Below are 288358 nucleotides of genomic sequence, written 5' to 3'. Positions count from 1 at the left end.
GACTATTAGGAAGAAAAACACCTTTTTTTCTCCTAACTTGCAATTCAAAACCAAAATGCTGGTTTATGTTTATTTTGAACAGAAATATGCTCTCATAACCAGAGAACTGACTTAATAAAACACACCAACTGGAACATACTTAAAATTCCTTACTCCTTTCTATTGAAGTAATTGTTTTGTCACTAGCTTGCTGACTGATCTTACACAGCTTGTTAACACCTATAGTTTACAAAAGTATCCAGTACTTTTTATTTATATTTTTTGTGCAGAACAAAATACAGGAGTTGTCTGATTTTCAGGGCCATGAAAATGAAAACCTCAGTGTGCAGATTCAGCATCTTTAAAAAAGAATATGGCTCCTCCATAATTCACCCCCAAACTCCAGTTCCAGTTACCACACAGAAAGATGCATCCTCCTCTACAAAGATGGGAAGTTTCAGATATAAGAGAATAGAAGTCATGGACTAAACCTCACAGTCATGGTAATGTCCATCTATAAAACAGGCAAAATGCTGATCCGTTGTCTTTGTGGGCAACCTCAAGAGTGCCCATTTGACTACTGCAAAATCTGTCAATTTCAGTGTAACAGGAAGTCTTTCTTCTGCCATTTCTCCTTTACGGAGAACATCTACTAAACTGTCAAGCCCTTCTGATGTAGGAACTGGTTGGAGGAAAATGAAACACAAGGAAAGCAGATGATGTATAGCAGGACATGAATGCAGTAGTGAAACAGACTGCCCATTGTCTTGCCACAATGCCCGTACAAAGCCACACGTGAACACTGGCAGCCTTGATGGCAGAAGACATGTAGGTCTTAGACTCACGTGCAAAGTGGAAGCAAAGGAACTGAGAACTCAATTACATGATTCTTGAGTCCTGATCACAAGACAGAAGTCAAACTCCTTAACTCTCTTCTCAGACATAACAGTTAATGAGAGGTGTCCTTTAAATAATAATCAAGGAATCTGACCAACAGTGAAGAGTTGGGTTTTTTGACCACCTCCTGTTGGTTTCTACTTTTCTAAAAAATTGTGAATTGACACCTGAAGGAAAGTGGGGAAAAAAAGGAAGAAATAACCAGAAAGAGAGAGGGGATTGGTTTTTCTTTCAGTTACTTTGCTGCTGGTAAATGGTGAAGGTGTACGGTAATTTTAATCCAACATCCTCAGTTTAGGAGATGTTGTTTTAGAATCAACTTACTAATTGAAGAAAACAACACAATTTTCTTTCTTTCTCAGTAAGTATTCATTGAGCCTGAGGCAAGGAGACTGTGGTGTAAGGGAAGAGTGGCCAGAGAGGGAAAGGCACTCTTTGCCAGGCAGCAAGCTGAGGAATGAAGTTCTTCAAAAGTGTGATCACTTCAACTCCCACTTTACATGCAGACAGGAGAGAAAATATGAGTTTATCAATGTATATCCAAGATACTGTGGAAAGAATCTTCAGTATACAGCCCTTGACACAGGCCCCCACGTTTCTCTTGGAGCAGGATTCAGCTATGGATAGGACAAGAGGACATAGTGCTAAGCTGTGCCAAGAGAAGTTTACATGGACATTAGAAAGAATTCCATAACAGAAAGTGTGACTAGATACTGGGATGGGCTGCCCAGGAAGGTGATGGAGTCACCACCCCTGGAGGTCTTTAAGGTGTGACTGAACATGGCACTGAGTGCCACAATCTGGTCGACATGGTGGTGTTTGGTCAAAGACTGGACTTAATGATTTCAGAGGTCTTTTCCAACCCAATTGAGTCAGGGAGTCTGTGAATGAGAAAACAGTTTAAGATCCCTCGATACCTCCACAAACACCACTCCTGCTGCCTGCCGGAGCACAGGGCCAATCCCACCCCTGCTCCTGTCTCTTGAGAACTACACCAGGGAACACACGACCAGAGCCGAGGGCAGGAGCACGACGGCTGCCGCCCGGACACACCAGGCTCCTATGCTCAGACACCGGGGAGCACCCGTTCCATGGGCCGCTGCCCCCCAGAGCCGCCGGCGGGACGCGCGGCCGAGCAGCGCTGGGGCGGCGCAGCCCGGACGCCACTCTCGCGAGAGAGCGGCCCGCCTCGCCTGCGCCCCGCGCACAGCCGCACCTCTCGCGAGAGCGGGGCCCGCGGCCGGCATGGAGCGGCTGTTCGCGCTGGAGGTGCTGGTGGAGGCGCTGCGGCTGGCGGAGCCGGGCCCCGCGGAGCTCCCGGGCCCCGCGGAACACCCGGCCGTGGCGCTGCGCCTCTTGGACTTCCCCACCCTCGTGCTGCGCCCCGCCGCCGCAGCGCCGCCCCTGCGGCCGGGGCAGCCCTTCCCCTTCGGCCGCGGCAAGCGGTGCCTGTTCCGCTGGTGCCCGGACTCGCTTTTCGCCGCGCTCCGCCGCCGCCCGCTCCGCGCCCTGCTCCTGGCGCTGCCCGCCGGGCGCGCCCCGGGACCCCCGCGCCTCCTCGGCAGCAGCGCCGTGTCCTTGGCCGCCGCCGCCGAGCTGCTGCAGCGGCCCGGGGCGCCCTCCTCCTGCGGCCTGCGCGGCCGCTTCGTGCTGCGGGACACCGCGGGCCGCCCCGCCGGGGAACTGGTCCTGCGCTACCGCCTCGCCAGCCTGGAGGGCGGTGAGGTGCGCCCCGCCGCTCCCCCCACTGCCACTCCGCCTGCCACCGCCCCTGAACCGCGGGACCGGGAGGAGGAGGAGAAGGAAGAAGAGGAGAAGGAGGAGGAAGAGAAGGAAGAGGAGGAGGACAGTGAGCAGCTGGAAGGCAACGTCTTTTGCCCTCCGCTGCTCTATTACAGCCGTGAGCCGGCTGAGCCTCAGCGGCCGCCAGCAACAATGGGGCAATGGGAGCATGTCGAGCCCCAGCGACCGCAGAAGGACAAGGGCCACAGCCCCCCACGGCCCAGTGCTGGGCCCTCGCTGCTGCACCCCGCCAGCCCCTGCCAGCCCCAGAACGCCCTGGTGCAGCTGCCACTGCTCAGTGCCTTGCTGGCAGAGCTGTCGGTGCTCACCCGCAGCGCTGTGCCTGCTGCTGCTGCCCCCCCTCACCTTGCCTGGCTCTGCCAGGCCCCAGGGAGTGGAGACACGGCCTCACTGCCCCCCAGTCGCTCTGCTGCCCTCGGGCCTGCAGAGACACCTGTGGGGCCTGGCAGGAGCAGTGAAATCACGAGCCCTCCGTTCAAACAAGGCTGTCAAAAAGCCTCCTCCCCAGGGTCTTCCGGGGTTGGGAGAAGACCCAAGAAAGCTGTGCCCAAGGCACAGTCAGTCTGTGAAAGGAGCTGCAAAGCTAAGGAGAACAGACCTCCCAGAAAGAAACTGATGTATGGGCTGACGAATACACTGAGGCTACGGCTGCTGCAGACCAACCCTGATAAGCTGATAATTCATGAAAGGAGGGAGCAGTACAGAAAAAATCAAATGGAGATGCTGAAAGAGAGAAGCCCCTTACCCAAGAGAAAGTTGATCAGAAATACCGAAGAACAGCATGTGGTGTCTTGCAAGCATTGTAGCACAGGAGGTAGTTCAAAGCGGAATAATCAGTTGGATAAAATTGTTCAGACTTCATTAGAAAACAGTGCCCTCTCAGAGTCAGTTTCTGTGACAGGAGATACATCCCCTGGCCTGCAGAAACAGTCTACTGCAAGTCTATCCAGGAAGGATTCAATAACTACAGCCCCCTTACCGGAGGACATGCTCTTAAAATCTGCTCATGAGGAAAAGTATGTAAAAGCTCTACTCACAGCAGCATTCCCATCAAATGCTAATGTGAGAGGAAGTTACAATGATGCAACACACTTAATCCATCATAAAACCATGGAGCATGATCATGTCTCTGTTGTAAGTGGTCATAAACTAAGCCCCAGCAGGAGTGTTGAAAACAACTCTGAATTCATATATTCTGATGACTTTGTTACTAGTCCAGAGAACTCAGTTTGTTCAGAAGATTTCACCAATGCTGAGTGTACAGGCATAGACTCAAAAGTTTGTGACAGCAGTCCTGAACCTCTGTGGCTTGAAAGACCAAAGCAGGATAGGTCAGATACAGAGCAAGAATCCAGCAAGCCCAGAATTTCAAAGACAAGTGCAAGAGCTCAAAGTACTTCAGATCTTGTGTCAGTTCCTTCAGCTTCATCTCCAGTCCAGTCTTTGAGGAGAAACTGTGACTTTAAAACCAGCATGGGGACGAGTGCCGAGTCTACTGATTCACTTAACCTTGCTGAGATGGAGGCATCATTATTAGAAGAGCAGGAAGCCCAACAGATGAGTAAGGAAGAGAACAGGGGTGATCGAGATATTCAAGAAATGTCTACACTGAAAAGCAAACAGGTTGCATCTGATATGGATCTGAATACAGGAAAGTGGCAGACCTCTACAGGACAAAAGCAATCAGTAACTCAAGTTAGCTCTTACTTGCCATCTAACATGTCTGATCTTGAACTTAGTGTTCTGGAAGACAGTAGGTCAGACAAAGAAGATAATTTTCTGGAAAAACTACATGGTCCTAATCAGTACAAAGACATCAGTGAACTTGTAATAAACAAACTTCCAGGATACACAATGTAATTATACCTTTTCACTGGATTGAGATACAATATTTAAACTTTGTAAATCCTGTTACATTTAGTTGCACTATGTGCAAGTTAATTTAAAATTTTACCACGCACATTTATTACATCAGTGAATTTAGTTACGAGATTTTTTTTAATAAATTACTACTTGAATCTCTCAAATGGTGTCTACAGCCTGATTTCAGTGTTTTAACACTCCTAATACAAAGTAATCCAAACAGTACTGAAACAACTTACTGTTGAAGCAGAAGTGAAGACAGAAGCAGCAAAAGCAGCCAGTACCCACCAAAGTAGTCCAGGGTAGAAGTAATAACATGCTACCAGAACAGCCAAGCACAAAATTCATTCCTAACAAAAACAAAAAGGTTTTATTCCTCCTGAAAATTTCCAAGCTTCCTTTTCATTAGAAATAGTTACTTAGAACATACAGTCACAGCCAGTAGCATCACAGAATTTTATCAGCTTTCATCAGTATAATGATGTGTTTGTTTCCCTTTTCCATCACTAAATACAGTGACCAGAACTGAATGAGCCCTTTTAGAGTTTCTTAGGTTGAAGTGTCATTTAAGTCAGATTTTCACAATTTATTATTGAATAGTGTAAGAATTTTTGGTGATAGTAAATCACCATGGTGAAACAATCTGGGCAAGCTTTAAGAGGTGGATATAAGTTACTTGACCTTGAAGACTAAGGGTGTGCAAGGAGTAGGGAAGAGCATAGTAAATCTTAAACGCCTCACAACTCCCTAATTGCATTCTCTGACTCTAGGGAAAGAGGTGGGGTCAGCACCCACAGTCCAGAAACTTGGAACAAATGAGCATATTATGTCATGATGTAAAGATGTGGGGTAATGAGAAATTTGCCATGTCTCCTTTGCCATTAAGATGGTTGAACTGATGCTTGATTTTGATTTCAGGTTTGCTTTTAATGGCTTCCGCTTTGATCACTGAACTTAATGTCTTCTGTTTAACTATGGATGTCTTTCTAGAGTCTATGTGCTGATCCCAGATTTTAGAGATGTTTTTTGACTTGAATTTCTGCCTTACTTTTTAGTCTCATGTACCCCCCTTTCCCCCCTCTTTAAGTAGTTAATCTCCTATGTCAGCTTTACATTTCTAACTGTCTCATCAATCAGGACAGTTATCCTCAGGGTTAAATGACAGATTTATCCACTCCCCTTTTCTTTATAATTTAAAATCTGACTTTTTTCCACAACATTTTCATTTCTCACTGTAATTTTCCATGTACTTTATTGCAAGAGCCTGTGTTTACACTTTAACATCTTAGAGCAGCTTTTTCCTTTCTCTCCTACTATGTGTTTATTTTGTAGTAATTGCAGCACCTCTGCTATTTAAAGCATGAACATCTGTGAGGATTATTGGACTATCTAGTGTTGACTTCCTAAAAACCACTAGTAATATTTTTAATCTAAAGGTAAGCAGCTGAAATTACCTATATGCCAAAGGAATTTCTGGCCAGAGCAATTCCTAAATCTTATTTAGGGTGTCTTTCATCAGCTACAATTTTAGACCAAATATTTTTTGTTTTCCTTTTTCTTCCAATGTCATGGAGTTCTTTGATACACATGGATTCAGACTGTCATTTATATATTTATTGATGGAGTAATGTCTTGCACTTCTCATGAGCAAAACTGTCATTAAAATACAATGCTGACCAACCATTTTTACAGAGTGGCTATTATTAAATGAGTTGCTAATGCTACAAGGGCACAATTTGAAGAACATTATTTAAGAAAATTTTATTTCAAAAATAAAAGTTTATTTTCAAGAAGGTTGAAATTCAAGGGCAAATTTCCAGTCTTTTTTATATCCCCTATTCCATCTTCACTTTTCAATTTCCAGAAGCAAATATGGTAGGAGCAATATTTCTTTTGTTTAAATTATGAAACTAATTTCTTTTCAGCTAATTTTATTTGGAGTAACATTTCTAATGTTTACTGTGTAATAGCATTTATAATTTTATCAGGAGAATGATGAAAATGACAAATGCATACTAGGAAGACTATAGGAGACACTACATTAGAACAAAACTGCAGCATCATGCTTGCATGGCTTAGCTTGTTTTTTTCTTTTCAAATATATACTCCAGGAAGTGATTATTGCATGGAGAGGTTGGCAGGTAGTTTCTACCCCCAGTGATAATAGTCTTTTCAGATATTACTATCTTCTTGTGAGAGTAAATTAACTTAGCAAACAGCAATTCTTAGTCAACAAAAATGAGAAAGAACTTTATTATTGAAAACTCATAAACCAATATATTAGCAAGAAATAGCTGCTAATGACAAGAAGCTTCTATGTCAACACAACAGAACAAAACAGAGATATTTATTACCAATATAAAATACTTTACAAATGGCCGCAGCAAACTGCTTTTTGTACAATTCCTGTAATAATCTACACCTACATTACACTAACTAGGCAGTTTTGTCTTATAACTTGCAGCCTATACCCCAGTTATCAAGTAGATCAGAGGCTTAATAAGAGACATCTAATGGAGATATTACACCATTCTTTCATACAGGTATAATTTCTCAACTTTAAGGGCTGAATTGCATGAATAATGTTTGTGCAGGCGATATGCTGGGAGAAGCAAATAATAGTAGCATATACACTAGAATTCTTGCACAGCCGTCCCAGAAGTAAATAAATACCTAATACATAGTCTCATTGACTCATTACGTCGAAACATTTCCTTGCTGCATGCTATTAAACAGAAAACTACAGTTGCTTCAAATTTTATATTGTTGTAAACTTTACTACAGCAAAATTAAAAGGTGAGAAGTTATTACCTAAATTTATAGATCCTCTCTAAACAAAGCCACCTAACTTCTTACTTTAGACTTGTTACTTTAACAAGATTACTTTAAATCTCTATGATATTTTAGAAATAAGTTAGATGGGTGTTCAAAAACATAGTGTCATGGCTTAAGTTTAGAGTGGTTAAATCTGCCCAAATAAAATTGAATTTCATGTTTTACAACAAGACCCAAAACAATAAATAAACTCTAAGGTCTTAGATTAATTCAGATTTTATGACTGTTGCTATAACTGTTTTTTAAAAAGTTATTTCAGCATACTATTTACTAAAACAAATTTAGATAGCCACTACCACAGTAACTTATGATGCAATGGGAAGAGCAGGATACCAAATACTGATAGTTTCTGACACTCTTCCCCTTCTATTGTCATATTTTCCTGCCACTCAGTACTTCTTACAAGTCCTATTACTTGATGTCCAAGAACAGTGCTAAGAAATCCGAGCCAGGTAGGTTTCCTCCAATTAATTTTTTTATTCCTCAGCACTCTGATTAGATGGCACAGTTTCTGCTATGTGATTTCTTTGATAACAGCTTCTACCACCTATTTTACTACTTGTAATCCCTTAATCATTTTGGAAATCCTTTTCCTCAATTCTCTGAAATTCCATCCAGCCTTGGAACCAAACTTAATATAAAGTGCAATTGAACTTTCGACTTGTTCTTACTACTTTTATTTTTCTAGGCCCCAGTATTTTGTGATGCCTGGTATTGTAATAATTTTGTTTCTTTGTGTAAGTGCTGCTCAGAGTTAGATGCTAGTCATTATTTAGAAATCTTTATGTGCCGCGCTCCTCAGCCCCAAATGCCCTCTGATGTTGCGCTCGACCCCGGCTAGCTCGGCACCTGGGGTGAGGACGGGCAATGAGGCACCTCTCGCTGCTCCCTGATGGGGTTTGAGAGGTGTCCCCGTGGGTCCTGAATCACGCTAGCGACCCTCTGGCGGCGAAGAAAAGCCGGAACCAGCTTGGGTAAAAGTCTTCTTTAATCCAGAGCCAACGTGGCCAACGCAAAGAAGATACACTGACAAACGGGGATACACAAACGGGAAACCCCCCCAAGCTGGAACCCCGAGTGGGGTTTGACACAGACATTTATAGAGTTTAGGAGGAGAATGGGAGTGGAAATCAGGGAGGGAAAACCAATGGGAGACGGGGAAGGGAGTGGCTCCACAGTGGGGTGATTCCGCCTGGTCCAATGGGAAGGGGAAATAGGAGTGGCCCCAGGCCCTCGTCCAATCACTCGGTGCCCTGAGTGGAATCTTCTGGAGAGAGGGGAAGGAACACCGGGTGACGGACAAGGTACCTGGGAGGGGATAGGGGAATGACACAGCACTTCTTGGGTGGATTGACAGGTGCTGGCAAGGCGGGAAAGGAGGACCAGGCGGGAAAGCAGAACAAAAGAATGTACCAACATAGCAAATGGGGGGAAACAGGGACAAACCATTGGGGAAAATACAAAATTCTTAAAACCGTACATAAAATAAATAAAAACGCACCACCACATTTATGACTTTGCTTTCCTTTTCTCAGCATTTGTCACCAGCATTTACTTTACTACTTGCTTGTCTTTGATTATCTAAAAAGAAGTCAAATAATTTAATCCTGTATTTACACCTTTAAAAGATTTTGTTGACTTCTACATGCAGGACCTTCAGTGACTGTGTAACACCACCCATTCAGAGCTGTAAAATGACCACCCAGGACTGTGAACATTTGCCCATAGTTATCATTTGCCATGGCAGACATCAGGCTTCTCTACCTCTACCAAACCCTGCCTTTTAATCCTTTTCTAAAGTTTTAATTTCCAAATTAACTTTTCTTTCAATATGACTGAGGCCATCTCTGTGAGAACAGATGTTGGCTTTAATTTAACAGGCATTTAGTGCTAATGGCAATCACATCTGCTATAGCTAATGTTTGCTACCAGATAGCTGCTTGCATTTTCCATCCTCTCTTTCAGTCAGTATACTGCTGAATTTTAATTTCAGTTTTGTTCACATTGAGGTTCTTCCCTCCTGTTTAGCCTCTTGTAGGCATGCAGTTATGTTGAAGTCACCCAGACAAGCTGCAACTTCAACTGTCTTTTTCTTGTTTGGCATTGACATTCATCTGCATTAAACTGTTTTTGCTCTAGTTTGGCTTTTATGATTTCACTTGTCTGAATTTTATATGGCAATCATAATGTAAACCTCCCCTGACTTTACAGAATTGCTTGCATATTCCCTGAAGCATATTCTGTGTTCTCTGTTGTTTCCTAGAGGATAAATTTGAGTGTCTCATGCTGGCAAAAACAGTATTAATCTTCAATTCTGCAGAGACTTCTGAAAATGATTCGCTTACCAATTATTTAAAATAACATGGCTTGGTAGAGGAAGTGATTAAATAACATCTGAGATACATATTACTCCTAACTAAATGAACATTTAAAGATTGATTCAGGTATAGAGAATATAAAACCCCAAAGCTAAACAAACCCACCTTCCCTCCTGAACAACAACAAAAAAAACCCCCATAAAACTAAAATGTTAACTAAAACTATTTCAGATGTCTGTTGTATATTTTTATTCTAATCATAGACATTTTACAAACATTTCGGGTATTAGCCTGAAAATTTCCTTCATGCCTTCATGTTCTCTATGTGTCTACTAACAGAAGGTAGCAGTTTCTTAAAAGGAAGTGAAGGTATTTAAATTGTCAAATCCCCTGAAATTCCATGAGAATTAGTCACCTCAAATATGGTTGTGGAACGGAAATCCATGCAGAGGACTCTAACTGCATTATCGCTTGGAATGCAAAAATGTTTTTGAAAGAAGATAAGTCATGCTTCAACAAATATTTTCAGAGGCATTTGGAAAGTTTAGTGGTATCATGATTGAAAGAAACTCCCTTGGTGTCAAAAATATTCCAGCCCTTTTTCTCTGGTCTTTAACTGTTGGCAGATTCAGTATTTTTCCTGTCTCTTATGCTTATGTAAAGAATACTTAACCTTTGACTCCTCCCTAAATTTCCATGCCAACATGATATCCAGAACCTTATTTCGGGGACATCTTCCCCTGCTCTCCCATCATGCCTTTCATTTTGATGCCTTGCCTGTTCTAGTTTCTCATCATATATTTCATGCAATCTTTAGAATTAAACTTGCCCTACTTATCATTAAGAAAAACTCCTAAGAGTTCTCAGACACATGCATTGATTTGTTCTCATCTTTGATATCAAACTAAAGTTCTGACCATTGTCTGCTGGACTCTGCATGGTTTATTCCCTTCCTGCCTCTATGAACCTTTTTCCTTCTCTGTACTCACTTCTTTGTAACTTTATCTTCATTCATTTAAAAAAAGAAAATATGGAAATTGCTGTACATCTGTGTTTCCTTCCTTCCTTCACATCACTCCTGATCATTCTCTCTGTGGGTACCTGTATTGCCTAGAGTTCTTGTTCACAGGAACATGCCAGACAAAAGTTTAGATAGAAACCATCAGATCATGTCTGATCTTCTCTACATTGCATTCCTTAACATTTTGTATGCTTACTCCTGACAGCTGGTGTCAACACTAGGATAAGACTAAGGTAATGATCAAAATTAAATGGCATATGTAGGGAAACTCTTCAGGATGTATTGTCAAACTTGCTAACATCAAACACAGCATGAGGGAAGCTCTGATGTACCATGGCACACAGTTTTGATTTTCTTATCGATAATTCTAATAAAACTCAGCAATAGAATTCTGTATGTATGAAAATCTGTTTGTTAGAAGCCTTTTAATTGTTGCAGGTCTCATCTCCTGTTGCCTCTGCAGTGTTACTCTACAGCCCTCCAAACATTGTATGACTTTATTTATAAAGTGTATAGGCTTTCTTCAAAACAACCTTCAAAACAGCCTTCACAGGGTTTAATGAAAAGACAAGAACACAAATTCAAGGTACATTTCCTATATATCCATTTTTAGTAACAAAATATTGGAACACATTCACCATTATCAAAATCTTTTATCAACAAGGGATTTGGTTAATTTTCAATGAGAGCAGGAGATTTGCTAACCTGATGCTTCCCTGGTTCATCACTGTTATAACACCACTTTTTAATTGCATTATTTTTTCAAATTTTTAGCTCTTGATTAAATTCTGTTAATTTACACACATGCCATGTAAATTTAGCATGGTTTGATACAGTCAAGGTTTGCATCAAGGAAAGCACTAATTGCAACAGAGTCCTAACTGAAATTTGCTTTTTGTTTATCTAATACATTATATCAGCACAGTAGTCAGCCAAAGAAGCATCCCTTGTCAGCTGCTGATCACATTTATATGCCCAGAACAATGAGTCATGGCCAAACTTAAGTGTGTCAAGTTGGGGAGTAAGTTCCAGATGTTCCTCTGAAATTTTCTTTGCTTCTTTTGCAGTCTTAACATGGAACTGAATTTTTGTTTCCTCAGCCTCTATGGATTTCTAACAAAACGAAGGGAAGACAAAACTAATTTTCTAGGAAGTGTCCCTATCTTCTTAAACACACATCAACCCTAGACACAGGAAAGTTATTCAATGAATGTTTACAGAAACCATTCAAGAAATATTTCCAAGCACTTTCCCATTCCACTTAACATACCAAATAATTTGAGAACAGCGTCCTTCACTGTACTTATTACTTCTACTTCTGATCTCAATAGGAAGAACCATGAAGATACACATTTTGTTTTGGTTTAAGTTTAGCAATAGTGTAGATCGCAGCAGTCCTGGTTTTACTGGACCCATTTCACACAGGCCTGCCAACAGTTCTGCAACTGGAGTAAATACCAATATTATGGATCAGATGTACAGCAGAAAGCAGACTCAAGTTGTACTGATGCAATAGTAACAAGAGTTTGATCCCTGCACTCCAGGTCAAAGAAAGTATGTGTTTCTGGAACAGTTCCACAGGCCTTGCATCTTGGCCCATGAGACATTATTTTAATGACAGACAGTAAAAGGAAGGAGGAAACAAGTTTTATAGTGATGAGTCCCTCTTGGATGGAGCCATTTGCTTCTCCCTTGACTAACTTAAACATCTCAGCTGGCATCTCGGTTAGCTTCCTGATTGTACAAAGAAGAATTTGTCATTTAAGACAATCTGAATAAAAATTGCTAATATATCAGAAATTACATTTTGACTGTTCCTGCACAACACACCACAACTTGCTGATCTTTTTTTCTCTTCAGTCTGGGAGCTGCTCTGCTTAACAACAAGCAGTACACACAGAAACACACGTATCACCACATACCCTTTGATAACCCATTTTAAGACTACAGAGTTAAGCAAAAACAATCAAAGATGCAAAAAGGAAAGCCCTGCCACTCAAAGTTTAGAAATTGCTAGAAAGTCACCAGTGGTGACAGTGATTCCTTTTTCTTGTATCATCCCTGACAGCACTGGGGATTCCTTGATCTTTCTTTTTTCATCCCTGACAGCATTGGGGAATATCAGCAGGAGTTTCAGGAACATCTAGAGGTTAAGTGCAAAAAAACTGTCTCTTGAAGCAATTGTATCAGCCAGGAAACCTCCTGTCCCCACTCAAGGAAGTGGTCAGGAAATCCATCAATCACCACATCATCTATTGGTACACTATGTTTTTCAAAAACTGTCTTTGTGATTGTCCTCAGTTCATATATCTAAGAGAGCAGCTGGTTCTACCCTCAGTATCATGCTTGTTGCTTGTGAAGAGACCAAAATAATTTTGTCCATTTCTGCATGACAGCTCCCTCTTGCCATTTACTCAGAGCAGCCCTGATGTCTGCTCTTACAAGAATCTTTTGCAATCACTTTAACTTCACCTTCTTCATTATTCTACATATAGTCACAGAACCAGCTACAAGGAAAAAAGCCAAACTACCACTCCTTCATGTACATATCCAAACGGGAAAAGAGCTCCAAGGACACAGGCAGGCAGGGAAGCAGGGTCCAATCCATGCCTGTAACTTTACTAGTGATCATCCTGCCTTTCTGCCAAGGATAGGCCTGGAGCTCATGACACACACTTCTAAGCCCTGCACAGTGAGTGTATTTCTGGGCCCAAAAGTTCCAAATAAGAGTTCCAGAAGTATGAAGTGTATTGATGAGCATCCTCTCAGTGTGTATCCTTTCTTACTTTTCATAAACCTGCTATACTCAGATTTCCTTCATTTTTTTGTCCTGTTAACATTTACTCTAACTTCCCAGTTTTGGTATCCTATCCCTATCTTGTGGAAAGCATTTGCCTCAGGAAAGTTGTTACTTATATTACACATACTGATATGATGAAACAGTGTGACTTGATTTACACCCTGATTGGATTATAATTTTTACAATATCTGAAATTTTGATTTTTTTAATAAGGACCTCCTAGTTTATTGAAGTTAAAAAACTGTATGGGTCTTGTGGAAATTTATTACTTTACATTTATTACTTTACATTAATACTGAAGTGATTTTTTTTTACATTATTTAAACACTAAGATATGCGTATTAAACATTTGCAAAGTACGTATAGTAATTGTCCCAGTAACATTAGCACAAACATCATCTGCTGCAATCCAGCACAAAATATGTGGACATAACTATTAGGAACCATCTGGTGACCTGGCACTTGCTGGTATAGGAATGAAATTTTAATTAAGTTTTATTATCAGAAAGTGTAAGTGACAGCTCCCACTTGAAGCCTCAGAGCCAGTAAACTGTCCACATAAAGAGAAGGATGTCACCTAGTTAATGGGTTGGATCACACTGCTTGATTACATACTTTGTAAGTAATGTGCTCCTTCCCTGTGTTCTTGGGCATAAATTGCTTGTGCCGACAGAATTTTAAGACAAATTAACCATATGGCAGGTAAATTGGGAATCACAATGCAATTTACTGAAAACAAGGCAATACAATAGATGAGTCACTCATTCCCCAGGTTTGGCATGGCAGGATTGCATCTTGTGCAAGATAAAAGCCCAAAGGAAAGAATGTATTGTAACAATAAGACTATTCCAGCTACCACTGCACCTGCATTTGGATTTACCTGGACCTGTGAAACAAAACTTAGAAGTGTAAGAAAACTTCTCTCCTGCCCCAGCACTCACCTTACTATCCGACAGTGATTCATTCAGATGTTGGTCTTCAGGGTCCCAAAATAGCAGCCCATCAGCACCAGATGAACAAGCCATAAATTTCCTGTCTTCTCTCAGCCATTGGTAACTATTACTGATATCTTTAACATTTAGTATATAACACTAAGGGTCTATCAAAAAAAATGTCACCTCATCCAAAAATGGTTCATCTTTTCTATATTACAGTTGAATTATAATTCTAGTTCCACTAAAGGCATTGGCTCTGCAGGTACTGACCCATGAAAGTTATTAAAGATCTCAATTTTTCAGTCAATAAACCAATTTGTGATTCAATCACAAGCACCTGGAGAAGGTCTGTTCTGCTTCTACCATCTCCAGTTGTCTAAACCATAATCAGAATTTGCAAATAAGAAAATTAAATCTGATTGTGACCCTTTGCACTTTAGGCTAATCCAAGAAAATTCCACAGATCCACACTGCTGAAGAGTTGCAGTTTCAAACTTTGGAGAATTTCTCCACTGTACTTCCATAAATATGCAGATACACTTGACTTTACAACATTAACCTTGAAGTGTCCATCAACTCAAGAAGTAGAGGATTTCTCTACATTCAGTTTTAAAGCTTCAACAATTCTCTTATCAAAAGTGACTGCACAGACAGAAATCACTGCCATCCTCTGCACAACCAAACAATCACAGTTTTTAGATTAAGCTTTATTGCACAAATATAATGTTGGTTAGTGTTTATATTTATGCATATGGGGCATTTTATGTTAAATAATCAATTTTTCACTCATAAAATGATTTTAGGCCCTATGTTTAGTAAGGCAGCAAGCTTTGTACAAACAAACTGCTGTCAATGCTGAAAAACCCTAACATAAATTGACTCTACTCCTGAATTCAAGCAAACATTAGTAGCATAATCCTTTTCTCAGAGTAAGCTCTGCTTGGAAACTAAATAGCCAAAGTGTTCCCAAGGGCAGCAATTAGTATTTTAGCCAGTGGATTCATTTGAGGAGACTTGTAAATTTAATATTTTCTCCAGTAGTCAATCCATCACAGTCACTAATATGCTGGCAGTCTTGCTACTGATAATTTTGCCAATGCATTATAAGCCCTCATTTATTGGCCTTAAATTTTAATTCAATGAATTCTACATGTGAACTCTTCTCAGACAGTGATGCTTTGTGCTAATGCATTCATAGATGGGCCATTTGGGAGCATAACAACACTGAATTCAGTACACTTGGCAGGACATCACTGGAAAGCCAAGATATTTCTCACCTGAGATTCTTTATCTCTTACTTCCCTAATACCTGTGCCTCTAAACTAAAACATAATTAGATCTACCCGTTCTGGGCTTCATTTTATGGATTAGAGGAAAGCACAGGGGAGAGGTCTGAGTGAAAACTCAGGCTCCCTATATATTCAGTCAGCTTTTAGACATGAATATGGAAGTGCTGAATTCAGCTGTGACATGGAACTATAGCAAATAATGCTTGAAAAAATCAAGAATTCATGTAGCCCATTCCCTTGCCCTAAGGCAAAAATCAGCTTGTGACTATATCACTGCTGATAGATTTTTGTGTAGCTCTTTTTTAGAAAAAAAAAAAAAAAAAGAAAAATTAGTAAGAGATTATGCATCTTCTGCTTAATTATCCTGAATGTTAAAAGGTTTTCCCAGGGTCAAACCTCAGTGTCCTCTGATACAATTTAAGTCCACAAATAAAATTATTTTCCCTCTTAAATGTCAAAGAGAGCCATTTTCCCCCTTCCTCTTAAGAGAGCTTTCTGCATACTTAGGACTTGTCTCTCCTCTTGTTTTTTCTCTGGACGTAGCAACCACAGCTCTTTCAGCCTGCCCTCACAGGCCACTGGTTGTTCTTGTTGCTTTCCAATAAGCACCATACATATTTTCCTTGGGATACAGTATCCTAAGCTGTACACTGACACTCCAGTGGCAGTTTCTCTAGGACCTCGGACCTTGCACACCTTTCAGTCTCCCTGTTTAGTATTACCTGCAAGTATAATACCCATGCTTCCTCTTCTATCAATAATTTCTAATAAAAAGATTGAGTATGCCCAGAGTCATAATAGACCCTTACAATGCCTCACTACTGCTTACCACCATTTGATCAGTGACCCATGGAGAACTATGCACAAAGAACACAAAACCAGCCACATGAGAAATTTCACATCCACAGCATGTTTCCCCAACTTATCTGCAGGAATGTGAGAGCATTTAATGTCAGGGTTTGTGACATCTGTTGATTCTGCCCAACAAAACAGACTGTCTATATCATCATAGAAAAAAATAGATTAATCTGATATAATTTCTTCTTGACAAATACATGCTTGCGCCCCGCGGGGCTCTCTGTCGTGGAGGCCCCAGCGAGGACACGATGGTAATAACAAGGCTTGCACCACGGCAGGTTGACTCTCAGGCTCTGCTTTATTCACTGAGGGTGGGTGTCAGGGAGGATCTGTGACCCGACCACACAGCAAGGGAGCAGGCTCCGAGAGCCCCGAACAAGGGGCGGGGTAGGACTTATATCAGGTAGCAAGTAGGAGGGACAGGGTACAAAGGGTCCAATAGGAATAGGGCTAGGAGGAGGAGTTGGGATGAGATAATAGGGGTACAACAAATGAGAATAAGGGAAGGGGGCGGTAACCGGGGAAGAACCAATTGCAGACAAAGAACTTAAGAACATTCTAGAACTAAGGGCAAGTACAAAAGTGATTGACATAAAGGTGGGCATAACTGATGGTTACATAACATGAGGGGAATGGTAGGTTTGATGGGCAGCTTGGAGGCGGGAATCTATACAACAGCCTTCTCCCAAGGCATATTCGGGGGAGCTTTTCCCAAGTCCCCTACCACATCTCCCCCTTCTTTGTTAATTAAATAAACATTCCCTAAAGTTTTAACTAACATCTTCTTAAAAATCGCTAAAGCAATGAAAATAATAAGAATAATAACTAAAATCCATAAAAGTCCTCTAAGGATCGAGGCTGCCCATCCCGGGACGCCCCATTCAGAAAGCAACTTGGTGGCAGGGTCCACAGCCGAAGTCTCCGTTTGTAGGTGCTAGACTTGCGTCTGGATACGCTGGATGCTGGCTTGAATAGATTTGCTTCTTGATGTCAAATTGAAGCAGCACAGTCCTTCAAAGTCCTCGCAGCTGTGGCCATGGGCTAATAGCAAAAAATCTATCGCCGCCCGATTTTGGAGGGTGGCTTGCCTGGTGGTCTGTTCGTCCGCCAAGAGATCGGAGAGGGCGGCGGACGATGCGTTGGCATGCTTCGCTATCCAGCACTCCAGGTGAGAAAGCTCACCGAGGGCTTTAGCAACCGCATACCACGGTAGAAAGATGGAAGCGGCAACCCTCTTTGTTTTTCCCCAATTATAAATTTTGTCATCGCAATTTTGGTCGAATTGGTCATAGGATCTTTTTTGTCTGGCCAATTGTCTCTCTTTCTTCCAATCCATAATTTGGGTTTTATTTGGAGTGAGGGTAGTAAGCCTGCCAAGGCTACACGGTCCTCCTTGGAGCCGAGATGGGATGCCTGACCATACTCTGTCCCCACAGACAAGAAACATCCCCCGGGGCAACGACTTGGGACGAATGGAGGAAGCAGAAATTATCGGACTTGTATAGTTACACCAATTAGCCGAATTGTATTTTTTGTTCAATGGTGTAACATCTTTTCTGTATGTGTTTTTTGCCAAGTCAATCCCATGCCAATTCTGACTTGGCCTCTTAAAATAAAACTTTACGCAATAGGTGGCAGGAGAGGACCCCAACAGATCCAATTCTTGGGGCTCCTCTTTCGAATTTGGTAATATTTTCATCCACGCATCCCAAGTGTCGACCGGGTTAGGTCTCCTGCCCGTGGTTCGGAGCAGGTCAGAGTTGGAAACTGGCCAATCGTCGGCTACCAGAGGGACCCCCACCAGGCATGTGGACAACGGGTTGTCCACATTGCCCATGGCCAAGCAGAAGTTCTCTTGTTGCAAGGACTTTGCCAGCGTTACCCAGACGTTTTCCTTCGGCTGTGGCACAATCCAGCCGTCCGCCGCCTGCAGCCACATGATGGTAAGGAGCGTGAGGCTTGCGGCCAGCCGGATACGTCGGGGCGTCCACTCTTGTGAGTTATCGGTGGTTGTTCTTTTGGCAGTCATCTCGTGAGGCTCGCTGTAACAAAAACATTTGATATAAAACCTATATTATGATTCTCCCCCAGCTCCCCCTTTTCTTGTTAGAAAATATTAAAATGAATTGTGGGGTGGGCAATCAGGAGCGAATGGGTCAGGACGACGGGTAAGGTAAGTGGGTAAGGGGAAGGGAACAGGAGGGGATGGGGTTTGTGGGCAGTCATTGATCGGTGGGGGAAGGTAACGTCTGGTAAGTAGTGTCTTTAGTACAATGTTGGGTGTCCGTTGTGACGTCTTCCTTTTTCGTCGGCGCCAAGCGACTGCGGAGTCCGGTGACAATGAGGCAGGCGTTGTTGTAGTTCTTGTGGGAGGATCGACGATGGTGTTGTCTTCTAAAAACGGCTTGATGTATTTCCCCGGGACCCATTTCGGACCTTGGCCTGTTGAAACACAAGCGTACCCTCTCCCCCAAGTGATGAGAGGGTACGGGCCGCTGATCTGCTTAGTCTCGGGGTCCCGGATGAGCACTGGAGGCCGCTCTTTTAAGTGTGCCCGCGTATTGTTAAAAAAGTGCCTAAGCACAGGAGGGTCTGGCTCTTTTTCAGAGCAGTTGAGGAAATTTAATACATAAAGTGCTTTGCAGACCCTTTCCACAGGGGTCATCACTAGAGCGGCATCATGTTGTTGCTCGATGAGTTTTTTAAGTTCTTTGTGGGTTCTCTCCACAATTGCCTGTCCTGTTGGATTATGAGGGATGCCGGTGGTGTGGGCAATCCCCCATTGTTGTAAAAATTGGTTGAACCGGGCTGATGTAAAGCCTGGTCCATTGTCCGTCTTGATGGCCTTAGGCACCCCGAGGGTGGAAAAGGCCATGAAGAGGTGCTTAATAACATCTCTGGTCTTCTCTCCAGTGTGGAGAGAGGCAAAGATGGCGCCTGAGAAGGTGTCGACGGACACATGTATGTATTTAAGTCTTCCGAAAGGATGGTAGTGGGTAACATCCGTCTGCCACAGCTCCAATGCTCCCAGGCCTCGGGGGTTGACCCCAGTAGGTAACGGTGGCAAAGCGAAGGCCTGGCAGCTTGGGCATGTGGCGACGATGGATTTGGCCTGAGACAGAGATAGTTTGAATTGGCGAGTGAGCGCGGGCGCATTTTGGTGGAAAAATGTGTGGCTCAGCCTCGCTTGTGCAAAAGTGTCGGGCAGGTTCGTGGAAAGTGCCGGTGCATTGAAGTTTGCGGGCATAGCGAGTTGGTCCACTCTCCAGTTGCCCTCGGCTACTGGGCCAGGCAGGTCTGTGTGAGCTCGGACATGCATTATGTGGAACAGTTGCTCCCGGTGGGAGATAAGCCAAATAAGATCCGAGAGCAGCTGAAACAATTTCTCGTTTTTGACTTCTTTGAGCAAGGCATGTTCAGCCCGCTCTGCTATCCCGGCGACATAAGCCGAATCTGTCACCAAATTAAATGGTTGTTGAAATTTTTTGAATGCTCTCACGACCGCAGCAAGTTCTGCGATCTGGGGGGAACCCTCAACTATCTGGATGTCAGACTCCCACTTCTGACTATCCGGGTCCTTCCAAGTGATCACCGACTTGTGGGATCTTCCCGACCCGTCGGTGAACACCGTGAGAGCACCTTTAATTGGTATTTTACTTTTGAATGATTTTGGAGCCAGATATAGAGTGTCCTTGAACAATTTATGTTTAGGGTAATGGATCGAGATATGGCCAGGATAGCTGTCAATTGAAATTTGCAGATTTTCATTTGTTTGGAGTAAAGATTCCAATTGTTCCAGATTGAGAGGTAAGTAAATGCACGCCGGGTCACACCCTGCGAGGGTCCGGAGACGATGCCGTGCCTTGATGATGAGTTTTGCCATAAATTCTGCGGGAGTAGAGATCGTTTTGGAGGGTTGGTGCGGAAGGAACAACCACTCGATGATAAGGAGTGGGTCCTTCCGCCCAGCGTCCCACTGGAACAGCAAGCCATGGAAGTTAGGACACTTACCCAGGATGGCAAGGTCCAGGGGAAGCGACCGATCGACCCGATGAGCCTGGCGGGACCTGATGGCATCTGCGACTCTCTCCAGGGCTCCTTTAGCGGCAGGTGTCAGCTCGCGCGGAGAAGCCAGGTCACCGTCTCCTCGCAGGAGGTCGAAGAGGGGCGCCAGCTCCTCCGTGGTGAGTCCCAGGAGAGGTCGGATCCAGGTGATGGTGCCGCAGATCTGTTGCAGGTCCCGCAGTGTCTTCGGCTGGTCCTTGATGGTGACGGACTGGGGTACGATGGTCCTTCCCGTGATAACGAATCCGAGGTACTTCCATGGGGCCGTCAGCTGAATTTTCTCCTCTGCGATCTCAAATCCCGCAGATCTAATGGCTTTCATAGTCTTTGTCAAAACAGCCTTTAAATATGTAGATGTTTCTGCACAGATAAGCACGTCATCCATGTAGTGTAGGATGACGGCCTCCGGGAACAGTTTCCGAACAGGGGATAAGACCTGCGCTACAAACGTCTGGCACAACACCGGGGAATTTTTCATTCCCTGGGGCAAAGTGGTCCACTGGTAGCGTTTGTAAGGCTCCGCCCGATTGATGGAGGGGATGGAGAAGGCGAACCTGGGAGCATCCCTGGGATACAGTGGGATGTTAAAAAAGCAGTCCTTGATATCGATGACTGCGAGCTGCCAATCCCGGGGAAGCATGGAAGGGGAGGGAAGGCCAGGTTGGAGTGGGCCCATATTCTCGATGACTTCGTTGACCCTGCGTAGGTCTTGGAGCAGGCGCCACCTGTCCTTGCCAGGTTTTTTTATGACAAAGACAGGTGTGTTCCAGGGGCTGGTGGAAGGTATTAAATGTCCCTGGCGCACCTGCTCCTCTACTAAGTTGTTGAGCGCTATTAGTTTTTCTTCTGGAAGGGGCCACTGGTCCACCCACACCGGGTCATCGGTTTTCCAATTCAGCGGCGGGGAGGTGCGCTCCGCAGTGGCCCACACTAAAAATCCCACGCAGGACAAGGAATGTCTAGGCGGGCACCCCACTGGGACAAAACATCCCTTCCCAACAACATAATATTCGATGAGACGACAAAGGGTCTCACTGTGGCTATCTGTCCCTCCGGGCCCTCCACGCTTACCAGATGTCGACTCCGAAGGGAATTGACAGCTCCTCCCACTCCAGAGATAGTGCCGCAAGGGGACACCAACTCCCAGTCGCGAGGCCACTCTGCCTTGGGAATTATGGTGACATCTGCTCCGGTGTCTGCCATCAGTTTGAGCGAGATGGACTTCCCCTGTTGAGAGATGGTAGTGTCAATTAAAGGTCTTTCTCGGCACACATTTTTAGTGAGGAAGACATATTTGTCCCCCCCACTCTGGTCCTGATTGAGTTCGTCGGCTGCGCTGTCCAAGATGTACATTAGGGCGAAAGGAGCTCCCTTGTCCAGTGTGTATGGTGGACTATGACACACGACAGAGACCGTCACCTCGAACCCTGGTGGAAAGCACACCACTTCCGGATAGATGTCAAGTTCCAGGGGTGTGTGCCTGCTGTCGCCCACTATAAGGACAGTGGTGTCATGGCCGGAGTAAGGGGGCTCCAGGAACCCCGCGGAGACGTGAACCAGGTCCTCATCTCTGAAGGTGACGTTGGCTGAGCTGGAGAGGACCCGGCGGCGGCCAGCATCTAAATTGTTTGTCCTTCGGAAGAGGCGGAGTCCATCCTCTGGGCTCCGCCAATCCGCCGAAACTGGCCGCTGGGCCACTGGTCCTCCCGGATGGTAGGGAGGCCAGGGCACCGTGAGGGGCCACTTGGTATCCTCGCACGGCCCCTCCTCACGCTCCACGACCCGTTTCCCGACGGTGGATAGGGCTGTGTCGGGGGGTTCCTGGGAGGTGGTCTTGGGGAGGGAGCATACTGGTGGTAAAAACGGTCGGGGGGCCAGTGGGGACAGTTGGCTTGAATGTGCCCCATCTGACCGCACCCGAAACACCGCATAGTGTTCATCGTGAGCATCGCCTCCCCCACTCCCTTACTCACGGCCAGGGCGACAGTGGTCTCAGTTGATGTTGCTTTGGCGCAGGCTTCCACCACTTTAGCGATGGTCGGCTCGGGGTCCTGAGGTAACGTGCGCAGGATTTTCTTCGTCTCCTCGGCCGCGTTGGTGAAGGCCATCTTGCGCAGGAGCTCCTCTCTCACAGCCGGGTTGTCAATCTGTCTATCAATCGCCTCCCGCAGTCGGTCGACGAACTTAATGAAGGACTCGTCCGGTTTTTGAAGGATATTCGAGAAGCTTTGGAGGGGTTTCCCCCCATCTGGTATTTTTTGGAGAGCGATCCGAGCGGCCTCTCTGATGTCATTGAGAAGGTCCAGCGGCAGCAAAATCTGGTCCTCTGGCCGGCTCAGATCGCCCTCCCCCGCCAAAGCGTCAAGTCCTTCCTCCCCCTCTCCTAGTGTGGCTGCCAAGCTATATTTTTTGAGGAGAGGTTTTAGTAATTTTTTCCATTGGACCTCCCACAATAGAAGTTCGGTAGGTGTAAGCAATGATTTAGCAACGTACCGGAGGTCGTGGGGAACAAGCGTATGTCCAGAGAATGTTAGGTCCAACACATTCTTAAAGAATGGAGAGTCTCTCCCATAATCTTTTGCTGCCTTACAGAGCTCTTTAATCTCAACGTAAGGCAGCTGTTCCCACTGTGGCCTTCCCCCTCTACCCCGAGTCACGGGTGCCGCAAAGAGTTCCAGGTCTTTGGCGAACTCTACGTCCCCCTCTTCGATCGCCTTTTCTCTTATCCGGGCCCACCCTTTTCCCAGTCGATGTACGGGCCGGGGGCTATCGCTGTCCTCATCCTCCTCGGAGGATGAGGCAGGACGGGCTAGGGCCCTGAGCCTCTCCCTGACCGAGGGGCTCCGGTGACGGGAAGCCCGGCAGGCCAAGATGGCCTGCTTCCGGTCAGGCCGACTTCTGGTTCTGGTGGCGTGGGAACCGGGAGTGGCTGGAGAGGGGGAGGGGCGTCCGGGCCCACCCACCGAGGCGTGGCCCTCCCCCCCGGGGGTCCCACCCACTGGGGCGGGGTCATTGGGTGGGCAGGTCCCTCCCACCGGGGGTGTGGTCTCAGGGGCCAGGGGGGTGGATCCCGACCCTGGGGCGATCAACGCTGGAGGAGGAGGGGGATGGCTCGACGCAGGGGCGGCACCCGACGAACGAGGTGGTGGAGGTGGGGGTGGCTGAGTGGTGGCGGGAACAGGATTTTCTGGGAGGCCATTTTGTGTCTCGTCCGGAGGCGGCTCGGCCGTGCGGCCGGCGCCATTTTGATTCTCTTGTCCCTTATGGGGACATGATTTTCCTACAGAACAAAAGGAGTTTGAGCAGGGAGAACTGGGGAGCGGGACACGGGACTCGGAATGGCCCATACTGGGATGGCCAGTCCCAGCATGAGAGAGGGACAGGGTGGACTGGGGAACAGCAGGGAGTTGGCAGCAGCCCTGTGCCTCAGTGCGGCAGGGTCTGTTGCCCAATCCATCCTTAGGGGAAGCGGGAGTAGGAACGGGGGAATCGGATGAGGGGTAGGAGAACTGGGGCCCAAACATTCCCGTTTTTTACTAAACAAAGTAAAAATAGAATGGAAAAGAGGAAAGAAATGTCCCACCCGAAAGTTCCCCTTTACTTGTAAGTCGTATAACAACCTCCCAACTCTACCCCAGAACTGAACAGAATTAAAATCCTCCCTGTGTGTATCAGGGAGGTGATCGAAAATGAAATTAACAAAAGATTTCAACTGCCCCTTCTTAAAAGAAACGTTCCCCAACACAAGGGAAGCCTTAACTTGGGAATAAAAATCCTGCCGGATTGGGGAGAGGCGGTTTCCCATGTCCCCAACTAACAGAAGCCCCAGGAAGCTAAGGAGAAAAGAAAAGAGAAGAGGCTGGGTCGGTGCCCACAGAGGGGGGGCAAAATACTCACACAACCAAATGGACCGCAGCCGAAAGAAAAGGTGCCTCGCTGGGGTGGTGCAGGCGCTGCGGGTCTCAACAGCTTGGGCGCTCCACCGGAGCGGCGATTTCCAAGGGGATGAGGTGTCCGCAGCCTACAAAGCGAGCGATCTCCTAAAACGAAGCGCGCACGCCAGTGGACCAGCTCCCGAACGGCGCTTGCAATCCAACAAAGAGCGGGTCACGGATCCAGTCTCTTCGTGGAGACGCTCCCGTTTGACACCCAGGTGGTGTCAACGTGTTCGGGCGCCAGTTGTGCCCCGCGGGGCTCTCTGTCGTGGAGGCCCCAGCGAGGACACGATGGTAATAACAAGGCTTGCACCACGGCAGGTTGACTCTCAGGCTCTGCTTTATTCACTGAGGGTGGGTGTCAGGGAGGATCTGTGACCCGACCACACAGCAAGGGAGCAGGCTCCGAGAGCCCCGAACAAGGGGCGGGGTAGGACTTATATCAGGTAGCAAGTAGGAGGGACAGGGTACAAAGGGTCCAATAGGAATAGGGCTAGGAGGAGGAGTTGGGATGAGATAATAGGGGTACAACAAATGAGAATAAGGGAAGGGGGCGGTAACCGGGGAAGAACCAATTGCAGACAAAGCACTTAAGAACATTCTAGAACTAAGGGCAAGTACAAAAGTGATTGACATAAAGGTGGGCATAACTGATGGTTACATAACATGAGGGGAGTGGTAGGTTTGATGGGCAGCTTGGAGGCGGGAACCTATACAACAGCCTCCTCCCAAGGCATGTTCGGGGGAGCTTTTCCCAAGTCCCCTACCACACATGCTGGCTATTATTCCTGTCCATGTCAACTTTCAAGCACTAATACAATGTTTATGTGATTGCAGATTTTGAAAGGAAAACAGGTAACATGCAGGTAATTGGTAGTAGGGACATACTGTCCAGAAAAGCAAATTATGACTAACGGAACAAAATATACCTCAGTGGCTTATGTCTATAAGCAATCAAAACTCTAATAAAACTAAGTGCAGTTAAATGAAAACAAAAAAAACAACAAAAAAAAAAAAAAAAAAAACCACCAAAAAAAAAAAAACCAACCTTTAAGTGAGACTAAAGGCATCCTTTATGTTTGTTACTCATCTTCAGTCATTGTTAAGGTAGACTCACCAGAACACACAAAAACTTAATAATGATAGCATTAAACCATAGCACCCCTTCAACTCCCTGAAGAACTTTGCCTTAACAGGATTAACTTAACTGCTATCAAACTAACAAGACTCATGAACTAACAAGCAGTTCAAGAGGCTCTAAAGAGAAGTAAATAAAGTTGCATTTCTACTAAATAGAAAATCTATTTCTATGCAGGCTTGAAATTACTTCCAGTAAAGATTTCTTACCATCTATGTTTAGGAAGAAATTTCCTTCCAGGTGTAATCAGGAAGAGCATCAAGCACCAGCTCTTTCTGGCAACATAGGAAATCATATCAGAAAGGAAATCAAATGCTTATGGTGACATAGTACCTGGGCTATGTCAAAAATAAGAAACTAATCAGACCCAGAGCCTGTGTCCTAGTATATGTACAGCCATGCTGTTTAATACCTTACGGCTCACCAGCTGGGCTTCAGTTGCACCCAGCAGCTCTATCCCACATGTGCAGGCTTGGGCTGGGGGACAGCATGGGCTGGGGCCAGCTCCCAGGAAACAGACCACAGAAGACTGTCTCTGCCTAGAAGAAAAAGAATGTGAAGATGTTGAAATGATTGAGACTCTTCCACTTGACAATGGGCTGGAAGATAAACACAGCCTGCTGTATTTACTATTATATATGTAGCCTTGGAGACCAGACTGGAAACAGAAAAGGTTTCCCAAAATGGTGTAAAGCACCCTACTGAGAATCTGGGACAAGCTCAGAGAATGTATCTACCCAGTCCCTCAGTGCCATCTCAATGCTGTATTTTTGGTTTAGCTGGAAGTAACTTGCTCTCTGCTCACCACACCAAAAGGCCAGGCTAGGCATCCAATGATTCATATAGAAAGGGCAGGGAAAAGGACCCAAATCCCTACAGGCCTTGCCCACAGATCCTAGTTTATGCCTGTGTACAGCAGTATACCTCCCTTTTTTTTCCTTTCAAGAACTGCGTTTTCCTGTTATGGCAGGTTCCAGTCCACAATCTGGGAGAGATTGATATAAGCCTGTTTTCCCTATGGAAGGGCATAATCTCAAATATATCTTTTCTCCCCAAAGGACAAGGCCCTTCCAAATCCCAGCTTTCATGATAGAGAGTCTTGAATGTATCTGGAAGGGCAGACATTGCAGCTCTTCACATGAATTTCAAAAATTAAGCAAAAATGTTCATGCTTACAAATCCACCGTCTCCACTCTTTACCTCTTTTTGGATCCGAGACCTCCACAATTCCTCTTCATCCAATCCAGTATAATCAATTCACTTAATTATTGAATTGAACTTCCCTCCACTATTTATTTTCACTTGTGTATCCCTTGATTACCTTTTACTCTCTTACCAACATTTAAGCATTCTTTTCAAAACTGTACAAGCTCTTTCACAGCTGGACTCAGATTATATTTTTCCCAAATAAAAAGCTGCAACATCCTTCTTTAATTTTTAAAACTGTTTGGATTCAAGACACCACTGTGTCACACACTTCACGCAAAAGACAGATAGCTTTGAAGAACTTTTGAGTTTTCCATTCATTCATTTTGACCATTCGGTTGGTATTTTCATGCCTAGAAAATAATTCTTAAGGACAGCATTTTCAATTTATTGTTATCAGAATAACTACTGTGTATTAAGCATCAGTGTGAATAAAGTAAAAAGTTAGGTTTTATGTCTCAGCAAACACTGGTGGAATCTATACAACTAAAATAAGATTCTTTAGAGTGCAAGAGGAGAGTATTCCAAGATTTTTTAAAATAACAAACATTTGAACAATAGCATTATTAAGAAAACATATGACAAACAACAGATGGACTGACATTTGCATTTCAGTAAAGAAAGAGAGATTTAAAAGTTAGGAACTTTAAAACCAGCAGCAGAATTTGCAAAGCTAGAACAAAGCTATACAGCATGCCTTCCTTCATTGCTTATGCATGACTCCAGCTTTAGTGGGCTTAATAAATAATTCTGAGCCTTGCATTCATAGTGAATTTTTTAAAATCTCTGTCAGATACTTCTGTATTTAGAATAAATTTTGCTTTAAACATACAAAATGTAGCCTTTAAATACATACTTAAACACTTAATGATTGGAATAGGAACTGCAATTTTTAACTTTCAATGTGCCCCACAACAATTTCAGTCCATTCCTGCTTCACAAGGGAAAAAGACAACACCACCTGTAAATGTATTTTCCATTTTGTGATTCAGGATGAGTTCACTGTTCATAGATAAATCCATAGATGTGATACAAGAGCTTCTCATGTTTATTCCTAATACTTTCTCTATAGAAAGCTATTCCATAGTGAGTGGGTTAGCACAGAATGCATTTGTGTGATATGCTCTTTTTTCTACGGCATATAATAAGAAATTAGCTTTTGACTCTAAACTTTGTTTCTGTTCTCAAAAGAATAAAGTACAATGAGCCAAATCTGAAGCAGATTTGCTCAGTTGGTTTGGGATTTCAGTAACTATTGCTTTAAGCATGGATATAGAGCTTATAATACAGCTCCCATTACATTATTCAGGCTTGAATCTACTATAGAAAAAGTGAATTTTTAACTTGTAAACAAAAGATTAAAAAATTCTTTACTAAGTCAGATTTTTCCAGCTCTTGGACTGGAGGCTTCTTGGCAACAAGAGGTTTGCCTTCTGTGCTACTCTCCCTTAGGCAAAAAGAGAGGGTTGCCTGCTTTTACAGAGTGAAGATAGAGTCATTTGATGTTGACTCTTAGCTGGAATCCATCAGATTTAACAACAGAAGCAACTTTGAATTCCAGGAGCAAATCCTTCATGCAAGCAAGGAGGTGGGGAGATGCAGATTGGCAAAATATGGAGAATCTGCCATCTCACTAATGCATTTAATAGGCATATTTTTGAGTCAGCTATTCTTAGATTAATTTCCTTTGGATGCACAACATTTAAAGGTGTCAGCCCTCAGAGCATACAAATTCAAGAGTAAGAAACTATAAATTATGGAACAGATTTCCCTTCAACAGAGGACAAACTAGAGAAGTTACCACAGAGCCAGAGCACAATAAAGCTTGTCTTTCAAAGATAAGCTGAAAAGACCTTTCCACTGGGAACTAACCACTTAGTTAAATAATGATAAGCCAAGTTTTAAAAGCTGTTTTTGCTAGGACTTTATAAAGTAGGCTGTACTGGGTGTAACTAAAGGTTCAGTAAAAACCCTAAGAAAAGGTCACATGTACAATAGCCCTTCCTCAGTGTACTTGAAGCCTTTGTTGGATGCATTGGCCCAGTGATGCAACCTTGACAACATGCTGATGATCCCTGCAGTGCTAAACTAATCATTTCAGCCAGCTGCACCACAGACACCCTTGCTCCATCCTTTTATCCTGTGGGAAAGCACTCATGGGATTCTCTCAGATCCTTCTGATTTTATTTTTGAAGGGCCTGTGGTGGAAGCACAGCCCTTCTTGCAAAAGAGAGATGGCAAACGCAAAGGATAATTAATAACACTTCAGTTTTTCTTTTGGAAAAGAAATCAGATCAGGCTAACTACATTTGAAGCACTGGGGATATTCTCAGGGTGACCCAATGGTTGAGATATCCCAGATCAACTAAGAAGTATTACGTTTAAATTAGGTTCCTTTAAATTATAGCCATTGTTCCCAGCAATTGACACAAACCATTAGACAGTTTTTATTTCCGGCACTACTGTGGTGAACTTTAGGTCTTGAGATGAATGCTGGATTAACACAAAGATAGGTTGGGAGCCTGTGAGTAGCATTCTTTTCAGTTTCCTGGAATGATCAAGAACGACACTCTATCCGTCTTTTGGGTGGCAAAAGCATTGGGCACTCAGTTAATGTAATTCTTTTGAATGATTGATTCTTTTCCTAAGTTCCTACACTGGCAATGGCAATGAAGGAAAAGTCACTTCTCCACAAGCTCAGTTGAACATGCTCCCTTTAAAGCAAGAGGGGTTCATTCATATGGATGAGCTGAGCAAATGAAGAGATGGAGCTACTGAGTGCAAAGTGCTGGAAGAGTTCTGGTTTTGGAATAGCTGCTGGCAACATGAAGGCTCAGTGATCAGGCACCTCCATTCCTACCTTCCCACAATGCCCTAACCTACTGTTAAGTTGTGAAACACCACAAAGCTACCTAAAGGGGAAAAGAGATCACTAGCCCTTTAAAATAATCTATAGTTTAGCACTGGTTCTACAAGTAAGCAGAATATATAGTTTCTGCCAGTCTCTTTTAGTCCCCTGAGAATCCCTTTCTATAAAAAGACATTTATTTTTCCCCTTAGATATCTCTGAGTTCAGAAACAATACAAGTTATTCATCATAGTCAAGTTTTGAACTTCTTCCTCTCCACAATAGAATTTTGAATAATAAATATTCATTTATTGACCTAGAAAATCTGACTTTTTGCAGGCTTTTTTACTCATGGCAATGCAATCAAATATTGCATTTTCATCTGCATATTCCCCACTCTCAAATACCCATTGTCTTCTAAAAATACTACAGGTAACAATAATAACACAAAAGTAGTCTCAAAAATAATCCAAACCCTTGAGTAACTGCAACAAATCAAGGCTGAAGGATTATTGTGGGAAAGGCATTAGACCACGAGGGACCAAAACCAGGGTGATGAGATAAGCCTCTTGGTCAATCCACATGGTTACTGAGTCACAAGGGTTTAATTCTTAATTCTTAACTTATTTCTGGGGAAAAAAAAAAAATCATAGAGAATTTAATCTTCAGGTAAGCATAACAGCAGAAACCAGACACTAATGACTTTTTTTCAAACCCAATCCAATGAAGTAGCTGTAAGAGATATGCTCCAGTCTAATTCCCTTAATTCTCCTCTAGGTCTCACAGTATGCAGAAATAAATAGCCTAAGACCTACAGAAACATCCACTGAATCTCCAATCCATCATTCTACATTCACTCAAAGCAACAACTGCTTTCCTGGACTCTGTCACCAAGGGACAAGCTAGGACATTGGCCTATCTCAACAGGGAGACCAGCACTGCTGCAGCATGACTACAGCAGGGACTGACAACCCCAAGGATTGAAAAGGGGCTCTGGATCATGGTGGTCCCAGGTAACACTTACCAGGGCCATTAAGACCTGTGGGTGCCTCCAGAGCTATGCCACTCTTCTTCTGCATACTTTTATCCAGTACAACATAGATCTTCCCACTTAAGGAATAACTGGTGTAAAATTCAGTGCCACACTTTGGTGTACATTTCCTACTGCCTTTCAAAATTAAATCTCAGATGTTTAGCCCAATCCACACAGCTCTTCCCAGTAAGAGATGCCCTCAGTCATGTGATGGGGAGCAGCTGTAGATACTTCTTCCCCATCCAAACCTACCTGTGGCAGCATTGACTCCTGGTCTTCCCTTGCCAGGACACAAATCCCCCTTAATTCCTCCCCCATTGCCCAGGATAGAGGATGATGTGGCACATCAGCAACAGGCACTTGTAAGTGTACAACAGGTCTGACCCTTGTAATAAGCTCTCTGCAGATTAACACTCTGTTTTATCCCCACAGCATTTGGTATACTTTATCAATCTCTTCTTTTTTTCCATAGCTTCCCACACACCCAAGCAAGGGAACAGCAGTGACAGTAGCCATTTGCCATCTCATGGCACAGGGGGATTTTCCTGCAAATACAGTTTACCTAAATGCCATCTGCTCTCCCACACAGTCAGGAATGTTTTTCTTGGGTAAGGAGTCATCCTAGATCTAGTTTATATAACCCTCTGAGGCATGTTAAGCCCAATGCCTAATTGTTTTCAAGATGAAGATATATTGTTTAGACAATCAGGCCCCAAAATGATGTGTCCTAAAGTCTAGTTGTGGTTAATTATAAAAAGGAGTAAGAAAACAAAAAATCTCTTGTTTTCTTCTTTGCCTACTGACTGAAGTCCCCCAATTTGTTTGTGCTAGTTGTCTGGTTTATAGCCAGTGTGGGTCTCACACTGAGCTGTCCTGAGATACATTAAAGGTTTCAAAGCACTCTGTTCCTCTGTGCATTCCTCACTCTTGCTACAAAAGTGTACTTACTTTCATCACCTACAAGTCCCATATGTCAAAGCTGAAGAGCCCATTAGTCCCTCCAGAAGGCTTTTCCTAAAGCCTCGTGCATGAGCCTGCCCACCCTCCCTGCACCTCCCTCTGCTGACCCCGAGCATATACAAATTGTGCTGACTTTTCAAAAGAAATGACTGCAGGTGCCTCATTCTTTGTTTATTCTGGCAAGGCTGAAAATAGCAACTGCTAACAAATATTTTGCCCTTCACAAGGTTTCTCACAGAGATGCAGCTGTTATCTACTAAAAGTGCCAACCCTAAGGGTAAAACAGACACTTAGTTGGGTTAGGATAAGTGTCAAAAAGGTGACTATTTAAAATTATTACCCATAATGCTGTGTGGGCTCAGATCCTTACACCAAATTCTCACTTGTGTGGTAGGGAAAAAATATTTCAAGCATTTTGTTTCCCATATTTGTGTCTTATGGATTGATGGCTCTGTTTAATCATCAAAAGCAGCAAGTAAGAGGAAAAAGCATGGCTTTGTTGAGGTGGACAGACACCTGGGACATAACATTAAGCTTTCAGAGAATATATCACCAAATATTTCTGAATTTAAAAACTTACCAAGGCAAGATGCATTTATGAGGAGTCCTCTGCAGATTTTACAGTGAGACCATTGTGTTATGCAGAGTTCTGGGATATTTGTCTGCATCCTGTGAAAATCCACACAATAAATGGTGGAACCAGAGACTCCTTTTCCCCAGTAAACTTTAGCACCCTAACACAAGGAACTTCCTGTAATTAGGGACACAGTAGTTAGTGCCAAATTTGCAAGGAACAAATTAGTTCCAAATCTGATTCAATTATTAATATACATTTCAAAATATATTGAGCTTTGGATAAATAGCTGTCGAAGTGAGAAATGCAGCTCTATTTTCTGAGACTATACCATCCATACTAAAAGGAAAAGTTGTTCAAGCACATCGCCATTTTTATGAAATAACAATTAAAATAATACTAATACAGAACACAATTTGTTTTGTGTTCTGTATATGAGAGCCTCACCAAGGAACTTCTGTCTCGGAGTTCTTCCACAACCGACTCTGCAGGAAAAGTTCCAAAAGAGACTAAGAAAAAGGTCAAATGAGAAAGTTTACAAGGTCTAGTTTGAAGTATCACAATGCTTTGGGTGCAATCCTTAAATCCATTCTTACAACATCCCATCATCCCTTTTTTATATATATTCAAGAAGAAAGTCCCGTGCCTTCTGACTTGTTTTTTCCATTATGCATGCCTGAAGGTTTGAAAGCTTGCCTCAAAAGTTTAGGAGGACAACCAGGGCAGCATGACAAGATTATATTTCCCTACTCAGGTATAAGAAACTCTTTTTTAAATGATGGGTTACTATAGCCTGGTTAAGAGGCAAAAGGGATTAAGCCTGATTTAAAATGCTTGAGACTAAACTGTGTTTAATATTTAAACAGAAATTGCCTTCCTGGGATTTCACACAGGCTATGTTAGTTACAACTGTAGTTTCACGTAAGCATATGACACATACACACAGTAACTTACTGCAATTAAAAAAAAAATTGAATCCTTGCATCAATCCTTAGAAAAGCAGATGTAAAGATGACTACAACCTGAGTTGCTAAGATATTCTTTTTAATGGCTTTGACTATTATTGCATAGATAGAAAGAAGATAGAAAACGAAGCACCTAAATAAGAAAAGACACCTCAATGTTCATCTCTGACTTTTGACTGTCATCCCGTTTTTCTTCAAGTTTGCAGATTTCTGTGCCCCACTGCTGCTCAGGAAAATGTTTATTGTAGTAAGGATGGAAATGTTCCCCTGCAACTGCCCCATGCAGTGTAGGGAAATAAAAGGAAATAAAAGAAATAGCCTTCTTTTCTCTGGCTAGATTCCAGCCTCCATACGTTTTTATAGTTAAAACAACAACAAATATTCAGTTTTCTCAGTAAAATGAATCATTAAAATCTCACAATTTCTCCTCTCTCACCAGGGGAAGAAAATCAATCTGAAAATAGGCACTGTTATGGAAAATCCCTGGGTAAGTATAGTAGCTTCTCACCCAGATAATTCTTTGTAAATGGCCAGGGCCATACTTCTGCATTTCCCACAAAAAGCATGCAGCAGAATATGTTTGGACAAGCAGCCAGGATGTGGGGCCATGTATTACAGAAGTATAATGTGTATCACAACTATCCTTTTTGTATCAGTCATCATCAAGGAGGGCTGGAAGAAGCTGTGGCTCAGACTTCCCTCAGACCAACAGCAACACCCATGGGTTGCTCTGTGGACTTAGCCTATAGTGGATGACAGCTCATGGACAGGAGCAGCCTAACCCAGTTTCTATTGCTGTTATAGATAGCAACCCACACGTGTTCCAGTTGCTGCAGTTAATTCTCTTTACTTTGTTTCACAATGCTATGATTCATGACTGGATGGTATCCAGAGTTCCGACTTGTAAGGGAGCCCAAAATAATGAGCAAGAGCTGTTTCAGGGGTTCCTGATCTGGCTGGGCTCACGCAAACAGTTCTGTTTCAGGGCTCCAAGCAGGTCTGTACGGAGCACACAAGGAAAGATAATTCCATTCCTTCATGAAACTCCCACATCTGCAAAGGCTTCTGCACCCCAGGACAGACAGGACTGATGCTGTAACCCCTTGGAGAACTAGGCAGGACATATCTGTTTCACTTTTCAGGACATACCCTGAAGAAATCACTGTGTCATAAAATTTGAGAATTTCAGTATCAAATAACTCAAAACCACTTATATTTACTTCTTTTAGGGGCTAGAAAATAAGTAAAGAGAGCCTTTAAATGTTATTCAATACAGTAATCAGTGCTAAATCTTGTCTGTAAAATATACAAACTGACAGCTTTAGTCACAAACCTTACAAAGTCTTTTCCCAAAATCATATCAAATTTCAGACTTCTCACTGAGACTGGAACTTTGGCATATCTATTGAAGAGCTGTTTACAAGAGCTTTTTATTTAGATGCAAATAATCATTCTTTCAAGACAAAAGGTAACAAGTATAATCATTCCTGTTGGTAAAGTGCAGAAGGGGCTGGAGTTACACTGGGGAGCAGTCTGACCCACCATCTTCCAGCTTTAAATTAATTACATGAGGAAATTTACCATTTTCATACAGGTCATTAAATATCAGTGTAATTGCTGCTCTGTTTCCTTTCTAGAACATGAATTCTAATTAATAGTATTGTAGTAAGTTAATGTAATATGTTAACGACTTCAGAATAGCTTAACTGTTGTCATTATAGAGTACCTGCAGATGTTCAGCCAATTGGCTCATTCATTATCTGACCATTTTCATGCATCCATACATTGAGAAAACTTTGCCTGCAGGAAAGGCATTGAAATAGTTCCATCATTACTACTGGAAAAAGCCTGTTTTTTTCTAAGGGTGAAATGTTTAAGTGGAAAGGAGGAGGTTATGGCTACAGAGATTTTTTTTTTTTTTTTACATTACTGACATTTGGGAAATTGAACTATCTCCAATGTCTGTAACCAGAACATCCTGTCTGGTGGTGCCTTCCACCTGTGGCTATTATAATTGTTTAAATTCAGCCTCACATTGCAAATGCCCACAAGCTCTGTGTAAGTTAAGACTGGACCAATTCTACATAATTTCAAGCAAATTTGCATGTGGACATGATTGAGAATAACCAGATGGCACTGTTTTTGCTCCACTTAATGGTGCTTATCTAGATGTAAATAGAATTGTTTCTGGAGACTTAAAAGGGGGAAAATTGACAAATATACTTAAAAATTTCAATCCCTATAATCAAGAAACCACTTTTTTTTAAGGTGTTGCAGCAGTGGCAGAGTATTTGAACTACTGGCCTGCCATTTTTTCCTGTATTTGCCTTCCTAGAGATTGGCATTTTTTTCAGAGTTTGTATATCCTCAAGCATAGCCTAGAGTGAAAAAAGTCAATAAAAATGAAAGACATAAGCTTAACGTAAGTAAAATACTCTTTCCAATAGGGAGGTAAAGAAGCAGAGGGAAACAGAGTGAAATTACTTTCTACAGTACTTCAGTTAAAAATAACATAAGTAGCAACATGGAATCAAAGAAAAAATTGGAGCTTGTCTCATGTAGCATTCCACTCCCTGAAGGGACACCTTTCAAAGGGATAGCATGTTGCTCAGATGCTTGTCCAGCTAAACAAGGTTGACTGGTCTCTAAGAATGGAGACCCTTCCCCTTCCCTGGACAATGTGTCCCCATGCTGCATCCCCCTGGCTGTGATACTTTTGTCCCTGTATCAAACCAGTGTTTCTCACTAGAGCGTGTGATGGATGCCACGGTGTGCCTGCCACTGTGCACCTCTGGGTAGAGCATGGCTCCATCTCCTCACCCCTTCTAGCTGCAAGCAGATCTCCCTGAGTTTCTTCCAGGCTTAATGAAGTCCCTTCATCTCACCATGCACTGAAAATGTTTCCATTCAGAAGAGAGTGTGCTTTTATTCTTGGCTAGAGATTTACAGATTTGCCTGTCCTTGTTTCCACATCAGGGTTGGTAGCTTTTCGGGACTGGCATGCAAGACTGTACTCTGCTTTCCTAAATTAGAGACTCTGCATGCTGGTAGGAAGCCAGCAGGAGATGCTTCCTTTTTGGCAGGTGACAGTGCCAATCAACCTACAAGGAGTACCAGGCATCTGTGTGAATCTGTGGCTCCTGGCAAGTGTAGGTCCTGGGGCTCCTTCATTCCCAAATGCTGTCTTTCCCAAAATGCTGCAGGCCCTAACTCTTTTCTCTGCTTGGAAACCTGCCTGCAGTTAGTGATGCCTGAGCTGCCTCGGTCACAAGGACTGAAATAGATGTAACCTTGTTTCCAAAGCATGCTGCAGTTACGTAAAGCATAAAAGGACTGTTCATCTCTTTGTGAAAGGCAATGGGACTTCTTTACAATTTATTCAGGTTCTTGCTCTGCAAGTTAAAACTCACAATGTTAATAGAGGCTCTACCCTAACAGCCTTTAAATGAGGAGGACAGATGACCTTTGTGGCATCTACTCCAGGTTTCTGTAGCACAAGAAACATTACAGCCATTTTTGGGAGAGAAGAGACAAATTTCTGGCAAAGGAGCACAACTGAGTGAAACAAGCTGCATATGCCTTGCAACATCCTTTCCTCAGTAGCAGAGATCTAATTTTGCTCTTAGATTAAAATACAGTAAAATAACAGCGGAATTTCACAAAGAATAGACCCTTAATTCACAGTAAGATAAATGCGCCCTTTATTCTCTTTCTATATAGACCAACCTTATCTATATATTTGACATCCAGGTTCACTAAGTCCAGGGACCATTGTGCAGCAGAACTATAAAAGAACATTCATTCTGATTTAGCTTTGTAATTAATCTGAGGCTGTTGGATCTAATTCAAGGCCATCTCAGTGTCTTAGTTTTTAGAAGAGTTGTTCCTATTTTATATCAGCATGTGTTAAAGAAAATACTGGCCTCTTTTCCTGGATTTGGACTTGTGCAATGCTTACATGTAAAAATAATCCCACTGAGACCCCCCTAGCTGCTTTGATTGCAAAAAGCCAAACACTCCTATCTACTATACAGCAAGAAAAGGAGGAAAGGGCTCTGCAAACTGGAAGAAATAACAAGACAAAAACACAGATGAGACAGGAAAAAGCTTTGTCCCATATTCCTGGTAAATTTGCAGAATTTCTTCTATATTTACACTGCAGTTTGAAATCTGTTCAGAGAAGCCAGACAGCAGCCTGCCAGCCCTGGAAAAAGAATTACCTTTAACAACCAGCACGTTTTTTTAGTCAAAGTTAAAGCTTCTTGCGGCAATGTCACCAGCAGATAGTTGTAGCTGCAATTGCCCACTGCAGCACAGAGCAGTATCAAAGCAGCTCTGGCAGGCAGGATTTTTAAGGGCAGGGCTACCACTCCTTGGAACAGTGAGCAAGAGCAAGCCAGTGCCACTGCCATAATGGACTGCCACAGCCCTGGCTGAACAGGGCCCTCGAGCCCCTGTGTGAGGCTCTGGGGCTGTGGGGAGGTGACACTGAAGTCAGCTGAGCAGCAACACTACACACTGTGTGTCCCAGCCTTTCCTTTCTGGCTGCTGGCAAGTCTCAGGTTTGCAGCATGAACAGGCTCCATAACACTCATGCCATCACAAACCTCTTCTCACTCCAGGAAAGTGCTTTGGGTGTATGTCAGTATGCAGAGCATTTCAGCAAGCTTCTCCTTAGAAAGGTAGGAGGCATTTCACCAAGATGAGCAGAACTAGCACAGAAGCAGAGAAATGACTCCTCACAGTTTCACAGGTGCTAAAGTCTAACTAGTTTTTGGCTGACAGATAGAGAAAAAATGAGAGGTGTGCTTTCCTTGCCCCCTTTTGCTCTCAGGAAAGATCTTGAAAGAGCTAACTCCCATAAGACTAGAAAATTGAAGAAGAGAGACAAGGGAGGTAGAATAGAGATGACCCCAAACTGACTGTTCACTCTCTCCTCTGTGATTCATTCCACCTCACCCACTTGACCTGCAGACAACTCCTTCCAGCAAGGGGTGTGGGGGGGAAATCTCCTTTAGGGATGTAAGAATGGTGCTAATAATGCCAAGATGGTGAGTTTGATTCCCATATGGGCTGTCCACTAGAGTGGGACTCAAAGATCCTTGTGGGTCTCTCCCAAATACAAATATTCTTGCTACAGTGATTTTGCTCTGAATAGAGAATGCTCAGTCATCTACAGTTTCCTCCCTCACTGTAAGAGAGATTGCAATCCAGAATGGAAACAGGAGACCTATCATAGCAGTGATGGTGAATAGGGGAAGTTATTTCAGGCTACTGAAACAAATGGTGAAAAAAGAACCAAACAAACAAACCAAAAAAAACACACACAAAAAAAAAAAAAAAAAAAACACCAAAAAACACACAAAAAAGAGAATCTGCAAGATCAGACAAACATGAGTCATTACTTCTCTGAGAAAAACTACCTGTTCTCTGCCTGCTATCTCAGTATCTCAGTGATGTCTGAACTTTCTCAAAAGCAAAGGAGGAATGTTAGAATGCAAACAAGAAAAGAAGTAAGAACAAAACAGTGACATTTTGTGTGGCAGAAATTGGAAACCCAGACTTTTGTACTAACACAAAGTACTGACAGTCCTTTGCAATTTCCCTGCTTGACACTAGCCCCTCATCATTGTGGTCTGTCCTGTGTCACCAGCTGACCATGAAGGGTGTCAGGCTGACAGCCAGCCAGAAGACCTCCACTGTAGTGCCTTTTGCAGAATTGGCTGGAGCTGGAATGCATGAAAGTGGAACTACTTTTCCTTTTTCATTTAAAAAATAGCCCTTTCCATTTTCTAAATCTGGGAAGAGCCAAAGGTAAAATAAAGTCTGGATCATAAGGATAACAAGTTGTCAGCTCCAGTGAATTATCACTATAATGAATGTCATTATTTTAATTTAATTATGCATCTCAAAGAAACTACTAAGTGTGCCCATTACTTTCTGTTACTGCACAATACTGCATGGTAGAAAGTAGGGAAAATCTAACCAGTCTTCCTTAAATTTAGAATTCTTATATTTGGAAAACATTGCAATACTCTGAACTTCTATATATAAGTTGTAGCATTTATTGTACCTTACTATATTTTGCTCCATCTTAATACAGTTCTGCAGCAGTCAGCAAAGAGTCTATTCCGAGTTCCTTGCAGTTACAAGTTTTCCAAAGGAAATTCATTTTCCAGGGTCATTTTAAAATATATTCCAAGCTGTTAGCAGATACTTTTCTTTGAACTGGTTTCAATCTTTGTTCTACAGCAGCCAACCCACTTGCAAAGAGTATTTCCAAGACTTGTTATTCACATACAAGATCCCAGCAACAGTTCAGAATTCACTGAAGATGTGTGATATGGAATCACTTTCCCAGCAGACTGATCCTGCCCCCAAAAACTTGCCATTAAAGAAAATTACCTACATCTCCCATCTAGAAGTCTGTATGTAGAGGAAACACTAACTTTGAAGACTCTCCATTTTATTCTCTGGGAATATTTGAGCAATTCTTATTTGCAGCAACACTAAAGTGGCTATGGAAAGATGTATACACAGGTTAAGTAATTGATCGAGACCTAAGACTACTGTTGTTCATTCTTCAGTCAGTTCTCAGACACCTCTAGATGATGAAAATACAGTTAACCCTTGGGATTTATAATTGTACTACATGCTGCAGATTCAGCTAAAAATGCTTTAGCTGCTGGACCACAATGTCATATTAAGCACATGCCAATTCCCTGAGCCACTGCTAACCCTCAGACAGGACATTTTCTTTCTAACCATGATAACTGACTATGGGTAGTGAGTGATTCAAGAGGAAAGCAGCAAATACTGCATCCTGGCAGTGAGAAAAGCTAAACCTTTTCATTCCATGGCTAAATTTGTCCCTTTCTGCAATCAGCCAAGGGTGACAGATGAAACATTGTGTTAACCTGATGTAATTAAAAGATAGACCTAGTGGGAGACAGTACAAGTGACAGCTGTCAAAACATAGTTCAGGCCCAACATTTAAGCATCTCTTATCAGTGTTTATTCATTCATAGGTTGGACTAATAGAGAAGAGCTTGTGTACAAGCTCCAAATGGATGTCTGTTGCTTGGGAAGACAAGTAGACCTTGGAGATTTCTCACGGAGCTGTGCAACACTGTTGCTGATTGTACACACAGCTCAGTACTTTGTATCTAAGACTAGCTCTAGACAGTGTTTTAGAGTATCACACATCACAGAAGTGGATGCCAATGATTCTTTGCTCAGCAGTCCTGTTTCTCCATCTGAGTGATAACCAATGGACTTCACTCAGCAGAAATTGTCCCTTTGGATATCTTCAGCTTAGACCACTTCTGGCTGGATAGTGCTGCCTTTGTAGTTAAATAGAAGTGCTATAAACGAGGAGTGTTTGGTTAGATTTTACTCTTTGTAGCAGGGATGGTCAGGAAAACCACAGCCCTGTCTTACAGTAGTAGCTTGGGTGACTATTTGGCTGCCTTCAATTGGCAGCAGTATTCATCCCAGTTCTTCAAGCTCAGTTTCTTAAGGAAAACTGTAAGATTCAATCCAAATTGAAAATGAGTCTCCCACACTTCAGTCTGAGGACCAAATTCTAGTGTCTGAGCCATTTCTCTGGCTTCAGCCACAGGGAATGATTCCAAGTACCCCACACAGTCCAATACATACTCCCCTTGCAGACCACACGTGACTCAGCAACACAGGTTTGTCATTGCTGTTACAGTTCTACTCTGTCACAAAGAATGCAAAGGTTACCCTTAGATAGATGCTAAATGTCATAATAAACTATAGAAATACATTCAAAGAAATTTCTAAAACTTCTACTTCTTGAAATGCTGTTAAGGCAAGGTCTGAATTACTGCATCCATTTTTGGTAGTCCACTTCGAGGAAGAGATCTAGAGAACAGAAGGTTATGATCAAAGGAATGGGGAGATTTAATCTGGAAAATAGAAGACAGAGAGAAAACTGTAAGCTTTATGTACATAAAATGCTACTGTAAAGCAGGGAACTCTTCTCAATGCATGTTGCAATAGAACAGAATTAATGGCTTTAATTGCACAAGGGAGATACAAATTTGACATAATGAAAGCTTTGTAGTGGGAAGGTTAGTTTAGCACTCAACGAATGTGTGGAAAATGTGAAAAACCTCCACTGATGTAGATTCAAGAAGACATTAGACAATCATCTGGTCAGAACAGTTAAGGGAAGTGGATTCAAGAAGCTCTCACAGTATCTATGGATCCTATAGTTACAGTCCTAGTGAAGATTTTTTGCTTTGTTTCAGTGGCAACTGTCTGGTTCAGACTCCTGCTGGCAGGGATGACATTCAAGAAAAGTGATGAGTAAAACACCTTAAAATGGATGTTTCTACATTTGCTTGCATACTACTGTGATGACTGAAACTCCCCAAACTTCAGTGTGTGAACCCACCAAAAGAATGCTTTCCTGTTTCAAAACGTGTGGGGTGGTAACTGGAAGAAGGTATGGATGTTAGGCGCAATGAAACCTCAATCCTAGAAGCTCCTGAGTGGCTTCCCTTTGATTTTATGATCACAGTAAGGTAGGTGTAGATATGCACACAAATATGAAATGGAAGGAATTCATGATATGTTTTTATAATGCAAAAATTGAATTTGAGCATGCAGGGTACACTTATAAAGATCTCAGTTCCACAAGTCACACTCATGCAGGTAATCCCCTGAAATTTGAAAGTACAGAACCCCAAAAACCAGCACAGCTCATCAACACAGGAGTTATTGTGATTTGCAAGGCCAAGGCAGCAGTTCATACCAATAAGTTACTATTCTTGCATGACATCCTTGTAACTACTGGCTGCTGGAAAAAGGAAGATGTTATTGGGAATGAAAATCAGAGATTAGGCAAAATTTATTTTGCTGCTGCAAAATGAATTCACCAACACAGGAGGCCCAAATTTAAAAAAGAGCATGTGTCAGTATGTGAATATGCATGTGTTATCTTTTAGCACTGGGTGCTCCTCACTGCTCCATGTAATTTAAAGATCTGCTATCATCAATAACTTCTCTATCCAGTCTTGTGCTCTATTGTTACATCTTACTGTTCTTACTTTCAAGGACAGTTTCACATTTTGAGATGTATTTTTGTAAAGGAAATCCCTGTCATACTTATCCTGTAGTGCTTTATTTTCTTCTGCACTTTTGACCTCACTATAAATGGATTTTAGGTTACAATATTCAATGCATGTATCAAAACAAGGTCTCATCTGAAACTGCCTCATCATTCCTTTCCCACACCTCTTCCCCTAGGCTTCAAACTAGATTTCAGAATTTAATTTTTTTTACCTGACAGTACAAAGTGAGTCACTCTTTGGAAACTCTTCTTGCAGTGGAGAAGGAGTTTCAGTGGTAGTCTGACATGCCTTCACAAAGCACAGACTGAAAGCATCCCTGTTTTATGACTCCCATTTGCCCATGCAGCACGCATTTCAGTATACATCACATGCTCAGCCAGGGATCTCCTGGTGCCAAAGTATAATTCCCACTGGGGGCATTAAATGAAATTTGCAGGTGGCAAGAAGTTCAAAGCAAGTGAGAGATTCTTGATTATACAATACATGGTTAAGCTGCAAAACATCTTAGCAGGAATAGGTGTAAAAGTGTGTATATATTCAAAATTGGAAAACTCACAAGGAAAATCTGTCAAGGACTCCTGAATACAAAGTTAGCACCATTGTCTTTAGGGAGTACCTGAGCCACAAATCCCTGGATTTTGAGGAAGTGTTCTGTGGAGGGATCACTACAGACTTTCTGTGTTCTTATATTCCTCTCCAGGCTTCCCCGGCTGGCTATTGCCAGTAACATAAGAGTGATTAGATGCATCTTTCTTGTGTCATTGGGTGGCTCTTTGCATTTTCATACATGGAACTGCTTGTAGGTGATAGAAGGTGGACTCTACCCCATTTGTTCCTGTTTCATGCAAGCAGATTAGTCTCAGCTACAAAGTGGACAATATAATGCAGGCCCCAGAAAATCTCAGATATGGAGCACAGGACCTGCTCCATATCTGAGAGCGCAGCCTCTCACATGCCTGCAGCACAGACACATCTGGCTTGCCCCACAGTGCATCCAGCCAGCCTCAAGGACAATGGCTGTGCTGAGTGGCTCCATCTGGAATAGAATCAAAGAACCTAGCTTTGGGGTTGGGCTGGAATGGACCTTAAAAATTAGCTAGTTCCAACCTTCCTGTCCTCACTTTGGGGTTGGAACTATGCAATACGGTGCACAGGGAGACTCTGGAGCAGCAGGGACATGCATTGCAGTGCGGGAGGTATCTTGGCAGGGGACATTGCTCAGGAAAGTCATACAGCAGTCAAAGGCACGCTCCCAGATGCAGCCTAGCATGTGTCCTCACCTCATCACATCAGCAGTGTGACTGCCCAGAAAGCCCTTAGGTGCAGAATCTGTGCCTCAGTTTCTCCTGAAAGTAATGTAGGCACAAATAATTAATGATATCACGTCTTGAGGTTGACATACTTAAAAAAAACACTCAAAAAACAAACAAACAAACAAACAAAAACCCTAGCCATAGCAACTACCCTACTGTTAACCCAAAGCTGAGGCTTTTAACATGTGTGGTCCTGGGTATTTTGCACTGCTTCTAGAAGTACTGTGATTCCTACTGATATCAGCCACATCCCTGAATTCAAAGTCATGCACAGCCCTTACCGTGGTGGGTAGAAAAAGCCAAGAGAAGAAAGTCTCTACTAAGGAAACCACCAAACCATTCCTTCATTGAGCTGCAATGAGCCTGCCTCACACAGTGTAACAGACCTCTCCAGACCTGTTTAAAACACAGTACAGAGATTAAACAGCTCCCTATCCTTTTTTTTTTTTTTTTTTGCTCTCCTGCCTTCTCTTCTCTCTTATACAATGAAAGCTGTAAAACAAAAAGTGCAGCCAAAGCAAACATCACTTAGACCAAGAGTTTGATATTGGAGAGTTGAAGGTGAAGCTCCCAAATCCACAAGAAAACACCTACCAGAGCTCTCTTCAAGAGCACTACTGGGACAATGGTTTTTTGCCTCAGCCTACAACAAAGAAACAACCACACACTGTCAGAGTTACAAGTCAGTCTTGAGATGAAGAACATGGTCAGGGGGTCTATACTGCATCACTTCCTCAGGAGATTAGCAGTGAGAGCAAGCATGCAGCCCATGAGCATCTGATGGGTCTTGCTATAGAATATATATGAGCTCCAAATTACTAACTTGATATATAGAATTCAGTGAAAACAGCTAATGCAAGCCTCTGTGATGCAAGGCGCCTTTATCGCATTAGGAGAATTCATTAGTCATATAATTCTGGGGATACTGTGCCAGGTTGTGTTCAGCCTCAGAACTCTGAGCCCTCATCAAAATATGCTATTTGGAAGACCCAATTTCAAACAATTTCCTCAAGAACAAACTCTTATTTGTGCATATTTGCCCAAACAGACTTAAAATGAAATCCCAAGTCTTTGCAGACTTCACACAATTCATCAATTTCTCATGATCAGTCTGGGGAGGTGCAGAGGAGGCTCATGGTACTTTCATGTTTTCTCATTAAAAAACACCCATTGGTACATTAATAAGACAAGAGCATCTCAGCAGGACATGTAGCTATGTGACATTTCAAGCCTTTTGAAGAAAATGCACAGAAAGGAAATTAACCCCAGCAGTTGCAGCCAGCAAGACAACAAGTAAATGAGCTTTTCATGTGGAGAACAAAGAGAGAGGGTGCCAGGAATGGATGAAGTGAAGATATGACAGAAGAGGGGAGATCATTCTGCCTGAGAGCCTCATTAGTATCAACAGACTGGATGGAAAGAATGAAAGACTTCAGAGGTCAAGCTGTCCTGATGTGTCCATCTCACTTAGGCTAGGATAAAAGACATCAAAAAACACTGTTTTGTTCTTTCTTGTGTATCACACCCACTACTGAGCCCCATTCTCAAAGAGCTAAACAACCTGTTTACATTTATTGTGTATGTATTACACTGTTTATATTTAAAGTTTTCATTGCAGAGTAGCCCTGCAGGGTAGGACAAAGATGGAATAAACGCTGTCTCATAGTAGGACTCTAGAAACAAGTATTCCTTGAATTTGTTAGGTATCTCAATTTTGTTTGCAGACATGCCTCTCTATTTGGGCCTACCATCTACATGTGATTATCCTTCCCTTCTTTCATACAAACTGTGTCTGAAACCACACAAACCATGCCTACACAGCTATCAGCACTAAATACCCCCTTTGATGCCATTGCCATATTGACTAGCACTTCTCCACTGGGAGAAGCTGTTAAGCCCCACCAGACTGTAAGAGTGAAAAGCATCTGCAAATATTTGCTACAAGTCTACATACTGACTCACCTGCTCTAGAGCATGAGCAGCTGCTGGCAGTAAAAGCAAATAAAGGCATGCCTTCCAGAAATATTTCCTAGCAGTGAAAAATTGCTTTTTAAAACATAGCTTCAGCTCTTCAAGACTGCCTTTCTATAAGCCCCTAAGTTTGAGAAATGCAACTTTAGTGTGTACCTGGGTGAATGAATTCCCCACCTTGCTGAACTTCCTTCACCTTTATTCAAAGGTTATCTTCCTCTAGCAAAAGGAAAGCAGAAGCCCTTTATGTATTCACTTCAATGGTTTTCACTTACTCCTGTGTGCTTGGTAGCCATCCTTCTAAGTAGCCTCCATAATTTGTTACATTCTGGATTTATTAACCCCATTTTACAGTTTGTTGAACTTTCCCTCTAAGTCTTCTCTTTGACCAAGAAATTCAACTTTTACAGTCAAAGGTAGAGAAACATCTTAATGCCATGTTCTCCATCATCTGCACCCAGGCCTTTTAGATATATTTGCATGTTTTTGGCACATAACTTTTTTGGGTAGTGCTCATAAAACACACTATATTCTTGTATTAGGGATTTTTTTTTCAAACCTTGGGTTCATTCCATGTAGGAATAAAATACTTTCACAGAATGCCATATAGCATAACCAAGCCTTCCAATTTATTGTACTGTTTGGGAAATTTCCACTCAACAAACTGGACAGTACCTTTTTTAGATGCCTTAGAAATGCTAAGTACAACAGTACAACATACTTTTCTAAAGTATTTTGATTGTGAGCTAAAAACTTCCACATTCATTTCTAACAAGGGTATTTTACTTGCATGACTTGGTCAAATTGCATTCCAATTTTTTTTAAAGTTTAAAAAATGCTTCAGTTAATGTATAAAAATGGTTTAGTACTATAATTTTATAAAATGTACCTCAATAAACAAATTTCAATTTATGTGGATACAGTTTTTTCAAACAAAGGAAACGAGAAACTGAAATTTCTAGAACTTGCCATAAACACAAAATCAAACTCAAACCAACCAAACAACCAAAGAAAACCACCAAAACTTGCATTGTAATAGGTAAAAAAACAATAATTATCATTAAAAGATATGGTTTTCACCTCAAAGAAAATTCCTAGATAGTTTTGGGACCTGTGACTTTTTATGTTTGTTTGCTTTTCATAAAAATCAAGCATTTTAATGAGGAAAATAAGGAATTCCCTGACTAGTTCTTTGAAGCACCTTGGATTATCTGTCCATATTTGTTACAACAAGACAAGAATAGGTGGTTTCTTACATACTGACTGTAATATTAGCAGGCAGATGCAAATAACTAATTTATAAGCTGATATTTATTGTCTTTTCAAAGTGATTAGGAATGTGTGTGTGAAGTAATGGAACTTAGGAGCTTTAAGGAACCCTTTAGCACACCCAGCCCAATGCACAGCTCTTACATCCAGAAAACACAAAGACAACTAACAGGAAAAAAAGTATGTGGATTGGAGGCATTTAGAAATAGTATTCCTATAAATCTAAGTTACATTGGAAGAAAATAAATACTGGCTTTTATTTTGGTCTGACATTAAGAAACAAATGGGATTTTTAAGACCAATGCTTCAAGTTGACCCCTTGATATTAAACTGCAAATAAACTTTTAGTAAGAACTCCCACAACCCAGTATTATATTTGCAATAGCACTGACAGTCATCAGAATAGCAGTTTATAGTATGTTGGGCTATCAGTCAGGAGCTACAGATAATAAAGGAAGTGTATTTCAAAAAAATTATAACCTGCAAAAATAATTGTTTAGGTCATATCTAAGCTTGTTTTCCTTAGTTGCGCAATCAGAAAATACTATTTCTTCTGCCATCTCCTAGAGATGTATTCACATTTTTCTTCCTTGGTTATATTAATCAGGTAATAAATATGTTAATCATGTTCTTCTTACAAAATTCTGATTTGCTGCACTGTTGTCAGAAATTCTCTATTGATACCAAACATGCTCTTGGTTTTGATGTGTAATCAAAGTAAAAAGTCCACTGAATTATTTTATTTCCATTAAAATCAAATTACTTTTGGGGTAGTTTAATTAAGGCAACAGTCCATTTCTACTCTAAGGTACAATATGGGCAGCCTCCACACCTCTGGGTAGGGGCAATAACTGCTTCTACTCCTAATAAGAAGTCTCCTGCAGAGACTGAATGGAGAAATTGCCTACTAGGGTGCCAGGCTGTGGAGGAACTTCTGTTAGATCTGACATTTAAACTTCCAAATTGTTTCCCCATCTAGAACTGAATGGCACTATTTGGATAATAAATTGGAATCCAAACAAAACATATTGTCCTTCCAGTAGTATGAAGTGTTTTTATAATAACCCTCTTTAGATGCCGAAAGCAGACATCACTTCCTACAAAAAGCCACACCAAACACACATTATTCAAATACCTGTGAATTATCCTTGCAGCAATTTGAAATGGTTGCAGGAAAAAGTCCAGAGAAGAGATATAATGAAGCTGATTAAAAACAAACACTGCACAGCACCACACAACCTGCTCTAAGAAGCAGCACGTCTGTGAGAAGCTCTATCATGTTGAACCTACAATCTGAAATTGTAGTATGGTGCTGTCCCAGAGAGATAACATCAAACAGCAAGAAGAAAAACATGGCACCAAATTATACTGGTCTCATCTGCTGTATCCTCTAAATCACACTCTTAAGTGAAGAACACCACCAAGAGTGTGGCATTATACAGTTTCTTTCCTAAGGGTGCTCTTGCTGTCTAAAATGGCACAAGTCTGTCCCACAGTGTGTTGGATGTTTGCACAAACAGGACAGGACTGCTAGGATATGTTCCTTGAGCTTTATTGCAGCATCAGTCTCATTACATGGTTAAGACAATTGAAAGCTGGCAACAGTTCACATCTTGTCAGCAGCAGCCAAAGATTTCTTTATTACAGAGCATTTAAAAAACTTTCTAGCCAATAGCCTATTGCTAAAGCTTACATACAACTGTTCTAGCTAATCACTAAAAGCACACATACACATGCTTCACACAATGCTTGCTTGTATGCTTTGTTTTCACAATACACAATACTGTTATTAAGTTTAAAACCTTCTACTATCCTGCTAGGCATAATTTTGTAATCTTAAGGTCTGTCTTGGCCAAGCCTAAAACTCAAATTATTGTTTCATGTCCTTGCTTGCTGTAGTATTGTAACTTTTCTACTTTCAGTCTCTGCAGCTAGCTCTAAGTTCTCTGCTCCTTCTGGAAGTCTTCTTACCCTTACTATGTTTCCCACATCACAGTTTTTATCTTTCTTGTGGAAACAGTAGTAAGGGACCTCTCTACTTCCTCCTTGGCTTCTTCCTGAAGCTTGTAGGATTATTACACCCCTGAGATCAATACCCTTCTGCCAATCTACCTAAACATATTGGTCCACCTCAAATTTTGCTCATGAAGCAAGTAGACATGATCCCAAAAACCTACTTGATTTATGAAAAAATGCTGTAAGAAGACAAGACAGATGTGTAGAGGTCGAATATACTCTTGTACCCCTTCACACTGCACTGAGATGACTGAGATGTAAAAAAAAAAAAAAAAAAAAAAAAAAAATACAGCATCAGAAACACTTTCAAAATCCAGTCTGAGAAACCAGCATGACACAACACTTGTGTCCCCAGATAAAGGACTCCCTGTAGATTTTTCTACAGCCACACCCTTCACAGGATTTGTGGCTGCTGTGAGATAGCAAGGAGCCAGAACCAGCAAATCCCCGGACAAAGTCACCCCCAACCTAAACCAAATAGATTTTTATAGCAGGATTGAATTGTTATTTCTCAGTTAGGGGCAAGACTTGCAATTTCTATAATTTCTCTGCCTTTTTCTTGCTATGTAGAGGCATTCATCTTTACTTTTACTTAAATAGTATCTTCCTTGAATGAAGGGGCAGGAAATATTTCTTAATCTACATCACCCTGTATTTCAAAAGCTTGCAATAAAAAAACTGAACCCTAAATGGTCAGTATTAAATGGATTTGCAGAAGGTCTCTAAAGCCCAGTACAGTAAATCAGTATGTACTGTGTGACAGAGACCCCACAATTGTGGAAAACTCAAAGTATTGTTGGAATTTTCTGACAGCTGCTTGCATATGCGAGGACTTTTTGTCTACAGAGCCAGAAAAGCAAGATAAAACTCCGCTTCCTTCACAGACTTAAGACAGTGAGAACTAGTTAATGTAAATCCTCTGTACCAGAGTAGGGAAGATAAGTTGTTGGGTTTTTTTCACATCCTCACCCCAAAAGAAAAAGCATGGAGTATTTTAACTAGATTTGTAGGCTCTGTGGATAACACATACTGGTGTAGGACAGTCAGTCTCTTAATGGGAGTGAACTCGCAGCCAAGTGGGGCTGGCTGTGTGTAGTACTCTGTGGTGTTGCCCTTTGAGAAACACTGATGAAAGGCTGGGGACAAACCATTTAGCTATGGATGCTTAAAATACCAGGGGAGGGAGAGTTCTGAAGAGCTAATATTTTGTTTACAGGCCCTGAGAGGTCATAAGCAATACTGTTGCTTTAATTTGTGGTTTCTATAACAAAATCAGACGCTCAAGGCAGTCAGGCTACATGTCCACAACACATTGGGAGCCAAGGGCAGGCCTCACATGCTCTGTATTCACCTGCAGTGCAAGTAAGGTCAGAACTGCAAGATACCTTGCTGTAACTTTGAGCCCTGTTGCAATACCAAGACTGTGCTGTTTCTCCCTTCTGGAACTGTAATTTGCACATTAAACACAAACCTAGAGCAGATAGTACCAAGTTGGGTCACTTATATCTTTGGCATCTTATTGCAATTTTAGGGATGCATTCCCTGAGAACTACTCAGCTCTCAGACACAGGATCGGTCCAGGATCTCTCCAGTGGGGAGAGAAGAGCAGGACTATCAAGCATGAGAGACACCACCCTTTGACTGTAGCTGGGACCGTGGGAAGCCAGAGATGCAAGCAACGTAGAAACTACAAAATAAGTCACTACATCCATGAAGCTGAATGGATGATTTTCTCCTCTTCTGCATCACAGAATATTCTGAGTTGGAAAGGATCCACAAGGAACAGCAAGCCCAGCTCTTAAGTGAACAGCCCAAAGGAGGCTTCAACCTGCAAACCTGGCATTATTAGCACCATGCCCTAATCAACTGAACTGATTTCAGTGTCTGTACAATCACTTTAGTCTTGAGACATGACTAACATGTGAACTGAACACAACACTGAACAGGACTGTATTAAAAAGGACAGGAGTCTTTGAGACTCTTTCTCTGAGCCCACTCATTCAAAATGTTTATTGGGAAAAAGTGACTTATTTTACTGCACCACTCTCTTGCATGATTCTGGGCAGCCTTGGGAAGCTACTCACACAGCTTTGAGAACTAATACATTTTCCCATGTTAGGGACTTTACTAGAAACAATTTCATCCAAATCAAACAGATTGAAAAAACATTGGTTTTATGACCCAAACAAACAAAAAACCTTGCTGTGATGAGCCACCAGCAAGCTAGTCCAGAAACCACAATATTAAAAGATTTATGCTACAATAGCAACTCATAAAAGTAGGAGAGATTACTTTCACAGGGAGTAAAGTGTTTAGCTAAAATTACAGATAATAAAATCATTCCCCTCAGAGGTATTTTTTTCTTTGAGATGTAACAGATGCAACTAAAGCTGCTACAATAATGAATGATTTGGTATCTTTAGATGATTGTTTCAGTCAGGTCAGGTTCAGGCTGCTTCTGGATCCTACCACAACTTTTTCTGAGCCCAGTGTTTTGATGGGAGGCTTTCTTGTGGAGGCTTTTCTTGTATATCTCTTCAGCACAGCAGGCAGGAATGAAGCAGAGAGTACAAGTCAAAACAAGGCAGTGGGGAGAGAAGGGAGAGCAGAGAAGAAAGGAGAAGTGGGGAAGAAAGTAATAGCCCCTATGAGGCACATTCCATCTTGCAAAATTAAACATGATTTTTATTCTCCTGGAGCTTCCTCTTCATTGTTTAGAACCCACTATCAAAGAATATTCTGAGTTAGAAAGGACCCACAAGATTCATTGAGTCCAACCCCTGGTCCTGCACAGGACAGCCTAAATAGCAATACCATGTGATGATGAGTATTGTCTAAAAACTTCCTTAACTTTGTCAGGCTTGGGGCTGTGACCACTTCCTCAGGGAGCCTGTTCTAGTGCCCAACCACCCTCTCAGTAAAGAATCTTTTTCTAATATCCAAAACAGCTTCAGACCATTCCCTCATGTCCTGTCACTGGTCACCACAGAGATCATTGCCTGCCTTCCCACTTCCCCTCACAAGGAAGTTGTAACTGCAATGAGGTCTCCCCTCCAGGCTGAACTGATGAAGTGACCTCTGCTGCTCCTGAAATTCCTTCCCCTCAAGGCCCTTCACCATCTTCATTGCCCTCCTTTGGACACTTCCTAACAGTTCAAAGTCTTTCTTCTATTATGGCACCCAAAACTGCCCCCAGCACTCGAGGTGAGGCTGCCCCAGTGCAGATCAGAGCAGGACAATCCCCTCCCTTGCCTGGCTGGTGATGCTGTGCTCTATGCCCTCCAGGCCAGGGTTGGCCCTCCAGGCTGCCAGGGCACTGCTGGCTCATGTTCAACTTGCCACTGACCAGGTCCCCCAGGTCCCTTTCCATGGTGTTGCTTTCCAGCACCTCATTCCCCAGTCTGTCCATACATCCAGGGTTGCTCCATCCCAGGTGTGGAGTCCAGCACTTTCCCTGGTTGAACTTCATATGGTTGGTGATTGCCTGGTCCTCTGCAGAGCCTCCCAGCCTTCAAGGGAGTCAACAGCTCCTCCCAGCTTTGCATTTTTTACAAACTTGCTCAGTATCCCTTCCAGTCCTTCATCCAAGTAATTAATGCAGATGTTGAAGAGCACAGGGCTGAGGATGGAGCCCTATGGAATCCCACTAGTGACAGATCCCCAGTCTGATGTCACCCCATTCACTGTAACCCTTTGTGCCTGACCCTTTGCACCAGCTGTTCACCCATCTCATGATGTGTTTATCCAGCTGTGTGCTGAACATTTTGTCCAGAAGGATCCTGTGAGAGAAATTATCAAAATCTTTACTGAAATAAAAAAAATTACATCTATTGGCTTCCGTTGATCAATTTGGTGGATTACCCTGTCATACAAGGGAATCAGGCTTGACAAGCAGGACTTCCACCTCTCATGAAACTATATTGGCTGTGAGAGATATCACTCTTACCAAATACAAGCTTATCTGTGGGAAGAACAACATAGGAAACATTGTCCCTTCACACTGGTAGAATCCCATGTAAGTAACAAAGTTATCATAGAATGGAATGCATCCCACAGACATCCATCTCTTTGCAGAGGAGAGGGGTTACTTCCCCTTACCACTGCAGGTTATATTGCTGGAAGAGTGAACTTGCTTTCACTTTATTATAGCCAGCTTTGAAAGTAATATACTTTTACAATGAACAAAAACAGCTTGAAAATTACAGCTACAGAAAGTCTGAAGAATGAGAAGAATCATAACAACCTCTGAGTACTCCAGAAATGCTGAACAACCTTTCCCAAATCAGCACCATCAAATTCTTTCACAGCTGTACACACAGTTTAAGAGGTTTGGATTTCATCTCCAATCTGTTCAGTGGAATTTTCAGGACTCTCCACAAGGGCCAACAAACAGCCCAGGGATTCACTCTCAAGTGTTACTGAAAAACAGTAGCAAGAACTTGATCTGCCAGGTCTCGCTGGCAATCCAGTGAGAACATAGATAATCAGGATGAGCAGAGATCAATCTAAAAAAAAGTAAGGCTGCTCTGAGAGATGAGGGACAGTGTTTCTATTACTTCCAACACAGTGGAAGTATTCAGTGGATCTGCATTTTTAAAGATGGTTTGTACTTTCAGTAAAATTGAACCTTGGAATCTTCTGTTGACTAGGAATGGTACATCAACTACAAGTAAGTTTAAAACACTCATCTAGCCAGAGCAGACATTCTCACACAATTCCCAAGTCACTTTAACAAGTTGCAGTCAAAACTAATTCTATGGAGAAGTGCACAATCAGATTTAAGGTCTTGGAAGTGATGGAAAATCCATCATGACTGCTACAACCCAGGAGCTAATTACCATCCCATTAGAAAATGTGGCACTCCATTTCTAATATGAATGGGTCCAATTCCCCTATTACAGCTCATTAAAACTGCCATACTACAAATCTTCTTGTGTGTATTAAGATTGATATGTCACCTCAAGTCACCTCAATGGGTAAATTTGAGAGCTTACCTTTTAATCTGGGGGATTTACTGAGTTTTCTATACCACTTTTCTCTCCTGTCACCCTTCCTAAATGTATTAACACCAGCAGAGATAAGGAACCCAGTAAGAGGCTGTATAATGGCAGAACATGCTTTTCTATCACTGCTCTGGATTCCTTCTGCTACACTGCCTACAAGGACTGTGATAGCTTTTCAGTCTCAGCATAAAATCAGGAATACATGTTCAAGCAACTGCCCCTCAATCCCTGGCCCTTCCCTGCTATTTCTGAAGCTTTCTTTCTCAAGATGCAGCCCCCACTGTGTGTGATCAACATCTTTGTGCTTTCATTTTTCATGTGCAAATGCTCCTACTTTATAATGCAGTACCTTCTTCATTTGTTTTATCCCACCAATTTTATCATCTCCAAACTTCCATGCAATGCCTTATATTTTCTGCATGCTACAGAGGGAAACTAATTCTGTAAATGAGAGAATTACTTAATTTTCCTTAATCTTAAAAAACTGCAAGCAAGACTGGTACATTTTCTGTACAAAAGATGGCCAGCAGCATAAAGGAAACTAGTGTTGCTATTGACAGACTTGCCACAGTTCCACCAAAGTATCAAACACAGGCAAAAGACTATTCCTTCATTCACTTTTCATAGCTCATTTCAATTTATTTTGATTTAAAAAAGCAACTCAAGCCTCACAGTTCTTTTCTAACAGAGGACACAGCCAAAAGTGTTATTTGGTGGCTACAACATGCAATAAGCATACAAAATTCATAGCTAATTTTAAAGAGCTTAATTTTGGAGCTATGTATGCTCCAGTATTTACTCAGACCTCAGGATATCAAGGAAAGAAGCAAGAGGAGAAAAATTACTTCTACCTTTATTATGAGCTATTCCCCACACCAGCTTTTTTTATAAATACAGACTTTTCAAAAATCACATGAGCTTTTATAAAAAGAGGAATGCTACTATTTCTGATGAGCTTTTGATGTGACTGGGTTTTACTTGTTTCTTTTAACACCATTTAGCAAATAATTTTGACAGAAAGTTCCTCAGGAAAGTCAGAATTGGTCTTCAACCACATCTGTATTTCTATGATAGGAAAACACAAAGAAATGTACAGAATTTATTGTCTGCCACTATTTTAAGTGTATCTTGCCACCAGTTCTCTTTCAAACTATGTTCCACAACACATGAAAAAGACCAGAGGAGTAGAACTAAAGAAACTGATTACCCTGAACAAAGTTCCACTGATTTGCATTCCACGCAATTTGAAGGTTTCAAGCAGAGTATTTTTCTGAAGTCTGCTTTTCTCCAGATAATTATTTTCCTTACATGCCTCTTAAATAATTCTTCTCCAGAGTCAAGGACAACTCTCTTTTCTAGACATTTTGTTAGCAACTCAACCAGTCTGTCATCAGGATCCTCCAAAACTGGAGCAATGCTGTAGTTCCTGGTGACTCACTCACTGCTTTCCAGTTTTCCTGGGAACTCTAGCCTATGTTCATGTTCAACACACTCCTAACCCTGGTGGAGCTTTAATGCAGAACAAGAGGCAGCACAACAGCTAAGATGATCCCTATTGCATCACCCAAAATGCCCAGTGTGTCAGACTGGCAATGGCAAAGAGAGACAGAAGTTGGGATACAATCTTGGAGGTCCTCTATCAGCCTAAATCTGCCCCTCCATCACACAGGACAAAACACAGAAGAGAGATTCTTACAATTCTACATGAATAAAAGGCAGGGAATAGAAAATGATTTTATGCCATCCTCTCAGAACACAGCCAAACTTTCTGCTCAGAGGCCACATTCTCTCTCTCTTATTTTTGGTTTTAGTGATGCTGTAAAATGCATAGTCTATTGCCAGGCATAACAGAAGGAAGCAATTTTAAAACTGATTCTGTGCAAAAAGAAGAGCAAAGAGAAACCAAAGAAACCAACTTTTCACACGGCATAATTATTCCAGAATTCCACATATATCTAGTGCACCATAAAACAGTAATTGTGGGATAAACTATAATTCATGGCTTTTTAAATTTCTAAGCACAGGAAATTCTCTCTCCTTGTACCCTGTTCTCTCCTTGCCTTGATTCTACTCTTGACTGGGAGAAGCAATTCAACATAAGAAGCATCAAAGGAATAAGAAGTCAGAGTTCAGTGGTTTCTACAAGATAATCGGTGCCTCACACTTGCTAGAAACTCAGATGAGAGGAGTAAAAAAAAACCCAAATACATAGTTTTGAAGTAGTAAGTAGTTCATAAAAAGTTGCTTTGTGGAGACAGAAAATCTTTTGAAAAAATTTGTTCCCATGGGTTTTATCGCATCTTACCGAGAAGCCTTTATGATGAGCAAGTCAATATGTACAACAAAGAGGAAGATACATCTAAAACCTCAGGTAAAAAACTTGACTGCACTTTTCAGCAAGAATAATACAGCAATCCAACAAGTTTTAACAGAGCAAGTGGTGAAAAGTGGGCATTGCACTTGTGCACTACTCATAACTTCTGTAACTGTTTAAGTATGTGAAATACTTACAGATTATTCTGATAAAACAGCAAAAGCCTCAGGAACACCTACAGACACCTTTTTAATTCCTCTTGATGTCCATAAAAGTAAATTGAATAATGAGCAGTGTTTGCCACACTACAATCTCTGCTGGATTCAGTCTTATTTATATGCCATTTTGAATTACTGACACACTGTAGCAGTAATTTTCTGTGCATTATAAAGATAAAACACAATATACAATTTGTTGACTCAATCTTAAAAATCAATTAATCTCCTTAAATGCTGTTTGCTTTGGAGAAAAAGTAATAAGGAAAAAGAATAACATCATGATGAAGTTATTCAAGTATTAGTGTCACCATTATGGAAAAAAGTGGTCAAAATATATTGTGTAATGCTCACATCTCCATGAAAGTGTACTTAGAGCTATGAAATTTGACAGGCTAGAGACACTGTTACAAGGTTAAAAAATTTTATACATTCAAGGAAATAATTTAGAATCTGCAGTCATAGCTCCATCCTGACCTGTAAACCTCTGACTCTGTACACTGAACGTCTCAGCTGAAAAAATAAGACTCCTCATTAGAAAATGAACTTTCCTAATACTGACCTGGATAACCAAGAAGGATTGAAAATGACTTGTCATCCCAGGAAAAAGAAGGAACTGAATTTAATATGACTTGAGTGAGGAGAGACAAATGGAAAAGAGGCTTATGTATGTTGAGTGCAGTTTTTTCATTGTTTTGAGTGTTGGTGTTACATTGTATACATTGGGAAGTGGGGTAGATCTAAGAAGATCCAAGGTATACATGCTGAGAACTGCTAAGAATAGGACATGTGGAGTAGAGAACACTGAAGTTGTTTCCATTTTATTTCACTTGATTGTATGACACAGTTAGCTGTATTTCCTTTAAATGTTTATTTTCCAAGGAAAACCCTCCAGAATTTTGAACTGTAATACTCCTATGCAGACAAATATATTCAGCATATTAGGAAAGTCTTCTTCTACTGACAAGATAATCCTCATCAAATCAAACTGTTTTTATGGATTCCACAAGCAAGCCAGATAGGATGTCACACTGAAGTCAGACTTCTTAAGGGGAACAGACCTTTCACTCTACCAATATTTTCATCATGCCTCACCATAGAAAAGCAACTTGAGCCACACACTACAAACAAGAGTTAATTTAATTTGGTGACTTACTTAGACTGGTAAATAATATTTTTTAAATTGTTAACAGACATGTTTTGATACTGACAACCATTCATTAGCCTTGGTGTTTGTCAGCATAGTGAAGCAGATGTTATTTTCCTGTTATATATTTTCATAAGATGCGGTCATTGTTTAAGCTACATTCTAACAAGGACCCAGAATTAAATTGAACTAGGTAAATTAAATTTTAATGTTATTCTCCAATGTGAATTAAGTACAATGACATATTGAAGTGAAAAGAAATAATGTTCTGCAAATAGTTGCAAAACAGTTACAATGTTAACCTTTGGCTGATCATTGTGTACAAGTAGAAATAAGAATATACTGAAAATGCTTGTTATTGTGTCTCTGAGAATTCTCTTATAACATAGACATGTAGATAAACAACATATATTTGGCAAAAGTGCACATATCTCTGCACATATAAACAGTCAGGTATTTAAATTTTGGGGTTTTGTCCAAGCCGACATATTCAGTGGGAAAGAACAAAATAATTCAAATAAATAGGAAACCTCTGGCTTTTCTTTGTCTCTCTAAACTGACATGTATTGTAGATTCAAACAGCTTCCAATTTATGTTCTGATACAACAAATAGTGAGGTGCAATTAAGAAATTTGCCCTCATGTTATTTCATTGTAACAGCGCAGAATGGTAAACCTATGTAAGATCTCTCTAGATTTAACTGGTTCATCTAATAACAATCTGAAGTGCTGGATGCTCATCTGGACTGAATTTTAAATCCCTGAAGGTCTACCTATCACCAGGTTATAAACTGCAGGAACAAGAAGCCTATCTACTTCATATTTTGTTTTTCTTATCTTTCTTTCAATTCCCCTGAATTTGCTTCTTGGGAAAGGTTCAAAATTATAATAACTAGAGATTAGACAGGATAAAAAGATTTTATCTTTATCACCAGAAATAGCCTTACCTTGTTGCACATAAATCACAGTTGAGCCAACCACAATACCCAAACCATCACCATACAACACCAGAAACCTTCAAGCAGCTGTACCTGTTGTTCTTTAGCCCAGCCTTTCATACCCCTCATGTTCGTGCACTGCACCTGTGTGCCCTCTGCTCCCTTTGGTGATGGTCAGTGCACCTGGACACTCCAGGTCTCATTTCCTTCAGTGCTGCTCATCTGCTCCTCACAGCTACAGCCCATGGGGGATGAGGCTTGGCCACAGCCCCACTCCCAATTACCACAAAACTAGGTACCTGCATTATCTTGTCCTCTCCACACAGCTTCATTCTGGAACTTAAAACCACCTGCCACATTCTGACCACAAACATAACTTTCATCATGGTGCATTTAATAGAAATTTATGGTGCAGTATGAGAATCCCTCTTCAGCATTTAAGGAAGACAAAATATGAAAAGAATTCTACAGCTAAGGACAAGACAGAGCTTGTAGGTCAATGTAACTTATTTTATTAGACCAAGAGATACAGCTTTTTTGAAAAACTTGAATAAGCTTTCAGACATGCAATCACTTCTTGGGGTATGAAATACATAACAGAAGCAGCCTATTTAAGAAATATGTAAAAACAAGGAAACCTGAGAACTGTGACAATTACAACAAATAATCACAAGACCATTGAAAACATTAAATTGTGCTATTTGAAATTGAGGCTAGGCAAGATAATGGCAGCAGCCGTGACATCTCTTTTCTAAGAGACCACAGAGACACTACTATTAGCCCTACAGTAAAACAGTACATGACTAAAAGCTAGTTCATGTCCCAGGCTGTGCAACTATGCCCTTCTGTTACTATCTGTAAAACTGTAGTATTGATGTTCTACCTGTTCCACCAGATCAGGCTTACCCCAGTTAGATTAATCTGTGTAAATCACAGCTAGAACTTCAAAGGAAAGCACTGTAAAATAAAAAGGATTATATAATAAATAGTGCTTGAAAGAAAAGCATAAAGAACATATAGTGTTAAGCCCCAAATACCCACAATTATCCTACCATCAGGTTTTGCCTCCAGCCAGGGTTCTGAACAAAACTTTGGAAGAAAACAGTGGAAGCAGAAATCATGGATGACATAATTGGAATGGCCCTAAACACCATCTCATTTACTGAGATCAGTGAACTACGAGATTTGAGCAAGTACAGGTGAGAAGGGGAGAGAGCACTCTCGTAGTTTAAAGAGCTCCTTCCCTTCCAAGGCCAGAAACCCTATCAGCCTATTTGGAGGACACAGGGGCTCAGACTTGCAAGCTCAAGGGGCAGCAGCAAGCCTGCTGTCTCACACTGATGGGATGTAAATGCAATTTTCCAGAGTTTCCAGCCCTTGAGACAGGAAGTTTGAGTATAAGGTAAAGCCCAACTTTTGTTTGGATTGTAGTTGCCAGGAAGGAATGACTTTACAGCAGCATTAATTATGAGGCAGGAAGGGACAACAACAACAAAAAAATCCCCAAGACAAAATATTTTAAAAATGCAGAAGAGAGCAATAAGAGTCAAGGGACAACAAGGTAGTAGAAGGACAACATGCAGTGTTTGTGTGTCAGTGCCTGTGCACTAGTAGCACTTCCCATAAAACATAATTATTTACAAGAACTTGGCTTTCTATTGATCATGATAACTTGAGACATCATAACTTGAGACATCTAAGAGAATATTTAGTATCACTGCTCATTAGGGATGATGCTTAAATGTTATTCCATCCCTTGAGGAATTATATTATTATATTATATTATACATCTTAAACTTAAGATGTAAATTATTTTAAATAGTGATACATTCTTTGTATGCTGCTTTGATTGATGCAGGTATTATAACAGCTAATAGCACCTCCTGTAAAAGGGGCTGGGACCAGTTTGTGATGAAGAATGGTTAGTTGTGGGAGCCAGAATTCTCAGTTTATTCACTTTAAATAAAACTCCAGAACATTAGGATTAAAGAGCAGGAAAAGCACTGAAGATCTAGCACTACCAGCAAGGAAAGAGTGTCAGAAGTATATTCAAGACTCTCCAAGCAGCATTCAGGTTTTCATAGCAATCGTGATGATTACACTTATGTAGACTCTTTCATCTAGAAGGATTCATTTATGGGCTTTGTGCATACCATGGGAATAAATGTCCTCTCTTCCACCAACTTACACTGGGAAAAGCTGTTTACACTTCCAAAGGAAAAAGTTGTGCCATGAGAATTACTATATCCCAAACAAAATGGATTAGGACAGGCAATGCCAAGTGCTACAACAGTTAAGTACAAAACATAGAGGGGAATTTGAACAAACAGAACATAAATAATCAAAACCATGTTCTAGTCAGGATTCTGAGACTAACAGAGTAACTTCCAGCATTTATCATGGTATCAGTCATCCAATTTGTTTTTAAATCCTCATTGGATCTTTTGGCTTTTCCTTAGCTTCTCTCAATGTATACTCAGGCTGCTCTCTAAAACATTAGCAACCATTAAGCTGAACTTGACAGTGTTGTTTCCAGGTAAGTTACATAAAAAACGTTGGCAACTGCTAGCTTTTTAATGCTACCCAATGTAAAACAAGAAGGATTTTATATCAAATAACATGAACAAAAAGCATTTATAGGAAAACATTTGTATTTTAAATACATTTGAGTAATTCTCACTAGGTTCAACTACCCTCTTTAATTCAGTTTGAGTCTTGGTCCTTTCATCTTTACTTTATATAAGCTGTTTTCTCCCATAAAGGTGGAAAAGAACATTACTGCCCATAGAGATAACAGAAGCAAAGTCAGCTGCTGAGTCCTAAAAAAAAGCAAGAAAAAAGAAAGGTAATATGAAAACTCTACACCACCACACCAACCAACCCACCTAGAAAGGTGCTGCCCTTCAGTTCAGGTTGGGAACTCAGCAAAAGAGCACAGAAAGAATGGTTCTTATTATTCATTCAGCACAACACTAGTCTGATGTTTTCATTTGTTGGTAAAGAGACTTATGATTGAGGGGGAAAAGAGTATCTTAATGAGCCTTAAATGTTTCCCTCCATGTTTTCTTCCTCTCATGGTCTCCCTATTTAAGAAAGGTACTTTGTCAGATAATCTCCCATTAACTCAACCAGTTAGATCAGTCAGCTCTCCTTTCAACACCAAAATGCTGAGGTGATTTTTAGATGCTACTTTCCAAAATTTAATTTCCAACAATTACTTAATTCAAGGTTAACACTGATTTCCCCCACAATGGAATAGGAAAAATAATAAATGGGGAGAAGTTTCCTAGCACAAAAGTAGGTGTTTTCAAATTAAATTAAAAGGAAGGAGCCTACCACCGCCCCTAGGAATAGACCATGACATTGCTGGTTCATGAACACATAACAAAGGCAAGGCTAAATACAAACCTAAGTACTTGCAGAATGATGGCCAACCTCTGATACAAGGTCATGAGGCAGAGATCCACCCTTTATTAATTTTAAATGTTAAATGCATTGCCTTGCTAAATCTACTTACTAGGTGTTGATCTACTTGCTTCACTTATGGAAGATTTTTATTTGAAAAACACCTAAGCTACAAATGGACTCCAAATATCAGTCAGGTAGACAAAGCACATATTATGAACAAGTAAATAACAAGCTTTTCTTCTAGGAAGAAAAAAATAATCAGTTCCTGGCAAGGAGGAAAATCACTGTTTCAAGCAACCAAGACTTCAGAACAACAATCTAAACTGATGAATCAGAATTCGTAATGACACAAACAGAATTATACACAGCCCTCTACAAGGGTTTATAGGAGAAATTAAACTTAACTACATTACCAGTAACATGAAAAATGTAGCTACACTAAAAAAAACATGACAAAAAATGATAACTAAAGAAAATGCTAGCCATGAAGATGGTTTTATCATTTAAAAAATTAATTTCATCCATCTGATTGCTCAAATTACATTTTTTCCAGTAATATTGAGCTGAATTGGCTATTCAGCAATGTCAATAACATTAACTGCTCATGCTGAAATTGGGTTTTGTTTTTTACATCAAGCAATACATGATTGGTGGCCATGCAGAGGTTGTATAGATTTTAGCACAGGAGAGACTGTTTGTTTACTCTCTGTGACTTTCCTCTTTGTGTCAGAGCAAAAACATAGGTGGCACTAGGAGGAATTTAGTCAGCTGGAAAATTTCTTTCACTTGTACTTTTCTTGGTAGAAAAATAAGAAATAGAAAAGTAACTACCAGAGACCTAATTTTCTTGGGAAAATGTTACAATAAGCAAAGGGGTACAGGATGTCCCTTTTAACACCATAGTGAGGAGGAGGGTGCAACAAAAGAAATGTACAAGCATTTTTTTGATAGTGGCACAAATCTAAGTACACATAGTACCAGATTAGTGGAACAGTGTCCAGTTTTTCAGCAGACAAAGACATAACAAGATTCACTGGCTGAAATCGAAAGCTAGAAAAATCTGACCAGAAAGAGAAATGCAAATTTTAAATGAAGGTCAAAAACTACTGGGCTATTTTATTGAAATGTGTTGGTAGATTCCTCAGCATCCTCCTCAGACCATCAAATGAGCACAATGCATTAGACTTCACACAGAATAAATGAGTACTATTTCCTGGCATCTGATAAAACACAGATATGAGTACATAGCCATAATGGTCTCTACTGACCCTGAATGATCAAAAGCTTTAATCTAAACTGAATATACAAAAGAACAAGAGAACTATTTAGGGCAGTTTTTTATGTAGCTTTCTGACAGCTTCATTTATGCTGATTAGTATTTTACTGGATAATAAAATCTAACTTGAGGTAATTTCAAGGTATCACTAGTGTGAATAAGGCTGGAAATATTGAAAACTTTCTGTTATAGGGAAATTAGATTTTGTAGTTATGCTGTCTCTATTTCCTCAGACTTAATAACTTTTGAAAGTAATAACTAATTTAAAAAACAAATGGGATACTAAGTGTCTGAGAAATTAATTTCTTGAAGCTGATGCACTAGGCATATAACTTGTTTTTTCCTCATTGTCTGCAAGAATTAATCTATTGACATATCCATATTCTGCAAGAATGTGGTGTCTGATCCGGCAAGAAACTAGTCATGTTTCACAGATCTCCTAGATTTTATTAGAGCATATGGAAATAGATAATCCAAATGAAAAAGTTCATTTGGGTTTCCACTAGGCCTTTGAAAGGCCACTCACCTAAGGCCTTAGAAGAGCCAAACTGACCTGGAATAATCTTACTATGGATAAATAACTGCATAAAATACAAGAAAGAAAATGTAGGGGCAAATGGACATTTTTCATAATGATGAAGTTCATCACCAGATATCCATCTGCATCCACCCTAATGGCTATTTTATTCAAAATTATATTGAGAAGAGTAACAAAGATTGCAACTGATGCTAAATTATTCAGAATAGAAGAAAAGCTGAATAGCAATTTTCAGATTCATAGAATTGTTAAGATTGGAACAGACCTTTAAATTAAGTCCAACCACAACCTAGCACTACCACCATGTTCACCATTAAAACATGTCCTCAAATGCCATAACCATGTTTTTTGAGTGTGATGACTCTGCCACTTCCCTGGGCATTCTGTTCCAAAGCTTGACAACTCTTTCTGTGAAGAAATTTTTCCTAATATCCAACCTAAACTTCCCCTAGTGCAACTTGAGGCCATTCCCTCCTATTCTATCACTTGTTGTCTGGGAGAAGAGATCAACCCCCACCTGGCCATCCAGCCAATCTTCTACCCAGCAAGGAGTATACCAATCCACACACACAGTGGGAAGCCACTTTCTCTGTGAGAATGCTGTGGAAGACAGTATCAAAGGCTTTACTAAAGTCTAGGTAGACAACATCCACAGCCTTTCCCTCATCCAGTAAGTGAGACACTTGGTCACAAGAGTAGATCAGGTTGGTCAAGTAGGACCTGCCTTTCATAACCCATGCTGGCTGGGCCTGATCCTCTGGATGTCCTGCTCATGTCTTTTTAAATGGATCTAAATGAATCCATCTTGTGTGTGTACATATATGTATACGTGTGTGTGTATAAATATATATATATACATATATTGCTGGTTTGGGGCAGGATAGGGATAATTTTTGAAGTAGCCAGGAGGGATGTGGCTGAGGGGGCATGGCCAAGACCCTGATGTTATTCTCTACCACCTCACTTCAGGCCACAGGAAAGGAACTCTTGTTCTTCTGGGGAGAGGGGGTTCCTTCCTGTTGAAAAAAATGTGGCGAGGAAGCTGTCCTGTATTGTTCATTGTCCCAGGATCTGTGGTGAGCATTTCTGCACGTGAATCATTCTCTCTTTCTGTATACTTTTGTTAAAGGTGCTGTTACTGTTTGTTTTCTTATCTCACTGCTGTTTCCAGTAAACAGTTCTTATCTCAATCCATGACCTTTCCCTTTTCTGCCTCCAATTCTCACCTCCATCTTGCTGCAGCAAGGTGGGGGGGACATGGGGGAGTGAGAGAGAGCAGCATGTGGTTTAGAGAGCATCAGTGGGAGCACTGAACTGGTGAGTACCATTCCTAAGCCACGACAATATACTACAGGTATGCACATTTTCTATTAAAGGGCTTTCATGCTGGTCAGCCAGGGAGGGGAGCAGGGTGAATCCATTGCTATTGTTTATGCTGTGTTTTCTATTGTGTTGATCTGCATGGCCAATCACTCGTGTATGCAATAGGTACACTGTGTGTGGCTGTGTGTCTGCTAGGAATATGTGCTCAGTCTCACTACTGGCTGAATGAGGAAGCATGGAGCTAGAGCAGACTTTCACAAGCTACCAGACTCAGCAACTACTAACAGCCTCCATGATCACTCTGTATTTGCCCTCTTCCATGTAGGTGCCAAAGACATGAAGGCCTTCCTGAAATATCCTTACACTTATCTGTCAGTGTACTGCAGGGCTCACCACTGCATCTTTTAGGTATAAAAACGGTTACCCAAAAAAGGAGCATCTCTGAGGAGTAGAAATCTGAAAATTATATTATTCTAAATACATTTATATCTACAGCTTGTCAAACTGGCTTAGCTTTTTCTTGTATTCTCTCAGCCCCAATGGGAGATTATTTGCTTCACTTTCTTGTGATTTTTGAATTCACTTCATCCTATCTTTTCTCTGAACTGTCTTGTAGGAACTATTGCCTAATGCACTTTTTAGTAAAGCAGTTTGTACTCTGCCAACTGTCACTCAAAATAGTATAGAAATTCATTTATGTTCCTGCCTATTTAAATCAACATCCACAAGAATGACATTTGCTTGACAAAACTGTTACACCTTAAAAACAGCAATGAAAAATTTAGCAATACAATTAAATTTATTCTCTTTTGCAATGTTCTTACTCAACTACAGAGTATTCCATTGATACCTGACAGAATTCAGTTGAAATTTGAAATTTTCAGGTCAGTATCCCTGTGAAAATAACATATTATCACAGAAAATCTGGTTTTATCATCCCATAACAAACTAAGCTGCATTTTTTTTTCAAATTGAATGCATTTCTACTAAAACTGTAAGAATACCATACAAGATGTCATGCAGTTTCAGGAAGACTCTTTATCTTTTTCAAGAAGTAGGAGGTGGCAGTCCAGAAGAGCAAACCAGCAAGATACTTCATCGAGAATGGAAACAATGAAACTGGCTTCCTATGGATTGAGCTCTACGTGACTTTTCTCCTGCCTAAAAAGGATTCTGTTTATGCTGCATAACCCATTAAAAGGGTCCTCCTCTTATATCCAGACACGTATGTTTTAAAAAACCTACAACATCTTATTGTATTTTTACTCTTTCCCCTCTGCCTGCAGTTGCCTAGAAGGTTCAACATGCTGTACTGGGAGAGACAGAGGACTACATTCTTTCAATGATGGTTGCTCTCTGTTACTTACAATAGTAAACTCAATTTCACAAATACTCACCAACTACCATATATTTATTAATAACATTTGATATATTTATTTCTATTATTTATTTCTATTTTCAGGAAATACTTTCAGAATTATTTTCTGTTTTGGGGGACACAACAATTGATGGAATGAACATAAAGGATTTCTACTGCATAACCTACACAAAAAAGCTCTATAGGTAAATTTCTGGTAGAAGGAAGACCATAGTTTTCATCTAGAGGAAGCTCTGCATGTATCTAATGGCTTATCTCTCTGTGAAGTTTAAGATTAAAGATGGTCAGGCTGTAGATGCTCAGCGCTTTCCCTCAGTCACCTGCTGATGCCATGATTGCTCCACAGGCCAAACGGAAGTCAACTCTGAAATACAATCACTAATGTGATTAGATGGCCAGTGGTATACAGCCAGACCCACTATCTGCAAGCAGGAGAATTCTCTGCAGGGGTGAACAAGGACAAAATAAGGAACTCTCTAATACAAAGTAGTTTTGTTTTTTTTGGTTTTTTTTAGAAAGCATACCTCCCTCTCCTGATGCAAGCAAAATGCTGTACCAACTTGAGGTACTGTGAACCAAGAAGACAAGTTCTACTGGAGCGAAAGAAAAGGGTTCCAACTTGACCATTCTCTCTTCCATCAGAGGAAAAACTCTAAAACCTAACACCAGATAAACCCAGGGCTGAAACTGTAATGAGGTACTGTGCCTAACCCAAGACAGAGTGCTGAAATGTAAACTCCTGCCTACTAAGGCAGGTCAGAGATGGTAGATTACACTCTCATTCCTTCCAGCTTCTACTCTAGAGAATACCATAAATATCATAAATGGCCTCTTTTCTTAGTCACTGGTCTGGAAACTCGCAGTTAATTAATTTTACCCCATTCAACATAAAGGTCTAGGACTCTATCCAATTTTTTTAGTCAACATCCAGCAATAAATGCAAGCTTCCCCAGGCTTAGCTAACAGTTCATAAAAATGATTGACAGCTCATTCCAAGGTCTCCACAGATCACCCAGAATGACAGCCTCACCCTGGAACTGCAAGGGGGTCTTTTTGTAAATACTTCTTTCATGGCCTTGCCCAATCACACAATTCAATTCAGCATGAATTGAATTTTACTCACCCTCACCTAGCAAAAAAAAAATAGTATAGGTACTTGGTCAGGAAAATATTTTGAACTGGAAACTTCTTAGGAATAAATTACTACTAATTAAGTTACCTGTACTGGAAGAAGAAAAGCTGTGTTCTTCTCTCCTCATCCTGGAAGGAATAAAACCCACTTACCTATTTTCTTTTAGAGTTATCTACACTGCTAGGGTATGTGCTCTTTCTGCTCATTTCAGCTAACCATCTCCATCCAAGAATGCAAAAACCCAGGATCAGGAAAGCACACAGGCTGACTCCAGACACTACTGGTTCCAGCATACAGCTACAGAAAACTTGAGCCCTGCAACTCGTACTTCTTGAACAACCTGCATCTTCTATGCAGTCATTGATTATAGAACAAATATATCAAAGGGAACAAGCTTAAATAGTAAATCTTGGCCAAAATATACATAAAAAATCCAGTTAATGTAGCAAACATAAGGTCCTCTTAACAGCAAAACTCTACAAAAGCACAACTGGCATAACTACTTCATAGCTTTCATGCTTTTAAATTACTTCAACCTAGACAGAGTATTCAGAAAGAGAAAACATTTTATAGGAGAAATTACAATGGAAACCAAAGTGAAATGCTAACTAATTTATGCTCGGTGCTGTAACTACTTTGCTTACACATCTGTTTGCAAGAGAAAGACTTAACCGCACAGTGAAATAAATCTGAAATTCCTGTTTTGGAAAATGGGATGAAAGAGTTCTTAGAATACCAGAAAACAAAGGATCTGTCAAACAGTAGTGATAGCCTTAAAATTCTCCACATGCACTTCCGAAAAAGAAAGGGTTGATTTGTAAAACCTAGTAAAACTCAACATTGAACAAAGCAACATTGTCTGGGTCTCTTTATTTGGCCTGCCTGGGAGACCAGACAACAGACTGATTTAGTTTAATATTATACAGAAAACCTACCTGTAAAATCAATCATGCTAAGCTCTGCACAGGAAGTTCAGGACAAGGGTGAAGTAGCCAGTTGTCAAGTGTTGTTCTTGTGTTAATAGTCCATTCAAACATGCAGTTCTTCTCTGCAGTTCTCTCTTTAGATTAAAGATGCCTGACAAACAAGAAGCTGTAAGTTAACATCACAATTTCACTGATCCTAAAAAGCCACCAGAACAAAGTACTGGAATGTAAACTATGAAAATGCAGTTTTCATTTTAGATGACAAGGGAAGCTGTCTTTGTTACTTCTTGAACCTCTGACCTCCCAAGAGTCATGCCAGAGTTCTCAAGTTTTTCTAATTAAGTATTTAAGCATTAAACATGTTTCACATGCAGTCACTCCTTCTAAGAATATAAAAGAATACAAGGAAGAGTGGTCAAAAATATTTTGTTCAATTTATGGAAATATCCCTCTACTGTGAGGTGCGCTCTACCTGCTGATGTGCACATTTCATCTGGCTGACAAGGATACTCATTATCCTTGTGAAAATGATGAAAAACCTTTAACTCCTTGAGAAATTACTTAAAAAGAAAGTGTGACAATTATGGGCTGAACCTGAAGTGATCCATTCTAGTGAGGTGAACAGAAATTGGAATGTATCCCTTTCATAGCCCAGTATTTTTGGGTAACCACTTTGGTGCTTATGGCCAGGCAGGAATCAGTATTTCTTGATGTTCAGGCATCACTTCACCCAGACAGAAGCCTGTGCACCATAGTCGTCCACAAAAAGATCCTTTTCCCTGCTCCTTTACTGCTCCCCATCAGGAAAGCCTAAATAAGGAAGGAGGCCATGTGCATATGGCATTTTGGGATGCAGATGTCTATCAGCATCTTTATTAAACCTGCCAGACCTTCTCAATTTGTTTAGTTTTGTTAACAATCCCCTGGTTGTATACCAACCCCCCTAGTTACATTTGCTGTCTGCATCGAGGTATCAGACAAACCATTCATCTTTTAATTTGCTGGTTTGCTACACACAATGTGCTGGAGCACATTGTTTATTTGAAACAGGTAAATTATATCTCTGCATTTGTGAGACTCCCTCTGGAGGGGTCTCCTCTGGTACAGTTCTGGTGTCCCCACCATAAGAAGAACACAGAAGTAATGGAGCAAGTCCAGAACAGGCCACAAAGTTGTTAAGATGACTGGAACACCTTCCCTACCAAGGCAGGCTGCAAAAGTTGTCTGTTCAGCTTGGAGAAGGTTGTGTGGAGACGTGCAGCAACCTTCCAGAATCTGAAGGGGCACACAGTGATGCCAGAGAGGGACTCTTTGTCAGCAACATAGTGATAGGACAAGCAGCATTGGGTACAACGAGGGAAAATTTACATTAGATATTAAAAATACTTTTTTCACTATGAGGGTGGTGAGGCACTGGACAGGTTACCCAGGGTGGCTGTGGATGCCCCAACCCTGGCAGCGCTCAAGGCTGCGCTGGATGAGGCCTTGAACAACCTGGTCTAGTGGGAGGTGCCTCTGCCCCATGCCCCTGTCCCTGCCCATGGGACTGATCTTTAAGGTCTATTCCCATACCTTAACATTCTATTATTGTACTAAAATACTCAGACATGTGAAACCTGGATAAAGAAGACGCTGGCCCTCTAGTAGCAAACTAATTGCCTTTTTTCCCCTGCTCCCTAACCTTTACTCGCGACCAGCGTCTCGATACCCCACGGCAGCAGCCGCTGCCGGGCCCCGCCTGCGAGGCGGCCTCAGCCGGGTAGGGCCCGTCGTGCCCGAGGCTCGGGCACCGCCCTCCCGGGGCGGAGCGGGGCCGGGCCGGGCGCGGGGCCGGGCCGGGCGCTGGGCCGGGCGGGGGTGAGGGCGGAGTGCGGAGCGCGTCATGTCCAAGCACGTGTTTCTCACGGGACCCCCAGGTAATGGGGGCGGGAGGAGCCCGGGCAGCCGGGCAGGGGCGGCGGTGCGGCCTGTGGGCTGCCGTGGGATACGGCCCGGCCTGGCTCGGCCCGGCCTGGCTCAGCCCCGCCCGGCCCGGCCCGGCCCGGCCCGGCGCGGCGCTCGGCGGTGCCGGCGGGCCTCTGGGGCGCTCAGAGCCGGGGGACGCAGCTGCTGCCGGGCCGCGCTCCGAGGAAGCCCCGGGAGCGCCTCCAGCTGCAGCTGGGCCCGGCTCTGCCCGAGGTTCCGCGGGCCCGGAGCCCCCCCGGCCCCCACCCCCCAGGTCAGGGCTGTTGCACTAATTAGTTTCTTCCTAATGAAGTGCCACTTTACTTCTCCATCCACTCCTCCGAGACATGCACTTTTCCAGGCGCTGCTGCTTTGTCCTTGGCTTTGCCCTGGAGTTCAGTGTTGGGGGGAAAAAAAACACACATCCTGGACAACTAATCCTGCTTCAATATAAACTGCAGCGATTAATAATTTCTGAGAGCTCATCTTTCCTGTAACTTAATTGTAGTGATTTAGCACTTCCAGCCTCAGTGAATTGCAGGTGTAGGTAATAACTGGTGTCCTGGATGGGCAGGCCTTGATTGAAGCAGTGAAGTAGTTTGTCATGGTAAGGGAATCTGATTATTGTGGAGGCTGAGTGGGACATAGTATGAGGGTCAAACTCTACAGTTGATAAGAAATTAACCTGTTATTATGATTGCAGAACTTTCCTTTGTGCTGTGGGAATAAAGCAGTGGGCCTATTTCTCCTTCTTTATGAGCATCTTACAGATGCCTGTCTTGACTGGAATTAATTTAAAATGCTGCTGTTGGTCTGATATGCGAACACATTCCACCCACTTCTGGTTTTCCAACCATTTGAATAAAGACAGCCTTTCAGGAGATGCAGAGGTTAGGGCTGCTTAGGTCTTGTCTCTTTTCATTTACCTGAAATCCTGAAATTGGATGTACTGTTTTGATTGGCTAAATGCCTAACTTCAAACTTCTTTAAACTTAGTTTGAATTACTCTAGCTTGCTTGGCAGTTTACTATATGAAAGTAAAAAAATTAGAGATAGTAAATTCACTTAGCAAAATTCACTTACAAGAGACAAGGCCTTGAAAAGAATTGTTAAGAAGAATAAGAATTTATACTTAGTATAAATTCACTTACAAGAGACACGGCCTTGAAAAGATACTAGATAACTGAGGGTGCTACATTTGTCACTTTTTTGTTGTTCAGCTGCCAGTAAGCCCTCTTTTTCAAATTTGAAAAGTTTAAGCATTTGCCTACATGCCTTTGAAGCCACAGAATATTTTGTCACTGGTATTGATAGGAAAGCAGTTCCTATGAATGTGTGTGCATGTTGAAATTATTTCTGTTGTCATCTTTAGGCATCTCATGTTTGGTCCGTGTTCCTTGTCTCCAGGAATTTGAAGGTTTATTCTGGAGGATTATTTTCTATCATCTGAATTTTTTTAAAGCAGTGGTTAAAAATGAAGTGATAGCAGTAAATTTTGTGAGAGGCAATAAAGGTGAGTTTAAAAGGAGATCATTGAGGGATGTACTTGTACAGTGGCAGAGGAGAAAAACTGAAAGGATATCTGGAGCATGGCCAGTGTTCACATTGTAAAAGGTGCATCACACTGTGCAAGGAGATATCAGGTGGCGAGAGTTGTAAGGACCTGTCTTAGGGTAAGAAGATGAAATTGTAGTGTCAGAAGATAATTAATGTAAAAAGGGACTTAAGGAAGTTTAAAGGAGAAGCACCTATCAGGCCCAACCAGGTTGCTTCAGGTTTTATCCAGTCATGTCTTGAAAACATTAAAAGTATGTGAAGATTGCACAGCCTCTCTGGGCAACCTAATTCATGGCTTCATTTGCCTCACTATGAACAAGCTTTTCTTTGTATCTAGTCAGAATGTCTCTTGATTCAGTTACCAGAAGAAACATTTTTCTGTTGTTGGGACTTCATAAGGACCTGGTATCTCAGGGACATTAAGTGCTTCTGATTTGTAAGACATCAGTGGAAGAAGCATCTGGTAATAGCAGTCAGCTTTTGATCTAAAAAGGGGGTGAACTTAGCTCTGATCTTAAAAGTAGTGAATATCAGTGGTAGAAAGGGAGATTTATCAGTCAGTCTTCCAGTAAGCTTGGATATCAGTTTTGTGCCACCTGCCTTGTGGTAAGTTTTGTGGCCTGCTCATGCATCATCTAAGCTAACAAATGCATTGGTAGCCTGGAATATTTGTGCTATTCTGTCGTGAAGCTTTACAGCGTCAGTGCAGCATGAATGTTAAAAGATACTTCTGTTCTTTCCTACCATGTAGAAAAAGTAATTTGCAACCTTCAAAAGTAATCAATGTTCCTGCTGAACTGAATCATTACTATGGCATTTTAAAAAATGGGCTTTTAGTGCAGAAGATTAATGCTGTGTGCTTTTTTTCCATTCTTTATTTTTAGGGGTCGGAAAAACTACTTTGATCCAGAAAGTCACTCAGGCTCTAAAATCTTCAGGTGTTGCCATTGATGGATTTTACACACAGGAAGTTAGAGAAGGTGGCAGGAGAACAGGATTTGATGTTGTCACTCTGTCTGGAAACCGAGGACCTTTATCTAGAGTCAGGTACCGAAGTTTTAATAACTGTAAGCAGCTTATTGTTTTATGTGTCTACTTCAGTCCTTTGGACGTGGTACATGTTAAATGCACCTCCAGAAGGTGATTTCCAGCACACATGGCTTTCCAGGTCAAGTTTTTTGTTTGGTTTTTGTGTCCTAGCTGATACCTATATTGTATATGTAGGCAGTGTCTGTTGCACAGTGAAGTATTGAAAATGTGCTGGGCAGAGGTGTTCTCCCTTACTGGCAATTTTACATCAGATAGAGGAAACATTGCTGAGCCTTTTACTGTGAGGCTAAGTCTGTTTGGGATGCAGTTAAGTAGCTTGCTGTGGGCAGGGAGAAAAATTTTTGTGCGTCCACTAGCTGATTTATGGAGACAGAAGTGGAAAATTAAAAGGGAGATTGCATATAGCATTGTTTTAAAGAACATTTGACTTGTCCACAAAACTCGTCTGAATTTTAAGAAAAAAAAGGGTTTCAGAGCCCCACAGGGGGCCTCTGAAGTGCAGAGAGCCTCACACTCTCTCCTGATTCACTAGAGTCAGATTTTTATACTTAGTGCAAAACTTGGTCTATGTCCAGTGTGACCTTAGCATCTCATTCACACAGAGTTGATGTGAAAATAATTTGCACTCTGCTAATAACAAAGGTGCACCTAGCACAGTGTAGTACAGCACATGCAAAGTGAGTATTTTTCCAAGATTAAGGGTTTTGCAGCCCATAATGAGATGATACTGCTGTGATACTTTCTGTAGTGTCACATAACAAAATTCAAAGATCTAAACTGCAGACATGAATTTTGATTTCATTGTAAATATACATGCTGACTTTTAAATGCCATTGTCCTCTATTCGCTGTTTAAATTTGAGCTTGCATAGTTGTGAAGGATGCATATGGTATATTTATTTTCTGACAGCAAGCTATCTGCAGTATGATTTACTGCATGGTTTAGAATTTCTTTCCTTCTTAGGAAGAATTAAGGGGATTTGATTTATTTGGATAACTTCTTATCAATTAATTTGAAATTATTGCAGTGAATTCTCACTAAGCTCAGTACTTTGAGGGACATGTGTATCTCTTTTTCAGTCCCAGTTCTGATTCTTCTGCTTCAAGACGTGAATACCGGGTTGGACAATATGTTGTAGACCTTGTTTCATTTGAGCAGTTGGTTCTACCTATGCTGAGAAATGTGAGTATTCTATGAAAGCTGCTGATAAATGTATGCTTTATGATAGTTCGTGTTATTGGAAGGCCCTTTTACACAGCTAGTTTTTGATACTAATTAATGGCCTGTTTCTTGGTTATTGCTAGTTCTGATGTAAGTCAGGGTCAGGAGGCTGGAGGGGCAAATTGGCTTGTTCTCTTGTCATTGTTGTCATGTTGGAGAGATTGCAGTCCTGTGAGGAGGACCTCCTGAAGAGGCAGCAGTTGGGAAATTTCTTCCAATGTCTCTGTCTCATACTGGAAAGCAAACAAAATGCACAAATGGCTTACCACAGAGAACTGGATGAGTGAAGAAAAAAGCTTTTGCTGCTGCTCTTCTTTACAGACTTTTTTCCCCCCCCTCTTCCTCTGATTCCTGTCTTCTGAGAGGAGAAGCATTTGTTTCTTGAATCCAGTAAGTATTTTTGATTACCATTGTGTACCTGCAGAGTGATAATACCACCCTGATTATTTGGGATTTAGCCTGCTGCACAGGGAGTGCTCTGGCTGTGTCAAGACTTCCCACACTATCCTTTTGCTAATATTCTGTATCTGCTTTTTTTCTTCTCCTTCCTCTCTCTCACCCCAACCTTTCCCCTCTCCAAAATTCAGCAAGAACAGATTTGATTTCAGCATTGGCATACCACAAACAGTGTGCAGCAGCTGCTGAACGGTACTACTAAAAAAAATCCTGTTGTGATTTTTCTACACTGCCAAGGCTCAAGGGGACAAGGAAGTACGAGTTTTTTGGTGAACTTAAAAAGCCCAAAGAGGTCCAAGGAGCAAAAATAAGATTGAGGATCTGATTCTTGTTTTTGTCAAAGAACATTGAAATGTGAGAGTAGGAAATCAAGGATGTTGGGGCAAGGGAGAAGGAAGGTAATAAAAAAAGGGACAAATTTTATATGTAAAATTTCACTGTAACCATATTTACAATGTTAGTAAATAGAAAGATAGTTTATTTAAAAATACTTCATTAGGCCAGTGCTGTACTTGAAATCCTTTTACCACTGAAATCCAGGAGAGATCTTCCTAGAAAAGTGTTAGCAGTGTTGAATTTTTTCCATTACTTATGTAGCTTTCTGCAACTATAAGATGGTCCAATATGGAATATAAGAGAACTGAAACAAGGAGAGACAAATAAAGAATGAGGGTAGGAGCATCAGAGGTATGTTGAGAGAGCATCAGAGGTTTGATGAGAGAGCAGCACAGCATGGACACATGCCCATTTATACTTGAGGACAGATTCAACTCTTAAGGCTTTTTTCACTCTAATGACAATGGGCTAGATCCTGCAGTGGAAGATTTCTCTGGTTCTGCAAACTTTTATCAGGCAGGGTGGATAGTTTTTTTCAAAGCAAAATACTCTCTTCCTCAAGATGTGACCTAGTGACTAGTATTGGCTTTTTGGCTTACTGATCTATGAAAGGATTTTTAGATAAAACAGCTACTCAATAGGGACTTAGCTTGAAAGGGTTTTAGGATGCATGTTATACAGTTCTTTCACTTTCCCAGAAGCAAGTACTTTGCCTTCACAAGGGGATATGTTTCGATCTTTTTTTTTTTTTTTTTTTTTTTTAGTTTCTGTACTATATGGTTTGTATTGGTACATATTCATGGATCTATAATGGTTTTGAATTTATTTGATTTTATCTATACTTCTCCAAATAATGGAATACAGTTCTCAGTCACTTTTACCGAAGTAGGGTAGGCAGTGCAGTTGAAGAGTTCCTCTGCTGTGTGAGCTTCCTTTCCCTCAATAGCAATCACCATTGTTTTCTCCTGGATTTCGCTGCTGCTCCAACCACCTGCAGCATGGTACTGTTTGGCACAGCATTCACTTCATGGAAAAAACAAAGAAGCCTCAAATGTGGCTGTTTCTTTCCTACTATCCAGTGGCTAGGACTACAGAATAAGGTATATCTCAATATGTATCTTTCTAATGTGAGAGATGCTTGCAAATGGCTTGGTTATTATCCAGACAGCTTTGAAGACAGCCAGTAGCTCTGAGTTGAGATGCTCCATCATCCCAACTACAAGAGGAGAAACTTCCAAATCTAGATTTAATGGAAGCCTTCTTTTTGGATATCTGTTTTGTGTGACTACTGATCACATAATCAAATGTAATGACTACATGCATTATTCAGTGTGAAGAGTAAAGTTTTTTAAAATTGCTGACCCTCAGAATGATTGAGAGCTGCTTATAGGCAAAATGCAATTCTTAATATCAGGTAGCTCATACGAGACCATTGTGAGAATTCTGCTTTAAAGAAAAGCTGATGTTAAGGATATTTCCTATTGGTATTTATACTGTATGGTTGTTTCCATCCTTTCAAAAATCTGTCCTAAAAAAGAAACTACAGATTTATAAGTCTGTCATTTACCAGCAGTAGCTTTGACTTCCTGCTTTCCCCAGTATTACAGTTGAATTTGTTTCTTTTGGAGGTATTTGTTTTGTCAGCATAGAGATTATGTCTGTTACTTGTTCTAAGTCTTGCTGTTTACAGATGCACTTTTCCACAGGTAAACCATGGTGGTGACACAGAGAAAAGAATTTGTGTCATAGATGAGATTGGTAAAATGGAGCTCTTCAGCCAGGCTTTTATTCAAGCTGTTCGTCAAACGCTGGCTGGCTCGGGGACTGTGGTGCTTGGAACTATTCCAATACCTAAGGGAAAGCCACTAGATCTTGTTGAAGAAATAAGAAGTAGAAAAGATGTTAAAGTGTTCAATGTGAGTAATATTTAATATCCTTAAAGAGCTTTCTGTTCCAGGTTACTGTTTTATATTTGGCTCTATTTAAAAATGGTTACTGCCAATTGATAGCTGTAGGTAGCTTGCATGAAATAAGTTTTTTAGTTTCCATTTTATTCTTAATGGGCAGGTGTTCACCTTATTAAAAAAAATCCCATTTGGCACTAACTGTAGCCGTCTCACACAGCTGGCTTTGCTTGTGAGGGGCTGCAGAAGTAATGCTATAGTTGTTTTAAAAGGTTTCTTTGCTGCAATATTATTACTGTATAGGTATTCATTATTCCTAAGAGTTAAATCTTCTAAAGTACAGTCAGAGTTTTAAGCTTTTCTTTTTTTTTTTCCAGACTGGCTTGCAGAAATATTACCAGTAGTCATATTCAAGGAAAAAATAAAAGGAAAAAAGTAGCAGTGGATTTTGCAGGAATGATTGTAGCAGAAAGACAGTTGTAAATGGAGTGTACTTTCTCTGGAGTCAGTGAACCAATTTTGGAATTCATTATGCTACTTTTACAGGCATAATTTTCAGAATATTAGGGCCTCAGAGTACATTTCTGATCAGTTACAGTGCAAATCTCAAAAATCTACCACAGCAAAACTTAGCCTGTTCCTAGGAGTGCACGTGTGAGGTTTCCTTAACATCAGTAAGTGTCCTCGATGCTTCACAAAAACAAAGGCACCTCTCACTCCTTTGATTTATGTTGTTTCCTATTCAAAGCTGGCTTAAAAACTTGCAGTGCTCAAAGTTCCTCAGCTTTAATTGAGGGTCCCATTGTCATCTTCAGTTTCTGGTTTTATAAATGCTTTATAAAGTTTCTGATTTAATTAAATGCTAAAGCAACTGTAGGAGCAAAGATGAAAAATTGTTCCTTTCCTTGGATAAGCATTCAACTCCCTTCATTCCTTTCAGAGATAAACCCCCAGGTTTTTCCACTGCTGAGCTGATGTGTGTTTGTAGTCAGGCTGTTGAACAGAAATGCACAAAAAAAAGAATTTTATATGAGCAGCTTTACAGGGGTAGGACTGGGGAAGAGAAGATGGAGAAGCCTTGCTGAAAGTACCAGTCATTCAGTGCTTAGGCTGCAGTCATGGCAGGACATGGTGCATACATTCACTCCTCTCATGAGAGGAAAAGGGGCTAGAAGACAGCATTTGGCTTTTCAAGGAAGCATTTGAGGCTTCTACTGTCTTTTTTTTTTTATCAAGTGATATTCAGAGGGCATGGGCTACTCAGCCCTGGCTTTTCAGCTGCATCAGTCTGCGGATAAATCTTTCTCTCAAGTACTGACTCCAGTCAGCAAAAGTCTTTCTGTAAATTTCAATGGAGTAGTGTTTTATCTAGCTAAAAGATCTTTACTAAAACAATGACCCATCATGCTGCTGAGATTAGGACATGCAGGTGTCTTTAATTAAATAGACATCTTTGGTGTATCCATTAACCAAAAACATAGAAGTGAAATGTGTGACAGACTTTAGTCATTCCCAGGTGTCACAGACCTGCTAAGCTGAAGTCTTGTGCAGGAGAGCATCTGTCTCTCTTGCTCCAGTGACACACTACATGCTCTTTCCCAGCTGGTTCAAATGTGTGCATGAATAGGAGCAGAACCTGCCCATGGAGGGTCAGAGGTGCTAGTAGCTGAAGTGGATACTGGACCACCATCTGTTTTCTTCAAGGGCAGTGGCATGGGGAAACCTGGAGTGTCTAAATAGCTCATAGTCAGTATTTCTTACTAACTTGGATGGTGCCTGGAAGTGTACAGAAGTAGGTGGCTAACTTGCAAAAACAATCTGCCTGCTTTGTCACTTAATATGGAGTTAGGCTGCTTTCAAATAGCTCATCTCAGTTTTTTCATCCTGCTCCTAGTGTCACAAGGACAGTTCTGATGAGAGAAAGCTGTTTGGTGTTTTACAGTCCCTTCTGTCTTGAAAGCGTATTTTGTTGGTGTAAGTAGACCCAGATGCCCTAAAAGCAATTCAGCATTTGGTCCCAAATGTTTAATTTATTATGTTTAGGGCACTTAACGATAGGAGCCCTGATATTTAACACATTTGTTTCTATTGTTACCCAGTTCCAGTTTGCTGAGAACTAAACTTTCCAGTGAAACTACAGAGGCTCTTTTTGCCTGTGTCTGTGTAGTTTTGTAGACATGGTGGCATGAATAGGATCAGGTTATCCTCAGCAGCTGGCAGATACTAATTTTTCTTCCATTTTCCCATCTATTAATTTTGCTTGCATGAAACCTGTTAGTGAAGTATGGTTGCATATGCCTATTAAGAAAGAAAATAGTGAAATGGATAGGGAGAAGAAAAAGGTTCCATTTGAACAGATTGTACATGAGTGGTTTCCTTGACAGTGTTTTTAACATTTAGAGGAAGAAAGCTTTTGTCCTCTATAGTTGCCTACTTGGAGTCTAGGTGGCAATTTCCTCCAAATTACATAAATGCTTAATATAAGCAGCATCTACAGTTATTTTCAACTTCTTTCTAAAAACATACCCATCTGTTTGTACATTCAGTACAGTTACTGGGAAATTTGTTCTCTCTGGGAAAGCTGCCTGCACAGAATGTCTCCAGATCTTAAGAGGAGACTTATATCTATCAAACAGCCTTTGTAAAACAGTTGTGAAAATTTCCTAGCACTTGGCACTTTCTCTCTGCTGCTCTCACTGGACTTCTGGCATATAGGTATGGAAAAAGGATAGATAAAATGTAGTATTGTTTTTGTTGGCTGGGAGGGAGTGGGAAGAGCTATTATATGTGCAGAAGGTCCTTTGAAAGTCAGGATATCAGTACACTTGCTGTGAGATTTAGAGTTTGGCTCATCTGTGCTGTGTATTGTTTACCTCGGGGTCCCAATAGCCTTACTGAAGAGCATTCTTTGTTGTCTTGCTCTCTTTGTTTTTGTGGGGTTTTCTTACAAAGCTTGGACTGACTCTCAGTAAAAACAGTGACATTTTCAGACAGATCTTCCTTTTCATTACTCTTCCCTCTTCCCCCCCACCCCCTCTTTTTTTTTTTCAGTGTCACTTTTTCATTAGTCCCATGTTGATCTGCTGTCTTGAATTCAGTGGTAGGTGAGACCACTGTAGGTTTTACAGTGTTGGTTTACAGCATTTGGATAGGATGTGAGTGACTGTAAATAGTGGTAGCTCCTAGGGCCAAGTTCCTCAGAACTGTCACCTATTTAGCAACAACAATAATAATAGTAATACTTTCTCCTGTTCATTATTGACTGTAGTACTGGAAGGGATACAAACTCTTGTGCTCACATCCTAAATGCAGATACCTTGCTGGTTTTATGCTGTGCATGGTGTTGCGTCTCTTTCCTTGTCAAACAACTTTTCTACAACTTTGTATGAATGCCCTTACTTTTTTTTTACTTATTTTTTCTGCTCATGTGTCTGTCTGATTTCTTCCTGCCTTCTCTGCAGGGATCTGAACAGTGGGCAAATTTTCTTGGACTTTTTAAAATGAAGCTTTTGCTGATGCTTCACAGTTGCTTGTTACCCCTTTACAACCCCAGTCACCTCCCCAGGTTTTGTTTGAATGAGTAATGTATGGCGCTGTCGGTCACAGGGCTCTGGATCAGGACCCAGTCTGTCAGGAAGGGATAATTTACACACACACAGCCCCCAGCTCTGTGCCCCGGGAGCTGAGCTGACAAGCAAGCACTAGCACTTGCTTGGCAGTTTACAGTCATCTGTATTCACATATGCTGGACTTAAAGCCCAGCATTCCCATGGACTGGTCAGCCAAAGGCATATCTCGGTGTGCTACAGAACACCCCAGCTTTCTCAAATAGTTTTATTTATTTTCCAAGGTGTTTCTTTCCTGTACGAATAAGGTTGCTCAGAGTACAGAGTTAGACTGCTAAGCCTGTTTTAATTTTTTTTTTCTTTGCAGATGTTTTTGACTAGGTCTGTCATCTTAAAAATACACCCCTTTCAAGTAGTGAAGGCATAAGCACTCCACTTTATATTAGGAAAGTTAAATTTGGTAGTTGAAAAGGATTTCTAGTAATGACAAAAATACATGCTGGCTCTTTGAGTGATTCTTGTTAGTTACTCAAACGTTGAATAATACTGCAAAATACCACAGGCAATTAAATCAAAAGATCACTAAATATTCAACTGCAGCTTTTGTGGGTTTAGCATACTGTGTTCTCAGTAGCAGAAGAAGGCAGGTGTTTGACACTAAACATTCCTGCACTGAAAAAGAAATGCATTAGAATTTTTGCTTTGATTTGTTTTTGAAGTAAACACTGGTATAGAAGCTATTAATGAAATTACATCAGTTTTAATTTCTCTTTCTCTAGGTTACTAAGGAAAACAGAAACAGCATTTTGCAAGACATCTTGGCAGCTGTGGAGTCCTGCAGAAAATGAAGACCTTTTCTGTCCTCTAAACACTAAAGCTTTCATTTCAACAAAACATTACAACATTTTGTGGATGATTTGGAGTCTGTCCTTCCTGCTTTAGCCCCCTGGAGGCTTTACTGGAGCCACCAGGGTAAGCAGGGTAAAGCTGGTAATTCTCTATAATGGGATAGCAGGATTGTAATTTATTCAGTTCACTGAATTAAAAAAATTGAACAGATGTGTATCTAACATCCAGTTCTAATCTGGGTCTTTGGAAGTTAGGTGATCCAAGTTACCTCATGTGAAAACAATTAGCTGTAAAATCTGTCGGAGATCTTAGTCTTTCTGAGTGTGTTCAGATCAATTCAATATCTGCAACAAAGCCCTGGTGCAACAGAACAGAACCCTGTCCAAAATGTAGATGAGTCCTGCCTGGTTATGTAGGAGTATAGCTGTTGGTGACCTAGCTTAGGTGTATTCAAGTGTGTTTTAGCATGGGTGCTGACAAATGAGCAGGTAGAGGGAATAAGCAGATGGGCTCTCTCCTCCTACCCCCAGGCAGCCCTGTCTGCAGTTGCAGTATAAAAAGGGTTATCCAGAGTTTCAGGAAAACTTCCTGTAGTCATGAGTGACATTTACAGAATTCAATTTTGGGAGGAAAAATAGCCAAATCCACTCTCTCTTACATGGCCCAGACACAAATTTATAAGAGGACTGCATTTTGAATTAATTTTAAATTTTTTGGTAGCAATTCTGTCCCACACCCCCTTACAAAAAATATCTATAAAAATCCTTGAGTCCATGAAGTTAATAAAATCTTATGTTTTTCATGCTGCATTTGTTAAGTCATGATTGACTTAATACTGCATTTGTCTATATTAATTTTACAATCTGTTATGTTTATTGATACTTATGTTTGTTTGTGTTTTTCTGCCTTATTCAATTCTGTACATGCTTAATGGTAAAATAAGTAGTGTTTGAGAGTATTAGACAATGTGTTTCCCTGTGAGGAGTGCAGATGTTCAAAATGTTCAACAAAAGTGCTGCCAGTTAATCAGTTTTGCATGTTGTGAAAACAGAATTCCCTCCCAGGTGCACACTGCTCATTGTAAAATTTATGGTCATCTCTGGCTGAAGAAAGTTGTTAAAAATTCAGTTGTTTCTTAACTTTTTTTTTTCCATTCAGTTCAATGACTGTTAAAATGAACAAACTAAAGGCATCTTCAAGTATCGTTTTATTGATTTATTTCTGTAAAACTGACAGCCGGAGTTGTATAGGGCTGGATGGGGACAGGTATTTTTACACATGCCCTGCAAACACCTAGGAGCATAGAGGGAATGTTCTTTTTCTTTCCTGTATGCAGAACAAGCGTCTGGTAGAAGCATTGCACCACCACAGGTGGTAGGAGGTGTATGCCATGTTAAAGGATGCCATGGGCTCATTGCCTCACTCCTTTGTTAGGTGTACCTGTCTGCCCAAATCCATTTAGATGGTACTACTGTCTTCATCACATTTGGGGAAAAAGAAAACTCCTCTTAGGGTTTCTACTTGGCAGTGTACAGCTCCTGGCTGGTGTTTGCAAAATAAGGTTGTGCTCTAAAGACACACTAATCCCTTAATTACTTCAGGCATTCTACTCAGACAAAACACCTTTTTAGATGTGGAGGACTTGGGACCAAAGTAAAGTTTATCAGGGCTGTGTGCCATAGGTTTTTGAACAGAAACCTCTCTGCACCTAAGTGTTGGATGCTCTCCTGTTTCAATGTTAAGTCTCTTAAGCTGTAAAATATGCTGCAAAAGAATAGTTCTTTCAATGATTAAAGAGTTCTCCAAAATCTAGCACAGTTTTAGTGGGGCTGCTGTTGAGTCTTAAATGAGAAGTGATGTTTAAAGCTAAATAAAAAATTGAGGAATTTGACATTTCTCTGGTAGAGGCCAAAGAGGGGAATTCTGTTCGGAGTCAGTCTTCTGAATTCTGGTTTAGCCAGTATTGCTGTGAGATCACTTTAAGTGGTGTTTACTCCCCATTTTAAAAAAAGTAGATATATTTCCTGCATGTAGTGCCATGATGCCTACTGCAGTCCCATAATTCAGTAGAGTGCAGAGAAAAAAAAAACCCAACAATTACAACAAGTTTGTGGAACTTTTGATCAGTGCCTCTAGTACTTTAAACCCATTGTCTCATGGTTTTGTACTGAAGCTAGACAGTCACTAGAAAATGCAGGTGGATTTTTCCTTCTCTGGAACTGTGAGTGAAATATCAGCCCTTTTAAACTAATGCATAGTTTTGATGATGGCATCAGTGTCTCTTGTTTTTTGCTACCTATCTCAAGACTGGTGAGTGTCATTAATTTTTTGTCCTTTTTTAATCCCCTTTTCTCTCTGAGCTAGAGTGCTTTTCAAGAGAAATAGAGATTCTGTCATCTGTGTTCAGCAGGAGAATGTAGATGACCTTAACAGTCATGTCTGGCCTTTAAATCTCAGATGGTCCTGAAGATACGATTTGCCTGTTGCAAATATACATTGAGTGAGTGAGAAAGTTGTATTTCCAACTGCATGTAAGTTTTTGTGACAACCTGTGTTTACTTAAAAAGTAAAAATTTGTTGTCTGGTCTTGCACTGGTAAAATACTTGGAAGGCCTTGAAAGCATTGTAACAGCAAATGGAGCATTCAAAATTCCCCCAATGGGCCAATTTTATTAATAGCACACATTTGGTGAAAAGCACCTCTGATTTACCAGCTAGATTCCAGATGACAACATTAGTGCACCTGCAGGTTTTACTTGGTGCAAAAAAGGGGTGAATGTGAGGTACCAATTACTGTCTCAGAGCCTGAGAATCAAGGATGTCTTTGGCACAAGTCTTGTAATTCCAGCATAAAATTGCACAGAGCATGGAATAAACAAGATCTGCATTATTTATCAAGCATTAGACAATGTTTGATTTGTAAAACTGAGTGAGAGAGGTGAATCTTTGATACTGGACCTACTGCAAAGTTAATTATAAGTAATATGTCTGCATTGCGGATTTAAGGATGTAGAAGCACTAGTGAAACATGGTAATTAAGTACCAGCTCCTAATCCAGGGAGTAATGTAATATGGCAATAATTGGGTATTTAAAAAAAATGCATTGAAGAGAAGATGATTATCACATGCTGGAGAATCTCAATGGTATTTCTAATATTCTATAATGAGCTGCACAAAATTCAGCTAATCTTTAACTTAAATTTTCCAGTAAGAGAAGAGCTATCAGTTGGTGGGCTAGAGAGAAATGCAGGTGACATTTCTTGCCTTATTCTAATAAGCAGTATTTATAAAAAGCTGTAAATGACATCACAGAGAGTCCTAAGAACTTAATAGTCTCAGAATGTCATTCATAGATATTATCTAGGCATCATGTCAAGGGAAGAAGATTCACTGTAAGTCCTTTTCATTGAGACTTGTCTTCAGTGAAGTGAATCCCAACATTTTCTGCCTATGGGAATGAGGTGAGACTTTGCAACAAAGACTTCAGTTCCTCACAGAGTAGTTGCATGACACTACAAAATGGAGGGAACAGCGAGTACCTCTGAATTTTATTTTTGGACTAACAGAAATGAACTTTACAGACTACGTCCATCACTGGTTCCTACTTGCTTGCTGTGGTGGGAAACAGCTGGGCTGAAGGTCAGGGTGGGGCTTGCTAGTTACTGGTGGATGTGAGGAGTTCAGTAACCTGTGTTTGTCTTTTGTAGAAAGTTACTGAAAGTCTTTCTGTCAGATCTTCAGGCCATGGTTTCACTATTACAAGTGTAGCAACTGGCTTTTACTATATCATGTAAACAAGGGTCTATTTGGGAAAGGAAATTTTAGGAATGCAAAATGTGGAGGTAAGTATCCCATGCTCAGTGCAAAGGCTGAAGTACTGTATTTATGTTTGTTTTACTATGAACTCATTATCCTCCATCCTGCAACCTGTTGTATTGTTCATGTTCCTCTTTGGTTGCCGAGGCAGTGTGAATAAAATCACTCTTAGTGTTTCTTTTCAGCAGTGGTTGGTGATGTTATCTGAGGTTAAGCTGGGGGACGGCAGAAAAGGCCTCCATCTCTTCATCCCTTCTGACTATTCTATGAAAGAATGGCATGTACAAATGGTCTTGTGGATTGAGCACTTGATTTCCTCAAAGGATGCATTCAGCTTGCTAACAAGATGGGAACATCACTATTTTCATGTTGTAGAAACAAAAACATTCTGGACTGGCTGAGTGAGGTAAGTGGCCTCTGCAGCTCTGGAAAAATTAAGTGTAGCACCTAATGCAAAAAACCTTGATGGAACTCTTGGTAAAAGGTCCTTACATGGTGGTGGCAGTATCCTTCCTGCATCACAGCTGTAGCAAGACATGAGACATGTAGGCAAACTGTTAAGCCTGAGCAGGTTTAGGGCCAAGTTTTAACAGTGTCCAGCACCCATCAGCAGGGTCACAGATGACATAAAAGCAATGAAAATCACATTTGCTTTTCATTAAAGGCCGAAACCTGCTCGAAAAATGGTGTACTTCCATCTTGCAACTCTGGGGCACCTCACGTATCAAGCTGTTTTTCAGGAGTAAAGGTGTCACTCAAAGCCTTCATGTGCATGTAGGCACTGGTGCTGAGGACTCAGGCGCCTTTTGGTGTTATGCAGAGCTGTTTGGAGCAGCTTATGTCCAAATTAAGGCTTTGTGTACAGGTTAGGTTCCTATTAATTAGCTTAGTGTGCATCGGAGCCCTTAAATGCACCTTCTGTCCCAAGCAGAGTTCACTGGGTGTATCTCTGTCTCATGCAAAAATGGGGGCATCTAAGATGTGTTTAATCAATACAACCTCATGCCTAGTTGCAGGTTTCATTTCTAACCATTATGTCAGATTATTCTGTGGAAATGTCTCATATTTAAAACTGATGTATATAGCAGTAGTCATATTACTGTTACAGCAGACTATCTCCAAAAATATGGAGAAATGTTACATGGGAGAGTTTGTGCTCATTTTGATTCTTAATATGTTATGTGTGCTTGTTAGCGGTCACTCAGGTTTTTTCAACCCACTATGCTACAATAGCAACTTTAAGACAAAATAAAAAACTGTAAGACATGGCTACAAAAAAGGAACTGATGTTTGACTCTTACCTTGACTCCTGTTTTGCTGTGTTTGCTCGCTGTTGACTCCACGAAGGCGTTAGAACCTGCCCTTTCTGGCAGCCACCCTGTGCAGCAGGAGTCTGGACTTCATGGCGTAACTGCTGTTCCCAAGGAGTTATGCTCCAGGAGACAGTGGGAAGTCAGGAACTGTGAGGCAGCTGCATTATTTTAGGATGCAGTACCAGAGGCTGTGGAGGTGGTGGAGTCTTGCAGAAGATGTGGTGCTGGGAGAAGGTGCTGTCACTGGGCCTCAATCTATGCTAAGCAAATACAGTGGCTGCTGCTGAAAGAATCTATGCAGTCATTCCCCAATCTAGTTTAGTATGCTTGAGTTGGATACACAGAATAATTTAGATTGATTTGGACTACTGCAATTACTTATTTTTGATGGAAATTGATTCAAACTTAAAGATATGAAAATTGGAGGTCTAAGTGATGGTAGGTGAATATGGGAAAGTTCTTGGTGCTTTCCAGAGCCACCTGTTTGCCCTGCCTCCATGCAGGAAGACAAAGCAGTGATGTTTTATTCTGTGGACTGCCATGCAAAAGCCCCAGAGCAGAAATGGGGCTGGTAGCTGTCAGTAGGCGTCTACCTCTATAACCTCAATCCTTCATTTGTAATGAAGCACTTCATGGACAGTGTGGTGGGACAAGAGTCATCATCTGCCTGAACTGGTCAGAAGGGAGCAGCTGAATTCAATTTCCTCTTCCACATTTCACCTGGATACTAGAGGAGACATTAGTAGGGCCTGAACTGCATTGATGACCATGTGTCTAGAGGGCTGTATATGAACACTCTGCTTTTGTCTTTGTAAACATGAGCAGAATCTTTCCTATATTGTGCTAAGCTTTATTAATAACTCATCAAGATCTGATGTGAAGTAAAAAAGGTTTCTTGATTTTTGTAAGGCAGAAAGCAAGTGAAAACAATTGCAAACAGAAGACCCAGAAACAGCTGCCACACAAAATATACTTGGATCATTTTATTTTCACTCAGTCTTACTTAGTTCTACTACTGAGATCTGAAGTGTGGCACAGTAGGAAGCTCAGAATGCAACTGAGTATTGCCTAACAGTAATGAGACTTAGGTACAGCATCTCTTGTTAAATCTTGTTAATTGGGACAAGACAGCCTGGCTGCACATCATTGTGTTGAGATTTAGAAACTATCTATGGTAGTTACAGTAAAGAGGAACAGCAAGACACTGATAGCTGCAATTCTTTTTAATTGAAAAAAAACCACACACGTGTTTGTTTAGACTAGAGTAGAAGGATTTGTTGTAGCCTTTTGGGTTTCAAAGTAGTCATGCATTCCTGTAAATTGGCACTTCTCAAACCTTGTGAAGGCATGGCTTCCCTTTTTGTATCATCTGTCTTTATTGGCAGCAGCTCAGTTTTCTCTGGGGGAGAGAAATCAGAAGGCTTTGTAATTACTGGCTACAAGCGTTTATGGACAGTGAGCTGTGTCCAGCAATTAAAGGTATTTAGCTGTTCCCTTCCTAACACAAACACTTCCAGACAGTAATTACAGCCTGCTTTGCACTTTTCTGTCCTTGAGGAGGATTCCCCGTGGCTCTTTTGCGACTCCTAAGGGTACTGTTGCTTAGAATTTGAGAAACACTACTGTAAACCAAACAGGAGCACGAGATAATACCTAATTTATGCAAAGCTGCTTTGCAAATAAGGTGCACCATATGCTCTGAAGACTTTCCATGCACTGGATACTTTCTCTTCTTACACTTGACTTTTATTAATTGGTGTAGCGTGGTTTGTTCACACAGTATTTCAGTATGGCTGCATGCAGTATATCAGTCTGAGATGCTGTGTTGCTATTCAGCATTAGCACCTGCATAACACATCAAAGAAAAATGAGATTTGCTGTTGGAAAAAAAATCAGATTTAGCTGTAATGTTACAGGACACTGTACTGTCCTTTTATGTGTTCATTGCTTCTGTTCTTAGTTGCCTCTTGCTATATACCAAATTTCAATTAGTTTGCATGCAATCAGCTGTTTAGTTGTGGCAGGAAAGAGATGTCTTTTGTGTGCTTTTCACTGAGTTGTATTAATATTTCCTACTGTATTTGTTTGTGATTCTAACCATTCCAGGGGAAGGAACGTTAAACATTGTATTCATTGTTGTATTCATTGTTCTAGGATTTACAAGAACCTGAGATGAAGTGGCACTGTGTGTTTTTTTAGGGTATCTTCCAACCCTACCCATGCCAAGGCCATTAGCTGAAGAACATCTGCTCTGTAAAATTCTTGTGTGGAAGTTAGAAAAATAAACATTTGAAGGTTGCTTATTACATTTGAAAGAACCTAAACCCATGTGCAGCTTCCTGACCTAACTCTGTCTGTATTTAATGCTAAGAAGCACATGGCCCTTGTGCTAGGAATGTTCCTTATTGCTCCTCAGACAGACTCTGCTGAGAAGCGGTGTCTTCCAGGGCCATATCTTCTTGGCTGGCCCTCCTGCACTCCAGGTTCCGACTCATGAATAGTGCATGGGCTGGACCTGCCTCCCGCTGGGGTCTTGGTTCTGTAGCATCTGTTGCTTCACAGGTCTCAGTGACTTGCTGGAAAGTAAGAAAGAAAAAGTCAACTAGTTTAGGAAATTTCAAGTAACACTTCAGCTATTTTTTGAAGTGATGGGTGCAAAGAGTTTAAAAATTGACGTAGGGATGTCATTCTGTGAAACTCCATGGGATTCTTAACATGCATTATTCACAAGGGAGTTCTGAAGAGGTACTTGTCACACTTTGTGTAACGCATAAATTTGGAAGGAAAAGCAGACCAGGAGCTGGAGGTTTAGTACCACAGATGTACATGTATAGAGAACTGTAAAGGAATTTGGATTGAAAAGGACTTCTGGAGGTCATCCAGTCCAAACTGCTGCTTCAAGCAGGGCTGACTTCTAAGTTGTTAAATTGGGTTGCTCTGGTGCTTGCTTTTTACACCAAATTTTAAATCCAACTTACAAAGAAACCTTTTCATCAAAACTGGAATGCAATTATCAGTCTGAAAACGTTAAGTGCAGTGCCACCCCACTGCAAGGAGTCCATTAGGATAAAAGCATTCCAGAACTTTGCTGTATGAACATTGAAATGAAACGTTTCCTCTTTACTGCTTTCAATCAAACCTGGCCTCTGAGCAGTCACTTTGGCCAGGATTCACCTCATCTAAATTTCACCATGTGGTCTTGCTGTGTCATTTAGGCTACTGATGGTTGGCAGAGAAATGCAGGTTTCCCAGGGGAGAATTTCCTAATAATAGCTCCAAGGATGAAGTGGATGCAGGCCTCTTCACTGAAAACAGAAGCTTTAACAGCAACCTACTGAGACATCATGCCCAAATTTTAGATAGCTTAAAGTTTGATAAGGTGAATTCTACTATTAGTATCACAGACTGGCTGAGTTCTTGCAGATTAGGCCATAAACTCCTGAGAGTTGGAATTGTACCTTCTCATTGGATATATTCAGCTGTATGTGAGGAAATATTAATACTTGTTACTGTAACAAAGTAGGATTGGACCCAGATGCATAGCATTCAGCTGACTCCTGTTGAAGTTCATGGCAAAACTCTAGGGATCTGTACCACACATGGTGTTTTAGGGTTCAGAGTAAAATACACACAGGCCATCCTTGGCTTTACACACTTGAAGTTTGGAGAACTCTTTGGAAACTAGGGAAGTTATACACAGTTCAGGAGCATAGTAACAGAAAATGCTTGGGACTTATATCTGCAGTCTTCCCCTGTCACCACTTTGGTTTCCATTAGTCTGTCTAATTATGTTGTCTGATTGCAGTCACCCTTTATGTCTAGTCCATCTTCTCATTTTTCTGCTTTCTGGTCAATTTTCAAAATTCAGGCAGCAATGGATGGCAACCCAAGTTAAATAAATACACTTAAATAAACAATAAAACAGTAACTACAACGTGAATTGAATTTTTCAGGGAAGATAGGAATAAAACTGTGAGTATATTGGGAAGAAAGCTGGAAGTTTTTTGTGTGTAGTGTTTTACTCTTAAAAAATGCTTCATCACAGGGCATACTGGTTTCCTTTTATAAACATTTCATGCAGGATTCCTTTGACTAACTTTCAGCAACAAGGTTTCAGGCCTTAGATTGAATTTCTGGTCAGAGGGAGTGACAGAACAAATGCACTATGCAGGGAAAACCATTCCTTTTCTTACAGATAAAATAATTTTAAGTCCTGCTCATGCCTTAAGTTTTAGCTTTCATATTTTTGAGATTCTGCCTAGGTGTGTAGCTCTGAGCTTCATATTAAGTGCTACTAAGTTCTCTTCACAAAGTAGGTAGAAAAAAACAATCATTTTCCAGCTTGAGACCAAGGACAACTGTTAGAAGCTTCAGACCCAAAAAGTGGGGAACTGAAGAGAGCAGACAGGGAGGATGGAACTTCATAACCTGAAGCTGTAATTGGACAATTAACCCCAATATGTAAATAGACCAAAACTTATAAAAGTGTGAAACCTTGTGACCAGTCATCCATTTTGGATCCATCTTGGGTGTAGCCCTGGCCTGGCTCTTGTACTGGCCAAGGTGTATCCTTTAAGGCCTTTTAATAAATACCTACTTTTTCTTTTAACTCTGGCTAGTTTCTGTTCTAGGTCAGCCTCTCAAGGCATAACTGCATAGGACTTAAAGCAGGCAAGGAAGGAGCTATTTAGTCTGCTGTGAAGTCTACTCATCACCTGGCTGCAGAAACTGGAGACATAAGTCCCTGTTTTGAGTGAAAGGAAAAGCAACTTTGCCCCCGTTTGCAAGTCCAGGTGTATGCATAACAGCCCCCCCATCAGCTACTCACAAACACTCTCACAGACACACTAATACTAAACAGTCTCATTGTGATGCAGCAAAATCCCCCAAAAATACCAAAATACCAACACTGTTTTGGAAAAAACTGTTCTCTGACCACTGAGAAGGAAGAAACCCAGTGCTGGTGAGGACAGCTGAGAACCAGACAGGCGAGGAGAACAGGACTCAGACTCAGTACCACTGTTCTAGCTTCAGCCTTACCCGAGCTGCCTGGCTCGCTGCTCTGGCAGATGGCCCCATGGCAATGTTCATACTGCTGGATGACTGCGTGTCACTCGTGTTGCCTCCGTCTGCAGCCGAGAGCCCAGAAATCACCAAAGCACTTGAAAAACTTCTCTTGCCGAACAGCAGGCTGAGAGTTGAGCTGGTGGAGGAGGCCAGGCTGGACCTGAGCATTGCTGCAGCTCGGTCCTGCACAGTCAACTGGCCAGCAACAGGAACAGCAGGGGACTGAGAAAACACAGATGTTGCTGAGTTGTGGAATGATAGCTGACTACTAGAAAGCCTTTGGGCAATTTCATGGGCAGATGTAGACGTTTGGATGAAAGGCTGCCGGCTTTCTACAATTGGTCCAGAGTGACTTGAAGCAGGGGGCCTTTGGTTTAAAGCACTGTGTGCCTGGACAGATTGACTCCTGGGTTTTCTCCTGCCTTCAAAAGAAAGATTAATATATTTAAGTAAGTGGCATTCTGATAAACTCCATGCTATTGACAGTGCCCCATATGTACATATTACTGTTGGCATATTACCACTGGTCTTATTAGCATAAGAACTCCAGGAAACTCCTAAACTTATGAATCTTTCTGTGTTTTCAACTACAGGTGTTCTGGGTTTTGGTCAAAATAGCTCTAGAAGTTGTGCAGAGTCAAAAGACAGTGAAATGAGAAGAGACCCCAAGCAAAGCACTCTAATCACAGGCTCACAGCTATTCTGCTATGTAGAGTTTAATCAGCCCAGTGAATGAGTGAGCATAGTGCTACTCTAACTCTGCTCCCCTTTGACAACCACACTAATGGAATGTTGAATATCCACCTTAAATGGCTTGATATAATTAAATGCAACTATAAAACCAAAAACTCTATGTTAAAACAATGGCACATTTTAAAGAATTATTCCTGCATATGGGCAGAGAGAATTTGAAAATTCAGCCAAGTGGAAGAATATAGCATTCAAGCCACAAAACAGTTTTTAAGATTAACAGTAAATTCTGAGTTCCAAGAGAGCCATTTACAGTACACCACAGACTTGAAAAAATGTCAATGCTTTTAGGTAGGATACAGTATTAGAGGTCTGAATGAGACCCACATAAGACTCTTGTCCCTTTCTGGGCAGCATGTCAATGCAGCCATCACTGGCTACAGGAAGTAGATCAGATAAGCTATTCTGACATGCCTAGACAAATCCTTCCTATACAAATACATCCCCATATTTAACATTTCTATCAATACCTTCTGTCATTCAAGCAAACAATTTCTGTATTTCTTATGCTTGTGCATTTGAATAGCCACAGAATGAAAAATAAATCATAAAATACTGGCCAGTGAACCCAACCAGTGGCCTGCTTGTACCCAGGCATTCTGCCATGGGTTGGTGTGTGCCACAGGCCCCAGCAGAGTTCACTGTTTCTGTAGACAGTCTCTAGCCCAGGCATACACAGCAAATACCCAGTCACAAAAGTGCCTGCTTGGGTTTTTTTGCTCTCTAGGAAACTCCAAACATTAACACAAGCTGGCATTTTGGTTTCCTAGCTATAGCTGTAGGGTGAGCAGTTGATGCCAGGAAATCTGTTGAGAGCCATCAACACAGAAACAAGTTTTTTCTGGCAGGCATTTCCAGGCTGGTTTTTTTTTGTTTTTTTTTTTTTTTTTTTTTTTTGTTTTTTTTTTTTTTGGTTTTCCCCAATACATGAACTCCTCCAAATACTGAAATTTTGCTGGCATAAAGGAATATAAATCTCACACTATCTTCTAAAAACATGACTGCTGAATTCATGCAGATTCCAGCAATGCAGAATTTCATATCCAAGCCATTTGCATCATATGGCTGAAAAATGATGTTTTACATCCACAGACCTACTTTTCAGAGGCTGGTATCATTATTCCTATTTTTCAAATGCTGAAGCAAAGAGAATTTAGGTAACTTGGCACAGAGTCAGATGATCAGAGCTGGGCTACAACGTAACTGGAGCTCTCTAAAACCTAGTTGGTTTGGCAAGTGTTGGACACTTTCACACATCATTTACAATGTATCTTTAGATCTACTTTTATACTCCAAACAATAAAAAATTATTTTTCTAAGTAATAAGAGCCCCAATATCTCTGCTGGAGAATGATGGGACAGACACACATGGCTCTTGGAATCTCCTGGACAATGCTCTGAAGCACAGGATGTGATTCTTGGGGTGGTCCTTGCAGAGGCAGGAGTTAGACTGTCAATGGTCCTTGTAGGTCCAGTGCAAGTCAGGATATTCTGTGACTCCATGGCCCCTGTGTACTGCTCTGCCAGTGTCCTCTGTCCTTCAGGTGCAGTGAGGGGAGCCAGGCCTGGCTGCCGTATCAGCGGCTGTGCGCACATTTCGCCTCTGCAGGGATTTATGTTCTTCAAACCCTGGGGTTCTGCTTAAGTGCTTTCGTTTTTACATCTGATGGCTATTTCAAGAGGTTACCTTTCTTAAATAAAAAGAAAGGACTGGAATTAAGAACAGAGGGGCTGTGGTGTGTTACTTTGCACCACGGCTAATGTGGCCAAACATCTGTGATTTAAATTGTGAAGCTGCTCCCTGTCCAAAAGTATTCTATATTAATTCCAAATGCAGTGGCTGGAGCACTGGGCAGGAGACCACCCGCATCTACACCTAAAAAACTCTGTCCCTGAAAACACTGAGAAAAACAAAGGCTGTTCTATAAACTGCATCATGAACTAAGGAAACTTTGTGGGAGAACCCCACATGTTTCCAGTGTTCCTGATTTTGGTCGCACTTTTATATTGGGCTTTCATTGCATTTTGCAATTTTGCAGACTCAGTGGTACCAGGCTGCAAAACGCAATATGAAATATGAAGAAGTTAAATATGCTTGATGCACAGATTATGATGGCATTGCTTTGATTATCTAGTCTGCTGTCCTATATAGCATGGGCCATAGAACTCCCCAGAATTAATTCCTGTGTGGTTTTATTAATTACTGCTATAATTTTAAAAAATGTATCCAGCATCTCTAGTCATGGAAAATCCACATCAACCGTTAATCTTTTGTTTCATTATTTATTTACTCTCTTAATATTAAAAATGTGTTCTGGATTTCAAATTTGAATTTATTTAGTTTTGTTACATCCAAATCTGCTGAGACTAACAGTCTTTGGTCACTTTTTGTTACCCAGGTAAACACTTACAGACTACGATCAAGGCATTTCTCACAATGCTAATTGCTGGAAAGCACTTTATCTTTCAACACAGGACATATTTCCCAGAATTTTGGTCATTTTTTGGCTCTTCTTTGAAGTGCTTCCAAATTAAAAATGTCCTTAAATTAGGGCACTAAGACTGCACATGGCAGAACAATATTATTATTTTTAACAGGCATAGCAAAAGTTCTTTTCCTATGCTGTGTTATTGCCTTGTTGTCCTGGTACTTACTGAAGAGTGAAGAGAGCTGGTTTTTTAACCAGCTCTCTTGAAGCCCTTCTTGAATGAGTCATTTGGTTTTGCTCAATTAAGCATATAGCTTTGATAGCCCCTCTTTCATGTTCTTTGTAGCTTTTAGGTTGGAAGGAACTGTTTCATTATCAGATCATAGAAATACATTATCTGTGTTTTTTTCTCGAAATAAACCAGACATTTATTTTCTCATTTCTACATACTGCATATTGGCAACTCTGCCTTTCTATACAGTGACAGATCAAGACTAGTGCTAAGATTTCTGTTGCTTCTAAATACTCTTTAAAAATAAACAGCCACAAGCTCACTTTCATCTTTTTGTCCCTAATGGCGCTAGCCAAAAATTCTTCTTGTTTCATTCTCTACAGTATCTTAGGAGTGAATATGGATTTCCATTTGCTACCATTTCCTTGGATTTGTTGTGCATATCTTAACAAAAGCCAGACTGCTTTTCTTATCTAAGTGTGACTACGTCTCTTGATTATGTTTTCCTGGGCAACCAATCAATATGTTTTTTTATACAACTCATAATTAACTTACTTTATTGTATGGTATGCTCAGGATCGTTATATCACAATTAAGTTCGCTACTCTAATTACTGTTGTGTCAAGTTATGAGTATGCACATGGGGATTCCTCTAACTCTAGACACAATTAAAAGCTGCAGTTATTTTATTCTTGCAATGTGATTTATATTCAGGGCAAGATTTATTCCAGTCCTACCCATTATCTTTAATGATAGGTCAAAATGATTTAACAGGAAACAAACAAGTGTCAAACCCATCCAGCTCACTGCTTTAATTTATATAATAATACCACAAACTTGTTGAAATGTAGAGTTGATTTGCTTTACATTACAAGTCCTGATCCCACAGTGATAGATCTCAGTGACCCACTGGCAAACTTAGAATCTGAGAATGGCTTGGGTTGGAAGGGATCTTAGAGCATGTCTAGTTCCAACCTTCCTGCTGTGGACAGGGGTACCTATTACTAGATTAGGTTGCTCAAAGCCCCATCCAACCTAGCCTTGAATACTTGCCAGAATGGGGCATCTACAACTTCTCTGGGCAGCATGGTCCAGTGCCTCACTGCCCTCACAGAACAGATTTTTTTCCTAATATCCAATTAAACCCCTAAACTCTCTTCCAGTTTGAAGCCATCCCCCCTTGTTCACTCCATGTTCTTGTAAAAAGTCACTTTCCACCTTGTGAACTCCCTTTAGGTACTGGAAAGTCGCAATTAGGTCACCCCAAAGCCTTCTCTTCTCCAGGTTGTACAAATACAATTCTCTTTGCCTTTCCTCATATGTAATCATTTTAGTATCCCTTCCCTGGTTTATGTCCTTCCTGTCCAGGGACCTCAGAGCTGGATGCAGCACTGCAGGTGGGGTTTCACCAGAGCAGAGAGGCAGAATTCCCTCCCTGGCCCTGCTGGCCACACTCCTTTGGATGCAGCCCAGGACATGTTTGGTTTCTGGGCTGTGAGTGCCCATGACTGGGTCACATCCGGCCTCTCATCCACCAGCACCCCCAAGTCCTTCTCACAGGGCTGCTCTCCATCTCTTCATCCCCCAGCCTGTGTGGATACCAGGGATTCCCCTGACCCAAGTACAGCACCATGCACTTGTTAAACTGCATGAGATTCCCATGAGCTTGTGCAGGTCCCTCTGGATGGCATCCTATCCTTCAGGAGTGTCACCTGCACCACTCAGCTCAGTGTCATCTGCAAATTTGCTAAGGGTGAACTCGATCCCTTCATCTATGTCATTAATGAAGATAAGAAATAACAATGGTCCCAGATGGACCCCCAAGGGACACTGCTTGTCACTGATGTCCATCAGGATCCTGGACCACTGACCACTACCTTCTGGATGTGACTGTCCAAACAATTGCTTATCCTTATCCTTATTAACATTTCCAATGTAAAGTTCACTAGTTCCACCTTGCAAATATGTCTGAAGCACTTCTGAATCCATAATTTGAGAAGGGCTCAGCTGTTAGTTGACAGAATGATTGGCAACATTTAATTTTCTCTTGGTAACTGCTATATAGACATAAGAAGCTATTTTCCATTTATTTGTTCTCCACATGCACTGATGAGTAGCCAAACCAATTCCTCAAATAAATTGCCACGGTCCTTCCAAGATAATTAAGATTTTTGCATGCTTTCTTTCTGCTGTTCCCAGCCAACAATAAGCAGAGGTTCACCATGGTACAGGCTCCCTGCATGGCATGTGTGCACTCCCTCCTATCTGCATTTCTCATTCTGGCAGCTGTGGCACCTGCTAGGCCAAAAATTACCCATAATGGATTTTGACAGTGGAACCTTTGGTGAATCACTTCTGTGTTACACTCTCCCAGTAAATACCTGGAACAATATAGGGAAGCCATCTCCTACATGTTCTTGCTCATTAGGAGCGACAAATTGCACTCTCTGAAATTAGTTTTCCTCTGGATTTGAGGACTCCCCAAAGGCATCTGCCCATGTGACCCCCCAGGAGAAGACTCCAGAGAAAGGCAAGTAAATTGTGCAAATACCTGCCCGCTGCTGGACCTCTTGAGATGAAGTTTGCAGCTGAGGGGTTCCATCCCTGGTGGGCTGTGAGCTACTGCTCTGGCTTGAATTCCCTGTGGAATTGTTGCTAGATGAAGACCCTCCTGCACTATCCACCTCTTCAACATTGCCTCTCTCGTGGTGAGCTGCTGCATGACAGTCTTTTCGCATTCTGTTTGCAGGAACACACACAGGATCAGCCACTTGTTGCACATGAAAATTTGTGTCACCACTGTTAGTCGCCCTCAAAGAGTGTTGTCTCTCACACCACTGTAGGTCTTCTGACATTTTATGAGATGGCAAAGATGATGGTGTGATAAGCTTTCTTAGAGCAAAATTGTATATGACACAAGACAATTGTATGTGACCCTTGTCTGTGTTTATTGGCTTTGGAATCCTGAAATATCTTAGGGCTCTTTATCTAATGTTACAGTGTCTCCCAAGATTAACTTCTGCATGAGGTAACTGAGTAGCAAAGAGGAATGGGCTGGAGAGAGCTCAGAAGGATGGGCTGCATAGTGGGAAACTAGCATGTTAAGCCATTAGATATAATATTGATATTTTAATGCAGGTCTTGGTATGCAAGCTGGCCCCCATTGTGTCTCCATGGTGCCCTGCCTTTCCTCAGCTACAGTGGCAACAGTGCAAGGAATGAGGCAAGGGAGCTATTGCTTTGTGAAAAGTGCAAGTAAGAATGGGAGACACAGTGTCAGGGACTGATCATACATAACTAGGGGAAGTCAGGCAGCTTTGGTGAACAGCAAGTATGTTTTTAGGTGTGCTTTGGTCAAGAACAGTAACTTGGGGGTAGATATTTAACTGCCAAAACTTTGGAGCATAACTCGCCAAAATCCACCAGCAAAAAGATACCCTTATTTCAATGGCATAAACAGTAAAATTCCATGGAATGAGGGAAGTGTCTGTAGTGATGTGTGATTTGAATGAATCTTGTTGTACATGTAGAAAGCTTTGTCATCAATGAGTTAACGGATTTTCTATTTGTAGCGCTATTTTGTTATATTCCGAGTTACTTGCAATTAATTTTTTACTCACAGATAACAATATAGAATTACTCTCTTTTAACAGAAAATACAGGGAAACTGAGACTGCAGGGTCTCTTATCAGCATAGCCAAAATTTAACACCTACCTTAACCACTTGGATTTGAACCACTTTTTAATGTTGTCCAAACTGACAGGTCCCCCCCAAATGTTCCTCAGTTGGCTGTGTGTCCCAAGGTACGAGGTGGTTAAGGGGGAAACATACATTGGATATCCCAGTGGCTGATCACATGAAGAATTAATTAAGTTCCGCAACACCTGTTTGTTGTTCTGGATGCTTCCTCTCTCCGGGTTACGATTGCGTAAGAAAATCAGTTCCTGCTGCTGGCCAGCCCAAAGCCCTCTGACACATTCCTTGTTGACCTGCAGGTGGGTTAAAACATGCAGATCATGCAACAACATTTGCTACTCAAGATGCAGAACTACAGGATCTAAGCAGAACAGCAGTGGCTGAGCATGCAAACACATCATGATGTCTTTGCACCAACAGCTTTTTATGAACTTTTGCAGCTACTCCCTGGAAAAGCCTGGAATGTTATTTCAGAGACACAAATGTGGACAGCAAAATGAAAGTCAACTGAAGAGAGCTCTTTTGGCCACCAGCTCCTACTTTAAAAACTACAATTAACTTCTCCTTTTGGCCACATTACTCAGAAATAGTACTAGTTACCAGAGCCCTAAATTACTGCAATATTAGAAAGACGGTGTATGTACCTTGATCACCTTGAAGCTCAGGTAGCTTTTGTGGAGCATGATAACTTTATATTCATCTGCTCCTTCATCTACCACGTGTCTGAGAGTCAGCAGCTCCTCCCGGTTGGACAGGACTGCGCTGCGCCAGGCTGGGTCCCCCTCATGGCAAATCACAACTTTTTCTTCAAAGGACTGGATTGCTTCGTACAAAACTGCTGGGTCCTCGTACTCATCCGGGCACGTGAACTGGTCCTGGTCGTAAAGGAAAAAGTACCAAACAGGTCAGGTACATTCATGAAAACACAAAAACTATTGACAGTAAACAAAATACTGGCTTCCAAACAGTTTCCAGCTGGTCCCCTCCAAGTGACTTGACACTTGATAAAGAGTATCTTTTGGGAGGTTCATTTAACAGTGACATAGAAAGATACTATTCCAGTTTTATTGTAACCTGTTCTGATCTCATGACTACACTGGACAAAGGCACTTGGAGAATACCAGCTTATAGTTTTGTTTTTTTTTTTTAATGGAGTGTGCAACTATGGGAGGCAGAGCTTTTGGGTAAGTTGGAGAGAGGTATCACCTAGGAGAGTCCACAGTTGTTGTGGAAATTCTTATTTTTATTCATAAATCCCCACCAACAATAGCACAGACTGGGAATCCATCAGCAAAAAACACAACACTGAAATTTCATCCAGCAGCACCACGGACAGCAATAACACCATAAAATTATTGTGCCAAAGAAGCAGATACAAATTCACAGCAGTTCAGTAACATCCAGGAACAATTATAAATATCATTAATGATAAAAGCATATAATACTAAATCATAATGTGCCAGAGCAGGAACAAAATCAACTCCTAGCTACACAGACCCTGACCTGAAATTAGCAGTGAAATCAGCATAATCAATGTATTTCCCTTCAATCTAGAAACCACCTTTATAGTATCCACACATGTAACATATGACAAGATTTTCTGCTTTATTTTGATGAAAAATGCAGGGTCAAGCTCTGCAAGGTGGTTTCAAATGGGTAGCTAGGAGGTTCAGAAAAGAAAATCAAGTGATTGCAAAATAAATAAATGCCAAACTCTTCCATCTTGGTAAAGGATGTTTCTTAGAATAAGGTGTCAAGTACTCCATTTCCCTCTTTTTCCCACTACCCTCCTTTGGGCAGTAGACAGTTGCTAAGGTATCCTGCATTTTCTAAAGAAAACAGACACAACAGTAAATGTTAAAAATAAATGCATAAATAAATGCCCTACCTGGTGTAGCTTCAGAGACATTCGGATTGCTGGGGCAACAACCTTATGCAACAGATCCATGTCTGCAAAGACCCACTCATCTTTGGCTGCTATCCGGAAGTCTCCTTTAAACAGTGCATGGAGCCCATAAAGAAAAGAGTCCAAGCTGTAAGAGAAAGGCACCAGTCACTCCCAGAAGTCATTCCCATCTCTCCAAGCCAGACCTGTCAGTCACCAGCCTCGTGCTGACCTGTGACACTCTGGCCCAGGGCAAGTGGGGTCACATCACGTTTCTTTGACAACAAAAAAAAAAATTCCTTGAGAGAGGCAGTTTTCCTTCTGTATGCTCTGTAAATGACTGGCCATGAGATGAATGGAATGAAAGATGTCCTCGGGATGGGTGACTGAGTCACAGGGTGCCTCAGGCGCTGCTTCTCTGCAGCTGTGCCAAAGAGACCAGGCCAGAGTGCCAGCCACACTCCCTGTGCAGCCAGCAGGAGTTGCTTCCTTATTTGAAAGTTTATTATCAGTCCTGTTAGCACATCTCCTTGTAAGTGAAAAATAATAATAGGAAAAAATACTTTCAGGAAATCTAAGACTTCTCACGACATTCAAACCTAAATGTGAACATTAAAGCAGATGTACCAAGAATACTATGTTTCAGAACTGTTCAGCAAACCAGGTGAGAGCAGAAATCAACCAATAGGTGCTTCCTACTCAAACAATGAGCCCTAAAGCAATACACACTGGGTTTCTTTTTTCTGATGTAGGAAACTAGATGTAGGCAGTTCTGCCTGGCCTTGCACGATGGCTTACCTGGACCTGAGATACAAGCACAACGTAAAAGCTACAAAATCAGATAGTTGTTAGAAAATGGTTGTGCAAGGGCTTTGTGAAGGGAAACCATGAACCTTCAGCACTGATCTGCACCCTGAATTACAAGACTCTCATGCCACTGTCACTTGCATAATGCTTGTAGGTGACTGCTGTCCCAATGTTGCTCCAAAGAAGTGATCTCAAAATTGAGGAAAACAGAACCATCTATTTAAAACAGGCATACCTTGCAAACCCACAGGACATTGTTTCATCTACCTGCTAAGATTTTACTCACTCTTACAACAGCTGGTCTTTTAGATTGTAAAGACTCTGGGGAGAAGCTGTATTAAGATGTTAGTAGTTTTCATTACTGCTCAGCCTTTCTCTAGAGGACACATAATCTTTCCACATAATTGAACTTTCTTAATTATTTTATAAAAAAGAAAAAAACTTTTCAATATATTCTCTTCTCAGAGAGAGGAAGAAGAAACTGAGAGAATGCCTGGCCAGCTTTAAGGCATTCTAATTTTGCTCTTGGTGGATAGCATGTCTTAGAAATTAAAGTGGAAATACATATGTTGTTACCAGAGAAACAGCTAGATACTGATTTTCTCCATTAAAGCATCATGCAATCAACTAAGCAGTGGGACCAAAACTAGCCAGAAAGGCAGGGTACTGTCACTGATGGGAAAATAAGGAGTACAGAGAAACTTTTATGAATTCTTAACTGATTTGCATTTATTAGTGCTAAGTTATGTATTAAAACATGCCTATGTAAGACAGGCACACTCAGATCTTCAAAACATTCAAGCACTGATTTCAGTGGGAGTTATTATGTGTCCTTAAGGACTGAGTCCTGGTCCCCACTGACATTCAATCCATCTTCTTCACAGTTCAGAGAATGATAATATACTCAAACCCTGCTTAATAGCTAGGAAAGCCCTAGAATGAGCTAGCTGGGATGGTGGGAGGAGAATGGTGAGTGCAGCCAGCAAGGTGAAATATGTGACTATCACCCCCTTTGAAAAGGTTACACATCAGGAAGACTCCTTTCACTTGCTCACCCACCAGACAACATCAGCATACACAGCTGAATCCCTGCCTGGAACAAAAAATATGTACCTAAATATTCTTCCCAAGAAGAAATTTTAAAAGCTACCTTGAAATCTGCATCTAATTATGATCTGTAGTATAGCTTTGCCCCACATAATGCCCCCTGTATTTGCTCTGAAAAGTTGGCTGGGACAAAGTGAGGAGTAGGCAGGAGAGCAAACTGGTTTTTACATCTTGGGAGGCTCTCAGAGTCATGTCTGAACACCAGAGCAGACAGAGAGTTTGCATTCACATGGAAGTGCCTTAGGAGCATCAGCATCAGCTAAACAGGCTGCTGTGAACTGCAGGATGTGCTGAAGGCATGGCCAGGACTAGGACAGCCAAGCAAACTGCAGCCAAGCATCAGCAGAGGGAGTGGGGGGAGGCACGTACAGCTCTCCCTGGGCTTAGGGGAGGCTCATCCATTTGTCATCCCTCTGCATAATAAGTTCTCTAACTCAGGGGATTTTTAAGAACAAACATGACTGCTACAAGGAGCAAATCAGTGGTGGCAGTAGTTGTGAGAGGCTGAGAGTCAATTATTTTATATATTGTATTTTCCACCAGAGCGGTCTGGAGGAGATTGCTGTATTCACAAAACCATGGGCATCTTTTATTCTCCTGACAATTGTAATGAGGCTTTTGGGTACACTCTACCTATAATGTGACACTATCTCAAGCCATTACTTCTGTAACATGCAGCCTCCTTAATCCATATAAGATACAGCTCTCGTTATTCTTCCCATTGTTATGCTCTCTCCTGAAGACACTAATGAGATTATTACGAAGCTGTAAAAGTCAACCACTTTGATCTTAGGCCTGACTCTCATCCACTTCATTTTGATCTCAGGCCTCACTCAAGGTTGTTGCTATTTTCTTGGCCCACTTTTAACATACCTCAATTAGTAATCTGCTGTAGTTACAGGCTGCTTCAAAATATTTTAAAAACATCTTAAGGTAAAATTACATGTCAAAGAAACAACATTAATCTGTAAGAGACATAACCACGGTATCTGGCAACATTTTCAACCCTCTGAGCTAACAACCTGAAGAGCTGCTGTCACAACTGCAAGTTATTTTAGAACAAGACTGGTAGGTGTGTGGGAACCGTCAGCCCCTGGAAGGTGCAGAAAAGAGGGGATTAAGTAGAGCCACAAACACCAGAGGGAGGGCAACAGTGCCAAAGCAAATACTCCCTCCTACTGCACTCCTTACGCTGCTCCGACAGCTGAAACTAAAAACATTTAGTGCCAGCCTGAAAACAGTATGTATGCAAACTAATGAGCTGGTGAGTATATCTGTGTGTATTTTGCATCTGCAGACCTTCTCCAGTGTCAACTGCAAGTTTATTTAAGGAATAAAGGAACGGGCATGTGTTTGAGCTAGTAATAACCTGAATGTCATAGTTCACCTGAAATATTTTCAGTGGAAGCCCTTCTAATTGGATATTTTGGATGACAGTAGTTGTGAGCTGAGTCAAACTTTTCTGCCCTGCTCAGCTCTGGCAGACATCAAGCTGCACTGTCTGCTTGGACTCCCACCAGCAGTGCAGCACCCTGTGGTGCCATGGTCCATGCCCTCTATGTCTTCCCCTCCCCTCAGCTGCTGGGCAGTGCAGTGGGGTGACCAGGTGGGAAGGGACAAGTGGGACCAGCTTCTTCCCTGGGTTTCTAAGTGAGCAGCAGTACCTCCAGGCAGAGGCCTTCCCTGGAATGACTTTTCATCCAAACGGAGCTTGGGGAACCTGAGCAGCCAATCTTGGTAGTATTGGAAGTATCTGATGAGAGATGCTTTATTGAGAGATTTTTGTATTTTTCCAAATCTGAAATTTTTACTAAATATTTCTTTACTAGTAGCTTTAGTGGCTGAATAGAATTATTCTGTAATTTTTTAACAAATACACAACTAAACATATCACCCACATTTGAATAAATTAATGGTAATGTCATGTCATTCTTCAAATTGCATTTTGTGCAGGATGCCTCCTAATGACAGTTTAAAAGAGCAAATGATTTGCATTGCAATGTTCTGCCTCCTTAATGAATGCATTTATTATGTAATCTAGCGTTAATGTTAGGTTTCTACTGACATTTACATGAACAGGTACAGTGAATAATTATTTACATACATTATAAAAGAGCATTTAAAATCTTGGTTTACACGGTGACATTTACTGATTAATAGATTAGACAAAATCATGTGTAAATGAGTGCAAATTGATAGTTTGCATACACAATGTAAACTTGACTCTCAACTCTGTAGTGCACAGCCCATGGTAACATTACCTTTGCTCCACTGCACAGCAGTTGGATGATTGTCACTCCTCCAAGACACAGCAAGGACTAGACTTAGTCCAGAGGAAGTTTCCTACTACCTGCATAGTCACCTCTGAGAATGAAACATGAACTGCAGAGCACAGCAGATTCTTGGCTGGTTTGCTTCCACTAAACATCTGAAATGCTTCATACAGTGAGAAGAGTATGATGCCTACTTGCATCATACTTACATTTCCAAACTCATCCCAAAAGCTCTAGCAATGTTGTACACAAGATGGTCTACAGAGAGAATTAATATAAAATCCTGAGATGACGTTCAAGGTAAATTCTCAGAGCTTACCAGAGAAATCTAAATCTGTATTTTTGTAATTCAGCAGTTCAGCGTGACAAAAAGTGTTAGGAGCCCTGTCCTCTGACAAAATGAGCCACACCCCAACAGCCAGAGTTATGGAATGGCCTGGGTAAGAAGGGACCTTAAAGATCATCTGTTTCCAACCTCATACATGTGGTATATCTCCCTCTCATGCACACATCTGGCTGTGGGACTGCCTGCTCTGACCATTCCTGAGAAAATTAAAACCCTCTTCAGCACCACTAGGCTCTGAAAGGTCCCTGAAATATCATGGCACCATTTCAAAGAAAAGGACCATGAAGCACCACTCAAGGAAGCGTTCCTTCCACTTCTGAGGACATCAAGTACCTCTGTCCCATGTGACTGAATGCAGACCTGCAGCAGTCTGAGAGCTGGGGGCAAGGACCAGCAGAACACTCAAGATTGCCCTGGGTGAGAGCTGCTGTGCTCTGCCAAACACAGAGAGAGGAGTGAAAGAAGACAATTCTCTGAGCATCTCCTTCTGGCCTCATCAGCATTGCACATGTTGGACAAAGTCTCCTCCCCTGGCATGCTTCCTGCATAATGGTATTCCTATTGCAGTCTCACTGACCAACTACTCATTTGTGTTTAAACAAGTTGTGCAGATCTGTCTAATAAACACCATTAGTAGGATGCCCTTCATGCTCAAGTGAATGTATTTGGGGGATTTCTGTTGATAAAAGTCTTGATGTCAGGGGGAGTATCCACCTTGCTCCTTAGTTAATGATTTCTACTAAATTTGTTTTGTCCCTTAAAATATATATATTCTGAAAGACAAGAAGAAATGTCATTTACCAAGCTAAAGTCATGTTTTGTAGCTGCAGCAATTTATAACTTCAGCTGTGCTACTCAGATTCCTTTTCTATTGCTCCAGATCCTTCTGACTGTAGAAATGCATTAAAGGTAATTTAGCCAGGTGGGGAAGTGACATAGTTTTTCCACAGAGAAACTTTTCCAGGGAAAGCTTTTGTGAAGTAGCATTGGAAAAGATACCGACAGAAGCTTCCACTTAGTCCCTTTCATGTTGCAAAAATACATTTAAAAAATACAATTATTTGATACTGCCCTGGAACACTTGCTTTAAAAAAAGAAAACCAGGGCTTAATTGAAGATTATATAGAACAGGTTAAAAAAAAAGGGACAGAGCTGTGCACCTCAGATGACTACCCCAGTTTTTTGCCTTTCTGCAGACCTTCCCTCCCCAAGAAAAGTATTTTTAAATATGGAGAGTCCACTTATCAAAAGAGAGGAAGTAATTCAGTTCATTGCTATTCGTCAGATTTTGAAAAGACATGATATAGCTGACTCCTGAAATTATTATTAAAATCTTTACAGAACACTATACAAATAATTATGCTCAACATTCATACTTTCCATGTTCAGCTTTGGAAAGTCTCTGATAATATTATCCTTTTGCATTACCTACTAACCAGGTAAGCCAGTACAAATAGGGGACATTGTTATTATATCTGTACTAGAGCCAAAGCATTGTAATGAAGATTTTAAGATCCAGTAGAAAGTACATGCAATGTGATGACAGTTTTAGGAAGCTTTTGTGTTATTTTCAGATGAATTTCTAATATGGCTGTGACCCATCTATTGCAGGCACAGATCAAAAATCACTTTAATCTTTTCTCAAACAAATATCATAAATGCACATAAACTTTCCCATCATTCCCCCAAACTCTAAAATTTGGATCATCAAAAAAAAAAATAGGACAATTTAAAAAATACCAATGATTTACCTACCTAACATCACACTAATTTGAATGAATAGAAATTAAGGGAGAAGAAATGCAGCCCAGAAGAAAACTACTACAGGAAGGGAATGTGCAAAGACTAGTAGAAAAGAGATGACAAAAGCCACTTTAGAAAGCAGAAATCAGCAGCACAAAAAGAAATAAGCCACGTGAGCCACAAACATTTTGCATGGAAGACATAAAACAAAATGTTATAAATGTCTCAACAGATAACAAAGCTAGAATGAATATTTTAAAATACTGTTTTAACAAAATGCACTCAAAATCACGAATGCTGTCTCTGTTTGCTTGTTAGTAAGACAAACCCTCTCTAAGGAGCATGTTCATAGAGGTCTAGATAGCTTTGCTCACCATTCTGTGCCAACACAACAAGGTCACTTAGAAACTGTATTTATTCAGCTTCTCCATTGTTACTAAACTCCTGTGCACACAGAGGGTTCAAATAAATCTAATAAACCCCTAAAATTATGTGGGAAGTTAAACTCCATTAAAATAATCATTATTTCATTAATAAAATGCCTCATCTGTAGCACAGTGTAAATTATACTGTATAAAATCCAAACAACTCAGAACTCTCAGTGAAAATGGAAGAATCCCTAATGAAAATATAAGATGAAGAGCATATTTAGAAACAATATCAATGAAGCCTATTTTAATTAACCAGGTTTCCTAGGAAGAAGTGTTTAGAATGCATGAACAATGAGCAAGGTAGAATGAGAACAGACAAAGCTGCAGCCTCAGGAGATGAGAGGTTCTCCCTTCCTTAGTTGCCAGAATGAAGTGGCACAATGAACAGGAATACACCCCTGAGGAATACAGAGAAGAACCCTTATTCATTTATTTTTATTTAGCTAACTACAACTCAGATGACAGCAGTTTCTTCCTCTTCTGTAGATTTCTTCCTTCTACTGGAATGCCAGAGGAAGAACAGCATTCCAGTAGCCAGGCATAAGGTAACACAAGCAATAACCATTGGTACTCATTCTTTCAATCACAAATTCTGCTTTGTCCTATAAAATAATTAGTTCTTTTAGCCAGCCACAAAGAAAAAGATGATCAGGAATGACAGAAAATATTTTATGGAGGAATGAGATTTTACCTTGATCTAATCTTCTCTTGAGATCCCACATCACGTGAAAAAGGACAAACAGGTCTTTGTTTTAACATGAGGAAAAAGGGATTCCTGAAGATTACCTGATGGCCATATTGTGAGATGCAGTTCCCAAAGCTCTCCGGCCCAGTATACACAAGGCAAAGGAAAGTGTCACTAGAGGAGAGTCCTCATCACTGTCCAGGTGCTACAAAGTTTTAAGATTAGCATGTTACTCTAAGTGCAAACATCACATTTAAAACCACAAATAGTGACATTCATAATATCTGCATGTACCTGGACCTGCACACCAAAACATTCTTTGCAATTAAACAGAACAAGAAGGAAGACCATCACCATCAGAGGATTTTTGCAAAATGCAAGCTTGTTTTGCCCACTGGCTGGAAACAGAACACTTCATTCTCAGGTAGTGAGATCCCAGGGTAAAGAAAGGAGCTTTGGTGGTGGTGATGTTTTATTGTGGGATTTTTGTTTGCTTCCACTTCTCCCAGATCTGACATTGTAAACTGAAGGAGGTTCCTCATTGTTGGGAGACACTGCAATTGGAGACAGCAAAAACCCTTTTCATGGAACACAGTTTCTGTGCAACCTTACCACAGATTTCTGAAGTACAGTACCTTTGGAAAAGCTTGGAGGCGCACACTTTCAGTAAATAACAATACCTATCTAAATCGTTGATGACACTGACTGCCCATTTTAACAAGCGCTCAGAATATTGCATTTATGTTTATTAGCTCAGAAGAGGTTTTTAAACAAAATTTTCACAAAGAAAACTTTGCTACCATGCAGGAGGAAAAAATTGGAACAACCCCTCATGCATGTTAATCTTCAGGAGATACATGCATCTATGCATCCATGCAATGAGTGATTTCTTACAGCTTTCTTTGACTCCAAAACTGAAAACAATTATAATGGAGAAATGTAGCTCCTTCTATATAATATATTGATTTTCTGGGTTCTGTGTAGAGTGAACTTGTTTTTTTTTATCCCACCTCCTACATGAACTGTGCTTCTCTATAATCAATTAATTAAAAAACAAAGGTGAAATATGTAACAAAAAGATAAATGTATGTGTGTGTGGCACCAGTGCAGGCATTAATTTGCCTTTTGAAGCCTAACTTACATGTTTCAAGCCTATTGGCATCCCTAACTCTATTATTGAATTTGAAAATCTAAGGCAGAGAACAAGGGGAAAGGCATCAATTAACAGTGGCTTTCCCCGCAGCATGCAATTATTTGTGTATCAGACCTTGGGAGCTGAGACATGGAGACGAGAAAGAAAAGAAGTGAAGTATTCCCAGTAGGAGGACATGGTGTTTTGGAAAGGGCTCAGAAGACAATTCAATGAAAACAATATCAATATCATGATATGCAAGGAAATTGCTGGAATGGTACTCAGCATCAGAGACATGAGAAGGACCAAAGTGGAGCAGAAATATTTGGTGATGTTACACCAAGTAAGGTCAGCAATGGGATGTTGCAGTCTGTGATCCTGAGTGGAAAAATGCACAAATACAGCACATCGTGGCCAGGAAAGAGACACTTCTCCACTTTTGCTACTATCAGCAATAATCAGAAAATTAGATGAAGGCAATATGCTTATTTGAAACAGTACTCTCCCTCTGGGCTATTTTGAGTATTCCATGGAAATACAGTAGTGCATTTCTGACAAACAACTGCTGACCATCAGTAATCTTAGTGGCTCAGAGCATGCAAATTCACAGCTGCACATCTGCCCTTGACCTTCCAGAGCTGTAGTGATTGCCCACGGTTCTGTGGTGTGGCTCATCTTTGAGTCATGAGCTGCCAGAGGTGACCTGTGCCAGGAGGGAGTATGCCATGCACTCCCCTACCATCCTGCAACTGCACACAAGTATAAGCAAATTTCTGAAAAGGATACACAGACATCACAGGCATTTGGCAAATGCACCAATCATTGGCAACACTGAAGGAACTGTAATGCTCTGATGACATTCTCTGAACGGAACTGCTCTAGCAGTACTTCTGTGAACACTTGATATATCTGTGCTTTCTAGAGCTGATGAAATTAACATTGTTGGAAATTTGCACAGTAAAGAGTTGGTTCCATATTCAAAGCTTGATGCTCCTAAAGACTCCAGTTTTTGCACACAGGTAGTTTCCAAAATGTTTTTTCCATTCCACAAAACCTGTTTTCCTTTTACATTAAAGCTAAAAGCTTATATTAAATAAATTTTATTCTACTAATCCTGAGCAAGTAAAAGAGTAGCCATGCACCATTTCACTCATATCGCAAGAACTAAAACTAATATTACTAAAAAGAAAATAAAACTGACACATACCTCCACTCTTTTCCTGGCACAGAACTGAATCCAGTCCAGATAAACACTGCAGAAGCTAGCTCTTGTTATCCCTTGGAGACACGGAACATAATCTTCATCTATGTTAACGTTAAACATTGCAAGGTCACGTTCAATATAATGCCACTTTGCATATGGCTGCAGTATCTTTTGGATAGATTCATCTTTTATCCAGTCCTGGATTTTGGGAGAACTTGCTGTAAAGTATATTATACTCTGTTGACAAAATGTACAAATGTTAGTCACTCTGAACTTTGACTAAAGCAGATATATTTTACACAGAAGAGAATAAGCCAAATAGGACCCTGCTATAAACTGTAATAGTATAGCTATTTCTTAAATTTTACTGCTTAGCATCATTATTGCTTCACAAAAATGTTCAAGTTAAAAAGATGTCAATTTATATTGACAGCAGACAACAGAAAAAGAAGTAGCATTTTCAATATCCTTCTGCCTTCTAGGAAAATCCATACAATTATAGGAATAGAGTTTCAGCATTCAAACATGCCAGTATTAGTGGGGTTTTACAGTCTATCACTGAGAAGGTGATATCAATAATAGCTTAGGCATGTTTTTGAACAAACAGTAGTAGATGGTCCCATCCTCAAAATAGGGCATTTTCCTCAGTGGACTTACTGTTTTCTGGAAATGATGCTTTCCTAATTCTTTAGTAGCCACAAAGATGAGATGTAACAGACGTGTATGACACAAGTCTGTTATTTGTTAATGCAGCAGGTAAAGAATAATAGATTTTTGTTTTTACATGTTGGGTTAAAAAGCTGATAACCGATGTAACCGAGTTTGCTTTTAAAGCACTGAAGGTGCTGGAGCATTCAGCAGGGGTTCTTTAACAAAATACATAAATACTAGAAAGCACATTATCTCATATCTGTGCCTGAGTTTCTAAGTTTTTCTAACCACTCTGTCTGGACACATTAAAATAATAATAAAGTAATAAAAAAATTATATACAAACAGAACTTAGAACATATTTTCAAAAGATTATGAAACTTAAGAGTTCCAGTGTGTTCTATCAGCAGTAAAGTCCCATTATAATATTTTATAATATTAATTTAGTGTTGGATACCAAAGCAAATGAGGAGCAAGTATACATGGCTGAAGATGATGTAGTTGTACTTTACCCAGTCAATGAAAAGCGTGCTAGGCAAATAAATGTATAAAATTAATGTAAGATGGATTACAGAGGACAAAAGCACTACCAGCCCTTTGAAAAACCCCAGATGCTCTCCATAGTGTATTTTTCAAATTGTACAAAAGTAAGAGGAGAATCAAGCTTCAGAGGAAAAAGACAAGTCAGACAGATACAGACAGAGTGGACCCTTAATTCCTTGGCATGGGGAGAAAAATACACTCCTTAAAAAAGATTAATGCAGAAACAATAGAAGCTGAAAACACAGCACTCAGCGAATACACAGACTTCTTGAATACTAAAATATGTTTAAATAATAATATATTGTGAAGAGATGGAAGAGGCACAAGGGAAAAATATCACAGTAGCTGGGCAGGAAATTATTTCAAAATATATGCAGAAGGGCTGCAGTAGCTGACCCACTTTATTTGTGGGGAATAAAAATCCTTCCATAACAAGAAATGTATGTATTTCTAGGCTGCTAGTGAAATTGCAAATGAAATAAATATAATTTAGGAATAAGATACTCAGTGCAACTCATTGTTTAAAAGATCAATACAGTAATTATTCTTGAAGGATAGAAGAACTAAAACAAAGCATACATTCTCTTTGTTGATTTTTGAGATAGAGTTTGCTTTTTTTATTATGCTCATCTGTGTTTACAAAGAAGCTGATTCAGCTGGGAAAAAATCAGACTTGCAATCAGACACAGAAACAACAAAATCTTCTGTCACCTAATTAAATTCTGCTTTTGGTAACTCTTACAAGATATGTTTTATGCAGAAGTACATCCTCAGCTATATGGCATTTCTGAAACAATATGGTAAATATTTACAACATTGTAAGCTACAGAGAATAAACCAGAAACACTCCAAATGCTCAATGCAATGGAAGTGCAGTTTCTGCAGAAACTCCAACCTAAGTGATTTTTGAGTTTCTGTTTTATGTGACCTGAATACTGCCTTATCTATAGTTCTTCTTGCAATTACTTTCATACTGTTAAAAAGAAAGTGTGAACAACTTTTAGAATGTTCACAGTGAAACTGCACAGGGTCTTGATCTAGATTCCCCCAGAAGAAAGAGCTGGGGAAGGAATCAATTCTCACCTCTGTGTCTGATACTGTTTATTTGGAGGCAAGCATTAAATAAATAGGAAAAAAGCTGATCTAACACATATTATAATCTTCTCACTTTCCAATGCTATAATAAAGATTTTACCAAATCTTTTTAAAGTCCCTATTTATGGAAAAAACTAATTACTTTAAAAGTACAAGGAGAAAATATCCAAATAACTTTATTTTGGGAAGTGACGTTCTAGAGAAGGGATTTCCTGAGTGCCCCCTCCCTTCACTGCTCCAGCCCAGGCTAATACTGAAGATGCCAACAGGTGGTTATTATTATTATTCGTCCTTCCCTAAAAAGAGAAGTAGATTAAAAAGAGACAGCCCGAGGATGAAGACCGACCTTTCTGAGAATGAAGTTCTGCCAGTGCAATATAATAATACTGGCTCAACTAAATCCAATGAGAAGAGATTTGATTTTCATGCTTTCAGAGCTATCAGTGGTGCACAGGAGCTCTGCATAGAGCGGGGATGGAGCCACAGCACACCTCAGTGATGTGGTGAGCATTTAACCCACTCCCTTCTACTCCAAACAGGATCAACTAACCACACCTGTATCACATGGGATGGAAGTTTGTCTAAGCCATTTTACCTATGTCAGTTGCTTCTCACACATGTCCAGAACCAGAAGCTCTAAGCTGCCTTTCAGTTAAGTTCTTACATCACATGTGGTGAACCTCACACTTCCCACAACTCCTCCATGTATTAATAAATTTTAAGGCACAAAAACAGTTCCAGTATATAAAGCAAAATTCTTCACTGCTTTATACGATTAAGATGCTGATTTTATTGCAGCTTAGACTGGGTTTTTTTCAATCTCATTCCCCATAAAAAGCTGAGACATTTGCCAGCTTGTACCAGTTTATGTTCCAGTTATTCAGGTTACCTTGTAAAGCAAAACAAACCAGTTGTAGCAATATACTCATTAAAGAAGACTTGGGTGTTTATTTTTTTTTAGCTTGGTTATATTGCTTTAAAACAATTTATAGCCACAAACACCACTTCTAAAATGAAAAAATTATGCTCACATGCAGTTTTATTTCTAATTAGTTTATTCAACAAAGCAGGTTGGTTACCATGCTGTACTGCCTACAAAAGTATTTATGAAATCCCAGAAGTAATCAACTGCATGATCAAAGCAGCTTTGTAAGGCAATGAGCTTGTTGGTTCATTAGAAAAAAATGGTGATTAACTTATTTACAACAGGTCTCTCTCTGAAGCCAACCGATTTTTACAATTGTGGAGATGTAAGTAAAAAGGAGATGTCAGGGATGGTTGGGAGCTTTAGCAACTGGCTTCATCGCAGTACCAGTGGCATAGCAAGCAGCACTTGGCTCTTGCTGTTTCAGTAGAAGACTATAAAGCTCAATAAATTCTTTATTTGCTGGATTGGAAATTGTTTTGGCAGAGGATGAAGATGTCTTGCTGGACTATAACGTTCAATTATTTTGACAAATTAGTATCTATCTTGCTTTTGTGATCTTAATAACAATGCAATTGTATAAGTGGTGTAAATGAACTGATGTGTTATCAGTGTAATAAACCAACATCAAATGTGTTGTGATGTATATGTAAAACATAAGGTAAGTAGGGGGTTTGCACTACTAAAAACGTACATTTGAGAAAGAGCTCTCCAGAAGTTTCCCAAGAACTTTATGCTTGTTAATAACTTTCTTTTATTTTCCAGGAAAGAAAGAAACAGTGGAAAGACCAAGGCAAGAAAAAATAACAAACTGTTAGTTAGTGAAGCATTGTAAAAACATAAGAACATAAGTAAGAACACTTTGCCTGATTTTATAACTACAGGATGGTAATTCACCTTCTTAATCGCCACTGAAGCATGCCTGCCATTTTCTGTACTAACTGTAAGTATAAGTGATCAGAATTAAATTTAGCAAAGGGAGATATCAATTAATTATCTCTATTCCAGTGGAAGGTGTCCCTGCCATAGGAGGAGGGTTGGAACTGGATGCTCTTAAGATCAAACCAAATGATTCTATGGTTCTGTGAGCTAACATCAAGTCAGTCTGACCGCCAGACTGCAAAGCAGATGGATAAACATAAAGCAAAAAACTTTCAAATGCTCTTTCTTCCGTAGACAAACTGCATTCCATTTGAGAAACCTGCCTAGGAACAAAGTGGACTTGACCAAAGATGTTTACCTTGATATAGTATCTGATAAGGATTCTGCGCAGATCGAACACCTGCAGCATGGTGGCAGCGTTGTTGTCGATGATGCTGTATCCCTCCAGGATGTACTGCGTCCGTGTGATCTCCCACGTCAGCCAGCGCAGGTTGAAGGCTGCATTACAGGACAGCAGGTGAGGCAAGTGCCCAGGCTTACAACAGCAGCAGCCTTCGTTGTCTTCATCTCCTTCTGTTATAGCCTCCACCTCTCTCTGCTGGCAGTATGTCCCTTGGCAGCGAGAAAAAGAGAGTGTGCTGCCAGTTATTGGGGGAGAAGGAAACAAAGGATGTCTTACAAACTCACATTCAAAGTATGTTTGAAGGTTGTACGCACTTACAAAAATCTGAAAGAATGAGCTATGGTAACAAACTCCATGTGAGCCACATGCAGCAGCAGATAAAGGGCTGTACATTACTCATTTACTACTATCACCTATAAAAGCCAAAAGGGCCTTATCCTATGTTCTAGTTCTAATGTGTTCTGAGCCGAGCTAAACTACAGACCACAGCTTCTGCCTTCATAAAAACTCACCAAGAAACAATTCTAAAGAGTCTCACTCCATAAGGCACATTAAGCAAATTGATCCAAGTCTCAGTCTGCTTATTTAATTGACATAGTGGACCCAAAGAAAGATTTTAGTGTGTCAGACCACTTGTAAAATCTGGTTTTTAGCAAACTATCTTGGAAAGCAGGTTCTAAAAATAACATCGACTGGGTTGTTCTCTCTCCCACTGGAGTAAAAGCTACTTTGGATCAAACGTCTCTAATGAACAGCACTAGTGGCAGTACATCACAAAAACAGAACAGCTTTCTAATTAGTCTATTACACAGGCTTTAGATCAAAGTAGAGCAAATTTTTCTAAAAAGAATATGTTACCTCAAAAAGAAGCCATGAGGCAGATGCAGAAGCAATAATGCAGACTCTGCATTTTCAGCCTGTGCTGTGCACTCTGGATGGTCAAGCCAAGCCCTTGTGGATTTGAGATCTATGAATGCAGTTGCTATACTATGTAGGGCACTACTAATGAAAACCCAGGCAGACACCCATGTGCTCCCCCCAGTATTCTCAGAATACATAAGTTTTATGTTCCTGATATATGCTTCTTTTTAAAATTTACTCTCCATAGGCTGCTGCAGAACTTACTCCCCACTTAGTTTGTACATAAACCATCTTTCAAGGGCATGTCCTGTGATGCAAATTACACATCCTGCACAAGCCTTCTGCCAGAGGTTCACTATCACCCCACAAACTCCTGACTCCATCAACTTCTAAACAGACTTGACAGGAGAGGAAGAGATGTGAGACTGCACTGCAGTCCAACAGCTCCCTCCCCACCAGGACCAAGAGACCTGCTGTGTCACTGTAAACAGGAGAAGAATTTGGCTGTGTTCATCACCTGAACATTCAGCCAGGAAAGAACACAGTGCCATCTTCAATTCCCTGCAGTCTGCCAGCACCCCAAAAGAGAGCCTGGAGCAGAGCATCATCCCAAAGGCCTTTCTGTGGAGCATGATGACAACTGCTGTGCTCTTAACTGTCTGTTCCAGTCCCATCACAACTCTCTGGTCAACAACCTGTGACCTTCAGTTTGTATCATCAGAAGCAGCATCTAGAATATTCCTTTCTACTCACTAAGAAAAACCTTTCAAAACACAACAAAATATGCTGAAGTATGGGTTATCACTTCTTTTTTTGCCTGTGCATCTGCAAAAATGTGCAAAGCATACAAGTAAAAATATAAGAAAAAAATCCAAAGGAAATACCTGAGAAAAACCAGGATTGTAGCCCTCAGAGATGGAGGAAAAAAATTCAGTATATTCCAGGGTTTTCTGTTCAGTTTGCTATGAATGAAAATTTACAAAGTGAACCCAGTGTTGCTCACCCACTGATATGCATTTCTCCTTAGACTTCAGGGATATACAATATGAAAACTTATTAAAAGTCTTCATGTCATCCAAATATAAACATCTTGCCTTTCAGTACTGCCAAGTACAAAACATGACCTATTAGTCTGACATTTCCAGTTGGACTGGACATGAACTGGACTGCTTCTGCTTCATATTTCACAGATTTCTACATGAATTAACACTTAGTGCTCGACAGCAAAAATACCAAGAACTGCTCTGGGTCAGCAGATGCTTCTGTGAAATCAAGTCAGAAGATATCACATTCAAACTGAAGTAGGGAAAACATTCCTTTGTACATTGCTTGAAAACAGTAAAGCAAATGCTCCATGCTGGTGCTGTTACTATTGCTGTTATGTTTATTTTTGAAATGTTAAAGGTCTTTCAGTATTACACTGAACTTAAGAGAAGATAAATCTTCATCCAGGTGCAAAATGAAGCATTGCCAGATGCTTGAAAGTGATGGAGAATGAAAAATACAATGAACAACTGTCCCTGATTACTCGACATCAACAAGACTTCAATATACCTTTTCCCAGTCTATGTAACTATTCATATACTTTTTTCTTTTCTTTTGGTATGGAAAGATCAAATTTTATTTCTGTGATTTTTATTTTATTTCATTTTTCTATGTATTTTACTTTTTAAATGTTTTTTATTTTATTTTTATTATTTCTATGGTTTACTCTCTCTACTACCTCTTTCAATAAGTGCCAAATATTATTACTGCAGTTTCTGTAATTACTAGTTTTCTTAGGGGACATATTTTGTAAAATTCAGGGCCAAGGAAGCTGGTAAGGCACAGAAAAGGTGATTTCAAGAGACCGTCAATGTTTAAAGGAAACAGTCATCACATGCATAACAAAAAGAAGATGATGCCAGAACATTATTTGCATTTCAACTAATTCTACAGGTTAAAATGCCTCCAAGTTGTCTTTTCTAGGTAATTTTAATCAGCTAGCATTAAAATTATACTACAGGGGGTGCAATCAATGTTGAACTCGAGGAGCAAGAGTCATTCTAAGAGGAACTGTGTTATTACAAAAGCTATGCGAAACTACCAAAGGAGTTCATGTGGTCATTTTATGGATTTATTCCAAAGAATAAATGGAAGTGCTCTTCAACATCTGGCAAACAAGCACTTGATTAACAAAAGCCGTTTGATGGACTTGGGCACTACCACCCTGGGGATTTGGTGTCCTCCCTGCTTGTGGAGCATCTGGGGTGTCCCTCTCAACGGTGTAACCTGAGCCACGGCCAGTGCTCTGACAAAACACCAAATCCTCATTCCTGCTGATTAGTATTTCCAAACAACATCTAGTAAAAGGACTCAAGTCCACAAAGACAACGTTCAGCCTTGATACTCAAGTACATGTTAGTTCCCTCCTAATTCCTGCAGTCAGTTCTAGAACAGCTGCCAGTAATTTCCTCTCATATTTAACGGAGCCTTGCTTTAGGCCTTAATGCACTGGCTGGCTTTCAATGCCAGATTGGCATTTTACTGTAAAATTTCATTTACCAGTGCATACATCAATCCTTTTTGGTTCATTACTCCAGACGCTGGTACCACAGAGACTAAGAGCGTGTGCTCAGCTTTATGCGTTGAGCCAGAAGGGACAGGACACAGTAAATGGAGTCAAGCATTTGTGTCTGTGTTTTACAGAAGGATAGACCTGGACTTTTTTGTATGTGCTATAAACTGATGATTTTAATGACATTTTTTATATTGCTTCTCAAAACATTAGCAAGTTCAAGCAACTCTGAAAGAATTATTCACAAAACCAAAGAGCAGGGAACAGAATGTGCCCTTCACTTCTGCAATATAATTAAGTGTAGTACCATTAAATATTAAAATACAGAAAAATGTTTTCACTAATAATTAGTAATTTCAAAATCTGAGGGAAAACATTTTTTTTACATTTCTTTCTGCAGTAGAAGGAAAATAATCTCATGCACTTCACTCAAGTTTAGTCATTCACTCTGACCCTTGCTAGTATAGATGTGACCAATTCATTTGTAAGTTATCTAACACTGGAGGGTTGCCAAAAGTCCATCAACATAAAAAAATGTGCCAGCTGAACAAAGCAAGGTCAGCCTGTGTGAGCTCAGGAGAAAGCCAGGGTGAGAACATGGAGCTCTTTGTATTTTCCTGACACATCAGGATTTCAGGACAGACCTGTGATCTGCCAGAATGATTTGACCTAAATGGAAATGAGAAAACTGAAACTGAAGACTAATCTTGCTTCAAAAGGATAAAATGCACCTAACTGAATGATCACCCAGCCTTCTAGAATTAAAGGCTGAAACCATAGTGCACTTCTGAATGCAATTTTGAAAACTCAGGAAGTGAAAAGCATTTTCCAAGATCTGAGACACCAGGAAGAAAAATCCATTACACAACCACATACTAGAAGTATTCTAGGAGCAGTTTTAATTTCTGTAAAGCACTTCAGTTTAACAACACATCCAGAACAGGGACTAATTATTGTGTCTGAAGATAGCAACTGCTTGTGCACTGAGGATTGCTGAAAAATAAGCAACCAGGGTGCAAATATACACACAAAAGACTCATGCCCAAGGTAACTCCTTTCCTAAGCCATGCAGAGGTCCCTTCACAGATGACTCCACACAAACATCTGGTTGCCCACCATTTGTTTGGCAAAAACCAGCACAAGAATGTCTTACCAATAAATGCATTACAGTAGAATTATCTGGCTCTGCTTCAACAAGTTTATGCTACAAACCCAAGTATTCCCAAATTTGGATGGACAAGGCTCCTTCTCAACCATCATTTATTTTCTGCTCAGGATAGCAGTTTAACAAGCACTAAGTTATCACATACACACAAAAAAAAAAACATAGTGAGCATAATTACAGCCATTTGAAGGTCATCCTCTACTGAAACACATGTCAGATGTGGTTCTAGAAACGCAAAAAACCAATACTTCAAAGAGGCGTGAACTGAGCTCACAAATGGAAAGTCATGAGCCTCAGAATTAGACACATTCTGGAAACCTGCAACTTTTTTGGCTCCTTCCTGCTCTTTTGCTTGTGGAAGTGGGATAAAGAACAGTAATTTATAGGTTCTCATAGTCTCAGCTTGTTCCAAAGAAAAATTTCAGGACCTAAAGATTCAGTATCAATTCCTCAAACATCAAAGCTGTTTGGTATAAAGCTGTAGTTTCGCTTTCAGCTCCTTCAGGTGCTTGTATGCCTGAAAAACAATCTGGTTTTCAAACCAGATCAGTTGCAGGGGCATGCCCTCTCCTCAGAAACCTTTCCTTTTCTTGGCCCATAGAGGCACACTGAGAAAGGCCACATGGAGGTAGCAAAGATGTTTGTTGATAAACTTGCAGCTATGAAATACAAAAACCTCTTGTATCATATCCTCTGCAGTGCAATGCAAGAGGCATTATTTTGGTTTTGGCAAAGTTATTTTCTTAGTAAAAAGGCTGCACTGCATTTAACATTTTCCTTCTTTCCAAAAGTCTTCTCTAGTGCACCCATAAATACACATAAAATTGTGAAAGGAAGAAAAAGGAAAAATGACATCAAATATTTATTCTAGTATGTGCTACTGAAACTATTATAAGCCTATTTGAAATTTATAGACAGCTTCCATTGTTGGAGCATCACTGTACACTTAGAAAGGCTTATACATCACAGATTTTCTGCATTTAACATAAAGCATCTTCTTCCCTGTTTCATGCTATTCTTCCCAATTAAATCACCAAGATTAAAGAAACTCCTTTGTATTCTTTCTGTCCATGTTTCTAGTTTTCCAAGAATCGTGTCTCTCAGTTTTTGTTCTTTCCCACAAACACTGCGCTTTTGGTTTTTAACCTTTTCTCCCAACAGATGTGTCAAAAAAATACCTTTTAATCAATACCTTTTAATGTTCTGGTACATACATTGAACATACCTCAAGTGTGGTCTCAGGAAAACATGAACATGGGCACTTTTATTTCCCAACAGCAAGAAGTTATTTGTAAAAAAATAAAAGTTGCAACCACTCTTCAGATAAAGAATGATTCTTCCTAGTGCTAGAGAGCCTTCAGAGACAAAAATCAAACACAAATAAATGTTCCTTACACTAGTAATGCACTTGCTACTGTAATAAAACTATGCACCACACACATGCTGCAGAAATGAATAACTGTCCTTATTAGACATCAGTACTGTGCCTAGAGCACACAGCCTGCACTGGCTGCTTGCATACACCATTTTGTGTGGGAAATAAGCACAGAGAGCCCCATGGGCAATCCCATTCTGCTGCTACAGCTGCCTGCCACTGTGTACAACTACATCTGTGTCTACTCTGCACTTCGTGCCGTGATCCATCTAATGAAGTTCCAAGTGAAGCATGAATATTGCACGTGCAACATGCAGTAACAAAAAAAATCACAGCAGAGATTTAGAAATTCGTTAAATGACTGAAGAATACTGTACAGGATTTAGAAAACAGCTCCTGCAGACTTCAAAAACACCATCAGTAAGTAGTTTCTACACATGTAATGCTAAATTAATATCCCCCAAAAGACAATCTGTAGACACACAGACTAAACAGGAAAACATTTTAAACCTCCCTTGTTCTACAGGGAACTCGTGAGAAGGAGATATTTTGACATTGTTTCTGCTTGTTCCCTGGCTGTGGGTTTTCCCATCTCTTCCTTTCAAATTAAATGATATGTTATGTATTTCTCCTGGCAGGCTGCTTTAGCATTCTGCTGTGGTCTAACACACCCAGCAGAGTTAAGTTACTGAAGGCCTCAATTCCCACACCACTGTGCAGCCCCTTGGAAGCGTTCCCCCAGTTTCAGCTCATTTTTACCTTCTCTTTGCTGTCCATAGAGGAGGAGCTGGGCATTTCCTGCCAATGCTTGGAGGACTTGGGCCTCCCCTGCTTTAGACTCAGGATGAATGACACAATGGAAGCACACCCCCTCTCTGTCCATAGAATGGGAGAGTGAAAAACTAATTCATCCAAGGGGTTTAATACAAACAGGACTAAAGACAGATGAAAGGAATCCCAGATTTGCTGACTCTCTTCTTTCAGTCTGCTCAGTCTGTACCTTCTTAGGCTGCCTGCAGGCGTTTGGTTGGGTTTGTTTTTTCATTTAAAAGATGAGACAAATGCTTCTATTAGAAACAGTTAGAAAGGCATCTGGATCAGTCACTTACAATGCCAAACCTCAATTAGAAGGGACTGCAAACTGGGGTGGGGGGGGGGGTGGAGCAGCAAGTACCTCCTGCTACAGTACATTTAAATTCAGAAGGCTCTGTGATGCCTTCTTAGGACACTACCAGTACTGCCAGCACGGCCTTTTCAGCTACCACAACGAGAAACATGCATAGGAAAATCCAGAGCTCCACAATGCAAATATTGCTTTTGGTTTAGTCATAAACAGAAAACAGTCACAGAGAACACTGCTGTGATTCACTCATTTCCAAAGCAAACACAGATTTCCTATTTAAGGAACAGCAGATTTTGGGGGCCCTCAATTAAAATTACTTGTTTGAAATTGAAATGAAGCAGCCAAAGCTCAGAAATTACAGATTACAAGTTCCTCCTCTAGCCCTTTTCTCCCCCTTGTGGAAAACCATTCTATTCAATGAAAGGAATGAGGGTCTCCTGTAAAAAAGACTGTATGACCAGAAAACTAAAAATAGGAATGCAGGATGCCCAAAGCAGAGTCTGGTGCTTAATAAGTGCCACTTGACTTCGTAAACCACCAGCTTCTTCCAGGGCACTTCTTTCACTTCTGCAGAAAAAAACATCCTACTGGTTTCAGTATTCAGGCTGTACTCACCAGCCCTTTGCAAGATTTGAAATGGGGAAGAACATGCCCAGTCCACACAGGAGATGTCTCTTGGTGCTGCTTGATGGAAGCCTGCCCTACCTTCCTGCCCCTGCAGGCAGCAATCTGTTCAAGGGAAGGAGTAAAGAATGCCTTCCAAGGCAGAATTTCAGTCTCAGCTTTCACGCAACGTCCTTTAAATAGCCTTGGTTTATCCCCTTAAGAAATTCTGCATTCAAGTCAGCTCTTCTGGCTCCTTTTACTCAGACTAGTGCCTGAGTGCCTGGGCACTGCTGTGGCCTGCAGCCCCACCAGAGCAGCCCAGCTCCTTGTAGACAGAGGGACCAAACACATCCAGGAAGGAAGTTCTGCAGCACAGTTTATCTAAAGCACATCAGCCCTCATGGGTTACCTGGAGACACAAACAACCCTCTGGTGGCAGCACATCACCCCAGGAAGTCTCCACCAGGTACACAGCAGATTACCTGCTTACACTTTGGTGTCCATGAGGCTTTTGGTAGAGTTTGCATCAAATCCAGGCATCCTTATCTGGCTTGTGCTCAGTTCCCCTCTGGGAAACTTTGCTTCTCCCACTCCATCCTTAAGCAGGCTTGTCATTTGTGTGATTTCTCTGGCACTCATCCTGCACAGTGCAGTGGGGTTCAGCTCTCACAGGACACAGCACTTGCTACATGTTTGAGCTGGTTTTATCTCAGGTACGTTCCTTTATTCAACCCTACACAGCTTCTCTGTTCCAGGCCAAACAATGGAATAGCAATACACACACTCCAAGTTTTCTGTTCCCATAACAACTCCTCTACCACACACTCTGAAAACCAGAGAAAACTTCCTTACATACCATGTCTGTGAGGACACAGAATAACCACAAATTTTGTCTTATTCTTGAAACAGGATTATCCAGTGGGTTCAGAGAAGAGAGAGAGTCAATTTTTCTCCTATTTTCTACTACTTCCTCCTCTAGTATTGAGCAGTCTATTCCCCTAGTGATACTCTGAGGGGGAGGAGGCATAGGGGACTGGATTTGTACTGAGGATGAGATAACCTAGGTGAAACCATTTCCTCACTCCTATGCACCTCCAGTTACTGGCATTACTTTCCAGTTGTTTGCTGCTGCTCTCTTGGTCCAGGCCCATCCAAGACTCAGGTAAGAAGGAGGTGCTGCTTTGCAGGATGCCAGCCTTCCCCTGAGGAGTGCAAGAAAGACTGGGAGAAAGGATATTCCTCTTAAGAACTCAGCTGGCTCTCAACAGCAGTCTGTGAAAGACATGAGAGGCTGTGGGGCTCAGCCCCAGCTGAATTTAAAGACCTGTTGCAGCTGGTAGGCATACTGGATCTATTCACAAAGTAAAACACTGTTAGCTACAGTTAATTAACACTGAACAGCATTAGGCAATCTGCATGGAAAGGTCAATTTTCAGACACATTTAATTACTTAAACTGTGATTTTTAGGGAATAGAGAGATACCTCGACAGGTGGCACACTGCAATTTTTGAGCTCTGCTCTCAGATCCAAGTGCCAAATGGCACTTGCTGGCTGTGAATGATCCTGGCTTAACGTCAAAGAAAGTCTTCCTAAACCACTTTGCAACTATTCAGTCATTCCCCATTCAACTTCCAGTACATTCCTTTCTGCTAGGCCCCAGTCTTTTTATCCAGCTAGCACATGGCTTAAGCATCCTCTCATATGCTTTCACCCATTTCCAACATTTACTTTACTTCTCCTGCCTGCTGATGGTGATGATAGAGGGACCCAGCAGTAAGGGGCAACTGCACAAGGAAAAAGAAAAACCACCTCACAAAACTCCTGAAATTTAAGTGGGAAGATTTCTTTCTTCTGTTTGTTTCAAATCCCACACTGAACTATTTTAACACAAAAGGATGATCAACAAAGATAAATTCTGGAAGTTAGATTGCAAGTACCCATCCCTGCTCACACTGGGGACACTGAAGGAGAAGATGAATACACAATTACTTGCACAGATCTCTTGGAAGTTGAAGAAAGCCTAAGAACCACACATGTGTGACCATGTATTCCTCAACAATCGTCATAAACAACAAGAAATTAAAAGTCTGATAAATTATCTTTCTTCCTTTCCAGTTGTTTTTCCTCACAATTTGCATTTCTTCTGAATAGGCATCTCATGAGGTCCTACAATACCAAGCTGTTTCAGGCATTTACTGTTTTATTTCCACATAACTTTGCTGAGGACACAAGAGTGTTACCTTCATCCTCACTACACAGGAAGGAAAGTGAACATGAAGCATTTACCACAACCTGTTCAACATCCTACATGGAGTCTGTCACAGAGTCAAGACTTGAACCCACACATGTTATTTCCTAGTCTAATCCTACATTTAAGTGCATTCAAAAGCCAGTCTGTCACTTATTTTCTCACACTCAACCTTGTTGAAAAGTCACCTTGATTATACTCTGCTGTTCTAGTGTGACAGAGACCATCTCAGCACTGGCTTCTTGCACAGTTTGATACAGGATATTTTCCTGTGTCAAAAGGACATAGGATATGGAAGGAGTCTTATTTTGGTTTTAGTTCTTTTGTTTGTTTGTTTCCCAAAGACAAGGTGTTTTGGGTTGAAAAATTTTAAAAACAACACCAATTTCCATAGTTATGGAGGAAAATAAATAATCTGAAAACATAACAAAGCATCACTCAAAAGATCTGTGAATCAAGCAAACCACTCAACAAGCCTTCTTTCTGAAAGTCTTAAGATACTGCAGAACATGGCTCCAAATTTCTTAACATCTAGATTTCAAAACAACATCCATATAATGATACAAAGAAGTACAAAGCTTTCAGACAGACAAATATCTGTAGAAAGAGAAAGGTCCTCAAACTCTACATCCTAGTATAGAGTTGTGATAGATTAAAAAGACAGACAGGATTTATTGCTGGTTTTGTTGCTATTTAAATCATCATGGATCCTTACCTCGAAATTCGAGCCCTCTGAGCTGAAAGGTGACAAGGCCATTTCCAATTTCGATCAAGTGCACAAAGGCATTTAAATAATCCGATGCCAGAATAAAACAGTCTCCTGTGTTGTAGTTTCCCCAGCGGCCCAGGATCAAATCTCCACAAAGAGATTCCTGCAGAGATCTTGTCAAATGCTCATAAAAAATGGAGTTGAGATTATTGTCATCATTTCCTACAATCAGAGCAGTGCACATTTGTAAAAAAAAAAAAAAAATACAAAGCCATTGTGCATTAAATTTTATGTTCTTTTTCATTCCTACTTAAATTTGCTTCCTCTAGCTAAATGATGTCTTCCTGATACTTTATACAAGCTACATTTCTTAGGTAGACCTTCAAAGAATCAGGCTAATATGAGGAATATTGTGAATAAAATATCATATTAGTGATAACACATATTTCAGACTCAATCAAATAACCTTCATGATTTACAACAGTAAGAACTTTTTTGGTCCACTAAAAGTCTCTGCAATGCTAAGTTAATGTCTATATAGTATTCTTAATGTAAAGAAACAAGAAAAAAAATCATTATTACTTTGGTACATGTAGTTAAATTTGAATGTTTTTTCTGAGATTTTCAAATACTTTGGTCACACAGATACCAATAATTTTGTTGGGATTTTTTTCTTCTAGTCCTCTAGTAATTTTTCAAGGCTTTGTTCATGAAAAATCTGTTGGTACTTAAGATGAGGATACTGACTTTAAAAGAGTTTACTCAGTAATACTTGAGTAAGCATGAAACATGCATCACCAGAATTGCTACAATTTAAAAATAGTAGCTATTCAATTACACATGGTTTGGATCAAATGCCCAGGTGAACAACACCCCATCACAGTCTAGAAGTGTCATCTCTTAAAGGTCTATGGCCTTTAACTGGATTAAGCACTTTATGATGGTGATTTGTGAAAGGGACTAATCCCTTCACAAATGCTATCATGGTGCCACACAATCCAAGTATTGTCCAATTACACAATCCGTGGTATTGTCCTGTGCTTGTATTCTTTTACACAATATATGCTTAACATGAGAACTGCTTTCCTCTTCTGTTGTGCATCAGAATCCCACCTTCAATACTCTTAAAATGCTGGTGCACAAATACATGTACAAACCAACATCTTGCAGGTGAATTTGTATGCATGGGAGTGTATGTGGATACTGATGCACAGGCAGTCATGCATTCTTAAGTTTGTGTATATTTAGGAGGAGATCTAACATGGAGGAGAAAAAACCCAGAAGATGAGGCTGGCAGAGGCTATGGCTTCCCCTACAAATTGCTCCTTGACACCAGAGAAGGAAAGGGCTTGTAACTACACTGCTCTTTGTGCCCATGGCCATTATGCACCCAGCCCTGGTACATTTGTCCATGTGTGCCCATGTCCACACAGACACACTCACCTGTGCACCTTCTGGAGTGTATTTGGTCAAAATTTAAGCAAGTCATAAAATGAGTCTTTTAAGCACATACACAAAAGGAATGCTTTTCTTGTGCTACAGGGTTTAAAACATAATTCACTTATTAGTGTATATAATAATGCTAAAGGTCAGTGCTATTAGATGACAAAATGACCTTAGGAAAAATCTTAGCTCCCTGCCTTAAATGATAAATAATTAAAAACCACTATTCATGCATCAATACCTCTCTTGCCTTCTTAGACACCCTGGATTACATCCATTTCTGCTTGAAGACATGTATTTGTTCATGTTACTGAAGTAATGGGTAAGGATAAAAAGAATGGAGGGGTAAACCAGCAATAATTAAAATGTAAATGTCTAGCTTCACAATACAACCCCTGCCATCTCAGTGGCAAGATAAAATCAGCCACAGAACACTAAAGTGGAAGAACACATATATGAACTCTTGGTCTCTCTTACTGGGATGGGATTTTGCCATGAGACACTGGTACCAGTTCCCCCTCAAAAAGGGCTCAGTCTCACCAGGTATTGAAGAGTGCCAGCTGATGTATCACACATTCTCTGTGTCCACTGATGTGCCAAAAACTGCTCTCACTTCCCAGTCTCACTGGCCTGGGAAGTTGCTTTGCATGGCGAAGGATTGATGCTCATTTAATGAACTGATACCCAGCAGAGCAGCCCACCATCTTTCCTACTTCTTCCTCGTGCAAGTTTTCCAACTTCCCAGGAAGAGGAGATACCTGTTAGCCCAAACTGCTCAATGGTAAGGACACCACTAACTTGTTTTTTTCCCAAAACCTTTCCCTGCCAACAGCTGACCTCTGAGTCTAGCTAGGGTGCCTGCTGCATATTGCACAGAAACACCAATGTTGTGATTAACCAAGCAATTGTCAGCCCAGCAGCTCTCTGTCTGATCAGCTACACATAACTGAGGAGTGAATTTACTCATAGGTCACACAACTCAAACTGGTGCTCTGCTACATTTAAAATGCTATGGTTTGTATACACAACATTTATACCCTTTGCATCTCTTCAGCTTTCCCAGCAAAGCCTTACCAGTGTAAATTCAGTGTAAAACATCACATTTTGCAAATCAAGTGAGATACGCAAACTCCCAGGCCATACCTGCATCCTTTTCGATCTGAATTGCCAGTCTGGTGTTGGAATGGTCTGCTCTTTTGGTGCTGGAAATAAAGACATGTTTACAGCCAATTGTCTTAATTAAATAAACAATTCTCACAATAAACACTTTTTTTGTTTAACAGAAACAAACCCGTTCATTATGTGTTGATATAATTAGGCAGTTCACATGAATCCATTCATCAGGCATATATAGTTATTTCAGGTCAGTACTGCCATTATTATCAGCACACTCTTTCTTCCCATTTTCCTTCTTGTGGGGCACAGTCTGTTCAGAATTTGGCATCTGACACAACACTATGTACTTCAATAATTGAACTGGCTCCAGAAACTGATCAGCCAGGTGCCACCAAAACAGTGAATAAAAAGAGTATTTAATCAGTCTTTCTTTCCTTCTAAGCCTTAAGGGAAACAGCTGGACTCAAGGAGTTTTCTTTGGGTGAAAACATTTCTGTGGGTGTGTACCATCTATGGAAAAACAACAATGCAAAAATACTTTACTTAGTTTCATATTTAGTTAGGCAGCAACAGGAGAGTTCCTGGTCATTCTTACTGCTTGAAAAAGAGTAAATTAGAGAGCCTTAGTTCATACAGGCGCTAATCCCGTCACCCTTATGAATGGCACATACCCTATTCAGTATTTTCACTGTAGCAGTGGAATATAAACAACACAGGAAAATTTATTACAAAAGAGAAAGCAACTAAAAAGGTAGATTGAATTGAGCTTTTATTACTAACTGTAACAAAAGACACTATTACAGTCAGAAAATAAGGAATGACTAAACCACCGTGGGTCAGCATGTGTTAAACAGAAGAGAATGATTGTTGTGGTGAGTAGGGATATTCAACACCGAGTCCAAAGCATCTCCCAAGCACCTCAGGGTCCTTGGGATAAAAGTGGAACTCTGGCTAATAAAACTGTTATAGTAAACAACAATTCCTCTGAAATAACACTCTGGCATGGGTATATAAGGATTTCAGGACATTTCATTGAAAATATTGCCTCAGAAGCTTTGACATCAGCCACTAGCCTTAACAGAAGACCTACCTATCAAATATGTAAATATGATCTCTCATTCCTTGGAAAATGAGATGAAAGCAAAACCAGAAAATGGCCCAAACAACAGTCAGCATAAGACCACGTGTGACAGTGGCAAGGGTCTCATCTGTTCGACGGCCTGCAAGCACAGGGCAGAAGAGCCACAACACCACTTTCCCTGGCATGGGATCCAAGGGAGACACCCACGTGCATCCCTCGTGTGTCCTTGGTGGAACTGCAGTGAGACTGGCAGGGCTGGGTGGGACTGGCTGGGGTCTGGCTCACGCTGTGGGGAGCACAGGGCCCAGAGGAGATTTTGAACAGGCTGGTGATTGTCCAGTCAACCCCTACACCCCGAATTTAACTACTCACTGAGAAAACTGCAGATGTCCCCCAAGGAAGACAGCACCAAAGAGGGATCACTTACAAGGGAGGTTTTCAAACAGCTTAAATAACACTGAAAAAGGATGGTGTAAAGATAATGCTGTCTTTGAAACACAGCAGAGACTCAGTAGCGCTTCCAGGATTTTGTGTGTAAGTTCATGCTGAATCCAACACTGATGTGTTATAAAGTCTTTTCATTCACTCCCCACAGCCTCCCCAAAAAAGTTGTGGAAAACTGACCAACAGAAAAATTACACGCAGGTTTCCATGTAGTAGACAGAAGAGGAACAGATTTGTTTTATTTCTACTTCCTACCAAAAGCAACTGATTTTCTTCCTTAAAGAGGCATGTTTTCCACTTTGCAAAAAGTATGATTGAGAAAATAAGAGTCTTAATTAAAATTATTTGTAATTAATATTAGTGTATTATCAACATTAACATTTTATTGGAGGTATTATTTATCTTCCTGCTTTGGTTCGCTCAGCTCATTGCAACTGCAATTATCATTTCCTATTCAACAGAAAATGGCACTGGGGGGAAGTGCCTTCTAAGCAGTTCAGAATATAAAGAATCATTTTACTTTAAAAAGGTTGTCAGAATTCTTTCACCCTGATATATATCCACCTGCATATGCAAGAGTAAGCATAAACATTAGGTTGTGGAATTCAATCAATTTTCTATTCTCAGCAGAGAAGCACTGCTGATTTCCAAATGCATATGTTTTAAGATTATGAGATGCTTTATTAACTTTCAGTACCTCTGAAATCAGTGTGGTAGTGCAAGGTAAAAGTTAATACTATTCTTTACCTCTGTTTCTTACCATTTCTATTGTGGAGGCATATTGAGACCCATAAAAATCAACCAATACTTCAGAAAATTCTAATTTCCTAATAAACAGGAATTCTTTTGCCCAGCATGCAGCTTTGGATCTATTTCTTTCCCCTCCCCACTCCCCTCCCCACCCCCCTTATTTTTTCTTTTGACAGAAAGATGCATTAAACAAGCAGGGAAAATCACAAATGCTTTGGGACACTGCAATTCAGATGATGCAGGCTGACTAGGAAAAAAGAGAAGGAAGTAAAATGGCTCTCACAAATGAAAAAAACCCAACCAAAACAAAACAAAACCAAGCTCCACTGAGGCTTTGTTTAAGCAGCTAAAACATGAGCTCTGGGACACGAGACAAGAATTTACCTTTTCAAACACAACTAGAACTCAAATCTTTATACAGCTATTATGAGGTATAATTTTACTCAATTTTTTTAAGATCGAGGGTAATATAGACAGTTTATAAAGCAAACTTCAGTGCTGAAAATCAGCTTAGTTGAATAAATGCCATCTTGTAATCAAATCTGGGTTTTAAAATTCTTCTACAATTATTAGTAACCAAAGCTGTGTTTGTATCTTATTGAAAGCAATGGGAATTTGCAGTGGATTAAACTATAATCCACTACACCTAACAAACCAGTAACACCTCTACTTCTCAACCAGGACCTCTCACTGTGAACTTTTGGGATTAGTAGGTGATTTGGGCTTTCCTCCAGTGGCCTCTTACTTTATATTTGGTTGTTACCACTCATCCAATGTGATAATTAGCTCAGTAATTGAATTTCTTCCTGAATTGCATTATTCTATGCAAACCAAGCAGAGTTCCTCCAGCAATTACCCTAGAGAAAAAGTGATTGCCTTGGACTGTCTTCAGCTGAGTCTTCAGCAATTTCAAAGTCAACATCCTGCTTAGTTCCTGAAATATCTATCTCATGCTCTTTTAATTCCCCTTTTACATGGACACTGAGATAACCCACTAGTTTGTGTAGCACTGTTCATGTCATTTAAGTTATTGCTTTCTTTTGCAAAAAAATTAGGTCACCTCCTCTATTCTCTGTCCCAAACATACTGCCCGGAAAGATTTTCTTCTCCTACTTAGTTTCCCAATTTCCTTAGAAATATAGAAAAAGATCTGAGGGGGATCAAGACAGTCTGGGGAATATACAGATTATATTGAGAATCAGGTAAATTGAGGAAAATAAATAAATCATTGCTGGTTTGATGATGCTAAATCAATCATTATTTCCAGAAGATCAAAATTAAATTCCAGCTGTTCTATCTGCCCTGCTGCTGCTGAGTTTTCCCCCAAAACACAAATTCAAGATTTCCAGGATTCCTGCTGTGTAGAAGAGGATCTCTACTTTGAAAGGGAACAAAAGAAAGAAAGGCAGTTTCCCTCTGGGAGATGCAGAGATGCCTTTCTAGGGTTGATCCAAAGTTTTTCTTTGTTTATGTCCAATGAATTTTAATCCACTCTTCGATGACATCTAACAGGCAAATTTAAAAGAGAGAAACTTAACTGTGCTGCAGCCCTATGATTATTCATGGGAATCTGGAAAAAAAATCGTCAGTATTTTCATGTGAATGCCTAATGCTGCTGGCTCTACAAACAAAGGCTTAGCATGGAAAAAAAACAGTAGCAGTTGTCTACAATGTGAGGCAGGAGGAGAACAACATGGCAGAATAAGCAGGCACCCATCAATATTTGAAGGACACCAGAGGTAAAAACAATTGTATTAATTGGAAAGGGAAGGATACTGAAGTAGTTTTAAATCAGTTTCATCTAAAAGACAGAATTATTTCAGTGTGCTTTCAACAGCAAGGGCTGACAGCCCCTTCGTGTATGCCCCTGTCCAGGTTTTCTGGGCAGCCTTTCTGATCATGCACTCTCATTTTTATTTTTTATGCTTTCTTCTTTCTCTCCTTCCCGGACTGGGCCATTGTTTCATCTAACAACAAAAAAGAGTGGCTTTGATTGCACACTAGGAGACCAGGGTGGGGTAAGGGATGAACAGTCCCAGTTGTTAAAGGCAGCACTGCTGAAGCGTCCTTCTAAAACATAGAAAGGTCTCATTATCAGTAACACTTCCTGTTCTTAGAGCTTCTTTACTTTCTTAAAAAGGTTTTTATAACTGATTTTGAGGCTTCTTGGGCTTGTTGGGGTTTTTGTTTGGATTTTTTTATGTTTTTGAGGTTTTTGCTGCTGATGTTTGTTTAAGTGGGTGTTAAAACCAGAGTCATCTGCTGAGATGACTCAGCATGTTTATTTGGCATATTCCAACACCTCTCAGGAAATTTCTGTATTTTTGATCTTGTACAACAAGGGGGATGAAAATGCGAGGTGTGAACTCGAGATCAAAAGCTGAGTGCCCAAACGTAGGTTAAACAGTCCTCCTTAGTGCTCTGACATTCAAAGGTTTAGCTGGAGAATTCACCTCTTATTCGTAAGCTGATTTAAGCATTTGTGTACTTTGAAATACCCACTAATGCTTTACTAAAATGCCATCAATATTCCTGCTTTTGTCTTATTGAATTTCTTTCCCCTCGTCTAAGTGTGCTTTTTCTGTTAAAAGACATTTAATTACTGTCTTCAGATTATTTTTTACTACACAATAGAAGAAGCTTTATAAGTGGCATGATTATGCAACTGCACAGAGTATGTTTGTGTGTACTCTTGAGGATGTAAAAAAGGTCAGGATCCTGATGTTCCTCTAAGGATGGAAGCTGCTTCACAGGTGGACCTGGCTGTCTGCAGCTGAAAGAAATGCTTTTAATTTAAAAGCAAATGTACTAATGACATTGCACAAAAACAGGTATCTGAAATAGTACATACGAGTGTTATTCTTCTGTTGTTCCCATCATGAGCCAACACAAACATTATAAGAAAGGTACCCTGAGCCCAGCCCTAGGCAGAGCTCCACAGGACTGATTCACTTGGGCTCTGCACTGATGGGTCTAAGAGTGCAGCAGCAAAAGCCTGAGAAACTGCAAGGAGCTGGAGAGTAGAAAGGAGGTGATGAGAAATATCCTGGTGAAGTTTCCACCAGAGAGAGTGAGAACAGATGGGGCTGAAAAAAAAAACAAGACCAAAACAAATGTTGGGAGCTGCTTCAGCAAATGAGGCCAAGATGTTTTTCTCCTTTACTCCAGACAAAGAGAGAAACATTGTTTAAACATCATAAAAGGAGGAAAGGATAACAAGGTATTTCAGAATTCATTCTTGACTTTTTTTACTGCGGATAAAGTGTTTTCATACTTTTTCAGTGTGCAATATTAAAATAGCATATACTTAAGATATTTTAATTGTCACTTTCAGACTCAATGTGACTGCTTAATAATAAAATTAGAAGGAAGAGATGTCAAGAAAGTATAAGGAAATACAAGACTAAGACAAAGATTGGTCTTCCAAAGAAAGCCTGTATCAGAAATACTAGTTTAGTTCACTACAGGGTTTTGCTTATCCATATTTCTCACCAAAAGATGAAAGGAGGCAAAACAGAAGCTAACCAAGCCATTCCAGTAGTGCAAACATGCAAATGCAGCATCAGTGACACTACAATGAAGAACAACAAAAATCTTACTGCTACTTGCAGTTGTACAAAATCCAATCTAAAAGAGGGATAACTTTTAATACCTTTGTTTTTTTTTTACTGCAAGAACTGTTGAGAATGTTAATAATTTACAGCATTCATCTTGGTATCCTCTACAGTACTCTTCAGACTGAAAATATCTCTGATATTCTGAGAGCAAACACTACTAGTCAAAGGACTTGAAAGAAAAAAACAATCCACTAGCTTTCATCCAGTATTTAACTAGCACAGAGTTTCAGAGGCAATTCTCAGTGGCAATGGTGACACAATTCTGCATTTTGCACTATCTCAGAAAGAACAGATGCTTTGCATTTTGCTCTTACATGCCCCAAGGCAACCTGGGTCCAGCGCATACCTCTGTATATCAGGAGACAACAAAGACCCAAGCATGCTGCAGCATGAACTGCTCCCTGCCACTGCCTGTGCACAATTTATCACCTCGATTAGAATGCTTACACTTGCTGAACATCTATCTCCTCCTGGATCTCAGCTTTACCAGTTTTCACATTTTGACAAAAGTGGATTGAATGAACATTTCCTTGAATGTAAGTTTTAGGTTTAGTACCCCAAACATCAGCTTGCCCCTAAATGTTTGATTCAATTAAATCCAGCACAGGACGTGATCTACATTATCCAAATGAATGGGTGAACACTTGCTGAGAACACTTATTCTTATGGAAATTCAGACAACCCATTTCAAGGGGTTTCAAAATATTCAACATGATAGAAATTTCATGAGTTAACTCAATCGCATGAGATTTACATAATTTGGAAGCTAATGATTAGATGAACAGCATTATAAATCTTTAGTGCCATTGTATAGCCACTTAAACATTAAGTGCTTAATGTACACCCTTAGAATATTACATGGGCCTCATTTCTGATGGGAGTCCATTATTGTCTGTTACATCCTGTTGCTGCCTTCCTATCCAAATATATATTTAAAAGTCCTCCTCTATCATGCTCATGATTTCTTCTCCTTCTTAGGTCTGAGTTCCTGCTTACCCAAGTCTGTTGGGTTACCCCCTCAGATTTTTCATTGCATGCCTTTTCCTTTCTGCCCACCCACCCCTTTCCCTTTCCATTTATGCCACTTATGGTTTTGATCTCTACTTGTGTTCCTCCTAATCTCAGCATGCATTCCCTTTCTGATGTCTCCCTTCTGCCTTTACTCTGTCCTCTTAGAATGATTCAGTGAACTGGAGTTGTGACTGCATCTTTAACTCGGCAGGGAACTACAGAGCACTGAATCAGAACACATTCCCAATTAATTATCACACATATGGCTCTTATTCAATTAGCCTCAATTTGTTTTATTGACTGCCAGGGGCAAAAATTTGAGAAAAAGAGATGTTACCAGTTAAAGAGAGACTGCCAAACAGTTAAACTACATCTTTGAATTTTGCATAGCCTCCCTTGAGTGTGAAACTCCAGGCAACTCAGAAAACACTTATTTTAATATCAAACCTACTTGATTAAAGGTGCCTGGTTTTCCTTGCCCATCCTTTCCCACCTTTCCCAGCTAGGTGTGACTCCCCACATGGAGTCAAGCGATGAGGTGAGGACTGAGTTGGAGAGGAGGTGTGCATTGTGCACAGCTCCGTGCTTCTGCAGGTAGCCAAAGGGGCACACATGGTCATTTGCTCTAGGGGAGATCACAGCCCAAGACACTGAAGGAAAGGGAGTTTCTAGCAGGGCTTCTTTTAGTTTGGGCTGTACCTGAAGCAACACCCCCCCATACCTGAATGCTGAGGGCTTTGTCACTCTGCAAAGCTCTGCACTGAAGGGAATGAAATACTCCCAAACCAGGCAAGTGTTGCAGGTACAGGCCTGTGGGCAGCACTGGTGGTGTGCAAGACAGAGAGTGGTTACACACTACAGCAGGGAGCAGACAGGGAAGGGTCTGGAGAAGACAGTCAGATGAATAAGTCTAATGAGTAACATGTAATTTCAGAGAGCTCATGAAGAACTGAGGCTGAAGTACACATAAAGATGTTCTTTGTTCTTCAAACATTTTGGTTTTCTCTATTCTCGGCTCCAGTGCCAGAACCATGGCCACAAATGTCCCTGGAGAACAGGGCATAACTTCCCAAAGACCAATTTATACTCATTGTTTAAAGAAAGGAGCATGTTTTTTCCAAAAAAGAAAAAAAAAAATCACCTCTATTGGGAAATCTGCCAACCTTAAGAGAAGAAAAACAAAGGAAAAATGGCAACAGCTTGCTGATATCTCAGCTTTTGCACCACTGCCAGCCACTTAAACCTTCATCAGTGCTATACTCAAGGATACCAAGTCAGGCCTAAGCATCCCTCAGTATAGGCTGTAGTATTCCAGTACAAGCTGGGGATCTCACAGAACTAAGCACCTTTGAAATTTCCAGAAAGACAAATTCACCAAATTCTACATGCTTTGTAAATAGGATTGGTAAACCTTTCTGATTGGGAGGCAACACCCCAAAAATTAAAGCCAAAAACTGTTCATTCATTGGTCCTATTTGTTTTGACTTGTAAGTCATATGCACTAATAAGCACTCATTTCACGTTTATCTGCACACTGATACTTATTTATACTATTTTGAAGAGTTCTAAATTAACTCAACCCTCAATAAAAGCCTGAAGGAGGGAGCCCCGAGACCAACTCAGTGAAGATCTCTCTTAGAAGAACCACAGTCACCAAAGGGACCAGCATTCATCAGTGAGTAATAGCTGTGAACAAAGGCACTAGTACCTCAGTTCATTTTATAGCAAACAGAAATACAGTGCTTCTTTCTGGTCAGTTCATAAAGACAGTACAGAAATAGAGGCAGCCAGACAGAAACACAAAAATTTGCAGAGATATCAATTTGGAAGAAAGTAAAATAATTGCAATGAACAGTAAAACAAGACTACAATGAGTCTTTCAGACCAGGTAGCTGGAAATATTCAAGAAAGTTGGAGCCCTAAGTAAGTTTGAACCCTTAAGCAGGGCAGTGACAGTAGTTAGAACATAACATATGAGACGATATTTGACAAAATAAGGAAAACACTATGTCCTGTCAATTAGGGGGAAAAAAAGGAAGAAAATTGCTGAAGTTATGCTATTCACTATAAATCAAAGTCCAAACCATTACTGAGCTATAAACATCTGCTGCACTACTATGGAGGTCTAAAAACATGTGACAATCAAACAAGACAGCAAGAAAAAGACTAAGAAAAAAAAGAAATCCAGTCTTAAAAAGAACAGCTTGAAAGGTCTGAGTGTGCAGATCCCAAACAAGGCCCATGGAGAGTTACGGGTGAATGACATTTTGTGTTTGGAGCAGGGGTTTTAACAGCTGTAACAGATGAGCAGGCTCACAGGGAAACCAGAGGCACCAGCATGTGTTAAAAATAAGCATTTGGAAGTGGAAGGGCTGTTATTTTATGGGCAAAAAGGGAGGGAGCAGACAGGTACTTTTCACAGCTCCTTTTCTCACACATGTGCATAATGTGGGGTCAACCAGAATTACGTGTACACTGGGAAAACTCTTCCCATTCCACCTGCAGGCTGTGTGATGGGCAAGTCAAGTGAACTGGCAGGAAAAAAAAGAAGAAAAAGCCATCTGCACTACATCTGAAGCAGGGCAGGTTTTCCTTGCCCTCCATTCCCAGCTCTATTAACCCTACAGGTGGTTATTTTCCAGACCGCAATGACTGGAACAATAACACAGTGATACACTTCTTAAAAACATGTGAGAAAAGAAAGGCTTGCTCACACAGTCCCAAACACAGAGAGGCATCCTGTAATGCCAGTCTGAGATAAGTGGCAATTTAATCACAGCCTCTTTAGAGACACCTAATTAATTCAGTTACACCGCACTGTAATTCATTCAAGGCGCTTCAAAGCAAATGCAAGCTGTGCCTTACCCCAAAATAGGCACTGAACCAGAAGAGTAGAAACAGGAAGGTACAGGAGAGACAAGCAGCTTGTAAACAGTGAAATCTCCAGATTCCTGGTGGCAGTTTGCTGTTTGTGGGGACAAGTCACAGCTGCAGCAGAGAACAAACAGGCTGTTCCACGTGATCCAGCTGTTAGACCCACTGGGTAATAAAAGTAACTTCCTACTCTGTTCTGTCATTGTCATATCCAAGATACAAAGGAAGATAAGAGGAAGGGAGGAGAAGGACAGAGTCAGGCACAGCATGACAAAGTATTCGAGAAAAAAAAGCAAAAGCAGAGGAATTGAACAATAGAGTTTGGACAAACACTTTATTCTTTAAAGTTCCTGTACATTAAATAAGATTTACTGCTATTTCCTTTTCTCTCTCTGACATCTACAGCCTAATCATTCTAACAGCTGTGAAAATAGGGACTAAAAGAGCAGTCTTCAAACTGGGAAGTGGGACCTAGGCCAATGGCTGGACAAAACCAGTGTCACGGCAAACTTTCCTTTGTAAAAAAAAAATCCAAAAATAACAGAGAGAGAGAGAGAGAGAGAGAGAGAGAGAGAGAGATATGGAGAGAGAGAGAAATTCTCATAGTTGAACTCCCACAAGGTAACCAGCTTATGAGCAGCAGCCCAGCTTCTAATTTTACACCCCTCTCTTTTCAACAACAAAGGCAGCGTAAGCTGCAAAACTGTGATTGCAAGAGTTCTTCTTTCTCATTAACTTTCCTTAATGCCTTATTTTTTCTTCTTCTTAGTCACCCCTCCTTTTCCCCTCTGAAGGGTCCCTGACCTCAGTGACATATTGGTGTAGTAGACTCTGCCTGCAGTGAGTACCAAAGGGCACACTAAAAACAAGCAGCATCTGCTGACTGCAGGGAAGAACACCCATGCTCTGCACACACACCACAAGAGCCCAAACAGGCACAGCATGAGTCCTGAATTTTGAAGAGCCTGTTAGGAATTTCACAGTTTGCTTACTAGCAAAATGAATCGCTTTTTCTTTTTTTACCCACTTGAGTCCTTCAGCTCCTTGAAAAAACAAACATCATTTTAATTCTCCAAGACTTTCAGCTCCAGTTTGAATCACCTAGAATAGAAGAAGCTCAGTCAAAGAAACCTGAAGATTCAAACTCCTATTTAGCCAACAGATAAAGTGGGACTAAGAGAAACCTGGAAACACAAGATACATGTGTGTGCACTCAGAAAATACCAGGCAGGGACAACCAAGTCAACACTTTAAGGAACAGATGGATCAGTTGCTCAGCACTCACACTACTGGCCTAGTAGCCCTGTTCTATTAATAAACATGGTACTCTGTACTTGCTAAAGTTCAGAGTTTCAACTTTGGATACACTCCACCAAAAATGAACTGGATTATTTTTTGTCCTCATCTAACTTCAGGCTGTTGGCCCAAACAAGATGCAAAAAAATTTCTTCCTTAAGTGAAACAGCAATGAAATTTGCTTGACAACAGAAAAGTGTGCAAATACTGATTACAATCAGTACAGAAATAACAATCTAAGAAAGCAATCTAATTTATGACTTGAAAGAAAAACAATTTTGATACTTAGACTGCTTGTCAAAGTTGTTTTCAGTTATTCCAATTAAGAAATTAAATTATTTTAAAAAATAACCCTGGAACTGACAATATCTTACTTCATGTAAATGTAAATGAATTATTTATAGCTAATATAAGAATGAGAATTTAATGTAGTCATCAATACAGCAAGAAAATGTTTGAAAACTAGTATGTGAAGCAGGCAGAAATAAAAAGCTATATAAAATGCATTGAAGGTAGCTTTCCCCTGGGCAAATTTCCTGTCAACAAGCAGTGAGTATGGAAACAGAAAAAAAAAAAAAAATCTCCAAGAGCTTCTGCTTTGTATGAACTCAGACAACACTGCAGTGAGGCTGTGACTTTCCAGAAATACCCTGAGCTAGGGAAACTGTCAGTGCACTCTGAAAAAGAAATATGTACAGCAACTTCCCCATGTGTTTCTTCTGTTTTGTCTTATATAACCTTAAAATTCAGTGCACAACTGGCTGTAAGAACTGCAGCCCAAAGACAGCAGATGTGCAGGAGCCAGAACAACTTTCCATTCTAGATCAAGTTCCCAATCCTATCTAACTCCACAGCTCAAAATGAAAGCAACTATGCTACCCCTTGAAATGTTGAAAGGGCAAAATTCAAAGCAATAAGGCAGGGCGCATTCAGTTCATTCAATTATTTGAAGTATTTTATAGAAAATCTCCTTATTCTTAATACTAAATTTCTCCCCTACATTGCCTTTTTCTGTTGTTTTCACAGTGTCTTTTCAATAAACCAGGAATTTTTCTGTCCAACTCTCACTCATTCTGGTTAGGTCCTCATGTGAAACGGAAGTAAGGCAAAGGAGAATCAGAAGTATTAGAGACAAAATGAATACAAATTTAGGAATCATTCAATGTACATATTCTGAGATGCCACAGGTTCAGGAAAAGATTATTTCCCTTCAATGACAAACCTGAACCTTCTACAAGGCTGTTTTTACTTCTGAAAGGTTTTTGAGAGGCAAGGTTGTGGTATTTGTTTTAAGTGAGATCATAGAAGATACAGTAGAATTTCTAACAAGCAGAAGAGCACAATTTTTTACAAAGAATAATGTATGCCTTCTGGTTGAAAACAAAGTTGTAGTTGCTGCTTATTCTGAAAGAACAAGTGGTGATGGATTAAAATATTAAAAGGGTTTGGTTTTCTTCACTTGAGGTTTTATAGTTCATGTATAATTACCTTGCTTTGCAAAACTATTAGCATCAAGTTCTTCCCTTGGTGGGAATCACAGATGGTCACTACTGATGAAAACAAGTCACACACACACCCTTGTTAAAGTATTGAGTATCAACCATTTTTAGATACTTCCTGTGAATATCCCCTGTTCATTTTAAATCAAAAGATTAGACAAAACAAAAGCAAATATAAATTACTCCCTCTATTTCCCTTGACTATAACCTAAAGGCTTGACACTACCCTAACTATATAGCAGTGTTGTGCCTTCAACAGAGGTTGGCTCTCTAACTGGTACCTAGAAAGGGAACTGCATGCCTTCAAAATGCTCTGATGAAGTAAAATGTAGCAAATGTTAAAATCCTCACTTCCTACTTAATATTGTTCAAGGTTTCCATCCAAAAATGTATAGCTGTCTGTGGGATTAGTGGTAGCTTCCTGCCTTCCCATACCTGCCCTCCACTTCACTCCCTTGAAAGAATTAAACTGCTGTCCCAGTAAAAAAGAAGTGAGAGAGAATTTTGTTAAGATCTAGTTCCAGTGTACAAAACTCAGTTCCCCTAAAAGGTTTCCACAAATCTCATCACATTCAGAAATTAATACAAAGCCTCTTTATATAACTTGGCTTTGTCTAATTTCTTAATAGATGAGTACATATTCACTTACAGACACAAGTTAAAATGCAAGAAAAGAAAACTCTTCAAACTAAGATACACCAGCAGCACCAATGCAAGAGTTGTGCTAAGTGTGTGGCCCTTCTCACTGGTGAGAAAGGAAAATGCAATTTTCCCTTTCTATCACAGTTCTGCAGCTGCAGAGTTACCTGCTGTATCCCAGAGGGTAGCATTTAATCAGTCTAGTTAGTATAAAATGTATTTATGCAGTCTGACTGCTAGTGCCAAAGGCTTCACAGATTTATTTGCTAGCACTAGCTAGCAAGACAAAAAAGGCTGACAACTGGGACTTTTACTGCTTTTTTCTTTTTCACAGCTTCGATACTGTGTGTCTGTACAACAAATGCAACATGACACCTCATCTGCAACATACTGATAATCGTTTAAATACATTTTCAGAAATAGCCAAATAACCATGGGAAAGTAAAACACCAGAAACAAGATTCAAAGATTAACCTCTATACCCTAATTTAAGGATTACCTTTGGAAACAAAAAATACCACCAGAAATGAAACTAATGAGAGCAAAACCTTGCAGAAACTTGTGAATAGTCTTACTTGTAGTTTTTCTCCCAGAACTTGATTGGTCGTGCATACGATGCGATGAAGATGACACTACCCAGAAAAGGACTGAGTGGTGTAGAAAAGACTGAAGCAGCCAGAGTTTGAAAAAAAAGCATAGCAGAGTCTGAGAACTGCAAGTTAAGGTAACACGGAAAGGGAGGAAGGCAGGCAGTGCCAAATCAGCCATTACGAGCACGTAGTAGGTAATGCTACAGTTCAATGCTACAGCTTTACTATTGGGGTGACCCTGCCTAACCTCTGCCCAAGGACAGGTGCCAGGCATAGGCAGCACAGCAAACAGCCTTTTCCAGCTACCTAAGCTACCTTCTGTAACATTAAAGTGCCTTTCCAGAGTCTGACACAGAGTTTAAAGCACACACACATGAGGGAAAAACTATTCTCATGGAAATTATTTGTTCTCCACACCGGAGTCTTGCTTTCACTGTGTCCAGTGTTCCATTCTGTGGGCTTCTGCTTGTTTTGGAGTGATCTGGTAGGTGAAGAAACTATGCCTCTATATTACAACTTGCTGGTTCAAAGTAATTTCACATTGATTCTTACTGAGAATTTACTATTCCATGTTTGTCAAAAGCTAAAAAATGATCGATCAGCATTTCATACTTTTTGAAATATATGAGAAATGAGAATGAGAGGATAGGGGAATAGTACGTAACACATAAACATCATAACAAATGCCTGAATTCATAGTTTACTTCAATTGTAAAGTCATATTTCAGGCTGCTGGAAAGCAAGTTAGGAGATACATAACGATATTGAAAAAGATGCAAATTAAAAGGAACATAAATAAATCCTAGCAAATAAAATGTTAGGTTTAAACTCTTCATTAATTCATACCACATCCATGAAATTTAAGGAAAAATACTTTTAAACTGGCATAAGAGACCAGTTGTCATTCCTTACACCTCTCTTAGGAAGGAGATGCAAAGTAAAGAAGCCATGAACTAAGGAACCACTACCAACGGACAGTGATCAAGCACATCTCAAACTATATTTCAGTCAACAACCAATAAAATCAACCAATAACCAGAGTCTTTTAGCTTACCCTCTTATAGCAATATATTGTACATGTGTCCCACAATCCCTGAGATTTCACAAAAACCCCATTTTAACAAAAGTAGCATCATTCTTGGTACAGTATTTCCATAGAACTACTAGCTAGCCATGCTTTCAAAGGCATTTGCAAAATCTAGAAACAAATATTTGCCAAAAGACACCTTTCAAATCTCTCAACCTTTCTAAAAGACAGTGGTCTGGAATGGTGTCTTTGTGCATTAGAGAGATTGAAAAATTAGCTGCCCCAAGAGTCTAAAGTTTAAAAAAGTGACAGAGCAGAAAGCAAGTGCATCAAAAAAGCTGAACTGTCACATTACAGCGCAGTCATAACCAAGCACTGGCTGTGAAAGATGAACAAGTCTTTACAAGTGTCAGATAAGGGAAGGAGGCATAGGAGCTGAAGAGAGGAAGAGAGAACAAAGAGGACAGATAAGGGCAGCAAACCAAGTTTTTTAAAGTTGGTACTAATACAATGATTGATTAAAAAATTGCCGCCATCTTGAGCTACAACATTTCGCACACCACTGTGAACTGTTTGTATCTTAGACATAACCAGTAGCAACGGGGGTTTTTTTTCAGAAGACATAATGCTCTACTAAATGGACAGAAGACACTCCCCATTTGATTTATGAAAAGTGATTTTAACTGTTTCATATCTGTAAGTCTGTCATGAGACCAAGTGACAGCATCTGACTGTCTTACATATATCTAACATGTGCAGTGGGCAACTATCTGTCACAGGGGTATTTTTATTTGAGGACATCAAATTTGTCTGTATTAGATCATTATTTATTTACTTTAAATACCAATGCTTTAATTATGTCTAAGTAAAAAAGAAGTATCAAAAACATACAGGCATACTTTCTTTCACTGACTTTTAACCTGACCCAAGCCAGGATTCCTGTGTACCATCTTCATTAGGCTACATTATCTAGAAGAAGAACTTTTTTATTTGTGAATAATGGATTTTTTTTTTCTGACATGGCCAAAATCAAATTTTGAGAACATAAAACTCAAAGCTAAAAACTCTTCAGCATTAAATAAAACATTATCTTTGAGGATTAATTCTTACAATTTAAAAATCTGTTTCAATTCAAACCAGCTTCAAAACAAGTAAGTGAAAGACTGACATTTTGAAAATCTTCTATCCTCCTTTTAACACAAAACTACACAGTAAGGCCAGCTCCAAATCCTCTGTTTCTCAAAACTCACATTTTTACTTGCAATTACTACAAGTGCCTTCCAGGCACAGAACCACTTAGAGGATGGGAAAACAGACTGTCACACGGCTCTGTTTTCTGATATGAGAGCTGTAACTTTGAAACAGCCAAAGCAGAAACTCTCCTAAAGAGGATAATCTCAACTACAAACTCTTTTTTTTTTTTTTTCTCTCAAATTTCACTGTTCCTTTTTTAGGTAAACTCTGCTTTTGAACCACAAACTACATTGACTTTCTCAGTGTGCTGATATTTATAAATGCATAACCTCATCTTACCCACTTAAATGCTAGAAGTGAAGTTGCAGATCTATCCTCAAATCTGAAGCCCATTTCTGTTCCTGGTCTTTTAGGATTAAGAGGAACTTTGAAGGGTCACCTAGTCTATCTAGCAGCCACAAACAAGATCAGCTAAACCTGTATGACTCCTTATAAACAGTCACCTAAAATCCTGAAGATTTCTAATGGTGGAGACTCTAAAACCACCAACAAGCACTCCACACGTGTTGCCCTTCATGCCCTGCATGCTGCACCCAAAGGCATTAAAGTATGCTCAGTGACTCATATCACTGAGCTCTGAAGCAAAAGTTCACCCAGGCACTTTGAAATTTAAAAAATTACATCCTGCTTGCAGAACTGATTGAAGCAATTAAGAGCCACAAATAATTAACTCTGTAAAGAAATGGCAGGTTTAGTACCTCTGTAAACTGCAACATGCATTCATCATTACTGTTTGCAGGGTTATGATAACAACAAATAAAATTACTGTGCAAAGAAGCAGAGTTATTGCTGTTGTGGGAATATTAACTTCAGCATTTAACCAATATCTTAATTGCAGCACTGCCTTAGAAGACAGATTTGCATTTACAAAGCATACTATAAATATAAATAATGAAAAGCTAGTCAAGATCACTTTAGCAATAACTCTGTAAACAAACAAAACTCTGGTTTAACTACTTTCCATTTTGCAAAACTTAATTGGTAATTTTATTAAGATCAAAGTTACCACTGCAGAAAATATTTGCTACCAACGGGAAACTTGTTGAAATATAATCTTAGATCTTAAATATTTTGCTAAATAAATTCATATATACTTCCCCAACAGAAATGAAAATATTTTTTTTGTTGTGAAATTCTGGAAGGATTTGCTATGAATAACCTAAAACTCTTAGGACAGATCACTGCTTTTATAATGCTTTCCTTCTATAAGGAGACAACCTAAAACTTTCCCTCTAGGAGTTATTCTGTGTCCACTTCCCTCTCCCTGAGGCTTCCATTTATTCTTCCCATCTAGACCTATAAGCATTGTTACTCAACATTGCTTATGTTTCACAGCAAAGAGCAGATGGAAGAAATCGCTCAAGGGGAAAAAACCCCAACCCTGTGGGTGAAAGGGACAAAGATTTAAGTGTGTACATCTCACAAACACTACAAAGTGAACTCGTCGGGAGGTCTGAACTAGAACCACTTTGTCAACTCTTCTTCCACAACTTTAGTAAGCAGGGAAGGAAGAAATTAAAAGTGTCTGGTAACCCCTTAGACATCAATATAGTTAAATTTGTCCAGTTAAAATGTTTTTTGGTTTTTGTTTTTGTTTGGTTTTTTTTGTTTTGTTTTTTGTTGTTTTGTTGTTTTTTTTTTTTCTGTATTCAATCAAGTATCTAACTGAATTTGAATTTAAATTGAGTAATTTTTGTTCTAAAAATTCAATATATAGTTTTTAACCCTTCAGGACAGGTGATTTGGAGGTCATTGAACTCTGTTTTACTCCCCATATCCACAAACCTATAGACAGCCCTGGAACAGGCACCCAACAGACTGCTTCTGAAGGACTGCTTTGGTGCTGACAAACATATATTGTTATTCATAAAAAAGAGTGGAAATCTTAAAAAGGAGAATATTCCTCAGCACCCCAATGAAAAAAATTACATTAAAATGTAAAAATCTAGCTGCTTATGAATTGAAAAAAAAAAAATCAGGACAGTTGCAGCAGAAATTGGCTCACTGAAATGAATTTATATCTGATATACCAACTAGAAACAAGTGAGAAAGAAACTAATATTTGAGAGCTCAGTCAGCCATAAGCCCTGCAATATGTCTGTCACAACATTTCTTTCTGGATGCATCAAAACTCAGTGCTGAGGACTGGGGAAGTAAGTAATCTGCAGAATGTGGCTGGGTGGGAATAAACACACCAGGTTGAGTCAGAGTTCAGTCTCCCAATTTCAGATCCTATGCAGCCAAAAAAAAAAAAAAAAAAAGAGAAAACTGTTTTTCTCAGAAGATGATCCAAGATTTTCAAATTTCAAAGTAAATTACCTAAGAATTTCAAATATCATTCAAACACTGTAAATAAATTGCATATATGAAGAGGAACTTAAGAATAAAGAAAAACAGATTTGTAAAGGATATGAGGTATTGCAAAGAGCTGAGCGAAAACATGGAACGATGACCCCCAAGCAATCTGCCAGGGAGCAATATAAGTCATGATGAACTGCAACTTCTGAAGTAGGTCCCACAGCTGAAAAAAAAGAAGGAAAAAAAAGAAAAACATTGTCACTTTTTAGGCACTGGGATAATTTCAAAACTAGTATGTGAAAGAGACGCTTAAAAACTGTGTCCTGGAATAAACATGAGATAAATTATATTGTATTATTAGCTTTCATAGGTATTAAGGTCTTACTTCAGTAATGCATTAAAGTATATTCTTCACTTGAAATTCGAACTTGCAATGAGGTACATTTTGGACCACCATACTGAGGTAGTTCCCAGATTACCTTTCAGAAGTATGTCTGCTCTAATTAGAAAGTGGGAGAACAGGTTCTGATATTCACTGACTATATATGACCACATGTGAGACAGTTACAGGAGAGGAATCTGCAGGAGAAATTGGATAAAGTTTAATGTGTGACATGTGGCTGTGCACATGGAAATCAGACTCACTTCTCAAGAACACAGCATTACCATTTTTTGACTCAATGGGAGAAGCTATCATGATGCAAGCATATGCATGGCATTAATAATGAGTTGTAGCTGCATTTTCAAGAATATTGTATCATAAAAACATTGTATAAATATAAGCTTTTATTGTTGTGCAGTACAAACTGAAAACCACAACAAATTTACTTTTGTTTCCTGTAAAATATGCTTGGTGCTGCAACTAGCAGTTTCTGATTCAAGAATGATGTGTACTTTTTCCCTGGAATACATTTTTCCCCCCCTGTCATTTCTCTTGGCACCAGGCCAAAACAGATCTTATGTCTCATCTATTGCAGAGTGGGTTCCTGACAAACTGTCAGGAAAGATTTGGCCATCAATAGACATTAGTGCTCAACACACAGAGAAGTTGACAGTGAAACAGGAGTATATGCAATATTTCATGCTCATATAGCAAATATATGTTGAATTTCTTAGAGTAATTTTTTTCTGAGTTAGTGAAAAAAAAAGACTGCCAACATCCTGAAAGACACTGAGACTGTATCAACACTTGTATATTAAAATGCTTCCAGGCAATGTTCTCAAGCATTGATATTGTGCATATTTTTAAACTGTTAGAAAGGCATCTGGGAAGGTTCTGGTCTGGCCCAGCTAACACTCTTCCAAACAAACTCCAGGAATCTTTTGAACGAAAACCCTCCGTGGTTGATTTCTAGGTGGCAATTCCATACCTGCACCTTGCACACAGACTGGAAGAGCTCATCAGCCCAGACACAAGCTCCCCATGGCAGCTGGCCTCGGGACAGAGCACGGCTCCGGGCACACGTCACGTACGAGCACGCTGGCAGTCAGAGAGGACACAACTTCTCTGGCCAGCTCCTTTCAGTCCTCCCGAAGTGACCAACCCCAAAGTCCCACTTGGCCACCTGTATGTGCACTGGCAATGCATTTACAGGATGTTTCACTGAGCTTCTCCACAGACTGTAGTAAATAATTGCATATCAAGCGTGAGGGAAGTCAGAATCACTTGTAGCGTTGACCTGTTTTGGTCTTGGTGCTACAAAACCATCGAACAGCAGCTGCTAACTCAGTATAACCAGTGTCACCCTAGCTCCAGTTACAACTAATAAACTTTCCAGGTGAGATACAAGCAGTGATTCACCCACTCTCTTTGCTTTGGCATGACTCAAATTAGGAGCAATACACCAAGTATAGATTGCACTTACTTTGCACAGATATACTATTTAAAACCACCAAAGCCCTGATAAAAAGAAGCTGTTACAATCCCCTCAATGGTTACTCTTACTTAGATTGAGAAATTCGTATCTCACTAGCTTTGTTTTCTGTCAAAAATACTACACGTAACTTGCAGACTGCAGCATTAAAGTAGGCAAGTAAATCTGAACTGAAACTCAAATGGACATTTATTTATTTCATTCTTATTTAGCAGGTTGTGGGGTTACTTTGTTTCGCTTCATTTTTATTTATCTCAAACATCACAATTAACAGCTGGAAGAAAAAATTTATCTGCAAAAAGATTTAAGTGAAGGGCTGGAAAAATCTGATGACTTACATTTGAAACTTCAAAAATTTAAAATGGCAGCACAACCCAGCAAAGTTCTGTCACTTACAGATTGACATCAGAGTCATAAATCACCCTAGCTGTGCTCAAAGCACAGAATTCATCAAAAGGTTTTTAAATCTCAAATAAAACTCAGGTTTTGCATTTACTAGGAAACCAAATCCAGGAGGACACCCTTCTGGCTCCTTGTTCCAATATATAATTTTCAGTTGTTCTTTAATACTTACACCTTGCAAAACTTGGCCCATGGAGCCCAGGTTCCCTGTTGCATCTAACAAGTCCTACTGCTTCTGTATGAACTTGCTGCTGCTTCTTCCAGCACTTTCCTCTCAGCTAACACTTCGCAAGACAGGCAAAGGAGCTCATTTCCATCCACGAGAACATGAAGCAAGAATGCTTTAGTGAACCTCTCTTGGTTTTTGAAAGCCTTACAACATTGCACTTAAAAGCCTGGAGATGTGTGATTCTCAGGCTACTGCTTTCATTAAGAGTTGTCAAATGCCTCTATTACCTCTTAAATCCCTAATTCCAGGGCATGTTCTGCAAAATGCCTTCAGGGTAATATGCCATTAGTATTTTACATCTCTAACTATAATTGCTAAAGGTGATGTCATCTACCAACTACAACACTGAGATTTAGGAAAGGAGGACTTGGCTTTACATTTTCTCTTTTTCATTTTGCTAAAATGATCTGAGAAACTGTTTCTCCTTATCAGTTTCATCCAATTTGCAATATGCTTCCTCCTATATCTGATAGGGGAACTCAGAGCTTTTCTCACAGAAAGAAACTGAAGCTGCTAAAAATTGCCTTTATAAATAGGAGAGGCTGAGCTATTCTCTTATTTCAACTACAACCAGCTGCATTTCAATCTTCAGTAATCTGAAGACATGAGCTAAAGAGGAAAACCTTCATCTCTTTTAAATTGTCAGAAACAAAACCGAATGAATTAGAAAGAGAGAGAAAAGGCAAAGCCCATCTGGAGCTGAATCTGTTGAGGAAAGTAAAAGGCAACAGAAAGGACTTCTACAGGTGTATCAGCAGCAACACACAAACTGGAAAAAATCCCAGGGACCTGCTGATGGATGGGGCAGGGAACCTGGTGACAAAGGGCACAGGGAAGGTAGAAGTACTCAGTGCCTTCCTTAGCTTGGTCTTTACTAGCGACCCTTCAAGCCAGAGGCCCCTAGGAGCTGTGAGGAAGCATGGAGAAACTGGGACAACCTACATAGCAAAGGATTAGTTAAGGACACATTAAACCAAACTAAAAAAAAAAAAAAAACACTTCCATGGGACCTGATGGGACACCTCAGCCCTTCTGTGGTTCTGCGAAACACACAAATTATCCCCAGTAGAGTTCTGTTTGAATGAGGGTGAGGTTTAACAGTGCTAGACACAAAGAGAGAACATTCCCATCTAAAGTGAAGGTGAAAAAAAATAGTCTCTGGCGAATTTTAACCCTCTTTTCATAACCATTTCCTTAAACATATATAAAAGATTAATTTTTAAGACTTCTGCATCTCAGTTTAGAATTATTTATAAAAGAATATTTGTATTAAGCCTTATTAGATCATCAGTGTTTTCTGCAGTTCAATAAGCAGAAGCTATTATGTATTTATATTTTATTTATAATATATAATTATATATTATTTAGGGGGCATAAAAGTTCTAATATTCCTAGATATCTTTATGCATGTGGTGGTTTTATACAGTAAACTGTTTTTAAAGTCTTTGATAAAGACATTAAATTATCAGCATGTTTGGTGAATTTAAACCAGCACTACTGTCAAGTAAAAGTGCAGAACATGCATCCATCTTTCATGTTTCTTTTATTGAGACACACATTTTGTCTTAATCATCCTTAAGTCTTCTATGAATTCTGAAGTCTCTACAGACTTCTGGTGCACCAGTGAGCATTACACAAAGGCAAAGACTCATCTTCCTAGGATTTTCTTTAAATCTGGTTATTCTTACTTAACCAAATTTAGGTACCATTGCAAACAAATTTAATGGAAATTAGTCAACATACATGAAAAACTGAAGATTTGTGGGGTCTGAAACATCACTAAAATGGTATCTCCTTTTCTCAATTTGGTAGATTTTAATGAACTAGGAAGAGGTTAACACCTGAATTTAAAGGACTCAATGTGCAATGGAGACTATGCAATGCTCTCAGCTTTTGGTGGCCCTTTGTCGTGTTTGGCATCTGTTGGGATTCTGTGTGGGCAGACTTCTTGGAAATTCTGGGACTAAATAATGCATAAACATTAACCTTCTCTTGCTAAGTTTGAATTTTTCTGTGTCTTAAAAAAACTGTGTATATATACATATACACACACACATAGGTTTTAAACAAAAATAACGGTCACATATACATATATATATAGCTATATGCTCTACATGCAACACAAATTGAGATTTAAAAAGTAAGTGCAGAAAGAAATTATTTAGTTTGAACAGGTATTTCTTTATATTCCTCCTTAGATTCCTCCTGTGACCTTGAGATGACTTGAACTGAGACTCTGAGAGGAGTATTTGCTTCTTCATGTTAAGCTAATTCTGATCAAGTAGAAACTCCAGCTTTCAGAATTAAATTCTAATAGCTACTGGTATATTTTTATTTTCTTTTTGGAATATCAATAAAAATGAATCTACATCAAGAGGGAAAAGCTGTAAGTATGTATGCATTTAAGGACTTTAAATTAAACTTGGTGGAATAATTTTATTATTGTTCATGGCTTTGCTTTGCAAATCATTGACTTTTGGGTTCTTATTTAATACCATTTTAACAAACTTTGCTTATGGAATCCTGTAAAACAAGATTTTCTGGAGCATTAAAAACCTTTACTAAAGTTTTTTAATGCTTATGTCTTAAGTCATTGTGACATTCTATGGTGTATTTGGACAGCCGTGTTTGAACTTACAACAAATACTTTCTAGGATGTCTTTATCTGCACATGCTCGCAGACCCTTGAAGCCTTTATAAAGAGGGCTCCAAAATCATTGTCTAATGCAATACATACAAGAGAATTAAAATATAATCAGTCTAAGTCTCTGATATCAAACCTTGGAGGAAAGAATATATTCCTCAAGCACAACACTGAGCACTAAACAGTGACACTGTACAAAACAGGCATGTTTTAAGCAGTTTGAGCAGCAAGCCTTGAAAGCCTTACAATTGAAGTTAAATGCTAGCCAGATGTAATTATGATAAGGATTATGACAATAAGATGATGACAAAACCTAACAGAGCCCTGGATCTGCTCATGGCAGATGCTGCTTCTTCCTACATTGTTAGCTGATAGCAAGAGCTCAGGGAAGGAACCTGTGGCACTGGAGAAAAACAGACTCACATATACCCCAAGGTGGGCAAAAAGGACACGATCAGAGCTCATCAGCTTAATATGAAGAAGGCCAGACAAGCAAAATAAATCAGTGCAGCTCTGAGTGCACTCATCAGCTGCATTGATTCAGGCATTTTCAGGAAAGCCTTCACAGGCATGGATTCTGCCAAGACTGCATCTTCCCAGAAATTTCCTTTTCAAAAGGGTTGGGCCCATGCAGACCTCACATAGTTGAACAAAGTCAAGTGAAAGGTGCTGCATCTGGGTTGGGGCAATCCCAGGCACAAATACAGGCTGCTCAGAGAATGGATAAGAGAGCAGCCCTGTCAGAAGGACTTGGGGGGTGCTGGTGGATGAGAGGCTGGACTTGACCCAGCCTTGCGCACTCTCAGCCCAGAAACCAAACTTGTCCTGTGCTGCATCCAAAGCAGCGTGGGCAGCAGGGCCAGGGAGGGCATTCTACCCCTCTGCTCTGCTCTGGTGAGACCTCACCAGGAACCTGCATCGGCCTCTGGGGTGCCCAGCCCAAGAAAGACATGAACCTATTAGAGTGGGTCCAGAGGATGCTCAGAGGAATGGAGTACCTCTCCTATGAAGAAAAGGCTGAGAGAGTTGGGGCTGTTCAGCCTGGTGAAGAGAGGGCTCCAGGAAGACTTTAAAGCAGCTTTCCAGTTCCGAAAGCAGACCTACAAAAGAGCTGGAGAGAGGGACGTTTTATAGGGGCCTGAAGTGATAGGAGATGGGGGAATAGTTTTTAACTAAAAGAGATTTAGATGAAGTTTTCAGAAGAAATTCCTCACTAGGAGGGTGGTAAGGCACTGGAACAGGTTGCCTGGAGAAGCTGTGGATGTCCCATCCATGGAAGTGTTCAAGATCAGGTTGGATGGGGTTTTGAGCAACCTGATCTGGTAGAAGGTGTCCCTGCCCATAGCAGGGGAGTTGGAACTTGGTATCTAAAGCCAATTCCAATCCAAGCCATTCTAGCATTCTATGCTAAAAGTAGGCATAAGAAAAAACACCAAGTTTGCAGTACTCCAGATTTCTCTTTCAGTGCCTGCATAACACAGACAGAATAGGCCTCTATCAGCATAAATGCACGTGAACATAGACCTCAGTGCATACTGAGGCATACTGACCCAGGGAGTGTGTGCATATCTCCCTGCACCCCCAAATGCATTTACCCCCTTCTAGAGAAAATTAAAAAAAATAAAATAAATAAATAAATAAAATTAAAAAAAAAAAAAAAAAAAAAGAGAAAATGTAAATTTGGAATAGTGTAATGAATGAAGCCTGACAAAGAGGTCAGTGACAGAAGGCTGAATGAAAATTCAATTAAACCATTCCTCCAATATTAAGAGGAAACATGAACTGTACAGTGCCCAAGAGTTAAGGAGTCTATGGAAAATACCACTGGGATTATCCTGTCAAATATCAAATGTAGCCTTGGGTATTTTACTCAGCAGAAAGTGTCTTAAAAGGGTTTATATGCCAGATATTAAAAGTTGAGGAAACAGCTGTGAGCCAAAAGGGTATAGATGATTAAGACATTGGATTTCAGTATGCACAAATGGCAAGGAATGGATTAAAATATGAATTAACGACTTAGACCCAGAAGCTTTGAAGTGAAACATCAGATTTAGAGAAGGATGAAAAATCAGAAGAGGAAAGGAAAAAGAGTGAGGCTTTTGAATTATAAGTCACACCTAAATCAATGAGACATGCCAGCTAACCAAGAGTTTTATTGCCACAAAGGCAATAAAAAGATCCAATAGGTTAATTACTTGACTTCAACAAAGCACCAAGAAGGTCAATGCACTTGGCAGCATTTTCTCATAAAATGAAGGAAAACAAGATGACACACAATTTCTTTCCTGTCCAAGGGATTGTGTTGCAGATGTTGAAAGTTAAGCCCGATCAACAAAGGTCTGCCAGGTTGCTACAAACTGGCTGCATTAGCTGGATCTACTTTGACAAAGATCATCTTTCATAAACATGTGGTCTTGATACTATATGAGAAAGAAGTATACAGAAAGAGAAAAAATTCTTATAAAAACGTGGATTCCTTTTTAGCTGGAAAATGTATTCTGGGAAACAAGAAAAAATATCAAACAGGGAAATTGTATATTTAAGTGAGCTCAGCAGGAATAAGAGTACTTAGGCAAATAAATTCAGTGTTAATGAAGGCAAATTTAACAAGCTCTGCTTCTTTGATTATTTTGCCTTATGCATGAAGACAAATTCAGAACCCTCAGAAGATTTGATGATAAGAAAATACAAGGTGATTTCATATTTTTGTATTGCTAATTAGTTCACATACACACACAAATTAGGAGACCATTAAACTGTGTGACAGTAACATATAAGACAATGAAAGAGCTAAGAAGTTGTAGGCCTGTACATTAGAAGGTTAATGGCACTTGGGCTTATCATTCCCATTCAGATCTGTATGGTAGATGAGTGTGCAAGCTAGGGATGCCTCACTCTTTAGGGCTTAAAGAAAGCTGCACAGATTTGTCAAAAACCCGTATTCCAAAGAACAAGTAGAATTTCTCAGCTGTGCTGTAGAGATGAAAAAGTTGCTGGTAAGAGCCAGTTTAGCAGCATGCTCCCAGTGGTGAAGGGACTGGCAAGAACCTCCTGCTAGGCTTTTGTAGTAGCCAGGAGCACACTAATAAGCACAGGAGCATCCACAGCCACAGTACAGAGGTTTTTGCTGTCTTTGCTCCTTCAGCTCAACATCAGCTCTGCTTGAGGTTCCAAAAGCAGTTCAGGGAGATACTATGACTCCTTCCCACCAGCAAAATTTAGAGGTTGCCTGTGGTACTGGATGAAACGGAAAATCACATTTTTAACAGAGCACAGCAAAAGAGTTGGGGACAAGTCTTGCTCTGAGCATCCTTTTTAACATTCAGCCAGTTCCAAACTGATATTTCCTGCTGTCTGAATGATTTGCAGTCGCTTCTACTTCACACTTAAATACTGGTTCATTCCTGAGCAGCTACTCCAGACACCCTTCAAAAGCATCTCACACATCTGCCACAGAAGGCAGTGCTGGGTCCATTACTGTTTTAAATTTTTTTTGGTTTTATCACACTGAAGAAAAATGGACTGGGTGAGCTATATCACTTAACCATCCATATGCTCTTCCTCTGATAGCTTTTGCATATGTTAGAGCTTTTCCTCAGTTAAATATTATGCCAGTAGACAGCAAAAGAAAGGAAGAAAGGTCCATCTTTTCATCAGTTCCAAATAAACTAATCAAACCATTTAATATTTCCACTTTTTTTTTTTACTTTATTACAAGAAAGAGTCTCAGATTTTTTCCTAGTGTTATAAGTCTAGGAAGAAATCTTCTAAGGCCTATTATATATTCCATCTTTGCTATGCTTATGAAGAATATGTTCTCAGTTTTTTGTGTGTTTCCATTTTCATTTAATATGAACATTCTTATTAACCTTTGCACTGGCATTATCTCCTAAAACATCCAGGGATAACAACTGGCTCATTTGAAAAGTTTACATGGAGTCATGTAGACCAAGACTGTCTTGATTATCTGGTTTGACTTCCTGCAGAATATACATCACAGCATTACACCCACACATGTTGAATGAGTAACCACAAACTTTTAAAAGGCCATTCTGTTTTAAAAGGCCAGTTCTTATTTAAAGATTATAGACAACAGCAGTTTTGGACAAAAGCTTCCCAGGTTGTAGTCAAGGACACAACTTGGTCTTGCTACGTGGAAAGTCTTAATTTAAGAAAAATGGAGAAGTCCTGTTTCACTTGAATTAAAAGCTGCAATCATTCTGAAAAACAAGTAAGAAAATATTTCCTAAATGTTTATCTTGCTGCCTTTCCAAGGCAATTTGAAATACAAAATAGCACACTCTGCGTATGCCTAAATCAACATTTAGTGTTTTCACATTCTGTAAATTGTCAAAATGTAAATAGCTAATCATTTTTTAAAAAGAATTGAATTAACTGTGTGACATTAGTAAGTTCTATGATGTTAAAAAGACAAAAAATTAAAAAAATTCTCAGGAAAAGAACTGAGTAGACTCTCTCGTTCTCTGTGTTACCTCAGTGTGGGTGTTGTGTTTAAGAGAGATGAAAATCTGTGAGCAGCAATTCGGACTTCCATGTCCCAGCTTGCTCAAGGAGCGGTATGCTCATTTGGAGTTTCTGATTTGACTAAATTACATTAAATTAACACCACAATGGGGAAAACAAGGGAAGCACAATCAGTGAGCTATTTAGAAATAATCTACAAAACATTATTAGCAAAGTTTTATTCCATATAATCTGCATCAAGAGTGACTAGTGCAGTTGTGAATGTCTGTTGAATTGAGATTCTTTCTTCCCCATTGCCTGGTAGAAGAAAAAATATTACCACCATGTTTTGAAAGCATGCAAAGCTTTTTATGGGGTAAGCTTGCTTAAAAATTGCCATCACTGTGACTAAGACATCGCTTCTAGTGTTCCTTAATTAAGAGAGTGGCAAACTGACATTTCCAAGGTGCAAACAAAAATCAGTCATGGCTGTGTAATAACGTCTGCATAGCTAAAGGTGACAGTAATAGACAGTATTTTAGATTTTGTTTGTATTTTAAAAAATAAGTGCAAACATAAAAATGACTGAAATACAGAGAGAATCTATGATGCAGCTTGCTTGGAGACCATAGTATGAAATAAACACACATCATCATTGCCTCAAATGATCATATCCGTTACTGAAATTCCACAATGCTGAGTTAATTAAAGCTCAATTCTTAATTAGGGTAAAGAAAAGTTATGCCCTTTATGATTTGAAATTAAAAGGTATTTAATTGCTATTAGCTGCAGTGTGATTTTTCATATTATATCTAATGATCATTGTGAAACTGTGCATGTGCTTTTGTAATATAAATAATTCAACCATTTGACGTAGAATATTTAAATGGAACAAGGACAATTCCACTTGCTGAACTACTGACCCGCAAAATTTCAGGTATTGTTAGATATGAAGATGGAAGATCAATGCTAAAACCACATTTTCAAAACATGTCTGCAGCACAGCCTGCAGTCTAGTAGAGTGTAGTTATTTTAGCATCTCTGCTTAATTTAATAAGCATCCTTCATTATCTCATTCTCATTGCTAACACTAGTCTTTCTACTGTGAACAGTAGCTTCAATCTACCCAAGTAACTGTAAAAAAACCTACTGAAAAGACTTTGTATCTCTTTCTTACAAAGGTATGAAATAATTCACAGCAGTATTTTGTGATATGCTCAACATTTTCAAAATAATTAAATAGCGGAACTTTCAATTCTGGCATGCTAATTTTTTGATCCTGTAAAGAGGTTTTTAGAGAATGAGTTTTAGGACTAAGTAAACCATCATTCAGACATGGAACTTAGCAGTGATCAACTTCTCTGGAGACAAAAATTTACCCCTTTCTCTAGAGAACACAGTAATGAAACAAATACTGAAAAGTGGCATAATGCGAGCAAACCCTGCATCGCCTTCGCGGGTTATCTTTCAGTCTAAGCTAAGAAGCTTAAAGAAACTACTCTAGTCCTGTTTTAGGATCAGAGTATGGTGGAGGGGAATCTTGTTAAAGCAGAGTTCTGTCTCATCTCTTCTAATCCTCTTCCTCTGCCCTTCCTCCCCAGCCCTTGCTTTCTCACCCCAGCAGAGGGAAAGCAGAACAACAGTTCCGAGGGTGAAGGCTCAAAGCAGGTGAAGCTTCTGCTGGAGTGTGGTCCAAGAGTTTAGCAAAAAGTAGGAGCTCAAGTTACTTCACCAAGTTGTGACTCCTCCTTTCTCATCGTCCCTTAAGCAGCACAGAAATAAACCAGGGAAAGTATTTAATTTCTCCTTCACTCTTTCCCTAAATGACTGGGAATGCCCAACATAACACCAAGTAACTGGACCTTTCCATCAGAAGCCTGAAACTTCCAGGTAGGCATAGACAGCAGTATGAGCTGATGATCCTTGTGTAGAAGGGCTAAATATCTCCACAGCACATGCAGCAATCAATATGGAACCATGTCTTTCTTCTCTCACCAACTAAGGGATGCTAACTGGGTCACTCTCACACATATAGTAGGAATCTTTTAGGAAAAGAAACCTAGCAAAGAAGCCAGAGCAAAAAAAAAAACAAAACAAAACAAAACAAAAAAAAAAAACCCCACAAAAAAACCAAACCAACCAAACAAAAAACCAAATATAAAACAAAGAACAACAAAACCAAACACCTAACACCTCACTAGAATTACCCCTGGATGAATATTTTCAAATCTTCAGTACTTTCTCAGGTTTTCTCAAGGTATCTGTTAAGCCTAATTCTTTCAGTAAAACACTAGATTCCTAACAAAGACAGGGTCTGACCTGACTGATGCAGAAAGGGTTTGGTAGTTTTTTAATAAACTCAACTGGAGCACACTTCAAGAGTTAATGTAATAGAGAGGAAGGAGCACTGAGGTTAAGGTTAAGGGCAGCATCACAAGGATAACAGACTGCAAATAGGAAAAGAAAAATGTTAAGGCTGACATTAGGAAAACATTTATTATCATGAGGGTGATTAGATAATGGAATAATTTCCCAAAGGAAGTTGTTGAGTCAACCACTAGAGGCATTCAAAGGAAACAGAGATAAAAACACCAGGCAATTGATCTGGAGGGCAGTCCTGCACTAATGACCCAAGAGGCTCTTTCAAACTCATTGAGGATTCTCCTCTTGAAAACAATTCTGAACTTTATATAGCAACATGTGAACAAAAAGTAGATGAAAAATACCACACAAAGCCAGAAAAAAATTTTATCAAAGCCTGTTTTTTAAATTAACTGATTTTTTTTCCTCTACAATACAAATAATTTGAGTCTAGGTATGCATTTATTATTTCTAAAAAGTCCTAACATGTATTGATAAGCCAGGTGGCACTGAAAGTATTTTTTTTTCAAAGAAATTATAGGAGTTCTAAAACTTGCCTTATGAAACACAATGGACATCATGAAGAAATCCAGCAAGAAATTTTCTGAAATGTCTCTGTAGTCAAATCGGAAGAAGATCACAGTAAAGCTCAAAGTAACGAACTGATTAATAGGATTACAGAATGAGGAGCGGAGGAGTTTCATCCCAGCAACTGTTATCAGGATAATGTCACAGCTGTAAGAAAAGCAGAGAGAAAAACCTAATCAAGTAATATGGCATTATATTACAAAGCTCTTAAATACAAATATCTGTACCAGATGTATTTTAGACTGCTATGCATATCTAAATCTACATATTTATTAAAAGGATACAGAAGTAATATGAAATCACCACATTTATTTCACTTACGTGAAATTTTGTATTTTTCCCTTATCATTATGACACATTTGTAAGTTGTAAAAAAGAGCAAACTCTGTACTACAAAGAGTAGTAATGGCTACTAGAACCCAAGAATTTGGACCAGACATTTTTATATCCCTCTTAAAATAAAATTTCAGTCCAGGAAATACCTTGGCGCTTTCATTAATACATTACTCTAATTTGAAAAAAAAATCCCTTAAATGCAATTTTTTTTTTATTACAAGAAATTTCATCTGATGACAGAATTTATAATTTTACTTGTAATTTCATTATGTGCTGCCAAAATTCTGTATAGAAATACACATAGATGTGAAGTGTTTGAAATTCTTACTACTGTTCTTGATCAGAAAGTTGACTATTCTACATAGTAATTCATCAGATGAAATTACACTGCACCTATGTGTTCCAAAATGTGGGGATTTCAATGTATAATGAGTGAGAAAGTAGGCCAGGTATTTGCAAAATGCATGGAAGGTTCATCCATGCATTTTCCTTCATCCTGCTGCTAATCAGGAGAATACCTGCTGCCATGACTGACGCTTGGCAGGCTAGAAAGCTCTCAACAGGTTTTCACCATCCTAGCAAGATTCCACTTTTCCAGGCTGATTTTATTTTATGTGGCATTTATTCATTTTTGTCTATGTCCCGTAATGCATATGCAACTTTGAGTGCTGGTCATTCTAAAGGATCAGCAGGGCATTACTGTCGGAATGAAACACCAAGATGACCTTATTTTTCCACCTTGTCAAAACTGTTCTTTTTAATTTGCCTCACATTTCTGAATGGAAAACCTAATGACTAAGCTAAATAGATTCTGAAGCAAACAGAAGCCATCCCAGTGTATCCTATATGAATCAGTTGTATTTCATCTGTCTTTAATTTATCAGAAAGAAGAAAATTCTTTTAACATGGAGATTTTTTCACATGGAAACTTAGAGATGATAGAGCAAAAGGAAGACTTTTTTGTCACTGTGCCTGTTACCATGATGAAACTTTCACCAAGAAATGACGCTTTACAAAATAATGCATTCAGAGATAACAAAAAATAATTTGCTCGTTAGTCCTTCTTTAAGAATACTGCCACACAAGGTGCTTTTCCTGGGGCCTTAACTCCTGGGAAAAGATTTAAGGGAGTGTGAGAAGAGGGGCTGATTTCCAGTGCCTCTTGGCAGGTAACAGGGGCAGGCACTGCCTGCATGGGTCCTATTAATAACCAGCACATCAGGGTCTGGAAAGTTCAACTCCTGACTATAAAGGAGCTGTTCTGCCTCCTTAAGAAGCAAACTGCTGCAGTCCCTTAAATCACAAAGCAAGCTGAAGCTTCTTTAAAAGATAAATTCAATTTGAGGAAAACTTCAACATCAAATCCCACAAAATGTACCACCTCAGACACTTTCAGACACAGAGTGGGAGAGTATCTTCCCTTCCCTACAGCATGATGCAGTCTGATTCTTGGGTGGTCCATAAGTAAGGAATGTTCCAGCAACAGAAAACAGGTATTTATGCATTAAAACCCTCAGTAACACTGTATGTGGAAGTAGCAAGGAGAATCCAGGATGCCTCATGGGTTTACCAAGTTCAGAAAGAGGTGGGATAAGAATATGAATGCTTTGCATGTGGCATTTGGATGGCAGCTGTAGGGAGAATGTATTAAAGAGGAGAGCCAGAGGAAAAGTGATCTTGGGAGTTTCACACATAGACCAGAATTACAAGGAAAAGGAGAAAGCAGGTTTTACACAGGTGATCACATAGAACAAGGGGGATGGGGAAGGAAAGGACTGCTGTGGTATTCCCCCACAGGCCAAACAATCAGAGGCAGACAAATGTAATTACTTTCTTTAATCTCAAGACTTCTGGGGGTCTGACTCATTTCTTCTGAACACTTGAGGGAGGTGATACTTTAAAGTGCAATCTAGCTTGGAGGAATGACTATGTAAAAATAGCACCTTCCTAACCCTACATATTTGCTCTGTGCATGTATTCAGTCACGTCTGCTAGCTAGTAACAAATGGCATTCTGACTACTTTTAATTCTCCCAGCCTTGCAGAACTAAATAGAGGGATAAGTGTGGATTCAGTGTCACCCTGGACAATACATCTGAACTCTGGAAGCACCTGGGCTGTAGCATCTTCCAAGTGCCTGAGGGGAAAAAAGGTCAGTGGGGAACTAGAGAGGCTATCAATGAGTGACTGGTGAGAGTCTCTCAGGAAAAGTAGTTGTCTGGGAGAAATATGCAGAAAATTTGACTAATGCCCTAGTCCAAGCTTCAAACAAAAGGGGATGCCTAAAAGCAGGGGCTGCCTTTTCCTTATAGTTGTGTAGTTCCTAAAGCTGTGTTGCTCCTCGAAAAGTAATTAAATCAACATGTATTTTTTTACATCAAAGTTCTTTTATCTCATATTTGAAGTTAAGAATCTGTATTATTATGGATACCAAGGAACTCTCTCCCCACTCCCAGCAGTTTTTCTTGCTACTGGAACATTCCGAGGCTGTGTCTTTGTTTTATCATCTGCATCACTATCCTTCTGATAAAAAGACTGCAGAAACTCTGCTCACTGGGGATACTGCAGTCACTAAGCCTGCTGAATATCTGCAGTAGGCAAGTCACTGACTAAAATACTTACCATAAAAGGCTGTCTGCAAGGATCATACTGTGAGACCGTGGATCAGCACCACCAGTTCTTCTTAATATCTAAGACATCAGACTTCATCGAAACCTGTACCCCCACCTTTTTGAAACCACTCTTAATGCAGGACTACCCACCTTTCTACACTGTTTAATATTTCATTCAGCCTTAAAAGACTTGTATGGTGAAGCCTCTCATAACTCCTTTGGGAGACTACAGCATAGTGTTAAAAATCCTCAGTTAGGAAGTGTTTCCTGATATCCAGCCTAGATTTCTCATTTTCATCTGATTAATTCTAGTTACCCCACTGAGTTTATGCCCATTAAACACCTGCAGCCTGATATACTGTGTCTTGCTTTTAATTGACATTTAGACCTTCCATATATATCTATACATAGCTCTTTAATCTTTTAATTTCAGTCTCTCTCTCACTGGAGACATATTTTAGTGTGCTAAGATAGTTTTGCATTTTTCTTGCAGCAAAGCCAATGATTATTGTATTTTGAACTAATATGCATGAAAGCAAACTGTGACAAGATTACAGGCTTATTTAAAAACAAATTCAATTTCTCAGTCTTCAGTCTAAAACCAAATATTCTACAAATCACATGCTTTGAGTTATAATCTACTTACTGTGTACCAAGCTTCTTGTATTTACTAATTGAGAAAGCATCAATGGTGAGTGCATTCAGTATTATGGCTGGATATAAAATGTATTTCTCAAAGCACTGTAGCCACACATAAAGCCTTTCAAACCACATCAAATGAGCAGCATCTGAAATGGAAATTCAGATAACAGATTGTGTTGTCACATCATCAGCATTTTTTGCACTGGAGTACCATAGAAGACACGACTTAGCTCACATTAATAAATATAGTCAACTAACTAATTTATGAAACAATGGAATTCATCATTTTTTGGCAATAGAGAAATCAGTTTGTTCTCTGAGTTTAGAGAGTATCTGTTTTGCTGCTTATAACTGCACTCCTGAGGCACATTCAGAAACAATAAAAGATAGTATATAGATGCTAGTTTTTGCATCATCCAATTATTTAATCAGTTTATTAAATAGTACTCTCAGTGGATATAATGACCCCAGAGAGGCCCTCTCCAGCTCTGGCACTGACCTGCTGAAAACCTCATTTGAACTCTGTGCCTCTACTTCCCCATCTTATAGTAGCAAAACACTATTAATTAGAATGTAAATTATCATTGACCTCACTGATAAATGAAACAACCCCCTGAGATCTAATGACTGAAGAAATATCAGGAGCTAGAAACTGTCATAGATGTTTCCCAAAACACTTAAACAGACACTGTAACAAGTATCTGCCCTGATCACATCTCACATCATTCCTCTAAAGGAATAGCTTTTTCTTTTTTGCAGTAGACTTTTCTAACAATACTACAGTGCTTAATATGAGTATTAAACAAGAACTGAATGCTCCGTGCAATTCAGCTGCTATGAGAATTTAGGTGAACTGAGTGCAGAAACACATGTGCACAGACAAAAACAATGCCTTTTTCATCAAAGCTCAGCTAGACAAGGTTATTGGAAAAACAGTGAACACAAAAAGGCAGAACTTGGTATTAACTCAGAAATAAAAATGCCAGCTACTGAATCTCTAATGATCATCCCTGCAAAGTGAAAATAATTATATGTAGAATACCCCCCTTTTCCACATTCACCTTTTCAATGACAAACAAGAGATACTGACTCAATAGATTTCTACATTCTACAGGCACAGCTGTATATTGCATAGGCTAAAACAAAGATCTAAAACCAATCCTTCTAAATTAGGTTGAAGTCATGTTTTGTTAGTACCTTAAGCAAAGGCAATGCTCTTGCAAAAATCCCCCTTCAGAAAATATAAACAACTTCTGTTTCTTGCTATAACAAAAATATTTCCTCATCATTACCTAAAGGCTACCTCCTAAAAGTTCACACACACAGAAAAATGCCCATTTTGGAACCTAGTTGTTCTTCCCCATTCCTCTTCCCTCCTCCTGAGCTCAAGAACTTCAGCCATGTCCAAAGCTGAGCTCTGTGCAAGAACTCAAGCTTCAGTAAAGAGAGAAGTATATACATAAACCAAATGGAAGGTAGGTGCAGGGGCAGAGAGAGGTCTGCTCAGACAATGGAGACAGAAAAAAGGGCTCACATTCAGAAGGGGCCCTAGGGAAAGACGTGGATGATTTGAAAATGGCTTACACAAACCTGTGGGGTAGAAAAGCAGTAGTGGGGAGGAGGAGAAGAAAAAGTAGCCTAGTATATCAGGGTTTCTTTCTCATTTAGTCCTAATTTCTACACATCTATATACCATAAGCTCATACATCTTGACCTAAGCCTTTCATCCTGCAGCCAGGCAATGATAAGTAATAACCGAGTTATCTCACAGGGCATCACAAGAACTGGTCTGGTAATTGCTATTCTATGGAACACCTTAAAGTTTGAGGAGATCATCCAAAGTCTATGCAACAAAGCCAGGAATAAACTTGTGGAATTGTCACAGCCAGTTGTTTGTCTAATTGCAAGTAGGCATTTGTCTTTCAACAGCACCACCCTTGTAAAAAAATAGATGAGAATTAAAATCTATGCAGTAAAAACTCCCCACAGACATCTTATTTTGTGTACTCATCCTTTCATTGCCTGTATCTGACAACTATGGGGTACTGCTGTTCTTTTTCCAAGTTTCTCTTTCTATACAAAGAGGGAACATTTTGAAGTTTAGTTCCTACATTTTTATTACAGGACAAAAGAATAAGACAGCCCATCAGACATATCTATCAAAGGGATTACCTTTTCCACAGTCTGTCTCATCTCAGACATGATAAAAAACCTCTGCAGGAGCCTAAGGGGCTGAAATATATATATATATATGTATTTTTTTTTTACTCTTGTTTTTTAACACACAACACCAGCTACATTGCAATAATACTTAGACTCCAAAGTACAGTACACATATGAGGACTGCAAAAGAAGTAAAAAAAGCCTCTTCCCCACAGTAGGCAGCATGAGAAATGCAGCTGGATCTCAAAACAGAAGGAAACCCATCTGTGGAAATCAGTCCAGCAGGTCTCTATCTCCAACCTTTTCAAATGCTGAGTCACTGCATTTAGGAAAACAATGTTTTTTGACAAATGAAGACAGTCTTAATCATGACAAGGCAAAGAAATCCTGTGTTTTTTGTGATTAAGTGCTGAAACAAATGGTGCAACTTAGGTATTTATCAGAATTACTGGTTATCAGGGACAGGAAGCCCAGGACACTGTTTTCAGCTGGGCACAGTGCTTAATAATATTTATATTCTTTTATAGCTTTCTTGGCATATTGCAATAAAAGTTAAAAGGCAACCTTCAATCAAGTCTCTGGGGTACTTTATTTATACCCAGCCCTTGTCTGGAAAGTAAATGTTTAAAACACATTAAAAAAAAAAAATTAAATCCTTCATGTATGGTTTTTCAGAGAGTGATCTGAATTCTTTTGTGGTCTAGTTGAAGAACAGACTAGAGTCCTCAACAGACTGTTGTGCAAATGCTGTCTTCAAACACTTCAGAAACATATACTGAGAATTATTAAGGCGTGGGAGCCATCAAGAAATGACAAGCAAGTTTTTGACTGGTAGCAAAGGAAAGAAGAGAGCTGGGGAGGAAGGAAGAAGCTTTACTTCTCAAAACATACTGCCTGCTTCAGAAATAACTCTATCAGAACAGGAAACCAGACCTCAACATACTAAAATATTGACTGATATTCACATTGTCAAGGCACCATCCACTGAAGCCAGCAGACATCAACAAGAGCAAATCTTTAAAAATAATTCAGTTCTTTTCAATCGTAATATTTCTCTAAAAGTGTTACAATTGAAATTAGAATACATAAATTGCCCTACATTTGATAATACATCAGAAAGTAGAAAAAATCTGCCTCAATTTCATCAATCTTTTAAGTTTTTAAATTATGTAGAATGCCAATGTATTAGGCATGAACTATACCATGTCAAGCAACACAGCAAGTAACAGCACTGTAATGTAAAACAAAAGTCAGATCAGGCAGTGGCTCATGAAAGATCATATAAAGGATGTGAAATGATTAAGGGACCAGAACATTCAACATACGAGGAGAAACAGAGCTGGGACTGCTTAACATTGAGAAGAAAAAGCCTTGGGAGCATCTTATGAATGCCTGATTGGCAGCATTTTTGGGGTATAAATACCTGATGGGGGATGATGGAGCCACTCTGTTCTCGGTAGTGGCCAGAGACGGGACAAAAGAAATGGGCACAAATTTAAAATCCATTTCCACAAAAAACCAACATATAAACCAACAAAAACCACCAAAAACCACAAAACAAACAGAAAAAACAAAAAAAAACAAAAACAAAACCCAAAACAAACAAAAAAAAAACCCACCAAAATCCACCCAAATACCACAGTTTGAAGCAACTTTTCTTATTGTAAGGATGACTGAATGCTATGTCCAGAAACTTTATTTAGAGTCTCTACACTTGAAAATATTAAAAAGTGGACACAGCCCTGAGCAACCTGCTCTAGCTGACCCTGCTCTGAGCAGGGGCATCAGACTAGACAATCTCCAGACATGTCTGCCCGGCCTCAGCTCATCTGAGCAGTGGCCTGAGAAGACAACTCCTACAGGTTCACAGCTCTGCTGGTGATGCAGTGGAAAAATTAAAACCATCAGATATGTGTGCTACTCAAAAGTAAAAGGATCATTTATTCTCCCAGTTCGTTTACTTCTGGATTTTTTTATTTTTAGTTCTTCAAACCAAAGCAAGCTGGAAGTCATTGCATCCATTGTTTAGAAAAGATTGTCTTACAAACCTCTCACTTCCCGCTGCTGGTGCTCTTTGCTTTTGAGTATGGGGTGGGAGATCCACAGCCAAGGGTGATGCTTGCGGAGCTGAGGAAGGATGTAATGTGTTACAAATCCCACTGTCCACGCTAAAGCAAACAGCACAATGCTGAGAAATGGCTGGGCCAGAGCAGAAAAAAAAAAAGGAAACACAGTTATAATTTACATACAATATTTTCTTTAAACATTTTTTTAACAGGTTCCATAACTGCATTTTTGTGCATATAATTTTTATTCCTATGTTCAAAATTCTTGATGTTAGGTGAATATGGATTTTGACATATGTGTTTTGCACACACAATTGACCATTTTTTTCATCTATAATTGGAGGAAAAAAAGGCAAAATGACAGGTTTATTCATTCTGTCCTCTGGGTTCCATATCATGAGAGCTGTTTAAGGAAAGAGATGTCAAATAATACTGAAATTAATAGAAATATCCAGAAACTAACTGCTTTGCAGATATAACAGCATCATCATGACCACTAAATGCATTTTCACTAACTTCTCTTTCCACGGCATCTATTCTTTCCAGTTAAAGCACCCTGTGGTTTTGCATAAGAGAGATAATACCTTAGTGGGGGGGAACAAAGATAGATACACACCCTTAGTGACAGAAACACAGTACTGGCACTGACAGCAAATGACAGAACAGCAGCTGCTGTGCAGACAATGAGATCCGATTTCAAGATTTCTTTCTGTGAAAATAATTATTTTACACACAATTAGTAAGGCAGCACTATTTTAACCAAAGTAATTACTCTGTTCTCAATTACTTACACTCTGCATTGCAATAAGGCTAATCGGCACTCCCTAATACAAAAGTATTTTCTCCACTCTGCTTTGGGAAATTATTTCTCCACACCCCAGGTCTGTTGAAGTAATCACATTTAAATTCTTCACGCCTAATTTTGAATTATATTTTTAAATAACAAAGTTATAATATTGGAGAAATGAAAGCAATACATTTTAATACTGAATCTGATTCTGCTTGAGGAATATAACTCTTTTTCATTATGACCTTCTTATTTTTGGGATTTGAAATTCTGGTTCCATTTCCAATTTTCAAGAACTAATATTTCTTATTCCCTTTCTCTTGCATTACTGAAAAACTTCATGCTTTTCGGTAATGTCTTCTAAGACACAACATTAATACATTTACTAGTTCTAAAGTGACATGTCCCATTTCCTCATTTTCTTTATTAGAAGTCAAACTGCAGCAAGATTTTGTGGATTTTAGAAAAGGCTTTTTTCCAGTATCATTGAATGATAATGAAAGGACACATCTGCCTTTATGTAAAGATCTGTAACCATGGTAGGAGTAACTTTGTTTCTAAAGATTGGAAATATCAGTATCCTTACAGCACATTTTTCTTGCTATTAAAATGTCATTCTCAGTAAACAAATAAACAAGATAGCTTGTGCACTGTGTGGTCCTCTGAATTGTGCTTCAGAGGTCACCCAAAAGCTTTTGTGAGTAAATGAAAATCTTGTCTTAGATTTATGAGAAGGGCATTTAGGTTCAGCACTCAATTCTGCTGCTAAGTTACCAAATGAGAAACTATTTGTAGCTCTTGGTTTAGAAGATGACTTATGCTTTAATTCAAAGATACCTAGAAACAACACCTGAAAAGCAACCCTTTCATTAGAACCAGAGGTTCATTTGACTTCCTGGTGGTGCAATCTAGGTAAACTTAATGAATCTCATCAGAGAAAAATAACGATGGCACGGCAAACCTACAAATAAAGGAGATAAAAAAGAAAGCAAGCAGAACAAGTGAAGAACAGAAGGGTTGTGAATTACCAGGGAAGCTGGTAGCAACCTCTATATTTAGGCTGCCTATCGCTCCCTGTTATGAAAGATGCTTCTCAGGAAAAGGTCACCTGCACCAGCACTTCCACTCACTGCAGCAGCCCTTTGAAATGCAGCAGGACTAAAAAGCCTTCAGGCTCTGAACGTACTTTTGCTTTGTCCCAGGAAGCTCCAATACAGCTTAGCTGAAATCTCAAGCAACCACCACGGTCTTTGCTCTTCCCAGGCTGCTCAGGAGTATGCACATGTCTCCAAAGGAGCGGTGCTCCCTCTGCTCTGAGAGGCATCCTTCCTTGCATGGGCTACATGTGGTGCAAAGGTGTGGGAGCACAGTCAGGTCTCTGGAACTCCTCCTGTGCCTTTCCAAAGCACAGCCCTGCTAGCCTTGCTCCTTGGCTGTTGCATTCAACAGAAGAACCACAACGATGAGGGAGCTCACAGGAAAAGCCTTCTCTTCCCTGACTAAACCTTGGCTCCCTGCCTGTCCCCACAGGTCTTCACTGTTCAGTTCTCTCCCTAGCAAGTAGCAGTACTGAAAAAAACACAAGCTGATAAAAATTAATAACAAAATTGTTACCAATCCATGTAATGGAAATTATTTTTTTAACCACTTCAGATATTTTTAAAGATGCTGTGTATAAAATCTGTGTAAAACAGTAGTATCTGAGAAAATAAAGTGGTGTCAAATTTATATGGCACTATTTCAGCCCTTTTGTAAATACACAGCATGAAAAGTCTTGATCAAGTATCATTTTCTGCACAGCTGAGTTCAACTACTCAGTAATCTAAAACAAGCTTCTAAGAACAACAAACACACTCCAATCATATTCACAAAAGCTCTTCTGTACAACCCAAGAGGCTTATTATTAAAATGGCTGATTTCTCTCACAATCAGATGACTGAAGAAGCTGACACTTTAAAAAACATGTAAAACATTAAGAATTTAGGCACATTTTGGGGAGAGGTGGCATCCTAACTTTCCATTCCGGGCCAGATCACCAAAGAGAATCTTTTCAAGCATTACATTCAAAAAGGAACACATGACACAAATTACATTGCACAGCACTTGTATTTCCCATCTTTCCTTTTGCAATCGTCCTTTTTACAGCGATAAACTCTCATAAGTTTTGACAATCCCATACAGAAAAAGGTCTATGTTTTTAAGGAAATTATTATTCAGATATTCAACACTAAATTTGACAATTGCTTTCCATTTCTGGCAATATTGAAAGTGTTTAAAGAATCATATATGTCCAGGTTTGTCCTTCTGTCCTTGCACTGAACTATTTCAAAATGTAAATATACTACTCAGCTGCTGACTGGCACAATGATCCACACAGGAACTCTCTTTTGATGCAGCCAATGCTTTCAAACTCACAAAATTCAGGCTTTTTTCCCTCTAAAACAAAGCTGAGCAGTGCTTGCTTCTGTTCCATGTCACTTCATAGGGGACGGGGTCCCCCAGGAAATGGCAGTGATTTCTGGCTGAGAGGAGCTCACAGCTACTCTCCAGGAGAAAACCTTGGGCATCTACCTGCTGGGGGTGGACCTGTGGCTCCTGGCCTTCCTGCAGAAGGCAGCCAGCTTCTGAAAACCATGTGCCTACCTTGGACCCATCTGTCTAAAGCAGGATTTTGGGTATCATTCCCAAGGCCAGGAACTTATGAGCCGAGTACTTAATAGCTCTACAGCATGATGCTTGAGCCCTCCACTGCAATTGGTCCAAAAATGTGAAAATTCAACTCTATTCACAGTTCAAATCTCTCCAGTGAGAGACAGTCACTGTTATAGTTTGGGCTGAAAGACATTCTACACTCTCCATGTTACACTCAAGGGAAAAAAAAAGAAACTCCAAACCAACATTGCTACCTCTGATGCCTTGGGGATTTCACAAGCAGAATATATTAGAGTGGCACTTTTTTTTTTTTTTGGTTTAATTATTAACACAGAATCATAGAATTGTTTATGTGGAAAAGATCTTTAAAATCATCAAGACCAACCATTATTTTCAATTAGATTTTTGGAGCTTTGTACAAATCCTTTTATTAGCTATCTAAATGTTTGTACTAAAGACCAGGAAGGAACCTTGAGTTTGAATGTAACACATTATCACCCTCAGGCCACTGCTTAATCTAGTAATCAGCCATGCGGATGCCTACAGAAATTAATTATAATGGTAGGAGGCTGCATTCTCAAAGTTGAATGGTCAATTATCAATCACAGCTGCTTCATAATTCAGCCTTCCAAAGCTGACAATTCTTACACAGCTATTCAAGGAAAGGAAAAGGGTAAAAGTCATGTAATCAAACATTAGAGATGCTATATTTATTACTCCTAACATCAATGCAAAGCCATCCAGAAAACAACACATTAATTTTCAATATTAACCTTGTTTGCTTTCAGCTGCCTGAGAAGGTGATTTGGTTCTCTACGCCTCTGGCTTTCTGATTAAAATGGGTCTTATTTAAATGGTGTTTTGTAGACCACACATCACCAAGGCAAAGCTGGCTTGGGTGGCCCCCTGCCATCTCTTGCCACTGACAGGGGTTAGGAATACTCTCCTTGCAGGGGAGCACATCAAGAAAAAATGAGCTACCATCATGTAATCCCTTCTGAATACTGGTATATTGTTTCACCCAGCTTCTGAACAGTTTGAAGATCCCCTTGCAAAACTTCTGGAAATTATTTTAAATTGGCTTTGAAGAGTCAGCTGAGTCCTACACCCTAAATACGACTTATTGCTGAAGCAAGTCAGCAGGGACTATGGTTTGATTGTGCTCCTTGAATTCAATGCACGTGCATTTTCTCCTGCCTCAGCTCTTCCTTACTTGCCCTATTAGCACTACATTGCTGAGATAGCAGTGGGAGTCTCCTTGGTGTCTAACTGAGACAGAGGTACCAGGTAACACAGGAGTTAGACAAAGAGCCCACATTCATCAGAAATTGCCCTCTCTTTATTCAGCTAATGTCTTCCAAATTAGCACTGCTAATTGACATCTTAAGCAAACACTTTGGCTTACAATTTTTATACAGACTGAAGGAAGCCTGGAGAGAAAAAAAAATTAAGGCAAAGAACTAGCAGGCTCCAGCAACACTGAAGGAAAGCAGGCTCTGCCTCATAGCAGCAGCAGCATAGAGTATCAAATTTACAGAGCAGAAAAGTGCCAATTCTCAAATCCAGGCATTTCCTGGAGAGCAAAGGTGCCAGGAAGGCCACTTAATTAATCCTAAAAGTGTGACAAAATGAAAAAGTGTGACAGGAGTGAAACATTGTAAAGAGAAGAACTGAACTCCTGCGTCTAGAAAATCCCAGTGCAGCTATCCCTATACTTCTGCACCTTCCACCCCTCTGGCTCAAGGGCCCAAGTGCAGCTGTGCAGTGTTACTATAAGACAGCAGATCCCTGCCCATGTCACTGATACAAAAATTGTTAGAGAGTCTGCAGAATTACTTAATTTTGAAAATACAGCCAGGATCTTAGGTGCAGATTTTTTCCACTATCTTTGGGTTTTGTTTTCAATATTTTAAAGCCTTGCTCAAGGTTTCCCTCTGCACTGTGAAATGAAACCAGTTAAGTGGACAGCTGCAGTAACTGCTTCAGTCCCCAGGCTGGGCTCCATCTGCAGAACAGATGACATCAGACTGTATTCCTCCAAGAAAGGCACTATCAGCAAAAGACAGAACTACAGGAGCATGAGAAGCTTTCCATTACATCTGCCATACAGTTCCCGTGTACAGGAACAGAATGTCAATGAACCACTGCAATAACCTACACACCACGAATACCACAGAATACAGCAAAATTCTAACAAAAATACTTTACTTGTTTACTCTGTTTCTAGATGCACACTCATATTCCAGTATCAACTGCTGCAAACAGTTTAGTTTGCAAGAAACCGTAGCTCAACACAAGCAACAACAAATAGCCGTATGACTTAATCTTAGATAGGCCATATTAGAGGAAGCAGTTTAAAATAACATTATACATGGTAAAAATTACCATCTAAGAAGCAGCTTAGAAAAGTAGAAAACATTGGTAGTGTAGGATCAATGCATATGCTGAATGTAGGCTGTGTAACACCATATAAATTGCCTAAGAAATTATTCAAGATGTACATGAGAGATGCATCCCTTTGAAGGGACATCTGGAGGCCAGTAGGAACCATGGATTCCCAGGTCATGTCTAAGGGTCAAAAAACACACTATCTTCCAGAGACTCTCTGTTTGCTCCTGGATTTCAGAGAGCATTCAAAAGTTTAGGAATAGCTGCCTAGGCTGCAAATGCTCAGTTCTGCAGGCACTGGGGATGTGGTCAGAAGGAAGAGCTGTCTGACAGCAGGAAGCAGGACAGCTCACATGACTAATAAATGTCAAACACCCCTTAGCATTTCTGGAAACTTGATGATCTTCCCACATGAACGCCTTATAAAATCAACCTCCCCTGGGTAACTGCAAACATTTTTTTTAATATAAAAAGACACAAAAAGGAAGATGGGTCACTTCACGATGTTTATGCTGAAGTGAGAAATAAGCTGACACAAACTTACAGCTTCCTGCCAGACAGTAGTAAATAAACAGCCTGCCAAGCAAAGAAGAGATGATGAGATGGCAATGCTTGGCACCAGGCATGTACCTCCCTCTCCCATACTATCCCAGTTTCATGTGCTTCTTCCACCTCTAGGTGCCAAGTCTGACAGTGTGCTCCAGTTGGCTCAGCTGGGGTGGACGGCACACAGTCAAGAGTATATCCTGGCACAGAAAGGCATTCCTGAAAAACAGGTAGCCCTAGCCATAGAAAAATAAAGAATAAGAGCTGTTTTAAACACATGTAATTCTGTGGACCAAATCCTGCTCCTCTGCAGTGCACACAGAGAGCCTGGCAGGACTGCTCACCTTTTTTGAATGCTCACTGAACAATCCAGCCTACCTTGGACACACCAGACTGCCAGACTAAAACTCTGTGCACAGAATCTGTATTAGTTCTCTGTGTACTAGGATGAAAGATGCACCACTCCCCAAGCTCTATGAGTGCACTTCTCATGGACTATATTAAATAAGCGATGTGGCAGAGCCCTTCAAAGGAGCCCTTCAGAAAAGAAAATGGCATGTATCCCCTTCTCACTGCTGTTCTCACTGTAAAGATCATCTACATGTGCTTTTAGTAACTTAAATTACTAAATGACAAGGTTTATTTACAACGAGGTTTATTTACAAGGTTCCTCAGTAGGCAAAATGGATGAGAGAACTTTGAACAGAAAGTAGTGAAAGAAAAAACCTTACCACTGATTCTCTCATTTTTTCTGGGAGTGGATCTTCTGTTGAATCTTCAAATCGTTGGCGTAGATAGTGAGGGACATATTTACATTGAATAAGGGACCTGTTCAAAAAAATTCCTAGTTAATATACCTCAGAACATGTGCAACAGATATTAATATTTCTGAAGGACAGAAGAGGAACAACAACCTCATATTTCCCTCTTCACGTATACATTAGCATTCCTATCTTTGTACAGCTGGAGATTGACACAAAACCAGCTCTACCTGTGATCAGGGCAGAAATTCCTCATCATAATCCTGAGGAGTCTCAGCAGCCCAATCAATGTGACTCAGTCATTTAGAGGAATGAGCAGAGAGGGTACTGTTGCATTTATGACTCTTAGTTCTTTTTCAGCTAAGCTGAAACCAATATGAGAGCTCTTTAGACCCATGTTAAAATGGCTAAGGAAGCCAGTTCTCTACAACCTGTATATTAATTCTCTCTTTGAGATTTATGTGCTACCTCCTCATCCATCTTGACTTTTATGCCACAGGCCATACCTTAAACACTTTTTTCCAATCTCTATAACTTCTTTTAAATAAGTTCAAAGCTGTTTAGAGAAAAAAAATCTTAAATATCTTTTTTTTAAGGACGATGCATTTTTACAATTGCACAATAAATATTTGATGTTGTACATGTATTCTTAATTTTTAGATTTTTAGGAACCATTTCAGTTGCTGAAGATTTCATTGCAAATATTATGAAACTACTAGCTAGATTTACAATTTGAAATGCACTTAATAGTTTAAGATTACTTCCTTAAAACAAAAGTTTCAAGGAAGAAAAGTTTCTGTTTTATTAAAGAGGTTCATGAACTAATGTGTCCTTTCTGGGAAGTGGGAGAAAAGGATGCATTTAAATTACTTTAGAATTGAAATAACTCACAATTTCATGCTGATTTACAATTTACCTGTGTATATTTTACACCAAAGCTAAGAACACTTCCTAATACACCACATAGCTTTACTTTCTTCCATACATAATTTCCATACTGTAATGACCAATAAACTACACACCATCCACACAAAGCTCGATGGAGGTTTCCCTGACATACATGTCACACACAGTAGGCTCTGGGTGAAGTTCAAGGCAAGACATGCAAGCAGTTCTTACTGCTTTGCCATATCAGGACCTAGCAATGTATAAATGTCAGATTCTCTGAATTTTTAGGTAAAGGATTTCTCAACTCTTCAGTAAGATTTACTGGGATGACAATTTCCTGCTAACGCTCTATATCTTTTCCTTCCTCATCAGCGTTGTTATGCTTTTTCCAAGTTTCTCTACTTGGAAAAAAATAGAATCTTGAACAGCCTAAAAAGTTCTCAACTTCCCCCTTCTCACTTCTGCATTGCAGAATTGTGCATAATGAACCTTGAGCCTCACCTCATGAATCAAAGGAGAGAACCTCTCTCTATGACAGAACCTCTCACAGGCCCTCTGCATTCTCCTAGGATAAAGCTGAGATGCCTGTGAAGCAGAATTCCAAATGGCATGCTGATACTGGTGGCACAAAACCCACTTGCTTACTTAGCCCCCAGCCATAGACGTACCTGCCCAGCTGTTTGCTGACCCCACAGCCCCTGTAAGAGCCATATATCACCATTTCCCAACTGGGAAATTCACCTTTGCTGCCCCTGAGCTATGGATCTATTGGGTCTCTCTCTCACACATCACCTCAACATGCAAATCACTATGTTGGGACTTTTCCCCTTCATCTCCCTTGTTTGCAGTGTCAGCACTTAGCATACACTTCCTCTCCTCAGTTACCTCCAGCATACTGTGTCAGAGAACAGAAGGAAGGATGGAACCTCAAACTGAGAGGCATTGCCTACTGTAGCAATACTCAGCAAGAGCTGGAATTCAGCCATCTTCCCAGAACATTAAATGTTCCTTCTACTGGTCCCACTGCTAATCAATGCACATTCTGCAACTCCAGTCGCCCAAACTCCCCTCAACTAAATCACTGTCTTCCAACCTGGCAAGCACACAACCTCCAGAGGGGAAAAATCTGCTTCAGAGATTTTGGATAGTGCTTCTTAAAGAACACCAGCCCTGCTGGTAATCTGCCTGCAGCACTTCATTCATATACAGGACTGATACCAACCATACAGACGTGGTCAGGAATTTCACCCCACCACAGTACTTTCAGGAAGCAACCCCTGGGGTTCTGAAACCCAGGCATCACTCTGCCTGCGTGCTGTAAAGAGTAATCAGCAAAAAAACATTTACAGGGAACTTACATCAGCACAGATGGGTCGCTGCTTTGTCTGCTGAGGTGATAAGAAAGTGCAACTAGCAGACCACAGAAAGCAGAGAACAGTGCTGGAATGTGCTGTGCATCCCAGGGTTCCTGAGAGGATGACAGAAAGCAAAGTTAGGAATGCAGAACTTAAAAAGCCAAAACAAGGGGGTTAAGCCATACATCATACATGCAATGTTACATGCACAACATCTACATTTGTACACCACCTACCACAGATTGAAAAAAATCCTTTTTCATATCAGAGATTACTAGTGTGAATAAACCTTGCATGTTTTGTGGTCATATTGTGCAACTCCCCTATAATCAGCAATTAGCTAGGAAACCACACGAAAGGCAGGTTTTCTTTCCTCTTCAATGAAATGTTTGAGGAAAATTCTCATTAAAATGAGATCCGAGTGAAATCAACTGCAGTGTATTTATCTACACACTAAATTGATATGCTATCACTTGACCTGTAGCCAGACTGCACGTAACAAATGACAATATCATGTAGATCAGGCACTGGGGTTTCTTTCAGACATCTTTCTGCTGCCTTGTGCATTCCACCCAGGCCCTGCCTGGATGCTAACACAGCAGAGAGAGAGAGCATCGCCACCGTGTGTGACACCCCCAAGGAGGGAAATGAGAGACAACTGAGACACTCGCCAGCACACTCTGCATATAGCTCAGATGAGAAACTCTCTCCAGGTGACTCTAACAGCTAAAACTGGCTAGAAAGAATAAGAGAAAAAATATAAATCTTAAGGAACACTTATCAAGATTAGATTTATTTGTAACATCCTCAGGTACAAATTAGGGATCCTAAGACAACTTTTGAGTCCTATTTGCAAAGAATACAAATTTCTTCTGTGAAGGACAAAAAAACTTGGAACAAATCCATTTCACTTACTAATTGTATTCCTTGCCTCCACATGACTTCTACCTGATCAGCCAAATGTGAACTCACCAGATCCTGGCATCAGAGCACTTTCTGTACAAGTTTTGAGAAGTAATGCTTGCAGGATCTGTGAAATTTCAGGCTACTGTAAATAAGACTTCTTCTGCATGGTTATCTCTTGCTTTAAAATCTTTAAAGTTAGTACCGCACTAATATTTTCAGAGGATGAAGTAGGTTTATTAGCCTTATTTTGCTCAGTTATATGCATGATTTCTTAAGTATGTTAGGAAACACTCTCATTTAGGTGCAATGAATACCTAAGACAAACTCATTTTAAGTGTTAAACATTTAAAGCATTGCAGCATGGAATTTTTCAATTTAACTGTGAAATTCTTGCTATCCTAAGAGTAGTACCAAATAAGTGAAATTTTAATCCTAAGAATCATCTTCCCCTCATCATACTACTGAAAATCACAAAGATAAAAGACAGAAGAGCCTGGTTCCATCAAACAATCCTACCCAAAATAGTAATTACAAACAAAAGAGAGATTCACATGCTATTACTTAAAGAATCCAGCACCATTTATTTGACAATTTAAACTTTACCATACAATCCTACTCTTCATTTCACTGTTCCCAGTTTTGGGGCCAAATATATTTTCAGTTAGCTTTCCCCATGCTTAGTCTCCTGTCATATTCAATCCATATCTTCAAAATACTGAAAAAAATTAAGTGAAACCACAATGTTCTGAAAATGGCTGAATCACAGCCTTTCCAAACATCTTCTGCATTTTCAGGGCAACACAATTGTGTACAGATCCTCCCAGCAGCTACTAAGTGCATGACTGCCCCTTTGCTCTGCAATTTCTTTTAAAAGCTAAATACTATCAAGAGATGAACAACATTGTTGATACTGAAATCTATCAGAGGCCAATTTGAAAAATCATTCCACCTTCTTTCTACTATAAAGCTGTACACAGCTGAATCCCCACATTAACATCTCAGGAACTCTATTTCCATATTTTCTGCATATTACACATAGCTTCTGCATTTGTCTGGTCTGTGCTCCATGTCCAAACTGTCATTGTCCCCTCAAAACTCACATGTCAGGGACCCAGGAAAGCAGGTAGGATAGGCATCAATATTCACTATGTGCCTAGAGAACAGGATTTTCTAGAAAAATGCTACACAACGTTGTAGAAAAGATGAGAATGAACAAAGGTGTAATTTCTCCAGTATCAGTGTGATGTACCCTCTCCCATTTTGTCATTTTCCTACCCCACAAATGATGACTGTTAGTTTTAAATTTAAAAAAAAAAAAAATATATATATAATTGCTAATTGAACAATGATTCTCCTCAGTGGGAAAACAGGACTGACAGGTTTTACTCTTGGAAGCTTGTCATATGAGACAGGGACTTTCACCTCTTAGTTCACCTCATTGGGATGAGGTGACATTTAGTGCTTTCATATATGGTTTTGGCTTCAATGCAAACACTCACGTAGTCATTTTTAAAACAAGTGAAACAGACTTATAGGTTTAAGGATGAAAACCGTGAGTTACAACAGACCCAGTGGTGGGAGTGGAGGTGTTCCATTCCAACCACAGTATTGCCTAATCCCAAAACAATCCACTAAAAGGGGAGATAAAGGTGTCTTTGAACTTATGAGCCTTTTAGCACTGCTAGAGGTAGGAAGGCAAACATATTTTTAAATAGTAGTGCTAGTAGTTTTCTGTCCCACATTATTTATCCTTTTTACTTCTTTCTTCTCCTAAAAAACCCGCACGTAACACACTTATCTTTCAAAGATATGTTCAAATAAATCATATGTTCTTCTCCAGAGGCAAAGAGTGCTCTGAACAGAGAACCAATTATGCTGAGTAGAAATTCTTGTTACTTTTTCTGTTGTTTTGTTTTTTGTTGTTTTTTTTTTTTATTTCAGAGTATTCCTCTCAGTGGTGACTTTGCAGATTGCTGCAGTGACAGCATCACTGAACACAAGGCATTGGCATAGTGGCTGGGTTTTTAAACATGGAGATTAACTCCAGCTGGTCTTCACACACCTGGATTTCCACTGTCCCCATTTCATCACTATATACAGAGTCAGACAATGGCTTGGGTTGGAATGAGCCTTTAAAAGTCACATAGCCTCTTGTGCAATTCCATTAAGCCTTCTTGGCTCTTTCTCCTTACCCCCACACGGCTGCTTCATCATGGATCTGTGCCAGTGCTCACATATCAAGAAATAAGTGGGAAGGGCTGACAGTCAACCATTCCACCCGTGACAGTAAAGATGGAAATAAATACCTATTTCTGAAGATCTAAAACACTGACTTTCTGAAAGAGATCATAAAAGGGAATCCTCTTCACCCCCAAAAATATGAGCAAATAGTAAGAACTTGTTCTCTACAAGGCTAACTATAACCTTAACACCATATTACCATGGATACTCCTCTTCAATAAAAAGTAACAACCAAAATATGTGAATTACTGAACCTCATGTTATACAGAATTAAGACAAGTTCTAGGAAGAGATGCCCACCAGCCTTATCTTCCCATCATCCAGGAAAACAAAGCATTACTTTCCCAGATGATCTCCAAAAACATGACAAGTGATAAGTTACCAGAATACAGGTATCACTGCCCACTCCAAGTAACACTAGCCCTCTTTCTCTGCAATTGCTGCTATCTTGGACTGTATTTTCCTTGATGAAATTTAAAATTCATGAAGACTGGGTTGATATAGGGGTGTCCATGTGTGTCTACATACAGCACCTTACTGTGGTGAGGTGATCCCAGTCTGTGACTGGAATGCCTTGGCTAAAAAGCAAGAGGAGCAGCAGCTTCAGGCAGGAAGCATGAATACTCATGTTTCACACTATTGTGAGTTTATCCTAAAGAAATAGTGCAGATTTCTACATTCCTGTACAGTGACATCCAGTGAGAGCAACCCTGGGCCATGTTGGATTCCATAGGCATAATTTCTTTTTTCTATCTGGAAAATAAGTTGTTATACACAGAAAACTAAGATCATAACTATTGAAGTTATGTCTACAGTGCAATACTTGAATATGGCTGCTAAACTTCACTTACTGAAAGCCATGGTATCGAGGAATACTCTCCAAAATTAACACCCCTAACAGCTCTTGCTTGTACCTCAGGGGCTTATAAACTAGAGAAAAAAAAAAAAAAAGCCTCCAAAACCACCAAAAACCAAAAGGACTGAGTATTCTATGCAGCAGAAATAAAGGTGTCCAACAATATTATACTTTTGGTTTGGTCACTTACATATACAGGAATTCTCTCTATACACATGAACTCATTCACTGCTGTCTAGAGATTTATTTGGGCAGTCTTAGGAGATTGAAGAAGATGTATTCTTGCAACTCTTTCCCACCATAAACCCCTAAGACAAATATTTCAAAATTCTTAGTACACAGATGAAGACTGCATCACTGAAGAAAGGAAGGAAGGAGAACTGTTATTCTGATTAATGAGTTTCAAACTCATTAAATAAACCAAGCTACATCAATGTGAGCTGAGAAGGGTTTAAAATCCACACAGGATTTTTAGTAACTGTCCATTGAAGCAATAAATAAGCCACCAGAAAGCACTTTCTTCAGGTATGAGGTAACGGAAACTATGTAACTTACACTTCAAATAATATACTTTTACATAGAGCTGGAAAAAGCTGGTGTGCCACATATGAATACATTCACATCAGTTTAATTTTTCTGACCCAAGTCCAAAACTCTGATTTTTTTTTTCCAGGCTGATTAAGATAAACTGCAAGTTCCATACACACACCAAAAAAAAAAAAAAAAAAAAAAAAAAAAAAAAAAAAAAAATCTGGATGAAAAGTAATTAACTGGTTCTGGATACATTTTAAATCCAAATTAACTGATATGAACAGAAGGCAGAAGACAAGGACTGCTGACTGATTCCAGAAACATTCAGGGATGTGCTCTTCTGCCCCACAGCAAAACCCTGGAACACTAAAGACTGATATCAGGACGGCTAAATTCCAAACCAAATATTTGTAAAAAAAGAGGGCACACCTAACTTATTTTAAAACATCTCTTAAATATTTGGGCATAGACCTCAAAACAGATGGAGCAGGAGACAAAAATCAGTACATTAGGAAACTCTAGTCAAGTGAAAAAGATGGCACAGAAATTCCCATGTCTCCAATCTGATGGATGCAATATCTGAAAAATAAGAACACCTCCTCCTAGAAAAAGAGAAAACCCTTTTGCATATCAAAGCTAAGGTAGCTATTAGAGCTGCCAATTTCTGTTCAAGATTACAGAATTGAAGATGAGATCAAAAATAAAGCCTGGCTGAAGTGAACTCAGCTTAAACAAAGCTCAGTTACCAAAGAGCTTTAAAAAAAGGAGTGAGCTGAAAAATTGCTGCTATTGGAAGAATCCAAGGAATGAACAAAAGAGCTGATAAAACCATGGTTAGGATTTAGAGTTTTGTATTAAGCAAAAGTAAATGAAAGTTCACAGAACACCTGGAAAGAACTGGATAAGGAGTGATGATATTAAACAGAGGTCTGGGAGATAACGACATTTCAGAGCAAGCAGGAGAAACTCAGGTTTTTGCACTTCAGAATCTAAGACATTTACCTACATACTCACCTGAAACCAGGTTTACAGTATTGTTATATGCAAGGATGGATAAGCAGCAGTGTCCTATCACTCATGATAAAAATGTGTGGCGGGGTAAGGTTTATGAAGAGATGCTCTACAGTACCTCAAAGCTGTAACCAAACCACCTTTACATCTCTGGGATAGCACAACAGAAATCTATCCATGTGACTTCACATCATCACCACAGGGAACAACTTCTGCACCAGCCAGGGCAGACAAATTTGCAAACCTGTTCCACTCACAATATGCTGCTTTCACTGACAGCAGTGATAAACTGTCCTGTCCATCAGTCCTCAAGGCTTCAAATACACAGACAGAGACCAGCTATTTTGTGCTCATGGTTTTTATGGAGAAATTATCTGTTGTAATTTCAGATGCATTACTCTGTACTTCCTACTGTGACCAATTTTGGGTTTCTTTTTTACGTGACAGCTTTACAGAAAATGAAAACTGATCATCCCAGCAGTAGCACCACGAGAGGAGGTCCTGACAAACTGCAGACCCACAGCTCCTCCACACCAATATCAAGCAAGGGCAAAGCTGCTCAGGAGCACTCTGAAGATGGGAGCCATTGCCTGGCCACAGCAGCTGGGACTCGTTTGCTTCCAAGTCACCACTGAAGAACACAGTCCTTTTTCTCCTCCAAGTGTCCAAGTCACAGAACACACAAAGGTATCATCATCTTGAAAAGAGTTTGTTCCTGCCCTGGTGACAGACAGTCCCTTATTTTAGTTGTGTCAAAGTGCACATTTGGCCACATAAAAAACACCCCAGGTCTGCCAGGTAAGCAGTGTGCAGCCACTCCCCAGAACATGTCATGTGCCTGTGATGGGACATGACAGCAGCCTGACACCTCACCCAACCCGCACCCTCGCCGTTCACACAAGACTACAGATCTGTCCATCCTTTTTTAGGTGCTATGTGCATTCTAGCCATGAGAGAGAAAGATTTCTGGTCATGTGGTGGCAAGGGCACTGCAAGGTCACTCGGAAAGAGTGACAGGGTCAGATGAACCTGTCGGATGTGCCAAACATTGTTTGCAGGTCACAGGATGAACTCTCAACTGAGAATACTGTGTCATAGTTTTCCTCAGGCAACTTACCTGAATGAAAATCCATGAGAATTAAGTTAAACTGGTAAGTTAAACTTAGGTTAAATGACATGTCTATACCACAGCTCCTTTTTCACAAAGGCTCTCAGTTGGTTTTGTACAATTCAACAGTAAAATCAGTCTGGACAAGACACAGGACTTCAGCACAGGCCTGCTAGTCTCAGTTTTCAGGGCTTATATTCACATGCTGAAAGGTACCTTGAGTACTTACACAGTTCTGTGGACATACCCCAAAACAATTCCTATGTCCTTATTTTCTAAAGCTGAAGTTCTAGAGCAAACAATTAATCACTGTAAATTTGCTACTCAAAATGAATTTCAAAATCTGAGCACAACAAAAAATCAAACTATTGTATGTATATATAGCTTATGCTCTAAAAAAGAACAAGAAAAACTCACTTAAGAACGCAGGTTAATTATAAAATAAAAAATAGTTTTATTTTAATAAAAACCAAAACAAATACAGTAAATTCCAAATTAATTTCTTCAGGATTAATGTATTTCCTTTCAGAATACTTAATGTACACAGAGAAAGCAGGTAACATCCTGTAAGAATATAACACCCTGCAAGAATATAACTAGAATGCAAGAACCACTTAAGGAAGGAAAGAATCACGCCTGATACCACTGGAATGTTCTTCAGGCTGGACATTTGAAGTGAGCAATTGTTCACCAGTAAATAGCACAAAATCACTTAGAGATCCATTCTCCTCTGCAATTTATTTCAGGAAATAGAACTCTGGTAGTTACACCTGCTGAGGTGTAAGATGTTCTGCCAATAAATATAGTTGACATTTGAGGATGCTACATTTCAGCCAAAACAACACATTTTGCAACCCAGAAATCCTCTGCCAAATAGAATCTATCATGTTTCCCTGCTCTGAAAAAATTTGATTATGGTGATTTTTTTTTGCTCTGTTGGTTTTGGCAAACTGATCAAAATGATCAGAGTAAAATAAGAATAAAAATTAAACAACAGCTATAAAGTGCAAGTACAGAAGAGACATTCCTTTTAGCTTAAAGAAAACCGTGTTACCACTGTTGTGCAAACACCTCTGTGAAACATACTACAGCATTTGTTCATTTTTGAGTTAAACTCTGCAATTTCTAGCACACCAGAAGTTAAAATCTTCACTTGATTGAGATAATAAATTGATGCTCACTAGTTATCAAAACAGCTTGAGGTACTTACAGGGGTATTAGACCACGTTTCACAGTGGGCTCTACTCAGGATCAGATTAAGCCCATTCCTACTCTTCCTCTATCAACCAAATAATCATTCTCTTGCAACATTACAGAAATCAGCTCAAAATAAAAAGCTCTGGACCTGATTGAAGAACAAGAGGGTTTAACACAAGTGCCTATTTCATAACTTCTAGAAGAAAAAATGTATAAAATTTCAAGCACCCTGGCAGACTGAGATTATGAGCTGAAGCAAGAGGAATCATCTTTACATGCTTTAAATTAACCTTCTCAGAAGTGCCTTTACTGGAACGGTGCCATTAAAATTCAAATTAACTCTAACTTCTGTGTGAACAGAAAGTCTAAACTTAATATTAGTAATTTACAACAGATATCTTGTAAATCTTTCACAGCACTCAACTTCAGGGTAGCATTAAAAGCATATTTCTAAGCAGTTTGAAGCCTAATCCACAAGGAGATTGCTTATCTACAGAGCCACCTGCATGCTGTAATTTAAAGTATTATACTGAGAAAAGAGTATGTAGGCTATTTTAAGTGGCTTTTTTCCCCTACTGTTTACAAAAAACATTCTTGAAGTATCCATAACGCAACTTCCCTACCCTCAACTAGTGAATCACTATCTACCAATTTTAGGAATAAAAAAAAAAAAAAAAAAAAAAAAAAAAAAAAAAAATTCCCCAGGTGTTAGCCTGTTTAACAGTAGTTTAACACCTGCCTTCCATGTAGTTCTTTCCATTTTCATAATTGTTTCTCATCCCAGTCACCCATTTTCTCTCTCTGTTCATCCTTAAGAAAAGCCTCCTTCTCCCTCCCAGCTGCCAGTTTCCAAATCATTAATGCAGACAGAAAACAGTAGTAGGAGTACTGGCTACTTCTGCAGGAAACTGCACAAGCAGCAGTTAAACTTTGTAGCATCAATCACACAGCTGGGTCAGCTCTAACCAATACAACTGAGAAAGTGGGTGAGCCAGGTGACAGGAGACTCCCTGGGAGAACATCACACATTCAAAGACATTTAATTTCCAGTGTCTTAACATAGCAGCTGAGTTGCTGTAATTTGTTTTGTAAGGACTCAAGCAGCCAAAAGTCTTTAACACATTTCACCTTCCTGTTGGGAGTGATTAAGAACACACAGCCAGCTCTGATCATCTACAGGTAACCATTAAGGCATTATAATTGTCCTTTGATTTAAGGCTTGTATTGAAAATTTCAAGTGAAAAATTATTGAAAGCCACTGTAGAAATGCTGATGTTCCCAGAAGAATTCCCTTAAAGGAATACTTGAGTGCCCCTCCCATCTGTATAAATTGCCAGCATGGGTGCTGACATGATAGACACAGCCTTGGCAGCTGCAGAACCTATTGGGTTCTCCACGTGTGCTGTACATGTGCCACCACAAAGCCTCCTCTGACATGTGCCCACAAGATGTCATGGGCAGCCTGTCAACCACAGCACATCCTGCTGCACCCCTGCATGGACACTGACAGCATCCAGCCCTCAATGAAACTCTGCCAAAAGGCTTTCCTCTTAGAGAATACATATTCTTACAAGTCTAACACAAAATACGGGTCTTGCTGTCACTGGGAATTTTACAGCTGACTTAAACGCAGACAAAATTTCACTGTCATTTTTAAATGTCCCATGCAGAGGACATGGGCACATTAAAAAAAAAAAAATAAAAAGCTTTAGATTGAATATTGTCCAAAACTGGGCATCACTAGTAAGGGAACCAGTCCTGTGCCAGCATAGAAAGCTGTGGCACACCTGCATCCTAAGCACCATACACAACTGACTCTCCAAATCTGAAGTTAAGAGCAGAGCAAGGGAAGGCACAGAGCAGGGTGAGAAACTTAGCTACCTCTGAGTAAGCAGCTGCTTTACAGGGAGACATGAGAAAGGCTGGGACTCTTCAGTTTAAAGACATGGCAAAACTGTAAGGGCAGCAGATGAAAAGAATGCAGACGAGGTTTTCCACAAATCCTACAATACTAGGCATCAGGTGAAATTAGCATATCAGCCTAAAACTAATGAAGGGACACCATTGCTTTGCACAGAGCACAGTGAACATCTAGAATTTGCTGGCACAAAACTGTGGAGTCAGAGAGGACCAGCACATTCAGGAAGGGACCTGACAAATTCACAGACACCAAATTATAAGCACAGTCTCCAACATCCTTAGTGTAACAATTGTGGGATATTAGGGGGAAAAGTGGCAAACCCAGTCATCTGGCTAGAATTAAATTCCTAAATTGCATTTCCCTGTGGATGCAGACACATTATTTACTTAGATGGTCCACTGGTTGCTCAACATTTAAAGTTCTTAGGCATATTGGTATGAAGCAAAAGCCTTACCAGGAATTAAAAGCAAATTTGGCCTGGCTATGCAGGTCAACAGAGACTGCAGCTTTTTGAGTCAAGATTGCTGTTTATGTTTGCAGAGAAAATTCAGTGGCTCATTTCACACTGATACATATAAGACGCAAATAATCACAGGTATTAGAGACGCGTTAAAAATTGCTGTTACAGTTTTGGTCTGTTTCAGTGTAACTAACATGCAGAAACTGAAGCATGGTTTGCAAAGCTTATCTTGGTAAGCAACAACAATGTAGGACCAAACAAAGCTAGTCTCCCTAGATTACATCAATTTCCAGCTTGAAATTTTGAATTATTCCAGTGCTGTTTTTCTGGCTTACCTTCACTGCACTGAAGCAGAAGGCATAAAGGACAATCAGAACAACAAAGCTTCGGGAAATGCTGTACAATGCAGACACGAACCCAGCAGCAGCTGAAATAGAGACATGTGGGAAGTGGGAAGAAAGAGGAACTTTATTTCTGACCCAAACTAAGATGACAGTGTAGATGCATCTCAGTCTTCCCAGCTACTTAAACTATAATGAAAAACAAAAAAAAACCCACTACCAACAAAAAATCTCGATGCTTCATCTCTCAAGGGTCTTCTTTAATCTCTGACTGAAATAACAAAAAAAATTATCACACATCGCGTGTCTTGTCAATATGCCTTTCTGTGGTAAAATGCAAACTTTTTTTCTAGATGTTAACAGAAAAAGAAAGTTAAAGGGTTTTTTTTTAATAAATATAGTAAATATTCACATCACATATGCCTGGAAAGAGCTCTTTGATATCAACCATAATTTGCAACTTATAGTTTTAAAAACTTGTATACAACTTTTAAAAAGCAGAAAGAAATCTAATCAAGAGAGCCATATAAGTATTCACCCCACTGTTAGATGAATACTATTAGCTGTTTGAACTTTAAAATGCACTGTGCTATGTAACATGCAATAATATGTTCTGATTTGAGATTGTAAGCCCAGAAAGATGGCAGATGGCTACTTACCAGAACCACCAAAAAGCAACATATCTATTTGTTCCAAAAGATATATGCAGAAGGTATTGATTTGAGGGAAAAGTCCAAGAAGAGAAATTGCAGGAAAGCAATATAAAAACACTAAGGAAAAAAAAAAAGTATTTTAGAACACAGCCACACATCTTATATATGGAAAATAAAGAAATATGCATAAATAAGAAATTGCTGCAATAAATTCTGAAGATTATTGAAGTGAGCATACCTTAACCTTACCAGCAATAATTACACTTTCTTCCTCATGTATTCAAATAAATAATGCCATTTTATATATAAGAAACTAAAGCTCAAAGTTAACCTTCAGATTGATTTTGGATAAAAACAGTGGCAGAAAAAATAGCATTGTATAGCCTCCTTACTGTTTCTCAAATCCTTGCAAGCTTATATTTGTCCCTTTCAAAGTAGAGAAACTTTAATTTGCAGACTTTGGAACTTCTTCCTTGAATCTGAGATGGTTCAAGAACAGCTACAACAATTCAATATAAACAAAAAAAATTTAATGGCTAAGATCTGAAATATCTTGACTATCACAATATCCTGCCTCTCCCAGCAATCAAGAGCAGACACTTATAGCAGCTCCTAAAAATGGGGAAAACCTATAGTGAAGCTTCTCCAGAATATTCCACCTGCTTCCAGCACAATGCACTTTAACAGTAGTAAAAGAACATTAAAAACAGGAAAGAAACTCGGGGGTAAAACCCAGTCTTACAGCTTTACATACTCTCTTTCTGAACAGAAATGCTAATTTTAATGCTACTTTTAATGGCTGCCTCATAGACAAGGAAAAGGAGGAGTCATAATTCAGGTAATCATGCTGCTAGTCTTAAACTCTGTTTACTTCCAGCAGTCCTCCTCCCCATTAATTCACTCTCAGGTCCACCACAGAAAATGCTCTCTAGCAAAGCATCTAAAACACACGCTTGACCCAAGTATAAACATTCACGGATACACACACATAATCACATTAATCAACATTTATCATATTGTTAATCATATTCTTACTACTTCATTGTACTAGCTCCACAATGTTCTGCATGGCAGAGAGTGTGTCAGCCACTCTTCCTTGTAAACAAGTATGTCTTTCTTACTTCAGATCCTAGGAAGCCTGCAGTTTCCTCCTATTCATTCTCATAAAAAGCAAATTAAACAAATCACTAGAACTACTTACTCCCCATTCCCCCCAGTCAGATTTTTGAGAAGGAAACAAAAGGATTTGTGTTCTTTGCTGAATGCTAATTTCACATCTGTCAGCTCATCTTACTAAGGCATCTTGTGCTAAAAGGAAACAACACACCAAGGTTGACAGCTTTTATCTTCACTGTATTATACAATACTGCTACCTAAAACTGCAAATCTTGCTGAGAAAGCCCAACACAGGGGAGAAAACAACATACTCAAGTGTTTAACACAGACAGCACTCACTTAAGTATACTTGGATTCACAATGCACCTTCAACACTACTTCCCACTACTGGCACAAATCATCCACATGTAAGAAAATGAGGAAATGCTCTCTTCTCAGTGTTTTACATAAAAATGCCAATATTAAATTCTTCTTCCTCTGTTACTCTGCACATTTTTAGATATTCCACCAAGTCATGCCAAGCCAATCAAGGATCACTCTTGAAGACAGGCAATGGCACAACAGAAAACTGCTCAGCAGGCCATGTGGTCCCATGATGGATTAACTATCTCAAAAACACTCTGCTGAAACTCTCAGGAGATATTGTTCTTTGAGGAAAGGACTTGCAGAACTGCCAGAACTCATCTTAGACTACAATTAGCACAATCATCACCAATTCAAAATAAAACAGAATCAGATCATAAGTAGATTGAAAATAAATGAACATGTTAAAAACCATGTTTCATAAGTAATTAGGTTAAATTACACATCTAACAAATCTGCAATTATTTCTTTTATGACCTTGCTTCAAGACTTTTATCAAGAGTATGATATGCAGCATCGCACTAGCTCTTTGGTATGTTCTATAATTTACATGGCTTTTGCTTTCTACCATAATAAGCACCTGAAATAAAAGACTTTTTCTTTCCTTGGTAGTTACAACACAATGTCAAAAATTCTTTGATTTCCAAACATATCAACTACAAATACCACAATAAATTCTGATTAAAATATAAAGAATCACCATATGATGATAGACCAATAAAAAGATATAAAAACTACCTAGCAAATATGCAGAACTGCAAGACAGTTAGTAAGACTTTACTGGTATTTGGAGCCACCAACTTCCCTCATTATTTTATAGCAAAAGAAAATAGTTCTATACCTTCATTACCTAAGAGAATCTACACTAGAAGTGCAGCAAGATGCCACAGGATGCCAGACTGCCATGGCTTACAGAGATCACTGCACTGTGACCAATTGCAAGGATTCACAGCAGCCAGAAGTTAGGGCTCCCATAGAGACAAAGCAAGGAAAAGCCAAAGCACAGCACCAAACATCACTTGCATCGAGACACCGTTGCAAAACAAGAACAGGGACAAGCAAAGGGAAAGGGTCTCTTCTCCCTTTCTCATTTAACACATGCCAGCTGGGGAGATGAGCCTTTCTTTCCTCTCTCCCCCCCACCCCCCTCCTGCTTCAAGAACATGCTCTGCCATCTCTTTTGAGACCAGCCAAAATTAACACATTTATAACCACACTTTGTTTTCTTATGCTGGTTGCTATAGTTTTTCATTTATCTCTATCCCAAGTGTCATCTAGAATTCCTGTTGAATTATTTATCAGCATTTTTACTGCTCACCTTTGACAGACAGAGAAAATAAGATGTAAGGAGAAACTTAAATGAGACCAAAGGAAAGCAATGAAAGAAGCTAATCAACATAAGTGAGATGCAGCTCTTCACATTCCCATGTTTCTGATGAGAAGAACTGGGAGGCATAGTACCCTTGTTAAGGACCAGGAGGCTTTCCTTGAAATAGTATGCCTTTCAGGCAGTAAGTCTGACCTGCATATGGCAAAAAGCAAGTACAACAGTCACAGGTGAACAAAGACCTTGAAAGTCATAAGCAATACCACAAATATGGTTTCCTTCTGCTACAGTAGGGTCTCTTGGTTCTAAATTCACAAACCAGTAGGCCATCTTTGGTTCACTACAAGACAGCTTTCAGGGAAATTTTCACAACTTTTACAGTAAACCTCACATTTCCTCACTTTGTACCTTAACAGAGTTGCACTATTCATGGGAGTCCAGTCCAGTACTTGAATCTGTGGCTCAGCTGATGCAACATCACAGTTAGAGACTGTAAGTGTGCTGTGCAACAGGAAGAAGTGTCCTGACAGAATAGGGTAATATCAGCTGTGGCCACTCCAGACCAGTACCAAGGGATCACCACACCTGTCTTGGGGCAATATCTGAATGTCCTCAGCAGCCTCAGAACATGATTCTAGAAGGAAACGGGTTGAAAGAGCTACTGCAGAGTGGCTGCTCCTCACTAACTGGTCACATAGACAGTCTGATTAAACAAAACTAAGATAAAGCACTTTCTTTGTGATCAGAAGATTCATGTCCATCTGAAGAACTGGCATGGATTAGCTTCCAGGCATTAAATTTAAAACTCAAGTTATTCTGCAGTAACTGCTCCACACAGACAAGCCATTACACAGATGAACAGCATTTCACAGATGATGATTTTTGCTAATAACATCAGCGACTTTTAGTTTTCTATGGAGACATTTCTATGAGCCTCATTTCATTAAGAACTCCTTTTACATGAGGGAAGGTTGACAGCTGCCCCCGCCCCATCTTAAGTCATTCCAAATGTTTCTGTCAATTTGACTTCAGGTTGTGCCTCCATAACTTGCATTTGATTGCCAGCATGGGAAAACATAGACTCACACTTAATTCCTTTTTGCAGTCCTAGGAAAAATATTGACTCACCTATTACATGGTCTCTGGCTGACTGGAGAGACCTGGGTGAGAAGAGCTTCAGGCCATACATTGTAAAAACAGGAGGATTTGTGTCTTTAGATCCAGCATCTAGCAGCAAAATAAGGCCACACAATATACAAAAATATACAGGTCTGCTGTAGATTATGATTTTATTGTGTCCCTGGAAGAAAAACCAAAAAGTTAAGACTTTTATATTCATTCTTCTACTGCATGCACTGCATTAACTTGAAGAGAGGGTCAGGGGTCAGACAAAATATTTTAATGGCTTATGCATAATAATTAGTAATGAAAATGTGACAAGGTATTTAATTTTCTCCAGAGGAGACTTTCAAAAGATACAATGAGCAGTTAAGACTGACTCCAGCAACCATTTATGCTTTTAAAAACCTACCCTTCTGGACCTTTCAAAACTTACTAATTCCAGAAGCTGTCCTTTTCTGTGGAGAAGAAAACCTCAATCTGTCTGAATCTTTCTTTTCAGTAGAAAAATAATTTTTCTCTACATGTATTTTATTTCATTGAGCATCTGCTTCAGGTGGCTTGACTTTTTTTTTTTTTACTTTATGAAATATAAAATTAATTTTATTTTTAATTGACTCCTGGGAAGAAAAAAATATAATTGAGCATATCCCTAGAGGCATGGGGATGGATTTTTCTTCACCAATTTAATTTTTTTGTTTCTTTGAACCACTTGACAGCAAACCAGCATACCTTCTGAAGGGGGTGACACTCATCAGCAGTTTCTGGTCTGCTTTCATGAGCACTTTGAAATTATGATCCAAAGGAATTAGGATGCAGAAAGAATCTCATCTGATGTCTTTCACACACATCTCTCAACACAATTGATTCCCACTAATCCTACAAAACACTGTTGTGGGGCTGCAGGCCAGGGAACTTAACACACACTTAAGAAGAACCTTAATAGCTCTCCTGGTAGCAAACTTAAGAGTAACTAAGACATTTTACACAGTGATGAGTCAAAAGATTCCTTGAGTGTGAAAAGCCAGAAGCAAAGTGACAAGAATCCAAGTTTGCCTTGCTTAAAGCTGCCATGCAACTGTACTTATTTGAAAAACGTAATTGGAGTATAATAAAAGATCATGTCTTTTTTTGAACCTACTTACTGACTTGAAAGTCTGTAAAGTCTTGAAAGTATGGCTGAGTTTCTTTGGCTGCCAGCCAAGCTCGAATGTTAGATTGCTATTAAATGATCTGTACTCTCTTTTGGGATCAATCGGTTAACAAGGTGGCAGATTACAGGGAACTGGTGGGCTTACATCGTGCCTCACATCCATGGAATATGAATAAAGTCAGGGACACAAATCCTTACTCTTTAATCAATTTCAATTTTACTACTGCTTTTTTTTAGTAGGACACATGTCCACAAAACAATCCATGGAGAATTATAAATATAAAAATACTACTTTAAAAAATAAAAATAATTTAGGCTATTATTTTCTGGCCTTTTTTAAACTAGAGTTCATTTACGTAAAATGTGAGCTGTGCCTTAGGAAAAGAGACTAATAAATACACACCTAGACAATTGCTTAATACTTTATATTCTGACATTCACTTGAGGCTGTTTTATCGTGATCACATTCTGTTACACTCTTGTCTTACCTCTTGAACCATGGAAGCCAGTTTTATCTTTGCACGGTGATTATTTGAAGGTAGCTGGGTAAGACAGAGTTGATGACTACAAGCCCAGAGGTTTAACTCCACACACCTTGCAGTTCCATGCAGAACACCAACATACTCAATTAGGATTACAGGGCATATTTAACCCTGACTTCTAAAGAAGTTTATGGTGTGCTAGGTGAAGAGCTGGCTGAAGGGTGGGCAGAGATCAAAGAGCTGCAGTGAAAGGAGCCACATCTGGCTGGACCCATCAGCAGTGAAGTTCCTCAGGGCTGAGTTTTAGAGCCAATTCTGCTTAACAGATTATCAGTGATCTGCACGTAACTGAATGCAGAATTTAGCAAGTTTGCCAAAGATACCAACCCCAGAGGTGCTGTTGATTCTGTTGAGGGTCAGGCTTTGCAGAGGGAACTAGACAGACCGGAACACTGGGCAGTGATTAACAAGATGCAATGCTAGATCCTGCTCCTAGGATGAAGTAATGCTGGGCACAAGAGTAAATTGTGAGATGAGTAGCTGGTAAGCAGCCCTGCAGAAAGGGGCCTGGGGGTGCTGCTCACCAACAGGTTCAATGTGAGTCCGCTGTGAGTGCCAATGGCCAAGAGGGAAAACTGCATCTGGAGTGCATCAAACACAGCAACATGAGATGGTCAAGAGGTGATTATCCTGCTGTACTGGTGCAGCCCCAACTTGAGTGCTGTGTGCTTTGGGCCTCACAATTCAAAAAGGATGTGAAGGTCCCTGAAGGCATCCAGAGGAGGCCAACAAAGCCGGTGAAATCATTGGAAGCAATGTCCAATAAGGAGCAGTTAAGGACTTCGGGCTTGTGCAGTTTGGAGATGACAAGGTTGAGGAACAACTTCATTGCTCCCTACAGGCTCCTGAGGAGGGGAAGTGGAGAAGGTGGTGCTGATCTCCTGTGCCATCCAGGGACAGGATATGTGGGAATGGCTCTAAGCTGCATCAGGCAGGAGTATTTCTTTTGAAAAGGTGGTCAAACACAGGAACAGGCTTCCTAGAGAGGTGGTTGATGCCCCAAGGCTGTCAGTGTTTAGAGGAAACATTTGGACAATGCTTTTAACTTTTTTTTGACATTTGGGCAGCCTGAAGTGGTCAAGGTAGTGCCACTGGATGATCATTTAGGTCACTTCTATCTTAGAATAGAATAGACTAATTCAATCCTCTTACAATGCTGACTACAGTAATGCCACTCACAATTGAGGAAGCAGATTCCAGAAGTTTTCTGAAAGCTGCAAAATGTGAGCAAATACTACCTTCCCTGTTTTTCAGGTGGTCATGGTGACTAATGAGACAAAACCTTGAAATCTTTCTAGAATCTTATCAACAGAAGCAAAGCAATGCAGCAGCAATGCACTCAGAAGGGCTCAGAAGCTCTTGCACTACTTGGGATGAGCTCAAACTGATTGAGCTTCCTAGAGCACAGCAAATACTCCAGTCCCCACCTCTGGGGAGCAGGCAACACAACACAAGAAAGAGGAACTGCTGCAAGTATTAATGTGGTATTTCACTGTCATTTACATGCCTCATGTGAGGGGCATTATTTGGAGCAGGACTGGTTTGAGGGCAACAGTGGACACCTTCTGGGAAAGAGAGGATCACTTCCCAAAAGTCACAGCCAGGGAATAGACATTACATTTAATTTTTTAAGGTTTTAGAAACAAACAAACAGAAAACAAACAGAAAAAAAAGCAAAGCCCTCCTGTACCTGCCACTGACCAACAAGGCTAGGCAGCCTTCACCAAAATGGGCATGTGGCATTATTTAACGAGGTATTTTAGATATAAAGGGTTCATTTTGTTTTACTAGACAAGCACACCAGATTTTGACATGCAAAACTGATTTAACCTTGGTGAAATGACTCCACTCTGCATTCTTGTTTACAAGAATTTAAATAATGAAGCAGAATTCCTTTTATATTTTACATCTCATTCATTAAACAATCTTCTTTTTCCTTCACTAATAAAAATATCAGCAAAAGCTTTTCCTTTCCCCTAGTCTGCTAAAAAAAATCACTTTTTTATGTCCATGTGTCTCATTAATATGTTTCAGACACACAATCACATCTTACCAACACAGCAGTGATGCATCTCCTATTTCTAAAAAAAATATTAAGACTTTCAACAAAGAATAATTCCACAAACGCTTCCAATCACTACAACAGCAGTTTTGACTGCAAAGCATTTTGATAGCAAAATTTTAGAATAGTTTTTTTTTTTTTTTGCTTGTTTGTTGGTGCATACATGTAAAAGGAGAAAAACAGAAGGCTTTTATATAAAACGAAAAGTGTATGTGCTCAGTTCTACAGAAAAGCTTACAGGGACAAATTACAAGTACTTTATAAGTACCTTATGGGATTTAGGAAACTGCCTATGATAGGTACACAATTGAGTTAGCTATCTGCTTTGGTACATAACAGGACTGAGACAATGAATTTATGCAAGAGATTCCCTAAATCTTGTTAAAAGCATGACTGCAATCTTTCAAGTTAAAATGCCTTTGTAAGCCCAAGCTAGATGCTGAGCTACAAAGATGTATTATGAGGTGTTTAGAGACAAACTCTCCTGATCCTTCTACAGAGCCATTTACTAAATGTAAAACCTTGCCTAAGGTTTTTCTAAAATCTTTGAGTGCACATGACACGGATCTCTTGGATCTCTGAATTTTAATACCCTGCAGTCACCAGCAGGTTGCTTGTATCAGGTCACTAACAGCAAAATATAACACACTTTGGAATGGACTTGACTTTCTTCTCTCCACCACTCCAGTGAGGAGGCTGCTCCCAAATTTCACCATCCCAGAACTACATACCCCTGTGTAAACAGCACCTAAAGGCCACCAGCTCTCTGTGGACCACAACTGGAAAGACTAAAGCTCCAGCTGACAGGAAAATTAGACTCCCATATTGTAGCAGGCACCAGTATTAAACCTGCAGCAACAATAAATGCCAGCTCTTCCTCAACAGCAGCAAGTGAATACATTGACACTCAGGAGGAGTTTGGAACAAAAGCTTATGGCATCTCCAGGCATAAGCACAGTGTTTTCTGAACTCACTGGATTCTATTTTAAAGCAGTCTTTCAAAATGCTACAGGCTAGAGATGACAAAATCACATTAAACAGAAACAAACTCTCCACATGATATAGGGAAGAAGTTTGGAACCTCCTTGGCAGCCATGGATGACATAAGGCATTAGGGATCCATGAACAGAACTTAATTCACTGTGCAGATCTGAGGCTCATAATGGTTTGTTTCATACTCAAAAATATCTCATCTGCATTTTCATTCATGGGTATGACACTCATGGGTGTGATACTGATCATTCTTCAATTGATCTGTTGTTCTGCATCCTTACGTTAACATCAAGAGATATTATTGTCTTCAAATTTAATGCAATCACATGAATTATGAAACATTACATGGAATATCTCTTCTCACCTTCTCATTCTCCTGTTTCTGAGGTGCTCAGAATTTATTTGTAAAGCAAGCCTTTACAAATACATGTTGTGTTAAAAAGTTATAATGTAGAAATTGCTAATCTACTTTAGCATGACAACATCTCCAGCTTCAAAACCCGTAGTGGAAAAACTTCCTAAATTTTATTTCTATTGGAGTCTGTATAGTGCACCAAAAAGTTTTCAAGAGATTATCCCTAAGAAAGTTTTAGGGAAGAAAAGGAAGATGGGAATACACCTATTGTTACTTTTTTCCATTGCTGCATGACATAGACAATACAGCAAATAACACTTGTAATAGTACTAAGAGAACCTGAAATTCAGACCTGGATTCTGCACAAAAAAGAAAAAGTTCTGTTTAAACACTACCTTGTGTTTAATACTATAAAAGCATATGAGCTGGATAGGTTCATAATGAAAGTTTTATTAAACTGTTTGTCACCCACTTTAAACAAATGTACGCATTACTAATGTCTGATTAGGTGCAAACTACTTGATTACAGTTCACATTATTACATCTAGACAGATTTGAGCTGACAAATTATATTATTTTACTCACACAATCCCCCAACTTTTCACTGAGACTGGACCATTTCTTTAACGTATTGAAAATATTATCCTACAATGGGTAAGTTGCTGTTTATTACCTTTCTCTACTTTTAATGCAGACAGGTATTTCCTATGAATGCATTATAACCCAAACCACCATAACTTCACCCCTATATAATTGGCATGGAAAAGAAACAGAATCTTCTGAAATCCAGCTAGTGAAGTGTGCAGTATACATATATAAATAACATCATTTTCAAGTTCAGCCTGTACTTCTAGCCTCTAAACTGACAAAAATAACTGCTCCCTGCCAAAGGGAATTGATCCAGCAGACCTGAAATTTTCAACATGTCATTTTTGAAACCTAAGGGAAGAGAGGGCATCCTCAAAAATATTCAAAGAGCTAAATAAGAAGGCATTATGACCACTGAAATGTCTTCCAAGATCCATAAATCAAAAACACTGAGACACCGTGATAGGTGGAGCGGTAAGGTTGAAGATGTAAGATGCCGCCTCTAGAACAGCCCTATAACAGGGACAGACTTGTGTAAAGAAGTGGTTCTCTACAAGGTGGTTGGCACCATCAGAGTTCAATTTCTTGGATATATGCAATAAAAAAATCCCATATCAATCAGCAAGGATTCTTGCATCCTGCATTCACCCAAAGATTTGGTGATTTCTTCAAGACTCAAGCACAGAAACTATGATGATACTGTTAACAAAGGGAAAACACCTGGGGCCATTTTAATAATTAAATCTTCAGTAGCAGATTTTAAAAATAAAAATATCAATCCCCAGTCTCAAAGAAAAAAAATACAGAAAAATCCCAACTGAGCAACAACTGAACTGCTAGTCTGGAACTTCTGCTCTTTTCTGTCTGTTTCTAAAGAAAGCAATGAAAGATTTGTGTGATGTCACAGGATCACACATCAGCAAGATAGTCCAGATTAATTTTTTACTGCACATATTAACTTAAAGAAAAAGCACTTTTCTAATAGCAGTGATAAATTCTAATAGCTTAAACCTAATACAAAGTCTTGAAATCACAGATGTATTTTTCTTTTTCATATATCAGCTTAAACAGCAAGTGACTAATACCTGTGTTTCACTGAACAACCAGCTGTTTCACAGTACACAAGAGATAATAGAGGAGAAAGACTTGTTTTACTGACTGAGACTTACATGTATGGGCGAAGCAGGATCAGGCTGAACACTCTAAAAACAAAGCAGAAAAAAAAGATGTTTGCTTATGAGATTTTTTCTTTGTAGAAGTTAGAACAGATTTCAGCAATTGGTTATGAACTTGAGTCCTACCTTGAGGAGAGAATATTGGCAGCTGGCCATTACAAGACAGAACAGCAGAACCCAAATGTCTTTACAGAAGCCTTGGTTCAGAGTCAGGAATCCAAGAAGTGAAACAAGAACTACTAGAAGGACAGCAAACACATTTTCCTTTATATCTTCTGTCCTGTGTGAATAAAAGTTTTGGAGAAGCACAAATATTTATACATTCATCAGAGCAAGGCAGGTGCATTTGTAGCTGGTTTGAGCTGTCAGTGCTGCAGCTATCAGAATTCACTGGATCCCATAACTACATTTCCATGTTCAACAGTATTTCATCTCCATGCCAAAAACCTTGCCCAAAATGATAGCTAAAGCATGATAGGAAAAAAAGCCATATGCACTGAAGTCTAATATCCCTTCCCATCTCACTTTCCAATTAGAATTCCAGCAGGGAGATTATTTGAGTGTAGAAAAGTGTATGCTTATAAAAGCAAAACCAAACCAAACAAAAAAAAACCCAATACATGAACAATTACAAACAAAATCAAATACCCAAACACTTTTAAATGAGGAAATAAGGCATTCCATTAATAAAAAATATACATTTGACAGTAAAGAACTGCATGAAAGGCCAAATTTGTCAACCGATGTTTTATTTGTTTTATCTGTTCTGTTAGAACATGGAAGCTGAGATAAAAACGCTGTCAATATTCAGGCTATAACAAAAGAGCTTATCAGCAGAAAATAGTTCCATGCAATTGAAACATAGAGATAAGACACCACAAATAAGTAAATATCTGCTCTGGACTTAAAGCTCCCTGACATGCAGCCTGATTTCTGCATCAGGTAAAACTTCCATCTGAAATTTCTGCTGTGGAGCCCATGTTAACCCATATGGCACAGCACCCCCAACAGAAGCAGAGACAAATAAACTTGAACTGGAACAGGTGCAGCAGCTCAAAAAAATCTTCACCTAAATACCATTCTATAAATAATTTTATTTTTTTCAACATTGGAGTACTGGGTTTACAATACCCTGGGACCCTTCTACTACTGATTTTCTCATCAGAATCATTGGATCTATAACATCTGTGAGTTAAATTACAGACTAGTCTAGAAGCCTGGCACCTGCATGAATCAAAGTCTCTACCTGAAAACAAAGGGTAGCAAGAACCACCAAGGCCAACCCTGAACTTCAACTTAAAGCAAAAACACATCTATCTACTCAGCCTGAATCCTCCTTCTCTAGTGGTCAGCACTGCTCTATGGACATGAGGAGCCACCCACCTTAACACTATACAGAGCAGCTTTAAAAGAAAAAGCTTACCTGTCCAGTAATGCCAACAAGGTAAGACGATCATACCAGACTTTAATCCACTTGCCAGGGAATATAACAAATCTGTAAAACTGCCTGTTCAGCTTCCGTTGTGCTGAAGAACATGAAGAATCCTCAGGGTCCTGGCTGGTCTGCTATAAAAACAAATGAGAAATACACAAAACTCTCTCACACAGCTGCCAGCAAAACAGGTGTCTAAAAGGCCAAACTTATATCTGAAGTATCTGATCTTTTTATTTCTAAAAGGGGTAGTGGGTGCATATTAACATATTTATTTCCTTAATTTTAAATTTGAAACAAAAATATCACACCAGCTTAACTGTTGTAGATGAATAGAAGCTATATTAATTATGGAGCTCAATAGTGACAATATGCTTTAAAAAGCAATACTAAATGTTAATTTTAAAAGTAATTATATTTTAGTCCAGTACATATCTGAAGTTTGGAAGATTTTCCCATGTATCAGGCTAATTACAGCACAATATAAAAACATGACAGGACAAATCCTTCGTTTTAAATTAAAAAAAATAAGTAGGCCTTAAAGTCTAGAGGTGTGACTTTTCAACTTTTCTTCCATAACACAGCTTTGTTTATCTTTTCAGAGATACTTTGAATACTACATTAGGTATGCCTCATCAAGAAGAGCAAGAGGAGGAAAAAAAAATTGCAAACAAGCACAAATAGCATAATTTAAGAGTCTCTAATCATCCCATCATAAACATAAATCCACCCTTTTGAATATTGCTTTTCCCAGATTCTAAGGCTTTATCCAACTCTTCTCTACAACTCTCCTCCAACTATATGGAGACCATCAGCCAAGCCTGCAAAGCTAGACAATAGATGAAAAAAAATCTCTGCAAAGAGAAGCAGTGAATTTTTTTTTCCAATGTAGATCATTACTGATGTTATGGAGGGGGAAAAATCAATAATTTTTCTTCCAAGAAGAAGAATTTGGGATTTCAAATTACTGTGAAGTCCAATGGCTTTCAATCTCCTCCTAGGCAGCTTTTTACCCGCCCCTCCTTAAAGATAATTAATCAACAAATATACTTATTATGGAACTCTAGGAAATGTCTACATTAGTTATTTATGTTAGATTAACATTCCTAGTCAGGGCAGGGGATTTCTGTGTGAAGCGATTGATTTTAGAATCATAACCATTAGCAAAGCACAGTTTTTTAAACAACCTATCCAATTGGACAAAGGAATTGTTACATTCTTTTCTCAGAATATTGGAATAATTTCTCATCTTCCCTTTCCAGGAGAAGGAATTTTACACAGAGTTGACACATGACAATGTATTACTGTGCATCAGCTGGGAAACAACTCTGATATTCTCAGTCTGCTGGCAAACATGAGGTGAAACAGGCTAGCATAAGCTCTGGAGAAAGAAATTCAAGTTTAGGCATTTTATCTCATTCCTCCAATTGACTAAAAGTGTACAGCCATGCAGGGCAAGGGAGCTCAACTGCTAGTAGTGCAGGACAATCTCTCATTTTTCTGAGCACTGAGACGTGCAAGGGGATGCTGGGCTATTTGGCATTCTTTCCTTTATTAACAATTCTGAGCAACTTAAAAGCCATGAGACCAATCGCAATCCTTTCACTATGCTGACTTTAAAATCTGAAAATAGTTTATGTAGTTCAAATTTTAGTATTTTTATTAATACTTTAAAAAGTAACTTAAACATAGGGTTGGGGCATTTTTAAAGAAAAAAACATGTTTTTAAATATTACAGTTGTTAATACTGGCACAGTTTTGTTTCTCTTGGGTCCTATTACCCAACAGAAAGTAAAGCAAAACTCAGTCTGCTGCAGTCATTAACTTCACAGGTCTAATATAGATTGCTTGCCATAACTAGATTTAAAAAATCAAAACAGTGGCAGAGAGTTCACTAAAAACACCTGAGGATCTGATTGTTGAGTCCCCAAAACAGCCTAACGCGCCTTTCTTTAACTGAGTGCATAAGTGAACATTTTGGCTCCTGGGGGACTGTAACCTTTGGATGAAATCCTCTGTGCGAGTCTTGTAGTGCTTAGGCGGGAGTCAGATTTTTGAGCTGGATTTGGGAAACTCTCTGACTAGCCCTGAGCAAGTCACTCAAGTCTGTTTCTCCTATAAGAAAGGGCTTATAAAAATTCACTTCATAAATTTATATGGTGTCAGCAACAGCCTGAAGCCCTAGCTTCATTGAAATGAATAACAATGCTCTTCCTGACTTCTGTAGGCTCAGAATTTCATGTTTAAGAAAAAAAATTCAGAAACCAGGACATTCTGAAATTACTGCCTGGCCAGGCTACACATTTGCTAATATGACCTTGAGGAGCAGTCTTCCTAAAAGACAAAGAAGAAATGACAACTGTTCTCTAATTTACAGGCAATTTACAAGACTATAAATATCTGGAAAACATCAAAGCCTTTAAATGGAAGACACAGTCCAAATATGAAAGACATTATTTGGGACGATTTACTGATTTTTAGTTTAAAATAGTTCCTTTACGCAAGCTGCTTCTAGCTAAACGCTCCTGTGTGAAATCTAAGATGAAAGGCAATTAACTGTTATTTTACTGTTATTCATAAATACCAAACTAGAATTTGGCATGGCAGAGAGAAAGTCAAAGGTACTATAAAAGGAATTATAAAAACAGATTATAGCCCTAAGTCACAGACCCCAAACACTGTGAAGTTCATGTCCACATAAGACCATGCAAACTGAAGTCTCAGGGCCTTTTTCTTTTACTAGCTGCATTGAGGAGGTGGCTTCAACATTCCACAGCAAACATTCAGAGGTCTGGTTGCCCAATTCAGAAAAGTGAAACCAGACATGAGGTTTTATGACAGCAATGAATCTGGAATAAACACTTCATACTATTAAAATCTGGTGGTGTGTCTAAAATCCTAACAGCTGTGTCCTCTTCCAAATGAAATATGGTTGAAGACAGAAGATTAACTTTTTAGGTGACAGAGTCTTTAAATAGTCCCCTAGGACACTACTCATTGTCAGTAGAAAACAGCTGAGTTGCATCCATCAATATAAAACACATCTTCTCCCACATGAGCAATACTAGGAAAAGCAGTATAGCAAAATCAACAAAATTGTCTCAGGAACAAGCCTGCAGCATTTGTTTATTGAGCAGTTCATCAAGATGCTAGAAATTCAGCTATAACAATGTACCCGTGGGTTTTCCGAAAGGGTCCTTCTGGCCACCATCAGCAGGAGCTGCTGCTGAAGTGCACTGGCTGCTTGATCCCCAGAAGACGGTTCTTGGCTCTCTGAAGTGGTAGTACTGGAGGAGCTGAACTGTATTTCACTGTGCACAGAGGACAGGAAAGAAAGATATTGTTTTAAGCAGCAATATTTTCTCAACAATTCTGAAATATTACACTACGGGTTGGCTCACAGGACTTGGGAACTTTCCACCTTCATATCTAGCACAGATCCACAAAGCAGTCAACACCCAAATTCAGATACACTTGATTTACTACATCCACCACAGAGAAACAGATACTTCTGTATCACAGCTTTTCTCATTCCGAGATGAACACCCTCAAGGAATCACACTTCAGAAGTGCCTTTTTCTGTCCATTGACAATTTAAGTTTAGAGATGCACATCTACAGAGCAGAACTGCAAAATAGATACTGCAGAGATCCCAGAATAGCTTCCAATGAGCTCACTTAGGTACCAAGCTAAGTCTGGTTTCACCTGCACTGAATTCAGTGAGTACTGCTTTACCCTGCTGAGAATTGAGGCTACAAGAATTTCCTTCTGCCCTAACAAGATAATAATACATAAGATAATTCACATAAGGCTAGTTCAAATATCCCCAGTGTACTGAGTGTAAACTCAACTTGGGAGGGCCCTGAGCAAGATATTATTTATTTTTTTCCTCACATTTACTGTTTTGTGTTGTAGTACAACACCTAAACACTTGCAAAAATCTGCACTTAGAGCAGCAGTGCCTGTTGGGTTGCAGAAATGGTGTTACATGACCTGATTGACTGGGTTTCAGAGACAACTTTATTGGAATGAAATAATTGTCACTTGGGAAAGAGCTCTAGTTTGAATACTTCTTTCTAATTCTTTTCCAAATGGGATTTATACACCAGGCACTCTGCTCCAAGCTCATTGCCCCACTGCCTCTGGGTACCTGCTTTGGGCTCTTACTACTTTCACATCTACATGAGGTGAAAGCATCTAAGTGCTCGTGCAAGGTAGTCAATATCTGTTGTTATCATTTTACATAAAGACAAGCAGGAAGAAACTAGAGCAATCTGCCTACAGTCAGCCAGGAAGCCTATGGCAGTGCAAAGATTAAAACCCTCCTCTTGCACACCCTACATTTGCCCCAAAGGCACCTTATTAATTTTCATTAACTCAGCTTTCCTTACCTTTCATCACCAAGGTTCCCAAAGGCTCCTAGGTAACCCTTGTTAATGTGCTAAAATTGTGGCTGTCCTGCACATGACTGGCTGTTAACTTCAGCTCCAGTGGTTAGCATTGTTCTGGAACACAGCTCAATGTCTGGATTACTTAAAAGAAGGACTGAAGTGTCACACCAACAGGAACACTATCAGCCTTGGGATGTCAGCAGAGGAGCAATCCTGCCTCTGGTTTCTGAGCCAGGTGTTTATGTTTTAAAAGCCTTGATTGCTATCAGGCTTGAATTCCAGACCTGATATTCACCATCTGCCACTCCAGCAGAACTCTCAGCTGAGCAGAAATGCTCCTGACCCTAATGGCTTCCTCTGCACTTCACACTCCCCCTGCTACAGACAGCAGCATGATCCATTCCACAGAGTCAGGAAAGCTGTCATGTTCCTTTTGGACAATACTAGCAAATGAGAACGTGGTCCACCACAATACACTTGATGTCCCAGCCACGAGGCAGTCCTCTGTAAGACTCATCTCCTTTGTCAGCAGTTATTAAAAAAGCAGTACAGAAGAGATGGGCACACATCCAAGATTCTGGATCACAACCATAAGATTTAAGCAGGAAGAAAGTAGAGGAAGCCTTGAGGAATGTCACTAGGAGTAAGATTCCCACAGATATGGACTACAGAGCAACCTGGTCCAGTCAGAAGGAAGGCAAGGGATTTTTTTTGTTTGCTTCCTCGGGATGAGGTGTCCCATTCCTTGTCATTATGGGTGCAACCCTGAGTCTCCCTGTTCACAGTAGGAAAAAGGCAAATTTAGTCCAGGCTATGTACTAGCCTGGGAATTCCCACCCAAAAGGTGACTCAACAAAAGAGCAGGGAAATAAAACAGTGGTTACTCATGCCTTCCTAAATGAAGAGTCAATCTTTACTAAATTGCTGCATCTTTAGCTGTCTTTCTACAAAATCCAAAAGTATTTTGAGATCAGACCACATCTTTAATCCCAAATTCACCAAAAATGGAAATGGCAGAAGGACAGATGGATGGAACAGAATACCCAAGGAGTTTAACACTTCTCAGAAATCAAAAATTGTTTACTAATAAGGCTTCTTCCAAGAATAAATCTAGGAAATCAAATCATCTCCCACCAGACTTGAAGTTAACCAAAAAGCCAAGAGTTGACACAGTCTGTTTTGTATTTACATTAAAAATCCATAACTCTGCCTCTCAGCAAGTGGCAGAGGAGACCACAGGCAGCCAGGACACTGACTGTGGGGAAGAGTCAGAAACTTTGTAAGTCTCAAAAAGCATTTAGGGCAGAGAAGTTGCAAAGGCAGAGCTAGCAAAGCAACAATTCCAAAATCAGAATCTGTCATCTGGCAGTCATCAGCCTCATTTCTCTGTATCTTCTGATTCCCTCCTGATCTTCCATTTCCTTCAGCTCCTGTTTGCTGCTTTTGTCTTCCTTATCCCTATTTTCCACACAACCTCCTTCTAACATTCACTTGCTACCCCCAAAGATGAATTGCTTGCACAGCTACTTAGAAACTGTACATCTCATCTGACAGCATTGCTATCACACTGACAGCAAACACCAATAAGAAATGCAATGAAGGTGTTTGTGTTTTTGTAAGCCTATAAACTAGATTCTATAAATTTATTACTATATATAAATAGGAACAAACACTCTCTAATCATAAAATCATTATAACAGAGCTGATCACACTATAACACGGAATCTTGCTAAACAGAAAAATCTGTTCATTTGCAGAATCAAATTAATATTATCAAGATCTATCACAGTAAACTGCACTGCTAATGTAAGCAAAGGTATAATTGAACTAAATTTTGAATAATAAATTATTAACTAAAAATATATTTGATAAACATATAACCTACACAGATGAAATTCAAAAGCAACATAGCACCCTCTACTGATAATTGGATATGAAACCAGAAATATTTTTCTTGCTCATAATCCCATTTTGTAAGAACACTCAGTAAGCATAAGGTAGTGGAGCAATCATACAACACACAGAATGTTTCAGGATAACCACACAGTGCTGGAAAAATCTTCCTTCTCCTTCTCTGTTTAGCCTGTTGCCTTACACCACTGACAACTTGTCCTGAGCCATTCAAACATAATCCAGCCTAAATCATCCCCTTTGTTAGGATTAGTTTGCCTTGGGTCTGAACCCCCCATAAGTTCATTGTACAGGCACACCACAAAGAATTCCCTGTTAACAAAGCTGTTTTGCAGGTCTTGGTTAAATTTCATTTTAACATGTACATGGGAGAAAGAACAGGTCCTCACATGCTAAAAACCAGAAAGATCACACTGGACTGCCTGAAGACAATTGTCTGGGTCCTTACAGAGCTTACAGTGTTCAATAAATATCCATAGTGATAATAAATAATACAGCTGAAATCTGTGTGTAATACTCCCTAAAATACTGCCCTTTGGTGATGGCAAGCAGCTATGGCTGTGAAGAGCCAGAAAGCAGCTCAGAGTTGGAAATGTCTCCTCCTACACACCCAGCAAGCTTCTGGAGTACTGATCTGAGGGGCACCCAAAAGCACTGAACTGAGACCTGAGCGATGAGGCTGGACAAGATCCAGCCAGTGCTGACAGCACAGCAGGAACTCAACACACCCATACCTTGTGCTTTTTTGAAACAGCCAGTTTGTGGCTCAAATGGAGCTGTCTGAACTGATGCTGCTCCAGAAAGCTGCCAGCAGCAATCTGACCAGAGTACTGCACAGCTCAAGACTGACACTAAGAGCCATTAAAATTGTGGACTAAAATTTTCTTTTAAGAAAATGATGGCTTACAGTTCCCAAATAATCAAATAACAAGACTTACACTAAAAAGCAACTCAGAGCATGTAAGAAGATTGAAATATGCCAGTGCTAGCTGCATTAGCAGTGGATCATTATGTGACAAATCCAATCAGAGGAAACAGAAAAAACTCAGAGGAAGCATTCTTCAGTTTTTTTGGTAAGCCCTTAGCAGCTTCATAAAGTGTAAAATTAATTCAGAATGTGCATCTTAACTTTCTTCTGATGGCAGCTCAAGCTAAAGATGAAATCACTCTTAAATCTTATTTTGCTAGTAGTACAAACCTGTATTTATACACATTTTACTACAGGATTTGGGTTCAATTTTTGGCATTTGTTTTAAATAGCAAAAATAACACCCCTAACAACAATAAGGCTGACTGATTTACAGAATGTAAAAACTGGATGTAGTGATATACTGACATAATAGGTAGGAAAGAGATCAGATCACCGTTGCAGTGTTGCAATAGACTGCAAAACAAGCAGTGGTACATATTAAGTCAGCTAGTGTAGATGGACAGAAAGGCCTTGTAAAACACGTTCCCAAAGGCACTGTGGTCAATATGAAGGCAGGAAGTGATGAATGCCTTCTTACTCAAAAGTTAAGAATGGGGTCCATTCAGTACTCTCTTACTTTCCAGTATTCAGATACTTTTATGTTGCTAATAAGCATATAAACTGAAATTTGCAAGCCTATTACATTTCAAAGCAAAGATAAATATACTAAAAACTTTAAAAACAAACAGTATGTGTTAGCTAATAAACTAGAGGATGCATTTTGAGAAGATGCAGCCTTATTGGACTTCGTGTATTACTAGCTTCCACAGTTGTATTGTCTCCAAAATACTTTAAAACATCCCTTTTTGCTCTCCTTATGGGAGGGCAGGGTACAGAAGAGAAACCAGCCCCAACACTGAAAGCACTCCATAAGCTCCTAGTCCCGAGCAGGATTTTGCTGCCATCATGTGGCAGCATGGTCCCCTCTCACCTCTGAGTCTCTGCTGAAAACACTGCCCAGTGTTCAGCGAAACCAGGGCTAAAAACCCGTACACAAATAAAGGAAAGTATTCTAAGTGGCCAAGCTTAACACAAGGGTTTCCTCCTGCCCCTTACAAGCCATCAGGAAAATTCTACTTAGTCTGTAAAGAGTATTTTTCAGAAAAATCCATGGCTTCATTACAACACAAACATTATTACCATTTTCAGTGTACCACCCCCCCCCCCCCCCTTCATTTCTGTGTTCAAGCAGCTCTATGCCCAGGGGAGCAGCTCATCTGAAAACACTGAATCCCAAAGAGAACTCTGTAATATTTGTCACATCCATTTCAAAACATGCTGAGCTGCAGAACTGCACAACCTGACAAACAGCATTAAGAAATCTTTAAGATTCAGCAGCTTATTAAAAGAGCAGTGGGGGATTGTTTTATTTGGGCCACCTTGCTGAAAAATACAAAGATGCTTTAGTGACACAGTTTTTGGTCATGTTCTAAAACATCTTGAAACACCAGGAAAAAAAATCTACTCTGTCCTGTGAGAAATAACCTCAAAGGGTCAGGGAATTTTCCAGCAGTGAACGTACTAAGTATTAGTGGATTTATGAAGGAGACGTATAGTACCACTAAGGCATTCGGATAGACTTTCATAGAGTATAAGACACTCAAGCAGCTTATTCTGGGGTAAGAATGTAAATCAAATAAGTAAGCTCACTGATCTGACATTCTCTCTTTTGCCCAGGGCCAGAAACACCAGCACTCTGCAGATGTACTGACAGCTGTACCTTAAATTATTTTTTTAGTACTTGTTAGCCACTAGTTTGCAGCAAATACTTTTTTTTAAACTTTGGCCCCAATGATACCAAAATTTAAATTATTCTCAAAACAAGGAAAAAAATCTAAGCAATTGTTTTAAATGGAGGTCTCTATCTGTATTGCAAAACATGTTAGCTATAATATAGCTTTTTAAAAGCCTCGTTTCAGTGTCAGAGCTTCATCTGAAAAAAGTGAGGAGTTCAGAGGATCAACTGCTCAGACAGAACATGTCTGGAAAGTGCAATATGAATGCATGATTGTACTGGTATGGTTGAGCCATGTGTAGTAATGAAACACACATGAATATAATTTTATCCTAAAAAAAAATAATAATTTTACAGGTAAATTAAAAGATACATGACCAAGAAAGCAGGATAAGGCTCAAACTGGAATAATTTTTTTAAAGTTATAGAGCAAGTTTCCAAATAAAAGCTCAAGTGTCACACAACAAGGACAATCTCCACCTAAGATAAGAGCTAGGTAATCCTTTCTGTTTGTACTGGTTTTGGTTGGAGCAGAGTTACTTTTCTTAATAGTAACTAGTATTATGGTGCTATGTTTTGGATTTCTATTGGAAATGGTGTTGATAACACAGGTATGCTTTAGCTGTTTCTGAGCAGCCCTTACAGAGAGCTCCAAGGGCTTTTTCTGCTCCTCACAGCACCCCATCAGCGGGGAGGCTGGGGGTGCAGAAGCAGCTGAGAGGAGACAAAGCCAGGACAGCTGACCCCAACTGACCAAAGGGACATTCCCTACAATATGGCACTCAGCATATAAATCTGGGTGAAAGAGGAGGAAGGAAGGATGTTTGGAGTGATGGCTTTGTCTCCCCACGTCACCAAGACTCAGGGCAAGCAGGCGCTCTGTTCAGCCACCTGCAGGAAAGCCAGGCTCCATCACATGTGCTGGTGACTCACTTCAGAATAGATTCAAATGGTCTTTGTGTACTAATTTCTAACATAATCCATGAGCTGGGAATAGAATTTATACTTTCGTCAAAGCCTGTCAGAAAGCAATTTATGGCTAGAGGTGAACTTGGCAGAGAAATGGGAGCATCAAATTTAGATGCAATTAGCTCAGCAGGGAACCCATTCCACTGGGACTGCTGGCAAGAGGTGTTGTTGGCAAGCCATCAGACAAAAGTGGGGTCAGGGTAATTACACTGACAGTAATTGGGGACTTGATTAGTCCTGCCAATGTTTAAATAATTTGCCAAACTCAGTGACAAGAATCACCCACCAAAGTGGAGATTATGATGGAAAAGGAATTATTTACTTTTGGTGATAATTACAACATATAAACCTCCTCAAGATTTAACTTGTTTAGGTCTTCAAATATTTTAAAAGCTGGACTGCTAGACAAGTGAGAGACAATTTGGCAAGAACCAAGTCCAAAAACAATTTGAAAAAATTCTGATTTTCACTAACCTTTAATAGAATTAAAGCAAAGTTTTGGAAGTGTTTATATTACATTTAAGAAGCTCTGAAAATTTCCCAGGACAAGGACTTCAGGTACATATAATATTAAGAAAAAATATTATAATCGAAAAAAAACAACAATAAAGATTTGAAAAAAAAAAAAAAAACAAAGACAAAAAGTAGAAACTGATGGAATATATATTAATATTTATAAACTTGCTAATACTCCAAAGATCATCTCATAACACTGCAGAACCAAAAATAGGTGACAATACAAAGTCTATCCCCTTTAACAGTATTGTCTGCAATGTATGTCAAGGAGTGTCTGAAGTCTGAAGGAAGAAATCACAGACTTCTTCAGATTTGGACATCTGCTTTATCTGGCATATTGCAATTCATTGTTATCCATCCAGCCCTTCCTAAACAAATGAAAAGCAGGAAGCACACAAAAACAAATAAGAAAAATAAAACCTAACACATCCTCACTTCTGTGACAGTGCATTATTTGTGAGAGATTAATTTCAGATGCTATGCCAAGAAGATAAAATGGGCCATAGGAATTCTACTTTAATTTCAGTTCCTAATAATCTGATGTGAAATGCTTAAGCCTACAAATTGAGAAGACAATAGTAGGACTCAATAGACAGACACAGAATTTGAATTAAAGATCATAAAACATTAATTAGTTTGCCCTAAAGTTTAGAACTTTTTTTGAATAATATTTAAACATCATCTTCAGTTTTGCATACCACTGTTAAAACATAGTTACCTATGGCCAATTCATAAGGTGATTACTTTACTCTTCACAAACAAGCCACAGTTCATACCCTCTCCAGTCAAAATTCCTTCCCTTTTTCACAACTGCAGCATCCCAGAAGCATCACAGCTCCTAGACACCAGCAACAGGTCTGCTGCTTCTCCCAACAACACCCACAAAGCAAGAGGCTTCTTGCCATCCTCTGTCCTGGGTCAATTCTCCTCATAAAGAAGCACATCAGGGTACAGTCCATTCAAATCCACATGGTTACTCCACTTGCTCAACTCAGTTCAACATTTTTCCCTTAGAAGCTGCTTAATCTTAACAGTATAAAGCAAGCATGATTGGTGATAAGTGTTTAAAGAGCTCATATACATCTACTGCAAACCTTTCTATTGCTCTCTGTGCTTATACTAAATTCTGAAATACAGGCTCCACGAGACCAAAACTTCACCCCTTCCTATGAAAGGAGGATGATACCTCTTTTGGCTAGGCATTTTCTCCTGCATCTCTTGATTAATGAAATCTAATTTGAATATCTCATTAATGAATTCAGATACCAGACCTAAAGCTATTGGTTGCTTCTGCACCATTTCAAATACTCATGAAGCTATACTATCAAAATCATTGTCTTCTCCTTAGTTAACTTTTTCATGGGCTGGTAGATAAGTCATGCTCATCTCAGAGGTGCTTTACATGTCTCTTTTCCTTCTATAACAACCGCATCTTCTGTTGGTATGGACTACTCTTACAATGAACATCTCCACCAAAGAGGGCTCACCCTCAAGAGAATAGTTTTTGTCAAGGACCCTCTCCAGACAGACACACAGAAGAGGTTATGTGAAGCATTCATTGATTATATATCATGGTTTATTTCATCCTATTTCTCTTTTTCTTCACTAATAACCTTTCCCTCACTGATCATTTGGTTTATCTTTAAAAAGTGAAAAAGAAAGTAACTTGACACAACTAATGAGTAAGCCTGCAGGTGCGGACAGGGCAAAGATGCATCATTCCTGTATTGCCCTTAAAGCAGGTTTGCTCCTCCACTTTCTATATGCTAGAAGTGCTCTGTATTGTCTAAATACAAAACTACTTGATGGTGAACACCTAAAGAAAAAACAAAAACTCCTTCCTTCCTGTGCTTCAATCTACTTACAGATGGTAGAAACCGCCCACTGAACAAACAGCTCTCACTAATCTCTCTGGCCTAAACATTACAAACTGCTCCTGCAAAAAGCAGCTTAAGCATACTTCAAGCTTCCTTGTCCCCTTTCCTCATTTTTCATATTAACTCCAGCTTTGCACTTTCCTTCATGATGCTCTCTTCTTGGAAAAGCTCATGTCCTGGCTTCCCACTGACTCCCACAAAGTAACAGCCTTGGGAACCCACTGCTCTTTGCTGATCTGTTCCATTCCCTGGTCTGAACTATCACTTTATTCTGAGATTTCCAGCAAAGGTTCTCATCTTAAGAAATTACATGCATGTAAATGCCTGTAAAGAATATCTGAACTTGCTTTTTTTAACATGGTTGAGTGGAACCCCTTAAAAATAAACTTCATCCCTGAAGGTCTGCCAACCAAGATAGAGGTATCACATAAGCATCTAGCAAAGGCAGATTCAGCATGACCTCTTACATGAGAAGGAAGATGGTCCTTTCTTGAATGAAAAAAAAGTCAGGGGACAGAAAACTATTTCTGAATTTAGGACAAATTCACAGTTAGAGGTAGAGGGAGCAGAAGAGTGCTCTGTGCAAGGTGAAACAAACAGAGTTGCAAGAAATAAATAGAACCCAAGTGAAATATTTGATTTTTTTAGGTCAAAACTGAATTCCACCAGGATGGTGGCACGGGGGCTGGCTATTTTGCTAAAAATAGACAGATTATTTCTACTATTCAATTTTTTCTTACTTTTTTTTATTCTTTGTCTACTGACAAATAAAAGCATTATTCTCATATCTCTCATGCTAGCATTCTATCTAAAATGCTAAAGCTATTTTTAACATGGTCCCAAGTTTTTCAAAGAAGAACAATATTTGCTATTAAAAAAAAAAGACAATTCTCACTCCCTCACTCAACTTCTCTAAATCCTGTAAAACAGTATGAAAACCAAAATTATTTCATTAAAATACTTCTGAATAGCTACAATTCTTTCTACAGATATGCAAGCAACAGATCACATGGAAGAGTGTGGAAACCATAGTAATAAATACAGGATTTAAATGGATCACTCCAAAAAGAACTTCTGAAAAAAGAAAATTGTTTGGATCAGCTCGTCATTAGAGCAGCAAATTATCATTAGAGATTTAATGCAAGGTGAAAGGCTCTGCTGCTAGAATCCAGAGGTCAATGACTGATACAGACACAGCACTACAAATTTGTAAAGAATGCAACGGGGATGGGAAGCAAACAAGACAAGGTTGGTAGGACAGTCCCACTTACTTTGTTTACAATTTCATTTATAATGGCTACATTTGACTTTGGCTAGTCCCAGAAAAAAAAATAAAGCCAAGTGCATATTTCTGATTTTCATTTTCACTTTTTCTTTCCTATATTCTTACAAAGTTGTCAGTGTTTTAGCAGAAAGCAAAAAAAATTTCCCACTTTGACTTCTCTAGAAAAGGTTAGCACATTTATTCACCACTACTCCGCTTCATATGCATCTTTCACAGCTACAGTTTCATAGTTTCCAGCAATTAAAACTTTCATTTCAACATTTCTAAACATAAGGGCTTACTTACTGGGCATTTGACATACAATCACAATTTGATAGCTGATGTCTAAAATTTCCTTCCTTCTGACAGCCAGCTTTTAAATAGCAGGATCTGATTTCCCCTTTAGAAAATACAGAGGGAAAAAAATGTCAGTTCAGTGATGCAATCATTTGTGCATACAAAAAATTTATAAAATACATTCTATGTCAGGCACATTTGTAAATATATATTTTTTCAGTCTGTGCATTAGGCTCATTTTAGATTTCAGAAAGCAAATTAACATTTGAACAACTGAAAACCTGAGAAAAATCGAAACACAGAAGTCACAGTGAAAATTTAAAAGGCACATAAATTAAACACAAAGCACATTGATTTGTAGAGTTCACCATAAAATGTGACATCAGATTTCCCTCTTTCCATTCACAAAGGTGAGGTCAGGAGGTACAAAGCAGCAAAAAGTTCTGCTACAAGTGCAGCCACAGCTCCTCCCTGTTTGCAGAGGCAGCATAAAGCCAAGGGTGGGTCCTGGCTGACCCAGAGGCTGCATCACCTGCCCCACTGCAGCTGCTGCCCTTCTGCCACAGCACAGCTGGGCTATAGGCTGCCAGCAGAGCCAGGCAGAAAATCAAAGTATCTCCAGGGTCGCAGTACCATGAGCACTCGCTCCATGCTGGTTTTGAAGGTAACTTTAAAGGAAATAGGGCTTTTGGGACAGCTGTCTTTCAGAGAGATGAGCCAGTACCTCACAGGGCACTAAATAGGGCTCAAACCCATCCTACAGCTTCAGACTACAAGAATAGCTTCAGAGCAGTGTGATCCCAGCTATATGTGTGGGGCAAGACTAGGGCACTCATTAATTTTCTTTGAAGGAGTAGCAGATCACAAGTACAAATGACAACAAGCACCATCATACTAAGAGGTCAGTCTGAGCCAGCTGAAGAACAAAACTGTAAAAAGGATTCGTACTTTGCCCAGCCAGATCAGTGCAAAACCTCTTGTCAGGCAGAAAATGCCAGGGGTTTTTCTGATGGGACTGAAGTTGTCTTCTGGCCTAGCCAGCATCTTTTGAGGCTGATGTTTGGAAAATAAACTTCAGGCACTGAAAGGCTCAGGTCTGTGATGGTCATTGGTGGATCTGGAAAATTCTATTGCTCATGTGACTTTAAATTACGAAGCCTTTTCTTTGCACACAGAGAGAAAAACATACAACCGGTAACAGACAAGAGAACTATCCTTCCAGAACATCTGAAGTGTTTAGAAATTTCCTCATGCATTGCAATTATCCCAGCTAGATAAACTCACCATTTTCATCTATGAACACGTGCATGGCATCCACGGAGAGCTCATCTTGCACAGACGCCTCAGGTCCACTTATTACTTGCAAGACAGAACTGTCTTGCTGAGAAGTTACTCGGTAGATTATCTGCCTTTGCCTGCTGCCCTGGTAACTTGACACAAAAATGTTTCAAAACTACTATGAGGAACTTTTTTCTTGTTCTCAATAAAACAAAAAGAAAGAGAGGTTAATTAAAAGTTTATGTCATTTCTACTCAGTGAAACAAAACAGCTTACATCATATCTTTGAAGTACAAAATTGTAAAGTAAACTGGCCTTACAGTGCTGCAAATTTGGCAGACTCTGGTAGCACCGGACTAGTACTAGCACGATCTTGGCTTTGTACATCTGATCTTTCCTGTTTAGGAAGTTGCTCACAGTGCTTTTCTGTTCCCACCATTTCTTCTTTTCTCTCCGTCATCTGGCTATCTGGAAAACAGGGCAGTGAAGTGGAGCCACTCTCCACAAATTACTTTCAAGAGTTTCATTTGTAAACTACTGAACAAGAGCACCAAAAAATGAAAATCTAAAACACTGCAGTATTTGCAAGTTTTATGGAAAGCACTACCATTACTTAAAACAATACAACCACAAATCTGGATGAGGCAGTACTCTGACACTTATGAATGGGCTGTTTCAAGAACACACTGTGTGAAGTAGAGGACAAACAAGAGAGAATTTCTGCTTTGCTTCTCCTATTGTTTCAGAAGGAAGCAATCTGTTCCTAATTTAGGTAAGCCTGGGGGCTGTAATTTGTTCCCAAGCTGTGTACGCTGGCAGTGGAAAAGCAGAAGCACTGGCCCATTTCCCTTTTACAGAAGGGAAAAACAGCACCTTCAAAGGAAATAGAGCTCTTGGACAGGAAAGCATAAAGCTGCCTAATCTCTCTTTCCCACTGGCCACACACCTGGTGCAAGATGAAGGGCAAACTGGCAAAACAATTCCACAGCAGATTGTCCTATGCTTGGAAAATACAGATCTATAGATTTAAAGATACACATAAAGTATCTGTCCAATTTCTACTACTTTGAGTACAATTGTATTTATATTGCTTCTCTTCCCACGCAGTAATTTTTTCATATATGTGTGTGTGTGTACAACATATTAATGGTGAATAGTGAAACATTTTTCAACTGCGCTTTGTTTATAAACCAAAACAATTACCTGTTAGGGTTTTAAAGTGCAACTAAGACAAAGATTTCATCAGCACCCTGTGCAGTTGTGCAATTAAATGCTTTAAATGGAAAAAAGGGGTGCTTGTTGGATATGCCTCAGTAAATCCTATAGCTTTTTGCACCAAGCAAAGTGTATTGAAACATACTCAGACTTCTTGCAATACCTGCTGTTTAAACACCTCAGATCAAGGAAAAAAACACAGAAATTTTCCCCCACTGAAAATTCCATATCTCATCAATATAATTACCATCCTAACCTGTAAGAATCACCAGTCATGAAGCAGTGGTGTCTTATCGTAGTTGGTCTAAGGATAAAACAGAATGAAGGCTTCCAAAAAGATGTTTTACCTTTTAAAAGGTCAGCTGATAAAACTGAAAAATTAAACAAGTTTTTCCATATGCAGATATTTCAGATCATCTGTTTTCCTCTGCATCAGCTGATCTACCAACACGATATTTCTATAAACAAATCTACCTTCAAATCTACCTACATCTCTACAGCAGTTTCAACTCACAGGACAAAGCCTCCTCACCCTAGAGCCTGTGCTATAAATACAATGAAACGAGTTTGGTGTAGGGAAATACTTTGTTGTGCATGGAAAAATTCAATAGGTCTTCCAGGTCTATTTTATTCTGTCTTGGGGTGGGGGGGAAGGCATTTAAGGGAAGAGACAGCAATTTTTTTCTCTCCTAGTTAAAGACTTAAACTCCAGTTTAAGCAGAAACTGTGTCATTACTGAAGCACCCCCTTAATGATGTAACCATACCTGTGGGTGGTGATGGAGCCACAGATACCTAATCAAAATGACCTTCCTAAAGGCTTGGCCTGTTCAAGCTGTAAGAATAATTGATAGAGATCAGAAACTGTGGTTTAAATAACCTAATTGGTCCCATAGTGCCCCAAACCAGCTTTAGGGCTGGAACAATTAAAAAGATTTCTTTAAATCTGATTATCTAGTGGTTTCAGAATATGCTTCTCACTTTTCCATTCCAAACCACAAGCCTTGCAGACTTCTTTTTCCTGCTGTGGTAAAGAGTCATAATAACAAAAACCTAAACATACTGCTTCTTACAGGCTTTGCCACTCAGGCAATACCATGGTGATGAATACTTCCAGCACTGGAAAAGTGGGCCATGATGGCTTTGTGACTGGTTTTCAAGATTATTACTCATCTTCTTCCAGGTGACTTACACCCTCAGTATTTAAATGAAGATAGAGGTGTCTAGACTAGGAGTGCCCTGACAGAGTACGCAATCGGCTCTACGTCACCAAACGCTCCCTGCACGGAAATTGTGCTGGCAAAGCTCAAACACCAGGAAAAACCTTTCCCAAGTGCAAGAGCAGACTAAAGAGGACAACACGGCAGTGCATTTGCACTTTCCCCTGTGTCATTTACCCTTATCCACTGCTCCACACGTCTCCAGCTCAAGCATGGCTGGGCTCACAGTAGTATCAAGATCAGACCTAAGCTCTGCAATAACCACATAATTTATCTGGAAATTATATGCCACATGACTCAGACATGTCAGGTGTAACTATCAGAACTCATGGCTAAATCAGTCTTGGGGCAGGGTGATTCAGAAGAGTCCTGCATAAACAGACAAGTTTTGGTCTGTACACTGTTTTCATATTTTGATAGAACTTAAGTCACAAGACACAAGCTTAAGTTACCGTGGTAAAATACTTATGAAAAGGAACAATTCTTACAGGTCCCATACATAAGATACTTTCAGTAAACATTTTTTCTGCACTAACAACTCTTAATAGCATATCAACATTACTTACAAGTGTACCATCCCAGTGCTGACAAATAAGCTCCCAACTTAAAGTGGTTACAGTACCATACTTTCTTTTGCCATGTAACTTTTTCACTTGTAGAACAGATTTGAAGCATCCCAGATCTTTATAGACAAACCCTTGTTCTACTCTAGGAGGAGGCTGCAAACAATTTTACAGTTGAAATGAAACAGCCATTATACACATGTTAATACAGTGAGTCCAGAGAAGGGCCACCAAGACAATCAGAGGGATGGAACCTCTCTCCTGAAAGGAAAGGATGGGAGAGTTGCCTGAGATTTCAGCCTAGAGAAAACTCCAGGCAGACCTAATTGCAGCCTTTCAGTACCTGAAGAGAGACCACAAGAAATCTGAAGAGGAACTTTTTACAAGAGTGTGTAATGATAGAACAAGGAGGAATGTCTTTCAGCTGGAAGAGGGCAGGTTTAGATTGGATATTTGAAAGGAATTCTTCACTGTGAGGGTGTGAGGAACTGGTACATCTTGCCCTGCAAAGTTAAAGATGCCTCATTCCTGGAAGTGTTCAAGGCCAGGTAGGATGGGGCTCTGAGAAATCTGGTTTAGTGAAAGGCATCCCTGACCAAGGAGAGGGGTGGAGTTGGGGGGGGGATGTTGGAGCTAGGTGATAATTATTAAGGTGCCTTCCAACCTAAACCATTCTTTAATTCTGTGATACAGTAATCACAACAACCAACTATCAGTGTATCTCAACCTTAAAGTTGCCTTATTATTAGGTAATTAGAATTAAATTTTATTACTCTGCAACTTTCCTCCAAAATATTTTTACTATTTGTGGTCCCTTACTGAAGTCTTCCAAACGTTCTTCCTCATCTTTTACTTACATATCCCTATTCCAATCTTCATAGCTCACTCCTGTAAAGCAAAACACCACTGCTGTCATAATTTCGAACACCATCTGGTTTGAAACCTGGGCAAGATGAATTAAGCTAATTAAGTTTGTCTCTCTTCTGTTCATTAATTGCTTTGCTACAGAATCCACTTTCTTCAACAACATTATGCTCTGAAATAGAAATTTTCACTTTAAAATGTATTTGCTACCTGTTCAGCCACAAAGAAATTATTTCAAATTTTCAATGTGCTTTTGTTAGTACCAGCAGGAAACCAAAGTTCTACAAGCTGTGAACCGTGCCATTCATATATGTGGATTATAAATCCTAAGAACATCCCTAATCCTTTCTTCACCAACTGCTTTAGCAGAAACATCTAGCTTATGCACTTTCTTCTCAACCCAAATTTGCCTATTATGTCACAAATACATTAAAATAAAAAACTGACATTTAAGCTGGTCATCCACCAAACAATGGGAGTGCCCAGGGAATACCACACTGTCCAATCATTGTTACAAGAGTTTAGCATGGACACTGAAGCAGCACATGGCATTATACATTAATGAGGATTGCCACATTAATCCTGAAGCAACAGGAAAAACTAGCAATAGGCATTGTATCTGCTAAAGGAAGTGACTTGCTTGAAACAATCTCCTGTGTCAGCAGCAGAGCTAGGAATTAGTTTAATCACGATACCTACCAATTACATCAGAATACAGACCTCTGAAATAACATCATATATTTTTTGCAAGTATCAGACTTGTCATCATACATACTACTACCTCTTTGACTTAAAGACTGAAATTTTAAAATTTTAGCCTGTCAAGCCTTACACATTGAGCATCAGATTCAGAGAGCTGAGCTCTGCCCACCAGGTTCCTCCATATCCAAAGAGGTGCACCACACGCCATGTGGCCCCTCTCTGGCACAAGAGTCAGGGGTGATACACAGCTGCTCCAAGAGATGAGCTAGCACAAAAAAGGCAGGGCTTTATTTTCTAGGTGCTACCCACCTGCCAGCAGAATCACCTGCTGTCACTTCCCACCATGACTGTCAACTGCACCAGTGACTCAGTGCACAAGATCCCTCCTCCCCCTGACTATATAGCATGTGATAGTCCTATTTCCCACATGCAAGGGAAAAAAAAAAAAAAGTCTAAAAATACCCACAGGAGTATGTTTTAGTTTTTTTTGTAGAAGGATAATTGCTTGGGATCCAGAACAACTCACTCGAGGTTGTGGTTTGTGCATTGCCCAGAATGATGAGTACCTTTTCTAAAAAGAGCCTGCAAAACATCTAAATTCGGGCCATGCAGCCCTGGTTTAGTTTGTCCTGCAACCAGTCCCCACCACTCCCATGGCAGGCTTTGCTCCCTGCGTGATAATACTGCCTGTCCTAGATTACAAGCCAGCTGTGCCAAAGGGGACCTACAGCAGGCTTTGCCCTGCGTAAGTCTGATGCACTACTGTTCTTACTTGGTTCAAGGCATATCAGAGGGGCCCAAAGCAGCCAATAAACCCAGGTTTTCTTACACCTCTAGAAAACTGAAAAAAATTTTGCAGTTGCCCTACAACACACTTTCATCATGTGGGTGGCGTAAGTGTGATTCAAAATTGAAAGGACACTGGTCTGAAAGCCAGTTTAAGCAAGTGTCAGCGGCATTTCCTCACAATCTAGAAGTGGAGTGGCTATAGAACAGCTCTTAGAGCTTTTATATTCTTTATATTTTAACAGGTTAAATCTGGCACCCTTGGAAGTATAAAGAAAGGCTTTAATTTTCCCGTGCTGCATTTTACCAAGCTGTCTACTGGCAACGGCTTATGTGGTTGGGATGATAACTCTTCTGTTTCCACAGAACACCCAAGTTCTGTGAGGGACCACCCATAACAAAGACCCATCCATGACATTCACTCACTTGCCAGACTGTTCTGATTAGCACATTTCTCCACCTTCCACAAATTATGCAAAATGTCAGCTTTCTTTCACACAGCTCTGAATATCCAGCTTTCCAGGAACTTGCCAAGTTTTTCACATTGCCTAATAAAAATCTTTCTGGGGTGCATTTCATGCTCATTTGGGCCAGACATATATTGCTAAGTTTTGCCAATTAGACAGTGTGCAAGGTTAAAAGAACAAAAACCAAACAGAACCAACCTCCTCCCTCAAAACAACTGGTGCATAGCTTGACTCTATTCCCACACACACACTTTTCTTAACAACCACTCTAATGTGGGAATAATGTTTATTCAGATCTGTTCCAAGATACTATATTATTAAAGCATATTTGCAATTGCAAGGCTGTAAACAAATTAAAGGCTCTCTCATTCCTAAAATTCAGTATTGCAAAGGGGAAGCTGCTGGTAATGACAGTAATTTATTTCAACAAACAGCACGTTCTGACTAGGCTTGAAAACAAAGCCTACTTGCTCTTAAAAATAACTGCCTTTGAACAACCTCTCCCAAGCTCAAGGAATTCAGACTGAATCTCCTTTTTCCCATAGCACCAGTTCAAGGTGCAGAATCCGCAGCTGCTATCCCTACTCCTGCAGGGCATCCCCCCTTCCAGCTCTTTGTTTGTTTCTGGATGACATTTGCTGAGTCCACTACGCAAACAGAGACACTTGTATGAAGCTCAACTTCCCTATCTCACAAAAGTACAGACTTCAGAAAACAGGAAGATTTAGAATAGATATTAGGAAGAAAGTCTTTACTGTGAGGGTGGTGAGGCACCAAAACAGGTTGCACAGACCAGATGTAGATCTCCCATCTGTAAAAGTGTTCAACACCAGGTTGGATGGGGCTTTGAGCATCCTGGCCTAGTCCAAGGTGTCCCTGTCCATGGCAAGGGTTTGGAACTGGATGATGTTTAAGGTCTCTTTCAAACAAAACCATTCTATGAGTCTATGAAATTCAGTCCAAGTCACTAAATGAGAGCTTGGTTTGAGGGAAGAGCAGAATTCTTCTGTTTCCTCATTATTATTAAGAATCTTGTTCACTAGATCTAAAGCACAATAACTACATACACACTAGTAAGTTTTGGGGTTGGGGTTTCAGTTTTATTTTCACTGTGGAATCCGAGTCTGACTTATTCTGATTATTCACTGCTTTCTTTCATGCAGCAACCTTGACTGTTCATATTACCCGAGGGTACTTGTCTGAAAGGCCTTTTTACATTAGCTGCACTTTCTCTTTTTTAATTTTCATTTAAATTTACCCCTAAAATTCTCTTTTCAAGCTAAGTCACATCACTCAGAAGTACAATTATTGTGTAAACACTCCTTTTTATGGCTGATGATCAGAAAAAAAAAAAAAAATCACTATCTGCTTGTTGCACCCCTCACATTGCTGTGTGCTGCTGCGCAGGTAGGTGACTGCACCCCAGGAATCCAGCAGGGCTCAGCAGGCTCAGGTGAGAAGCAGAGCTTGCTCAGCACTTGTCTTGGGCAACCAGAGCACAGACTGGAGCCAGCAGGGCAGGCTGATAAACTCGATAGAGAAGGACAGAAACTGCAGTGAAGAATAAACAACCTGAGAAGGCGGGAGAGATGGGCAAGATACACCAGAAGAGAGGCAGCAGGTCTAGGAAAAGCAAAATTCACTTCTGCACTTACCCTTCTCTCAATTCCTTCATCAGATGGAAAGAAGAGAGTGTACCAATATGAAGAGGAAGACAAATAAGGAGGTGGCACAGGAGGGGAGTGCCTAAACTGAGAAAGGAAAGGCACAGAACAAGAAAAAGTGAAAGCAAAAATGGACGCAGGTGAGATGGGTTTGTAATACATTGGATAGGACAGACTTGGAGAAAGACAGAGTGAAAGGTAAATGGAATCTAAAAGAAAATGACCCATTGAGAAGATAAATCTACTATTTTTTTAACAAGATAAAAGCACACATTCCACAATAGTTTTAAAAACCTTTCAAGTAGTTGGGCATTTTTCATGTAATGGAAGGTTTCTGCAGGAGCAAGCTGGTGGAACAGGACAGAGCAGACAAAACAGGAGTGACAAGCTGTTCTTCTAGGGTACCATCAGGCTTCTTACCTTCCATGCAAACTAAGTATTGAGACTGCATCCTCTTAGGCTTTCTTAAAACAGCTTATTATAGGAGCTAAGGTAAACCAAACATTTTGGAGAAGGGGAAGATACACATTGCCTTATTTCACTTTGACTCAGATCTTCTAAGCCGACTGTGCTGATCACTTGGGGAAGTACTCCAAGACTGCATCTGCCTTCAGTGCACTGTATCTCACATCCTCATTACATGGCCCTACTAATTTTGCTGGAGGACTGCTAGAGACACTACAAACAACTGTCCTTCCCAACAGAAAAGGGTCACAAGAGTTCAGTGACAGCAATGACAATGCTGATTAAAACCAGAAGTTTCTACAGATGACCTATAAAATGTACTGCATATTGATTTTTAAATTAGCTGACTGATTTTGTTTTAAATAAAGGCCCTCTTGATTAAATGGAAACTTGCATGGGAATATACTATTTTTCATTAAAACACTGGGGGCTTTCACTGAAAACAGCCAAACTTCCATCCTTAAAATGCAAATATTTTCATTTTAGGTGACTGAAAATGAAAACTCTTCCCTAATGAGAATTTTTACCTTTTTTTTTAAATTATAAGCCAACCCACAACCATTCAGGAAATTTAGAAATATGTGTATGCATGCACACATATGTTAGCTAAAAGTTGACAATTCCAGCTTTCATACTTAGAGGCACACAGACAACTCCTCAACATGCACCTGGTAAGATGTGCAAGGCAGGTGTAATACTATAGCTACACACATTTTTGCACACTTCTGGTACTCCAACAATCCAGGCACACGGTTTTAGTACCGAATACTAAATACATACTGGACACTAAGCTTATCACTGGTCTCCTAGAGGAAGAGAAACAGTTTTCTTAAAGAAGTTAAAAATATTTTAAAACTGCAGCTGACACTATCACACACTTTCACTGAACCACTTTGTCCCACCAAGTCCAACCCTACCCTGGCCCTATCGGCAAAACCAGTATTTCTCTGGGAATTCTTCTTACTGCAGATATCCAGCTAAGCTGCTCTAAGTAATCAAACTCTTCACAACATCGTTATTCCAAAAGAATTTTAATCCATGCATAATACCTCCAACAAGCCCATTTTCCTTTGTTGTCTCTGTTTTGACAGTGGATTGATTAGATGTCTTCATCTTTGAGGTATTAATGGATTCCAAGAGGGAGACAAATTCTAGGAAGTTAGATTCATTGGGCATCTGACCTTCTTTAGCTTCTAGATCTGATTTAGAGGTTGGCAAGGTCTTTTCTTTGTCAGATACATCCACTAAATTCTTACTTAAAAGCACGTCTGTCCCACTGTCTACACTCAGCACCCGCATGTGCCTCTTTTCATGAGCAGTTCTGCAGGACTGTGGGTCTAGGTTATGCAAGTCTTCCTTAGAACTTAAATCCACAGTCTGGACATTTTCCAAAGCATTTTCCTGATTTGGATCTGGACAAGTGTTAGTTTCTAGAGGTGTATTTGCTGGGTTGCTGAGCTCCTTTACTGCATCACCCGATTCATAGCCAGAGCATTGGTTGGATGACAACTCTGTCCTCAACATTTCTGGAGTTCTGTCACTTTCACTAACTTCTGAGCAAGGCTTAGCTTTACTGTCATCAGAGAGGTCAAACGTAATAACAGGGATTCTCAGCTGTTCATTAGTTTGCTGACTTGACCAGCCTGCTCTAACTACACCAGAGTCAAGGGCTGAGCTTGTTCTCTCACTTTCTAGGGCCTGTAAATGGACGGAGCCTGGTAGGTCACTAAGGGTGGTGTTTGGTGTAGTACTCATTGTGATGACAATTTTAATGGGCTCGCACAGCTGGTCTCCAGGAAGAGAATTGTCCACAAGTGCAACAGCAGTCTCGCTGTCTGAGCAGTCAAGGTCCTCATGGCTATTACCAGCATTGCAAGAACTTTCCATCTGCTCAGGCTCTTTGTTTGAAATAGCATTAAACTGCAAGCAGTTATTGGTAAATCCTGTCTGTGGTGATCCATCTGGCAATTTCTCTCTTTTGTAGCTTTTAGGATTACTTAAATGGTCTGAAATAACTGAATTTTCACTGTCCCATGGCTCTGAAGAAACTCCAGTCCTTAAAATATCACCTTGTGATGAAGAAATATTGGAGAAGTTTTTAACTACATCTCTGTCCACAAGAATATCTTGGGATCCATGGTGGCCACAAGGCTGTCCATTCAATCCTTTTTCATTTACTCCATCACCAGGAAATGCTTCCATAGCAGCTGGTTTTGTTGCTATTGCTGATGTGGTGGCACCTGAACCAGAGGTTGTAGAAATAGGTAATAGATCTGCTTTGATACAGGGTGAGGTAGATGAAACTGGCGGTGTAGCCTGATCTTCTAGTACCACAACACCTAAGAAAAAACATTTGGGCATTAGGTCTCCCATGAACACTTAACATTATTAAAGTACAATCTTTAACAACAAAACCCGATCTAGAGCAGAGCAAAGGAAGCACAGATGACGCAGCTGATTAAAACAGTTCTAAAGCAAGAAGGGCTTTTTTCTGGTAGCTACATATGAAATACTAAAAAAGCAAGATAGACCCTTTCCAAGTCAGGATAATCATAGCACCACATCTATTTAGTCAAAATAGATGAAGAAACAGCTAGTTTCAAAATCAAAATGTTTTACAGAACTATCCCGACTTAGGGAGAGGTGAAAGAAAGAATAAGCCAATGCTGCAGGTTTGCTATACCACTTTCTGCAATTCCTAAATGGTTGCACAGGATATGGTGCTCAGCCTTAACAAAAACAAAATAAGTTTTAAAATATTAAGACATCTCAAGCACTGGAAGTGTAGGCAAAGTAAGGTGTACTGGAATATAGAACACAGAGGTTGGCAATCACAACAGAAGTTTACAGCCACACGTTCAAGGGTTTTAAGATGCAATCCAAGTGTTAGCTTCCTAGTTTAATGCATTATAAAAGCTCAAAGCTTCCAAAGAATGTGGGGCAAGGCTCTTTCATCTCCCTGTATCAAAATTGGGAGAGCTATTTGCACACCCCTCAAAAGGCTGCATCCAAAAAGCTTGGCCGACAGTTGAGAAAGCTTTGTCTGTTAGAATACCCTTGAAATTTACTTCTGGCTCTTCAACTCAGACCCTAATAGGAGGCACAACAGAACCTGCCATGGGGTCCTCTGTGCCATTACTTTTTGTGCCAAGCAATGATTAAAGAACAGTTTAGCGGACTTAAAGCTGTTCAAATACCTCTAAGATCTTCAATGGTTTCCCGTGTTGGCAGGTCCTAAAAAATGAAAAGAAACACACAAAATTAACATGGTAATTTATTAAATTCTGTTGTGAAAAAAAAGGTCTATCAATAGCTATCTAATCAAAGGTTAATTACAGCATTGGTAAGCTGCTTAAAGTCACTGAAATTTGAACATGTACCTTGCACAAAATGCAAGGGGTGAGTGAGGGAGATGGTTATAGAACAGTCATGCTCCAAATTGCATCACTGAAGTTGTGTGTGATTTGGGGGAGGGGAAAGAAAAGCAAGATGTTCTTTAAAAAAAAAAAGCCTAATCCAGATATATTATTTTTAATTGTTAAGGAATAGAACGTTCCACAATAGATCTGTTCCACTTTTCCAGCTATGTGTTTCCAAAGCACTAGAATGAAAAGTTTGTCCTCTAGCATTGATAAGTATTTCTCAATGGAAAACCAGAGGACAGAGACATTAAATTAATATAAAATCATTTAGATTCCAAGAAAGCTTTGAAGGTAATTTAGTCCAAACCCCTCTGCCATACACACACACACTCAAAGCAGGTACAGTTTGAGCAGGGTCATCTCCAACAGAGCTTTGAAAATCTCCAAAGAAGGAGATTTCACAACTTCTCTGGAAAACTTCTTCCAGTATTTGACCACTCACTTGGAAGGGGAAAAAAAAAAAAAACAAAACAATACAAACCACCAAAAACCAAAACAACCCCACACAAAAGACATTAAATGCAATTGATCTAACTATAGCTTTCCATGGCTGCAACTGGTTCTTATCCTGCCACTGGGCACCTCTGGGAAGAGTGTGCTCAATTTGCTATGTAACTTACTATTAGAAAACTGAAGACAGTAGTAAGCTCTACTTGTATGGTTACAAAAGAGTTTAGCCTTACAAAGGCTGAAACATCCCATCTGCCTGTCCTCATACATCACATTCCTCAATCACCTTGTTGGTCTCTACTGGATTCTCATCAGCAGGTCAATGTGCCTGGGAATTAACTGGGGAGCTCAAAACTAAGCACAACACCCCAGAGGAATACTTCAGGGGTTCAAATTCAACAGCCTAAGTGAAAAATTAAGAACGAGATGTTGAAAAAAACCAACTGTGGCTCTTTTCTGACAGGCACCAAAATCAAGAGGAAATTATTACTATTTTCTAAAATTTCATGGTGGTATCCTGGCAGCAAGAACAGGACACTTGGTTTGACAAGACCCAACCTACATGTTTGGAAGTGGGAGACTAGGATGAGATCCCAGAAAGGCATAGGTTTGCAGAATGGACAAATACCAGAATACTGGAGAGTAGGACAGAAACAAGGTGAAAAATACTTTACCTCATTAAGGAAAAAAAAAAAAAAAACAACAAACAAAAAGAACTATTTATGTCTCTGAATCACACAGATGCTACAAAAAGGTAAAAACACTCCAGAAAATGAAGAAATAGTTCTGATTCAGATCAGGATTTGAATAATTTGTAGTAAATAGGGATAAAGGGTGGGTGTGGAGGAATATGAAGACAGAATGAAGTATCAAATAGCCACTTATTCAGAAATCACTAACCATCCTCTGCACTGACTGAGGCAGGAGTCCTGTAGAAAAAAATAGCATGGTATCACATAATTAAAGATGTTATCACAGTATGCAAGGGGAGTAGCTTAAGATTACACAGTGTTATTCTGTTTCTTAATTTTTTGAAAATTTCTTCAACTTATCATGAGTGTTTCCTATTTTTTTCTTTAATAACATTTACATACATCACTTTCATCATTTCATATACCTTTTCTTTATAAAGCACAGCCAATGGTGTTGAGTGAAAATATATGTACTTTTAACCTCATCTAGACATCTCCTAGATTTAAATGGCTTTTATGCTTTGTTAAAATACAGAAGAGATGTTTTTAGTTCATTTTATAAGCATTAGACTAGTTACACAAAACCAAATTATTAATGCTACAGGAACAGATCCCTTCAGAGGCAACAAAATAATGCTGATTGCATTAGCCTCTCCCTCCTCTCAAGGCAGCCCAAAAAACCTAGTTGCTCTTGGCAAGATTTACAAAGGCCATTTGCTATCTACAGAGCACAGAGAGCCCTCCTAAGAAGTGCAGCATTATGTATGACAGCTCCAGCTCTGCAAAGCCAAACCTTTAGGACAAGGCTGACAGGCAGCAGTGGCATACCCAGGAGATGCATGGAATGACCCTTCCTGCTTGGAGCAGGCCTGTGTTACAAGCAATGAGCAGCTGACAACACAAAACCGTGAGTGGCGAGTGTGCACTGCTGAGGTGAGGACGCTGCTGGAGGAGTGCACATACTAACCGTGGCTCCAGGTGAGTCCTGCGAGTGTGGGGCCTGCACTCTGGAACTGTCAGCAATTGTCTGGGTAGAGCCATTTTGGCTGGTCTCACTGACGACATGATCCCCCGAGTTATTGCTGAAGGGGAAGCACACAAAAAATAAGGCAATGCTTCTTACCACAGGGCATCACAGGGAGCTTTGGGAAGCAGCTCACGAATAAGAACAAAATGGGAAGAAGTAGCACAGCACAATGAAGTAACAGCACTTCTTTCCCCTCCAATGATAAAAGCACAGGGCTGTAAAAATATTGTAACACCTTTCTGCACTTCCTCACCAAGACAACTTGATAAAAACAAAAGAATAAAAACCCCTCAATGTAAAATGGTGTCTTCAGAAGTAGAGCTATGAGAAATACAATGACATCTCTTCAACCTCCCTATGCCTATATAATGCCATTGAGCCTGCCTGACACACAAACAGAATTATGGACACAAAGATTCGGGGCTTTTCCTCAGACATATGACAATCAAAAGCTACTCCTTTCACAATTTTTACTTCGTAAGTCCTGGAGTATGTAAGCCTTATCTAATTGCCTGTCTATATGGAAATCTCCCATAACCAACAACTTGAAATACAATCATTAGACCAGAAAATAAACTTTTTGCTCTGGTCTAGGCAAAGCAAATATACCACCATTCCTAATTTCATATATTTTAAGGCAATTTATTGATCAGTTCCTTCGTGGATACATTAAACTATCCACTAACTCCTCTTACACATACGTCCTACTAGGTTTTCCATGGATATAAGCAGATATTTTTGGACAAAGTTTACTATCAATAACCTATAAACATTCGCTTTCTCAGGTATAGTACAAGAAAAATTCATTTTAACAAAAAAAAATTTAAAAAAAAAAAAACAAAAAAAAACAAAAACACCACAGTGAAATGTTGAAAAGCACGGGGTTTGGCTTTTCTATTTGTTCATGGGGTTGTTTATTTCACCAAAAATTTATTGTAAAATTCTAAAGCTGTATATAAGCTATAAAATTATTTATCTGGGGGCCTCTATCATCTTTCCATAACTTTTTTTTTTAGTTAACTGCCTTCAAAAACTTGTTCAACCAAGCTGATAACTATCAAGGCCTTTTTAAAAAAATCTGTCATCCATCTAGTCAAAATAATATTAAGATCTTTATTTTCTGACCAAATACTAATTAATGGATTGTTGTGCATACACAAATCAACCTGGGAGGAACGGTCAGGTGATTTAACATGCAACTTTTAAGTTATTCTACCTTCACTTCTCACCAAAACAGTCTGAAAGGCATAACCCCATCTAAAATAAAAATGTTGTATGGTTAGTGACACACAGAGGCATTTCTCAGAAGAGTCTTGATGCAGGCAAACCTTGACTGTCTCAGCAACATCACTACCAGGAGTGTAGCACAGATGTGCATGTGTAAAGACACAAAAGAACAGTAGCACAGAGGAATAAAAACTATCTTGATACTACTTAGCTGGCACAGAGCTAACAATAGCAACTGCAAATGCATCAAAAATACCCAAAGGTCTTTTATACAGAGCTCTCTGTTGAAGCTTGACTGGTAGTTTTAACAAAGCTACTCCATTTTAAGCATGCTTTGGACACTTCTATGCTTCTGTCACTTTTAGATACCTGATTTCAGCATTTTTTACATCTGTCATAACACTTGGTATCACTGAAAGCCACTTGACAGCTTCATTTCTTTGTATGACTCAAGCTTGAAAAACCAGCAGGAACATTCTACCAATACAAAAATCTGCCAAACATCAGTACTAGTCTCCATCTCACTATTGTTCTTACCTTTAATACCATGACAGCCTAGAAGCAGCCTGATTGATTATATGCAGCAAAGACTAATAGTACTTGGCTCCTCGGTAGAGAAACTACAACAACCTACCAAATGTCCCTGAGAAATAAAAGCAGTACTAGCTTTCCTCATGAACAGGATCACAGAAGCATCATAACCAGTCACAATAAAACATAAGGGGGAAAAGCAACCTACACCTGTGATCTGAGAGGGAAGTTACTAAAAGCACAAAAAGGCAACATGAGGTTGCTTTGGCTTCCAAAGCCATCATATTAAAGCATTTTCTTTACCAACAGGTGCCTGCTCCTTCCTACCCTCTTCCCAGCAGGTAAGCACAGTAGAGAGAAGCAAGCATTTAAGGCTTCCCCAGAAAACTTCTACCACATTTTCTTCAGGATCTGTTAGCACCTCCAATACATATTCTCCTCTACCACCTTCACGATGCCCAGCTGCTGCCCAGCCTCTGAATCAGGTGCAGCTCTGCCTGCTTCACCACAAGAACATTTCAGCTACCCAGCTGAAAAGCACTAAGCAAGTTTTTGAAAGTGTCATTCTTTATACAGCTGTAAGGAATATTCTTGCTTTCAACAGACATTTCTGCTGAGCAGGACCATGGTGCAAACTCACCCATTTTACATAATGTGCCAGCAATGCAAGGAAAACCTTACCTACAATTTGAGGACTGAACCGCTTCTCCTTTTTGAACCTCTGTATCTTTACATTGCCTTCCATCTTTTCTTGAGAGCTTTTGTTGAATTACTTCGCCTTTATCAAACATAAGATGTAAACGGTAGCTGATCACCTTTATTACCGTGAAGAAAACTGTCACCGAGCTGCAGTACACAAAAACTGTCACTGCATTTGCTGGAAAAGCCTACAGAAAGAAATAATGAGGACACAATGATAACAGTTTGCTTTGAGAAAATGCTGCTAAAACTTCTAAATACAATATATGTATTGAGTACTGTTCACAGAAAAGGTTTAAGTGTTTCTTCAAGTTTCAAACCGTTTCACAAGATTTATTCTTTTTTATTAGCTATAGATATTATTTATTATAAAAATCAGCAAAATCTCACCATTGACAAACATTATAAAGCTTTTAAAAATACTGCCATCCCATGTTAATGCAGCTTCAGCCTTTCCTAAACTATGAATTCATACAAATACAGACACAAAATGAAACATTAGTTATCTGCAAACACGAAACCTTTAGAAAAATTCTGTTATCTTACTCTATATGTCAGTTATGACTCAATAGTAGAACACTGTCGTTTGATGTCCATTTCCTAATGCCTCACAACATTTTCCCAAATACCTTAACCACTGAGGAATTTTAAATAATTAGTCAGGACTAGTCAAAACAAATGAACAAAAACATAGTTAGAGAGGCATCCTGTCCCGGCTGACATTCAAGGAGTGAGCGATTTGCTATATGATACTTAGTTGCCAGCTGAGGTTAAACTATGACACAACCTCTTTGAATTCTTTTTCTAAAGTACATAATTGTTAATTTGCAGCTGTCTGTGATCTGTTTGATGATCTGTGATGAGCACCACGGTTCTTAGTCATTAAAATTAATTACAGTTCAACTATAGTATGTAAAGTTCTTTCACAGACATGACATACTAACAACTTTTTTATATACAAATACTTCCTTACAGTAAATGGCAAATCATAGCAATGAACACTTGCAGTTATAAGTGAATTACCAAAGTCTTTACCATTATAGTCATGGAACATGCTTATATATTGTCATTACAAAGCTGCAGTCTCACAGTGAGTTTAATCTCTCTTAAAGTTTCAGGGGTTTTATTTAAACAGAAATTTACTACATTCTCACACAGGAACAACAACAAAAAACCCAAGCAACATACAAAATTAAAAAAAAGGTTTCCAATACTCAGGACTTGCTAAAAACCTGCTGAAGGTAATTTTTAAGAACAGTCTTTACTTTGGGAGCAAATCAATATTTTTTTCGAATTCATATATAAATCACCCCGACCACGCTTATTTAATCTTTAGAACAAGTCACCACATTTATCTTGATGTTGAAATTAATATGTTGAATCATTTCTGTGTTGTGACAAGCAAGTGGGATGCAATTCTGATGCTTCTTTTGGCTCAGTGGGACTTCATACCATCAAGATGTACACATGAATATATTTTCAGGCAAATACTTTTTTATGACTATTCTGATTCAGATACAAAGAATCTATTGCACAATAGTGGAGGAGCTATTTAGGACGTATGTACTACCAATGATCCCTAATGGGACAGACATAACTTTCTACAAGTTGAGGCTTAAGTCTGGTAAGAATACTTCATGGTACTGTGTAAATACCAACTCCCAGCATACCCTTCAGTTATTTGTGAACCCAGGCCAAGAGAGGATCCATTTGCAAGGTCATGTTCTCAGGATATAATGCTTAGTAGATGAGGTTGAAGAACTTGAGGTAAGAATTTGTGGTTTATGACTAATGTTTTTACAAAATGAGCAAGAAATTGCTTGGTTTCACAAAGAGAGACAGCCAATTATCTGTAATAACTGATTAAGAGAGATTCGTTCACCTTCCAAGGAATCTCTTCAAATATACGCTAAAAGGCACAGATCAACCACTCATCATTAAATAACAATTCAGAATGGCCCACTAAGAAAAGAAGTGCTTTACAGGTGACATTCATAAAGCTTAATAAATATTATATGAATAAAGTCAAGAGGACACAACAAAAATAGATTTCCAGTAGCGCAGCCTATGCATGCCACACTGCAAGAGAGTCTCAAAGGAAGCTCCTAGATTTTTGAGTGGAAAACAGGGCCAGTTTTAGTAAATGCTGAGTGCTGCATGCCCTCATCCCTGCCTTGTGACCAGACCTACAGGAGCTGTGCCCTGAGCCAGCCCGTGGTCTCTGTGCCCATCAGTCTGAGACACGCTGTGTTTTAGTGCGCTCACCACACCAAGACTGCCAATGGCCAGTGCATCTTTAATACTCTGAATCTTGGGGCAGACTGAGTACTGCAAGCCAGCAGGTTGCTCCCTGTCGGTATGAGGAATTAGGAGAAAGATGATAATGGAAAGCCCTCCATTCTCTGAATCAGGCCTCTTGTATAAGGTACCAGTGTCATATGACTGCAGTTGGTGTTCTCAGGGACAGACAGGTGAAAGCTATCAAATCCACGCTGAGGAGGAACTGAGTTACAGGTCGCCGAGGGATTAGATGATAGAGTCACTTTTGATGCACTAATAGTTATAATTAGCCTGGTTTTCTATTAAAATTAGGTTTTATAATGACACCATGTGTCTGTGTATTCATCATCTCCCTCCATCCCGTCAGTTGAAAGTAGACAAAGAATTAAAAAGTTATTCAGCAAACTTTAAGAGAATACACCCCACTGGGCAAGGTCACAGCAGCACACCTCGTCCATTAATGAGAGGAACCCACACAGCTCTCTGACCTTTTGATGCCACCTCAGTGACAGGAAAAGCTTCAATTGAGTTGACATCTTATTAGAAGCTATGAAAAAAAAATCCACAAATACAAATTCATTAGAAGGAGGGCTTCATGACTTCCCACAGGTTTCTATGGAAGCTGTAGCCCTAGTTTTCTTCATTCTTTCGTCCCATTAAAAAAAAATACCATAATGTACTTTTTGTTCTCCAGTAGCTTCTGTTGTTGTACCTTGCACCAGAATAGCGTGGGGTCACAGCCAGAAATGCAGGCTGGTGTGCCCCAAATGTGGCCCAACTTACTGCTGCAAATGCAACAGGGTTGACATCACCATGTAAGAAGCACCTTTGCTTGGGGTTTCTGCCTGCCCAGAGATTGTTCTCAGAAGAACAGCCACATTCTCCTTCACGTGTAGATGGCATTACTGGAGTAGCACAAAGGTGGAAGTGACTGAGATATGTACATAAAGGTATGTAACCTTTGAACAAAACACCATGCCTTGTAACTTGGGCTGCATGATAAAGGGTGCTTAGACCCAGATGCATCCCACCCATTGCTTGAGGCCCTGAGGCATCTAAAGCAAGGCAGTGGTGCACCTGGGCCTCACTGTCTCTGGTGTGCTACAGAACACAAATGAGGGAACTAATGTTCAGTCAGCCACTACCAACAGAGACATGCATAGGATATATGATACCAAAGCCCAAGATCCATATTTATCTGTTAATTAAGGTGAATCAATATTAAGAGATATCCATCACATAGTATAAAATATGGAAAAGCAGGCAGCAAATAAAATTCCAGGAGTGTACATTGAGTTCTAAGTGTGTCCTACCACACAATAAATACAGTACATAACAGGGTAGCCTATCTCTCTGCTACAGAGATATATGTATTCTTAACTTTTGCAGAAGATAGAGTGGGGTAAAAGGCAGCCAAGTGGGACTGGAAGCAGCTGACACACTGCTAGTTTTATCACAGTTTACCTCTGAGTAATTTATGTGCCCACACCCTTATATTGCCATGTTGTACTTCTCCTATCACAGCATGATTTGAAGATCTAGTGTGTGAGAAGTAACAAGCCTTTAAGGTCAAGGGTCCAACAAAAGGCAGGAGAAGCATTCAGTACATTGTTTTGGGCAGTCACCCAAACACAATGCACATTCTCTTGCAGCTTGTAAAATAAGCTTTAGTACAAGTATTTCCCGAAGTTGCATCTCTAGGTCACTGGTGTTTTACTGGGGCTGAATTCAGCCCGGGGGCTGAATACTAAAGAGTTATCACTATTTTCATGTGCAAAACACCTAGGGATCCTCAACTGTTTGGTGGAACAAGGTAACTTTAATTCTTAATATATTATGAAAGTTGATAAGGCACAGTTAGAAGAGATCTCATTGTAATTTTGAAAGTTGATTTGAACAGCAATGATGTTCCAAATATCCAATGTACATTTTTAATGCTTAAATGATAAAGAAAATGAAGTAATGGAAACACAGAGCTGCATTTTCAGGGGTGGGGAAAGCTAATCAAGGAATTCTTAGTAGCAAAGCTAGAGAAAGAAATTCTCAATCCACACAACAGAAACAACTTGATACTTTAAGCTTCTCAATGATACTGTGTCAGCAGCCTCTGCTGAGCCGCTGTGAAAATACTAAAAACAGATGGATGAGTTTTGACACTTAATTCAAATCACAGTTTTAGAGAGACTTCCTAAATGCAACAAAAGATTATCCCAAGCAAATGAAAAATTTAAAAAGTAGTAGTCTGATCTGTTTTCATCTTGCCATTTCAAGAAACATCACTGACCGCTTTTGCTGAATCCAAAATATTGGTGTCAAGTATGTAACATAAATATCACCCCAAATATTACTGAATATTATAAGCAAGATTTCTCATTAACCAGAAAAAAACCTTTACCTAAAAAGCAGGCTCAAGTTTCTAAGTGGCAAGAACAGATGTCTTGCATAAAGTTTACAAAGCCTTAGAAACAAGCCACTTGAAAACAAGAAAATATGTAAGAACATAATTACTGTTAGGTAGCCATCATAATAAATGCTTTATTCTTATCAAGGACAAAGAATTCTCATAGCAATATGTTAGCTCAAGAACACAAGTCCTGCATTTAACCAGATGATTCATCAGAAGGTCAGTCAGTCTGCAGAAAAAAGCAAGTCCATCTAGAAAGGAAAGATGATGCCCAAGAGAGTTCAGTAGATAAGTTACATTTTCTCCCCTTTAAAAAAATCTTAGCTCTGACCTACAGTCCAGTGTTCTTCTGTGCAACCCCCACACTTTCCTCAGTTCAGAAGTTTCCCACAATTAATCCTTCCAAATAGATACTTATATCAACTGGGACAAAAAAGTTAGCCTTCAATTTTTTTCCTTTTTAATCACATTTATGACTTGGACAGCAAATCCTACAATACAAGACAATCTTACAACTTGCTAGTTTGCATAGAAAATATGCAATCAATCAGAAGCAGCATATTGTTATTCTGGTTCATTAACTTCACGAGACATTCTTACAGGAATTCACTGCAATCCATGCCACAAAATCCAATACCAATTCACACTTAAAAATACAAGATTTGGTTTCCACTGGGATTGCAAGGGGATTTATAAATGCTCTTTCCTTTTGATAATCAGGCCCATATCTGACTATGTAGGGTGAATAAACCTATTTAGAAGTTGAGAATTTAGTTGAGTCACTACAGGAACCAAATGGATGGAAACTGCTTCTAACGGAAGCAATATTACCCTATAATCACTGAAGGACACACCAAAATAGATTTGATGATCCAGCATACTTTAAGCTTTTCTCACACAGGAGGAAAATGCACAAAAAGAAGAGCAAAAGTTTCAAGCTTTTCAGGAAAATAAATTTTAAAGTCCAGCAAACAAACTTCAGTTATTATCACTTGCAAAGTTTAAATTTCATCACAAAGGGAGCTGCATGTCACAAAAGCCATGTGATTTACCAGTGACATTCAGCAAGGGGTATTAATTAAACGGTATCTGGATTTTTCCATTTATTTACCCTTCTCAGCAGGTAAGACTGAATCAAACTTAAAAAACAAAACAAAACAAAACAACACCAAAAAACACAAAACACCTGTCTCCAAAAGAAATTTTTGGACAAACGTCCCCACGGTCATTCAGCACTTGCAGAAGCCAGCGCTGCACCCCTACCCAACTCCTTCGGTAGGACTAAGGGGTCCGGCCCTTGCCTAGCGCAGCCGGCGGACTCCTCCTGTTAACCTTAGACACAAAACCCTCAGGTAAAGCCCAGAATGCCCAATATTTAAGCCCCGCAGAGGGCAGTTTACAGCCGGCTGAGCGCACACGCCCTCGCCGCCGCCGCCTCCGGGCCCACCCCGCGGCTCCCACCCCGGCCCCCGCTGCCGCCCTTCCCCAGCCCCTCTCACCAGGTGTAGGGCCATGGGCAGCGTCAGCAGGAACAGCCACAGATAGAGGTGGCAGCTGTTGGTGAAGGCGCCCTGCTCCGGGTCGTGGTACCAGCCCCCGGTCAGCGCCGCCCACACGCCCTGCCCCACCAGCCGCGCCGCCGGCGACACCATGGCCGCCCCCCGCCGCCGCCACCGCCGCCCCTCAGCCGCCCGCCGCCGCCGCCGCCATGCCGGGCGCCCGCGGATTCTCCCATGGTGCCCCGCGACGCCGAGCATCCCGCCCGCCCCACCCCGGGCGCCGCCGCCGCCGGGAGAGCGCCGTCACGGGCCGCCCCCCGCCGGGCACCGCTCTGCCCCGCCGCGGGGCCGGGCCCGCCGCCCCGCCGGGGTCCGCGCACGGCTGCCGGCAGCGGCGGCAGCGCTCGCAGGCCGCGGGGCGGAGCGGGGCCGGGCCGAGCCGCGGCGGAGCGGGGGCGGTTCTGGCGCGGGGGTGTCCGTCACGGCCGCGTCCCGCCCCGGGCACCGCGAGGAGCGGTCACAGGTGCAAAAAGAGCGCGGCACAGGGGCAGCCCCGGCGGCCGCCAGCTGGGCTGCGCGCCTCGCCGGCCACTCCCCCACCGCCGGGTTCTCGCTGATCCTTCCCGATACATCACGAGTTTCCGATCTGCGAGCTCTGCCCAACTTTCGTGTCACCCGTTTTGCGTTGACTTGAGATGTGTTTTGGGCGGGATGGAGGAAAATTCCTCAAAACCCCCCCCAAAAAAAACACATTCGGATTCTTTCAATAATGGGTTTAGGGAAAAGCCCAGTCTGCCTTCGTTGGAGGGTTTCATGCAGCGGACCTCAAACTAGCGGAGTGAGGAGGTAGGGGGCGGCTGGAGGAAGCGTAGGCGAAGTGGGTGAGAGGGGGCCTGAAAAGGTGATGAAGCTGAGTGGAAGCTTTGAGCAGGATAAACTAAAGTCGGTGAAGAATGAGGCATAATGATACCAGGTATATTCTTAGGGGACACCTCCAAAGGAAGGGGTACAAGGGTGGGTTGTGAACACCAGGGCTGACCTCACGCTATGCTCACCACCTCCCGTCCATGACCATCAGAAAATAATGGTGAAATTCAATTTTAAGCGTCTCACCGGTCCCTTCTAGGGACTATTCCACATGTGTAGACCTTTATTGGAGTCAATTTTGTGAAGGATGCATGTATGTAATGGATACATCTCGCATACATCACCAAATTTACCCTATTTCAATTGTTCCTGACCATGGCTACAGTTTCATAGACCAAACATGCCATTCTGCTGTGTTTTGTGTGGATTTTTGGGGTTTTTTTTGACAAAGGTAAGAGACCACAGATGCTATTATAGTAATTGTGAGCTCATGAACCACATACCTCAGCCTTCTTCCTGATGTGGCCATGCTGGATGCTAGTTTTGGCTTGATGGGAGGGATGATACAGCACAATGAACAAGCAGTTGGGAGCAGGGGAGGAATGGCATCATCTCCCTCAGCAGCACTCCCACCATTATATGCCTGAGGCTCTACAGCCTTGGGGCTTGAATACTTGCTCAGTGTGACCTCAGGAAGTTTCCTGAGCTGAATGAAGGAGGCACAGTCTTGGCCATGCCTCATGTGCTACTCCTGTAATCACATCTTGCCCAAACTTCTGCCCTGTTGAGTGGTATTTTTTTATCCTTTGCAGGTTCTTTTCAAAGATGTCAAAGTTTATTAAACCAATTGTAATGATTGAATCAAGTGCAATATGCAGCTAATAGCAATGTTTTGATGTATGATAACTAAAAAGTAGTTTCAGAAACTACTTAAGTCATTTTCCCACAGGCAGGCAAGCAAATAATTTTGTTTACATGCATAGCTCCAAAATAGAAAGGTGGGTCAACTAGGGCGCAAATAGAAAGCTTCTTCAAAACCTCCTCTATTCTGTTTTTTGAGACATCTAACTTATGTAGGTTACAATGTGGAAGGCCTAGATTGTAATTGATATTAGGTTGACTTGTTGGTTTTGGCTGGGATAGCATCAATTTTCTTCTTGGTAGCTGGTACACTGCCACGTGTTGGATTCCATATGAGAATACTGATGATAAAACAGTGATATATTGGTTGTTGCTATGTCATGTCTTTCTTAAATCTAGGAACTTTTTGTGTCTCATGTCCTGTCAGCGAGGTGGTACAAAAAAGAAAAACTGGGAGGGGCAGGTGACTGAAACTGCCCAAAGGGTTATTCTAGGCCATATGACAATATTGGCCAGTATATAAAGTTGGGGGAAGAAGGAGGAAGAGGCAACACTTGGAGTGATAGTGTTTGTCTTCCCAAGTAACTATTACACGTGATGGGGCCCTGCTCTCCTGGAGATGGCTGAACACCTGCCTGCCCATGGAAAGTGGTGAATTAAGTCCTTGTTTTGCTTTGCTCATGAGCATGGCTTTCCTTTCCCTATTAAACTGTCTTATCTCAACCCACAATTTTTCTCATTTTTCCTCTTCTGATTCTTTCCTGAATTCTGCTATTGGGGGAGTGAGTGAGTGCCTGCGTGGGGCTTGGCTGCTGACTGGAGTTAAACCATGACACATGTCCACACATCACTTGAATCTTTGAACTCTTCCTCATCTTTGGATAATGCTGACACCAAGTATTTTTTGGGTATAACAATACTTGCAGTTATGAAGGGTTCCTGTAATTTCCAGGTCAGGATATGTGTTCTGGACACAACGTAGAAGCACAGTATTGTAGCTACGGTTACAGGAGTGCCAAAGATGAAAAAAGGGACCCCTTTTCTCAACAGAGAGATGCCAGTGAGGGTCTGAGCCGCCTGTACGGCGCTCTTTTAACCGGTAACTCCACTAGGTGGTGCCGTCAGGAAAGTTAAGGACACTTTACACTGTTTTGGGTTATAATATTTCCATTATTGGAACTCCTAGGAACAGCAACTATACACCAAGATCCTGGAATGCTGGGTGCTGAAGAAACACTGCACAAAGTCTAACCCGAGTGCAGTTATTGCTAGTGTACAGTGGCACTTCAGAAAGCAAATTCTGGAATAATAGCTCTACATAAATATTTAAACATTTCACTGCACTGCAACCAATACCTTGTCTGACCCAAAACATTCCACACTTAATTAGTTCCTGCAGATTCTTTTAGATAAAAAAGTACAAGGTGGAATTTGTGTGGCAGGACGCTTGTATTACAACATACTTTATGGCTTTTATAATAAGGCAAATATGCAGATAAGGGAAAGGCTTGTAATTACCTCTCTGAATAGCTGCAAGGCAATGTTATATTAAAGGAAATGGGAGAAGACTTGATAGACATGCTGGTTCTGCATTCTTTCTTTTTTTGTTAATGTGGTTCAGTAAGTCACCTTAGCATAATTGTATTTTTTTTGTGTGGTGTATAACTATAAATACAGAGGGATAAACAAGAATTTATGATTTTTGAATACTGTAATTTTTTTTAATTACTGTCTTTATGTTCAAACCCTCCTTCTGTGGTATCCAGCTGCAAATTTTGTGTTTATGTAGAGATGTACAGTGCTATGAATGTAGGTTTTTCTACAAAATTGAGTGTTCATTGCATCAGGTCATTCAACACAGCAGTGCAGTTTTACACCTTTCCCAAGCTTTTGCTGTCCTCCTCAGGGCCTCTGCTGAGGAGGCCACATCCATAACCACAGGTCCCACAGCACAGTGATTGGCTCCTGGCATGAAAACTCATTTCCTTCCACTTTGAACCACTGTCTCACACCACGCTGGCAAGATGGGAGGGCGTCCCCAGCCCACGCACTTCCCTCCAACTTCCAAGGAAAGGACAACTGTAGTTTAGAAAGTGATACAATTTTTCCACTTAAAACCAGGAGAATCTTCACCCAGAAATAGCACATACACAGCATTTGCTATTTTCAGGCAACCTCTTAATTGAAAGGATTGTGAGATCACATCACACAGGGCTGGGACTCTATCAGCCCGTGCATGTTCAGGGTGGTGAGTAGGGGAGAGTTGCAGTGGGTTCAGAGGAGGGCAACAAGGATAATTAAGGGCCTAGAGCATCTCTCTCAAGGACAGGTGGAGGGAGCTGGCCTGTTCAGCCTTGAGCAGAGATGACTGAGAAGGGACCTCATCAATGTCTACCAGTGTCTAAAGGGAGGGTGCCAACAGGATGGAGCCAGGCTCTTCTCAGTGAGGCTGAGCAATAGGACAAGAGGCAACGGGCAGAAACTGATGCACGGGAAATTCCACCTGAATATGAGGAAGAACTTCTTTACTGTTAGAGTGACTGAGCACTGGAACAGATTGTCTGGAGAGGTTGTGGAGTCTCCTTCACTGGAGATGTTGGAGAACCACCTGGCCTCAATCCTGTGCCATGTACTCTGGGATGGCCCTGCTTGAGCAGGGAGCTTGGAACAGATGACCCCCCGTGGTCCCTTCCAACCTGACCCATTCTGTGAGAGCCCACGAGCGGCGGGGGCAGGTGGCAGAGCAAGCACGAACGAGGAAGTTCGGTTTCTTCGGAACGCTCTTGGGGTTTGTTCCAAAGGAGCCCCAAAACCGCACAGGGAAGGCGAGGGGAAGCTGCGGCGGAGGCACCCGCCCCGAGCCCGGTCTGCAGCCGCTGAGGGACAGAGGGGGAGTCACAGCCCCTCCGCCTCGCCCCCGCTCCGCGGGACCGCGCCCTCGCCACGTGACAGCGGGCGGCCAATGGGCGGGCCCGGGCGGGCGGGCGCGGGGCACCGGCGCTGCCCTCCCCGCCTTTCCGCGCGCGCCTGCGCTCTCCCCGCCGGAGCCCCGCGGCGGCGGCGGTGACCGGCAGCCCCGCCCCTGCCCGCGCCCCGCCCTCCCCTCCCGCGGCTCCCGCTCCGCGGCGGCGGCGGCGGCAGGTGAGGATGCGGCTGGGCGGGCGCTCCCGCGTCGGCGGCGCTGCTGCTGGTGGCCGCCGGGGCTGAGCTCGCTGCCATGGCTCTGCCGGACGCCGGGGCGGCGGCGGCGGCCGCCGGTGGTAGTGGGGGTCCGTGCCCGCTGTGGACGGCGCTGTACGACTACGAGGCGAGCGGCGAGGACGAGCTGAGCCTGCGGCGAGGGGACGTGGTGGAGGTGCTGTCGCAGGACGCGGCGGTGTCCGGCGACGACGGCTGGTGGGCGGGGAAGATCCGCCACCGCCTCGGCATCTTCCCGGCCAACTACGTGACCCGCCAGCCCCGCGGGGGAGCGGCGGCGGGGGGCGGCGGGCGGGGGGACCCCGCGGGGACCCTAACGGAGATCGACTTCCAGCACCTGGAGCTGCAGGAGATCATCGGCGTGGGCGGCTTCGGGAAGGTGTACCGGGCCACCTGGCGGGGCCGCGAGGTGGCCGTGAAGGCGGCACGGCAGGACCCCGACGAGGACATCACGGCCACGGCGGAGAGCGTGCGGCAGGAGGCCAAGCTCTTCTCCATGCTGCGGCACCCCAACATCATCGCCCTGCACGGGGTCTGTCTGCGGGAGCCAAACCTCTGCCTCGTCATGGAGTTCGCCCGCGGCGGATCCCTCAACAGGGCCCTGGCCGCCGCCCCCGGGGCCGCGGCCGCCCGCGGGGGCCGCCGCATCCCCCCGCACATCTTGGTGAACTGGGCGGTGCAGATCGCCCGCGGCATGCTCTACCTGCACGACGAGGCCATCGTCCCCATCCTGCACCGGGACCTCAAGTCGAGCAACAGTGAGTGTCGGGCCGGGCGGTGGGGGGAGGTGCCGAGGGACCTTCGGACCGCGACGGCGAGGGGATGTCCCCGCCTGCGGCCGCGGGGCCGGGGGTGTCCCGGCGCGGCGGCGCTGGCCGCGGCGCGGGGGCGGGTGGCCGGGCCTGGACGGGCTCCGTCCGAGAGCCCTATTCCACCGGGGGATGGGTGTCGCAACTTGGGCACCCCGTGCCAGAAGCTTGGGCAAGCGGCAGGTCGGTTTGCCGGGCTGTGAGCTGGCTGTGAACTCGTGGAAAGGTCGGGAGGAACCGGGGGTACCTTCAGCGCACGCAAACTCCTGCCCCCTTAGAGCGGGATAAAATCCTGTGCGCAGCCACAATTGGCGAATCTACAAGGCTGTTTTAACTCTGATGCGTTGTGTGGTCCTGCCTTTTAAAACTTACCCAAGGAACCAAGCGCCTTGTAAAGAAAAGATTTAATAAGGGTATCACTTCTGTTTCACTGCCGAACAGTCATGTGTTTTTGTTTTTCACTGCATGCATTTAACATTGTTAAAATTTACCCAGTTAGCCAACATTGAGGTGGAAAAAACAAGTACCTTAATACCAGTAGATACTGTTCAGATGCCAGATTTGCTTTCATCCCTTGGCTGCACCTGCAAGGAATGAGGGAGTTGCTCAGTTTGTGCTTAATGGCTCCTTGGTCCATCTGACAGTACAGAAGCATCTGAGTTTTTGGCCGCTGTGCATTTGGAAAGCTGGCTTACTAGAATATGGTGTTTATAGATTGCCGTTGTAGTTGTGTGTAGAAATGATGACCTGAAAGTTGAAATCTCTGTGTTTCCCTAAATCTCAACTCTTTCATTTTTGTTCTGAGCGTTCCAAAGGTGCAGCAATGTGTTAGACTATTGTTTTTTCCAGCTAGGAGTCCTTAAGTAGTCCAGTAGAAATAAAAAAGCTTCGTTCAAGTTTGAAGCACTTTGTTTAAGAGGCTGTGTGTCTCGAAGGTCACCATGCATGGGCTGTTAAGACAAGGCTCAGTCATGGGACTGACTGTTCTGAGAATACTCTCACTATTTGTTAGATAAAGAAAGAACCTAGCTCAGCTGTGTTTGTGATTCTGTTTGTAGCACAGACGGTGAACTCTTGTCCATTTAGCGTCATGGCCAACACCTTTATTTCTAGCAAGTGGTCTGTAGCCCAGCTTGTGCCCTTTTAATTTGCTGCTGTGTTCAGAATGAGTATTCTTGAGTATTTATTTAGTGGCTCTCCTTAGACAGTGGGCTGCTGCATGCTAGCAGCATGTTAAGTGACAGTGACAAAGTTCGTGTCTGAAATAGATTCATAACCCTGTGGTTTAGCATAATACTGGGAGCTGAGTTGGGTACTGCTGAGAATTGATTACCATTATCATCTCTTCATACAGTGGTAATGACAGAGCATTTAAAAATATATTTTTGATTATAACCTCAGTCTGTGTGCCTATTCACTTCTTCCATTATTAACTCCAGTTGCAGATGCACTTAACTTGAGCTAGTAGATCTCTCATCTGTATTTCTTAATCTTAGCAAGATAACTTCAAACAGACTTCTTAGTTTGAAGAAGTATTGAATATGCTAAATAGAATTATTTCTCTTGACCATCCACCTAAATGATAGAGTTAGAAGACAATGGTGCACTGGTGGTACCATATACTGTTTAACAGCATGAATATAAAATGACTGCAAGTCATGGCAGTATCCCCCGTTCTGGAAACTCATCCATTCATCGAAATTTCCCTTCATTCTTGTTCTGTAATCTTTTGCAGTCTTGCACAGTGAGAGTGGAATACTGCCAGGGTTGACTGAGCGATTTGCTTGACGTGGATAGTAGCAGTTCTGCAGTGGCTGCAACCTCTGGCAGGGGTCTGGCAGCACCCATTCCTCACCTGCTCGTCACTGCTTTCCAGGCACTGCTAGTGGTAGTGGTTCAGTGCTCACCCTTAAGCAGCTCTAGGTAGTATATGAATGTATCAGTTTTGTGCTAGCTTAGTTATTTTTGTTAAGAAGGATGTTTTTTCTTCCTCAACAATAAATTTTAAAAATGATTGCCCTTAATATGGTGTGGTGAGGCATGCTTCTCAAACTACTTCCCTAGCAAGCAGTCAGGGACTAATTTTTCCAGCCAGGGAAAGGGAGCCCCTTCTACCAGTGTATTTGATCCAGAAAAGGTATGTGTCTGGGCTTGTGGTTGGCAGGCAATAGCAAGCATCTCAAAGGCAAGCATGTTACTTCTCTCAGTACAGTTTTATAGAGTTGGGATCTCTATAGCATATCTAGTGTGGTTTCACTGAAACCAAATTGACAGGACTGAAGAGAAAGTGCCACAAACAGAAGGGCTATGAGAACAGCCAGTTTTTATTAACAGCAGTGACTATCTAGGTTTGAATGCTCTTGTTTGATTTGGCTGATTTTGGGAGGTCGGAAAAGTTCTGTGTTTCTATCAGAGTAAGGGAAATTAATAGGTAAACAAATGTTTTCCATATTGGAAAGGAAAACTAACAAACTTGGTTTTGAAAGCTGAACAGGGAAGTAAAGTGTAACTCATGAGTTTTATTAACAGCAGAGGGAGTTTCTTCAATTCTGGAATCCAAGTAAAATAGATTTAAATTTTCAGGCTTTTCAGAAGCAGACAAAACAAAAGTGTAAAGAACTCTTAGCTTTAGATGTGTGTGATTAAATGAAACATAGTAACCATGGTCTCTTAATGTTGCTTTACAAGTTTAATAAAGCTGTTGCTTTATAAAACATTGTGTGGCTGAAGTAGTGAGAAGTTTCACTGACAAAGATCATGGCCTATTTTGAGAATAACTTCTCATAAGCAGTTCTTACATTTCTCAATATGCTTTATAGATTAAGGGCATAATCTAAAATTAAAGATTAAGATGCGAGCTTTACCTAATCTAAAATCTAAATAAAAATAATGGAAGAATTTTTTTTTCAAGCCATCATTGTTAGTCAATGAATTCTGAATTAATTGATGCTTTAACTGAAAAAATGTCTCTAAAATTGTGAAAATACTCAAATGTTTCTAACTCTGTCTTCTGGGTAGGAATTTATTCTTGATTAAGCATGCCAACTGGTTATAAAAAAGTTAGGTTTTACTGGAAATAAAAGACAGGAATTCATCTACAAGACTAGATACTAATAGTTATTTTTGTCTTTTTACCACATCTCAGCTGTTTTTCTGACTCTTTGGAAGGGCATCTTTTTTTCTCTGAGGGGATAAAATTTCTTTCTTCTGAGCAAGGACACCCCATTAGTCTCAATACCTGTGGTTGTGTAAGGGCTCAGCATAGCCTCCCCTGATTATTCTATCCTGAAGAAAGCTAGTAATATGTTCAGGTAGGGTATGTCACATTTTCACTTTCTGAAGTGAAGGGTGGAGAAAATTGAGGTTTGGGATTCTGGGGTTAATTTCAGACTGGGCTACTTCTGCCTTTAAAAAAATGCACTTTATCTCTAGTGAAGCAGCCTTGTGTACTTGTAGGGAGCATTGCAATAAGTTCAAAATATCTTGCTTATGGCATAGACCTATCCATGATTACAAAGTTGATTATGTGTAGATTAAGTGTACTAAACACAGTACTGATAAAGTGCTCTGTGCTCGCTTGTCATAGATGGATATGCCAGCAGGGTTCAGTTTGCTGTGGTTTTTACCAGCTCCTCCAACAATCCAGGCTCCTTTGCAGCCCTCAGCTCTGTGAAGGCCATTGAGTTTATATTGCTTTTTGAAATTGTCAAGGTTAGCTTGAGTTTCAAGGGTTGTTGAATAAGTCCATGGAAGTGACAGTTCTAATGAGAACTACTTAGAATTTGAAGGAATCAAACATACAAGATGGCAACCCACTGTAATGTCATGTTCTTCAAACTAGTATAATGAGTAGCAGATAGAGAATAGAAACTATTTGATTTTAAAACCTTAAAAGAATATGTGATGTGTTTTGACAGAACTGTTGACTCAGTAGCTTTTGTTGAGGCAAAGTGTCCTGGAGTTTGAAAAAAGTAAGAACAAATTATCTCTGGTTCTTTGCTTTTACAGGTTATTTGTAGCAGAATTGCTCAAATTATGCTACTAAATACCTTCTAAAATAAGATGGAGATGTTTTCCAGAATTCATAAAAACTTTTCTCTCAAACTTCTCTGTATAGCAACTTTAGGCTAGCTGTTCAGGGAGAGGAAGAGTAAGAAACTAGAGTTAAACCTATCTGCCATTTTCTGAATTGATTTTATGTTTTCTGAAATCACTAGGGTGCATAATTTTTCCCTTTACTGTTTTGAAGAGGTTAAGACTTTTTCACATCACAAATGCAGCTGTTATTAAATGTTTGAAATGCAGAATCTTGTACAGTTACCAAGAGAATTCAAAATTACATTCTTACAGTATTACTATTGTCTTCGGTAGTTTTGGGAGAGAAGAGAAATGAATTTTCAGTAGATTTGAGCTTCAATGTAACTTCCTTTGAAAATACAGTTCCAAGATGCCCACTGATGACAGTGAAACTTGGAATTTTTTCTGTCAGTAGCACTGTGCCAATTACTGCTCACCTACTGTGGTGTACCAAAACTAAAAAACCTGATGTGTTCTGCATCTCAGTCTCCTCCTCCTGACACTCCCACTTGTAGAACTTACAGTCCCATATTAGCTTCCACATCTCCAGTGTCCCTGATGGGCTAAGCCTGACTGTCCCAATGTGCCTATCTCCAGTGCTGGGTGACTTGGGCACCTCCTGTAGCATGCTGCATATGCTGTAATTGGTTTGACATTGCTTGTACTGCCTGGCTAGCTGCTAAGCTGCTGGTGGCTGGTGTCTCTGAGGTCTGAAGGGGAGTGGATATTTTTCCTGGCAGAACTAACTGCAGTTCCTCTGCCGGAAGGCAACCGATTTTCATAAAATCCATAGGAACCACGTCTTTGAGAGTGTGGCATCACTTTGATAACTGTCAATCGGGTAGAATAGTGAGCCAGAAGTTATTTAGCATTTTAAAATCTGTAGGCTGTAGTTTTCCATGCTGTCTTTGTATAGGAAGTGAAGGTACTTAAATGCTTTACATTGTTCTTCATTACTTAAAATCACATAAAGTTAGAAATTATGCCAGGTGTACCATGTTCCTATCCCATCTCTGAGAGACGGAGCCCTGCCTTGTGCTTTGCTGTAAAAATAATTTTGCTTCATTGCAGCATTAAGAACTGGTCATACGTTCTGAAGCATCTGGAAGCATATATGCAGGAAGGAGCACTGGTTTTTATAACCTTTTTAACTAAGTATTCTTAAAAAAAAAAACCCACAGAAAACCAAAATCAAACCATCTCCATGCAAATACCAGTAGGATTGCAAAATTTCTTTCATTTGGGAAGCAACATGAGTTTTGAAGGTTGTGGTTTACTTAAAGTTAGCATGCCACTGAATTCCAGGAAGTTTTTCTTTTGAATGTCCTTATGTCACATGAAAGAGTTCTGTGTTTCATGAAACATTGCTCCCAGTAATTTTTTTTTTTTTTCATTATTTCATGTGTGCTCAGACTATGTAGGCAGGGATTCTATTTTTTGAGAGGCCCTGAAGGTTAGCTGGATTCTGTGGGAGCATCAAATGCTTAGCAGCCTTGAGCTAGAGTATTATTTTTTCCAGTTCATTAAAGTCAGTGCTATTTGTTATACCTGTTTTAATATTCACTTGATATATATGCTTGTTGCATATGAGTATGTTGTGTTGTTTGTGTCCAGAAAGATGCTGGAATTCAAGAGAGAACAATTTTGAGTAATTGGTTGCTCCGACTGTCTCGATCCACCATAGAAATAACTAAAGTGTTAATAATTATAGTGTTAAACTGTTGTAGAGGCCTAATTTCCAGTTGAAGGATGTGTTTCAGCATTTAAAAATAACATTCAGGAACATTATGATTTTAGTACAATATCCAGCAAATGAAATTTTGTGAACTACAGCTCTATAACACAATATTTGTACAGTCTAAGCTTTCAGAGGAGGAATAATATCCAGCAGTTATTTTCTTTGTAGATGAAGACTTAACTGTAGTAGCCATTTATTTCACCTCAATTACTGTCTTCTAAATTTGCTTCTGTTTGATGTTTTTCTGTGTTTCAAGTCTGGACATTAACAGGTGAGAAAGATTACTCATTAATTTAGAACAAAGTCCCTCAAACTTAACAAGGCTGAAGTATATTTACATGTAGTGCTTTATGCTGAAAACAAGACTGTAGGCTGAAACACTAGCTATATGTAATTTGATTAATTAAAACCTCATGAACTTTTAATACCCTTATTTATAACTCATTTTTAATTCAGACTTTAATTTTAATGTTTTCCCAACTACGTCCATCTGACAGCTGTAGAGAGTTGTTTTTATTTGGTGTTGAGACTGCATCTCTAACAGGTTGGATTATTTAGTCCAGAGTAATATTACTTTGATCTAACTTGGTTTTTCATGTCTTCTGCTCTCTGTCTTTGTTTTGTCATTGTAAAACACCAAGTGATCTGGTTTCTAACTTTTGGAAGATTGGTTTGTGGGTGGTTTGTGTGTTTGTTTTTTTTTTTTTTGTTTGTTTTTGGGTTTGGTTTTTTTTTTGTTGTTGTTGTTTATTTGGGTTGTGGGGTTTTTTTGTTTGTTTGGGGGTTTTTTTGGTTGTTTTTTTTTTTTTTAATCTGCTTTGGTATACTTATTCCTAGCAGGTTTCTTCAGGACTTTCATTTGCACCAGGGTTTCTGGTGACCTCTTCATGGAGAATGTGGAGAGTCACATTCTAGTCTGTATGTTGTGTTTGTTGTGTCACTGTTTTTAATGATAAAGAGTTCTGTTTTGGGGTAGCATTATAAATTTAAGTGTAGGACTTTGGATAAGAGTGTTTTTAATATTTGTGTCTTAAAGAAGACTTCAAGCATTATTTGGGTCAATTTTTTTTTTAATAGCTAGTGCCCTAAAGATATGTTCATATATCTCTGAAAATTATACTGAGCAAGCAACCCATTTCCACAAAGGTCAATGAAAAACCAGACAGCTAAACACCTCCCATTAGCTGTTAAAATATTTATACAATTTTGTTAATTCCCCTAAACAGTGAAAAATAAGTTTAACTGCTGACCATAACACTTGTTAAATGAGGTATTGTACTTAAATAAACAGACTGCAAAGTGTGGTTGGGATTTAACCATTGGTGTTGTTATCCAAGCATTAGAAGAAATTGAGATATCAATTGAGTTGTCAGTTACAGATAATTCCTCCATCCTCATTGGAGCTGCAGGGACAGGACATGTCTTTGGACCTTCTTAGCAAATATTAAAAGTTCCATGAAAATGTTCTGCAACCTCAAAAGAATAGAGAAGTAACACATCACTGAACTGTATTTGGATATTGAATGCTGCTTTGTGGTTTCTTTGACCTTAGAAGAGAATGGCTTTTTGTTTGCAATCTGTAAGTTTTCTTACCACTGAGTATGAACTTTCTCCTAAACTTGCTTCAGTGTTTCAAGTTCTGAAACAGGCTGACCTTGTACGATAAACATTTGCAAGGAGCGGTTGCAGCCTAGGGTAATTTCTGTAATTTCTGACCTTGAAATTTATTTCTAATTATTTATTAAAATTTAAGGCATTGAAATTTGTTTCGATGATTTTCAGTAATAATTCTTCTAAAAATGCAGATATTTTTCTTTTTATTTTTAACCTTGGGTTTTTTTTTGTTTATTAGAAGCAAAATTATGGCATTTAAGTAAATATAAAAACATATTATATTCAGACACAAACAGATAAATACCAAATTACTTGGCTGTCTATATTCACAGTACAAAAATAACAACTAGTGTAATGTACATTCCTGGATTGACAGCTTTAAACTACATTTCATCATTTTTACCTTGCTTGACCATGTTACTAATAGCCTACCCCAGTCCAGTCACTGCAAATAAGTGGATGTTGAAATTTTAAGCCTCTTACTGCATGTTAAATTCATGGTTTAAATATGGCAAGTTGGAAAAATTGCATATTTGTATAATGTCACGACAGAAGTATTCTTCCTTCTTGGAACTTCTTGCCAGCTTTAACTTTTTTTATGTAGGATAGGGGTCATAGCTCCAGTTAAATCAGTCCTAGACATGCCAATGTTGGCTACATAATCATTCTTTGTTCTCTTCATAGTGACTAAAATCTGTGTTTTGGCAGGTGTACTATTAACTCAGAGCTGATAAGTCGGCCCTCCCTCTCAGAAATGTAGGAGTAAATGCTTCATTGCTGTGGTTTATTATGGGACAAGTTAACCCTTGGAACTGTTTATATTTAGTTCTAAATGTTCAGCCAGTTTTGTGATTTTCTTTTCTATTAGGATTAGATGCCACTGTTCTGCCTGAAGTCAATTGCTTTTATTTCCTCCTGTATTATGTAGAAAGGAAAAATATTGTACTTTTTAACTTGTTGCTTAGTGTTACACTATTGAGACAATCAGCCTTCCCTTTCATTTCTCTTCTCAAGAACACAGCACTGTCAAATTTGCAGAGTTCTCATTTCAAAATAAATGTTCTCACTTTGCTGTTCTTGAAAATGCACAGTCCTGAGAGGGTAATGAAGAAAACTGCAAGGATGGAATGCAGGAATTCTACCCCACAGAATCTATTTTGATGGGATTTTTTTTCCTCCCAAGTTTTTTATTAAAAAAAAAAAAAAAAGTAGACTCAAAAATTGTCTTTTTTTTTTTTCCTGCTTTGTTTGGTAGGTAACATGTCATTTGGCTTTTTTTAATTTTTTGTTAAAACCAAGACTCTTTCAAATATTCTTTATAAAAGAAACTGACAACCTAAAAATTCTTAATAAAGTGTAATCTATTAAGATTCCTCATAGAAATTGTGTTAAGGGTTTCATGTTAACTGATGAGATTCTAACAGAACTCAAGGACTAAACCTGACTAGGTATCTACAACCAGAATTTGGATTCATAGCAGTTGGCATCTTCAAAGGGACCCAGGAGGTTTTTTTGTTTTTGGTTTATTTAATGGTTGGGTTCTTTCCAATAGTAGATTTCATCAAAGGGGATTTTATAATGGAAAAAAAAAAGCATAGCAAAGCTGGATCCTATATTTAAATCTCTGACTAAAACTAGATGTAAAAGGGTTGACCTGTTTCTATTGCTTGACTTCCCACTTGTTGCAACAGGTGCCACTTGGGTTCCTCGGGCAGCTATAGCTGCATGAGGAGGCTTCCCCACCCACCTCCAGGCAGCTTCTCCCCCTCCCACCTGTCAGCAGAATCTACACAACTCAGTCTCTGCCTGTGTGGTCAGTACATCAGGTTAAAACTTTGGAGAGACTCAGCAGGAAACTAGTCTAAGCTGGTTTATTTGCAGGCTTCATTTTCTGCTGAGATGGTTGAGTCTCCCAAGACTACCCAGCTGCTAGACTCAGTCTGGGGGCAAAAAGCTGTAGAGGGTAAGGGGCTATAAATGAAGAGGAGGTTAAGGTAAGTGTTTCAGTGGCAACAGACTCTTTTACTGTGTAGGTTGTGACATCAGACTGCACCTCTTTACTTAAGCTTTGCTAGTAAGTCACCTTTAAACATAGAATGTATTTTTAATTTTTTAGGTATGTATCTATGTATTTCTGTTAAACTTTATTTCATTTTGATGTGACCTTTTTTTTTTTATTAAATGTTCGAATTTCAACACATCAAATGCACCTGGAGACAGATTACAAAAACTAAAGCAACAAGGAAGTTTATAATTGCGGAGTGTAATGTGTTATGATCAGGAAAAGTATGCCAACTACTTCTGTGTACTCAGAGGCTGTGTATTCTTCTGATTAGCTTGAAATATCAAACTGCATCGAGTCATGTTCTATTGACTTCAGAAATATAACTATAAATCCAAGCCAAATTTGAATGAAATATTCATAGCTTCAAAACAAAATATTGAAAAGGTGATTTGACTAATGGTAGATAACTTAAATTGTTAGTTCTGAAGGAAGGTAACCTCAGTCAGCTCTTGCCCCTGGATGCCATTTGTGAGATTATAATCATCTGCATTGCCTGTTAAGTTCTGTATATTGTATGACATATATTGATGTGGGGAATGGCCAAGTCTTAAATTTGGGTTAGGCAGGAAATTAATATTTTCTTCAAGTTTCTCCTGGAGTAAACAGTACCTGATAGGTTATGTATTGTCAAAAACTTTTTTATGCAGTTTCAAATAAGTGAGGAAGTTCCTGGTAGATAGAACACAACTGAGTGTTTTGAGCTTTAAAGCTAAGTTTCAGTAGCGATTGATCTCCATGTAATTGTGAAATTACGGAGAAATTGCTTTAATGAGGTTGTTTTTTCTTAAATTTAGTTTTTAAATAGGAGAGTTAAATTCAATATTTTACTAAAGAGAACTTGAGAATGTTTGGTGTCCAGTCTGATTTTGATTTTTTGCTGATGTAGTATCCAAATCCTAAATTTTTCAGAATTTACTGCTGATCTAGTGTTTAAATTATGGTTGTTTGAATGTTTAATTATAAATGCTTGTTACCTCTAGTACTTCCTCTTACAACACAATAAAAATTTCTGTTTTGCATTACAGACCTATCTGAAGAGCAAGTGAAGCACAAATGGCATGCAGTAAAGTAACTTGCAGCATCTGTAGTCTGTGCCAATAACTTGTTAAAACTGCTTCTTTCTCTCAAGTTTCCATTTGCCAAAAGTTGCTTTAATAATAGTTATTAAATAAGTGAAGGGGAAGCAAAAAATGGTGATGCAAGGTGTGTTGGAGCTGTTGAAATCTCTTTTCCCTTTTCCTCTCTTTCCTTCTCCCTCCATTTTCTTCAGAAGGCAGGTAGCTCCTAGTTATTCTTATCCTTTGTGCTTTTCTTTTGCCACATATCCTACAGTGGGCTGTGCTTTTCTTATGAGGTTAGTGTGTATTTGTCAGTTCATGATGTCGAGGACTTCTTGTGTCAAGTCTTGTCTTGTTTTGGCTTTCCAACTGGGAACACTTTGTTCAGGATTTTTTTTTTTTTTTTCAGTATATGTTGGCTCCTTTGAGGTACATTTCTTGGGTTGTTGGTTGTTTTGGATTTTTTTTTTTAAGCTGGATATTTTTAGACAAATGCATTTAAGTACAAACTGTTCCTTTCAGTTAAGTGTGAAAATTAAGAACTGGTTGTATTCCTGCTGTTAAATTACATAGATAATAGAAGAGCACAGTATCCATAGACTAAAAAAGTCTCCTGTAAGTGTAATCAGTGTTTAAAGGATAAAATTCCCTTGGTGGTGGTGACCTCTGATCTTAATCTGGTGAGCCCATCACAATCTGACAGATAGTAGCTACAGAGATAGCAGAAACCATCCTGAGAGCCATGGGAGAAAAGGAGGGTATTTAAGAAGCAGTGATGCATAGGAAAAAGTATAATCTTTTGTATATACAGAAGAGTTTCTAATCAGTTAATGTTCTCAGTGAGATATTTAATTTGTGGTTTGCACTGTGATGCTTAATCTACAGTTTAAAATCTGGATATGGCTTCTATAAGCAATTGAAATTTTAATTTCCAATTACAATTGGAGCCAAATAACAGTTCCAAATTATGGAGGTGGGTCTCTTAATATGGACAAGGTATTGTGTTTCATTAACTGAATACATAACATTTAATAAGGTTTTTTTCTGCCTGTTAGTCTCCAGGTAAAGATGCAGGGTCACCCTGCTGGTTTTGTTGCATGTTGATTTAGTGAACTACCAGGAACCAGAATTGCTTGCAAACAGTTGGAGAGGGAACTGACTGAGTGCAGGGGGAACAGAGACAGTAGCAGCATTGTCTGGACAATCTCTATTTGCAAGTTGAGTTGTGCAGCATACCAACATTCTTCCCTTTATAGTGTTCTCGAAGAATGACTTTATCAGTGGTGGTAAATGTAGTGGATATATAGGCATTCTTACCTATAATCATAGTAACTTAAATAGCTGTGGTATTAAATAGCTTATATTTGCAAAGCTCATGATAGTCACCTGTTTAGCAAACTGTAGATAAAGTAGCAAGGAATGGTTGGTAGCAATTGACTATCTTGGGAAAATAAGGTTGCTTAATGTATTATTTTTAGTACTAACAAAATAGGTAATATGAAGGGGGGTATAATAGAAAGTACAAAGATGATAGGGGGGTTAGAATGGACTTCAATATTTCAGGATCTTTTTTTTTTTAAGTTTAAGTATTAGAAGGGAATTTGAATTCAGCACATTTGAACTACTGAAAAGGTGTTCAATCCTTTACTTTGGCTTCTCTCAGAATATCTTCTTAATTCTTAATTGTTCATGCAATAAAACTGACTTTAATTATATGAAGTCTTTGGATTTAAAAAAAAATTCAACTGAAATGTTGTCTTAAACGGGGGCTTTGGCTAGATAAGTTTGGAGAATTACCATCTATATGTACTTAGAAACAAAAATAAAACTAACACCGTAGGGAATAACCCACAATAAAAATGTAGCACTGAAGAGTTTAGTTCTAGGTATACATTTCCTAGATGTCCTGACTAAAATGTCTGTCCAGGCCTCCCTCAGGCTTGCTGTAAATGCTGTTCCCTTAATTATATGAATTTTAACAAAAAAGAGAGATGCTGAGGCAGGAATGTGAGTCTTTTATTTAGAATTATGCTTTAAACAAAGTGCTTGCAATTTAAATTAGTACTTCTACTTTTTCTCTAGGCTTTCAGCTTAGTCTTGAAAATAGCACTGGGGGTGTCATTCTGTACTTGAGTTTACCAGATGTGCACCCCCGGGAGTCTGATTTGTCTAAATGTGCTCTGTTCTATTATTTCTGGCTTATTGGTCTATATGTAGGCTCTTGCTTGATTTTTCCTTTTCCCCAATAAAATTTCAACCCAAGCTCAAAAGCACAGAGAATGCAGTTCTTGTTCAATTCTGGCCAGACTTGGTCTGCTACTTTATGTATATTTCGGCTTTTGCTCACATTAAAAGGAGCTTTATTACCAGTGTGGAGAGTTTGGAGATGGGACTGATGGGATGGGAATGGTACAGGAAAAGGAGTGGCAACTGGGAGCATTTGAGGAGGATTTTCCTGGGACCCATGCCTCCTTTTCAAGCACAATTTCTGTGCTTTTCTCAACTAAGAACACTTTGCATGGAAACAGTTGTGTGGCAGATGATTGTTGCTGGGTCTGCTCTAATTAGAGGAACACAGACTTAGGAAGTACTGGCAAGCTCCATGGCAAAGAGTTAGATTTTGGTTTCTAAAAGTATGCAAAACATCTTACCTGCATACTGTTACACCATGAAATATTTGCATTGTGCCATAAGATCAGTAGAAAAATATTCCAACTGTAACAATGATAGTGCAGAAAGCAAGAAAGATTAATGGCAATACTATTTCAGGGACCATTAGGTTTAACAGGAATGTGTGTTGGATCTTGAGACTTTTTTTTGAGGAGTGAACTCTGCTTTACACTGCAGAGGAGGTCTGAAATGGGGATGGGAGAAAAGAAGCAATAAAATTCCCTACCCTGCTAACTCCAGATCTAGAACTTGAGTTTAATCAGAAGTGTACCTGTAAGATCCGGACCAGCCAGAGTACCTAGGAAAATATTTTGTTTATAAGAGCACCAGTGCTGTAGGTCTGCATTCTATTGTTAATTATGGGTAACTTCTGTTCTCATAACTTCTCTGAACCTTTGTTTAGCCTAGCAAAAAGGACAAGCTCTTCCCATTTTTATTGATATAAAATACATTACTGGATCCTAACTATTCTATCTTCTATGTCTGCTTTATTTCCTGTTGTTTGACATGGACGTGCAGGTTTAGTCATTCAATATTTCATATGAGGTGTTACGCTTCGTAAAATTCTATTGATACCTCCCTGTTTCTACTCAACTAAGTCTTCTTTATTGTCTTGTAGAATTGAATGAGCTACTTGCACAGCTGCATGTAGCTTGCTGGTTTTCTGTTAGCCAGAATAGCCAGGCATTTCTTCTTCCTTCATCTCTTCTTTATAGCTATAGATTTTACGATTGATCTTATGAAAATCTGCATATTTTTTAGGATGATGGTCTATTCTTTCTTAGAGTGGGCACTACCTTCTGACTGTGCTTCCCAGGGAGCTGGTGGAGTCACCATCTCTGCAGATATTCCAGAAATGAATGGATGTGGTACTTAGTGCTAAGGTTTAGTTGACATGGTGCTGTTTGGTCAAAGGTTGGACCTGATGATCTTGGAGATGTTTTTCCAACCTTTATGATTCTAGAATATCTTATCTACCACTTTTAATACCAGTTTACTGCATAGCACTTTATTTTTCTCTCTGACTTACCTGGCTTTTATCTTTAATTTTTTTATTTATATTTCAAGAATTATTGAAAATAACATATCTTTGTTGCCCTGCTGTAAATATTTCTGGGCATGTGCTGTCTCATATATTCAAGGAGTGCCTGTTATTTGTCACCCAAGCCTTTGCTCTGTGATGTTAACAGATTTGCTTTCTCCTTGATCTCATTGCTGAAAGGTAGAGTCACAAGGAGAGATGTAATAACTCAGAATTTAGTTGAAAATGGTGTTGCAGGTAGAAATCATATGCAACCTTAGACTACTTGATCATTTTTTTATATCTGGCTGGAATGTTTTGGTAAGGATCCAAGATAGAGTTTTACATTTGGACCAAACTTAATCACCTTCAATTTTGAATCATTCAGAAACATTGTATGTGGTTTTGCTTATGTAAAAATAAATAAGGTGTTAGATAAATATCCTTATCCTATGTCTTACTTACTTGTTAATAAGTGAGCACATAGGATTTTCCTGCATTTCTGCATACCTAATCTAATCTATGGGTGTTGGTGGGTTTTGTTTTCAAGTAGTCTTTGCACATCTAAATATTTTGAAAAGGCTGTTCTTGCCAGGAGCAAAGCTAGAATGTAAGTATGAACTTGATTCTTCTTGGAAAATAAAAAGTCTGAAAAATATTGAAGTAAACCCAAAAGTGTTAAACTGACTAAAGTGTTAAACTTAACATTGCATGTATATTGGAGCCAGAAAAGATAATCTAAAGGTTTGTAAAAGAAACAAGGGGGATGCTGAGTAAACAGGGCAAACTGTGGTGGTTTTAAAATAGCTTCTCCCAGGTTAGCAGCCAGCAAGGGCCAGGAAGCTATGGAAGAGGCAGAAGGATGCTATAGTAAAGGTTGCTAGGCTACTCCAAGGTAAGCTGTTTTACAGAGTGCTACTCAGCTATGCTGAGCATTTTTACTGCCCAGCTGCTAAGTAATGTGTGTGAGGTATTGTTTGCCTGGCTACCAACCGGAAAGGGAAGTTTGAACTGCTAAGAAATGATGTCCCTTTGAAGGATGAAACTTGGTCACATGCCAGTTATTACCTTTTGCAAGACTGACTGTTTTTGGTTTCGGTCACATTGACTGACAAGGAATGTCAGGAATTCTGCTGAACATGTTTGAAATGGAACAGCAAACAATAGGTCTTTGATTCAAGTATAAAAGTATAAAGACTTGGATGAATTTAACCTGTTCTGGTGGTTCTTATTGGTAAGCTCTTGCTTTGTCTGTACCATTTTGGCCTTCATTTCTCTTGCTCTGTTAAGAAGCTTATTGAAAATGGAATGTGGGTTCTTTTCCTTTTATCTGGATTTGATGTAATTTTTGAAATATTTGTAAGAGTTAATCTCTACCAGTAAGAATTATTTCTTTCAATTGCAAGTGCTGGGTCATCTGTTTTTCTTCTGTAAGGGAGGGTAAGTCTTTGTCTGCTTTTTTGTTAATGGGTTTCCTGTACTGTGTTTTGCTCTACATACAGCTGGAAACTGCACATTTATGTTTCTTACATGTAATTTAATTTTTGGTCTTTGTCCCAGGAGAAAATTTCAATAGAAAGTTAGAACTGACAGTTGCTCTCAAACATTGACAGAGGAACTGAATATGGAATTTCAACTATGGTGTGTTAAAATGATTCCTTTCCATCTGTTGTCTCCCTCCTTGTGAGCTCTGACACAATTACCCAGTTCTCTTCTTGCAACACTGTTTCCTGAAGAGGTGCTACAACTCTGTCAATGATGTCTCGTTGAACAAGTCAGGCACTGTAGGATGCAACAGCATAAAAAGGATAACTTACTCTTTAACATTCCTGAAGGTGCAGTGTGTTTAACATAAAAGGGACTGGATCCAAGTCCAGTGGCCTGTTGCCAGCTGGGGACACCAAAGGCAAACTAATTTCCCTGGCACATAGTTTCCCAACTTTGTTCTGATTTGTGGTCCAGGGATTTCATGAAAATAAACTAAAAATAAACTTTTTAATTTAAATTCCCTATATTAAGTTCTGTGAATTTGTAGAGATGCTTTTTAAATCTATGTTAAATAATAATATTCACATACCATGCCAAGAATTCCAAAGTTCAGAATCTTGTTACAAAGTTCACCTATGTGTTATGTGAACGACTGGCACATGTTTGAATCTCATCTGCTAGTTTTACCCAATGGTGTCCATTTCTTGTAGTGAGAAACTTTGAACAGTTTTTACAGGTTTTTTTTTAGTTGTCTTCATTAACGAGGTATTGTTATATAGATTTTTGTTTGTAAATGTTTCTTTTCCTAGGGGAAGGCTAGGAAAAGGCTTCCTTCTATCAACCATTCCTTGTAGCTATGGTTATTTTGTTTCGAGTACCCTGCTTGTGTCCTTCCCCACACCTCTTTCAGTTGTTACATGCTTTTGAAGATGAGTAGGGGCCAGGATGGAGTGTGCTATTAAGAATGGATTTTATACGGTGACATAATGCTACTTTGTTTTATCAGTCTTTTATAAGAATTCTTTACATTTATTTTTGGTTTACTACTGCTGCTGTTTTTATTATTCCAGAATCTGGTTGCAAAGTGGATGATTTTCTGACAGTCTGTCATCATCTGGGATATTAGGATTCTGGGCTTTCCTAAATTATCTAATTTATTTTCCATCTCCAGTGTATTTCTTGTACTAATTTAACATATGCTCCTACAGTTGCATAAAAAGCTCATGACACTGTAGATATTTCTTGGTTCTAGAGCTTGGAATAACTTAAAATTATCAAAAAACATTTTCATGCAGATAAAAATTGCAATAATATTTTTGCAACACTAAAAGTATACAATTATCTGTGCAATACAAGTTGTATGTGAAATTAGTAACAGAAATGTATTTTTTTATTGCCATTGCATTAATTTACAAACTCTATCTTTTGCAGTTTTATTGCTAGAGAAGATGGAGCATGATGACATTTGTAATAAAACTCTGAAGATTACAGACTTTGGTCTGGCTAGAGAGTGGCACAGAACGACTAAAATGAGTGCAGCAGGAACTTATGCATGGATGGCTCCAGAAGTTATCAAGTCCTCCATGTTTTCTAAAGGAAGTGATATTTGGAGGTAAGAAGTTATTCTGCTGAAGACTATGTTCAGTGCAACTGTGTTGAGGGTTTGGACAGAATTTTTTTTTGGTGGTTTGCTAGGTTATTGCCTCTGCATATGGCTAGTTTAGCTCTTCTAAGAAACAAATGCATTTTAAAGTATCTACTTCAGTTGTTATACCTTTTTTTATCCATTACTTACAAACTAGGGGAGGAGGAGGGAAAATAAAGAATATTTTTTTAAAGCAAACCCTCATTAAGAGAAGCCATTAAAATATTTGTTGGTTAATATACCCAAGTGTTTCTCTGGAGTCTTAATGTAAATAACTTTGTGCTCTTGATACATAAATTTATGACTGATCTCATTTTGGTGGTTTTATTTTATATTTAATATTTGGAAACTCTCAGTCTGTTTAAAAATGGGACCAGTCAATTACTGCCTTATATGCCTGATAAATAATAGTAAGGTGCAAACTAGAACTTTGCCAAGTGTTAACTTGAATTAGTGCTGTTTTTAGGAGTCTGGAATGTGATTGTGTGTAAAAGTTAATGCTAGGTTAAAGCTTCTACATTTACAGAGATTTTGCTTCCAGTAGCTGGATTAAGGAGAGTGTATTCAGCACAAATTTGTTTTAACTTGCTCTCTAATTTTAAAGATGGGAAATGCCCTGTGTTAAATTTGTGAATTTCTCGTTTAAGATGTTATTGTGGATAATATAAATAATATGACTCTCACTACAGATGCTATTTTTGAGTGGTGTAGTGTGGGATAAATGTACTGTAGAAAGGTAATTTAAACTTTAGTTTTAATTTAGTTCTGTTTTGTGAGTGCAGAAAAGCAGTGATTGCACAATAGGCTCTAAAAGCTGCTGTGCCCCACCTTGAAAAGTCTGCATTTCATTTCTTTTTGATACATTTGCTCTGAAGGGTGCAAGATAGCTATTTGGGGAAGGAGAGGAGGACTTTAATCTGTTTTCTCCTGTTGCTTTATGCATGTTCTGTATTGTATAATTCTTAAATAGGGTTCTGTTTTGCTTAAATGCATGATATTCTACAGCATGAAGTAATACTTTTGGTATTCTTGTGATGATTCTGTATCTGCACTGCTGTTTTATGACACTCATTTGTCTTCTTGTCTCTAGAACCAATTTTATTTACGTTAGTCTCAGTTGATGCCCAGTTGGGAAGCATCTTTGGCCTCATTCTTTTTTTTTTCCATTCTTTCTTACTTTTTTCTTAAATTTTTTTTTCTTTTGCGGGATGGAGGTTGGGTGTAGGCGTTTCCCTAATCAGCTGTATTCCATGCTTAATTACAGGTCCTGTCCAGTCTTGTTGCTGTGATTTTAGGTATCTGAGGGGGTATGCTTTGATGCAATTATTTTATATTCTGCTGCAACATTAGTTTACATTTTTGGAACCTACAGTATTTCTCTTCTTCGCCTTCTCTTCTGCACGCCTCTCTTGTAAAAATGTAAGTATTTAGTTCAATGATGGAAGTCTAACAGGAGAGGTTTTTAAGTAGACAGGCTGTGTTTTGCAGTATAGTTTAGACCTTCTAGCTTCTAAACACTTTCTGCTCACTGCACCTTGATCTATTCTGTTGCTTATCTTTACTCTTTCTTTAAAAGAAAAGCAAATAAAGAATATCCTGGTTACAGGAGTGGTTTTTGTTTTAAAGAACCTTCAGTTTACCAATTTAAGTATATGGATCTCTGTAAGACAAAAACAGTATGTTTCAGCAAATTTCTAAACCTCAGTTACACATACTGAGTGCTGAGGCTCTGAATGAAATCTGCAAACCTCTGTCTAGGAAAAAAAAGAGCAATTGAGGCTGCACAAATTGAGGCAACTTACACTTCCAGATAGTCTTCTAGAATCTGCCAGTGCTCAGAAATGTTGTGGGAGTATTTTTATGCAGAGCCTTCCAGGCTGTGTGTTCTCAGGTATCATCCTAGATAGCAGAACTAGTGCTTTCCAGGCCCTGCACATTTATGATTTGCTTTCCAGACCAGAGCTTCAACTACTGTATTTTATTCTGGCACGTGCTTCCAAATTCCCAAACAAGAATTCTACTGTGCCAACCCTACCCTTCCATCAGTCATCACGCATTTCCGAGTGGTGTGTCAGTATTGGTTTTGTGTGGAGCCTTAAAGTGCAAATATGCCTACAGATTTCCAAGTGCTGATGGTGTGCTTCAACAGTGGTCTTTAGAGTATGTCCTGGTTGTACAAGCCCTTGGCAAAGCCGGGGAGCATCTACTGTACAGCAGAATTAGTAGTTGCTTTTGCCTGGAACATTTGTATAAATTTAAAGTGATTCACCTAGCAGTGCTTAGTAACCCCTGCTCTAGGAGATGGATTGTAGAGTAAAATAAACTTTGAGAACGTTACCTACAGACTTTCAGCCCCTAAAATATGTAAAATCAGCAAGTTTTCAGTGGAGCGAGATACAGTAAGGCTTAAACCACATCTGATTGAAGGAAAAATTATTTTAATAATTAAAATACTTAACATATTTTTGGAGGTGTATTCATTTTGGGGTTTAGAAATATGTATTTCAATTACATGGTTGTGGCTTTGCCTTTTGCTGATGATGGAAAGGGACATGGCTTTTGCTCTTTAAAAAAACTGTTTATTAGAAGCTCAGGCTGTATGCATAAGACAATTGTATGTGAGCTGTTGAAAGAGAGAGTTAACAAGTCGCTGTTTTCCTAGATAATAGCAGATTAGTGCCTCCCTAGTAGTAGTTAAAAACTATTATGCTGAAGTAGTTAAAAGTTCCAGCGTATCAAGACCATAATGTCTTTAGGCTTCCTCCTTTCAGTTTTTCCCCCATGGTGCTGGCTCTTGGTTCTTGACATTACGACTGCTTTCATTAAAAGGCTGTTTCTGTGTTGGTCTGTTTAAAACTTTGTGACCACCTTCTTGGCACTGTTGAGAGCACTTTAAGATTAAAGGCTTGAATTGTAAATATAACTAAATCTAATAGTGTGACAGCTTTTTTATAAAAGGTAACTTCTTTTTAGTTAAATTTATTATTTTTCTTCAGAGTTCATGCGAAGATATGCATGGAATAGTCTGAACAAGGGAATTACTTGAATTAGAACAGTCTGTACTTGTTGAGAGATGGGGTTTTTTTAATGCTTTCTCCAAAGACACGCAGGAGCCATAATTCAGGAGAATTCCTCCATCAGGCATAAAATGTGTATGTACCACAGGAAGTGTTGCATTCATTATGGTCAGAATACCGCTGTTTTCAAACTAATTGGAATTAATTATTTTAACCTTCTTCCAGTATACGAGCAAATGCAGAAATTAGACCAGAAAAATCAGGAGGGAATTATTAAGAAGCCTAAGACTTTTTAAATTCCTTTTTCTTTTGGGTGCAGGTGCAGTCTTTTTCCTTCAGCTTTTGATGAAGTGTTAGCACTGTAAATTCATTAGTTTTTAAGATTTTATGAAATGCAAAAATTCTCAGACAAGACCATAGATAATGCACTACTGATATTTGTGCTGATATTGTGTAGTTTGTTGTTTTATTATTTATTAAAGTGATTTTGTAAGGTGTTATATAATGCTGACTGACTTCTTCTCATTAAGCAGTGATAGAAAACCTTAACTGGTGTGTGTTCTTCTCCCTGTCACATCTGGCACCTCCACTTGAGGTGTCATTTCTAGTCCTAAGGAGTGCATAGCCTTCACTTCCTCAGTGCAGAATGCTTTTCTTCTCATGTTGGAAAGTTCAGTCTAGTCCTGCAAAACTTGCAGGTGGCTTCTTTGCACACTTGGAATGAAGGGGCAACAGTGGTAGTTTGTATTGTTTTGTCCTTTGCCTGCTCACTTTACTATTCAAAAGCAGCACTAGGTTATCCTTTGTATCCTTGTTCTACAGGTAGTGGTTCCCTGGCAGGAAGAGAAGTGGAGGGAGCATGGGGGATGAAGGAAGGAACAAAAACCAAATCCAGTCATAAAGTCCACTTTAGGCTAACATTCTGAAAGGAGTAATTCCCACTTCCACAAAAATGACTGTGAATGCTGTCCATTTCAGTGGTGGTAGAATAGGAGCTCTGGAGCCACAGCAACCAGTGTGCTGTCCCTGCCCTTTGCAGGGGCTGGAGTAATTTGAACAAGCCAAGCATTGGGCATACAGACACAAAGAAGGTAAAAGCATCACCCAACTCTTCTTTGAGTGGAGAGCATTGCAGAAGTTCTTATGGTTATTGTTACTAGTAATAGGAATTCCTGTGGTTCTGCATTTCTGTACCTGACTCTGAGAAAAGATCTCTTAATGCCACCACCTTTTACTGAAAAGAATGTTGTTTTGTGTGGATTTTGTGGGTGAGATTTTTTCTAGTATGGAGAAATTTGTTGTTTGTGCATGAAATAATTTCTCAAACCTGTTGCATCTGCAGTGGAAATGACAAGTTCGTTGGCCTTCATATATACATGATGGGATTAGAATTCAAACTTCCAGATAAAGATGGGAGTTTTCTGTCATTTTTGTTACTGCTATTTAAAAAAGAAAAAATATATCCCTCTAGGTATATTACTGGGAAATATTTGGAAAGGGGAACAGCCTAAATGCTCTGCTGAGGATTTCTTCCTATTGGCTTTTTTTTTTGTTGTTTTTTTTTTGTGGGTCGAAGGTTGCTTGTTTTTCTGTCATTCAGACTTCCTATTGTAGGTCAGAGTTATGGGAAACTAGCATTTCTATATAAGTGGCTTCAGGCTTACATTTTGAATAAGAATGTGAGCCAGTCTTAAATTTACACCCAATTTGCTTAATCACTATAACCAGAAAGGTTCACGATTACAAAAGTAGAACTGACTTAAAGGCATTCACCTTTGACTGGAAAATCCTCATAAATTTGAGTACATGGTTGGACAGATACGTGTTTTCTTGTGTTCTTGTTTCTTTCTCAGAAAATAACTGTTTAAAAATTACCTTTTGTAGTTACGGAGTGTTGCTGTGGGAACTGCTTACAGGAGAAGTTCCTTACCGTGGCATTGATGGCCTCGCTGTGGCTTATGGAGTAGCTGTCAATAAGCTTACTTTGCCCATTCCATCCACCTGCCCTGAGCCATTTGCAAAACTAATGAAAGGTATCCACATTGTTTCTTCCTATGTATTTAAATAGTTATGTTTTGGGGGTATGAAATAATCATGGGTTGCCAAATAAATACCTCATTTGATAGTGTGCTGTGTACCAAGTATTTTGTTTTTCTTTACACAGCAGTCTAGTGTTACAGAGACAATGTTGCATATAAGTTTTTCAGTAGGAACAGTACAGTTTGTGCTCTGATTTCACAGATTTTTTTTCTACTCTGAAATTGCATTAATTTTCATAAATTATGGGATTCTACTATGGATTAATAGAAGATAAGATTAAAATCCCAAGGAAAAGAATTGCAAATGTCTTTTTATTTTCATTCATGACACTTCACAAGTGTCAAAAATGTTCATGAGTGTTCATTTTGACAATTCATGAGTGTCAAAAATGTTCTGGAAATATTTCAGCGAGAAATAAACATTGCTTGCTAATGGCTATTTCCTTGTGTTTAGTGAATTCTTCTACCTTTTTGTTTATTCTTTCCATACAATATTGCTAGTTTTGCTATTTTGGATGCTAAAAATAGACAAAAAAATGACTATTAATACAGAAACAATCCTCTGAATACAGGTAGGTAAATGTCACCTCTGTAAACTGAGATGGGACTGGGAATGTCTTGCAGGTAAAGAGAACACATTAGAATTTGAAATGCAGTTGCAAGTAACTTGAAATTCACGTAGTTCTTCAAAAAGTTCTGTGTGCTGTTACAATCTGACGGGATTTTGATAAATTCTAGAATGCTGGGAGCAGGACCCTCATATCCGACCATCGTTTGCCTTAATTCTTGAACAGCTTACTGCCATTGAAGGGGCAGTTATGACTGAAATGCCTCAAGAGTCTTTCCACTCCATGCAAGATGACTGGAAATTGGAAATTCAGCAGATATTTAATGAATTGAGGACCAAGGAAAAAGTAAGTTGATTTTTCTAGTTGCATGGCAGTTAAGGAAGGGTATGTGTGTATATATGTTTGTGATACAGCACACTTTGAACTTTTGAATTGTTGCTTACCAATGTACTCATGCAAATATACAGACAGTTGAAAAAGAAAGATATCCATACCTGTCTCCCCAAAGAAAAGAGGTTGTAGATGTATAAATGTGGCATTCCAGGCTCTTTTTTAAAATGTGCTGATTTTTTCTTGTATGTTTGCATGTATCAGTTAAATTGGATTTATCCCTTAAGCTAATCTTTATGACTGCAAATTTTCATCTGCTGTTGGACATTCTCCTCAGCTATGAGAATGAAAAGCCTTTTATCCTGTTATGTGTCTGTGTCCCATGGCTTTTTTACATGTACTGAAACATCAGCATAGTTGTTTTAGAATTTACTGATCACCTGTAAGATTGCAGTATCATTACATACTTCCTCTCTACTGTTTCTTCTACCCTCTGCATTTTCCTCTTCATTTTGGTTCACAGAAGTGGGTAAGTATGTGGTGGGTCTGCTCTGCCTGCAGTAAGCATACAGAGTGCTAGAGCTGAGTCTAGTGCCTTGGGAGCTGTCAGGTCTCTTCCTTTGCAGTTGAGTTATAGTCCCTCTATGGAGAGTAGAGGCTTCCTTTTTTTGCTTGCCATGAGGTCACCAGCTACTGTGTTCACTTGCCTCAACCTGCCATAGAACATAACTCTGTTTTTGGCCCCTCCAGCAACTGCTTAACCAACCATTTTCCTCTTTTTACTCTGGGAGCAATTGTAACAGGCCTTCCTGTTCAGGTTTTTTGTTGTTGGATTTTTTTTTTTTTTTTGTGTGAAGTTTTTTTTTTTTTCTGTGTGTGTGGTTTTTTTTTGTTTGTTTGTTTTTCTGGAGGCATTGCTCTAGTATGAGATTTCCTATCTAAGAAAAATGTGACTAAATCAAATCTAGGATTAAATAAGTAGGTGAAAAGGTTTACAAAAAGAATCATGTTTTGGGTGCAAAAGTGAGTTAAGAGAGAAGAAAAGATAAAATGCAATTTACTTTTAATATGCTACAGTAAGTGCATCTCCAGAGGCATCTACCCTAATGAGGTATACTTCTCTAAGGCTGAAAACATGTAACTTTGATTTAGACAAGATTTTCATATATTCAAGGTTTTTAATTTGTCATATTATCAACTTTGCTATGAGCTACTAGAGTGAAAGTCATGTCTATAAAGTTTTTATATATTAATAATAATAATATTATAATAATACAAAAATCCTCTGCATGAAGTCTCATTCCTCCTGTAAAAGAGGAACTTCTGTAGCTAGAGGAATTTCCTCAAGGGCTTACTGCAAATGAGTGATGGTGACGCCTACTTGAAGAGAAGATCACAATCTTATTTTGACAAATGTTCTTGAGCAACTGAAATACAGAATTCTTTCCAAGCTTCCTTACAATGGCTGTTTTAATTGTAGAGTGATGTGGAAACATTGCCTAACTAATTGCAGTAAGTCGGGTTTTAATTAGTTTATTTGGAAAAGAGTAAATACTTAATCTCTCACTGAGGAAACACTTTTACTTCCTCTAAACTGTCTACAATTTAAGTACAGGCCCTCAGTTTCTGCCTCTTTGCTGAGCTTTATGGAACCTGGATTTGAGGGCTGTGAAAGGTGGAAAATCAACAGTGTCTCCTAATGTACCTTTATTACTGTACTAATGCAGTTATAAAGATCTTCTCTATTTAAACTTTGTGTCTCTTTTCTAAATCTGAATTAATGTAGTTTCTGCTTTCAACCCTTGTTTTAGGTTTCCCTGTTTTGTGTGAACAGAGGAGGAGGAAAGTGAGGATTTTTGGGAGTCTCTAAATTAAGTTATTAAATATCTTTAAAAAAATTTGGTTTCCAATATTGTGTTGAAACAAGCTCACTCAAAATTAGTATACCATATGGAATTTGTCAGTCATATCACTTAAATTTTCAACCCATGATAAGCAATGTATGTGTGCTATAGCTGCAAAAAACCCCAGAAAGTGTCTTTGTGAAGAGCAGACACTTCTCACTGAACCATTTTACTTCAGTGCCAACCTGTCTTTTGACATCCACAGTCTTTTTGGCAAGAACATTTGAACATCCCCTCATTTGAAAGCACTGAAATAATACAGTTCAGGAAGTAGTTTTTTTCTTTAAGGCTATGAAATAAGGAATTCTGGCATACAGCATTGTTGGAATAAGGAATTCTTCTGGCATACAACATACAACTAATGAGCAGAATTAGACAGTTCTGAAGACAAAACCAAGCAACACCTCAATTATAAAATGGTATATAGTGTAAAAATAAATTCATTTTAAATAGAAATAAAATTTTTAGATACCCTGAACATTTAGCATAGCTTTTTCCAAATGATAGTTTTCAGAGTTGAATTGAGTGGCATTTACACAATCATATGAAAAAAACTGTCATGAGAAGCATATATAGTATGAGTTACATCTAGTTCTCCTTTTCCTGTACTTTCTGTACAATGTTATTAGCAATATAGACTGTAAGTATCCTGTCTGTCTGTCTCCTGTGTAATATGCCCCATACTATTGAGGAAGGTCTAAAATCAGGGAGGCCTTAAATTTCAGATGCATTTTAACAGATTTTGGAAAGTGTAGGTTAAGATAATTTTAAAATGTTAGGTGTACAGTTATTTAGCTTTGGGTATTCATTTACCCTGAAAAACTAACTAGCTTCCTTACTAAAGCTTTCCCTTTTCCAAAATTAAAAAATAATAAAATAAGAGCAACTCTTCTGAGACTGGTGGCTGGGGAGTCTGTGTGCTGTAATTCAGTGGTTAGTAGCTGTTTGATGTTACAGATACATGCTAGATTTAATTAAGAAACAGCTGTCTTATGACTTAGTTTATCCTGTTGCACTAATCCCCATTCAGTGTAATACTGATTGCTTTTCTAGATAGAAAAGTGCTACTTAATACGTGGCTGAGAAACAGGAAAGGTTAGAAAATTTAAGATAAAGGCAATAATTTGTGTATTCGTCAGGACATTGGCCTTATGTTAAAGTGTAGGAGCAGTCCAATAGCAGCCCTCATGCTGTGCAAGAGCTTCTCATCATGTGAAATATTTGAAGTGCATTTTCTGCTGGGCTGTTAGCTGATAATCTTTGATTGCATGTGTTGTCCCCATTGCTACTGCTTACCTGCTTTAAGTGGGGTGACTCAAGTTAATTAGTTTAAAGGAAATGTGTAATGCCTGATTCTGAATAGAGTCTTGGTTTGTTGAGAATGGAGAACTTGCAGAAGATTGGATATGCTGCATGCATATAGTGCATCATAAAAATAAATCAGGAAATACAACCTACTGTGCACTTCATATGTCCTTTAATACTGTCTTCACATTAATACTAAGTTTTATTTTTGTGAATCTTGTCTTCAGGAGCTTCGATCCCGAGAAGAGGAGTTGACAAGAGCAGCTCTTCAGCAAAAATCTCAAGAAGAATTACTGAAGCGCCGTGAGCAGCAGCTAGCGGAACGCGAGATCGATGTACTGGAGCGTGAGCTGAATATCATGATATTCCAGTTAAACCAAGAGAAACCCAATGTAAAGAAGCGGAAGGGGAAGTTCAAAAGAAGCCGGTTAAAACTGAAAGATGGACACAGAATTAGTTTGCCTTCAGGTTTGCAATTTTTTTAAAAGTTCACTGTATAAGTAATGATTAAATATGCCAGCTTCTTCACTTCCATAGTTTGTGTTTCAGTGTTAGCTACTATTTTATTTTGTTGTTAGGTTCTTCCACTGTAGTGCACAGAAGGGTTTGGTAAGAATTGTATAGCTCCCTTCCCAAAAGGAAAAGCTTTCACGTGTCATATCCAGAAGTAGTCCTCATTTCATCTAGAAGAATGATTCAGCTAGAAGTCCATCCCATTTGGAGGGAAAGGTCACTAGCATGAGAGCCACTTGATTTAATACTGATTCAATGTTCAAATTTTTGTTATTGTTGTTTCTGTACAGACAGGAAGGTACTTTTTACTAGATGCCAAAACTTTCTATCATGATTAGTGCTCTTTGCCCTAAAATTGCAAATACTGAGCAGAAAAGCAGTGCTTCAAGAGGGCTGGGGATGGATGTACAGGTGCAGTAGTTCCAAACTGCACACTTGCTGCAGTTGCAAGTACAACACAGCAGTTACAATCTTCAGTGCCTTATTTCTTGCAAGAAAACATTAATAGCAGCAGATGATGATTTTAGAATACAAATATGGTATAATTTGAATGTTAGAGGATTTCATTCCACCCATGAATGCATTGAAATGCCCCATTTGCAAAGGAGGTGTGTTTGTAGACAGTGAGGGTCTTTCAGTTCTGAGGGGCTGGTTTAGAGGTGCCTTTTTAATGTTGCCACCAGATAGCACTACACAAACTCATGGTTTCACCAATGGTTGGAAAGCCTTCATTATTATTTCAAATTCATTACCAGCATCCTGGGGTTTGTGGGCTTCCTTTCAGTGGCTTCCAGGTCAAGTCTGACAGTTTATTACAAATGCATTAAGAACTTGATCCTGTGTTAACACAAGTCTGACCAAATTGTAGCTATCTGATAGCTGGAAAGACATCAAGAGTGCAGTAATATTTAGATTACTATTTCAGCACTAGTGAAATATTTTTCCTTACTTTAAAAATAAGAGCAAATAAGATAAAAGCACCCTACAACTTCCCAGACAAACATGGTACATTTATGTGGTTTAGTTAGATTTATGCTGGATTGCAAGCTTCAATCGAATATTTAGCCCTTGTTTCCAGTTCTTGTATTTAAATTGAAACAGTGATAAAATAAATATTTTCATTCAGAATAGCAGTTAGCTGCTTGTTACCAAGAACATCCAGGTGAACTTGTCCTTGAGACTATTCTATTATAAGAATAGTGTACAATATAATTGCATTGATGATGGGTATTAGAGTGGCATATTAAGGTTAATTTCATAAATTTTTTTCCTCCTCAATATTTGTTAGGCTTTTTTACTACTTTGCTATAAATATTTATAATTCTGTAGTTTACTGTCATGATTTTCTGTCATGAATAAATGTGACTTTTTTGTTACTGCTTTTTTATGGTGTATATGAATTACATGCTAAAAAAATGAGGCAAATCTTATTGGAATGAGTATTGATTAATTTGAGATTAAATACTGAGGGGTAATTTTTGCCCCTCCTGTGACAACCAAAAAGATTGCATAACAGCTTATGGTGTGGTTGTGTCTCAGATCAGGTCCACTTGGACCTACTTGCTGTTATTCATGTTCTTGCAAGACTATCACATGAAGGTGTGAAGTCCTGCCTGTTTGACTCAAAATCTAACTTGTTACATTTAGAGTTTTTCAATATTTTTAATATGTATATCTCTTACCTATATAAATAAATGACATATAATGAAGTCTAATTCATTATATAACTTTGTTTTAAGAAGTATAGCAGCATGTTCTTCTGAGTTTTTTTTTCAGAACATTAAAACAGATTTGTTTTGCTCTCTTACAGATTTCCAGCACAAAATAACAGTGCAGGCATCTCCCAATCTGGACAAGAGAAGGAGTTTAAACAGTAACAACTCTAGCCCATCAAGTAGCCCCACAATAATTCCTCGTCTTCGAGCTATACAGTGTAAGTCTCTGCTTGTTTGATCAATAGAGAATGTTCTATATACATACCAAAATGTTGGTAGTACTATTAGATTCCAGGCAGATTTCTGTCTGATTTCCACATCCCTTGATTGGTTCTAACAGTTGCAACTTCTTTGAAAGGAGGGATAATCTTGCTAAAACGCTAAATAATTTTCAGTAATTCAAAATGATTGTGAATGCTTTAAATTGTATCTTAATTGATTTGGGAACCAATTTGTAAACTGGGTTAAAACAATGACCAATCAAAATTTGACAAAAGGCAAAGCATCACATTTAGATCCCAAGTAAGCTGGAAAACAAGTTTTTATTAGATATTGGAGTTGATAAAGGGAAAAAAAATCAGAGAGTAAGGGAGTCTTGTAAGTTGCAAAGACCAAAGAATGAGCCAATAACCCAACTTTCTTATGACAAAAGAGAATCAAGCTTTCAACAGTATAAATCAACAGTATAAATCTTCTGGTATAAATCCAGAAGAAATCTTGCTTTAGATTTTTAGGAAAAAGAGACAAAAAAAATTATGGGTACTTTTGTAGGTCTACATTACTATGTATACTGATAACAGAAAGAAAGGTATATTCATGCTCACACAGTGGAGGTACCAGGAATATAATCATGTTATTGCAGAGAAGCCTATTGGGGAATGACATAAAGTCAGATAAAACAGTTCCTACAGGATTCACTGCTTGAATTTGTATTGTCTGATCTATTGTGCAAAGTAGATTGTCTAATTATCTACATTCAGAGAGGAATGCCTTAAGCTTCTCTCTCTATGAAATCAGTGGAACCTGTTCCAGCTGAGTGCTTATAGATGTTGGCTATCTTGCAAGCATAGTCACCTATGAGGGAGATTACTTCAGAATCTGACTTTGCCAGCTAAAAATGGGGAGAAAGGGAAATCGGAATGCATGAGTATTTTTTTCCATACTGTTCTGTAGCTAGTCTGTAAAGATTGATTGTGTTTTAGACCAGCCTGACACTTTAAGTTTGGATAGAAATCAGATCTCTCATCTCCTTTGGTACAACTCTGCCTTATGAAATTCTTTTCATTGTTAACGTCTAAAGGGGAGCCGTGATGTCTTCTCTGGCACTTCAGTATTTGTTTGAGCTGCAGCAGATACAGTTGGCAACATTGTGGATAAAGGAGAGAGATGGACAAACTCTGTCTTGCTTTTTATAATGAAAATTTGAGATGGAAGAAAAATCAACTGGAGTCTTTTTCAGATGTTAGCTGACAGTATTTGTGTTGTCAATAGTTTGCTGTCCTGTGTGGTGGGTTTTTCTGGTTGGTTGGCTTTGGTTTTTGCAGAAAGGTAAAGAAAGTAAAATGTAATCACGTATAAACTAAGAAAAGCCTATCTCATTTTATCTTTGATTCTTCTTGCTCTGCGTGGAAATGTTTGGAAATGAAGCAAATGTCAAGTATTGGCATGGTTCTGAAAACTTGAGTTTTCTGTGCGTGTTTTTTTATAATTGCATAGCCCTGTGTAAGCTGTTGCAGTGTCACTCCGTGCATGTGTGCTAAGTACCACTGAGGATTGTTTTCTTTTTTATTTGAGCAGAAATTTGTGTTCATAGGGCTTGAACACACAGGACAGCTTAAAGGCTCTCGTTTAAAAGAAGTACATGTCTGCTTCTGGGCTTGAATCCTTAGGTTTTTACCTAAAAGCTTATCAGATATCTCAGGAATATCTAGCTGAAACAATTTAGCTTCCACACCCATCTGCACCTGTGCAAAATAAATTCCCTTTCCACAATAATGTTTATCTTGATTTAACTTCAAAGTGTCTTTGTTTCAAGACGGCTTGCTCAAATACAGGTGATTTGAACAGGCATATGTAACAACTGGTTACTTGACTGCTTCACTTTGTCTTGAGCAAGTCTAGCTTTCAAATCTAAACACTAAGTTAAAAGAAAAATCTAGTTAATTTCTCATTAAAACAAATGCTGCTGATCTTAAAAGGAGTTTTGGAGGGAGAAGGAAAGCCACTAAGGCACATATTCCATAGGAATGTGGTTCAAAATGAGAGTGTAAGGTAGGCAAGTGGCATTCTACAGGGTGAGCTTTGCTGGCGAGGTGGATGGTGAGGAAGGAGGAGAATCTGTACAGGGAAGGAAAAGCAGAACCATGAACATGGAAATGCCCCCTCATTTATCAGGCTGTTGTAACTGGCTACATCGTTTTTCTCCTAGGTCTCTCTATCATATCTGCTACATGCCATCATGACTCCAAGCTAATGCTTCAGTTAGTCAGTGGCAAATCTACCCTTCCAGGCTGGGTGCTAGAAAGAGGATTCTTTAAACCCTACCATGAAAATCCATCACTAGAAGATGCTTAATATCTTTATAGATCCAGTCTTTTCACTCAAAAACTTGAGAGAACCAGTTCTGTTTATGAAATAAATTTGACTAAGATCTCTACTACATTCTCTTAATTTTTCCTCAGTGATTCCAAAAACAGATACACACACAGCTAATGGCCGAAGAAACAGTGTATATGTGTACCAGCAAGATGTAGATATCACAAGTGAATATGAAATTCCCTGTGGGATTATGAAAAAAGGCAAGATTTCATTATGTTTCCAAGGTGCTGGTTCTGTTTAATTTATCAGCTGAGACAGTGACAGACTAAGCATTTAATGTCTAGAGGCTAGACACTTTAAAGTATAATTTGTTGTGGTGTAGTGAGAAAGAAAATGTTAATCGTAGTCACAACTGGAGTATTTATTTCTTTTGATGCCAGTTGTCCACAGAATATGTTTTATTCATTGAACTTAAGTGCTCAGTCTAATTCACTTGTCTGAATTACCTAAATATAAGGTTCCCAGTTAAGGAAAGCATGGGAAATGTGATTGCTTTGCTGCTTTATCTTTGATCTGGGTCTCTCATCAGCTCATAAATTACTTTTCTTTCTTTCTCATCTTTTTGGATCAGTGAAGTTTGCGTGGTGCTTTTTGAAAAAGAAAAAAAAATCTCAGGTTTTTTCCTACTCCTATGTGTTACTCTGTTAAAATGGTTTGGCAGTGCAGAAGATATTCTGTTCTGTCAAAATATTTTGGGTTTAGAAATAGTATTTATGTGTGTGGGTTTTGTATTTTTAAATCCAATCTCCAGTAACTTCAGATGAAAGCAACAGAACTTGGGGAAGGAGCACAACATATCACCAAGAAGAGTTTGAAGATGTGAAGAGGAATTTTAAAAAGAAAGGTTGTACATGGGGACCAAGTTCAGTTCAAACAAAGGATCGTGCAGATTGTAAGGACAAGTATGTCTGCTACATTTTGGTTTCTTGATAATATTAAAGCCTTCTTGGTGGCATAAGTAGTGAGTGAAAACAGTTCTGCTGTGTCTAGTTACAGCAAGAAATCCTACCTTTTAATTAATTTAGAAATCACATTACTGATGAGTAGCTCCCCCCCTTAATCTTGAGGATAAAACACCTACTTATGTTAAAGTTTTATTTATTCTTATCTATTACCCTTTATCTCAGTTTTTTTTGAGATTTGGAACATACTGGGATGCTGAGCTACCAGTGCATACCAGACATTCATGGCCCATCTTTCTTGCCCTTCCTCACATTATATTGAGGAATTGCAAGCATGGCCCCCACTGGGTACTTTCAGCATGATTAAGTAAGACTGAATGATTTGGCATATGTGAGGCAGAGTTCACACCAGCAAAATCCTTTATACTGACAGAGGGTGAAAAGTTTATGAAAATCAGCTGGACAGCTTTAATTACAGATTATGTTTTCCAATGGCTCAAAACTAGAGATAGTAAGAATACTTTTCTTTATTTCTTGAGTATATACAATTATTTATAGTGCTTTTCTTTATTTTTCTTGGTAGGGATATCCACTCAGTTACCTGTGTCACAAGTTGGTTACAACTCCTGACACAATCAGTTGGAACTGGCTTTATATTATTTTTGTTTTAAAGTCACAATGTTTAATAAACTTCCAATATTTACATCATTTCTTTGAGACAATGAAACTATTATTCAGGTTTTCACAAACCTGTGTTGCTCAATAGGTAGTGAGGGCCCATTTTTCATTTGCTTTCTTTTTAGACACGAAATTTTTATCCTAAAAAGAATACCTGACATTAAGATGTGTTTACATTTATAATCATATAATTCAATGCTACTCCATCTTCTTTTTACCTTTGGAAAGGTTTTGAAGTTATGTACTGCAGGTTTATAGTTTGAAAAGAAAGTAATTTTTTTACAAAGTTTATGTGAGCATGGTATCTGTAATCTCAAACTATTGTTATTGCAGAGTAAGACCCCTTTCAGATGGCAGCAACCCTTGGTCAACTGTTTTAATGAAAAATCAGAAGGGTGTGCCCTTAGCTTCACTCTTTGTGGACCAAGGTAAGAGCTGTTTTTGAAAAAGTGAAAGTAGCCATATAATAGTACTAAGATCACCTCCAATGTTATAAATCGTATTGCTTGAATTCCTTAGAGGATTACACAGAATTTTACACAGGAAAAATCATGCTGCCAACCATTTTCCTCTGCAAAATACTCTGTATTTACATCATTAGCAACTAAGAAATGCACATAGTCTGTGAACAGTAGCATATACAGACTTTTTCCATGTTTTTGAGTTGCAGGCTACTCTGTATATGAGGTCTGCAGTCACCACTTTTTTTTTTTTCTTTTAAAAAAAATCTAAATCAGTAATTGTCTTCACATTTAAATAATCATTGACATTGTTGTGCAATCTGCATGGTGATTGCATAAATGCATAGTTTTTTAAAAACCTGTAAGCCTTGATACATTTCCAGATATTAGTTCCCAGATTTTCTGAATAAGACCTATTATCTACATCTTCAAGACAGAAATGTAGATTTCAAATCATAAAGTGTTTTAGACAACATATTGCTGTTTACAGGGAAAATCACAAGGAAAAGCATATATGATCCCTTTAGTATCAGGAGCATAATAGCTGCATGTTGCTTTTTATGACCATTGCTATAATGGGCCATGACAATAAAATATTTGTAATAATTTTAACATCTGCACACCGTCTTTCTATACTGTGGATTCTCTTATCTGAGAAAATTAAGTTACCAGTGTCAGGAAAAAAGCCTGTGATATAACCTGGTGTCCATTTCAGCAGCTAAGATTCATGCCATCTGGAAGAGGAAATAGCTGTTTGAACACTGCTGGAAAAAGACATTTTAATCTTCATGTGTAGTGGTAGGGGTATAAATCAAGGCTTCACAAATAGTAATTTTATAGATTTATTAGCTTTACTATTATAACCTTGTACACAAAGTTACCATACTTGAATTTCAAATGCTTCTGTGTTTACTCTCTAGCATTCAGTAGTTTATAGTAGAATAACACATGCAAATCAAATAATACCTCCTTTTTATTTGTCATTAGGTGTAAGATGTCAATTTTACTTTTTACTCCAGAACACCATGATCTAATGAATTAATTGGAAAATTCTAATAACTGTCTGGATTTCGGAACTCAGCTGAATTGAAAGTATTGTAAAGAATACGTTATGAATCTTATCTGCCAGTTTATGTATAGTAAATTACTTCTCTGTAATCCATACACCAAAATATTTTATGTGTTATTTAAAAAGCATTATCTAAGTGTTGTAAACACCAAGAGGTTTAGGTGTAGGATGTGTTTCTGAAACTCAAAATCTGAGTCTGATCTTCTAACAGCATCTAAATGGATTGTACAGCATCCTTCAATGTTAATACTTGTGCATTTTAAAGGAAATAATGATGTACATATGCAGACATGCAATAGCTTTTGCATTACAATCTTAAAGAATGCTGTGATATTTTGCAGGTGCCTGTACTGATAAGAAACTTATCCCTGAAGGTTTGGACAGTAAAAGACCAAAGCCAATTAAGTTGCCCAATCAGGCCTATATTAATCTACCTCTTTGGAAAGATGATCAGGGAGAGAACACAGTAGAACACGAGAGCTTTGAAGAAGGAACCTCAGCTAGTTCTACAAACAGTACTCCTCAAATGACACCTACAAACAGTCTGAGCAGGACGCTTCACAAAAAGAAGACTGATTCAGTGCTGTATGGGTGTGCTGTCCTCCTTGCCTCTGTTGCCCTGGGCTTAGATATCAGAGAGCTGAACAAATCACAGGGTCCAGATGAACTCTTGCCTAAAGATGAGAGGAAGAAGCGTGATGGAATATTTCAGCGTGCTTCAAAATTCCGCAGAAGTGCCAGCCCTACACGACTGCAGTACAAGAAAGAGGAAACAAGTATTCCATCCCTAGATCCAGCCTCAGATACTGTGAATCTTCTCTCTATGCCCTCCATTTCCACAAAATGCCTGCTTCAACCTGATAGTGAAGATGCTTTTGTAAGCACTGTGCTTGGTGATTGTGGTCAATGTAGTTCCACGGACAACTTTTCATCTCAAACTTCTGAAAGTAAGACAGAACAAAGGATACAGCTGGCTCCTAACACAGTTTTGACACAATTGAAAAGTCAGCCTTTTAGTCTTGGTCTGAAACAAGAGTCTCAAAATGTGCCAAAAGATTCCTCCACAAAGTTATGTATGATAGGTCACAAACGAACCTTATCAGATGGGAGCCATTTTCAGACCACAGGTAGGTAATTAAGAACTTCCAAGAATCTTTAAGTTAAGTTGCTGATAAAAATTTAAGTGCAAAATAATGTATTTAAATCTAGTTTACATTTAAATGGATAAGCTCATGATCAATGGGTTTTTGAAAAGAAGTTCTAAACTTCGTACTGATATTCCGGGGTGGTTTAAATATGATATTCTTCATGATGCACGTATGATTTTTCAGAAAAACTGGAGAAGTTCATGGGACTTTATTCCAGTATGAATATTCATCCAGTTATTATGGGGTTAATGCTTTTTGTCTGCATCTCTTTTGTACCAAGAAAAAATCATTTGTGATTGCCAGTTGCAGCGAGCCTATAGGCAAACACGTTACTTGAGCACCACGGGTCTTGTCTTAGGAGATTCCCCACAATGTACAAACCTCTTCATTTTTCTGGTGGAAGAAAATCTACTAGTGTTTATGGCAACCCAGTTTTACAAATGGCAAGAAATTCAAGAAGTCACGTAGTTTAAATTTGCATTTTTTTTGTTTGGGCTTTCTTTCCCCTAGCTAATGGAGTTACTTCAACCAATGATGTCTCCAGACTCCCGGTCCTGTCAGTTCCTGGAACTCTGCCCTCCCCATCTTTTCAACAAAGAAGCAATCACAGTGGTGTCTCAAATGAAAAGCAAAGCGCTGTCAATACTATCTCAAGGCCTAGACCGTCTTCTCTAAGAAGTAAAATTGATGCATGGCAGATCATTCCACGTATTATTAAACCAAACTCTAAAGACTCTGAATGTTCAGAGGACAATGTAGATCCAGATGTTAACCTCCTGCCAGATACTGAGCAAAGAACTAACTGCCACATGCCCTCATTACTTGATATTGATGTGGAAGGTCAAAACAGAGACTGTACTGTGCCTTTATGTAGAATGAAGAGCAAAACTTGTCGGCCATCTATATATGAACTGGAGAGAGAATTTCTGTCCTGAGTGCCTTTCATTTTAAAAATGTTTGCTCATAAAGGGGAACAAATATAAAATTTTTGTCTGTCTAACACTTTGTGCTGCTTTTTGATGTACTGTGACAAATAGTACCAAAATTATTAAAATGGGCAGCTAATTAAGTGTAGTAGGTGCCTTTTTTAAGTGTTCCTTGGAATCCCAACTAGTAACTCTAAAAGCACAATGCTGCAAAATCATATTCTAGGTGAACTTCGTTAGTATGTTTTGAATGATGAAAATAAAATGCCCACCTCTCTCTGCCATGTCACAGAAGTTTTCTTTAGGTTTGAGAAGTTTTGCTAGAAATTTAAATTTCACACATTAAAAAAATGAATGACATATAGAGCAAGGTTGTGCTCTGTCAGGAAGAGTTTCACCTAAGAAGTGGTGGTCTGCAGCTTGCCTCTGTGGCTTATAGGTTCAGGGGGAGGGACAAGGTTTTTAAGGTGCGGGTACAGGAGGCTCTGTTCACTCCTCATTAAGGAAGTGGTTGCTTGCAGACATTGATACTGAAATGGGTTAAGAACCAGGAGCTGAATTTGCAGTTTTTGCCCTTGGTTATTGTGAGAACTTTCTTAGTTTCTCCAGAAAGTTACACTGCTTATATAAACATTTCAGTTTCAGCCACCATATCGATTTGAGAGGGTAAACTTCAATATTGGGATTGGAGTAAAGGTATTTGACATACTTTGTAATATGATACAACATTCCTTGTAGGTAAGGATACACTGGAACGTAAATATTTGTACTCTTAACCTTTTGAAGACTACAGTGTTTGCACTGAAAGCAATTTTCTTGAGTTTGAATTTTTTGTTTGTGGTAGAGGGGTTTGTCCCCTTTCGTGTTTTTTAAACTCTGCTGCACCTTGTATTGAAGAAATTTGGTGGGTTTTAAAGATAATTTGTTTTAAGTGAATCAATGGTGCATTTTATTGCACTTAATTTTAAAACTGCTATAATTTAATATGAAATTTTTCAGTATAATCTCTGTAGCTTTTCTTCCTAAGGTACTACTGAGTGACTGCTTACTCATATTTAGGAATCAAAGGACAAAAACAGATGTGCTTGACTGGTTTTCAGTGATAGAAAGTTTCCAGAAAATTCCAAGTAGTTAATTGTGGGGGGAGAAACATTTAGCTTTGATAACACTGGTAGTTTATTTTTTTACAGTATCACTAAGTGAATGATTAAATAAAACCAAATGAACAATATACTTTCCCTGATGAAAGCATTTTTTTAGAATTAAAGGAACATCCCTCATTTTCCAGTATTTGAAGTCTCCATTTTGTAGATCATTTGACATTTAAATAGTTTTCATAAATAAAATTAGATAATCCTAGACTAAAAATCTACTGTGTTCCCATCCGAATGCTGTTTTGTTAAGGCTTGTGTTTAAATCTTTTCTTCTCCTTTACTCTGGGGTCTGGGAGTTCAAATAGAATACACAGTTGCTTAAAGCTTCAAATCCAAGGGATTAAAAAAGAAGGCTTCTGTTCTAAGACTGTATGCACTACAATATCCACCTTGAAGATGACCTACAGTTATACAAATGAAGTCTTAATCACACGGAGCAGAACACATAAAATGTAACTTCCCAGCTCTCAAAATGGAAATGGAAAATAATTTCCTTAAAGTATTAGTTTACCGAAAGTAAAGACAGAACCACTAGTTGTCTGCAAATCTAAATGCTTGCATAGAAGATTGTTCCTACATTTTCTTCAAACCTGTTTCTGTCGCTGTATTCCTAGTGTTGGGTCAACATGATTCAAGTCACATATTGTTCTTTGTCTTCTGTTTCAACTTTAATTTCATTAGAACACTTTAATAGATTGTTCCAGTTTTAATACAAAATGTTTTTGTAAAATAAAGTCCTTAATCAAATATTAAGTATAGATTAACAGCACATTTACCTTAATTAGAATTTTTGAGCATTATGTATATTTCAACTCTTTCTTGATTATTCCTGTGTGTAATACTGAGAGAAAGAAGATGATTGTATTACATGTTTCTGAAGAAAGTATCTCTATGTGGCTTTCTCCAGGAAAACCTCAGGTGCTGAAGTATTTTGACTTGTAAACTTCTGTTAAATTCTGTATTTTTAAGGCTTATATAATTTTGAGTGTTGAATTTTGCACCCAGTGTTTTGTAATCAATAGTATCAGCATAAAAAGCTCTTTGAGCTATATTGTTTTCATTTATTAGAGACTTATCTCTCTTGTAATTAAACAGATTTCTATTTCTGTTCAATAAACAATTTCCCATAAGACTGGGACATATGATATGGCCAGCCCAGTGCATTCTAAGTAATTTAGGAATTTGTATTCCATCTCTTATTCTGAGACAGTTTAGGTAAGCCATCTCAAATATTTCTCTGATGTGATGCAGTTTTTTTAAGCTATAGTCTATAGTGCTATATAATTGTCTTTATAGTTTAAAATTCTAGGCCAGTCTTCACTGTAATTAAAAAGAAAAAAACAATTCTTTCAATAAGTATTTCAATCTGTGAGTATTTCTCACCAGAGAAATTTTCTGTGAAGATACAGAAATCTGGTATGCATTAAGTGACCTGTCTTAGTTAAAAGGATATTTATTTCAATGTAGGTTGATAGCCTGACCAAATAATAATTTATGTTGATTGTTTTAGCATAAAACTGAAGGTGCTTACACTACAAAGATTGGAGATAAACACTTGATATGCTGATGATTTAAATGTTTTTATTTAAAAAATAAATGTTTTGTAGCTACTGTATTGCAAAGTGACCTGAATTTTCTTGAAAAATACATCTTAGTGTTTTCTTAACATATATGGAGGAGTTCTCTGGTGAATAACCAGGATCTATAAGCTATGGCCAGCCTGTTCTTGGAAGATTATAATGTAATTGTTACTCTAAGATTAAGAATCCAGTACAGTATGAGCATTCCTGTAATATCTTGCACTTGATGTGGGTAGAAACATTTGGCATAAGATTGTTTTTTCCTTTGATGTGACCATAATATTCTTTCTGTGCTTTTTACAATGTTTGTTGAGTGTCTTAGAGGAGATAGAGTAGTGGATATAACTAAACTCAGCATCAAGAATACAGGTAAGTACTAACATCTTTCTGTTGTGGGGTTTTCTTGGGAGGGTCCATTGGTTCTTTGGGGGATTTGGTACTTTGAGGTTTTTCGTTAGGTTTGTGGGGTTATTTTTTAGGCAAATGAAGGCAGTATTTTCCTTATAACATTTTGAACACGTTTTCTGAACTCCCTCTTCCTTGATCACGTCATGGGTGCATTAGCCCGTTTGTCAGTTAGGAAGAGGAGGTATCCATTTGCAGTGATAACAGGCAAGATATGGTGAAATTCAAATAGAAATATATTAAATTGTATATTGAATTTATAAGGCTGCAAGCCCAATCTTATAAAGATATGGCTGCACTCAGCTTGTAGTGAGACTGGCTGCATAACAAATATTTATGTGGCCTGTGAGTGTCAGTATGGAGCCCAGATTGTAAGCCAAACTGCAGAGGCAGTTTATTTTATACACAGAGTTACAATGGTAATACAAAGATCTGCATACAAGTGTGAGGTAATGAAAAAGATCACAGTGTCACCAACCACCTTCTTTTTTAATGTAACTATTCAGATCACTGTAGTGTATGCACTATGAGGAGCTAAGGAGACTCTTATCTAATACATTTTTGATGCAGTTGGTGGTGCTTAAGACTGAAGTATTAGGTATTCTAACTTAGGTCCAGAATCCTTGCCAGGTTGTAGTGGAATTCTTCCTGAACAAACCAAATATGAGTAATTTATCCCAATGCTAATAGAAATCCAACATTCTTGATATAGATAGTCTGATAAAATAGTTTCTTTAACCAAAATAAGTGCTTTTCATCTAGTAAGTTGGAGAATGGAATACAGAGCTACACAGGTAGGATGTTTTTACTTTTATTTCACAGAATCACAGGGTCATTTAGGCTGGAAAAGATCTCTGGAGATGAAACAGTCTTAAGCTCCTTTGATAAAGCAGGCTACCCATGACCATGTCCATTGAAGATCTAGGTATCTCCACAGCTTCTCTGGGGCAGTCTCTTCCAGTGTTTGATCATCCTCACAGTAAAAACATTTGCTTATATTCAGATGGAATTTCCTGTTAATCGGGGGGTTTGGGTTTTGCTTTTTTTCTTGTTCATTGATTGTTTTTGGTTTTGCTCTTTGCTTTTTGTTTTGTTTTTTTGTTTGTGCCCATTGCCTCTCATCCTGTTGCTAGACACTGCTGAGAAGAGCCTACCTCTCTCTTTACCCTGTTATCAGGTATTTATAAACAATGATAATGAGATCCTCCTGGACTCTTTTCCAGACCCAGCTCTCTCAGCCTTTCCACAGATGCAAGTCCCTTGCCAGTCTTTGTGGTGCTGCACTGGATTTGTTTTACCAAATCCATATCTTTATTGTACTGGGAGCCCAGAACTGGACCCAGCACTCCAGGTGTGGCCTCAGCAGTGCTGAGTAGGGTGATCTCCATCAATCTGCTGGCACTATTACAAATGCAGGAACTGTTGGCTGTCTTTGCTGTAAGGACACATTGCTGACTTCTGTTCAGCTTCTTGTCCATCAGGATTCTCGGGTCATTTTATGCAAAGCCAGTTCCCAGACGGCTGGTCCCCAGTGTCTACTGGTGTGTGGGCTTGTTCCTCCCCAAATGCATTTCTGCTTCATGAAAGTGCTCTAAGCCCAGTTTTCCAGCCTGTCCAGGTCTCTCTGAATAGCAGCACAACTATCTGGTGCATCAGCCACTCCTGCTATTTTAGATTGTCTGTGTATTGCTGAGAATACATCCTGTCCCAACATCTGGGTTGGTAATGGAGGTGTTAAACCTTATCAGCTCTTTTATCAAGCCCTAGGGTACTCCACCACTGACATTTAAGCAAGTTATAATTAAAGCAATCTCATATTTTATTCATACAATCTAAAATATTTTTCCTAAGTGATTTTGGTACTTGTAATTATTCAATTGGGATTTTTCTCCTTCCACTTAAAAAATAAAGACATAATGACCATTCTCAGATCTAGGCCTTAGTGAATTGCTTCAGTAGTTAAGATTTGGCATCAGGGTGACCTGAGTTCAGTGCTGCTTGATGTTCAAAATATTTGCAATTTGCTTTAGAAGCAAAGTCATCAATTAACCCCAGGTGATCAAACTTGTCAAATCTCAGGCAGCTGTCCCATTTAGTGTTACTTCTTTAAACAGTCACTAATATGAAGTCTCATGCTCTGTAACACTGCTAAGTGGAGTTTTTTAAAACATTTGTGTTACATCTGAGAACATCAGTCTTCACCCCCACCACATAAAGTATGCAGTTACAAGATCTGACAGCTTGAACCTCTTAGAGCTGCTGAAGACATTGATGAGTACTCTGATCTCTTAAGGGCAGGTGGAGAGGCCAAGCTATGAACTCCTCAGAACCAGAACACTGTTAGTACTTCTCCAAAGAAAGGTGCCCAGAGCAGCCATTCCTACTGTAGCTGCTGAGTTCTCCCTATGCCAGAGAATTTGCACATATGCTGTTGTCTTCCTGCCAGCTTCAGATACACCTAGATAAGCTCTTTGGTGCAGCAGTAGTCACCATGAATGGTCTAGTCATCTGAGGGCTTGCCAGTCTTTATGAAAGCAGGTGTAAGTCTGCAAATTTGGGGTAAAGGAGAAAATAAACAATAGCACTGTTCATTCTGCTGACAGTTTTGCAAATCACTTGCATAATTCTAAAGTTTCTAAACTCTCTTTTATGGCAGAAGGAATTGGGCAATAATATTTTACAAAGCCTTTTTACTCTCTGCTGCCTTCCAGACCAAAAGTGACATTGTGCCTTGTGCTAGATGCCATTTATTCTGCCTGCTAAATGCTATCAGTGGTTGGGAGGATGCAATATTTTATTTTCAAGCCTGATGGAGGTAGTTGTGCTAAAAATCAAGTGAATCAAACATCAGGTATATCTGCCAGCAGTCTAGGTAAGGCAAAGACATGTACTAGACATATATTTTCCAGTCACTTAAGTTCTATTGAGAACGTGGCTCCTGGGAGTGCTGGAGAGCCTTGCAGGCTATTTCCAGAGACAGGGTATTCACCCAAAGGGAATCCACTGCTGTTCCAGAAGTGGTCTTCACATGTTGTATGTCTTTTTGACTCTGTCATTAGGGATACCTGTATGTCGGCTTCAGTGCACATGCCACCCGAAATGTTTAAGGCAGAAGTAATAGTGATTCACTTCTCTATCACACTTTTATCAAAATATTCATTTTTCTCACTGTAGAACCCTGGAAGTTATTGGCATTGGTGGCTCCACTCTTGATAGTCAAAATTCTCATCGCCAAGACCCTGCTTTCTTCTTTTTTGTGATGCAGCTGCTTGATGGCTGGCTTTGGGGCTAAGATACCAACATCCTAATTTATCTACAAGAAATACTAGTTGGACAGATACTTGTGAGCAAGAGAATAGCTTGTCTTATTTATTTATTGTACCTCAACTTTAACCTACCAAAAGCCTATCTTTTAGGTGCCTTTTCAGGTTTGGGTGGTTTTTACTGTGGTGGTTCTCTGGTTAAGTAAATTATATTCGTTTATAGAAACAGGCTATTAAGAAGAAAACCTGTACTGTCATCATCTATAGCTAGAGGATGCAAAGAACAGATGCTATCTAAAGCAGATTAACAGTGTCATAATATGGAGTCATCAAGCTTGATCATTTTACCAAGTTAGGGAAACTCTACAGAATGAATATGTATATTCTTTCAGGCCTGCAGAGCTACCCTGATGTTCTTTTTCCATAACTGTACATTATATTACAAGAAAAGTGTGCCTGTCACCCATTTGTATTTATTAAACAAGGATCTGAATCCCTTAGAGAAAGTCAGGGGCACTCACAGTGTTTGCATATTATGTGCTTGTAGGTACTAAAAGCAAAGAATTATACTCTTAGAGCTGTAAATATAGTCCTAGAACAGTTTTTCTCCCTTTAAAGCTCTTTGAGGGTTTACAAGGAAGAAGAATGGCAATGCTGTGTGTCAGGCAAGTGGAGGGGGTCTGGCTTATATTGGCTCCAACAGATATTGCTGGAGGTAATTCTATGATAAAAGTATAGTAGTGAGTATACAGTGAGTATTTTTCAAAAAGAGATAATTACTCCAGCTTTTGTGTACAATGATTGTAGTACTTGTTTTGAAAAGTATGAATTGTGGTACCTGATGATTTTTTTTGGATACCTGTGGAAGTCAGAAAATAATGAGACTGGGTTACAGTTGAAAAGAAGACCAGGTATAGAAGTTTTGTCTTTATTTCATCCTTTTCCATATAGTCCAATTTAACCTTATCTTGCTGTTAACACTGAAATATCCCAGAGATCCTGTAGTCCACAAAAGCTTTCATGTGAAGTAAAGTACTTTAAAATAGCAGTTCAGGCCTGTCCATGTGAAGCAGTGAGATACAGATACTGCAAGCATCTAATTCTTGTAATGCAAGCCAGTTATTTTTTCTCACTGAAAAGGAAATCAGAAGTTCACAACTGAAGAGTGTTGGTTCAGCATGGTGTAAGAGGTGGCGATAGGTTGGATGACACCAAGTAGGGTGTGAGTGTTGATCACGGGAGGGAAGGAAGACTGTGGAGGGTTCTGGACAGGCTGGACAAATGGGCCAAGGCCAGTTGTATGCAGTTCCACAACACCAGGTGCTGGGTCCTGCCCTTGAATCACATTTCTCTCACACTGAATTTGCTTGAAGTCATACCCTTGCTCCAAAGTTTCTAATCTATTTTTCCAATCTATTTCTCAGCCTATATTCAAGTCCTTCAGGTACTGAAATCTAGTTTTGTCAGTTTGGGGAAGGGAGATTGAGGAGTGTCCCCTTTTCAGATAAGTTCACAGGTTTTCTTCAAAACCTGTAGTTCTTGTATTTTGGGCTAGTGAGCAAGAATATGAATCTCTGATAAGTAAAGCAACATTTCCATCAGTTCCCCATATTTAATAAGCCTTGGCCTTTATGATTTGTATTCTGGTCATGAGACTTCTCATAGATTATGCTAATTTACTTATAATCTTGTTCAGTGTATTAAGACTTTTGGTTCTTCCTTATCTTTACTCTGGTTTTATACAACCATGTAAAGCTAGTCTAATTCATTCTTCTCTCTCATTGCTTTATTGTTACCATATTTATAAGTAAATACATCTGTCTTCATTTTAGGCCAATGTCCAGGTTGCCTTATTATTTTCCTGTGTGCCTTTCTCAACTGCCCCATTCAATCCTTATGTAAAATCATCTTCACTAGTGTAAGAAATCAGTTTGCTACATCAGATCTTTGTCTAATAGCTTGTCTAGGTAGGCTTGTCCTCAGAGGTGTACAATATCAAAGAGTTAAAAACGCTATATCTAAGTGTTATCAGTTCAGTGACCTTTCCCATGTCACTTTCAACAATAATTAACAGTGCTACTTCAAGGAAGATTTTTAAAAGGTTGCCCATGTAATTGCATTGAATCCATGCAGCCAGTTTTAGTTCATGTTTGAGATTGTAAAAGCCAAGTACTTCAGGAGTTCTACAAATTGTTTAAAGTCCAGTGTAGATGTAAGCTTCTGAAAACTTCTGTTTACCTTTGAATGAAGTAAATGTTATCTTATTACTTTGTGATGTTTTCGTATTTCATCTTGAAAATGCAACATTGAACAGCATCTTCCAAAATGGCTTTACTTTTCTGCAGTTTTCAGCGCAATGAGTTCAGCAGGAATGTTTTAGCTGCAGACAGTACAAACTGGAGATCACACCCTGGTTCCAATGGTTCCTGGGCAAATTTGGCTTTTGATCTTGGACAAGTTACTGAATTTCTCTTTGCTTACATTGTAGCATTGGTCTGTAAGATGATCACAAGGACTTCATCCTTTTTTGTAAAGCACTTTCAGAGCTGTGATCAAAGGTGCCACATTTCAGCAGTAAACAACAGCTGCAGCAGTAAATGCCTTGACTC

The 288358-nt window shown here is 39.6% G+C and overlaps 4 protein-coding genes across 10 annotated transcripts; 3 read left to right on the top strand and 1 right to left on the bottom strand.

Annotated features, from left to right (window-relative positions):
- The first annotated feature begins 2097 nt into the window (after nt 1–2097).
- Nucleotides 2098–6226, top strand: MAP10 (microtubule associated protein 10). Its single transcript, XM_021527186.4, has one exon. The coding sequence runs from the start codon at nt 2122–2124 to the stop codon at nt 4537–4539; it is 2418 nt and encodes an 805-aa protein (XP_021382861.4). The 5' UTR covers nt 2098–2121; the 3' UTR covers nt 4540–6226.
- A 64216-nt stretch (nt 6227–70442) lies between these two features.
- Nucleotides 70443–82674, top strand: NTPCR (nucleoside-triphosphatase, cancer-related). Its single transcript, XM_021527117.4, has 5 exons — nt 70443–70505; nt 72975–73137; nt 74220–74322; nt 76860–77069; nt 81403–82674. The coding sequence occupies exons 1-5, from the start codon at nt 70472–70474 to the stop codon at nt 81469–81471; spliced, it is 579 nt and encodes a 192-aa protein (XP_021382792.1). The 5' UTR covers nt 70443–70471; the 3' UTR covers nt 81472–82674.
- A 4895-nt stretch (nt 82675–87569) lies between these two features.
- Nucleotides 87570–237335, bottom strand: PCNX2 (pecanex 2). 5 transcript variants are annotated; one of them, XM_085576784.1, is made up of 35 exons: nt 237063–237335; nt 230862–231067; nt 228363–228477; nt 226029–226065; nt 223881–225170; nt 215207–215354; nt 214893–215038; nt 213618–213711; nt 202854–202989; nt 199670–199812; nt 198373–198526; nt 198241–198273; nt 191388–191559; nt 187460–187570; nt 186795–186886; nt 176232–176341; nt 173956–174052; nt 167468–167560; nt 166834–166984; nt 166209–166232; nt 162627–162768; nt 159003–159180; nt 146586–146694; nt 141878–142007; nt 128119–128177; nt 125539–125754; nt 114843–115096; nt 110393–110626; nt 108155–108258; nt 100665–100809; nt 99421–99651; nt 98795–99069; nt 97631–97818; nt 91642–92090; nt 87570–89177 (listed from the first exon to the last, which is right to left on the bottom strand). In XM_085576784.1, the coding sequence occupies exons 1-35, from the start codon at nt 237318–237320 to the stop codon at nt 89004–89006; spliced, it is 6498 nt and encodes a 2165-aa protein (XP_085432910.1). In that variant the 5' UTR covers nt 237321–237335; the 3' UTR covers nt 87570–89003. The 5 variants fall into 5 exon arrangements, with proteins under 5 accessions (XP_085432910.1, XP_085432911.1, XP_085432913.1 ...); XM_085576785.1 differs by having other exon boundaries at nt 199670–199809; XM_085576787.1 differs by lacking the exon at nt 237063–237335 and adding an exon at nt 233648–236715.
- Nucleotides 237336–241876: 4541 nt separating this feature from the next.
- MAP3K21 (mitogen-activated protein kinase kinase kinase 21) lies at nt 241877–282116 on the top strand. Of its 3 annotated transcripts, none has more exons than XM_085575427.1 (11): nt 241877–242746; nt 259960–260140; nt 265075–265223; nt 265968–266143; nt 269565–269805; nt 271661–271783; nt 274247–274387; nt 274915–275065; nt 276077–276171; nt 277615–278400; nt 278932–282116. In XM_085575427.1, the coding sequence occupies exons 1-11, from the start codon at nt 242008–242010 to the stop codon at nt 279354–279356; spliced, it is 3207 nt and encodes a 1068-aa protein (XP_085431553.1). In that variant the 5' UTR covers nt 241877–242007; the 3' UTR covers nt 279357–282116. The 3 variants fall into 3 exon arrangements, with proteins under 3 accessions (XP_085431553.1, XP_085431554.1, XP_021382787.4); XM_085575428.1 differs by having other exon boundaries at nt 241878–242746; nt 274247–274363; XM_021527112.4 differs by lacking the exon at nt 274247–274387 and having other exon boundaries at nt 241878–242746.
- The last annotated feature ends 6242 nt before the right edge of the window (nt 282117–288358 follow it).

The sequence above is a fragment of the Lonchura striata genome, chromosome 3, assembly GCF_050655825.1.
Source record: "Lonchura striata isolate lonStrDom1 chromosome 3, ASM5065582v1, whole genome shotgun sequence".
Lineage (NCBI taxonomy): Eukaryota > Metazoa > Chordata > Aves > Passeriformes > Estrildidae > Lonchura > Lonchura striata.
The sequence above is the reverse complement of the archived record's forward strand: the minus strand, read 5'-3'. Positions and strand labels throughout refer to the sequence as shown.

Excerpts from the sequence above, each read along its gene's own strand:
- PCNX2 (XM_085576784.1), bottom strand. The coding sequence starts at position 237,320 with ATGCTCGGCGTCGCGGGGCACCATGGGAGAATCCGCGGGCGCCCGGCA. Across the intron at positions 125,755-128,118 it reads TCAGATCGAAAAGGATGCAG|GAAATGATGACAATAATCTC; the intron begins GTATGGCCTGGG and ends CTCTGATTGTAG. Across the intron at positions 92,091-97,630 it reads AGAGGTCCAGCAGCGGGCAG|GCAGGAGAAAACCCAGGAGT; the intron begins GTATTTGCACAA and ends TTTCTTTTGAAG.
- MAP10 (XM_021527186.4), top strand. The coding sequence starts at position 2,122 with ATGGAGCGGCTGTTCGCGCTGGAGGTGCTGGTGGAGGCGCTGCGGCTG.
- MAP3K21 (XM_085575427.1), top strand. The coding sequence starts at position 242,008 with ATGGCTCTGCCGGACGCCGGGGCGGCGGCGGCGGCCGCCGGTGGTAGT. Across the intron at positions 269,806-271,660 it reads CAGAATTAGTTTGCCTTCAG|ATTTCCAGCACAAAATAACA; the intron begins GTTTGCAATTTT and ends GCTCTCTTACAG. Across the intron at positions 276,172-277,614 it reads TTCACTCTTTGTGGACCAAG|GTGCCTGTACTGATAAGAAA; the intron begins GTAAGAGCTGTT and ends GATATTTTGCAG.
- NTPCR (XM_021527117.4), top strand. The coding sequence starts at position 70,472 with ATGTCCAAGCACGTGTTTCTCACGGGACCCCCAG. Across the intron at positions 70,506-72,974 it reads GTTTCTCACGGGACCCCCAG|GGGTCGGAAAAACTACTTTG; the intron begins GTAATGGGGGCG and ends CTTTATTTTTAG. Across the intron at positions 77,070-81,402 it reads AAGATGTTAAAGTGTTCAAT|GTTACTAAGGAAAACAGAAA; the intron begins GTGAGTAATATT and ends CTCTTTCTCTAG.